Genomic DNA, 288,358 nt, shown 5'->3' with positions numbered 1-288,358 from the left:
AAATGATAGGGTTTTTTTCCTTTGGTTTTCAACCACATTTCTGCTGTTGATAATGTGCCCCAAGTTTAGTGCTTGTCTAGGCCTGTAGTTTTAGTATTTTCTTCAATTCAGTTAGGTTTTCAAGGATTCTTGAAAAACTTTTCTCAATAATTCTTTCTTTCTACATAAGGTCCTTAACACAATTTTTTCTATTTCATCATCCCACAGCTTGTTGTTGCTGCAGCTCCTCTCTCCTTCCACTGTCAGTCCCCCATGGCCACAGCTTCCTTCACGCAGCTCTGGCACTCACCTCAGTGCTCAGTAAGCTGAATAAACTCACTGAGGCAGCAGAAAACCAATCCAAGGAAAAAAAAAAAAGAAAAACGTGTTTTGCCAGTTTTATGAGCTGATTCACTTCACCAAGGATGTGAGCACAAGAACTTGGAAAAAAAAATAAAGGGAAAAAGAGAGAGGAGGTCCACAGGGAAAGAGGAAGAGAGGATAACCCATTTCAACAAGGACAAGCTTTTAATTCAACTCAGTCATCTCACTGAGCCATCCCTAAGAACATATGTGTAATTCACCTGGTAGGCAGTATCCCATTAAACTTCATTAACTCCATTGCACTTGAACTAGTACATGAACCAATAACTGCAGTTTGTAAGTCTAGTGGATCATGTGTATGGCACCTGAGTGCTGGGTTCAGCCCTGGGTTCACGACAACACCATGCAGCACTACAGGCCTGGGCCAGAGTGGCTGGAAAGCTGCCTGATAGAAAAGGACCTGGGGGTGCTGGTTGACAGCTGGAAAAACATGAGTGGGCAGTGTGTCCATGTGGCCAAGAAGGCCAATGGCATCCTGGTTTGTATCAGGAATAGTGTGGCTAGCAGGACTAGGGCACTGATCATCCATCCCTCTGTATTCAGCACTGGTGAGTCTGCACCTCGAGTACTGGGTCTGGTTCGGGGCCCCTCACTATGAGAAAAACATTGAGGTGCTGGAGCATGTCCAGAGAAGGACAACAGATCTAGTGAAGTGTCTGGAGCACAAGTCTTATGAGAAGCAGCCGAGAGAGCTGGCAGTGTTCAGCCTGGAAAAAAGGAGGCTTAGGGGAGACCTTATGACTCTCTACAACTACCTGAAAGGAGGCTGTAGCCAGGTGGGGGTGGGTCTCTTCTCCTGAGTATCAAGTGATAGGATGAGAGGAGATGGCCTCAAGTTGCACAAGGGGAGGTTTAGACTGGATATTATGAAAAATTTCTTCTCCAAAAGGATTGTCAAGCATTGGAATAGACTGCTCAGGGAAGTGGTGGAGCCACCATTCCTGGAGGGATATAAAAGACGTGTAGATGTGGCACTTTGGGACATGGTTTCATGGTGGACTTGGCAGTGCTGGGTTAACGATTGGACTCAATGATCATAAAGTTCTTTTCCAACCTCAAAAATTCTATGATTCGGTGATTTTTACATCAGTTTTGGAATCTTTTCCTATGACAAGGATTCCTAACCATTGTTGTATAAAATCAACAACAATTTTCATGAGATTGCAGTATAACAATAGAAACACTAAAGCGTTCTCCAATCCCATGGGAAAATATAAGGGCACAGCATTCCCAGCCTTCACAACATTTGCAAACAGTACAGCCTGTAAACAGGCACAATTTCAATTCTTTCCACAATGGCAAACCTGTCAAGAGATAAAATTATTCTTAGGACTACATGAAGATGTTTGTTTTGGGAAGTTACTCCAGCTGACTACAGCTTCTAAAATGCTTGACTACCCTGCTTACTTTTGGATCTGAATAACAGGTTAGCTGAGCAACGAGAGTATTTGTAGTCTGCAGTTGGTATGAGCATCCTGCACCTTATTTATTACTCTCTTCACTTGACAAGTTAATTACAGAGGGTGCAACAATGGTACCCAAGTTCACAATAAAATACAAATATATATAAGACTTACTATGCAAACCTTCTGCTTTTAAAGTTTCACCATAGTGAATTTAAACTACATGGTATCCCTCAAGCACGAAGCAATCAATTGGCATTGCAAACCAGTCTGTTTATGGCTACAACTGCAAAAGAATATAATTCCCAATTTGCCAGATTAAGGACAAGGGCTGACATCCTATTTTTGATTTATCTGTGTTAGTGAAAGACATAAAGTCAGGACTAGTGAAATCAGGCCCTTCATCTTAAGAGTTCCTAAGTTCTCAGCTGACAACCTCCTTCCCTCATGGGCTGCCCCTGCAGTGGTGAGCGCTCGCACAGCCCTCTTGGCTGTTGTTCTTTGAGGGACACAACCTCCTGGCAGAGAAATGGTAACCATTAGCAGAGGGGAAAAGCAGGACCTTAATTCACAGCTTGGTCTCATGAGCTGATCAGTTTCAGAAGAGAAGGTAACAGAGCTATCAAGGTGCCATCTTTTTAAGATCACACTTTAGTTGGTGATAGTTTTGAGGCTTTACATGTCCTTGCTAGTTCAGGGAGCTGGTGATGTCCAGTGAGGTACCTCAGCCCAGTCTATTTCAGGCCACAGAGGAAAGAACTCAGCTGAAGGGTGGCATGAGTTTATAGCTCTGCTTTTCCTTCAGTTTTTCACGTTTCTAGCCAGGTTTTCCACTTGATGAAATGCCACGAATGCAATAAATCGACACCCTTGTCTTCTTTCCCGTTTTCCCTCATGCTGCTGCCGTTTTTGGGCAACATCTGCTCTTCATTCTCAGCCCAGTATTAATAAAGCAATAAGCAAAACAGGATGTGCATTAGGAGGCTAATGGGCTTTAGGTCCTCCTGGAGTGTGAGCATTGGGAAGCATAAAGCAAAAGGACAAGAAGTATCACTCCCCAGGGGCCCTCACCAAGCTAGTGTCCTAATGAACTCCCAAGGGCAGCTCACTGCTGAGAGAGAACAGCTCATTATTTTTATTTGAGATGTCAGAGAGAGCACTTATAACAGCAGATCCTAAACTAAACAGCTCATTTAGTAAAAGAAATGAGCTTAACCACAGTCAGATACTGTTGAGCTATATCCACCTTAACATTTGTAGGTCTCTAGGGAAGAGCTAGCTACAGTTTCATGAATGAATTAAAGGAACTTTATATGCCAGGGAGGTAAAAAGTAATAGGGGAAAAGGAAAGGAAGAAAAGAGAAAGACGGTGTTAGAAATAATGGTTAAACTTAGGGGTGAGAGCTATCAGTATTAAAATTGTACATGTCAGAGAAGAAAGAACTACCTTTCCTCACTGAGGTCACATTATTCTACAGTCTTCCCTCTGCCATGTGCTCCCATCCAGGGAGCAGACCCATGATCCGCAGTGGGGCCAGGGCAGTGGGAGCCGTGGCAGTTGACTGCCACCAGGCACAGAGAGGTAGTGAATGGGGCTTGCATCAGTCAGAAGCAACAGGTGATAAGGACACCTGCAAAGGGTAGGGCAGAGAAGGCTTCTGACATTCTATGTTCATTGCAGAGCTGAATCCAGCACCATGCCTATAAACATAGGCTCCCCTCTGGGTGCCTAGTAGCAAGATAAAGCCCATGCCACCTATATTTGTCATAGTGGTGGTTCTATAGGACTTACTGTTTCATTTTAGAAGACGCCAAGTCTCAGGAGGTAAGTTACAGTGAATCTACTTTAGATAATTTTAACAGTTGTGTTCAAAATTAGACTTTCCTTCACAAGCAAAAGCCCAATGCCTGTGTCTAAAAAAGCTAGGCAAGCATCTAAAAAGTGGGACTGACTCTCAGTTACTTATGTCTGTCTCCTATGCAAGTTTACACAGAAAACCTCTAATTTTGAAAAATAAACTGGAGTGTAAAAAGTTTCAGATTTTATACATAAGGAGTGTAAAGAATAAAATAAAATTAAAAAAACTGAAGAAGATAAAGCATAAAAGACACAAGGAGAAGCTAAAACAGGTTTTCTTTTTATACATACCAGTAACCTCTGGACATGATATTGATAAATGCTAAGTGACGAAATAGGAGGCAAGGGCAGGCAGAGGCTCTAATTCCCAAACTTGCAACATGTCAGACTGTGCTAGGAATTTGTCTAGTGGGGCAGAAGTAAGAGGGATGGTGCAGGAAGCTTTCAGAGTCAGCACAGGACCTTCATATGGGCTGGGATTTGAGGAAAGCAGTGAGGGTTTCCTCCAGAGGCAGAGAGGAGCCAGCCCTTTCCTCCCCTCTGGAGCCAGCCAGGCTGGAACCCCTCACTCAAGCACCACAGCCTCTGGGCAGCTTTGAGCCACCACTCATTCTGCAGCTCAGTGCTCTAAGTGCTGCACTCTAGCCCCAAGCAAGAAATATCTAAAGGCAGATAATTCATCAGCTAATCATCAAAGATATCTTTTTGCCTGAGTTATTTACAAGCAAGACATACCAGATTATTAAACACCAGGATACTTTGTTAGGAATGTATACAGGGCTGTGGTAGCCTAGCAGCAATAAGATGAGATATGGTATATGCCATATTTAATGCCTGTAATTGCTTCATAAGACCTATACCTCTGGTTTTAAGCCTTTTTTTCCTACTGCCATAGAAGTATCAGGCAATAAGGCTGTATCAGATACTCATACAGTTTACATGGGAGAGGAAGAAGGGAGTTGTACTGTGCCTTTCTACGTAATTTCATTCTTTAAGTTCACATTTTTTCCCCAGAAGTCCCAGTTCCTCTTTTAAAATGATATAAACATTCATCCAAAATTGTGAAAGCATCGTTTGAGCACAGGATCAAAGCCATGAACAAAGACTAAACCAGATTTCCTTCTCACTCTCATTTGCAGAGGTCTCATTTCTCAGCATCTGCTGCTTTATTTCAGTGTCACCTTTCAGCAGCCTTTGGCAAGGATTCTGTATTTATGTATAAGCTAATGCATTTATGTTTGCCTAATACATGCATTATGACATTAACCATCCTTCAACATTATTCTTCTCTCTAAACTTATATGCCTCTATATGTGATAGTTTTAAATGTGAAGTGACAAAGTCAAAATACTTTGAAATAACTATCTGAATCTGTTTGAATTCTTTGTCCATAGGCAAATTCAAAATTCCGTATTAAAATAGAACATTTACTCATTGTTCTTTCCCCCCACCTGATCATTAGTTTCTCTCAGGGAAAACACACTGGCAAAATCACAAAATATCAGTGCCACAATAGAAGATACGTGGAAAAAAAACACTGAGTAAAAATATCCTCCTCGAAAGTCAGTACACAGGAACATAAATACATCTGGAAACTCCTGGGTCATCATCCCCAGAGCTCGGTTACCAGGACACAGTAGGCTTTTAATCTGCTGTGGGCCACAGTGTGGCCTGACCACAAACATCGGTAACTGCAAAACGTAGGGGTTTTAGTACAAAACACAAAAAAAACCCACAAAATCTATAATGCGCCATTAAACAGAGAGCAAGGAAAAAAATCAATGCCATTGCCAGCTTCTAAGTAAATATGCTGTGTGTCTAGAAGTAGACACATCAAAGACACCTTTCTGGACCCTGCCAGTGTCTGAATTGGTGCTCCAAGGTGTCATCCAGCCAGTCATCTCAAATGGGAGTCAGCAATATGCCACCACTTCTGCCTTCACACAAAGAGAAAGAGCATTTGACCAGGCAAAGTGCATGTCATTCAGAACCAATATCTTTAAATAAAATCATGAGTAAGTTTAATTAGTGAGTAGCAATAAAGTAATTGAACAGCGATGAATATAGGGAAAGGCAGCACAAAATAAGAGTAACACAAGAAGGAGTGATGAGAATAGATTCTCATGAAACACACTGCCATGTAAAATGTGAGTCAATATAATCAGTTCAGTAAACCTGAGAATATTAAAAACATTCTTCAGTTGCCAGTAAGGAAGCTAGCTCCCTCCCGTTTCAGTAGACCTGAAAAGGGAGAGAACTGCTGAAATGAGGAGAATTATACTCTGAGATGGGACCCCTGGTGGCCTAGTGGTTAGCATGCGGGACTCTCACTGCTGCGACCCAGGTTCGATTCCCAGTCCCTCCCGGGCAGATGGAACCCGTTAGCCCTGTGAGGCCATCCATCTATGAGAAGGACACTCTAAACAAAAACCTACGTCCTGAGGACCTCACTGCCATTGTCCAAGCTTGCTTGGCCCCGGCAGATGAACCTTAGGATTAAAGGGTGGGCTCAGTTCAGCGCAGGCTGTGTCTCACCTAAAAAATCCATTGCGCAGGCTGGAAAGGTAAAAGACCTTTCCCCAAATCTTCGTTCGCGAAGATGGGCCATTATTATTATACTCTGAGATAAGTCCATAAGATTTCTGCTCCCTGCCTCTGGAATGGTAAAACCATTTCAAAGCCCTGAGGCTACTGTACATCTCCACACTTACACCAAATTCTCTACCTAGGATATGAAAACCAGAAAGGAATGTAGTGAGCTACTTACAATTACCTAGTCTGAAGCAATACAGTGTAAAAAGCAGAGATAAAAAAAAGTAGCTAGGAAAGCAGCTGGTAAACATGAACCAATCTCCAAAACAAATTTAGGCCAGATATGAGAGCAGGGTTTTGTTGGTTTTCAGGAAGAATAATTTGCCCAGCAAGGCATATTTTATATCCTTAGGGTCCCTATACAAATAAAACTAGCAGATCTCTTAGAGGAATGCATGTAAAATTATCCCAAAGTTATGTATTTATTATTATAAGGCTGAAAAAAGAACCGAAGGAAATACTCTAAGAGGAACCATATGCTGAAGCATTATTCACCTTTTGTCCACAAAAACATGTTTTTAATGTGGGCACTCTGAAGGCTCATGTCAGCAAGCAGTAGCCTCTGTAGCTGCTGACCCAAGAAAGCTTTTAGGCATGGCAGTCATGGAGGCTTATATATGAAATTCAATAGTAAATTTAAAAACTACCCTACTATTGCCCTGAGCTCTAATCTCTGTGGCCCAAATTCTCGTCTGAATTAACAGAAAAAGTGATTCCCCTGTGTTCAGGAAAATACCTTTGGGTTTGTTCTACCCATAGGACTGACATCAGCCACTTAGCTGCCACTGAGGATGAACACAGACTTTAATCCAGTATTCATCATTTGGGCAGGGACTGGGGAACCTTGCTGCGCTGGAGCTGAAATGAGAGGCACCAGAGCAGAGCTGTGGTGACTGTTGATCTGATTGGTCCTGCACACCACAGGAGTTGGTGTTTCTAGTGTATCCTGGGTATCACCAGGGACAGGTGGACGTGTGTTGTCCAGAGAGGACACCTTCTCAAAGGGGGAAAAGCAAGCTAGCCCCATTTTCCCCCCCAGTGAATTTCCTGCCCTCAGTGTCATACTGCAGGCTCTACTGCTGCCTCCAGGTGTGATCCAGCTACCAACAGATCTGGCTGCTGTCAAGAAGAGCAAAGTTACTATTGTAGTGCTTCTTTAAATGATAAGCTAAGACACCTGGCTTGTGCAGCTCTTCAACTTAGGGTCACAGACAGATGTAAAATATTTATTGTCATGACATTTTGGGGAAGACCTATTCTAATTTTAGCTTTATCTAGCAGGTTAAATCCTAGCAGTAGGATAGGACATTTTCATTAGAAATACTGTCCAGAATAGTGAGGCATTGCTAGAAGTGGAATTCTAAGAGGGGCTGAAAAATTCAGCTCTTCTGCAAATACAGTTTCCAGTCCACTGTGGAGGTAGGAGGCTTTATCTGCTCTCTTCCTCCACTCACTCCAGCTGGCAACATGGTCCTGGCCTGGACTAAGTAAATGTTATTTTTGTATGTTATATCTATGATCAGTAATACAACTTGCAAAAAAGTTGGGAACAGAGCAGTGTATGAAGGCTGTTGACTCAAGTGTGCCCCTGAGCATGTGTCCTCTCAGCCAAACCCAGACACTACGGCCTTCTCTTCAGCCAGATGGTAATCTTGAATTCTCTTATTTACAAAAATGCTTTGTATTAATTGTTAAGTTATTATTAGATGTCTGTAGAGACCATTAAAGACCTGGGGGTTCTGCAGTGCGCAAGGACACACTGCAGAACATGACCTCAAGGCTCTCATGGTAATCTTGACTTCATATAGGACTGGAACTGCTACTACCCTTGCCAGCAGGAGCAAACATTGAGTTTCTCATCGTCTTTACTGCTCCTTAGAAGCGACAAAGCTTTTGTTTGTACAAGAAATACTGCAGTGCGTCCACTTTTAATACGCAACATTACCTGTTGTGAATGAAATTGAATAATTTTACATATAAAATGGCTATGTAAAATTAATTATAAATAGTTTTAAAAGAAAATTCTGCCTATAATGTAGTTCATAAACCAGATTTTCACTCAGATGTTTTTAGTCTGTCATTGTTGCCCCTGCAGCTACTATTGCTGAATCTGAAATGTCAGAAAATGGGCTTTCTATCTGTCACCTAAAGGAACAGTTACTCTCAGCGTGAGGACAAGACAAAGTAAGTAAAGCTTCAAGGGCAGTGTTAGTGTGTTTCTTTGAGTATTAAAAATCTTATTTAGAAATATTACTCAACAAAGTGAAAGACAAGACCAGTAAAAACTTATTACTTACATGCACACATGCATGCTCATACACAGAAACTACATTCACACTAGTAACAAATAAAGGGAAAGCGTTGAAAACTGCAAGAATGGGTGTGGATTCAGTGGAGCTGTATAAAACCACTGGAGAAGGCAATCCAAGTTGCAACAAGAATTTCAGCTTTCTCCTTATATGGTGTCCAGTGCTAACTCTTGTACTGCTCATTGTGCAAGCAGAAATTCCCACTGATATTTTGGTTCATGTTCTATGAATTAGTAGATAAGGGCAGTGTTGAATTCAACAAGGGTTTTTTTAAGTGTTAGCTGCACCCAAGAGATGAAATGCTATCCAAAGTCAAAGGGTAAAATCCTGGCCCCACAAAAGTCAGTGGTAAAATTTCCTTTTCCAGGCACACTTATTCTGCAGGTTATAACCACCTTTAACCCATTATGTTGTCTTCTGAGAAACAAAGAACCTATATGCCTCTGAAACCTCTTTTTGTGAGTCTTTGACTCCCTATGAGTTCCAGTAGGAGCCTGGTAAGAGGGGTCCTGTTCTGAGAAGTGTGACACCCCATCCCCTGCTGGCCTTGGGTCAGCAAGTACATTTCAGCAACAAGCATACAGTTCAAACGGGAAGAGAAATATAGCTCCCAGAAGGTTGGCTTGACAGGAAAGAGCCAAAATAATCTCTGCAATTTTCGACTGTTTAAAGATGGTAGCAGTCTAAGTTTTATGCAGGGCCTGTGGAATAAGAAATCACATCATCCAACAATCCTTGAAAAGACTAAATCCTTAAATTTAGCGGTATTTTGAAATGTTTTGCATTGTTCAGACATGTAAGGTAAATTTTCTGTCTCTCAACACATAACCATTTACACCCAGCTACCTCAGGGGAGAAGTTTTGCATGTGGTGTCTTCAGACAGAATTAAAACTACAGTCTTCAAGTGCAAATGATTTCCTCAGAATGCTGCACTCTCAAGCTCCATCATTTACAATTTGTCATATCTTCCTGCATAATTCCTACTTTTCTACCTTGTCCCCACAAAAAGGTCCCCATAAAAGAGATGTTAAGGAAACTTTGCTGTCTGACCATCCAGGAGCCACTCTGGCAGTCACATTCAGACCATCAGAGCTGAGATCGAGGCCCCTTCACAGCTACACAACCCACATTCACACAGTCAGACCAGGTTTCCTTACGGGCTTGACTGTCGGTTTCTCATAGCAGAGTCTCAGATGTCTCGATCCTTAAAATAATTTAATCATGGTGAAATAACAAGATAACAGCTCGAGCAGGGTGCCTCCAAGGAAGGACCCCAAACAAAGGAAACCATGGGCTGGGGGTCATCGGGTCCTGGTGTGTCTCTGAGTGTCTGGTCACATGGCCAGCCCACAGGTCTCTGTGCCCTTTTTTGTGCAAAGGGCCCCTTGCCTGGGGCTCCCAGCACCCAGAGCTCAATCTGCAGCTGCACACCCAGCTACCGGCACTAAATGTCTTCCTCAGCAGAGTGGACCCCTTGCACCAATAAAAGACAAGTCCCCAGCTTTCAAATACTCCTTCTTGGAAGACTAATAACAATTTTGGAACAGAGGACATGATAATATGCCCCTCATTCACAATCTAAATGACAATGTGCAGCATCAGTTTTTAAATGTCAAGGTCATTTGTGGTATTTCTATTTTGAGTAAAATGGCTCCTACTGTTTCCATGGTTTCACCTGAAATATGTACAGAGCCTCATTGTTAAGAACCTTGAAACCCAATGATTCTAATAAAAAATAGACATCCCCTAATGTAGGTAGTCAATTTGACTTTTAAATATAAAGCAGTCTGTATTTACCCTGGATGGATTTATGGATCTCTGCACCGCATTTGTGAACAAAACCAGATGTTTGGATTATCCAATCTACCCTTCTTTTTGGCATATTGCATGATAATAGCTTTAATTATTTCTACAGCATAGATTTTTTCTGCATTGGAAAGATTGGCTTTATTGTTTGCCACACATAATGAAATATCAGCTTTATTAAAATAAACTATTGAGAAAACATAATAACTCAGTCATAATGAAAATGCAAAAGAAACACAATATGCTTTAGACAGAGATTTTAAAAGTTTAGCATTGCTTCAGATTGTATTCTGTATTTTCACATTCAACTGTGGAAATAGTAACAGTTATTAGAACTGATAAATTTTCCAAGAAAAGATAGTAATTTTTCCATTATTGCTGTTACTTAATAACTATTAATCAGAAACAGAATGCTGGAAGGAGATTGAAGAATGACTCAGATGAATAAAGCAAGAAATAGTTTAATGAATTTTAAAACCTCAAAATGCAGAATTAAAACTGTGGATACTAAAAGACAGTAGATTTCCATATTAAGGCCTCCAGTACTGTTTTTGTTGAGTTGCTATTTCAGAATGCTCATCTATGAAATATTGCTGGCATAAACACTATATTTTGTCACCAAAATGAGGTTACAGTGAAATAGCTCCACTGATTTAGACAGGATTAGAGCAGACACTGCATAGCAAGGAAGTCCTTTGTCTCATTAAATGGACACCTTTACCTCCCAATTCTAAGCAGAATATGGAGCCAGGTCATTATTTAAACTCGTCTTTCTTTCTCCCTTCTTTTCTTTCTTTCTTTTGAAACACATCTGAAGCTGTCATCATTCATGTGACATCAGTCTGTGGTATTTTTCTCATTTGCTAGTTACTCTTTTTACAGCTGTAGTAAACACAGAAAATGTAAGTATGTAGAGCAAAAATGCCATTTTGTCCGTGATAAATTGTAGTTTCATGTTACGTAAAGGCTGTTCACTTTCCCCTTACCAGGCCAAGAAATTTTAAAGGCAGTGAACGGGATCCAACTCACCTAACTGTAGTTGTCTAAAATGCAGCCATCCATGCTGGGTTCATGGCCTAGGCTCTATATTATGCAATACAGAAGGAATTCAGTGATTGACCTCTAGATATCTTTTGCTCTTTACTTTATACACATACAATGAGTTAGTTATTCCATTGTGAAAATGCTTAGAACATCTGTGCAATGACATGGCTCTGAACAGTTTTGCTTAGTGTCAACAGGATGTTATACAAAACCAAAATGTGTGAGACTAAAGACTTTGGTTACCAGTTTTGTATTATCTAGAGAGCTTACATATAGCTCTATACTCTTCAGTTTATTTCTTCATATGTGCAATTTTAAAGTCCTTATGATTTTTGTTATTAGCAGGGGGGGAGAAAAGAAAAAATTTGTACACCTTGTATATTTTCCTACTCTTATTTAGTTAGAAATTCTAAAGAAAATTATAAAAAAGTACACTAATTAGTGTCAGGCTTTCTTACATTCTCCATTCCTCCTATCCATCCCTATTGCATTCCTCATCCATCCTTCCAAAAACGTCTGTCCCATTGTTCTACCAGCTATGCTAGAAGTCACCTAGTAGATGTGCAGAAGGACATCCAGTTCCTACAGTGTGTGGTCTCTGCATCACAAGGGAGAGGGTACAGACCACAGAAGGATGATTTGCTCCTACCCACCTCACTTTGGTATGAGGACACAGCTTTGTACTCTCCTCATCTTGTTCAGCCAAACAAGCTGGCCTGAACCTAGCTTTCAGAGTAAAACTGAATTGCTCAAGCAGAGCTTGTGTCAGTTCATCAATTTCCCAGAAATTAGACTCTTCAAATTCCTTCACAGCTTTAATGCCTGGTAGGTTAATGGCTGTAAAACACTGTCTACAGTGCTCTAAACAAACAGAATTGACTAAAGGCTACCATATCCTAGCACATCCAAATAAAAGCATAGGATGTTACAACCAATTAAGACTATGAGAATAGTATGAATGTTTCACAGACTACCTTAGGCAAGATTACATTTGGGGCAGGGTGCTCAGAAATATTTTTTTTTCCTTCTTTTTACTTTTTCTTCACTCTTCAATTGCAAAACCTCCTTCAGATCTGTCTTAAAGCTCAGGATATGCATGGCACATCAGTATTGAAACCTCTTATCTTTGCTAGTTTTGCAAAAGGCCACACATGGGCTTCTTTTGATCAGAATTACTGGGAGAAAGAGAGAATTTCTACAGTCACTTGGCCTATCTTGCCTGCAAAATAAAATCTGCACAGTCAAGAGTTTCAGGCAAGAATTTATAGGGAAAGCTTCAAAGCACTGTAGACACAGAAAAATTTAGAATACCTCTTAGCTAAGAGCCCCCTTACTCTTCCCTCAAAGACCATACGGTTGATGCTCTGCTGCCAATTCAGTAAGCAGTGAGGAAACACAGATTTTTAATCAACTGTGTTAAAACTCAAGCAATATTCTGTTGCTGATTTTAGCATTAAAGAATGTAAATATTTTGGAATAGATTTTGTATGAATGAGAATACTTTAAAAAAAAAGTTGATGTGTTTTAGTGTCTAAATCATAGAGTCATAGAATGATTTGGATTGGAAGGGACCTTAAAGATCATCTAGCTCTAATACACAATGATTGTGTCTACATATAATCCAAGTGTAGAAGTTTCTTCTCTAGTCACTGAAGATAAACTTCTTGACTCATTTGCCAAGTATAGATAACAAGTGCCATCAGAAATGTCACAGGATACATGAGAGTACTGCACAAAGGTGACAGATGTGGCACAAGTTACAGAGGAGACTCATGACTTTTCAAACTCCAGCAGAACATCAGGCAGGATGCTCAAAGGACATTAGACAAACTCAGTAGAGTTTGGAGCTCCTTGTGTAGACTTCTGTTTGAGGGTGACTTGAAGACCTCAGAGTAATCTGTCAGCTCCCTCAGTTAGGTTTCCGTGACAGAATCACAGAATCATAGAATATGCCAAGTTGGAAGGAACCCACAAGGATCATTGAGTCCAACTCTTCACCCTGCACAGGACCATCCCGAAGAGTCACACCATAATGTGAGAATATCATCCAAATGATGATACTCTCTTCCTGAGCTTTGTCAGGCTTGGTGATGTGACCACTTCCCTGGGGAGCCTGATCCAGCACCCAACCACCCTCTGGGTAAAGAACCTTTCTCTAATATCCAACATAAACCTGCCCTGACACAACTTCAAGCCATTCCCTCGGGTCCTGTCACTGGTCACCACAGAGAAGAGATCAGTGCCTGCCCGTCCTCTTCCTCTCACGAGGAAGTTGTAGACTGCAATGAAGTTTGAGTGTAACAAAGTTTAAACACCTATTTCCCATGTTGTTACCTACATCTAGGTACCTAAACTTTAATGTGACCTGCTGCTAAGTCTCACCATGGATGTGCTGATAAGAACATAAAGATCTTGGGAATTGCAGATACATAAATAAAATGTGCTGGTCATCATGTAACACTGATGTTTTAGGGACCAGCAATTTCCAGAATAAAACACTGCTTGGAATAGGTTGATGGATAAGGTCCCTCTCCAGCAAAGTATTTCCCATTAAGTAAGCAACAAGTTTTGTCTTTATTCAATGAAACATTGCAAATTATTCTGGGAATTTAGTATGTACTTAATAGGTCTTCTGATTCGGGACCAGAGCTCCATCTATATATATGCATCCTACATTAAATCTTGTGCTCGTGCACAAGGCTTTGCAACCCCTGCCTACAGTGCATTAACCTGAGCAGAAATGTGAAAAAATTAAAGTCAAATAAGTGGATTTCTGAACACAACCATGAGATAACTAAGAAATCACATCATCAGCGTGCTCAAGGGCTCACAGTAGCTTCCAGTTTGCTGGGATACATCAGCTGGCGAAATTTTCTTTGTCTAAGCAACAGAGGGGTTTGCCTTCAGGTGCATGGCCTTAGTTCTGCAGTACACATGCAATTCAGGTACATGTCTTTGAGTAAGGAGTATTTGAAGTTGAATTCAGTTTTAAGAAGCCTGCAGACCACAACTGATTGGCAAAAGAGATAGAAAATATCTCTTACCAAGAGTTTTTTGGTGGGTTTTGGAGGCTATGAAATTGGCTTTTACAAAACAAAAAAAATTTTGGGCGTAAAGAAGCATTTGACTATTGGATGCTTCTATAGCCAATGGGAATTTTGTAATAAAAATGTTAATTTATTCTTAGTTCACCCAGAATTTCACTACTGTGAACTTAGATAAAACTCATATTTCTTCACTCCTAGGCTGAACTGAAAGATTAGAAAAATAAATGGTCATGTTCTCATGAAAAAAACAATTTCTGGTATAAAATATGTGGCAAAGAAGAAAATATTAGTAATTTAACATCATTTCACAAAAAACCAAACCAAAACAAAAAACCAAAACAAACAAACAAACAAACAAAAAACAAATTAATTTTATTGTCTAACCTAAGTATGTCTCCTTATCAAAGCTAGAAGGATCCTTTTCTTGAATAGGTTCTCTAGACCTGTGTGTTGGGTTTTAGATCTGACTTACTTTTTCAGGATCTGTGTAATTAGATTGGGTGAGGAGGAGGGGACGGGACATACAGGATGACACATGATGGGCACACATGACACTGGCAAACTTCAAGTAATGGTATTTTATTTTACATTTAAAAAATCCATTCCTCAGTAAAACATCTTAACAAAAATGTCAATCTTCCCAAATCAAAGGTGTGTCTGATTTTTAAACTTGCTTTTTAAACTAAAGCCAAGCTTAGCTTAATTTAGTTTCCACCAATATTTTTCTACACTCAACTGAACAATGTGTGCCAAATGCATTTTCATTTAATAAATTATTTGTCCTGAATTTTGCTGATAATTCTACAGAAATGACAAGAGGATGTTGATCTGCTCATCTTGTCACTACGCTCCCCGATGGCTTTTGTCCAAACCCTCATTAAGAAATAGTTTCTTTAATTCCCCTGTTATAGTGAAATATCAGGTTGTTTCTCAGATTTTATTATTATCCTAAGCCATCAACTCCATATGCATGAGAACAACCATCAATACAACGGTTCTGCACTTCATGACTGTGTTAAATCAGTAAAACACTGTTAATACAACCTAGAAATACACTATCAGTTGATGTGCAAAAGCACAAGTGCACCTGATAGAACTAGCAGGAACCAAACGCTGGTACTATCCACTGAGGTTCAAATACCTAAGGGGATCTTGTTACTTGTGCTGTGTTGTCTACTCTATTTGATTAAATCCTGGTCCTGTAGCTGTGGCTCTGGCATTTTCAAGACAAATCCTTCATTAGTGTTAAAAAATTGGGCTAAACTGTCTGACAGTCTGATCCAAACTAATCCTACAGAAACATTAGTAAGTCCCAAAAGCAGTAGGAGATGCTGTTGCTATTAGTAGCTGATCTGTTTGAGGCAGGATGGACCAAGTATGAAGAAGAGGTTAAAAATAAGTTAGACAACCTGCATGCTTGGCCACTCTGCTTTCTGTCCCTGTTATCTAACATGCTCACCTCAGAAGAAATCTCTGATTTAATTAGAAGTACCAATCTGGGATTCGTGCACTTACATAACAAATCACCTTGGGAAAGAATTTTAAAAGAGACCTTTTTACCAATAATACTTTCCCCAAATATTAATTATTCATGTTTATAATAATTACAGCATGGCACTGCACAACTAGCCAGCTCACAGTTTTGTCTATAATGAATTAAAATAGTTGCAGGCAATTTAAGGCCAGAACCTGAGTGATGCTGATCAAACTGCAGAAATATTATGTGTTTCCTCTAGCTTTCTTTATTCACTGCTATAATGGAATTTTTTCTGTTCTCTGAAATATATTTTTGCCATAGTATTTTTATTATTTTTTCTTGCCAGACAATCTGATCTGCTGTCTAGCCAGAAAGTTGAAACTAGTTTAGCTTCTATTTTTAAGTCTCTGCATTTGAATGAGGTTTTGTTTGTTTGTTTGTTTGCTTGTTTGTTTTTAACTCACATCTGCCACTTAAAAAAAAAAAGTAAAGGCCATGGTTCACTTCATTTCAGTGGATTTGTCTCAGATCCTGACAGGTTAGCTTGACGTGTTTTTAGAGAACACATAGGATGTTTGGGATTAAAGTTACTTCTTGTAACTGTCATTAGCATTGTAGCAGCATGTAGGCGCTGATCGTGTTCTCTCTGTCTCGCTTCCACACCTCTAATCTCAGAGCTGACCCAATTTATATCACTAGCTTTACATGGGCCTGTGCATATTGAAATCCAGGAAAGGGGAAAGGGATGACACTTCCTGAAAATAAACTCAGCTGGCAAAAAGATTAATCCATTTCTAAATGCATTTTTGCCTGTTGCTGAGTGTGCAGAGTTTCATCTGTTTAAGGAACATAGGCCTAAATCCAGATACTGACACTGCTTGGGAAGGTACAAGAAAGAAAAAGATGAATTGGTATTTCAAATGGATCTGTCACCAGCACAAATGATTTGGGAATCTTCTGAGATTCTCTGAATGAGAGGAAAGGAAGAAGACAGAATAATGAAGTTGGAGCCAACATCTCATAGCAATCATTGGCAACAGTTGGTATAAGAAAATATTCTTTTCCATTCCAAGTATCACTCATCATCGGTAACTCTGGAAAACCTGATGTGCTCTTAAAAGCATTCCCAAAGTAGGTACAATCAGTCATCAGTGGCAGACGTTTATGTAATCTCACATTTACAGTGAGGAAAACAATTTATGGAGGAGCATAAACATGAGACACAGCATCCCTCAGGCCTTTGTCAAAGGATTCCCAGAGAAAAACTTGGCTGACACAGAAATTAACCACTTCATAAGTGTATTCGTACCCCTCTGAGCATGAAGAGTTTTACCCATTTGATGATCCCAAGTCTAACTCCAGATTCTTCTAAGCTTGAAAATACAGAACACCATTTATTTCTAACAAGAGCATTTTCTGCACTTCTATTAAAGGCTTCTGCTGAAGCATCAAATACACAGGACTAGGTTTAAAAACAGTGCTTTTAGAATTACATTCACTCATAATACTGGAAATAGCAAGACATGCAAGGTATTCCCTGGGTGGCTTATGCCAGACATGGGTGGATGAGACGTGTGGATGCCAGATGTGTGTATGAGACCTCTTTGCGCATGGAGACCTCAATATGTGGGGAACCATGACTGGGCAGGCAGAGCATCCATGGAGCTCAGCTGGGCTTCTGGGGTTTCAGCTCACTCACACCTCTGACTCTGCTTCCCTCCTCTGACTGAAGGCAAGTCCCAAACATTTATAGCTCTAAACAGTAATTTAGGCACCATAATGTCATCCCCAGGAGCACACCTGGCTGTAGAACACTTGCTTGATAAGCCAAGGTGCATCTTCCAAGCTTGTGGATGAGAGTAGGGAAATGTCCTTTCCTGGGGCCCCGGAAGTCAGGCAGTATCTGTGCCTGGAGCAAACATACTGTGCTTATTTGCTGATTTCTTACAGTGACAGGGCAGTACAGGTCATTGCACCAAAAATGCTGGGATTATTCTCATTTATTACCTAAAAATATCTAGCAGTAAAATCTTCTTAAAGGCATGATAGTCCAAAGCAGATGAATGATTTTTCCAACAGATGACTCAGATAGACCCCCAACACAGGTACTTAGAACACTTTCCAGCATTTCTAAATCAGATCAAAACCATATTAAAATTAATATAGGGTTAGAGAAAATCGAGTAAGACCACAACTCTTATGAAAACAAACTATCCTGAGACCGTGGGAGGAATGGTCATGCCCTTGTCAGCCAGAAAAATGTAATGACTGTATTGCTGTCGAATCTTTCTCCACATGAAAAGTGTCAAGTTTATTTTTGTAGTTGTTACTATTGCATGTCTGGTGTGTCATATTAAATATGTGCAAAATTCCCTCTTAAGATTAAAAAGAGGAAGAATAAAGTAAGATGAGTTTAGATGTGACAAAATGAACAAGCAAAAAGAAGAAATGGAGTAGGAGACCAGGTAACAATCTCATTCAGATACTTTGTCATGTGTCCATAGCCAAAGGTTTTTTCAGACACTTCCTTCATATATAAATGTTAACATTCAATAAATACAAATATTATGTAGTCTCTGAGGAGTAATAGAAGAGACATGCAGGACAGTATAATGATCAGTTCAGAAATCTATTCTACATTTAAGTGGATTTAAGGTTGAAAGCCCTTGTCAATAATTCAAGGGTAAAATACATTAAGGGACTACTGTCCAAAGCTCAGGCAGTGTAAACTGGGAAACTGAGAATCAAGGAACTGATTATAAAACATCCAGCCATGCAATCATCAGGATTTTGTAGTTACTGGATAGTATTATGACAGAGCGGAATTGAGGCTAGCTGACACTCTCTGTTGTGCCTGCTTTGTCTACATGTATCTTGATCATTTTCAATGTAAAGTAACATATATTTAGATGTAGTTATTTGCTGACCCTGGTGCCTCTACTAAGAGGCAATCAGCCAGCCCCTCCAGAAAAGCAACACAGTGACTGTCAGAACACAAATAAGGTTATTCCCCTATCCATGCAAACATAAACAACACACTTCAGTGAATTAGAGCAAGAAAGATTAAATTAAAAGACAACCCCTGGTCCCTGACAGCTGTGTCTCCTTCCCTGCACACAGTCGAGAACAGGATATCTTGTGCATTTGAAAATAGCCTAGAAGAAAGTGATCTGTGTGTAAAACCAAGGAAAACAGGCTTAAAGGGATCTCAGGAGTCCTGCTTAACATATTGCTACATCCTAACCCCATGTAATGATGCTTTCACTAAGTCTCTGTCAAGGATAGCAGCAAAAAGGATTCAGTATTTAAGAGGAAATTACTGTTTCTGTTTGACCTTCTTGCTAATGCTTTGCCTTCTTAGCTATGACTAGACCTGTGCAGTAATAAGTGTTCATTTAGGAAAAAAAATACCCTTTAAATATAAAGAAGTGAAGTTCCCCAAGGAAAGTACTGAAACTACAGATGACATAATCAAATATAATAAAACCTGTGTTATGGGCATTAGTCACCCATTCTGCATGTGTCCAGGCTGTTCAAAATGACAGAGAATGCCTCTGGCACACTTTGGCATTAGAAAAGAATTGTGATTCCACTTTTAACTTGTTTTCTTAGTCAGATGGTCTACATACCCTCAAACAAATCTGAACAGCTGAAAAAAAAAGGGAGAAATAATAAACAGCTTTTTGCTCTGTCCACTACCACTAACTGTGCATCTCGAATCAAAGCTAATTAATTCTCACAATTCCTGTTTTCTTCCTGGAGAATGTGCTGCCAGATCAGATCAAAACAAAGAAACAAAAAATCTCCACCTGAAATGCAGCCTCATTCAACCAACGCCGACACAGATTGTCCCTGCACAGTGCCACAACAGCTGTGTGCCTTATGCAGAGTACACAGCTCATGGCAAAACAGAAACAGGAGGGACACAAATTGAAAACTATCCACTTTCTTTAGTCTGTGGTTGTATGGTTATCAGGATTAAAGTATTCTGGATGCTTCTCTCCCTGCCATCTTCACCCAGGACTTTTTAATGATTGCTCCAAAGCAGGTTGTTACAACAATGGATGCTCTCAGTGCCTTCCAACTGCTTGCTGCTTGCTGAAGAGCCAGTCCCTGATGCCTGCCAAGGACAGGTTCCCTCTTGGCAGTGGGCAACTGACCTTGCCAGTCCCCAAGACACCCTAGCAGCCTGACAAAAAGTGTTTTCACTTTGTCCCTCTCTCTGCCCCAGGGTAGATGGTAGGAAGTTTACAATAGGCCAGCTTGGCTGTAGATAGGCTGCTCCTATCATGTTTGTTACAATACTTTGAGAACACTTTTATTGCTAGATGTTCTACGAACAGACTAAATCAAACTTGTTCTATTAAAGCACTGGGCTAAGGGCTGGGCTGCAAAACTGGATGCTGAATCATAAAGACGTCAAGCAACCAAATGGATGATGAATTTCTACCTAATATATTAGCTTCATCTCTGGCCCTTGACAAGCCACAGTCATGGTAGTGAACAGATCCTTAGCCAGAATTTCCTTTATTTCATAATTTATTTTGTATTCCTCCTAACACAATGAGTTCAAAAAAGCACAAAGATAAATCTCAACAGTCCATGGTCCTTTGGGGACAGGAAAGCATCCTAGCTTCATTTGTGTCTTCTTCTGTCCTTGCTCTTCTGCTCAGGGAGTTTGTTGTGTGTTAATAGGAATGGAAACAGAGCAATTTTTCCTCCTAGATCAGGCAATCTGAGTAATGCTTAACCTCTAATCTAAGTGCTGGGAAAGGATTCTTGATACTTTATTGTGCTTCTTAAACTAGTTCATTAGCCAGAGGTCTTTATTTTCTTATAGAACATATAAGGTTTTCCTGAGCTTTACCCACTGGGCTTTCCCATCCCCATGACATTCAGCTTTGAGTCTCAGAAAATCGATAAGCAGATAGAGGAAACTATGTTCACTGTAAAACCTCTTGAACAAAAAGAGGTTGAACCACTCGTATGAGTAAATAGGCTGGAATCAAAGGCGTAGTTATAGGCCCTTCCATTACAACTATGTAGCACAGTATGTGCAAAGTTCTTGGCAGACTACCACAGCTGAGCACCTCCACAATCACTGCTGAGGCTTAATCCTGGCCTATCAGTATGTATGTTACTTGTATTGACAGTATTAACATAAAACCCTTCCACCTAAGGCTGACCAACACTTTCTGTAGCAAGCCCCATGTGCAAGCCTGTATAAATTTACATAAAGAGCATATGAAACATATTTGTATGGGATTTGCCATTTAATTCAGAACAAAAAAATAAACCAATAAAAAATATCATGTCATTGGCAATAAAAAATCATGATGCAGGAAAACATTTGAAAAGTGAGTGAATGGAACTAGATGTAAGTTACCTAAAGGATGAACTCGGATGGTTGGCTTTGAAGATCAGTTCATTCAATTCAAAGAATGGTATTGCTGCTGTAGAAAATATCCAGCAATACACGTCTACCAATTTAACCTCCCAAAGGAGACAGATTGATTAACATTACAGGCAGGAAGTCAAGAGAGTGTAGTAAGGCTTTGCTTCTGAGCACCTATCACAGCTGCAGTCACAGTGCAGAGTAGCCTGAGGCTGCTCCTCCTCACCAAAACAGAGGTTCAGCAACTAGGCAGGAATAGCAGAATTTGGGCTGAGTCTGACTGCTGCTCCTCAGGTACCCCTGCCCAGAGTGGGGGTACCAGGAATGACAACATGATTGAGAGACACAGCAGAACTTACTCCATGCTCACAGCAGTGACAATCTCCCCATTAAATCTGGTGATTAAAAATAGCATTTGTATTGATTGCAGGTAATTATCAAAGTTACACTTCAAAAATATTTCTTAGTTTGACTGTCTGGTGGTACAAACTTGATTGAGATTATAGGAGCTCTGTCAATCAATTAAGCTATAAATCTAGCCTTTTGACTACCAGTAACCCAAATATTGAAACTCTATTAATGCAGAGTCACAACATTCAGAAATGCAGCGAAACACCTGGGTGAGTCCAATGGCAGCCAGTTTTGTCCTCTGTAACTTCTCTAATATGTTCTGCTCTTCAGTTCTGCCTCACATTATTTTGAAAGTTTATCCTATGCCCTTAGCTCTTACTGCACTGTTTATTCCCACAGCCTCATCTCCAGGAACAAGGAAAAGTAGTTTAAAAGAGACCCCCATCTAATGTAACCATTAAGGGTATTAGTCATACATTGTTTAATGGGCAGTGCATTTCACCAATGCCACAGAGATGCTGCTAGAAACACAACAGGGTTGATGCTGTAAGATGCTCTCATTTCCAAGAACAGCATTTGAGATAAGATGTTCCAACAGCAGCCAGAAAATGTTTAGTAGCTGTGAATACTCTTTGTGCTTGTCTGAAGGTACGTTATAAGAGCTCACAAGACTGATTCAGTGAGTGATACCCTCAGGGATGATGCCTTCCAGAAGACATTCACTTCAGCTGTGATAACAAAGGACACAAATAAACCAGTGACTGCATAACCCTGAACCTGCACTAAAGACACAAAGCAACCAAGTAGAAAAGAATCCACAGCTCAAAATAAGACAAACATAAAACCGAGAAGTTCCAAATTGGGAATTTTCTCTGTAACTGCATGTCCTGATAATAGATCCAAAGTCCACAGGCCAGAAGCTGCACAGGCAAGGTTGAACCACCTGCAGCACTGAGACAGGTTTGCCTGATAAGGTTTGATTGATTAACTGTGCCCTCTTTTCTGTATGTGATTAAGCTCTCAGAAATGGGATTTACGTGGTCATGAGACCTCATGCACTGCAAGACCCATGTCTGCCTCCCTTCCTTACTGTTTTCCATCCCTGCTCTGGCAGTTACTCAATTAGTTTTCCCCATGCAGACTCCAGTTTCATGTCCGCAGATACTCAGACAGAGTGCCAATCTCTAGCAAACCCTGGGCCTGGGGCCCACAGATGCATTTGTGGGGGACATGGGGATTTTTTCTGCACCATGCCCAACTTTATGCCCTATTCTCTGTGGTCAGATAACACAAGCCTCCACTATGAGAAAGCAACTGGTTTGCATTTTTAACTCATTGCTAATATAGGAATCTACCACCTATATACCAGTGAAAGTTGTTTCTCAGATCTCTGAGCAGAATTAGTCCCAACGTTTATCCCAGGTCACGTAGCAGCCTTTTGTAGTGCTCTGTCATGTTTCATCAACCACGTAACACAGGTTGTCTAACCGTAATGAATAAAGCAGGTTGAAATGTGGCATATTAGTAGATCTGCTATGAGTCCAAAATTCACAGGTCTGTTCTGCATGATGTGATGCTGCCTAGAGTGCTCAAACCAGATCTGGCATCAAATGGCATTTAGATCCATAGCAACACTTTTTACCTGTGCTTTTCTAACCTAGTCCTCAGACAAAAAATAGTACCCAAAATCCTTCCCAAGTAACACACGAGGAGGAAAGAGATTTAGGAGGTGTTTGTTAAAGTTTGGGGAGGCCAGCATGGTGCAACAGTAACACAGTTAATGCTCCTAGCACAGACTCCTTAAGGATCACCTGTACAAATAAGATGGTGAAGGATCTGGGCCTTTGGGCCAGATCCAGCATCACCAGCTCCAACAGAAAGATCCTACTCATCTCAATGGATTCTAAATTAAGCCCTCAGGCCCTGAAAGGCAGCTGCTCAGAGAATTATGCTAGATCATGGCTAGAGACCAGGCATTGCAGTCCCAGGGATTAATGAATATTTTATGATTCAGTTATTAAAAAACATGTGTATCAGACATCTATCTGGTGGGGCATCCATAACCCTGGCTGCTCCTGGGGAACTGAGAGAGGGTATTAGCAGAAGAGCTATTTCAGGATTGCAGGAGTCTGCCTTCAATAAGCCAATACTTTTGTGCAGTGAGGGACTTTGCTGGATATTCTTGTAGCTGTAGGCGTGGGGCTGACTCACGCTCTGCTGCAGCAAATAGCCATAACAGATTATTCAGGGGCGAGCTGCCCTGTGCATATCTCCAGCCTCCTGGAGACAGATCAGGGCAGGGTCAGGGCAGACACCTGAGAACAACCACTTCCTCCCAGGCTTGTATGCACACGGGGTTGAGGCCTCCTGGGTGTGAAGCAAAAGGGAAAGCTTCTGGAAAGAGAATGGCTGCAGGGAGCTGGGCACGGTGAGGGCAGGTTTTTACAGGCATCTCAGGGTACAGCTGTGATTTCAGCACTCAGTTCATCCAAACAGAAGCAAGCTGTTTCCAACACAACCTTAGAGGTATTACCATTAAAGAGCAGCTGGATAACAATCTACTTTGAAATTAGCATCAACAATAGCAGTTTCATAGCATTTTTCAAAACAATAGGTAAACAAACCAAATCACTGTTAATTATTTTTTAATGATTGTTGAAGCCTGCTGCGATATGGAATGCCAATCAGTTTGCTGCTTCTCAGACTCTTGACGAGAATAGCAATGCCTACTTGATTAATTCTAGTCCTATCCTAGCTGATCCAAGCTGGATAGCAAAGAATATGTGTGACAAAGTCTGTATTGGAAAAAAAAAAAAAAGAAAATAAAAGCTTGTACAGTCTTTAATCACAACAGCTGGTCAATTTTTACAGTTTTAGTCTTTGTGCCTCTTATATCAATGTTTTCTAAGGCAATGAAAGGTTTCACATGTAGATGGATGCAGTCAAAGATAAGTGCTGAAAGTACACCAGAGCAGTAAAGTGCCTCTGATTTCTTTCCCAATCTGACTCACTGAAAATAGAAAGTTTTGGGATAAATCTCACAAGAACAACTAAAACTCCACCTTGAGTTGGTCTGTAGGAAAGCCCCATGTTCCTGAGAAAAGTGGTTTAGATTGTAATCCACCGATCTGCAATGTTCACTAAGCCAAAAGTGACAGTGACAGTGACAGACTTTAATATCTGGTAACATTTGTCTGACTTCTGACTTCCACTTCTGCTCAGGAACTGTTACTGCAACCACTGATACTTTGGAAATTGTGACTAGAAGGAGTGGGTCAGACTGAGGGCAACATACCAACAGAAGCAGGCATTGTTTTCTTCAAGTAGTGCTACAAGAGAGAGGAATCTGGCACAGTATCGTTATTATAAATAGTATTAATGCTATGCATTCTGGTTCAAATGTATCACCAGAGCACTTCTGGTTCAAATGTATCACCAGAGCACTTCAGTCATCTTTATAATGGTGTCGTATTGTCTGCCTGAAAGGCAAAGGGCAGAGAAAGCAAACGGGGTCAGATTCTACTCCCAAGCGCTCTACTTTGCAACCTGTTTTGGTTCATTACATTTATTCAGCTCCACTCCTCTGAGGACTGCATGCTTTTATCAACAAAAGAAAGTGTTCAGACAAGCCTTGCAGTGCCATTGCAGCTGGTGGTCCTGTTCTCCTCCCATGTCACAAGGCAAAATAACCTGAACGGAAGCCATGGCACTGAGCTCTCTCTATACACCGGTGTGCATGTGCAAGGGAAAACAAAAATATGCTTCCTGTGCACTTGTCGAACAAGCCAGTCCTACACTGCCACCGGACTCCATGCTACCTTTAGACAAGGTTCCCCCCTGGACGTGGTGCCCAGCATGGCTACAGGCCCCTGGGATGGTGGTCCTCTGCCACTCCAGCACAGAGGGAGCTGAGAGCCTCTCTAAAAGCCACTCAACACGTGGTAAGAGGCCTGTCCTACCTCAGCAAGGGCAGGCAAACCTAAGTCAGGATTCTGTTATCTCCAGATGAGGGAAAGCTCTGGGTGCCCAAGGGCTGGTTTCACACCCACTGAACCAAGGTGAGAAGTGATAACAGCCTGTGAATGCATGGTGCTGTGTCTCAGTAACTAAACCTCTGGATACAAATAGACTCAGTGTTCAACTTAATTAAACTGTGTTTTAAAGGTCAGACACTATAGTTGCTATGTGTAACTCCTGGATGTCAAAGCTCATCCTCTAGAAATCAATCCCTTAATGACCTCCCTCAGCACCGGTTACTGCCCTCACGCAAGTTCCCCGGCTGTTCCGGCTGGCTGAGATGAGACAGATAGCTCATCCATCTGGACACCATCTGCCTCACAGGAGTACCGAGTCATGCTAGTGAGGGCTGAAGCGACCCCGTACAAGCTGTGATGTGAAGAGCACACACAGGGAAAGAAAATCCGTCTGCAATCCCTGCAAGGACACCACAGACTGTGTCCTAAATCTCTACTGTAACAGGTGGTTACACTGACCCAGCACACCCACAGAGCCTTGCCCCCTGTTTTGCATTTTTTGTGTGGTTCACTGCATCTCTTCTGAATGACAGTCTGGTGTCTGCCTCACAGCTGATGGACAGAAAGGAGATTTGTTTATTTGTCAGGTGAAAAAAGCAACAGTGATCCTCTCTTGAAGTCTCTAAAGAGTTCAAGAGGTAGTGTGTGCTCTTAATTATAGCCTCCAAACTATACCTGAGAAGCAGAGAGCAACATTATACATGTACATATATGTATACATATACATGTGCACAAGCAGATACATGTACATATTCTTGTAAGTCACTCTTGAAGTGACTCCTAAAGTAACTCAAGGGCCTTTCTGAAGACTAAAAAAACCCGAAACAAACAAACAAAAAAAACCCCTCCAAGAAAACAAACAAAGCAAAACAAACAACGCAAAACAAACAACAACAACAAAGCCCCCCCCAAAAGTGTAAGCTAACATGGCAACAGTGTACATTTTACTCACTGTAGCCTGCATTTCACTGTGCACCTGATGTGCAAGACCTATGTAGAAAGGATTTCCAGAAAAACATCTCTCTCTTAACTGGCATTTGGCATTTCAGTGCTGTGATGCCTCTCACCATGTCATACACAGGGAACTTTGACCACCCTGCACAACACAAATCTCAACCTGACCCAGTGAGGTGAAGAGAAGGAAATCAGAAATGAACACATTTGGGAAGTCTGGATATTTTCAGCTGGTTGTGTTAAGGAAAATGAATTGTTTTCAAAGGATATTTTTAAAGCTTGTTTTTGTTAAAAATAAAAACCTCTGTGATCTTTTAAAGGGCAGTATTGTGTGGTAGACATAACTGGTCAATAACTGCAATGGCAAAACAGAGTCCTTGTAAATGCTATGAATCATTTAAATCAACATTAAAAAATAGCATTATAGCAACACTTCCTACTTCTGGAAATATTAATGAGGAAGGAACTTAAAGTGCAGTTAACTGTCTGCTGGACTGTAGCCAGGGACTTGGTTGTCCTGGAACAGGAATTGATGAATCTTTTGCCAGTATTTTCTGCAAGCTTTGCAATCCCTGCAAGAAGGGTCTGTGCCCCACAGTCAGTCCCTGACTTTGACGGACAACCTAAAGAGGTTCCAACTCACCTAATTCAATCCATCTATAAGTCAAGGTTGCAGCCTAAGCTGGCTTTGTGAACTTCTTTGTAAGGCAGTGGAAAGAAATAGGCATTTGAGGAAGGTAGTTCATCTTACTTTAGGCACTCAATTTAAGATAGTTTAAGATTACACGTCCTGTGGAGATGTTTATCTGCTTCTGATTGTAGGATCTAAATGCTCCTACTGACTTCAAGGGGAGAGATGAACTAGGTAAGATGAGAACCTTCCCTTCATAACCTTGCAAAATGGAAGGAATCACAGGAATTACAGGCACAAATGGACACAGCAGCAGTGCTCAGCTGGACAAGTCACACCTCAGTACCTTCTGCCTTGCTCTGGTTTCTCCTGCCAGCCCTGCGGTAAGCCCAAAAACTGAGTCACCAGTAGCATTATTCCATGATGCCTACAGAGCCTTCTCTCCTGTCTTCTTGGCTGACCTCTGAGCTTTGTATCAGGGCAATTGTTTTGACAGTCCCTCACTGAAATACAAGTGCCTTGCACAAGGAGCACTGAGAAGACAGATGATTTACTGGTTCCCTTGCCTAAGTCAAAATTTAAATTATTGTTTTGAAGTTAGAAAAGTGTTGATGTCTTTTTCTCAGTGAACTGATTTTCTTAGAATTTGGATCTTACATGTGAAAAATATTCAATGTCAAAAAAGTGAGTGCTGACTTCTCATCTTCAACTGCCTCTAAGTCGTTTTCACTTATGGGTTCCCCATGAAAGTAAACAGCACAGCTTTTTTGTCTTCAGACTTCCCTAGACAACACCTGTCTTCATAACCTCTGAGATCACTACCTTGCCAAAATCATGATGGGATTCAAAAGCTGCTAGGGAGAACATGAGGGAAGCATGAATACACACACACATATGATTACATTATTAATAAAGCTTTGCTTGATTTATTGTAGGACAGGGTGAAAGTTAATTTCAGGAGATCTAAATGAAATTCTGTCTCAACAGAAAAAAATCTGAAATGTTGCTCTGTAAACATGCAATTCTTTTTTTTATGAGACCTTTGCTTGATACCTTTTTCAGAATGAAAGGAAAGGGAAATATCTGAGCAGTTTTCCTCCAGTTCTAGCTTATATCCTAGTTTTTCATCTGAATTTCAAATTGAATGCACAAGCAAACCCACTCCAAGCAAAAACAACCATCTCTATAATTACATTACAGCTAGTCTCACTCAAATGCTAACATGGCACAAGAGGGACACAGTAATGTTTCACCTGGGACTTGATGTCCAGATTTACAGCAGAACAGACCTATGTTCATGACCAGAAATAGCCAGTCAGAAAAGAGATCCTGAACATGCCCCAAGGTGTCATGTCTGTTTACAGTGTATTGTTTGCATATATACTCTATCCAATCTTGGAACTGAATGTATAGATCTGCCTCACCATTCTCATCCTTTGCCTGCCCAAACATATGTTCCGAATCCCCTGTCAATGTTTTCATTGTGCATATATTGCACATGAATGGGCAAATTATTTGGTACAATTGTTGTTTTTACATAAATTTTATAGCTAAATTGGAAAAATGTTTTGTTCATTATAAAACTTTCCCCTCTCTGTGCTTAAATGGTGGGTGATTTTCATCATTCTGATGTATAACTGTCTTAATTACTTTGACAGGTCTCTTCTATCGACATATTACATTATTGTGCCATTTTTTCATTTGTTTTAAATTTATACTTTGCTGGGGTCCAGAAACATCATGCTTCTTCATGTTTGAGTGTGCACTGTTGAGCAGGGCAGAACAGAAGGAAGAGAACAACCCCAATTTTCTGCTCTCTTTCAGAAAGCACTAGTGTCCTTTCAACCCCTCTTCATGCTGACTGGTAAGAAACAATGATAAATTCTTTAAATAGATTTGAAAATTGATTGCACTGCATTAAATATATCCTTCCTACCCCAGCTGCAGTTGTACCTGCAGCTAAATACTTGAACCATCTGGTCTGCATTGACTAAGAAAATGAAGACATGAAAAGACATGTTGACAAAATTAGCAGCTGCTCTTATTGGGGCCACTTCTTTGCAATTGTTGACTGTTATTGAAAGATGTACAAAATCTGATGTTTTCACTAGAGCTAACACCATTCAGGAATATGTACCAGACACAATTCTAGCTATTGTAATATTTTGCCCTTTATTAGACCTAGGGTGTTGGGCACCTGGTCCAGAAGTCTGAAAGATGTGGATGTGAGCTGCTATACAGTAGCAACAGTGCTCTCAGCAAACCATTTAGACAGCAGATTTCCACTCTGTTACCTGGAATGTTTTAGTTATATACAATTCACCTGGAAGTATTGACCTCAGAATATGGTATTTGCAGGGAGGATGTCATAAACAACAACAAATAGAAACAAATAGCTACATGTTGTTCTGGTGTTTGAAGAATATGAACACTTTTTTCTGTAGGTCTGCTATCTTACCTAGATCTGTTATCCATACCATTGAGTCAATCCAAGTTTCTGTTGAAGTCATTCACCAAAGTTAATCTCGGAGTCACATCATGCTGATCAGCTGGAGTGAAAATAAATCTTCAACTGATTCTGGGCAGAGAGAGGACTAGACTCCTAATGTTCACCAAAAGAAAAAAGAATATATGGAGATGTGCAGTGACCCTATCCACCTGCATAGAAAGGAGACCATCTTATTGAAACAGATACTGCAAGTAAACATTTTACATCAGACTAAAGAGGTCAGCTAAGGCTGAATTATTTTTTAAAGGCACTCCAAGAGTGCCATACATTAAGTTCCTGGCTTAGAGACCATATACCTTTAGCAACAGGTTGCCACATAACCAGTTCAAACAGTGCTGTCAGGTTCATGGCCATCTTTAAAATAGTATCATTACTACAAATGTGCCATGGTTTCAGGATAAACTGAAACTTCTGAAGAATCAGGGTATTAATATCCTGGGCCTTATGACTCTGAGGAGTGAAAGTTCACACAATAACAGAATGGCTGAGGTGGGAAGGGATCTCTGGAGATGATCTCGTCCAAACCTCCTGCTCAAGCAGCCAGTTGCCCTGGATCATGTCCAAATGGCCTATGAGTTTCTCCAAGGATGGAGACTCCACAACCTCTTTGTGCAAACTCTGCCAGTGCTTGGTCACCCTCACACTGAAGAAGTATTTCCTGGTGTTCAGAGGAACCTCCTGTGTTTTAGTTTGTGACCATTGCCTCTGATCCTGGCACAGGGCACCACTAAAAAGAGCCTGGCTCCATTCTCTTTTCACCCTCCCTTCAGGTATTTATATATATTGATGAGATCCCCTGAGCATTGCCTTCTCCAAACAGCACAGTCCAAGCTCTCTCAGTCCTTCCTTAGAGCAGAGATGCTCCAGTCCCTTCATCACCTTAGCTGTCCTTTGCTGGACTCTCTCCAGTGTGTCCATGCCTCTCTTGTGCTGACAAAGGCCTTGGTAACAGTAGGGCAGCATCCCTCAGCATCTCCTTCAGCATCTTGGTGGCACTGGCTGTCTGACTACAATACTGGAAGGAATCCTAGATTTGCTTCTTCACTAGGAGAGGACTTCCTTCTTCAGCTCATTGCAGAATGGCTCCAGTCCAAAGCAAACATCTGCTACACCTGAGTTCTATTTTCAAGATGTACTCTGCTGCTGCAGTGATAAAAACTGGTCTTTTTGTAACCAAACATTTGAATTATGCTATATACTCCAGAAGTGAGACACAAATCAGAAATTTATCTTCATTCATCCAGACTAGCATATTTTACAGCATGCAATAGCAAATATTTTCCATAGAATATTTTCCTATAAACTTAAAAAGTCCCAACTAACGAGGGGGAATTTAGTTATGAGCTATAATGGGTTCCACTGCATTTTAGAAATAGCCCCCGTGTGGGTTGTGCATATTAAATGTAAGCATAATCTTGAAAAAAGGAGAGTACGTTCAGCATTCCGCAGTCCAGGGCTGGGGGACAGACAAGGGAATGGACAAGGACAAACTGACCTCAAGTGTAAATTAATAGCTTGGGTGTTTTAATAATGTAGATCATGCTGTCAATTTTCCCAAATTTAATGCAAGTCTCAAGATTTTATTTTATTCATAAAGACCCATCTGTTGAAAACAAGTTCACATTCTGAACTTTTTTTTCTTCTTATGGAAGTACAAGATCTTTTCTATTAAAAGTTTAGGATTTTTTTTTTAATAGAAATGTACCTTAGAAAATGGACTTAAAAAACAGAAGACAGAGGAAGAAAAAAACCCTGTTTGTAACTGTCACTATTCCGATTTTGTGGCACTTAGACTACCCATCAGTTGCCTTAGGTCCAGCAAAATTAATTTGAGGTTATGAGCTATAATGGGTTCCACTGCATTGCAACACGTACTTGCATTCATGCATAGGAAAACCATTGTGTGGTCCATTCTCAGTTACCTAAACCCTGGATTTGCAGGGCTGAGGAAAATCAGTGCCCGGGCTGAGGAGTTACCAGCGCTTGGTACTTCCAGCCACAGGGAGATTGGGAAGCACCTGCAGTGTTGCGTCCACGCAGCACTGCGACACGCGGGGACACAGAGCTGCGGCTGCTGCTCTGCACTGTGCTGATGTCACAGAGCTCCCTCCAGCCTCACTGACCGCGACTGGCGCTTGGTGCCTGCTCCCACCCGCAGGAGCAAGGCTTGACTGTAGTCCTGAACCTCAACAAAAAACCATTTCCACATTTGGCCAGAAGAGGGCAATATTACGTCACCTAAAACTCGTAGATATCGGGCTAACTCCGCACAGACGAGGGAGGAGGGAATAGTCATAGAATCATAGAATCCTAGAATGGTTTGGGTTGGAAGGGACCTCTAAAGGCCATCTAGTCCAACCCCCTGCAATGATCAGGGATGTCTTCAACTCTGTCAGGTTGCTGAGAGTCCCGTCCAACCTGACCGTAAATATTTCCAGGGATGGAGCATATACAGCCTCTCTGGGCAACCTGTTCTAGTGTTTCACCACCCTCATTATAAATATTTTCTTCCTTCTATCTAGCAAAAATCTACCCTCTTTCAGTTTAAAACCCTTAGGTCTTGTCCTATCGCAACAGGCCCTGTTAAAATGTCTATCCTAATTTTTCTTATAAGCTCCCTTTAGGTACTGAAAGACCTCTATGAGGTCTCCCCAGAGCCTTCTCTTCCTCCAGGCTAAACAAACCCAACTCTCTCAGCCTGTCTTCACAGCAGAGATGCTCCATAACATTTTATACCAATGTAACATTGCTTTTCTACTCCTTTTTTATACCTCCATTGTATTTTGCTGCCTTATACAGTTCAAGAGTGGTTTCCATTAGGCCCCTTACTCACCATAGGACCCCTCAGCCTCCCAACCCCAAGCCTGCTGAAGCTGCCACCTGAGGATCTGAAGCTCAGTAACTTATCCTCAGAGAGCAGGGATTAATGCAAAGCATATGTGCAAATACACGAAAAAAGGCAGAAACAAGCAAATAGCTTTATTTTAGGTTTTTGAAAGTTCAGAAAAGGGAGAACAGTGGTCTGTGTAGAGTAGTTCAGCTCTCATGCTGCTGTACTGGCAGTGCAGACCTACATGTGTGTGAGAGGCAGTGGCCACAAGCCTGCAGCCAGCACAGCATCCCCCCACCATTCCCCGCCTCTGTTTTCTGACTCTTCGGCTTTCTGCCCTCCATTTCCAATCGGTTTGTCCTGCTGATCTTCCTGTCACAGGCTTATGTTTACTCTGGGTGCCTCTATGTTCCCCTCCGCATCCAGTTTGAGCACTTTCAGCAGTGTCACTTTCTGCTTCACTACTTTCCTTGTGAACTTTAAGCCTGTGGACATCGGGGGAGTCTATTGCACTGTGCTTCTTCCTGACCCTTCTGCTTCCCTGCTTCAACGTTTTGGGGGAAATATCTCTCTCACAGACCCTGAGGAACAGGCTCTAAGTCATAAAGCCACCATGGGGATATCCTCTTAAAGGTTTTTCTCAAACCCTCTGAGTAGTATCAATGCACCATTTTGTGAGAACTTTTAGCAGCTCAGAAAATCTCCATTCACTGAACTAGAAAAATGAGTTAAGTGATTTCTATTCAGTGCTTTTCCGGTGCAACGAGGGCCAAGGGGAGGTTCCCACTGTGGAGCCAGTGGTCAGGAAGGCAGACAAATGGCACAGAGGAGAACCCAAGTGTTCCTGTGGAAGCACCTCACATTCACATTTTTGCCAAATATGGGGGAAGTTTCCAGGCAGACTGTGCCAGGGTTTTGGTCTAACATTCACCCACCACAGATGATCTTTATCAAGATTACCCCAGGGAAGTGCAGACAGACAGCATCCTCCAAACAACGTACTGTTTTCCTCTGTCTAATATTTTTTCATATCAAAAAGTCAAATCTTTCACAATTTGACATTTCCTACAGAAATGTTGCTTGCTGACTAACTAAATATAAGCAAAATACCATGGCTAGATTCTTCTAAAAATTGTTTCATATGACCTTTAGTTGCCCTTAATAACAAGAAACGAAGTAGCCTACTCCTGCAGAAACACTGAACACAATTAACAGCCATGGCTTGAGCGATTAGCACCTTGTGTGCCTCAAAGAGCTGACAAGAGTTTTACAAACACTAAATAATGAAGTACATCAGCTCTACTGTCTAATATAACAGAGGAAAAAGAAGGCTGAGCTGACATACCACAGAAATCCAGCTCTGAAGAACACAGCAACTGCACATTGGTTCAAGACAAAGAGAAAAAAATTGTATCACTCCTTAAAAATTAAAAGGGACTTCAGTTAGTCCAAACACATGTAGTTTGACCTAGATTCTCCTGTGAATAGCTCCTTGGTCTTTTAACAATTGTAAAAGCAAGAACTTATTCACTTTCATCCCATCGGACTGACCAAAGGAGTCATTGTGATTCGGTGGCTTACACGGAGGAGAGCTACCTATTGCGTCACCAGCTGCCACAGCATCTAAGCGAACACACGGAGTCTAACTAGGATCGGCTTTGCTAATCCAAGTGCTCTCATGAGGTCACAGCACAGGCAATAAGGCTGCTGTCCAGAACTTGGGACAGCACTGGTATCAGCAAACATTTCCTTGAGCACAGTACTTGTCACGGAACAAGGCTACAGAATTTACACTGTCAGCAAAGTCAGGTCACACCATGATCAGTTATCCTGTTGTTCCTCCAGTATTCATGGGAATGCCTTTATAGGTAATAACGATGTTGCCGTTTTTATGCACTTGCACCTGCACAAAAAAAGGACTGAGGCAATGAGGGCTAGTTATGAACCACACTAATAGAAATCATGGCATATCCCTGGCAAGGTTTGCACTACCAGAAAACCCAAAGTAATCTCAACAAATCCTAGTTCTACCACCTACACATAAGGAGAGGATGAGAGCTCTCAATAGGAACTTGTCCGTATTCTCATGACAGCACATCTGGAGCAGACAGTGCAAGAGGAGAGATCTCCTGGAAATTGTGCTGTCAGCAGCAGCACTCCTGTGTCCTGTGCCAGAGATAGCTATGGAAGGTTAAACAGTCTGCTGGTCATTCTGGCAGACCAGCCCACACATCTTATGCATGTTTCATCATTTTCCATGTACCAAGAGCTGCAGCTGCCTGGATTTGTGCTGTTGTTACACAGCCATATAAGAAGGTTCAGTCTCTTGGTGAGAAGAAAAAACATGATCTCTAGGCAGAGCTAGTAAGCTATTCTCTGATTTATTTTATACTTCCTCTTTTTCTAGAGGCAGGAGGCGTAATACAACTGCAGTGTCTTTCCTTCTGTCAGTCCTCTCACTTCTAGTGATGTCTGAACTTCTTGATCAATTGATCAAAAGTCCTCGTAGACTGAGAGAAGTAAAAACCTCAAAGATTTTATGTTACTGCAGTTTGTGCAAGAACTGCAGGGGCTAGAGGAAAAAGACCCCAAACAATCCTCCCACAGAGGAAAGGCAGCAGCCAGCAGCTCCTGCCCAGTCAGAGGCGCTGCCCTCACTTGGCAAGCATGGACTGAGTGCAGCAACAGCATGGGAGGTGGACAGTACTGGATGTGGGACATTGGAAGACCCACATCACACCTCCACTAGAAAGCAGGCTTAGAGCTATTTTTAAAACTTCATTATCCTTAGAAACACTGTTCTGTTTGTCTCTGACTGAGAGAATTTACACATTTTTATTGGTTTCTTGCATTTTGCTTTCTTTATCCTGACATCCGGCACCAGAAATCTACTTTACTGTGTTTTATCTCCTAGTGCAATAAACCTCTATTAAATTTACTGAAATCACGAAAGTCAAGTTTGCCTGAAATATCTCAACTCCTTTTTTTTTACTGTTTTGAGGCTGGTTTGTGGCTTTATATGTATGATTAGCTGGCCAGCCATATTAACACAGCCTTGTGTGATTCAGTGGTGCACTGAGTATTTTCGGGGCTTTGAAAGACAAAGCTAACATTTTGTATACAGTGCAAATTACTCCTTACCACTGCTGATTGCTCTTCTTCTGGTTGGAGACACCTACATTTTCTTATCTATAAATTTAGAAGCAGAAAATCATTAGTTTTTCTGAAGTAGTTCGATGACTTTGAGTCACCCAAAACAAACAACATAAACCCCAGTACCCTGATCACAGGTCATTGGAGTGTATAGGGCCTCGTTTGCAGTTTGTTTCGAAGAAACGTGTGGCAACAGGGAGCTCATGAGACTCCCTCCTCTGTACATCATGATTGCTCCTTAAGACTGTGCAGTGTCCACCTGAGGGACTTGCTAAAGATTAAATGATAATTTCTTTGCACCTGAAAGGGGTAAGATATTGTTAGAACCTCCATAGCTGAAAACAAATTGGTTAACTGATAGCAGACAGACTATCATACTATAAAATATTCAGGAGAGAAAAAAAACATATACAAGTGAAAAACATCATTAACATTCGTTTTCTGCAAAACTGAGATAATATTGCAACTTAAGCAATTACGGGGTGAAATCTTCAAATCCAATTGGCCAAAATTAATGAAAGTTAAATCCTTTGTTTTTTCCTTGGTTTTTTTTAACATTTTTTGCATATGTATCAATATAGATGTACAATTGCTGGTTTATCATGGCATAATAGCCATGACAGTTAATAATTATCTCATAGATTGAAAAATATGAGGCATCCTGCCGTAGTGGTTTGTGGGAGCCAGGAAAGTACTAAGTCTGATCACACAGAACCATTGACCAATGTCTGCGGTCAGATCACTTGACCTTCTCTTTCTTCGGTCATCCTAGCTGGGAAGTGTATTAAATGTATCGCCCCTGGAAAACGACAGTGTGCGTTCATGCACTAATGTGTGTTTTACCACGTATAGGATATTGCACTTCTTCTTCCCCTTCTGTTTGTAGTTTCTGGTTTCCTAAAGTGTTATACAGAATCCTGTGCAAGTGATATTTTACATTTCCTAAACCTTTTATATCCTTGAAGTTTAAGAAATTAGGTAGTATTAGCTTTCCTCTCTTGGATTTTTAAAGACATTACAGGCTTGTTTTTTATCTAAATCATTTTATGGCCCATTAATTGACTAGATAATGTTTCTCAGCAAAGTCTGAAGGATCATATAGCATTTTCAGCATGACACAGTATATTTTCAGCCAGGGATGACATTTTCTTTACAGTTTTAACACTAACAAGTGAGCCAGCCTTTAATATCCACTATTCTTGATACACGTGCTGAAATATAATCAGAAGAAATAGGACTTCAGTTAAAATGGCATGTCATCTAACACCATGGTTAAAAATTCTGAGAGGGCAAGAGAGACATGAACTACTGTTTTTAATAAAACAGAATAAAATCCCCCACAGGCCTAGCCACTAATTCCCATAAAATTCAGAGAAAGTTTTAATATACTAATTAGTAAAATATGTGTTTTCAAAGAAAAATCTAGTTATATTACACATTTCAACTCAAAGTCAGTTTTGTAAGCCAGTTGAATCTCTGCTAAAGACCTTTGTTAATTATCCAGTTGAAAGCATTGCTCAAGGAATTACAGTCATAGAAAGTCAAACAGATAAGTCAAACTTCTTACAATTATTGGTAGTGTTCTAAACACTGGGCAGTATTCAAAACAGTCAGCCTAAGCTAAGTGTAGTCTATTGAGCCATTATGTTGCACCACATACCAAAGAAAGGGGAATGTGCATCCTCCTTGGGGTTCTGCCACTGCGAACTGGGACCCAGTCCTGTAAGGTCTTGGAAACCTAAGTGTATGTGCTAAGCTCCACACACTCTTTCCAGACAGACATGGACAAGAAGATAAAATCCGCCTGATTGACCAGTTGGATATTTTATGTTTGGAGTCTGTAAGACTTCTTGGTTTTTGGAAAAATAGAAGGAAAACTAGGCTTAGGGGTTCAAAAAGGTCTGCAAATCTAGCATCAGACCTTTGGTTAATCATAGAATCATAGAAAGGTTTGGTTTGGAAGAGACCTTAAAGATCATCTAGTTCCAATCCCCAACCATGGGCAGGGACACTTTCCACTAGACAAGATTGCTCAAATAATTATCCATTCTAAAGTTAATGAGACTAATAACATTCCATAGTATGGCTTCTGTTGGCAATCTTTGCACCTGAGTTGGCATAATTTGTGGTGGGTCTTTAATTTCTTAATTATTTAGTAGCTACTTATGTGGAGGATATTTTTAGAGAGGTTGAACAGGGGAGGGAGAAGAGAGCTTGTCATCCATACAAATATATATTTATATATATATTCATATAAATACCTATAACTAATAGTTAAGAGCTACTTAAAGTCTTTAGTGGCCACACTCAACAACTACAGCCTAAGACTATGGCAGATAATAGTCCATTATGTAATTTTAAGTCATGATAACTTCCGACTGTATGTTGTATTGGTGAATAACAAGTAACTGCATTTCATTTCTAGAATTAGTCCCTATTGTTGCAATTCAGGTGGAAGAGATCATACCTGTGTACTCACATATTAATTACTCCTCTTTATGGTACAGTTGCTCCAGAGACTACTTTTGAATTCACAGTAAGTGTTTATTAAACGGATCACTTAGAGCTTGCAACTTCTATTTCAGTTCCTGCCTTATCACAAAGAAACAACAGAGCAAAACAGGGAAGAAGCATCATAAGCCATGTAAAGTTATTTTTTCATGCATGAGCTGCACGTGCTACATAGGGCTTAGATTCTCTGTGAAATGAGAATAGTAGATCAATAAGTTGTGCCAAGAGGTGTCAGATGTGCCAAAAAAAAAATCCATAGACTTATGATCTTGTAGAAAGAATGAGGGCATTCAGAAGAAATAATCAGCTTTTAAAGTCATCTCTGATCTTCAAATTACTGCAGACCCTGAAATTATCTTTAGAAGGGTGTATCCTGCACATTTGTCCTTGATGAGCAAAAGGACAGAAAAGGACACAAAAGGAGAACCTCAAAGGAGCCTTTGCCCCACATGGTCTCAAATCCCTAATACAGTAAAAATACCCAGAAGACTTGCGTGAATCAGGCCTTGTGTATTCCTTTTTACTCTGAAAGTATTACTTACCTCCCAAGGGATAGGAAAGTCTCATATTTTTGAAATACTAGATAAACGACTGCATGCTCAAATTGGAAGCTGTGCAGTCCATCCTCAAACAGTGAGCCCACCAAAAGAGCTGTCTCCCCATCAGTTCTTGCTCCAGCCATAAAAGACATCAAGTAACAAGTTATAGAAGGGGTTGTTGTAGCCAACACTGCCTGAGCATGACATGGGGCAGATTCTCTGTGAATAAGTGTTCCTGATTCATTATGAATGAATGACACCTGGTTGCACGTGGGATTTAATGCCCAGGTGATAAAGAAATTCAGCATCCAACAAAAAGTAAGTTACAGTCTATGCTAGTCCTTGTAGAAATGTGATTTCAGCAATGTAATCATTGAGAGAACTGGGAGACTAAATATGTCCTAGCTTTGTAAAGCTTTAAAATGGTGCATTTTAATGTTTTAAACAAAATTTCATGTATAGTGTGGCTTAATACAATATAAGAAGAAGAAACAATAACAAAGGTATCACGCAGAGTACACAAGGTGCTGCCTTTGTGAGTAAGGATGACTTTCTGAACAAGGGCAGTATCCTAATGCCAAGCAAATAGATGCTTCCCAGAGGAAACATAAAAAGTCAAAGGAAAGAAAGACTAGTGTGAGGAGGAGGGTAAAAAAGAGCATTTGCAGACTCCTGCACCCATTTTACAAACAGTAGAAAATGTGATGCATCTTCCTTTACTCATATTGCATGACTTGGGGTAAATCTAAGATTCACCTGGTAGAACGAATCACAAAAGCAGCTAAAGCAGGGGTCACTAAACATCCAGACACATATGGATGTGCATATTTTCAACTGTGTGCATATTTTTAGTCCTTCTGCTTTGGCTGTTTGTTCTAATCCTCTTTTTTTCACTCCCTCATTTTCTTCCTCTCTGCTTTGCTCCCCTCAAGCCACTGCACCTAAGAATGTTTGCTGCCATCCCACAGCTAACTGTGCTGCCTCATGATTTCCTTTTTCTGCTTCTGCACTTATCTCACCCATTTGCATTGAAAGGTCTCTGGGACAAGGGACACTCAAGTATTGTCTTTTCCCAATACCTTTAGGCCAACTCTGGTTCCTGTACTGATTTATAAGGTGCTAATCTACTCAATATAAGAGCCCACAGAGTATCTTAACCTACAGCACTTTTAAAGTAGATTATAGCCACACACTGCTGAGTTTGAGACCAAAATAACACCGTATACCTACTTCTTGTGACAGTCATGAGAATACTTGCAATGTATCTTTTAATTGCCAAAACAAAACAGGTTCTTTTCTCATAATTTATAATGTACATATCCTGACAAAATCCTTTTTTTTTTTTCAATGAACATAGAGGACCAAAGCCCTTGCAGGGAAATATTTCTACTGTGAAATGAAACTCCTCTCTGCTTCTGATCAGGCACATTAGCCAGGTGTCTGGGTGTACTTTTTTCAAAAATTAAATAGATGGATGGCTTCTTGGCAGTGGGGTAAAGACTTGCAATTCTACACTAAACATTTTGATGGGAAAAAGGTTGTGAGACAAGTCAGAATCAACTTACTGATTACTTGGAGGGAGCTTGTGGCCTCCTGGTGAACACCCAGTGAGGTCCTGCTCTCAGTGGAAGCAGGAAGATCCTACTGTAAGTAGGTAAAATTAAATTAGAGATGAGCAGTAGATAAATTAGATGAGAGAGACACAATCTGAGATAAATGATTAAAGAAGCAAACCCATTCCATCAAGAATGTGAAACTAAAAATTATGGGCTCAAGTATAGCTTCCTTTCTAAGGATAAATCTGTTCTTCAATCGGAATTGTGACTTCAACAGCATGCATAGACCTATACTTTTAAACTAGTCAGTACAGATGTTGATATCAGTGGAGTCAGCAGGAGCCACCGAACACCCAGGACAACACTGAGTTCACGTTTATTGGTTACACCAGTGGTCTAAGCTAACACAACACTGAGTTCTCATTCATTGGTTACAGCAGTTATCTAAGCTAAGGCAGCTATCTATAGCTAAGACATTTGACAAACCATGGTGTTGTCCTACAGACTCTTCAGGTTCTTCCACACTGGAACTTCTGCCCCTGCAGGCAGAGGATGACAGCAGAGAAGGAATGGATGGGGAGAGCAGTTGTGCAATTAATATGAAATTGTGAATGCAGTTATACAGCCATTTTCTCTGGGGGCAAAAAGGTCTTGAGAAGTTTTTGGTTCTCAGTTTTTCACCCCTCTTGCCTTCATACAATTTGCTTCTGATGCTGCAGATTAGAGCCCACTATAGTGTGCTCACGCATCTCTGTGAGGCAATGCTGTGAACAAAATCACCATGAGGAAGAATTCCAAAATCACACAAGGAGGAAGTTTCCTGAACTGGCTTTGACAGCAGGCAAAGTAGAGTACCTATCAAGAGAAAGTAGAGTACCTATACTATATGTGTAACTTCTCCTACCAGACTTGTTGTATTCATATGAGTGGGATTTAAAATCAGCTTCTCTCTTATTGTGAGAGCCAGGGTAGGAAATCTTGATCCCTAAATTGGATCACTACTGTAGATGAACTTGAAGCTTCTGTAGTCTTATTCGTACTTACTGAGAGAAAAAAACCTTTATTTCTCACACTTACCTTAACCAAGTTTGCAAGCTCAGCCTTGCCTGTCTTATTTTCCTCAATCTGAGAACAGTAATTCAAACATTTGCCAGAGAACAATGTATCAGGAAAAAATCAATGAAGACCTCGGGAAGTGCAGTACTCTACCCCAGGATTTTGCATATTTTGATTCATCAGAAACATTTTAAATAAACAAGACCCCTGTATGCACTCACTCCTCCTCTATATTTAAAATATATTCTTGTTTTTATAATTGTATTTCTATATTATTGTTCGACTGCATCTTCCAGCTCCTAGAGGAAGCTAAATTGCATAAGTCCCTGTGACCAAAAATTTATCTCACTGATATTTATATAAGTATATTGGGTAAAGCTAGGCCGTACACAAGCTTTATGATGAAATCATTTGTGTTGTGTCCTTATTTGAATTTCCGTATTTACTTAACAAAAGGTTTCACTGGGGCTTTTCAGTCCTTATTTACATAGATCCATCAAAGATGGCATAGTTAGACGCAGGATGTAGTTGAAAGTAGACAATAGCACAGCAGGGTTAAGGTATTGGGCTGCAGCTAAAGTGTTTTGTTAGGAAGATCTGATAAGTGCTTAGACTTTTTGCTAAAATAAAGACCCTAACAACAGTGGGAATTCAACAGGGTAATCGCACAAAGCAGACTGTTTAGCGCAATTAGAGGTGATTGGCAGTGTCTTAAAGCCCTTAACCAGAAACAACATATAAAAAGAACTGACCTCAATTGGATTTCAGCTTCGTTGCCAGTTTCAGTCTAATGCATTATATAGACTGGTTAATGCACATATTGGTCTTATGATTGGGAAGCATGGGTACTGAGACTTCCTGTGCCATGGAAATATCAAAACGCTCCATGTGATATGCAGCCCTGTCAGTAGGCAGTGTAAATAGTTTGTACTTGCCAAAGGATAAATCTCTCTTCTCTGATATCCATGAGGTGTTTATCAATGAATCGATCAGGAATGCCGAGGGGAAGGCAGGGAGACAGTGACAGATGATCCAAGAGAAGAACGGACTGCAAAGTGTATTTCTAATGCAAAACCAAAGTTTGCAAAGACTCATTTCCAAACAACTATGCATTTGTGCTTATAAATAACGCACAGATATTTAATCTACAGTGGATGCAATACTCTGCTTTAAATCTATGCAGACATACTGAAGTCACTGAAATAAGACTGACTTTCCATTTCCTAATGATTTAGCTCATAGGTCTGAGTGGAACTAGCTGATGCAATGAATCACCAAGGCAGCTACACACACTTCAAGAGCCTTGGCAGGATACATTTCTGTGATAGTGTCTTCAGGCCAAAATTTGCTAGCGCATGGCACCACTGACATTGCCAAATGTTGAGCAGTAGTCTGACCTTGGTAGAAGAGCTGTTTGAAATAAAGTCGCACTTATCCAGAGAGAGAGTATGGCCAGAAAGACAAGACAGCTACCTGGAACAGTTTAAATTATATTGATCCAGGTCAGAATTGCCACACTCTCAGCTGAGATGCAGGGCTAGAGTAGTTGTATGCTCCTAAATTGTTGCAATGCAGAAGCTGGGTAGCCTAAAAGTGAAAACCTTAATTTATGAGGCAGTACCTTCTTAAAACATGCTGCCCAAGTCCCTTTTGAACCTCTAATGCTACAGAAGTTTTTATAAGTTTTTATATTTATATTATTTATAGTTATACAATGGTTGTGTGTATAAGATGTCTTGTGTTGGTCCAACTTAACCTGTTCTCAAAAGATTGGTATTACCATCATTGTAGCAATATCTCTATAACTGGGGGTGTTGGAATGGCTCTGAAGAGATACCATCATGACAGTCACCTCAACCAGTGCTTTTGGTCTCTAAGAGGAGGAGGCAGTGCTGAAATCCACAGCTAGATACACTGCTTTAGCAGCAGAATTTATGCCATATAATTTGTGTATTTCCACAAGTTCAAAATAATGACCAAAGGGAACAATAATCCTCTGCTAGTTTGAATGCACAGTGAGGTGAGTATATACCAAGAACCTTCCTCTGAATAAAATCTACAGAAAATGAAGATTTGCTCGCAGACTTTGCATTATGACAGACAGCAAAGAAAGCTGCTGGATTAGCTTTCTTAATCAGAGCTGTAGGTTTAATCAGTAGTCATAGTAATCCAATCTACACAAGGCTGGGAATTGCCTCAGTTCAGCCACCCAAGAGATAAGCTTTTTTTGTCTGACCCACTCACCTGGACTACCTCCACAGCCAGTGAAGACAGAATAGGCACCTTCATTGAAGGACACACACACTCATCCCAGGTACTTAGCTTTCAGTGATTAAAGTTCAGATGAATGTTTGCACAAGGTGTCTAGCACAGTCAGATTCAGTCAGACTCTGAGGTCGGTAGAATAGTGCCCATCTTCAGTGAAAAGATCTGCCCTTCAAGGCTCCTGAACATCGCACCCACACAGATCCCTGATCCTGCAGCTATAGATACTGAAAAGTCTTTCCTCTGCTTTCAGATCCACTAGGACCAGAGGTTTTTTTTGCAGTTACACACAAACCTCCCTGCACACATGTAACTCATTAGCCAGTTGCTTGTTTCACTTTGTTCCTTACTAGTCATAAGCAATATGTCTGAAATCTCTGCTTATGTACACATTTTACCAATAACAGAACAGGTAATAAACATTTCATATAGTTTCTACATTAGGATACATAACGTACCATTATTTTATTACTTAAGAGACAAAAAAAAATGAAATTAAAATAATCCTCCAAATGCAAGCTCTCAAAAATAGAGAAACATCATAATTTTGTTTGCTTGGCTAGTAGCATAATTTTGAAGCTTTTTGCTACTCAAGCAACTTCTGTTTCCATTTTTAAAACATTAACTGGAGGCAGAGGCTTATGGCTACTTAGAATGTTAGTTAATTTAAAAAGCATTAAATTACCATCCTTTCCCTTGCCATGGGGAGCAAACAGCCAGAGTATAATGAGTTTTATTAACTTTCATAATGTCAGTGTTGACTGCATCCAAATATTGGATCCATTATTTGTCAGTCCCCAAAGAACCACGTAGAGAAGTAAATGGGTCAAGGATTAATTGATCAGTGCAAGGTTCTCTCCTTCCAGTCACAGTTTTGTTACTGTGTCATTTATATGTGCAGGAGAGGAGAATCAAGGTATTTTGACTCTCCAGCACATCACCCTCCTTTTGTCTGGCTTCTTGAGTCAGTCACACTACTGCAACCTTTCAGCAGCTGCCAAATATCTTTACAAAAAGCACTGGTCTCAACTGGGAACTACTGAGGAATATTGTAACAAAACTTTTGGATTTTTTTTGTTTTGCTTTGTTTTTTAAACCTCATGTTAATTTGTGGATTTGGAGTCCTTACCTGAGAATGTACCCCCGCAGTCAGTGTAATAAACTTTGTGCTTGCTTCTTCTCAAGAGCCTCAGCAAAACTTCCACTTAATACAGCAAGCCAACCTCTGTTTAAAAGAGGAGATGTTGCTGGATATTAACACTCAAAGCCATCTGCAACTTGGAAAGCTGCATGTGTTTTAGACCACACAATCCTCCCCAGTAGCCTTGTTTTGTAAAAAAGGATAGAGAAGCATGTTAAAGGGTCTGAAGATAAATAATAAATGAGTGAGAGCTTAAGACCACAATTAGGCCAACATTAATAAGCATCAATTCCAAAGGATAAGGGATATATCTTTGGAAGTAACCACCCCACAATAAATGTCCTTCTACACCTTAATGGATAAACTCACTTGGTCTTACAGTTGATTACAAAACAGGAAAAGGGTTATACATAGCAAAAGCCCAAGTAAAAATCAAATTACTAACTTAACCTTTCTTAAAGTCAGGCAGTCGGGTTTTTGTTTCCCTTCTTCACTGTATGCGCTTCCAGTGCACCTAGAGACTGTTACAAACAATTACAAGACACATCTGCAAATGTTTTTTCTCACTTTCTTTTTCCCTTGCACTGCCTCAGCAACAGCCTTACAATCATTCCCACAAGGAAAAAATACCTGAGTATTTGTCCATCTTCCTGCCACACAACTCTAACCTTCAGGAAGGGGTCTTTAAGGCATAACTAGCTTTGCCCTGAGTACTATTGGCACCCCATTCTCAATCCAAAGGGGAACTCCTTTCTGTGACAATTTAAAATTTGTTAATTAATAGGAACTATGCTAAATACTAAATGTTCCAGCTAGACTGGTAGATCATAGAACATAACATTTCCAAAGTAAAAATTAGTTAAAAGTTAAAATTAGTTAAATTAGTTAAATTAGATCTTCTTTGTTTGTTTATTGGCTTGTTTTCCTCCTCTCTCCTATTCTTACTGTTTATTTGATCAAACTGTACTGAATGGCAAAACATCCATCCCTCTGATGCGTCTGGCTCCTGCTGAGCATATTAGCTTACCTGTCCCTTGATCCCATCTTTTAGAAAATTAAGTGCTGTGACAAATCACAGCATTTCAAACTATTTTAAGTTTTTCAGCTCTAAGTGTTATTTTATTGTTACTGTTACCTTTGTTAAAAACCTCAGTTCTTAGAGACTAGATAAGGACATGATATCAACATACAACAAATAATGACTGATTTAATACACGATTATAACAACAAAAATGCAAATCACATAATTAGTCAGAACTGACTTTTTGCCTTGTCAATCCTACAGAAGTGGAAGTTTAACTTACCTCCAATGTGTTAGAGTACTTCAGCCAAGTGCAGGTTTTCATTATGCTAACTCCAAAAAAGTCAATTCCACGGTAAGCCATGACTGTGGTTTACTGTTAGTTGATGGAGTTATCCTTCAAACTCACATTCTGGATCTAGGAGGTATCAATGCAATTTTTTTACATGAAGCATTGGAGTTGGGAAGAATGGCCCATAAGGTACAACATTGCACCATTTATATGGGCATCTCACAGCCCAAGTACCTTGTTTTACTGATGGAAAATAGCAATGCTTAAGTAATGCAGATGTTCTTTTACCTATCAGATAGCTAGGAAGAGATTTGCTCTCTACTCATGAAGGTATCTTTGCCTAAAACATTTGGAATAAAGAGACTGAATAAGAGACTGGATAATTGTTCCCTTAAGGAAAAGTAGTGCTAGGAGTAATATATAACTGTGATCAGATGCTTTAAGAAAATTATATTTTTGAACTATCAAGAATTTAAGAGATGAACATTTTTCTTATTAAAAAAAATTACTTCATGAAACTGCAAACTCCATATCAGCCCTGGAGTATAATACGAAAGGTAATGCTAATACTCATTCTAAAATCAACAGTAACAACTTTCCTGAAGTCATTCAAGCAACCACTGTTACTACAGTTATTATATCTGTTGCTCGAAGCAATGGAGAAGATTGTGGAGGAGCTAATACACCTCTTTAAGTGAAAACAGTCTTGTCAAGGACCTGGCACAAAGCTGTTATGCTACTGGCACCTCCAGAGAAATACCAGGTGGTATCAGCTCAGGTAACCAACATATCTCAGCTGAGTGATTAAATGGATTATGGCCTCATTTCACAAACAAGAGGGATATTTACCCAACCCTCAGTGACTCAGAGAAATTTCAGTTTCCACTCTGTTAGAAGCCCAGTGATTCTAAAATACAAATTAATACTGGAGATAACAGACCTATTTTTTTACATATTTAAGTGTAAAATTCTTTCCAAGATAATAAATAATTGCAGCATTTGCAACTGCTTTATTAAAACTGGGTATGGTATTTCAGAAATCACTTAGATGATAGATCTCTCTGTGCAGGAAACTGGGAGGAAGAAGCAGATGCCATCACTAAACTAGGCGTGAACAGGAAAAAGTATTAACCCCATGTTATAAGCACTGGTTATTTCCGAAACAACAAAGCAAGTAGTAACTGGATATAATTTTGAGAGGCTAACTCTAAAACTACTTTGGCAGTGAATTATTAACCTGGCCTAATTTCCCTGCTCATTGTAGGGGGGTTGGAATGAGATGACCTTTAAAGGTCCCTTCCGACTCCAACCATTCTATGATCGCATGATTGTATGATTCTGTTCAAAGCCTGCTTAATGTCAGATAGCTCTGCTTCTCACTGTTGTTCCAAGTTTCCCGTTCTCCTAGCTCACACCACTGTGCCCTGTCTGCCTGAGACAGAAGACTGCAGCAATTATTGGTGATTACCATGATAAACTCAGCATTAATGATGTACGATGTGTCAGTGCTTATGCTCATGTATCAGCTACCTATAGACCCTGCACACTTCTAACAACAGCAATTATGTTCATGGTTGATACATTTGCTTTGTATCCTTTTAGATCAATTCAAACTGCAAACACCTATTGGTCATCTTTACTATAAACCTGGCTAATGAAAATCTTACTGGTGTTCTCTGAGCTTAATATTTCCTCATGCCGGTTTTCTTTTCTCCAGGTCCTTGAGCAATGGTTTTGCATTAGGCCATACATCCTTCATACCAGGAAGAATGAACATATGGGTGATACTCTACTACATGAACCTACTACTCTATCTGCAGGCTGAAATTCAAAACACCTTCACCCTGTCTCCAGTTTTTATACTACTGAAATTCTAAAAAAAATCAGTTGGAGTTTTCTCTCAAATGAGGGTATGAAAAGTGAATGCAAGGATTTGGCCCCATTTGAAAGATCCTTTGGGTGAAGATTGTGCCCTTCAGGGTTACTTACCAATTGAGTAGGGTCCCGCGATAGTTCAGGGACTGCTAATGTCTTGCTAAGGTTTTCAGTTCTGGGTTACTGCTGTCTAGAATATGACTCATGGTGGCACCAGGTGCCAGCTGTTCAGTGACCCATAAAAGATGAGCCGGTAGTAGATGTAAAATCCTTGGGGGCCAGACATCCAAGCAGAAAAGATGAGTGGTGATGGTACCAAACCCACAGAGTCCTGATGAGTGAATCCTTAGCGTGAACTCCCGAAGTGATTGCTTCAAGAGGCCAGGAGGGCCCTGGCACCCCACAAAAGAATTACACTAATTGCAATTACTCCTTTTTGTTCCCCAGTGCTGGTGGAAACCTGTGCTGTTAATTAACCTGTCATTTACAGTTGTTGAAACAGTTACTTTGTTGCTGTGGGGACATAGCTGTGGGCACACTGCCCCTATGTGATGTGAAATTTGGTGAAGTCACATAAACCTTGGTATTACCTCCCTGTATCACATGTGGTTTGAAGTATATTATTCAGTTTCTTTTAAAATTCCATTGTTAAGTAGCAGATTTAAAAAGCAGTAACAAGAAAAACCCTTCCCACAGGGTGTAATTACATGTATTGCTGTGGTGGGGATTTTTGGGGTGGCAGCAGTAGAAGTTGCTCCAAAAACAGCTTGATAAAGTCACAGTAGAAATGTTCCTTCAAGGACCGTGTCAACATAAAAGCTGAATACAAACTCACCTCATGAAATCCTTAAAATGCAGGTGGCAGGAAATGTGAAGAAGCATTAGGAGTAGTAGTTTTTTTATATGTCGTCTTCTCATATTTTCACTAAACATTGAGAAATGACCACTCAGAGATAATTTCTTTAACCTTCGACCTGAACCAGTACTTATATTAATGTACTAGTTCCCAAGAAAGACAAAAATGATCTTATATTCTTGTTCTGCCTTTATCTGATGGCGGCCTGAATTATGTCCAGATATTACATTTGTTTGAACTTTGAGATATAAACATACAGGCGTTTTCTTCCTTATTTTCCCTACCTTTGAAAGGTATCAAGGATGCTTCATGAAAGATGTAACATTTCACATGAAAGAGATATTGATGTATTTCCTATATTTTCACTGAAACGTTAGCCAGTAGACTTGGTATTTATTATGGACTTTTTCCAAAATATCGACCAGCAGAGCTGATGCCATTTTCTACAGACTTTCTCCAAAGAGTTAGTCAGCAGTGCATGTAAAGATGTCTCCATTTTTAACCATATTTTCCAGTATGTATCACTGTTGCTCTCTGGTACATACCATGGTATTCCTAGGCAAATAGGATTTGAAATGCATATGACCGTACATGTCTAGAACAGAAGGACATCTTTAAAGGGAGCAAGCATGCTCTTTACAGAGAGATAGTAAAGATAATTGGATTTTCCTTTTTGGTTTCAGTAACATTTTATTCTTAATTTCAGTGATTGTGCATTAACAGGCTCATTTCATCTTACAAGGAACAAGTATTAGAAAGGCATGTTTCAATAACATCCTGATAAAGTCCATCCAAAGAAATACTGTTTAGTTCAGGTTAAAAATCCGGATGTGGAAAACTGCACGCTGTTCACTGATATCTTGAAGTCATTGTTTGTTAGTGAACAATTGGGCAAGGCACAATCAAACTTGGCTACATGACATATGACAGGTTTTGGCATGACTTTCCTTTCTTTTTAATGGACAAGCCTGTCTGTGCTCATGACTGTCAACTGCTCATCAAAACACGGAGCTTAAATCCAAAATTTGACATAAGTACTACAGCTCAAGGATTTTCCCCTTTCAGTTCCATCTGAAAACATAGACAAAGATTACCTGAACATTTTTCTTTAATACACAAAATACTCACTACGGGCTAAATTTATAAATCAGAGTCATTCAAACATATGGATTTAAAAAATCCGAAAATAAAATAGACAAGAAAACTGAATCCCATATATCAGGCCCTAGGTATAGTTAAAAAAAAAAAATATATATATACATGAACAGAATATTATTTCTTAAACTGTTGTATTCCAAAATACATATTTAAAGATCATTACTCAATTACTGAAGCACACTTGATCTATACGTATTTTCTAGCTCACCAATCTTCATTATTTTTCTGTGTCATAAATATTTTACTACATTGTTTGGGGATTTTTTTACTAGGCACTTGCAAAATCAAAATCCCCTCAGGTAAGAACATAGGATGAGAATGTCAGCTCATGAAAATTTAAATGCTTCACTTACTCCTTTACTACACTCATTTCTTCAATGTCAGTTTCTTTAAATACTTATCTGAATTTCCTCCAAATTATTATTTTGTTTATTTTTATAATAAAAGCCTTAAAATGTATTTTAGTCTTGAAAGCAGAATTAAAATAACCATAAATTACTGAAATAAAATATTTTTTTCTGAAATTTCTAGTAAAATAACACCTAGATTGACAGTGGATGTTAGTGAGCTGCTGCTTCATCTCACTGTGGCTAGCTGTCGTCAAATATTAGATCCATCAATGACTATAAATGTGCTATTTTTAGGCCTCTAGTGGTTATTTCTTGTATGGTCTTTACCAAAAATACTTGCCTGAATTATTGTTAATATGACAGAATATAAGCAGAAAGGCTCTAAGACCTGTTTCTTAATGAAACTAAGTTTTGTTGTGGTGCTTAGATTACTTTCAGCAAAGCAACTGAGTAAAGACAGTTTGAGATTCAGCCTTCTATAGTAACCACTCAATAGGCTACAAAATAATGCTTTTACATTAATCAGTTTTGCCTTAACAAATATATACTTTCTGTAAAAATAGGTTTATAAGCCATGTTGCTTCATTCCATATCCAGCAACCTTGGAATAACAGTCCCAGGCAGTATGAGATTGTGCTGTAGGCCTTGATATTGCAAAAAACCTCAGCTTCTACAAGCAAACATAGATTTCTTGGCAATTAGACTAGCTGGACTAAATTCCTCTCTGACATGATTTATAAATTCATCCAATTTAATTTGCTGATAGGAAGCTGAGCACTGTACCTGGGTCATTTGGTCTGATTTATATCAGAAAAGTGTGCAAAAGAAAATGGAGCTTCTCTATCTTGCTCTTGTCCTCTCCTAGATTTCTGTTACTATATAACAGGCATCCTTTTCCTTTAATTACCTTCTTCACGGCTTGAGAGCTTTGATGACTTGATTAAGCCTTGCAGTGCAGTTCCAGTCCCTACCCATCTGATTAATTAGCCCAAACCTTATTAACTTACTAATTCCAATCAATAATGCACTGATGCTGAACTGTGCAAGGGCAAACTAAGGATAGCGATTTTATTTGAAGACACAGAGCCACATACAGTGTGTTCTTTTACTTCTTCATGGCTGCAAAATTAAAACTACACATCAAGAACATATTTACTCAGGGATGAATTTCTCACCACCTGTCTTACCTGAATTACATCTGCAATAAAACTTATAGTGACAGAGGCATATTGGTGGCACCCCTGTGCTGGACAGTCTTTTTCCAAATATTTAGCTCTTGCTAGTGGAAAACGGCATCCAGCATTTTGGGGTTGAATTCTCCTGCACAAAATTCTAATGGCACTTGGAAGGCATGGCAGACCCCTACCCTCTCCTGTACACCCTCGCTAAACCTGTCCAGAAGCAGGGAGAGCCACCCGGTGCATTTTACTTCATTTTAAGTATGCCAGTGGATATATTTCAATGCTGAAGGATTATTTCAGCAACTACCAGCACAGCCAAAACAGCACCCAGATGAGTCAATGCAAGTTTAACTATGGGTAGCTAAAACCCATGAGATGATAGGTGATAGCACTTCTGTGGCCCTCAGCCTCTGTCCCAAACACTGCCATGGCACTGGTGCTGGAGACCTAATATATTAGTAGAGAATTCAGCATGGCTGGGGCAGCCATGAACTGTCAGGCAACTCCATTTCTCAGGCTGCCGCTTTCCCACTCAGTGATTGACCATTGCCACCATTTCACATATTTTCATTACAAGTGGATGCTAGACCCATTTTTCACAGTCAGTAGCAGTTGTGTCTTTTTTGTTTTATTATTTTCCTGCAGCGGGGATAGCACATTAAAGTAGATCTACTTGTTGTTATGGAAAAATACTGCTCTTGTCTAAGTTCATTTGAGTTGGACTAGCTTTCTTCAACTACTAGAAGGGGAAAAATCATAGAATCATAGAATATCCTGAGTTGGAAGGGACCCACAAGGGTGACCAAATCCAGGTCCTGGCTCTCTACACAGGACAATCCCAAAAATCACACATTGGTTTTAAATGTGAAGCAGTACAAGAAAAAGTACCAAAAAGGTATGACAAAAAGACTTCTCAATCATTCTTTCACCTGTAGTAGATAGTCCTGGCAATAGCAAAGATAGTAAAAGGTACGGCTCACAGTACACTTCTCAGCAATGCACACTTGTTTGCATCAATGGAATTTAGGATAAGAGTCAGTACCTAAGGTTGATGCTTGATGCTAACTATTCACCATTTATTCTACAAATAGAAACATCTGCCAGACCAAACATATATGAATAACAAGCCTTTAAAGCACTGTGCTAAGACTGTCTGTACAAGGAGATCTGCACAGGTAGGATGTGTGGGAGGACACAAGGGCTCCTCATTAAATGCCATTGTTATTCTTATTTTCACTGGGTTTTCATTTTCTGATCACATAAGCTGCTTTTTTGTTCTCATTAACATCGGCCTTTGTAAACAATCTATAGTACCTCCATTATGCTTTCCACAGGCCACTGACAACAAACCACAATTCTCTAAACAATACATTTTCTGGGAGGTAGTGGGTATCAAGGACTCTTAATAGTGCTATGGCGAGAGGATCAATTGTTCAGCTCTATAGTGCAGAAGTGTCTCCTGAGCCCCTCAGTGCCTGCCTTTGTGTACAATATCACTGATGGGGAGTGACATTTCTTTCTCAGGAAACCTTCCATTAGACAGGCTGCTTTCAGGCAAATCCAGTGGTGGAGTGTTTGAAAAACAAAGCATGGGTAGAAATGGGCTTTTATCACATTTGGCCATGTGATTGATAAGGAATCAGACACTTTTCCTGCTACTCAATAAGAAACTCTACGAATGCATTTTGATTCCTGAAATGTTACTATTTCTCTAAAGTTTTAAATATAAATACCCGGTACCTCACAATTAGGGCACATTTCCTAAAACAAAATTTAAGAAAAATTCCAAAAATTCCTTCGCGTTTGCATTTGCTAGAAGGTTTATATTAGCAACTAGTATTTGGGTACAATGGCTTCAAGCTACCTCCTACAGTTTCCTAAAGGTATGAAATCACATTTTTCACGTGTTTGTGCTGAGTTAGGCCAGGATAGTAATTATGCAAGGGTTATATTGAAACAAAGCTGTACATGAAGTTTCTACCCCATGAAAACCATATCTATGCTGAAAGCAGATCTGGTTTTGAACAACTCCTTCTATCATACTCATGCAAAATCCTTCTGCACGTGTGCTTGTGAGTTTTGAGTCCAGCATCATGCTAGGAGTGCCAAGTAAATAAATCATGAAGATTTCATCTTTAGTGATTATGGCCTTTCCTGAAGAAGTAGAATGTGGTGGTTTTTTCTTGCATTAACAGCCCTCCAAAGCCATACCACAAATCCTTGATTCCTAGCTTCTCCTGGGATATTAGGAGAAATCAAGCTGTAGCTGAGATCAACAATTGATATGCGAGATATGGAATGCTCATTTGTTAGAATTCGGAGTCACACTGCCCTGGAAGGAACTTATGAGGAGCCTAACATCCTAGCCTTGATGGCTAAACACCAGGAGTCAGGAAGAGTCATGTGCGTGAGAGAGGCCATACAGCCTTGCTGTGCCTCAGCTTCCTGTCTGCAAGCCAAAATGGAGCAGTGTGCTGATAAATCCTAACAAAGGACAATGAACTCCAAGAAGGAGGTGAGCAACATAACCTGGCTTCACTAGGCGGTGGTTCTGCACAGCTAGAGAAGGTGTGAGGAAGTTATATTGTGGTAGAATTAAGATGCAAGTGGAATTCCACATTAGCCCAAATTATGAACACTCCATCATGCTAGGGTGCTCATGAACACATGAGCCCAATCAGGAAGATTTTAAGCCATTTTGCTACTGGCAACCAAGCTTTGCAGGGGAGTTTCATGCACTGTCACTGCCAGCACAAGATCCCAAGGGTCTGCCAGGCTGGATGCACTACCCAACCGAGCTGGTCTCCCAGGACTGGCACAGAACAGGGGAGGCATACCTCACTGGTCAAGATAAGCATTTAAGCTGCTTCCAATAATAATTTCATTCATTAAACCACGCTAAGCAGATTTGCTTGGTCTTCAAAATTAAGTCAAACGTGCAGAAAGGAAAGTGCACCTAAACTGATTGTACAAAGTTAGCATGGGCTCTTGGCATAAAGGTCCGCCTGCCAGGGACACACACAGAGGTGCGAGGCTGGCTGCAGCAGTGTATCCATGCTGAAACAGGTCACACAGGCCTAATGAACATCCAACATCCATTGTCCCCTGTCACCAAAGGGTGTTGAGAAGTGATGTGACTGCAGGGATGTGATTGCAGGGCTCTTAGGACTCATAGCTTATAGAGAAGTGCACAGGTCTCCAGACACTTCTGGCTTGTGTTTCTGTTGTGCTCAGGGCCAGTCAAGAAGTTCATGCAGCCAAATCTTAACACCTATTGAGTTTCCAATCCACCTCACCCAATTATTCCCACCACCCCATCTCCCTTCTGTTTTCTGAAACATGCTCTTCACTCCTCTCCTCTTACTGTCTTTTCTTTCCTTCCCACCCTCCATTACCTTCTTGACTTTTACCTTGCTCTGATAAGATCTCTAAAAAAAATTCCCATTTTCACAGATATTCATGTAGCAACTGACACCTTCTACCTGTTCTTGTTTTCCACTACTTGTTCTTCTCCCATTCCCATTGCCCCTCACCCCACTCATAAACATGCAAGCCAGATAACCATCACAGGACACAGACGGCAATCCTGATGGCAGACAGCATTGAAAGAACAATCAGCTCCTGCTTCCAAGCCCTTACATACATTATCAGATGCTGTGAAGCTGAGCACAATTGGCTATAGCAAGAGGAGAGGACAACACGGGTTTGGTCAGGTATATAGAGACTGACATTCCTTCCCCAAAGTTACCCAGTGAGAGGCTGTTTCACCGTGTTCTCCTTCCCTTCTATGCAGACACAAATTCGTAGGGATACTGGTTTTGCCCAGATACTGCCACCAGCGTTGTGGCCACCACTTCTGACATCGGGCTTTATTGTGTCTTGAGTGATCCATGCCCTCAGAGATCCACACCCCCAAGGACTATAGGGTGAGGCTCTTCCTAAACATTGTCTGGGCAAATGCTCCTCACATCATGAATGGCATTGTTTGATGTGGTATGCATTTCCCTGCAATGCAACCAGACCTGCCAGGTCTGGCAGAAAAGTCTTAGGTTAGGTCATGTGGAAGATGTCTATCTAGTGTACTGCGGGAAGGAACAGCTCAGGAGAAGGCTTCAAGGACAACCTATTTTCTGTATGGTAAAAACCACAACAAGGGACTGACTCTGCTGGCCTAGCCCTTCCTCTAGGCATCCCTCAACTGCACAACAATCTAAGTAATACCCATTATAAGTAATTACTTAGAAGTTACTCAGTAAAATAGGGTATTACTGTATTACATCTGTTCTCATGATATTCTTATCATAAACTATATATCCCATTCTAATCCATGTCGCCCTGTTTCAATAGTAGCTGCTGAATATTCTTTCCTTGTGTTCCTTGGGACTGCAACAACAGGCTAGTTAAAAGCTGCCCAGACCTATAACACTAAAGCTTCTTCCCAAATTATACATTTTCATATCATGCAGTTAGCCTACCAAAGCACAAAGGGAGTGAATCTGCTCATCAAGTATGGGAAATCCATGTTTTGTTAAAATATTTGTCATTCTTCTGGTGTGCTGAGGAGGGGAGAAAAAACCACAACTGGTTATATATAAAAGAAAGGGGGGGGGGAAGTCTTCTATTTATTTTTTCCTATATTCTTTCCTTTAACTATGTGGAAATGTTATTCTAAAATACATATAAGGGATGAGATTAAAAAAAATTGCAGCAAGAAGGAAAGATCTGATCAGCTGGTATCACCCCAAAAACAAATGAAATATTTCAGGTTAGGATCCATCTCGGCATATATTTTAACGAATGGATTGCAGTGTAGAGAGGACAGTGAAATTCACGTGCTCCAAATATCCCTGAGCTTTCATTCTAGAACATTAATGGAAGATTCCTAGCCAGGCTGAGTTTACTAAAACAAAAACAGCTCAAGGTCACACTTCTTAAGATATGTTCAATAGAATCACTGAAAAGGGCACATATGTTCCATGCAGATATATATGTTAATCATATATGTTCTTACTTTTTGAAACCTGAAGTGTAATGGGACTATATTTATGTTAAAAGCATTTAAAAAATCAAGAAATCAATTTCTGGTAAGAAGCCTTCATATGAGAAATAGTAAATATTTTTTTCCATCTCATTTTCTTTTCTTTTATTTCATTTTACATATATCAAACTATTTATTAAAAGCTATCAGTGTACCTACTTACCAAAAGTAAATCCTGTGTACTGCAAAACATGAAGGGAAGTGTGATGGTTCATTTAATTTCAGGTTTCACTTCAGACTTCAGGCACATAATTACAAGTTTAGGCTTTTAAATCAGGTAATACAAAATGTTGTGTATTTTGTGTAGTTCTGGTGAACTGTAAACCTGAAAATATATAACATTCTGGTAACTTATAAATTTTTACTGTCTTTACCTCTACATGCCTTTCTAAATACACACACACGCACATTTACACACAAGAGAATTAACAAATTGGTCAGAAGCAACTAATAGCAACTACTGATTATGCTGGATGCAGAGCTAAATCCTGCAATATTAGCACCTAGAGAAGCGTCTGAGCCCCTCTACCCCAGGCGATAAGATACTCCTTTCAGTGGCTGAGGTGAAGAAAACAATTGTAACTCAAGAAAGTGATTTTGCAATGTATTTTGTTCACCTATCTGCCTTTCTATCAGGCCCTTGAGAGTGAGGGCATACAAAGAGAGTAGCTGCTGAGTATTATTGGGGAAAAAGGAGGTGTAACAGACAATAAGTAAATATTAGGGGTTGGTGGTGGTGGGTTTCTTTCCGTTTTTTGGGGGTTTGTTTTTTAAGAACTGGCCAGTAAAGGAGCAAATTCTAAGAAGCATAATTGACACAGTAGATTGTAGGATTTTAATCAAGCAATCCATACATCTTTCCTTCTAAAAATTGCAGTCTTTCTTGGATTGTTTCCCATATATATGCTAATTATAATCTTGAAAATTTAAGTAGGTACAATGTTGTGTCAATTTGTTCACTATTTAAAATAACAAAAGGGCTTCATCTCCAAGGAGAAAGTGCACAAAAGGAGATTCAGCAACGCAGGAGAAGGAAATTCCAAGTACCTAAAAGCCTATAATAACTTCATTAAAGAGGGAGAGAAATGCAACTGAAAGCAACCTGCCTGCGATATTCTGAACAGCACAATGGGGGTAGATGCCCTACATGGACCAATTCCAGTGGAGGAAGAGATATAAAATAAGCAGATTAGGGGGGTTCCTGAACATCGTTACAGAGGCACATATACAGTGTTCCAACAAAGGGCATCATCAGGCATGTAAATTCAAGCTCTACCCATGGAAAGAGAAAAGGAACCGAACAAATGGAATTAGGAAGGCATTGGCAGCAGGACAAAGACAAGGACCCGCCAGAGCCTAACACACCAAAATGTTCAAGAGGGAAACTTTTATTGCATTGGACTGAGCCAATGAAGAAATAGTAAACAGTGGTTACAAATGTGTTAATCTGCTGCTTAGGACACTGAGATTTAGAGCAGCTCATTTGCACTGGTGATGTTCCTTTATTGTTCTTCCTCCCACTCCACCCCCCCATACACTGCGAGGAGCAACACGTTGTAGAGCACATACAGCAAAGGCTGGAACCCTGCAGGCTGTGGAGGGCGCAGCTGACTCGTGCTGCAGCTCCCTTCGAGGCCATGCACTGAGACTCTTTCCCTTAGAGAATAAGTCATAATGGGAGGAGGCCAAGCTGGATGTGGGAAATACATGTTTGTATCTTACTTCTGTATAGTAATTTTTTTCCGAGGTTAATTAACATGGATTTGGGCTCTACTTTTGGCATCAGGAAAGTAATTTAACTGACCCGTGGTTCTTTTCTTTTCCCACTTGGAAAATAAGAATTTGGATCCTTGTCTGTCTTTACACAAGCCTCTGAAGATCTGAGGACAAAAAGCTGAGTTGGCATCACACTGGGACATTAAAATATACCTACTTTAGCTCTCCCAAGTTTCTGGCAGTGACCATCAGCCCTGCTCCCACTTTTAGTACCTTGAGAAAACCCTCTTTCAACGAAGAAATCATGGAGTAACAAAAGGTCACCAAAATAGCTCCAACATCTCCCTCTCTTGCAGGCTTCCACCTTGTCCTGGTTGCTGTAACAGCGCCTTGGAGAAGGTGGTAGTCAAAAGTCAGCAAGAAAGAGGCTTGGAAGAGACCAGTCTGGACCAGAGCCTGCCTTACACAGCTGGGAGCACGAAATGCCCCAAGACCAGCTCAGCCAGGCCAGAAATTCCAGGATTGAGGTCATTGTACTGCAAAGTAGCCATTGTAGTGAAATCAATAGGGACGTTTTAAAATACACTTACATGACAATTCCAGTGTCAGAACTGAGCAAGTCAAAGAAGGTTGTTCCTCATAACAGGTTAAACTCCTGAGGGTGGAGATAATCTCCCAGCAGGAAGGGAAGAAAGTGCTGTGCCCGCCTGGGCCAAGACGCTTTCACACTCCCCATTGCCAGCTTTAGGCTACAGAGCCGGCCATTATCAGAGTCATTGTCATTATTATCCTAAAATCTGCTGCCTGACATTCAGGCATCTATCAGGAAAAGACCAAGACCCTATTAGCGCAGGGGATGAGCCCCCAGGAGGAGGGGAGGCAACTTGATCACAGAGAAATCAACACTCCTGCTGGCTACATTCCTATCAGCCCTGTTAATTCTAAAGTGACATTCATTGGTAAATCTAATTTTACCATCCTTTCCCATCAATCAGTCGAACAAGTCTCCTACCGGGGTTGTTTTTTTTAATTGTCTCACACAATAATTTTGCCTCACAGACACATGATCTGCTGGCCCCGGAGGAAGCTGAGCATCAAGCCTCCGTTCGTATGTGAAAACGATGTGCTCAAAAAGCACCACTGCCAGTGTGTCCCGACTGTGTGTGTGATATCTGCCTTCCTGCTCTCAAGCTGCAGTTCAGGAAGTCACCATTTTCCTATTAAACATATTCATCGATTGTGAAAGAATGTCACTCCCTTTCCAAGTGATGCTTCCAAAGAACATGATGCTTAAATATTAGAAAAATCCTTTACCTGGAAGGAAAGCTTCCATTGCAAATGCACATTAGAGGTTTGAAAACAGTCGTCAGCAAAGCTCATGTATTTTACTGATACAAAAAAACTGTTAGGAAAATCATGAACTTTCATTCGTCACCTCACCAAGTCAAGTCCCGCTGAGGTTCTAATTCCTAAAGTTGATTCAGAAATATTTCCCCTGTTTTAGATGGCTGGTCACAAAAGATACTATCTGACAGGTTCTCATTTGTAATTCTAAGTTAATTCAATATTTTAGCAGCAACTCCATAAAATACAAAATGAAGTAACAATTAGACCATACTCACACTCCCCTCCCCCCATTCTTTTTTGGAAATTAAATATTTGATTGTTATAGAATCTTTAAAGATCTGGGTATATTAAAAAAACCAATTGACTTCTTGATATATTGCTAAGTGAATGGAAACAGGTGAAAGCTTGCAATAGTCCTGTAGCTGTTTAGGAAAAAAAAAAAAGGAATCTCTAAAGTTGTTGGAGATTTATGTAAAATAATCCAAACTCATGAAACTGAGTGTGAAGAGCAGTCTTTAAGGTGATGAATAGTACTAAAAGACCTCTTTACCACTCTGAAGGTAGTTAACTGAGCTGACTGCCTCGAGCATTGACACCTTTAAATGACATGTTTATCAAGGCAAAGATGGGTTAAATTTGTAAAATATTTGTCCTTCTTCTCCTGCCATACGTTAGTGCACTAAACCGTGTAATTGTTTTATTTTCTTTTTCTCCATACCCTGAAAGTGATTACGAAAAGAGAGCAGTGAAGAGCCTGACGTTCAAAGAAACTAAGGTTTAACTCTGTCTACTGGCAGGTGGGGAGGTGGGCAGGAGGCTGCTGATTGCCTCCCTCCCATCGGAATAGTTACAATAGCGCCTTAAAAGCTCCTTCTTACAGCCCCCCGGGGACTGCTATGTATACAGAAACATATAACGCCCCTGAATCCCGCTGAGGCGCTGGCTGAGGAAGGAATCCGCCCAAAAGCGAGAAAAGATAGGCAAGATGTTGGACTATAGAAGGGTGGAGGAGAGGCAGAGCTGTTGGCTCGGTCTGATCCATGGCCATGCTGAGACCACCACGGTGCTCGGGCTCTCATGACCACCGCATAACTCAATACGCTGCAGATAAGGCACCTACGGCAGGTTAAACTTCTGACGAGTTTCTAACGACTGTAAAAACTCCCCTTTGGCCTTGGGTGTTATAACTATTTATGAGGTTGACCTTTACTCTCTCATGTATAAATCTTTGGTAATATGTCTTTGAAACCTTGACAAATACGGACCTACACAGTACAGGTCAATACCAATACAGTAACGTAGTAGAGCAGCTTCCACAAAAGCAGATGCTAAAGTGTATTACCAGAAAAGCTGCTTCAAAGGGCTTCCCCCTTCAGCTGGGCACCGTCAACTTTTTCTTATTACAGAAGGGTCCAGGGAATGGAAAAAACAAACATGCAAGGGATGCCAAATATCAATGTGACATAAAATCTGGAAAGGGTATGAACCATTATCACACCGGGGCCCAAGGAAATCACGGCTGTCAGCAGCAGTAGGACAACAGTGACTGCCATCTGCCATTGCTGTAGAGTCTTCTGTTCATCCTCCGATTAGGACTTGGAAATAAATTGATGGTGTTGAGTACCTAGTGTGAATCTCACGGCATTTCTTGAAAAGTAGCTCTAGCAAATTCGTTATATTTTGCAACATGAATGCCATCCAAAGTAGTAATAAAACTGAGAGTGGATAGTTATTAGTTTTGTATTCAATTTACTTGAATATTCAGTATTGCTTGACTTTTCAAAAGGACATTTTTAATAGATGTTATACACATGCATGAGCATATGTACATGTACCCAAATGAATATATATAGGTGTGTATATGTACACACAAATAAAATGAAAAGTCTGTAATATTCTGTTGAGAAGGGTGAATACACTTGGTAAATACCTACACAGTGTAGAGGATACTTCATTTTGATTTTAACCCACCTAGTACAACTCTATTGTTACCATGCCAGTTTAATACTTTGTATCATAAGTATTATGGAAATAAGTGGGGGGGTTCCTATGACAATGATTAAAATCACAAAACTGTGATTTTAATCACCGTGCAGAACTATGCATATTGTATAAACACAATATGAATCATCTTTGACCATCATGTTCTAACCTAATGAAATTCTACTGCCAGGAGGATGAGTCCCAAATACTAAGATTGAATAAAAAGTAAAGATAAAATTAAAAGATTTTATAATACTTTTTATTTCCTTATCACTGCTAGAAAAAGAATTGATATGTCTACCAGAAGAACAACTGTCCTCCTTTAGCCCTCCCATAGAACCTTTTTTGTCATAACAACATCCCGACCAAAACAGCTCCAAGGAGACAAAATCAATCAAAGCCATAAAAGGAGAATGTTTTTGTCTTGCTAGGCCCTACTGCTCATGTCTTCTAGTTACAAAACCATCAGCAACTAAACTGGGTTAGACAGACCATCTGAATAGATCTGACCAGTTACTCTAACCAAAATCAACAGACCTTTTTAATTTGAATAATTTACAGTTTAAAAACCCCAATATATAGAAACAAACTATGTTAACACCACGGTAATGGTGTCACATGAGCATAGAAACAGAAAAGTAGCATAAAAGCCCTCAATCTAGACACCTTCCCTAGGAGGAGTTAATGTCACAGTGGTTTTCTCTGAGACTGCCTCCTTGCCTGCAAATCTGGCACCTGAACTCTTTCTTGGATGGAAAGAAACTCAAAAAACCCCAAACTACCTGATAGGCAAACTTCCAAAATATAAGGCTGAGGGCACCCTTGTGAAGAAGTCTGGGGGGATGAGTAAAGAACTAACCCAGATGCTTGAGCAAATAACCAAATATCTCTTTTCCAGGAACTTTCCCTTTTGATGACACATTTTTTCATGCTGAATTTTGGTTTTTTGTGTATTAGATTAACGATGAGTGGGATCCCTCTAGTTCTGAAACTAAGAGAAAAAAGTCTTAGAAGAAGAGGCATGGGTTAAATTGAAGCCTACTGTGATGAAGTACAGTGATAAATCTGGTACTATCCATACAAGATTTCATACCATCCTTGACCAGAGATTCAACAAAGTTGAGAGAGAGAGAAACTCTGACTAGTAAACTCCTGGATCAGCCTCCTTACACTGTGTGTAGCACAGACACCCAGCAGGGGACTGTCTTGGCCCTGCTGGCTTCAGAGCCATGGTGTGAAGCCTTCTTTCACTGCCAGAGTGAGGAAGGAAGCTTTCAAGAAGGCAGCTCTAGACACACCAGAAAAGCAAGATCCTGCCCTCCAGGGCAGGACTGTCTCTCTTCCAGCACTGCACGTGGCTGATGGAGGGGAAAGCCCCCAGTTCATCCAGCATCCTTCAGCGCTGCCAGCTCCAGCATTTGCTGCTCCTGTCTTGCCCATCCCCAGTAACAGTCGGAGTAGGATACTGCCAGCCCATGTTCCCTCTCTGCTTACTGATGGGTACATCGGTGGGAAACAGCCATACCTCAGGCTCTCGGAGGAGGTTCAAGAAAAAGAGCAGATTCCCCTCTGGTTATTTCATTGAGGTTTTCACATCTCTGGAAGAAAAAAAAATTGAAAAACAAATCCACTTTTCATTAAAAGAATCGTTTGAGTCTGTTGGTGAAACTGATACTACAGAAATACACATTTCTGTGTGCTGCCTTGCTGCCCTATAATGGCTCTTGCATTAGGGACTGGGGGCAGGGGGGCTGCTGTTGTCCATTTACTTTAGTAAAGATTGCTATTGAATGAAACCTTTAATGGGGTGTTTATGCTCTCACTCAGCTAAGAGCTCCGAGCTTGGGGCAGAGTAGTCTTTCCCTCCACCTTGACAGCTATTAGAGAATCAATACAGGTAATCCCTCAGCTGGCCGTCAGCACCCGCCGCTGTGGGGCTGCCGCTGCGGTGGGGTCACTTGTGGGAAAGCGAGACTTCTCCGGGGAGGACTTGTCACAGTACTCCCCCCCCCACCGCTGCACCGGGCCAGCATCCTCCAAACCACGTGAAGCTCTGCAGCTCCGGAGGGAATGCCACTGATTCCACTTAAATTAAGCTAGAGGATGGACTCTACCCTTTCTCTCTAGGGAGCAGGAGCCTCACTGCTTGATTTCACTTCAGGGATTATCTGTGACTTGCCCTTTTTGGCCAGTATAATCCAAGAAGTCATCCCTTTCTCCTTCCTTCATCCCCAGTGGATGTTCTCTGCTCCTCCATTTCTGTTAGGGACCAGGGTATCTCCTACCAGCTCTGCTTAAGTCCTTGCAGTCAAAGAAGGAGAGACTGCATTTTCTCACTGCTGCTCTGCAGACTGATAATACTGTAGTTTGCAGGACTGTGTGGCATTCTCACACTAAGGCATGCAACAGTGCTCTCTACACTACTAAACTGCTGGGCTAGCCAGAGGTTAGCCTTGTGACAAGAGATTAGTCCTGTGAATTTAAGTCTGGTTTGCCATTGCTGCAGTGGAGATGAGCTGGGGTTGCAGGACAGTCCCTTCAACATGAGCTGCTGCAGAGTGACTGCTGGGGATGGAGATGGAGTAGAGTCACTCAGGTCAGGCAGAGGTGCTGTGATACTCTCCTCTGGTGCTGCCCCGTAGCCCATCATCAAGGGACTGGCTTTTCAGAAAAGGCATTCACTGGTGGAGATAAAGCCTCTCTAAAGTTGGAGTCAAACACCATAAGAACACAGACAGTTGCTGAAGATCTGGATGTGTTTTACGAGGTCAAAAAAGAAGGAAAGAAAAGTGCAAGGACACTGCAAGGACAGTCTCACACCCCCTCCATGTGCCCAAGGCCTTGCACTACCTACATAAAGGAGAGACAGAAGGGAGAAGGTGCAAGGGGATGTGTGCGAGGAGAGAAACGGAAAAGTGTCTGTCAGGGTGAAACAAACACCAGCACTTGCTGGGGGCATGTAGGAGACTGGGGACCCAAGCAATTGCTTTGTTAAGCCAGTCAGGGCTCCTCTGGTGAACGGCCTCTCGTTTAATGGACTCTCGTTTAATGGACGGTTTTGTTTGTGGCATTAACTTTAATTCACTAAGCTCCTTGCTGCTTTTCACCTATCCTCAGTGGTTAACCACCTCCCTCTTCTCAAGAGTCCCCCAGGGTGACAGCGGGACAGAGGCTGGGGCAGCAGGGGTATGGGGACCAGGTGTTTGAAGAGCAGGGATATGCAAGAAATGCTGGAGGCAGCAGATGTCAGTGTCCAGGCCTTTTGTTCCCTCACACTGGCAAGCCCGAGTTCTGGGACCACCTTTTTGTTTTTCTCTCCCTATTGTCATTCACACAGGAGGGACTTCTCAGGAGTTAGCCTCACAGAGTCTCATCTCTCTCTCTCTCTCTCTCTCTGTACCCCACTGCCCCAAGAAACAGTTGATTGCGCTTATACTCTGGTTTCTATTTAGATCACTTTCTATTAACATTTAAAAAACCCTGACAGAGTTAATGCAGAACACTGAAAATCAGCCAGTGTCTTACAGGGCTGGTTAGTCCCAATGACTTGACTTGCCACTCCCCTTGGCAGGACCATTTTTAATCCTCGTTAAGAGAAAGAACAGCCAGAACAGCCAGAAAGCACACATCCTTTGCTTTAGTGAGAATGTGACCCCAGACAGGGATGTCACCCTGCAGACAGTTTAAGGTAAATTGAGTGAAAAGCACAGGTGTCTATTGCACAGTGTATTATTTTAGCCACTGTCACAGAAAATAATACTTCTGTCCTATATTTGAACGTGCCAAGAAATTAAAGAGGTGGATCCAGTACAGCATGCAAAGCTACAGCCCACTCCCCTGAGAACTGTGGGAATGTCCTGTTTTCTGCTGACTCAGCTCAGAAATGGCTGGCAGGGGCATGGAGTACCAAGGTGCCTCCTCAGGAGGGACCTGGCAGCTGGGGCTGCCCAGCAAAAGGATTGAGCCTTTACAGTTGGTCACAAATATTCTCCCTTGAACTTGCAGTGCAATCTCCCTCCTGCACGTGGCCTTCTGTACCATGCAGTCATCCTGGGAACCTGCCAGACCAAAAACTGCAATGTGCACACATGCTCCCTCCCTCCCCCTTATCTGTGTGTATAAACATCCGAAATCCCACTGCTGGCTGGGCTGGATGGAGCTGCACATTCATCTGGCTGCTGCCAGCATGGCTACAAAAGGTGCAAGTAGTAAATATGCAAATCCTCGGGGAAGAAAACCTCAGTGCTGGATGCAGAGGCTACATGTACACTACAGGAGAACTCCCTGGTCTCTCCTAAACCCTGGCTGGCAAGGACAGCAATAAGTTTGCATTGACAATCACTGCATTTTTCTTGCACGGAACTAAAATCTGCCGTAAGCTGACAGGCTGCTCGGCTTGCCTTCCCTCCTGCTCCCTGCTGCTTCATTTCTCTCCACCCTGCTGTGAAGTGTGCAGAGCCAAGTGCCATCCTCTCTGTCCCCAGCCCTAGCACAGCTGGGACTAGCTATTCAAAAGACAGAGGACGCTGCTATAGGGTAGTTAAATGCTATAGGGTAGTTAAATGCCTTATTTAGTTCTCAATCTGGATCCATCATCTTGCTTGGGCAAAGTGGGAGTGAACTCAATCTAGAACTGAAAGGCGCCAGCTTTCATGAACTATTGGGACACTTAAGGCCCAATCCATCAAGACACTGGGTGCCTTTAACTTCAAATGCAGTCAGCTGCTACCCAGCAGGACAAGGAGAATTCCCAGTAAGACAGTTTGACTCTGTAATGACTTACAAATGACAGAGAAAACACCCTTCATCCATTTGCTAGTACCTCAAATACACAACTCCAGTGCATCTGGCAGAAAACAAGCCATAGCCCATCAGTGTACATTATAACCTCCAGTAATTTATTTTCATTCTTTGCACCAGTGTAACTGTAGTAATATTAATAATTAGCATCAAAATTTACATATACAGGTTTTAATGTGCAAGGCAACCAGTACAATCACACGTACAAGTAAAACCCTTCACATACTCTTTTACAGGCAACACATCAAATGCTGTAGAAAGGTGCAAATATTTTAGTACAAGATATTTGGGGGTTCTTCAAGAAGAAAACGCACACAAGTAAGAGCACTACAGATGCATCATTTAAGTAAACAACCTGTATTCAGAAGAAATCAGGAAGTTACTTGCATGGGAAGCTAACCATGCATTTCACAGTACTTTAAAGCCACTCCTAGTCATAACATTTATGTCATTATTAGTGAGCTGATTTCACCAAATCCTGAGTTACTTAAGGTACTGAACCAGCAAAGCCTTCACACACATAATTCACATTTCTGTGGGCCAAGATTCTGTATGCTTGAGGAAAAAGACCTCCTAATGACAAGCACCTGTAAGAAAGATTCAGTTCCCCTACCTGTTCATCAGCATGGATTTGTAGACGTAAGTACTGTGATAATTTTCTGCTCAGGAGTGAATATTACCCATTTAGAGGTCAGGAGTTCAGCCCTCAATATGCACAAAATTCAGCCTTCTCTATTATAGTGATATTTGATATTAAAATAAGCAAAAAAAAATCAGACTCTGATTTTCATTCTACCCTAAAACCTACATGTATATGTACAATACAATTGGACTTGCTTATTTCAGATATTGCCTAGTGCTGGGCCTCAATATTTTACTTATAAGTAAGTGGTTCAATAAATACTGAAAAAATATTTTTACTATGAAGACAACAAGGACAGAGCATATCAAGTACAATAAAACTTACAAAAATTAGTGCAAATCAATATATTTATGGATACAATATCTGCACGATATAAGTAAATGTATGGGTAACATTTTTTCAAGTTCTATTCTGTATTTAGAGACACCAAATTTGGCACAAAATAAAACCTTTTCTTATACTTTATGTGCAAAATCCTTATTAATATGAGCTGATCTAGAATACTTAGAATATCATCATCCCAGTAACATCAAACTACTTGTGTTCATCAACCAGCTCCATCAAGGGCTTCCATTATGTCTCCTGAATGCAACACACAGTCTCACAGGCAACAGGGAACCACTCGCAAATGCACAGCCTCCTGCCAATTGTGCTGGCCACTCGGTGATAATAAAAACTTCTGCACTAATTACAGCACTCCCTATACTCAGTGGTCCTTCAGCACAGGTTTTTTGATAAGCCTCCTAGTTGATATTTCACATTGCCATTGAATACCATTCTTAACAATTTTGAAAATACATAAACTTGAACAAATCACCCCTGACTTTGTTGTATGGTCAGTGAGAAATGGAGGATGACACCTTCTAGTCCTCCCATGGAGGCAAAGGCTTTCCTGCAGTCTGGGGGAGGAATTTCACATGCTGACTTTTAGGCTCTTAGGAGTCTTGGCATCACATATTCTATAGTTTAAGATTTTAAGCAGAGGAAGGGAGTGCCACTATAGCAGTCATCCATGTAGAGCCAGGAGGAAGCAGAAGAGTCCACCCTTCATATCAGGACTCACCACAAAAAGCCATCTGGCCTGGACCAGACAGGCTGAATGATATTCAGAAAGAAGAGTGACTGTGCCTACTTCTGGCCTGTGCTGAGACTACAATGAAATGCCACCTGACTGCTTATGATCCACCTTGAGAGCTCACTGATGTTTCTTCATGTTTGGTCCTCTAAACTCTGAGAAGGCAGAGCTTCACTACCTCTGTTGCCTGGCATGTCAGGCCTGCACATCTCACCACACCCTGATTCTCTCCCTCTGGGCTACCCAGCATCTCTGGAAGAGTTGATCTTCACAATCCTGGAGCTCTCCATGTCCCAGCAGCTGAACGAAGAAATTGAAATACCTCTATGTTGGTCCAGCAGTGTCTCTGAGGCAGTTCACATTTAAACAGAACATCATTAGAAGACTTACAGGATAAGGGAAAGTAGACCCCATACCTGTGGTCATGTGTCCAAACAAAACAGGTTAAATCAGCTTTGAGAAATGCACTTGATACAAACATCCCTCACACAAGTTTTGATGTGGACTACACCAGGAAGTCCACAGCCATGGCGCATTACAGACTCAGAAACACCTCTCAGTGATCTTTGTGCACAAAAGGTTTTTGAGAGGTAAAATGCCCTCCTGCCTGTTAAAATTAGGGTATGAGAGGAGAAGAAAGGACAGGTTGAGTAACTAATGTTCCACTTCACCACAGTGTGGCATCAGGGCGTACCCAAAAAACTCCTGTCCCCTGGGCTCAGTCATATGCCTTGGGTCCAGAGGCTGTACCTACCTCAAGAGTCACTGCACGGGTGAATGTCACCTCCCATGGTGTGCACACAACCATGGACAAACAGATACACACACACTGATACACACATGAGCTGGTCCAGGACACACCTGCAGGGTTCCCAACTAATGAACAGTGTGGATCTTCATGTGGAAGTTATAATCCTCCTGCTCAGGGAAGTGCTGGCCGCACACTGGGCACGTGCAGCCCTTCTCCTTGCTGTGCGTGCGGCGCACGTGGCTGTCGTGGGCTGCATGTGAGGCGAAGGCTTTGCCGCAGTGCTTGCACTTGAAGGGCTTCTCCCCTGAGTGCTGGCGGATGTGAGTGCGCAGGATGCTGGATGCCGTGAACGCCTGAAGGGGCACAGATCAGAAAGGGGATGGAGTTGGAAGTAATTTGTTTTCACATATGTAATATCCACCTTCAGCTAACCCAGACCCTACCAGAAGCCATGCGACCTGAAAATTAAGTCCTGAAATAGCTCACATCCTCAGATAATTGGAAAAAAATCAAAAACCCACAGCAATGAGGAATCAGAAGCCAATAGCTATTGTTATATAGATGTGGCTGAGTCTAGGGAGATGGAGATAGATGAAGCTCAGAGAAAGATTTCTGACCAGAGACACCAGTAAATATCTTCCTTCATGTCAGAGGTAAAAAGTCAATACTGTCCTAATTAGCTTTGCAGCTCTTTAGTGTTTGGGAAATATAATGCAAGCTTTTCTTTCAATTTCAATTTTCTAAGTTAAACCCTTTCACTGGCTTGAGATTCAGCTGCTAGAATTCATCCATGCAGTCCATCACACATCTTTTGCAGATTCATTTTCCCTGCTCCATCATTACTCTTTTTTCAGTCAGATCTTCCAGCCAAGTCCCCCACCACTACACACACACTTGAGTAGCAAAGTGTGCACTTTCCCACTCTGTCATAAAGACCTCCTCCATTTGGGGATAAAACCCTCTCCCCAAAATTTGATCAGGAATGTTGCAAAGTTGCCAGTGTTTTCCTCATTTTTCTTTTCCCAGGACACTTTCACTATTTGCAGACCACACACAAGAAATTCTCTCTACTAAGTTTTCGCAGGAAATGGCAATACACTTAAGACCCTGGAGGTATTATATTAAAGAGGCCAAAATGTGTTTGAGGGACAGAACGGTGATGTTGACGCAACACTGTTCCTTTAATCTCACAATGTTGCCCAAATAGTGACTGCTTTGCTTTCACAGCAAAGGAGTTGGGAATGCAAAGCCACCATTAGAGGTAGAAGGGGAAAAGGGGAATAATGATTACATAGGACAAGCAGGTGAGGATTCTTTATAACAGCTCCTGGTTTTCCAGCCTCAGAAATGATGGCTATGTCCCACGATAGGTGCATCCTGGACTAGCAGTTTAACCTGATTCAATCCACAGCAGTCAAATGAGAACTAACTGGAGGCTGGTCAAGGATCGCTAGAGATCTCTTTACTGCAGTGCAACTTGTAGAGCTCTGCCACTTCCTTCTGTGATCAGGAGATAAGGGATGACATTTCATCCTAGACTCTGCCTACAAGGATTTGGGATCTTTGGGAGACAGAAAAATATAATAGCCAAAAGGAGCATTTTCCAAGGTTTGTTACTTCAGGACACTTCAGCTCTGTGTTAGTCTAGCCAGTCATAAACAAAACATCTCTCTCCCAAATCAGGAGCAGCTGACGACATGCTGATGGTGTTTCTGCATTGCATGGACACTCCATAGCACCTGGAGCCCTACCAATATTCATCCAGCAGCAGCCTGTACCATCCTTTGTCTGCTGGGAGAGTTGTCACTGCTTTCACAGGGAGAGCTCACCTGAATCATCCCTGCCGTGATGGGCAGTAGCAGCCGAGCACATTTTGATCAGTGCTGTATGGCTCTGTTTGTCTTCTTTTCCAAATGAAACCTCTATGCCCAGCTGCACACCTACAGCCCTGTTATTTCAAGGTAAGCATGCACAAATCCCTATTGTGCAGGTTCAGTTTACAGACCAAATCTCTTTACAGCAATCCAGAAGCAGTGTCACTAGTATCAAAAGCTACCTATCTGATGAAAACGTGAAATACTGGATCTAGATACGTGCCTTGGATGGTATTTGAAATGCTCTCAAGCTTTCCTAGACCTTATTTCTGCAGCAGATCACTGAGCTGGGATGAACCACAAATTCCATGTCAGATGGAGACCAGATCTTGTTTCTTCGGTCTTATCCAGCCCTATCGCTTTAACTCACAACTGCTCAGAATATACACACTTACCAGCTTAAATACAAAGCATTTTCTTGAAAGAAAACAGAAAAGAAACAAAGGATAACAGAGGACAAATGGAGGGATGGGACAGGGCTTTGCCTTACCTTGTTGCAGTAGACACATTTGTAGGGGCGCTCCCCAGAGTGAACCCTCATGTGTTTGTTCAGGCTGGAGGACTGAGAAAAGCTCTTCCCACACACAGAGCACTGGGGGCAAAAAAAAAGGGCTGAAGTTAAAGTGAAGCGTACAACAGCATAAAATTTTTCATTGTAGTAGTTTCAATAACATGAACAGGAAATATTGTCTTTCAGTAATAAAAATCTGGGTATTTCTATAAAATCATCACACTTTAAAAAAAAGTAAATCAAGCTCCACTTGCTATTTTTTTCCTTAAAGATAAACTTACTAAAAAAAAAAAATCTTAAATTGACCTCTTACAATAATAACCATTGTTTCAGAAATGTGGAGTCAGCCACAGCACTAGAAAGGAAAAGGGAAAAGAAAAAGGGGAAAAGGAAAGGAAGGGAAGGGAAGGAAAAGAGAAATTAAATGGTATTTAACACTTCATATTTAATAGAATGTGTTTCATCTGTTACTAATTCCATGTAGATATTCTGACACTGTAATAACACCATTTTAGTTATAAAATATTTTCCTGAAAAAAAATCACATAATTGTAAGATGATCTATAAAAAGGTATTTGGAGAATTTTAGGACTGATTTAACTGTGCCATCTCAAGCACTTAAATTTGCCCTTCCCAAACCTTTAGAAAAAGTCTGATTTTTCAGTCTCAGAGAAAGCTAATGCTGAGCAAGGTGTTTGGTGGAGATGAGTAAAGTATTTTAAAGATTTGCTTTCATCAATTGAAAATCTGCTCCACATGGAGCGTAAAACTTTTGACTCCCGTTTGGATCAACAGAAACAAATGTCGGCCAGTTCTCAGACCGTGTGGGGGGGAAACAGACATGAGACATCATCATTCCTGATCCTGGATAAGGGAAGCCCCACACTGTTTAAGAAAAGGAGCAACAACCATATGAAAATATCCAAAAAGCCCAGGATAAAATTCGTTTCATTTAAAACTCTTACTGACACTGAGGGGTTTGTTTTCCCCATATAAATCCATTACATGTCTCCAACTAAGCTTTGCTGCACAAGACAAGCTCTCCCTGCACAGGCAGAGCGTCCCACCAGGGAACTGCCACGGAAACTGGAGGAGGGGGAACATCATCAGCATCTTACCTGGGCCAAAAAAGACTTCTTAATCAGTTTCCCCAGAAGAGCCAGTGACTGAGGAGAGACCCGGGAGCAGGCTCACCTTGTGAGGTCTGTGCTTTTCGTGAACGTGTAGAATATGGATTCTCAGCCTGTCTCTTTTTTCGAAGGATCGGTCACAAAGGTGACAAGGAAATTTGCGGTCCCCCTGGTCCACGCAGCGAGTGTACTTGAGGTGTTTGTCCCGATAGTACTTGTAGGCAAAAACCTTGCCGCAGCGCTCACACTTGAAGCTCTCCCCGGCTTCTGTACAGCAGAAACGATTACACCACACGTGCCATTACACCACGGCAAAAGGGACTCAGTTTAAATCTGCATCCTTGTCAGAGCTGGGACCCAACGGGGAATTTTAAGTCTCCGGGAGGGTGATAACGGTAAACGGATGCTGGCAATATCATTAACAAAATACACGTCAGGTCTCCTAAGCGTTCGCACAGCTCCTTTCCAAGGGAGGGGAACAAACCAGAGCCCATAGTCTGCTAAAATGATTGGCTTTAGCTACTGACTTCAGCAAAGACAGGATTTCATCCTTGTATCTGTATGAACTTAGAGAACATGTGAAAACCCAGTGCAGAGTCCCACATAAAAGCGTCTCCCCATATGGAACCATTGCCAGGTATTTCTTATCAAGCACTGTCCGTAAATTTTACCTCCAATCCCCAAGAGAAAATAATTTTGCACACTTTTTCTATCGTTTTCAGTTAAGTATCAAACAAAATAAGACGTTTATTTGGTTTTCTTTTGTCTTTCAAACCGTTTGCAACCACTGAATTTAGGAACAACACCGGAAAATTTTAAGATATTTTTGTATCCTTTTCTGTCTTTAATAAAAGTAACTTTGGCTTAAACCTTAAGATGAAACGAACAATTTAGCATCAGTCTGAATTAAACGCTTCCAGACAACAGGTACAAAAATTTCCATTACAAATTTCCGCGCCAATTTGCTTCTCTCCCCTTCTGCTGCACCTGGTCGACACACCCCTTCCCCGCTCCAAATCTTCCCGCATGGGCATAAATCTCCACAAGTTTCACTTTTAAGAACGTCATACTTTCAGTACATTACAAGCAGAAGTATCCCACCCCACTCTCCGGGAGTAAGTGCATTTGCCACTTCTTTTGCAAGCAATATCGGCACTGTGGGATCGGAACGACTTCAGCCTGCCCCATTTACTGAGAGCGTTACTTGAATGAAAAATATCACTTAGTCAGGTGTGCAATCCTAAGATGAAACAGGACCAAAAAAGGAATGACTCCGAAAAGCCCTTCTTCTCCCCAAACGGCACCTCTGAACAACGGTGCTGCGGGGCCGAGGCAAGCTCAGCCCGGGACGACCAGATGTTTTACAATCGTCAGACCAACACTTCTAACTCCCTGAGGAACCGCGAACTGAGACCAAGCTGTCGGGGCAGAAAGGGGCACCTCTTGCTCCCCGCTGCCGGCAGCCCTCGGTGCAAGCCACGGGCTCCTCGGCGCCGAGGGGAAAATGCTGCTTTGGGATGGTGGAAGTTGCAGGAAGGGGCGGCCGACGATCGGCTCCCCGAGAGGGCGGGCAGATCCGGGGGACCGGGGCTGCGGGGCCACCGCCACCTCGAGCACCCCCGCGGCAGGGCCGGTCACCCCCCACCGGCTCACTGCAGGGTCTGGCAAATTTTTAAAATAAAACATAGCTGGAAAAAGGTGATGTCTGTGTTTCTTTACCTCCGTGCCAATCTAATCCCTGCCAGGTACACGCCTGTGGGGAAAAGGGGCAGTGTCCCCCGAGGGGTCGCTGGTGGGCTCACCTTCGGGGTGCTGCGGAGGCTTCTTCCCTTCCGACATGGCCTTTAAGCTGATGGGGATGCCCAGGAACTGCACGTAGCAATCACCGTACCACACCAGCAGCTCCTGTTTAGGGAAGATTTCCTTGCAGGTCTCGTAGAAGATTTCTCCCTGACACTGGATAGCCGTCAAATTCTGCTCCTCGGGGAACCTGGCACAGTTCACCAGAGACATCCAGTTGCCAGCGGCGCCCTTCCCGTCTATGAAATGGCTCAAACGACCGTACTCAAAGATCTGCAGAGCAGAGAGAACAGGATCAGGTTTGACCAACCCATCCCGCACGACCGGCTCGCATCAGTCCCACCACCCACACTGGGTCGAACCCCTCTTGCAGTCTACGGGAGAGGGGCGGCCGAAAGCCTCGCCCCGACCCCGCACTGGGAGTGCAGGGTGAGCCCAGCGGTGCCTCCGCTACCTCCCACATCAGCGAGTTGTCGTCGTAAGTCTTGATCTCGCTGGTGTTGATCACTTTGCCTTGGAAAGGGCCGAAGCGGACTCCTTTGGGAATGGGGTCCGTGCAGAAGACTCCAAGGTGAGACACGTCCCCGTAGGCCACCCGCAGCACCGAGAGCCCTGCGGGGGACAGGGCGCTGAGTGCGGCGCGGGCGGCCCAGCGCGGACGCGGGCGGTCCCGGGCCCTACCTTCGGGTAACTGCAGCGAGTCCCGGTCGAGCAGCGGGGCGGAGGAGTCCGCAGTGCCTGCAGGAGAAGGACCCCTTCTTCAGCCCAGCACCGACCCTGAAGGAGCGGGTCCTGCCTCCCCGACAGAAGCCGCATCATTCCCCGGCTTTTTAGGGTGTGGGCTTATAACACAGGAAAATCACAGGGAAAGGAAATCCAACGTGCCCCCGCCGATGGCCCTTTAGCCTGGCTGTCGGGGGATAGCCTGCACCCCTCTAGGAGCCGACCCGAATCCCCTCGCACCCCCGGCTGCAGGCAGAACCCTGCCTCCCGGTGCCACCCAGTGTCCCTCCCGCCGCCGTCGAAGACCCCGTTACCCGAGCTGGCGGGGGACACCCGGAGCCCCGAGATGGCGTGGAGGCTGCCGGTCGGCTGGTTATTCCGGAGCGCCCCGTATAGCACCGCGTTGAGCTCCTCCTCGGTGAAGTGGTACCTGCAGCTCTGCCCTGCCGCCCCGTCGGCCCCCGGGCTGCGGGCAGTCCTTAGCGGGGGGCTCGGATAGGGCGGCGACGGCGATCCCAAGGCCCCCGTCCCGTGGGCCGAGCCCTCGCTGGGAGGGAAAGGAACCGGCAGCTTGGTGTAGAGGGGCAAGGGGAGGCTGGGGAAAGGCTCGGCTGGCAGGGGAGGCGGCTGGGTCAGGAAAGCGGGGACCCTGCTGAAGGAGAAGGAGGGCAGAGGCGGGGAGGAGGGAACCAGCCCGCCCAGGGGTTTCAGGGGCTGGAAGAAGTCGGGGGCCGCCTCGAAGTACTGGGCGGGAGGGAGGAAAGAGGGATAGTAGGAGGCGAGGCCAGGGCTCATCCCGAGAGCGTCTCCGCCGTCTCCGGGGACCGACTCGCCGGACAGGGACAGAGCCATGTCAGGACGAGCCGTCTGGGAAGGGAAAACGGGACCTGTCGGGAAGCGGAGGGGCAGACAACTGGGTGCTGCCAGCGCGGGGTCCCGCTGCGGCGCAGGGGCGGGACGAAGTCGCGGGAGCCTCTGCTCTCTGCCCTCCGCCTCCAGGCGCCGTCGAGGCGAGCGGGCCGACGGCTGCCGGCCCCCTGCGGCTATATCGGCCTGCGTAGGGGGGGGGGGGGGAGCAGGCAGGGGCGGCCCGCCCTGGGGGTCGCACAGCCCCGGGGGCGGGCGGGCGAGCAGGGGTGCCCCTTCCCCAGGGCGGAGCCGTAGTTACTCAGGAAGCGGCCGGGCTGCCCCTCTCCACGTCGGGATCGGAGGGGGAGGCGAGGTCGGGGAGTCCAGCTTCCCGCACCTTCCCTGCCGCCGGCTCTGCCCTCCGCCTCGACAAGCCCCGGCCGAGGGCCGGGCCGTAGCCCGGGGGGCTCAGCCTCTCGCCAGAGCAGGAGGCCGTAGTGTGGGGCTGATGCTCGCAGAGGATGACCACATGCTGCCGGAAGCGAGGGCCCACGGCCCCCACACAGTGTCACGGGGGTTGCAGGTGTGGGTTTTGGTTATGGAAAGGCAAAAAACACATATGAAACTCCGATGACCGGAACACACAGCAGCAGCACGCCCCTAGTCCCTGTAGGTTTCACGGCCACTGCTGAGGTGCTTTTACACTAGCTTGGGGCTGCCTGTTAGGTGCATAGCAGAACACTGGGCTCTTGCTGGGGTTTTCAGGGTTCCATGACCAGGCCTACTCTAGGACCTGCCCAGAGTAGGACCGGGGAAAGACATCTGGCCCCAGACTCGTGCGAAAGTGTTGGGTGATCCCCTTCTTCAGGGTTTCATCCTGTTTTTTATGGTGTTTCTCCTTCCAGGTGGCTACATGGCACAATTGCTATGAAAAGGGGACTTGAAAGGGGCTGAAGGATCACAGGGGCCCAGGTGTGCTCTTTGTCATTGCAGGATGTCATCCCTGCTGGTGCAGGGAGATGGAGAAATTTTTAGTCCAGGGCAAAACCCCATACAGCATGGGTTACTGCAGAGCTCCCTCTTGAGTAACTCATTCCAGCCTGGGTGACACTACACATGCAGGTGTGGAGGGAAGGGAGAGTGCGCTCTGCTGCACTGCAGAGAGCTTGGGGACTTGCACCCAAAGGTCTCTCTCAGAGAAAGGCAGCATAGGGCTTCCTGGGGCACAGCATAGCACGAGGCAAAATGCACACAGATTCAGCTGGAGGTTTAAATGGTATTTCAGTGGATATAGGTGCTGTACTTTTTAATTTATTAATGCTCTATGTGATCCTCTGTAAAGCATTGTTTCATCCCAAAGAAGAGATGCACTTGGAAGCACTTGAAGCAGCCTCAGACAGAGAAAACCATGGCTCCAGACACAGCCACTGCCTGCACTTGACTAGAGGTGAAGCCATCCTTTCAAACCTTGTTTCTTATCTGGTCTCAGTGAAGTGCTCTGAAATAGGGAGTTTGAGAAAGATCACTGTCTGCCCCTGGGGAGTGAGGGTGTTCAGCCCACACTCCCTCAGGGACTGTAATTCCTACCTAACAGAAGTTTTGATTTGCAACCTCCCCTTATTTTTTTTTTTTTTTGCACTCAGGACATAAACACTAAAACAGCTAATGCGAGCACACAACACTATTGAGAGAGACCCAGAACTGATCCAGGCTCCCTCAGCTTCCAAGACCCGTTCCATAGCCAGCCCAGCACATCTCTGCCCCCAAAGTTGAGTAGGAACATTTATGTATTTTGCATTAAATGTATTGGGCTAATTCTCCTACCTACAACCTCATTCTCCATCCTAACCTCTGTTTGTAAGACAAAAGTACTGAATACACCAGGGAAGCTAAGAGGCACAGGAGTCTTAGGGAGAAGGTAGGAATGCAGCTTTCAGAAACTTGCTTAAGGTAGTACCTTAGCTGAAATCGCCTGGTTTTTTTGTTGTCTTTTTTTATTTTAAATTTCCTCTGCGTTGTTCCAAACCTCTGTTATTTGTAAGACAGAACTGATGTTGTAGTGCTTTAGGAAACAGTTTCAGGCAGGCAGTTTAACATGCCTTTATTGATGCAACAGTAGCATAAAAGTAGTACCATTATTCTGATTTCCAGGAATAAATCTTTGAGCTCTGATTGCACAGAGAAGTTTGAGTTACATGCAGAATTAAAGTGTTGACAGATAATCTACGGTGTGTCCAGGTATCAGAGGACAGGAAGAGGGAAAGGGACTTGTGGAGAAGACATGCTCAGATTGGAGATTCATGAGAAATGAATACAAATGCAATGTGAAATTTTTAAATTCTCAACATTAGTTAATTGTAGAGATGCCCGGAAACAAAATGTTTCCTTTTTCTAGAACCCTGATGACACACAGCCCAGGAAAGGAAAAGGGCTTGACGCATCTTGTCGCTATACTGCGGATAAATCTTTAGAGGCTTTAACATCCCCATAGGGGTTAAAGGCATTTATTTCATTAAAAAAGTCCCAACCGCGGGGAGAGATGTGGGGGACGCAGAAGTGCAGCCGCTTGGAGGCACCCCCAGCAGTCTGGTCAGCCCTGTGGACCCCCTCTCTGTTTGTATGTCTTGTTACAAAGTAACCAGAGCAGTCTATTGGCCTCCCTTCCCTGCTGCAGGATTTTAGAATGTATTCATTCTCTGCAGTGATGTGGGGATGCATAACGAAGACAAGCACCAAGGGACATCCGTGCAGGCTGCTTGCATAGCATTCAGTCGCCTAAGTGACTTAAGTGTTGTCGCCTAAGTGCCTAAGTGACCTAAGTGTTGTCTCCTTGGATTGATCCAGATGTCTTGATCCAAAAAATTGCATCTCAAGCCCTCCTATCCTCCTCTCAGTTTGGACATAAGCTCTTCATTATCACTCTTATGCCCACTCTACATCTTCCTTACTCCAGGCTTAAACTGGTCTGCCTCCTGCACATTCCCAAATACACAGGTTACACCTACAAGCAGCCCCTTCATCTTCCAAAGATCACAGCAGACCCTGATGCCCAGCTTCCCACGTGTGGGCTCCCTGTGCCCCAGCACTTACACTGACAACCACCTGCAGCATGGACATGGGAATCCCAGCGATGTCACCAGATGCTGTCATGGAAATAACCTGAATTGCAATTTAGATCAGGTCAGAGCAGACACGGTTTATTGCTATGGCTATAGGAGAGCACAGGGAGCAGAAGGACAACTGGCTCTGCTGATGGACTATTAAAAAAGGGGAAAACACATTAAAGTGTTTCAACTTTCCTTTTCCAGTACTAGTTGTATTTTTAGGTACATCAGCATTTTAATGATGTTACAATTAATTCTGTGACTTCACTAAGGCAATCCATTGCTCTCACCCCATTCCAAGTACACTGAGAATAGACAGTTAACTGAAAAATACTGCACAAGAAAAGGTTGGGGAAGTCAGTGTAAAATTTGCAGCAAACCAATCCTGTCATAGAAATGCAATCCTTTTCCCTTTGCTGGGGCAGGCCACTGAGTGGGCACATGAGCAAGGACAGGAATATCTGTTGTTCTCATTTCTCAAAGAAACTTTGCCCAAAGTTTGCAGGGAGCTGAATAAATTACTCCAGTCAGGATCACTGTGGGTCCTTCCAGCATCTTGAGTAGTTGTAGCATGAAGTGGTAAAGTGAAGTATAGCCTGAAACTTGGATGAGAGAGACATTTTTTAAGCAATAGAAGAGTTATCCCACCTCTCCTGCACTATCTTCTCAGGAACATCTCCTAGGGAGAAATTCCTGGGCACAACACAGAAGTTGGAGCAGCTTCATTGATTTCCTTCTATGACAGGGTAACCCACCTAGTTAATCTAGCAAAGCCAGTAGATGTAATAATTTTGGACTTCAGCAAAGCTTTTGATACTGTTTCTCACAGTAGCCTTCTGGACAAAATGTCCAGCATACAGCTGAAAACTGTGTTATGTGATGGGTGAGCAACTGTCTCACAGGTCGGGCACATAGAGTTACAGTGAATGGGTTAACTTCAGGCTGGTGTTTGGTCACTAGTGGGGTTCCACAGGGCTCCATCCTTGGCTCAGTGCTCTTCAACATCTTCTGTAATGACCTGGATGCAGGACTGGAAGGAATATAAGTAAATTTCCTGATGACACTAAATTAGGAGGAGCCTTTGGCTCCCTCGAGGGCAGAGAGGCCCTGCAGAGAGACCTCAACAAGTTAGAGAGATGAGCAATCACCAACTGTATAAAGTTTAACAAGGGCAAGTGCCGGATTCTGCACCTGGGATGGGACAACCCTGGTTGTGTGTATAGACCAGGGAATGAGAAACTGAAAAGGAGTGCTGCAGAAAGGGACCTGGGGTCCTGGTCCTGGTCGATGGCAAGTTGAATGTGAGTCAGCAGTGCCCTGGCAGCCAGGAGAGCCAACCGTGTCCCAGTGTGCATTAAACACAGCATCATCAGCTGGTCAAAGCAGGTGGTTGTTCCACTCTACTCTACACTGGTGCAGCCTCACCTTGAATACTGTGTGCATTTTTGGGCACCACAGTATAAAAAAGGCATTAAGCTATTAGAGAGTGTCCAAAGGAGGGCCATGAGGATGGTGAAGGGTCTAGAGGAGAAGCCTTATGAGGAGTGACTAAGGCAATTTGGTTTGCTCAGCCGGGAGGAGACTGAAGGGAGAACTCATCACAGACTTCAACATCCTTATGAAGCAAAGTGGAGGGACAGGTATTGGATCTCTTCACTCTCGTGTTCAGTGACAGGACTTGAGGAAATGTCATGAAGCTGAGTCAGTGGAGGTTTAGGTTAGGTATCAGGAAAAGGCTTTTCACTCAAAGGGTGGTTGAGCACTGAAACAGGCTCCTCTGGGAAGTGGTCACATCACCAAGCATGTACAAGTTCAAGAAGTGTTTAGACAATGCTCTCATGTACACGGTGTAATTCTTGGGGTGTCCTGTGCAGGATTGGACTCGATGATCCTGATGGGTCGCTTCCAAGTTGGCATATTCAATGATTCTATGATTCACCTCCCCAGCCTCTGTGGTGTATCAGTCTCCCCAGTCTTCGCTACCTTCTTCATTCTTAAATATGTCAGTGGGTGCAGGTTGAGTAGTTAATTTAGAGCATATTCAGTATGAATTGAAACATTTAAAGCAAAGTTCCTGCTGCCCAGACTTTGACATCCAGCTCTCTGGTAGAAGGAGGGTCTGAATGCTATCTCAGCTCCTTCCCCTGCACAGAGACTCCTTCACTGTGGAATGGTGCTGCTGCCTTTAGTGCCCAACTTCAGGGGAGATGGAGGGAACACCACATTGGATGGCATTGAAACTGTCACATAGCCTGTCCCCTGTGCCCAAACTAGTGTTGTTCTTTATGCCAGAATCTTTTAATGATCCCCAGAAGGATTCCAGCTCCTCAGGGGTGGAGAAGTAACAAAAACCAGGCATCCCATTTGCGCTGGTTTTGGCTAGGGTAGAGTTTGTGCTGAACACAGGGTTGATAATATAGTGATGTTTTTGTTACTGCTGAGAAGTGCTTACACAGGGCCAAGGCCTTGTCTGCTTTTCCTACTGTCACGATGGCAAAGAAGTTGGGGGTGCATGGGAGGTTGGGAGGAGACACAGCCTGGACAGGTGACCCAAACTGACCAAAGGGATGTTCCATACCATATAACATCATGCTCCCTATATAAAGTAGAAGGAAAAATGAGGAAGAAGGGAACACTTGGAGTGATGGCATTTGTCTTCCCACGTAAGTGCTACTTGGGGCCCTGCTCTCATGGAGATGGCTGAACTGAATTCACTTGCCTTCCTATGGGAGGCATGAATTAATTCTTTGTTTTTTCTTTGCTTGTGTGGCAGCTTTTGCTTTCCCTATTAAATAGTCTTTATCTCAACTCAGGGGTTTTCTAGCTTTTACCCTTCCAATTCTCTCCCCAGTCCTGCTGGTGGGACCCTCAACAGCAGTCACTTGTGGTACCTAAGACAAACACAGCTGAATCGCCACCTCTTCTCTAACTGGTAGAGGTCTGTGTTCACTGGTGAAAGCACACTCTGCCCTGTTCTCTAGGTTTACAAGCACACACAGGTTCATGAATGCCCGGGATATGGGCACAGCCCTTCTGCCTGCCCAGTACCCCTGCCCACATCCCAGCCCCGACACTTGCTTTACAGCTCCTTTACTTGCTGGCTGGTGCAGCCGGATGCATTAAACATGAGCACTCACACACTCATCCCTCCATATTCTGGTCATACTCCACTGTACAATTGTTAGATTTCATCCTTTCAGGCAGAAGGTAAGTCACATTCTGTTTCAGCCACCATCAAATGTTTCTCTAACTGTCCTTTAAGATCCTCTACTTGATCCTTATTTTTTTCCCCCCCCTGAAAGTCCCTCAAACTTCTAGTTCGGGATTCTGTTTTTATTCAGAAAGAAGGTGGCCTCCTCATACCAACTGAAAAATACAACGTACTGAAATTGGAGTATCTTAGGTCCTCTGGACTCCAAGGTGCTCCTTAAGCTTAAATCCTTCAATGCAATCAAGTGTGGTTTTCCCACCCCCATGGTAAGTATCCAAAATGAGAGACTGAAGGGAAGAAGACAAAGATAGGTGAGTGGTCACTCCTGTTTACAACATCTAGCTTTAAGCCCATCATGCTGGCTGAGGTTGCAGTCATTAGCAGCAGTAACAAAAGAAAGCTTAGACTGGAACCTAAGTCAGGGAAGGATTAACGGGGTCCATCACACCACCTGAATCTTTAACTGCTGGTGTGGTTTCTTTTGCACCTGAGAGATGTCCCAAAAGCCTGTCCTGAAGTGGTGCAGACCTCAGTGCCCAGCTCTGAAGGACCACCATTCATACAGGTTCATTCATACTCTAATTCCAACTTGGACCTTTCCTGACCTACCTCTTTTAAGGACTTCATCAATTTGTGATTGTTCTTCCCTGTTTTAGCCAGTTAAAGAGTAGGAACTCTTAGTGGGACTCTGGACTGACCTGTATTAAAAGCTGGGATTCAGCAGCCCCCACACACTGCTGGAGCCTACAGACAACCCTCAGCTGAAGTTCCAGCAGGGATTTCAAAAAGGTAAGATGATGGAAGTCATATATACCCATTACATGCCCAAGGCCAACATAAGCACTCAGGGCTGCCCTTTGGTTGTGCTTTCTTCAGTACCAGAACTAATTTATCATGAAGGTTTCACTGTGATTACTGTTTCAGGGGATGGGGCGTGAGTTTGGTCAAGAGGCCGTCAAGTACTTGGAATCTCCACCTCCACACTTCATAGTCCAAGAACCAAGGGCAGATACCACAGGCTGCTCTATTCCCTTGCCATGGCCTGAGCCCAAGCACAGCATGACACACAGCCCTCCTTTTATACTGGGAGTGACACATGGAGAACCATAAGCAGTGAGAAACAAGCTGGGGAATAATTCAAAATCTCCAGGCATCCCTGTTCCATCTCTGTGAAAAGCCTAGTCTGCAGTTTACCATGAAAAGGACCTTCAAAAGGCAGCATCACTTTTTTTTTGTCTCTTTTGCCATGATGTCAGGTCCTTATGTCACATGCACTGGTCTCTGTCAACAAAGCCTGATCCAGAAAGCAAAAGGCAGTAGTTGTCTTTCATAAAGTCAGTTACGTCAGAGCTCATCATTGGCTTGTCACATTTTGATGCCAGGAGTCTTGCTAAAACTGTTGTATCTTTTTTTTTTAATATTAATAAATTATAATAATGTCTAAAGGTAAGGTTCTGATTGGAAACATTTTCCCTCTTACTAGACAGACGTTTTCTCTACTTGCTTTGACCTCACATTGAGAAGAAACATCCTCCTTCTTCGCTTTCTTTAATGTGGCATTATTTTCCTTATATCCAAAGACTACCATAATTTTGATGAAGCCAAGAGAACTGCAGGATAAGCCTTGTTTTGGTAGGAATGGTGAAAGGTTACCAGTATTTGAAGGTCTTTGGAATAACTTTAGCTTCTAAAATTTTTAATGTAAATTGCTCTTCTGCCTCATCCATTTCCCAGAGGCAGCATGAGGTCATTCTGATAACCAATCCTTGTAGTTCCCTAAATTTTTTTTTTTAACTGACCAATCAAACTTTTTTAACTGTCTTAAATTCACCATTTGGTGTAGCAAGAACAAGATAATATAACTCTACTCAGCCCCACTTCCTATCACTTGAGTTCTGCCTCTGCTGACACTGTCATGAAAGATGCCCATTTCATCCTGACTGATATAAAAAAGTACTCATAATGAACTGTTCTCACATTAAACCATGAGATTAACATTTTCAGTTAATATAGTGCTACAAAGATGAAAGGATTTGCAAGTAACAACTAGCTGGAATATAAAAAAGCCTTTAACAAAGCCTGCTGCCTTTTTAGAACCTACTAATCTATCTACACCCTTCAATGCTTTAGTGCTACATCTTATACCCTCTATGAACAAATAAAGACACAACAGAAACACGCTGAAATCTCTAAAGCCATGTAAAACCCGAAGGCATTAAAATTTATTAAATGATGCAATAACAACAGAATTCTTTATTTACAATAGCATTATTTAACATCAAATAAGCAAATAGCATCAGCAAAGCAATATTAACTTGCATAAATGTATTTAAAATTTCTCTGAATATATCTACCTTTGCATAAACTGCTAACACTAGAAATACAAACATCAATGCAGGTGAACAAAGTGATGTTCAGAGTCAACTCCGTTTTGAAAATAAATCACAACCTGAAACACTGTAAGCTTTCTCCTGAAGAACCATAGTTTATATATTGCTTAATTTTACCCTTGTATAATCTTTTCATATACACACATCTCAGATGCAACTTCATGATGAACTGTACAAATAAAACCCACAAATGACATAAAGGGAAAAAAATTAAATGACAGTAAATGTTTGAAGTAATGTGTCCATCATCTCTATTGAACAACATAAAGATTAAGTGATGATGCACTTATTCCAAAATTGTACACAATTCACTATACAAATATAATACATCAGACAGCTATGTAGGAATATACAAGACTTAAAAACAGATCTAAGGCATTATGCTAGATTTTAGCATTTTGAGGTTCTTGCACATAGCTTTTACCTGTAGTAAGAAACTTAAAAGATTTTGTTTTAGTCTACAAAGAAACACCAGGGAGAAAATTCTAATTAAAATCAAAGCCACTACAGTAAATTTTCTTTTGTGCAGAGAATGCTTTTGCTCTTAGGCAGCATACTACCATACAAATACTAGAAAACTTTTAAATTCACACCAACAATTAATGGCTTAAGTTGCATTTCAAAACTGATTGTGTATCTTTGGGTTCTGCAAGTGGAGCTGTGCCACCCATTTAATCTGTTAAGCCCATATGAATTTCGCTTTTAAACAAAGATTAAAAAATGTATTGTATAAACTGCAAAAACATTGCTTTTAATTAATACAGGCCCAAAGGGATACCGGTGTGGGACAATATTTTAAGGATCGAGTACAAATTAATTCCTTGTAGCAAAACAGCTCACTTCACTTTTTAAACTTACCACATTACATGAACACTTAAACAGGTCGCATGACCATGTATATATGCTTATTTTTCACATTATGCGCCTTTCACATTTAGTAATGTAAGTAGAACACTGATAAATTGTTCTGTCAAACAAAATCCAAGTACTTTCTCCAACAAATTTACTGTATACAGGATGAAAAATACTGATAATGAAGGGAATTGATTTGGCTTTTTTGTTTCTATAGTGATCAATATGATCAGAAGATTTCTTCACTCACTTTTCTCTTTCATTACTTAGAAGACGACAAAAGTCACAATGAACCCAAACGGAGCCAAAGTGATAGGTACAATCTCCTTTCTCTCAAAATGGCAATGGATAATGAAGTATCATAATCACTACAGATAAGCATTTGCAGGTCTGTTGTGAAACGGGACAAATTTAAACTATTTTGTCCACTGTGAAAAAGAATAATCTATCTGCAGAGGTTACAGTTAAGAACCAAAAAAGAATGGAATAGAAAAAAATTATTTTAAAACCCATTTACACTTAGTGGTGGATGAAGTTAATTTCTTCAAATTTATACACTTCTTATATAAATACTTTTTGTCAGATATATAATGCAAGTTTAACACCAATGTTGTAGTAATGAGGCTGTGGAGTTAAGAGCTGATGGTTACTTTGGTTTCCCATCAGCAGGTCAGAGGATGGTTCAGCTGACTAAATATTCTGTTTGATTTGGTAACAGAACAGTCGCAGCTGAAAAAACGTCGTTTCTCCAGAACGGTGGCACTGCCCTTCTTAGGGACAAACACAGAAACAGCCTTTATCATATCTTCCTGAACATAAAATAGCTGCTATTTTATTTGAACTCCCACCTGAATACCAGAACAAATTAAACGGCAACAGAACAAACCTTTCACTCCCAGGAGGCAAGGCTGATGAGATATTATAAAACACAATGCATTTTACATTACATCAAAAAATTTGTGTTCAGGTTAGAAAGTCTGTGGATCAGTGTCCTGGTTCCGGCCAGGGCAGGGTTAATTTTTGCAGTAGCCAGGAGAGGGCATGGCTAGGACCCTATACCACCTCATGTCATTGCCGGGGGCGGGGGGGAAGGGGGTCCCTTCCACGGAGAAGGGCTCTCTTCTGGGTCAGCGTAGTGTGGTGGAGGGAGCAGTCGGTATTGTCTATTGTCCATGTGAAAAGTTCGCCTCTTTCTTGTACCCTCTGTCATTAGTATTGTTGCTGTTACTGTTTCTTATCTCATTGCTGTTTCCAGTAAATTGTTCTTATCTCAACCCATGATCTTTACCTTCTGTGCCTCCAATGGAGCTATGGAGCATGGTTTGGAGAGCCTCAGTGGGAGCACTAAATTAGGAAGTACCATTCCTAAACCATGACAATTAGGAGTCAGCAGAAAGAAAACAGAGGTCAAATCCATCAATTTCTTAATATTTCAAGTCCTCAGAAACTGATGTCAGTATAAGAAAAGATTATTCCAACCACAGTGGGCAAGGAAAAAAACCAACATGCCTTAACAGTGGCCTGCTTAGTAACAGTTTTTCTAAGATTTGTTATGAAAGGATATAAACGTACAAAAATCAAGAATTGGTTCCTACAGTGGCTGCATATAATATAGGTTAGCTAAATGATATTATGAGCAGAATCACAAGGTTTAGAAAATAAGAAGTCTCAAGCCTACAAATTAGGTCTAATCAAGGCATTGTGATTCTTTACAAAACACTTTTCCAGGAGACACACACGGCTAAGAAGATATCTAATTTAATACTGAAGTACCTCATTTGGAATCAACTTCACAACATGTATATCTCACAAAAATTATACAAGTAAAACACTTAAGTTTTCAACTTAAATTATTGCTTGTTTACATATAAACTGGATTTTATGTACCTTACAAAACGTCCTCGTAGTTCACACTGCTTTAAAATAATCAGAAACACACAATAGTGGTGAAGTCTGTAGTGATATCTGCTATAGGTATTACAGAAATTGTTATTTTCCCAGCTAAGGGGATGGGAACCAGAAATTATCATGCTTTAAAGCAGGTATCTTAGATATTATGCACCAATTCTGCCACTACCATAATCAGTACATGCATTACCATTGAACTTTGCTGTTCAGCATCCAGTAACTGGTTGTCCAAATTGCTGGAAACACACCTAGGGAAATAACAGAGTAACCTGTTCTTTTATTCTATTAGAAAGAAGAGGAAGATGTCAGAGGTCAGGAGAGCCAGGTTAAAAAAAAAATCAGGATTTGCTGATTGTTAGGAATTTAATTAAATGAAAATGTAACCCACTTGTATGTTTGAATTCATGACTTGCATTATAAACACTACCACAAAACCCAACCAAAACGCCCCTTATAAACAGCCCTCTCACAAGGTAATTTTCATCTGTTTTACAACTTTAACCCCATTCAAAATTGGTCTGTATAGTTTTCTGCATCAGTTGATCTTTGACTTGCTTGTCAGTGGAACACACTCGTTGAAGGTCTCTGTATGTACCAAATGTTGCTTCTACGCCCTCTTCCATGCCTCCTCTCTGCCCCAAAATGCAGGCCTTAGTCTAAAACACCAGTTTTCAGACAGAACTGAATCCTTTGCACCAGACTGAGTAAGCCAGGGAAAACAAAGCAAAAAAACCCCCAAGGTCTAGAACTAAACAGAAACAGAACAAGAGCATGGTTGTTTTTCCTTAAATACATACATTTAAATACATTCAATCTGACATGGTTTATGAAAATTGCCTGTCAACATTTACTTTGCAGGAGAGATCTAAGTTGCACTAAGGTGAATGCAGTGAACAGACTGAGCAACTGTCTGTACGCTAGCTTCAGACTGTCAAAGAAGAGGCTGCTCTTCGGCAACGACCACCCGGCTCCCCTCGGGAAGGCAGGGCTGAGTCCTGTCGGCAGCAGGCAGCCGCCACCGGTGCTGGCAGCTCAGCTGGGACATGACAAACAGATGCAGCTCTTCAAACTGGTAAGGATTTGGGGCCATAAGCCCAGTCAGCTGAAGAAAGGAGCAACCAAACCACCCTCAGGGTCAGCAATATTTCTGAAAAAGAAAAAAAAAAATGAAAAAGAGAAATGGGGGAAAAACCAATTAATTCTTCCTGCTCAGGTGGTGAAGATGGATAGGTCAATGAGATCTGGGATGCTGGAGTGCAACACTCACTATCAACCATACTTGGTGTAATACTTTAAACCTGAAATTTAAATGGAATTTATAAAGCTCAACTATCCTTTGTGTACACAGATACAACTGACCTGCTATTTAATTCCAGTGATATCAGTAGCGGTTTAATTTCACTGCATTCTTAGGTCCTTAATTCATTATAATTATCATGGATATTGTAACAACTCAGGATCATGTCCCTCTTGTAAACTCCAACTAAAGGCATGGCAATAGGGTTTAAGAGAAGTCTTGTTTTCGCAATATGTGCAAAATCTCTATGTGTTACTGCTGCATCACCCTCAAAGGAAACAATGGCCTTAGTTCACTTTTCCTTCCAAGATGCATAATAAAGAAAAAGGGAATAAAAAAGTAAAAAAGCTTCAGCTACTGATCCCTAGAGATGTTCTTTACCTCATACTTAATACCCTTGCAAGGTCTTTACAGAAATACAGTACAAACTGGTTTCAGCTGAGTTGATTATCTTGTACATTCTTATTTAAAAAAACCCTGAGGATGTGGTTTTCACAGTTGTTTTAAGACTGTCCCTTCCAGAGTCTGTAATCTGTGCCTCTCTGTCTTCCCTTGCAAACGCCTGCTCCCATGGGGTGCTGTGGTCAGTCAGGTCAGAGACTCAATCCAGCCAAAACCCATTTTCCTCCTCCCCTGGGGTTGCTTTTCACTTGTAGCCTGTGACACTGGCAGTGAAGAGGCTCTTCGCTTGCAGCCTTCGGCCATGCATGAGGAAGGCCCCATTTGCTCAGGGACAGTGCTGGTGGTAGGCAGCTTTCTCACTTGTCCATGTGCATGCTGCTAGGCTGCCTTCTGGAATCTGCCTACACCATGCTTTTGACTTCACCACTTTTTCCTCTGCATTCATTCAAGGCCTAGAAATGTATCTTTATTGACAAAGTCAGCATCATGAACTATCCCGCAATTCAGGAAAGCAAGGTCCTATGTTTTGTACATCCACTATTCCCAGCCCGTGCAGCTGGAGCTACGTAGGGTAACCAGCTATGGGCAGCAGAGTGAGTCTTGATCCTGGCTCCTCCTTTCTTCATCACAGCACAAAGACACTGCACTCACATCCCTCATGCCCTGACTAATATGGACAAACTAAACTTTAGCTCCTCTTTCTAAGATGTTGAGAGGCATCTCAGGGACCCTGTTAGTGGTTTTTGAAGATAAAGTGGGAAACAAAAGTGAAAATACAAAGATGTCCTTATTTTTGAGGAGGACATTTAGCATTCAGTATCTCTAGAAAGATGCTAAATAAACACTTCCACTGTGCCAGCAACTTGGAAAAAATTATGCACTGCAAAAATTGCACATTGATTCTCTTCTCAGTTTTCTAATTACAGAGCTTGAACTTTATTAAAACAAAGTTACATAGGAGTAGTTTGTAGCTCAGTCGCATAAAAAAGTAGGTATTTAACCTCTATTACAATTCAAAGTTTTAGTAAAAGGTATTTATAGTGTATATAAATTATCTACGTTTTCATTGACAGTCAAAGGTACATTAGTAGAAAAAAAGTAAAATCACAGAGTGCAATCCAATGTACCTTTACAAAATAATTCAAGGTTTTAAGAAGTTTCTTTTCTTCAGGTGAGACAAAACCACTGTCATGCATGGCTACTGTCCATCTTATTGTCACGGCACCAACTCCATTATTTTAACTTTACACCCCAGAGATTCCCTGCCTAAAGTAATGCCACTTATTTCTTTCCACCTGCACTGTGAGTTCTCTCCATCCTCTCTTATACCCTTTCTGTCACATCCACTCTATTTTCCTTCTGCCTTCAACTATTATTTAAAATCTACCTCCTCCTTTAGTCTGCTTCCGCCTCAACAGCCTTATTCCCTTTCTTTCCGCAGTGGTACCTGGTATTTTCTTCTCTGACAGTTGGGCTTCTTTTAGCACATGAAATTTAACTTGTTAGGGGATGCACTATGTAGGAAACCTTCTATCAGCCTCACAGTACCTGAAGGGGCCTACAAGAGACACGGAGAAGGACTTTTTACAAGGGTACGTAGTGACTGGACAAAGGCAAATGGCTTTAAACTGAGAGTAGGTTTTGATTAGATATTAGGAAGAAACTCTTTACTATGAGGGTGGTGAGACACTGGAACAGGTTGCCCAGAGAAGTTGTGGATGCCCCATCCCTGGAAGTGTTCAATGTTGGATGGGGCTCCGAGCAACCTGGTCTAATGGAAGGTGTCCCTGGCTATGGCAGGAAGTTGGAACTGGGTATCTTTAAGGTCCCTTCCAACCCAAACCATTCCATGATTCTCTAGAAACACCTTGGTATATGACAGCTTCTACTAGAGCAGAACACTCTGCATCATTTTATTAATCATCAAAGTGACCAAAAAATAGTTGCAAATGAGACTCTTTATGCACAGACCCCCACTCTTGAAGACAGACACTTGTATGTTTACATGAACCACGTAGGTGTGGAAAGGGACGTTTTAAATACACGCGTATACAAAAAAGACGGGGATACAATAAAACACATGTATGGCTACTTCCACCTTAGTACTTTCACATTCTTCACTTTCATTCATGTTGATAACTTTTCAGACATATCTTCCTAATTTCCCCTATTATTCCAATTTCATTCCTCTAATAGCAGAAAACCCTACCAGGTCCCTGACCAGGAGGGCCTCGCAGGAGTGGGGGCAGAGGCGACAGCTGCAGCTAGATGGCGCCTGCCCCGCGCCGCTCCACCGCAGCCACGACTCCCTCCCTTCCCGTGCCTATGATGCAAGTGGCTCCCTCACGTTAATTAATATTTCCCCGGGCACTTGTAACCCTGCAAGTAAAGAGATACCGTATCCACTCCAGCCCACAGCATATTCATCATTCTGTTGCCTCTGTGGGCCATTTCTTACCCGTGCTGCATCTCCGTCCTGCTTTATCATATCCATTCCAGGCAGCTGGTTAGGAAAAAGATTGCCTCCCCTCATAGCAGGATCATTAACCTATTGGTAACAAGATATTAAGGAGAATGAATTAAAAAATACACTGGGAGGAGGGCTGGGAGTTAAAAAGAAGCATTATAAACCACTACACTACTTGCATATACCAACACCCACTTCTGAGATGATGCTGAAGTCAGGGAAGTGACTGTACAGCCAAGCACCCTCCTTGCACAGCATGTGTTTGACTCATATTATTCTGCTTCACAGTCAACAACAAAGATTTCATTCCTGGTACTATGACCCTTGTGCATGTTTTACAAAGCAGGCTCCATAAATTAGGTCAGTGTTATCTGAAGAGGACATCCCTGCTATGAAAATTCTGAAAGCAGAAACATGTAACTACTTTCCTAACCTCAATAACACAAAGCTTTGCTGCTTGCAAACCACCACACAATTTTTTCAAAGTCTGATGAGATAACATGTAGGCTAAATTATACAAACTATTGACTTAGTTTTAATGACACTTTTCTGTTTGTAAGCAATGGGAGAAAGCATTAAAAGGGAAAACATGCAGTGGCATGCTTTCCTAAAGGGATGGTCTCCGCAATTTTCTGAACACAGTCACAGGAAAGAATTGAAGCTGTGCATTTCTGCACAACCAAAGGGTCTGTCATGCTTAGTTATGTGGAAAAGAGTGGTTTGCCAAATTAACAGCTTTGCTTTCTTAGTCAAAGGATTCATCTAACTATGTAGGAACTTGTATAAAATACACAACAGAGCCCTTCAGCAAGGTTCTGAAATATTAGAAAAAAACAGCTTTCCTTAGAAGTTTTACAAGGAGAGAAACATCTTCCACAGTCTTTACTGATTTGGTTCGCTGTTACTTCCCTCAGAGTAGATGGATGCGATAACAGTGAAGATATGCCCCTCCAGACTTTGCTGGAAGGAAAAAGATGTTTTCTCTGTCACCTGCCCTTTAGGAGACTTGTGTTGCCAAGGAGAGGAGATTCTGCCTGTGCTCTACCTCACTTCAGCTACAGCAACCTACTGCAGCATGGGGGGAATCAAGAAATCACAGAATGAGTAAAGCTGGAAGGGACCACAGTGGGTCATCTGGTCCAACCTCCCTGCTCAAGCAGGGTCATCCAAGAGCACATGGCACAGGCTTGTGTCCAGATGGTTCCTGCATATCTCCAGTGAGGGAGACTCCACAACATCTCTGGACCAATCTGTTCCAATGCATGATCACCTGCACAGTAAAGAAGTTCTTCCTCATATTCAGGTGTAACTTTCTGACACCCGTTGCCTCTTGTCCTATTACTTGGCACTGCCAAGATGACCCTGGCTCCATCCTCTTGATACCCTCCCTTCAGATACTTATAAACATTGATGAAGTCCTATCTCAATCTTCTCTTGTTGAGGAAGACTGTCTTGAATTTACCACACCAGTCTTCTCATTTCAGATCCTCTTGACTTTTGTTTCTCTTGCTATTCATTTTGGAAAATGGTGTAAAGCTAGATGCAATCACATGCAACCACCTAAAGAAGGAATTTCAAATGCTGCCAGAGACAAGACTACAATTCAATGGGTAAAGTTAAAAATTTAAAATATTTTTGCCATAGGAATTTTAACTCTGAAGAAACATTGTTTAAATGCTGCAAGCCTCCTAGTGATCCTTTCTCCTTCTTAGTATGAGTGTGCAGATTTTTAAACCTGAATGTGAAAATTTAAATCAGGATGGAAGAGAACCACGTTATTTCATTCATTCATTCATTCATTCATTCAGAAAGAAAGAAAGTAGGCAGTTTTGCAGGTTTATCTACATGCATTTGACTAAGCAACAGAATCCATGTTTGGAAAGTGTTTGCTGATATTGATCAACGTTCATCAGAATGCACAAGTACAAATGCCTTTTCTGATTTTTCAGTAGACAAAGGGAGGTAAAAATCAAAAGCAGAAATAAATAAATTGTATACTGAATCAACAGCAGTTTTGGAACAAAAAAATGGCTGCATGATTTGCCTCATGGCACTTAGGACAGGTGTAGAAAAGGATGGTGGTTTCAGGCTGCATACTACAAAAGTAGCAAAGGCATCAGTGAAATTCCTGTTAACTGAATCTCTTTGCCAGTGATGATGCAAAAATCTTGATTGACATGGTGTCAGATAAAAAAAAAAAGTACTATTTTGTTATATGAATACATTTGCTTCAGAAGACTTTAAAACACCCCATATTCACACATTAACTTTTCTGACTGCAATAAAAACTCAATCAGAAAAGATGCCTGGGGAAGCTGTTTTGGACAGAAGGAACCTGCAGAACTGGCAGCTAGCATTTCAGCATTCCCAGTAGCAGCCTCCTAGAGCTAGTTAAGAGCAGCCTGAAGAGCTTTAATGTAATTATAAGAGAGAAGATGATAATGAGACAAAGTCTCATTCCTCAAATACATAAAAAGCCTCTAAGTATCATAAATAACAAGCCCATTTTGAATGTAATCTTTTTATTTGGTGATGCTGGGAGCCCAGATAGTAAACAAGAGAAGGTGGAGATACACAAGTATGAGCAGATAAACACCAAATTTAGTATTTCTGAGCTCTGGATACATCTGTATGATATAGCATAGTGCCATAATGAGAGAGGAGACAGAGCCAACCAAACCTGTTTAATACCAAAGGTAATATACCTGCTTCTTACCAGGTAAATAAGTCCAGGCACAGCTTTTTACTATTAGGTAATACATCTTCCACAACTATCTAATAACAGTGTTTTTTTCAAAAGCAAGATACATTAGCAGTGTAATCACTGTTACTCACTGTGGTTAGAAACAGACAATGTGAAGTTCAAATTATGTATTATGGAACAAAAAATGACATTGAATAAGTAAACAGAAGTGTAGGTGACAGCATAAGAAAACCCCAATGAGTGAATGAAATGGCAACAGTCAGAAGAATTACAGAAAACACAGTCATTTTGAAAACCACCAGTGACAAGAAAAAGTCCAGCCCAGTCTAGGTAAATTGCTAAATAAAGACGTCAAATAGTAAAAAAAACTATGCACTGAAAACAGAAAAAACAAAAGTGTCAATTTTAGTATTCAAACATAGATTTTTATCTATTCATGTCTCTCAGGAAAGGAAATGTAAAGCAGCATGGCAAACATTCCTGAGGACTAAAAAGTACTGTCTCATGGCCCAGAAGTGGCCCCTCAGCTGTCAGTTGGCCACCTCTGACCTAGATGAAGCATAAAACATTTGCCTGCAGATGACACAGTACTGGGGTGGTAAATCAGAAGGAAAACAGGTTACTGTTACAGTACGAGCCATGGCACTTTGCTTAAATGAACTCCATCTAAGAAATGCAATTTCATGGAGACAAAAGGGAGGCAATACATTTGGGAACAAAGAACAGAGGTTTCATCTATGTAGGATGTGCTGAGGAGAATTTGGGGATATCATAAGGGCTTCAGTGTGACATTGTCACCAACAGAACCAAGGCAACTCATGGATTGGATTACAAGCTGTCTCTGGTTACTCTTGTTCATACTTCTAGAAGGAGGTTACAATAATGGAGTTTAAAGTAGATCCACAAAAGGGACTGATGGGCTGAAAACAAATGTTGAGATGGATAAAAACCCCTCAGCCTATTCAGCTTACTGGAAGTTAGATAAATGTTATCTTGAAACAAGATCTTGTAGTGTAACAGGAAGGAAAAGCAGTGCGACAGCTGTGCCCGTGGAAACAGTAGCCTGCATGGAAATTTTCGAAATAAAACCAGATCTCTTTTTACAATGCAGTTTCTCAATTCAGGTTCTTAGGAAAAATTATGCCGCATAGGTATCCTGAGAAATCAGAAGGGGTCATCACCTTTAAATCTCCACTCTTTTCTTTTTTTGATTTTACTGTTGTTTTACTACATTAAATTTGTGCAATTGTACGTACTTGGGAACTAATAATAATAAAAAAAGTCTGGTAAAACTGGGCTTAGCAACTGGGAATATCAGAGAAGGTGACAGACTTGGGAGTATCAAAATGACTTTCGGTCACCAGGATGTAACAGCTGTAAAAGACAAATGTGATCTGCAGCTATATCTGTCAGAGTATTCCAAGAGAAACGGGGAACAACTAGTGTTATGCACATGGCTCTGGTGCTTAGGAAAGATTGATTCAAACCAGAACAGGTGCAGAAAAGGAAAGGGAATTTAAAGCCTAATAGACTGAAAAACTGTGGCTTGTTTGGCTTGCAAGAAAAATTCCAAGAAATGCAAACCAAAATAATCCAACTATCTCCAATCAACCAAAAAAAAAAAAATCATGTTGATAGAACCTTTCTAAAATAGAATAAAAGAGCTATTTAAGGTAAAGGACAATATTGGAAAAGTAAATACTCTGTTATCAAATTTAGGCTGGAAAAAGGACATACATTAACAACCCATTAATATAATCAGCTTTAAACTGGAACGTTATGGTATCAGAAAAAAGGTTTATGATATTGTCTGCCATAGCAGGAGATGCTGCCCAAAGACACAAGAGGTACTTTCCTGCCAATATTTCTAAGAAAATTCCACAATTTCAAGACCGTGTTTTGAACAAACTGGAGTTCAGCTTTGAAACAAACATATAAACCTGTTAATTAAGAGGATTTGTTTGTCAAATACTTATTAACGTACTGTGTGAGCTTAATTGCAGGTCAACAAACAGAAATGTTACTTTTTCTTATTTCAGATACCCTGAGTAGCAGTCTCAAATAACAGTGAGTCTGTAAATATTCTCTTGGCAGAAAAGAACAGGTTACTTACCTATTGAGTCAGCAACCTATTTTATATGCACCATATTACAAAAAATGTGGATTTTGTATTTGTGAAGTTGCCAGACAGTTAGTTCTTGAAGTTGATTGCCTATTTATTGTCTGGTACTACACTGCGGCAGTTGAAGCATCTTCCACACCCTGCCCATGACAGCATCTTTCATTTTTTTCTCTAGGAAACAGCTGCCTGCCATTCAGTCCTAGCCTCCACTGCTGGGAAAACAAGCAACTGCAACTGTGCTATGGAAACTTACCTACCAAGAACAGGAGCTAGATCAGCAGGCACTTTCTGCAGAAGTTTGGGAGCAACTACATATGTTGGCTACAGTGGTGCTAGGTCAAAATAGGAAATTAAGATGCAAAAAGTGCTCTCTACCTCATTGGTCACCTTGGTTATTCGAGTGCAGAGCTAAAACCAAAGCCCTTTTAACATCGTAATTTCTCAAGAAAACTAGTAAAAGAAACATAATGGCTTACAGCAGTTACAGCCAAACACAGTGGACCTGAAAAACTACCGAAAATCAAAGCAAATCCTCTAGCTGTCATCTCACATCCTTAAATTCTCACCTGCTCAGGACCCATGGAGGACAACCCTGATGTAGGCACAGAGGTCGCTGAGGTCATGCTGATCTGCCCTGTCATCTGGTTCATGTTGTTCATACCACTTGTGTTGGTTGCCATGGATACACTGATGTTCATGTTATTGTTGTACATGCTGGTGCTTGCTTGCTGCCCAAAATGTGGTGGGGACTGTTGTGAAAACATGCTACAGCAAGGAATGGAAAAAGCAATGTGTCAGACTTAGAATGCTGAAGCCACTAAGAAACTGTTTTCTTTTTAATACATTTTAAGCTAGAATTTGTATATACTGCCATTTATTTCAACTTCAAAGGAAAAACTAGTTCTCAGCTGCATTAATGTCTATGGAACAGATTTTCAAAATTTAAGGTCCCATGTCTGCGCACAAAAATGCATGCCTTTGCGTGTGAAACTATGGCAGAGTACAAATCTGTTATGCACATGCAGTAATAGCCAATTAGCTGTCTAAATGTGCTTTGTCTGTATTTTAAAGTAATTTTTGGAGGGAAAGGAAAACAGCTTTTTTTTCCCCTCCAGTGTTAGCGTAGGACAAGAGTGTTGAGCTGAAATTAGAGCTAGTCTAATAAACATTCTTTTTTGCAAAATAATCTCTTTGCATATATGAATACCAGATTTGCACATACAATTAATTATGGGGAAGTGGGTTCACAAATATAGACATGCAATTGTGCAGAAATTTATTTACTAAATCTTAGCATCACATTTTGAAAATGTGGCACCGTAAAGAAACAACATAAAGTCTAAGACAATTATCCTCTGTGTTCCTTTAAGGCCTTTCTGAACAACTTAAGGAGGAGTAACTGTGGAAGATCTCATCCCACATTTTATTCAGTCAAGTGCCTTCTGGATAGTATCTTCCTTCCCGTTATGTTGGAAGTTATATTAGAGACTTCTTTACATTTCCTAAAATGCACTTCATTGTTTACATACCAGTCTTTTCTACTCTTCAAGCATAATCCAAAAGTCAATGAAGGAATTATTACTGACAATGTGTCAGTTTAGAGGATCTGCATTAGCCTGAAAGACTGTGGAAGGGCTGCTGTGTGTCAGATGGCACACGGTAATCACCTCTGTATCCATGGCTAACTTTTACTGCCCTGTGAAGAACTGCTCCCACAGCTCCTACAGCTGAGGAAATCTTTCGGGGTTAACACTCAACCTTGCACTTGGGTACTCCATTAGGCTATTGCTGTGAACTGTGAGACTTTGGTAGAGTGCAACAGCATTCCGGGCACAGGACCAAACTCTGAAAATCCCACCATTCTCTTCCTTCCAATTCCATGTCTTTTCAGGCCACCTAACCCCATTTTAAGTTGTTATCTGGATGGCTGAAATAGTACACTACAGATCATTGTGAATACTCAGTGGCTTGTGTAAACACATTTGACGTGCCTCCGCTGTAGAGCTGCAGTTTAACAAAGCCAACCACTAGTCTTATCAAGCTGCCCCTGTGCCATTTTTGGCAGAAGCCATGACAGTGGCAGCTATGCCTCCTGCAGATGCTTCAGGAAGACAGGGAGGATGGGGCATGGACGAGGATGAGGATAAAAGATATATCAGCTGCTTTAAGGGGTACTTCATTTGGATCAGCCTCATCAATAAAATACTGGTGTTTTGGGTTTATTAAATCTTTGTCAACCAGTGGGGAAAAGATTTGTCACTGGGCTAGGACAGTAAGAACAGCCTGAGAACTTCACGATGACAAAAGCACTGTGCTAAAGACAGCTGTGTGCACCCCAGTATTAAGTGATACAGGCTGTACCTGATAGTTCCTTCCATCTTCCAATGAAAGGCAAAGATCACTGCCATCTGGAAGCTCACTGCTGCCTACCGATAGTCTTCAACATCCAGCCCATTTGATTTGGACAGACTGATTGTTAGACTATACCAACCGGGGCGGGGGCCTCAACTGAAAAGGTGACTGCATGCATGAGGCATGCTACGACGCTGTCAGGGAAATAAATTATATGCTGACCTCCAGAATGTGCAAGCACTAATGGGCTGAACCTAGTTGCACTCCAGCATTTAAAGTGGGAGGTGATAATCCAGTCACCGCAATTCCAGGCAGTAGGGAATGCATAGGCTCTGGCTCAGCTGACCCAGCCATGTGGAAAGCAGTGTGGGAGCAGAACATGAAAACTGTATGTAGAAGAAATGCATCCACACAAACATTAGGGGATGGAGTTCACTGTGCAGCAGAGGTGCTTCTCAAGGACACACAGCGTTTGCTCAGTTACCACAGACGAAGCAATGCATTGCGTGGATATAGGTCTTTTAGCTATGCACTCACTTCGCCTTGTAGGAAGGCAGAATTTAAACCAATTCATAAAGCCAAATTGAAAAGAAATCTCTTTTACGATAGATAGTCAACAACAAACACACTAACAATTGCATAAAACAAGCCCATAAATAAATGTAGACTGTAAATGACCCCATTACTCTGTGTATTCATTTTGGTTTTGTTCTGGATTTACCTGTTACCACCCATATTCCCTTGTGCCCACCCATTCATCTCCGTAGAGGACTGATAGGCAGGATTAGCCTGAGACTGCTGAATCATGGGGCTTTGAGAGTGAGCCAGTCTTGGTGACATTAGTGGACTCTGAGGAGTGGTGGCCCCTGTGAAGCCTGGATCGGGCTGCTGACTTATACCTGAAGAAGAAAACAAGAAATTTACCCACTGTACATTCAGAGTTAAACCATGCCAAGAGCTCATACCTGTTGAAATATCTTTACACAGTCCCATTTATATCACCTGGAACCTATAACCCTGTATCTTAATGTGGGATTTAGATTTAAAGCAAAACATCATCAACTAATACTATATGTATAACCTTAAAAAAATTGTTTTGTGTAGGCATGTTGGCTACCTGCCTGTCCCAGTCACACAAGTGGTCTCTCCTCTCTACAGACTGAAAGAAAAACACTGGTGACTACCCACCTCCCTTCCCCACAACTGCATTCAGAACAACAAATAAAACATATTGCTTTTGTCTGTAAATCCATTTTGGTGAAAGTTATGCATGACCCGTTGACTGCATGGTACTACCTTTTAACAGTTAGGCTATAATTTCCAATTTTTTCAAAACTCCTAAAACCTCAGAATCTCTGTTTCTGCGTCCCTGCAAAAACAGGCAGTGCCATTTTGTGCAAGCATTTAATGTTCTGTAAAATCAAAAAATCATCTAGATGCAAAGAAAACCTAATTAAGGCTGTAAAATGCCAATTGTGTGCAGAAATTTTGTTATAAACCAAGTCACTTTAGTCTTGTTTAAGTTCATTATAAACAGCATACTGAACATAAACAAGCCGCTCAATGCTGGGGTAAGAATAAGGTATTATGAAATCTATTCTTATATTCATTGGTGTGACTTAACTTCTCTGTATTTTTGGTATATCAGAAAATGGCAATAATAACGTCTCTTCATTTTCATCAAGCAGTTACAAATACATGGAGTGAAAGTACTACTATGAAATATTATTACTTTTAGAAACTGGCATAAAGGATAACAGATCACTAAGACCAGATACCAAATTTAGAACTGGATGGGCATAATTGGTTATAGCAGCAGAACTTTCACATAACATACTATTTAATATAATTATAGTACAACTCATGCAATAGGTATAAATAAAGAAGCTGTATAACAATAACTGTATGGAGGTTAACTGCCCCACGCACCCCTAGAACAAAGTGGTACACAGCTTTGTGAAACATACGAAGAAAATGGTATTAATTAGTATATTTACACAGGTTTAAGGACAGGGAGTGGAATGCCTTATCTAAAACTAATTTATATTATTTAAATTCAATAATTAGTGGTTAATTTTACATTATAATGTACATATGAAGAACTTTTTTCTTTTTTGGAAAAATATGTGTAGTATTTAAGCAATATCTCTTTAACAAAATTTAAAAAATTACATACCGCTTTGCTTCAGGTTACTTTATAGTTTTCATCAATACCTATTCACATATTTTTCTTCATTTGCACTTTTATCAGATATACTGGTTTGTTTAATTCAGTCAAAATTCAGAGTCCATCAAGCAAATACATACACGTATATGGGTCTGCATGTGTACACCCACTTTTAGCTGTATGTATCTATATATAAACAAACATACACATCACACACTTCTAGTCAAAGTTGCTCAAAAAAAAGAATGATGCTCGGAGAATAAGTGGTACTAGGGCTAGGAAAGTGGAAAGGCACTATATTGCATTTAAGGACTCCCAAGGGGTCCAAACCCCCATGCTTCACACTGTTCCCAGGGAGCTAGGCAAGGGCTTGTGGGAGGAGGGCTTGGGTCCAGCACTGGGGAGAACGGGGGAGTTAAGGACTGCCAAAATGCTCTGAGATGGGGTGGGACCAGTACCGTAGTTTGGAGGAAACGGAAACTGCTGTGCATTGGCCTGCGGGATCCGTGGGTTGCTCATGGTTGCTGGTATGCCACCAGTGGCCACCATGCTGGGGGTCATGCTCAAGCCTTGCCCTCGCATCATCAGTGTCCGCTGTTGCACCTGCTGCTGCTGCTGCTGCATCTGCCGCTGCCGCAGGTGTTGGCTCAGGATCTCCCGCTGCCTCTGTGCCAGCATCTGTGCGTTGATAGGGCCCTGCAGGGAAAACCATCACCACCCATCAACAACCCCTTCCAAGGCAACCTCACCGATAGAGGCATCTCCCCTAGAGCAATCTGGAAGATTTCAGCTTTTTTCCCCCCATCACACAACTAACAATAATATAAAGCAGGAGAAAATAATCCTATTAATACTTCTGTCAGGAAAGACTTCCAACAGTGCAAGAGTCACTAAATGAATTAATACCGGCGTGTTTAAGGTTGCAGCAATTTGTAATTGCAAATAGAGCAGCTCACTAAAAAACCTGCATCTTTAGGAAATTAGAAGCTTGGTTAAAAATGGAGTTATATCTTTAGTAAACAACTACCTGTCCCATGTAAACATGGGAAAAACTCTCGAAAATAAAACAGTAAAATATTTCCTATCATGCAGACTGCATTATTTGTATTGAAAATGTATTTGCTGTATAGCATGACTACTATATTATATTAGAGGAAGAAAGAAAAAAAGAAAGTGACTTTTTTTTTTAAAAGGTATTTCTCTCACCTGTGTTGGCACTCCAGGTCTCAAAGACAGATTCATATTGGAGACGCTGCTGATTTGATTTATCAGTGGCTGCCGATTCTAAAGAAAAAAACACAAATCACCCCAACAACAAAACCCAAAAGTTTTTAGAAGGAAAGGGAAAAAGGGAGGTGTTACATACAGAGTTATACACATCTACTTCCCCAAGTGGTTGGTCTGTGGACCTAGTTTTACATATTCAAGCAGGGACTAATTTTCCTCCTCAAGTCCTATTATCATGCACAGAACGTTGTTACTTAAGGAAATAATACACCAGAGAAATATTAACACAGGCACTAAGCTGTTTATACCAAACTTCCTTCACAGTTCCTGTCCATTTTCAGTTTGGGACTGGACTGTTGAGGTTTACTCCAAATTAGACCTTATCCTAATGTTTGAAGGCACAGATGATCTTTCCTCCTTCAACAGAAAAAGCATTGATATCTCACTTATAGTACTATGAACCAATACGTTTAAAAATGAAACAAGAAACGACAACTTAAAACAATCCTCAAAAGTTGACCAAAGCCAAGGGGAAAAAAAAGGATGTATGTAACAGGCAGCAATAAAAGCAGTTAGACTGGTGGAAGAGTCAAGATACAACAAATAGAAAAAGACTCGTGTAACAAAAAGCACCACTGAAACCTTGCTCAAAGACTTAGTGAGACCTAGGCTTAAGTACTAGTCATGTTCTTGCATGGTATTATAGAAAGAATAATGTAAAGATGCCAAAAAAAATCATAAATGAGAATGCGCGAAGCACTGTCTTGTCAAAACTCATTGTGGCTACTGCTTTTAGTTTAAAAGGGCAATTCAGCAAGATCTGGTCTATTTGGAGCAAGCTGACAATATGTGTTGCCTAGGAGAGGTGCCTGCACCAGCGTAGAAGCGGGCATGACAGGGGATGTACCTGCTGTGCCTGGAGCCTGTGCTGCAGCTGGAGCCGCAGCTGGTTTGGCTGGTTCTGCACGATGCCGGCAGGCCGGAGGCCGGGCCGGGGCTGCATGCGCAGGGCAGTGTATCCTGGGCGCTGCCCCATGGCATGGAAGCTCGGGTCCTGCATGGGCGCGTAGCTGCCCTGCGCCATCTGAGCCTGTGCCGCGTACTGCTGGGAGAACACTGGAGCCTTCTGCTCCATCAGGATGCTGGACTCCTGGCTGGGGAAGGACTCGGGGTCGACAGCTTGGCTCTGCAGAAATACGTGAACAATAGAAACAGTTGGTGGGACACAGCTTTTCAGAGGATTATATGAGACTAATACAGACAGCCTGCAAAAACAACCTTTTGGGATGTGAATGTTTTTAAACAGAAAATTACATGAGTTTGCTTTACGTCAATATAAAACTTTAAAATAAACATAACTGTATTTTTGAGTATCAAAACATGTTCATGGAGACAAATTCCTCCTCTCTTTTTCTTTTTGTTTTTTTTTTTTTTACACAAATACCCACAATCTTTCTCATGTTCTTAACACAACCACTGTATCACTCTACTAATGTAAAAAACCTGAAATGACCAATGTTAGATCAAAATCTGTAAATTAAGTGATGGCAGCATATTTTTGCCAATGAATCTGAGATAAATTCAAAGACATTACAAATGAATAAGTAGATTTTTATCAGTATCCTTAAACAAAATAATGACCTCAAATAAAGATGCCTGAAACTATTACAGAGGTTAATGTGAACAGAGTGCCTAATTCTTTCAGGGCACTTTTCCACTAACTGATTATCCATTAGCATAAATAAGGTAACACAATTCTAAACTCCATTCTAGATATGCCCTTAATATTTGCCGTAACCAGAATAATTTTATAGTTTATTCCACGCTGACCTTGAAAATGAAGTTAATCTAAATTTCAGTGCCCTCATGAAAGAAAGTCTCTAAGCTGCTATAAAATGATCAATGGTTATTTTAAAAAATATGTTTTAAAATGAGACTGTTTTCTTATCTGCAAAATTCTTCAACTGCTTCCACTGAGGTACTAATTAAATAGAAACTTATTTACCACTTAGTTTGAAATAAACTATTATTCATATTTTCTGGTAGTGGTAGTCCAAAACCTATGTAATATTGCATGAAAGTTTCACATCGCAAAATTGAAGTTCACCAATAAATTGTATCTCCAGCTTAACACCTCACTGAGTTCTCTGTTGTACCAAATAGACTTGGAAATAGCTTTCTCATGTTCAAAGCAGAATTTCATTGGTCCTATTTCATATCTAAAATGCAGAGGTAGTTCAGAAGTTATGCTTAGGGTGCTGATGAGCGCTGGGAAATGAAATGGGTATTCTAGGCTCCTCTGTGAATATTAAATCATCATATAAACATGTACAGCTGATTTTGGAAATACAATTCCTATGCTAGAAACATCAGGAACTAACTTTTCCCCCAAATATTTTAATTTTTACCACTTTTTTTTTCACCATGTAAGACTTAAATGGACAAGAACTAAGTGGAACCCACCAAAACTAACTGTCGGCAAAAATGGATGAAAAAGCACAGAACAATTTCATGCTACAAAGTTTAGGAAGCATGCTCATAATTAAAAAAAAATAAATTACAGTTTAAGTGCTTGGAACGAAATCAGCTGCTTCAGATGAAACTCATGTCTTAACACATTAATCAACTCGGGCAAAAACTACAGGTGAAATGAAATACTACAGGTTTGCTAATCCAAAAGATCGTTGCCCCTATCTCACAAAAGGCTTGATCCTACTCCTAGGTTTTCATATTCCTGTTTTCCTCTTTCCTATGCTCTGTTGCTGGCTGTGATCTTACCTTTCTCCCCTACAGGTGTTATTCTGACCACCATTTTTTTTGTTTTGGTCAGTTTACTTGCATAAAAAGCAGGTCAGAAGAAGGAGATCTAGATGAGGGTGGCAGGGGAGAGGAGGGAAGGCTAAACCTGGAGCTGAAGGAAGCTTTTCAGGTGACACTGACACATTAGATAGACTTCCACCAAAAGATATAACTCCATCCTAGCTTGCAAGAAGTGTTTTATAATCCTGTTTTTCAACTCCACCTTGACAACATATGTTTTAAAAGCAACTACTACATGCAAAATGCCATGTTCCACACTGTATACCTGGCTCACTAGTTCTGGTATTCCTAGAGCCCTGTCGATTTCTTCTAAACCATCAAAATTCCTTAATGCCATGTAGAGCTGATCCAGAAGAGCACCCTCATCACTTGGTGACTCTGATGAAGGATGATTACACAAGAGATCATCTGGTGAGCTGCCAAACGGTTGCCTGTGAAAACATGAACACAGCATTGGTAAACAGCTGCTGAAAAACAAGAAATAATATCAGAGGATTAGTACTCAAATTGAACTAACAAGTGGAGACAGAATTCTTTTAATCACTGCCAATTTTGTTTAGAAAATTATACTGGATGAAAGTTATGCTACCCAAAGAAGTAACTAAATAGTGTGATTAATGCCTGTCAAGACCCTACAAGCATGGTGTATCTGACAAGCAAGAAAGCAAACCAAAGTTACACCCGAGTGCTGATTTTATATTACAGGGTCAACAGTGGAACAGAGAAGTCAGTACAGAATATAGTCAATGAAGGCAGAAGGCTAAATAATTGTGGTTTTAAAACTAATTGTAACTTTGAATTTCAGATGTCAGATTAAGTATACTATCACAAGTAGACTCTCCTCTTAGCTGGTTTTCTATCAGGCTAAGCAAGTTGAAGAGGCCACAGAGGGCCATAGATTGTCTGAGCTTGCAAAACTGAACATCTGGAAGAGCTGGGCAGAAGCATGAGGGAGCAGGGAGAAAAGGACATTATCCTTTTTGTTTGCAGCAAAACACTGCATCAGCTCACCCCATCTGCACGCCCCATCATCAGCTCACCCCAACTGCACACTTGGGTACCAGTTTATACCACATAAAACCCACAAAACTTGGTTATGTGCCTTGGAAGGACATCAGCAAGAATTTGGATACTGTCAGGCAGAGTGTAGTGGCTCTATGAATCGTGCTTACCTCACCCCTGAATTTGTATGCAAAGCACGCTCACAGTTACAAAGGCAGAATAAAGGTTTATTCTAAACCCAAAGGACAAAACTTCCTACGAAACAAACTAAATATGAAATAACACCTTATCTGCAGGCAAATAACACATTTTTGTTTTGCAGTTCACACACCTGCCCTGCTTCATGCACGTTACTACAAGACTACAATAGAAAATATAAGGAGCAAAGCATTCTGCAAGGAAGGGCAGCTACAATATGCGCATCATGGAAGAATCTCATCCCAGATAATTACTCAGATACAACAAAAGCTGTCATACATAGAGGGAGGAAAAGCACTATATGTGAACCCTTTTTACATATCTGTTTAGAAAAACAAAGAAACATGTTTGTGTATTTAGTTTCCATAATGAGACATATGGTTGCCATGGAAGTCTAATCTCTATGTCAAAGCTAAGCAGAAAAGCTGCATCATCAGGCTATACACTGAAAAAACCCAAAGGATGGCAAGCAGGAAAACTAACCAAAATGTATTCTTTTTAATTAGATCACAGTAAAACAAATAAGAGGATATATATTACATACCCTTGAAACATTGCAAAGTATTAGTCAATCTCAAATATATAAGTTTCTGTAACTGTCACAGATGGAATTATAAATCAGCAAAGGGAAAAAACAATTAAAAAAAATCCTCTGATTCAAATTGCTTGCAAACTTAAAGATGACCTATAAGAAGGGATCTACGGTGTGGAAAAACAATTGATGAGGCTAGCAAAACAAATCTCTCTGAAATTGCAAATCGGCATGAACACACATGATAAGAAAAATTTTAAAACATTTGTCAAATCTGTATGTTAAACAATGACAATTACAATTTCCCCATTTCTTTTATATACTGAAATGATACTTTTAATTTTTTAAGATACTTTAATTTTTTTTTAATTTTTACTCATTTAATACACATGACAATAATCAGATTATAAAAATACCAGTCTTGGGGATTAATAAAATAAGAAATGGCAGCACCAACCAATTCATCATGTCTGTTTGGGTGTAAATGATCAAAATATGATTACTTTCAGAGGCAGTGCAATGGGAATTTTTTTCCCCACCATCTTCAGCTACAAGGGAATTATGAAAAATGCAAAGGTAGAAAAAATGGAAGAATTAACTACCTGGCTTGCTGACCAGACACAACCCTGTATTTTATTTTAAGGTGTAATTTTTAAAGTGAATAATTCAGTTATGCAACCAGTGCATTTTGCATATGGATACCTTAAGGAAACACCAGGAAACATCTTGAAAAGCACAGAAACTAACGAAGAAAATGCCACATATATTTATGGATAGTATTTTCCGACATCCTAATGGAAATTAAGAGAGTGTAGTCAGAAGATTAAAATTTTTTCAAACATACTTTTTTCCAATTGTTTCCACTTCCTTTTCCTTTTATTGATCCCTCCAGTTGAAAATATTTAGTATTTTTTTCAATAAGACAAGCATAAAAAAAGACAGTATACAGAGTCAGTATCGTAATGTACTTGCTTTAAAAGTGACCATTTTGCACTTGCTTGTCCATTTTGCATCACTTAGACAGTCCATATATACATATATATATTCTATAAAGTAAGCTGCAAACCTTTGGAGAAGACATGGCTCTTTTTTAAGAAGTGTAAACCACCTATTATAGTTTTGCCATTATTTAAAAAGTCTTAATAATGAACAAAGTTAACACATTACACATGAGTTAATGAGTTGTGCTCAAACTGTAGTTCTGATTACCCGAGAAGAAGCTAACTTCAGGGAAGAGGCAGCCTTCCTTTAACTTCATCTTTCCTTCCTCATCTTTTACAGAATTTAGGTCAATTAAAAAAACCCAAACAAAACATAATTAACCATGTCCTGCATCACTTAAGATGCTACCCCACTGCAGGAAGAAACAGGTATCTTGTAACTACATAGTTATGGCTACTAGTACTGGTATTTTTCCACTTTAGTGTTCAGTATAATTATTAACAACAAGAACAGCAAAATCAGACAGAATCATGCCCACATTAATGCTCCAGAGCTCAAACATGGTGCAACTATCTGAAGTGCTGGCAGCATTCACCGTGACACAGAACTTTCAATTCTTTCAACACATTAAAGGGCAAAGAGAGCATTTATAAGTATTACTGGAACGTGCATACATTTCATGAGCATAAAAATACTATAAGCATTAAATTGATGTACATTTGGTGAATATTTTATGCAGAATTTTGTTTCCAGGTGGTGTATAAAATATAGGCCTGTAAAAAATCTCTGTGTTCTGATGTGACACCAAGACTCACCTGTTCTGATTACCAAAAGTTGCCTGTTCTATAGGCAAGATGCTGTCTGGCCATGGTGCAGTCTGATTTGGAGGTGCCTGCTGTTGGCTATACTGAGGTCCTCCTATGTTCATCTCCAATTCGGATGGCCCTAATCAAGAAAAAATAACCACATAACTCTTCTGAAAAGAAGCTACTTTCCTGTTAATTCTTTCCATTGAATTATCTATGTTATGGTAAAAGCAAATAAAAACATTAAGACTTCAGACTTCAGTAATGTTACACTTAGAAGCATCATTATTTTTTTGTTAAAGTTTGCTTTTAAAATTTGAGAAAACATGAGAACTCTGAAAGTGGTTCAAAATTATAAAATAGCAGATACAACATCATAGATGCAAAACTTAATAAGACAAGCATAATAAAAGACAGTATACAGCATCAGTATCGCAATGTACTTCCTTTAAAAGTGACCAGGAACACTTATAACATTCACAGCATTTCCTCTAAAAAAATCTCTACAGTCTTTAGTAAACCAGAGCAACTTCATATCCTCTTTCTTTTGCCACACCACTGTGGAGCTATAGAGTAGCAGGAACTGTCCATCTCAACACATGCATTAAAATGTAGTGTTTTAGACACCTTCCTTCCCACGTCCACAGGAAATTTTCACTGTGAAATATGGTTCTCATCAAACCTATAATTGAAGTGAGTATTTTTTTCTTTTTTTTTCTCTGCTTCATCTTTAACAATCCACCATATGCCAAAAGAAACAACGCCACACATGCCCTGACTTACCCATATTCATGACCTGAGATGGAAGCATCTGCCTTGGGCCAGCCTGGTTGCTGGGTCTCAAGGGGATGCTGGCCGTGGGGTTGCGGATCATGCCTGCTTGCACCGGCCTGTTCATGGCGCTGGCTGTGGGTGCACAGCTCACCCTCACAGCAGCAGCCTGGCTTCCCCAGTCTCCAGAAGTCATGGCAGGTCGAGGGGCATTGCCACCGATCATTCCTGCACAAAAGCCAAACAGACTTAGGTACCAGCACATGATTCAGAACAGCTTTAGCACTACTGCTGCCTGATGAGCTGCATTTTCAGCACCAAAAGTGCACCAGTTTCACTCAAATCACATTGTACCACAACTGCTCATCCAGACGTGCAAAGCTACAGAACAACGCCTTATGCTACTTAGTCAAGGGACTGGAGATTGTTATACATTTTACAAGAGGAAGATCCCTTTATCATTTCCAAAATGCTGTTCAGAGTAAGTGTTCCCATATGTAGTCTGCAACAGGTGCTGAGGGTGTGTGGATAGCCTTAACTTCCTTCCTCAGGAAATGAATCACGTTTGCTGATTTGTATGTCACTGCTTTACTTTCCAAGTGCTAAGTGAGAATGGAGACTTGAGTAACAATGTGTTAACGTAAACATGCTTACAAATTAGAAGGATTGTATATAAATTCACATTCTGCAAACATCTTTTGGTGACTTCCTTCATCTGGAGCCTAGAGCCTTTTTAGCTTCAAGGTTCACCCAGATAATCTCGCACCAATGTACAGTGCAGGGAAATTACTCACAGGAACTTTCCGATAGATGCTGAAGTTCATTACCGTTATTGTAGGGGAAGTCCTCCCACATCTACTGTAAACAACTGATACAGTTTATTTACACTTGGAATATATAGAACACTCTGACAGTAGCCAAAAAACCTCAGCCAAACTCCGACACAAAAACCCCTAAAATCCAAAGATGGGCATTCATAGTATTTATACATTTCAATTTTAATCAGTCAAGAGAGCAGGCAAAACGCTAATTTCAGATTGGACTATTGGTTCAGATTTGTTTCTCCAGTTGCATTTTGCAATATCCTTAAATGAATACTAAAAGCCACACAAATAATTATTACTCATTAGTTCAATTACTTGGTGACAAATAACCAAAGAGAAAAACTGCCTGAAGAGGGTCTCTGTTTTGTGTGCTCTACAAAATTTGCTTTAGTGTTACATCCTCAGGTTTGTTCTATTTTTGTACATATTCTATGAGCTGAAATATGTGTTGTGCTAGAGCAAGGCAGGAACACAATAATACTCTCTAATTTGTATACATAAGATGAATGAAATCCTCTAATATGTATACAGAATATGAAAGTAATAGGACACTTAAAAGAATACAAGTTGAACTGCCTAAATAGGCTATTTCATTATCTGGCAGCATTTCTTTTTTAATACTGATGCAAACTAAATATAAAAATTTGACACTGAATAGCCATCTGAAAGGACTTACAACGCCCATTTATTTACTCAGAGCTCTTATAGCTGTTGTCACACACTTCCACAGTCTCAGACTGCGCATTAGTTGAAGTCCACCAGCCAGACTGTTCTTGTCAAACACGCTACAACATCTCTGTACATTATTAAGTTAACATGTTGTAACTGCAACATCTGATGGTTCTCAAAAAGGTTATGTGTCAGAAAATGATGAAAACATTAGCATTTCTTTCATTTAAAACGAGAACAAAGGCTACTAAATAAAGGATAATCAACGGCAAAACCAAGTTCTGTAGAGACACACATTGTAAGGGCAACCGTATTGCCCACAATTTTGTTTTGAAAGACCCATCTCTATAGACCAGTGGTTCATTTGCTTTTTTTGAGGGAGAAAGATTGTTTTTTTACCTATCTAAGCCTCAGCTGAATCTGTAGTATTTATGTAAGCAGACTCTAATTGCCATTACACTGTGTTCATCTAGAAGTTTTCTGGTAGGTGAAAAGCAGTGCATAGGGGCAGGACTAAAAATATGCAGACACAGAAATTCAAAATAAATATGACAATACATATCATCCCACGAAACACGATTTTTCCAAACTTTTTGGAAAGTAATAACTTGTACTTGTAATAACCCCAACGTTAAGCTACACATGCTATAGCCTATCACTCAAGTATATTAAAAAAAAAAAAAAAAGGAAAGTCATCTTACCTGTGCTACTGCTGCCTAAAGTTCCTTGACTTCCTATTATCCCTTCATTCCTGCCCATCAGACCCGGCTGAGGTATCACTGAGTAAGGGCTACTCGTTCTTATGGGTGGGAAAGTTCCTGCACCTGTTGGGTTCTGCAGTGTGATGTCAAGTGGTAAATTCTGGTTTGGTAATAACCTGCCCAGTTGCCCTGCTCGTGGGTTATTAAAAGCTAGACAGGAGGAGCAAGGAAAAAAAGCAAAGTTACAAAATGGAAACTGTACAGGTTAAAAAGACAAGAAAAAGAACCCAGACACAATTAAAGCTCTTGGGCTGAGCTATTTAATGCTGCTTAATTTACCCACTCCTATCTGTCTGAGAAACATCCCTTCTTGACATTTTAATGCAAATTTCAAAATGGAACATTCTGACACTAAACACAAAACAGATATGATGTATATTTTGAAAAACTTTAAATGATGCAATTTAACTGACAGAAGAGCCACTACAGCAAAATACACCCCTATGTGATGTGCATACTACTGCCAATTAATCTTATACCTAGTAGGACTGTAATTGCATGCAGATCTCATCCTGAGGCAGATTGTTAGGAATTATCTCAGTTTTGAGTGTTTTCCAGCACAAGCTGTGCCCCTGAAGAAGTTATCAAAATTAAGGGCAGATTGAGTCTATATTGGATCCCATAGCCCCATTTCTACATGTCCCTTTTAATTATTTTTTTTAATTTTTTTCATTAATAAAAATAAATACTTCCATGATTCAGCAACAACAAATAACTGGTCCAGAATTAGAGCTGTGCCACAATAATATTCTGGTAAAACAGAACCCTCCTTGATGGTTACTGTCATCTTTATGTAACTATTTTCTTCTGGTTTGTGCTTTTAAAATCAGCCTCTGTGAAGACTGCCTCAGAAAAGCGAGTTTCAGGTTATGATTGGCAAGCATCTGGCTCAGCTAGTCTTTGGGCAATGTTCCAATGCAAAAAGGATCTCGTATGTGCACAACTAGTTCTCAAACATGAATCAAACACTGATCTTGTAGCTATGATTTCATTTCCAATCATACTCACAAAATACATACAAGTAAATCACACACTTTTGTGAAATTATTATTTGCAGTACTTCCTGATAGCTTCTCCTAGTAGAGGTTCTGATTTAACAGCATCCTTAAAGTGACTTCTGCATTTCACCATATTACAAAGAAGTTAAAAAACTTCTTTCTCATTTTAGATTGAAGTAGCGCTGCTTTTGAATTTGGAAACTTATACGAGGTTTAGTAAGCTTATTAAAAAGTACAGAAACATTCTATTCCAAAGGTCTCTGACTTTTGTTCTTATTTTATAAAACCAGACTGCAGGAACTCATTATATTTATTCCTTTTTTTAGTGTAAGATCTCTGGCAAGTGAATTTGCCTATATGTGTGTATCGGAAACACATCACATCACATACACCTAATTCTTAACCATGAGATCAAAATTTTGTCTTGTCTGTCTGTTCAAACAAGCAAACAAAACTTACTCATGAAACAAAAATGACCTTCTCAAGATTAGGGGCATCATCAAGTTTAAGGATTGAACCAAAAATGAACTTTAGTGACAGTTTCAGAATAGTTTGTTCCAAAAGTTTGAAAAATCACATAGATGAGTGAGTTGTTATATGTGTGGTTTTGCCAGCGCCCCCTGATCTTACAAAAGGAAAGCTGGAAATGCAGCACAAAATAACAACACAGCTGATGAACTGTGATGGTGATTAGATCACATATTCTGCTCGTGGTCAGGACGGGACTGAAGGAGGCTCCTTGTTCCTGTGTGACAGACTCAAGAAATTTGGCAAATCTAGCAGCTTTTTCTTTTAACAGATAAAAATATTTTAAGTATTTTCATGTAAAACCTGTAACATGAAAGCTGGTTATTTCCTCAGAAAAAAAAATAATTAAAAAAACCTCAAACCTCTTTTGGAATTGTATATGATTTGACATTCATTCTACATTGCTTTTCCGTGAGCATATGAGAAGCCCCTCACTATTTCTGTGCACCTGTTTTCTGTGTGTTCTTCTACTGAAAACAAAGCAGAAGTTCCTAGGGAAATCAGGCACAGACACAAGACTGAGCCAGAGGAAAAGGTTTTAGGGTTTTAATATAGATGGGAAACAGGATGCTGCTTTTACAGAACTGCTGCTAACCACCAAGTCACTCTCATTTACAATCATACTGTTACTGTACTGTCAGTAGCTTTGAAAGCAGATTTAAAGCTAGGTTAACTCTAGAAAGCCAAAAGGCTCCATTGGAAGGAACCAACAGACCTTGTTTCAGGAAGAATATACTAAAGACTTTACGTGCACAGAGATTTTTTCTGACTTTTGTGCTGCTGCTGTTAGTATGCCCATACTTATAAAAATGAGTACATTAAATGCAAGCATCTTTCTCTGAGCAACATTGATAACAAGTGATTATTTAAGGATCTGAAGTGGCTTTAATATGAATTTAAACACTAATATTTACCAACAGAACATGAATATTTATTTAAACATTTCTAAGTAATTTGGGTTACTTTGAAAGTGGCCTGGTGTTATTTTAATATTATCAGAATATCTAAAAGTATTACCTAAAAAGTTTTACAAAAAAAGAAATCAGTTTGCATCTAAGGAAGTAAATAGATGCTGCCACCCTAGCCAACAGGAGTAAAAAATGAAGTAGTGGCTTTTTATGCTACTTTATTCAACATTAGTTGATAAGACTCCTGTCTTGCTTGCTTTCCATTATTCTGTGGTGGTAAACCAACATTTCAATGCTGATTTGTAGGCTAATTAATAAAGTTAAGGAAAACTGTCAGCTGGAAGGGACTCAAAAGCCACAATTTCAAATTAAACTTGGACATTCCTCTTTATCTTCTGTCCTTCTATTAATCTTGTGGTTTTAGAAGAAGACTCTCCTTCATTCATCTCTTGTCCCTTTTACTGCAAGAGCTGCCAGAAAGGAGTGATCTACATCACAAAAAAACACTCTCCATGCCAAAGCCCTCACAACATCAGCATCAGATACAACCACAGCAGGGGAAATATGCTTTATTTTGAGGGTACCCCTTAAAAGTCCTCAGAGGACACAGACTTCCAGGGTGAACTTGGTGTGAATTAGACTTAACCTCCACGTGTGTTTTGAAATGGGACGACCGCAGGTGGCGCTGTGTCATCATGCAACACCAGAGCAGGACAAGGAGCTACCCGGTTCCTCCCCAGCTGACCCACGGACACCTCGACCCCTGCTCTGGGGGTTCACAAGCTTAGTGTACACGTGTGTTGAAGGCGGAGTGGACTCACTGCTCTGTGAAATCCTCATTGCTGGTTTCTGGGTGGCCACCGCCGCGCCAGGGCTGCTGTCACTGGTGAGCTGCATGAGGTCATTGATGATGGCTTGCTTGTCGACCGAGCCTGCTGGCGCGCCTGGGCGGCTATCTGGGAAAAGCTGTGGTAACTGGCTGTTCTGCAGGTCATCCAGAATCTCTTCCAAGTTATCCAATTCACTGCCTGGCTGCAACAAAGAAAGCACAAACCCACAGTACACATCGCTGCTCGCCTGCTGTTGGCATCCTGCTCACACCAAGCCAGCAGCCTGCAACTGTTACACCGCACCGGTTTTGGATGCGTCCGGCAAGATGCCCGATGTGGAGGAAGCTCACAAAGCTGTTGTAAGGGGACTGTGCAGGCTTCCCAGGGCTCGTCTGCCTTGCTTGTGGGGAGACCAGAGTGGCACTGGCAGCCCTTCAAAAGCCCAGCGTCAAGATGTATGATTCCACATGGTTCATACCTCGGGCAACAGGGAGACTCTCCCTGTGCACTCGGTGATCGGTGCTGACAGCAGGAATAATTTTGGCAGGAGAAGAGATCCAACAGTGCTGAAAGATGGGGGTTTACATAGGTATAACTAATATTCCTTTCAGCACAGTCATATTTCTAGTCTCTTTATGACTTGATTAAAAGCATATGATGGAAAAGTTGCTTCATGGCTAAAACAATTACCCATATGCTTTTTCTTTGTCACATTCAAAACCTGAACACTGAATAACTCTATATAAGTTAACTGGCAAGAAATACACATTTCAATGAAGTTCAATAAACTAAAACCTGAGAACTAGTTACTAGAATTTGGAATTTATTTCGCTCACAACTTCCGAAATAATTGAAAAAAACTTCTCTGGAGTAAGAAAAGAGAAATCTAGTTACTCTTAATTCAGTAGAAAATTATCATGAAATAAAGACGGAAGAAAAATTAAGTTCATCCCATACTAACACAAATACTGACCTGCTTGTTTTTCTTAAAAATGTTGATTTTTGTAAGTATTTTTTTGGCAGCTTCTCTGTCTGTAAACTCTAAGAATTAGAATACTTTTATGACTGAAATGTGGAAGTCATCACAACTATATTCTCCAATCCTAAACCTCTGAATAGGGTAAAACTTGGGTAATAATTAACAACAGGGAGTCCAGTCTCAGTTACCACCAAGCTGCACAGGAAACATATTTTGACAGTATTTATAACAAATATGTACTCAAAATCAGCGTCTTCATTAGGAAATATGCAATGATGGAAGAGAGGCAGAGTGAGCAGCCAGCCGTGAAGGATAAGGAACTGAGAAATAACACCACTAACATGCACAACTGAAATACAATTCTTCCTGGGTTTTTGTCCTTCCTCATATCATGAACTTCTGACTTACTGATAGCAAGCTCACAGCACGGATCGCAGGATAATGCAGAAATACCTGGATAGTTTTAAACTAACTACAGAGGCTCTAGCAGGCTAGCTAGGAAACACTGTATATTCAAAACAGTATGTTCAAAACTCCTGCTGCCACATCTAACCTGCTCCTGGGAAGCCCAGCTATTTTATTCAAAGGTAGCTAAAATGCCCCAAGGTTACACTGCTACATGCCTTTTTTGGGCGATTGGCTGCAAATAAACATAGTATTATTCTTTACTCCTTCTACATCATCTCCTAGTCTTACAGATTGGAGTATACAGTGCAAAAGAGGAGGGAGTTTACTCCATTAAAAGGCATCATGTGGGTGATCTGGAGGCTGGTGTAATTGGCAAAATGGTAGGAAATCACAGAATTAGAGGACTGGAGGAAATTTAAAACCTCAAGGCAAGATCAGCGTATGCCATTCCCTACAGAAGTTCATACAGCAGCTTGTTAAAAACATCCAGTGACAAAAAATCCACAGCTTCCCTGGGGAATTGGTTTCAGCACTCTGCCATCCTTACTATTCTTGTGGGTTTTTTTCTCAGTCTCAATGCAAAATCTCTCTCACTGAAACGGAGGCCTTTCCTTCCAATTGTATTTTGAATCTGGAAAACACATTGTGCTCCCCTTTGTTTTTCTTATTTTTCTGTATTTGAAAATACGTGCCCTTTTGGTCTTAAGTTGAAATAAATAAACAACCTCAATTTGTGAATCTTCTTCAGCATATAAACAGTTTTCTAGATCTCTTATTAGTCTTGTTACTCCTGCAGATTGCCTTCAGTTGATCCACACTTTGGCTGAAGCCATGTCTGGAACAGGACTTAAAATGAAGCCTTACAGCTGCTGAGTAAATCAGAAAATTTACTCTACACATGGTATGCTTTGTTGGCATATTCCAGAAAAGCTGTAATTTTTTTAATTACATGACATTACTGACTCAAACTCACCTTGTACTCATCATGATTCCTAGACACAGTTCTGAAAAAGTCCTATCTACTCAGTTGTCCCCTCCTTTTAAAAAAAAATCTGTAACCTTATCCTTGACTATTGATAATAAATAGCATTTATTCACCCTGAATGTTCTAACATATTTTCTCTATATCTCCTCGTTGCAGCTGAATTTGAATTCTGTGTTCCAGTGTGCTTGCAGATATTCAAGTACCACACGCATCTTTACCAAGGATATGCTTTACTCTCCCATCAGGTCATTTAGGATAACTAAAACACCGAAAAGCTCTAGATGCTGCACGAGCTCCTGCAGAATCTCCATTTTGACAGTGAATCCATCAATAACTACTGTGTGTGTAAGGATTTTCAAACAGCTTCCTGCCCACTCGCAGCAGATTCATCTTGACCATGCATCTCTAACCCACTTATGAGAGTGCTAGAAGTAAAAAGGCCAAAGAGCCTTACTCAAACCCAGGCACACGGCACACACTGCTTCTCTTACGTCAACAAGCCCACTACCCTCTTGCCGAAGGAAAAAGGGTTGGTCCAACATTACCTGTTTTTGACAAATCCCACTGATGACTCACTACCTTCCAGGTAATTACAAGCAGCTGGATGGACACAGCATATTGACAAAAAAGGCTGAGCCAGGAGGAATCAACTCTGATTCTATGAAGCCTAAATCATGGCATGGACAGGTGACAAGCAGATTCAAAAAAGTGCTCCAAGAGACAGCCATGAGTGATGTTTATCGGAGTTGCAGTTTGAGTGATGGGAGATCTGGTACAAGAAGACTGCAAGAGCCAGTAGAAGAGACTGATATTGAGTATCATAAATTATAGAAGGATGATTCAGTACTCTTTGGGGGAATTAAGACATATGGCCTTCATTAAACATATCTGAGACAATAGTGAAGGGAAGTTATATATGCTGTAAGGGGTTTTTTTTAGTTGGTTTTGTGAGAGATTTTGTGTTGTCCTCTCTTTTAACATTCTGGCTACTGCAATTTGTTGTTTAAAAATTAGGTGTTAAAATAATAACAACCCCAAACCAAACCCAAAACAATGCCTGTGAAGAATATATTGATACAAATGTGTCAGAAAACAGCACTCCCTAAGATGCTTTTAATTCCTCTCAGGAAGTGGCAAAGAAAGGCCAAATACAACAGATGTATTTCAACAACATAAATACATAACCTTCCCTTTTTTTTTGCTTAACATAGTCAATATTATTAGCAGTTCTCAACTGCTACAGAAGTTCCAAGATAGGTTTAGAAGTAAGACCAAGCTACGATGTTAGCCTAAGTCTTTCCAGAGTCACCCTCAAATGGCACCATATGTGCAGAAATTAGCATTAAAATATTTACTTGGTTAGTTTCATGGGATTTTTCTTTTATTTATATTCTATATTTATTTTGTTAATGGTCTAAGTTGAACTTTATGTAAATAGAAGGCACACCCTAACCTCCCTGCAAAACAATTATTTGTCATGAATTGGGGGGGGAGGGAGAAAGCCTGATAAGGTGTTAAGCATTACAAGAAAGTTTTTGTGTATGAATTTTCATATCTCTAAGCAATGCAATTACTACAATCTCCACAGAACTTGGACACCAAATGCCAGGAAGCATAAGACAAATTATTCTTAGAAATATTTTTGCATTTGAAAAAGTACTTATTTTATACCACCACATAGAGAAATATAGATTAAAGTTAAGTGCTTACAGAATTTTTTCAGCTCTACTGAAAGGCAGCTACACCTCAACGTGAAATCTGGTTTACAAAAAGTTGCTATGTCAAAGTCTAGCTTCCATGGATAGTAAAGCACTTGATAATATCCTCAACTCTCTGGAAATCTCCTTCCTGCCATGGGCAATGCCCTTGGCTTGCACTGAGACCCTGTATTCTAGGGACTTACAACAGGATGTCTTCTGGTGGGGACACAACTTCAAACTATAAAACTTCCTTACATAAATCGTAAGTTAGCTCATCTGCTATCCTGAAGCGTGGGCAGAGCAGTTGACCATAAGAGGTAAACAAAACCAAATCCCTGATCCAAACCAGCGATAAATTAAAGGATTATAAAAAGAAGGGAAAAGGAAATTAGAAGTGAAATCAATATGGTATTTTTCTCTGTGGTAACTGCAATAAAGATAAAATTGGCTAGAAATCCTATTATATTATCAGGCTACTCTACAACTAACTTTTGAAAACAGAAATCTAATTGAAAGACATTCAGAAAATGGAATCCCTATTCTAAGGTTTTGATAGAATTTCAGGAAGAAACCAATGTTCTTCATCAACTTAATGGATTTTGGACTATTAAACCAGAAATAGGTTTTTGGAAGATGAGTGGCATGTGTAAAGAAAATATGCTAGCCTTGGGAAGATAATGGTTTCCACATAAAGCAGAGTTGATAAAGTATGTGAGGAACTCCAGAACAGTTTCTGAGTTTTAGGACAAAAATGTACATGCTTAATATAATCTCTGGAACAGCACTGGAGGAGACTGTTCCATTGTGAAGTCCCTGTCAAACAGGCTGTCTATATTGACTACTAGCTAAAAAAGAGGAGAGTACACTTGTGAAGATTAGGATTTTATTCCACACTACCCCAAGTGATTTCTCAGAGAATAAGCTACTTTAGCAAGGCAATATCTGACACTGTTCATCATGTTTCTCTGACGTCCCCTTACACTTTCACTCGCCTTCCCCTCAAAGCTGTCAGTCGGTCCTTCCCACACTTGACCATCTCCTGACCGCTACATGGGCTGCTCCTGGCCAGCAGCAGCATGTGCTGGCTGCAGCCAGAAGCACAACGAGGGACAGCCTGAGCAGTGGTGTATAGGGAAGGTGCAGGGCAAAGTCCCACCTTGCAGCCACACAGTAGCCAGTGGGCTGTCAGGGAGAGTGGGAGAAGGCAAGGCTTACTGCTGAGGGACACACTCTTCCCTTTTTAACAGTGGTATGAGCACTTGTGCTCAACAGCAACAGCCCTGCTACAGTTGGTGCTGTAGGAAAAACTCCACTGAGCGTCTCCAGCAGGTCTCTCTTTCATACTCTTCCCTACAGCTGCTGTAACTTGAATAACAATCAGCCTAATAAAGCTTGTTAACCATCATCCCGCCAAGGAAGGGAAAAAGGTACGGCAGTACTGGAAATATTCTCTGCCATTTGAGAAAGGCTTCCTGTCAGTTGCTGCTCCCTGCAGAAGCGTATGTTTAAACACACTACCTAGAAGACTGCTATTTTTAGTACAGTGGTGCACTTCAAAGCATTTCCTGCTCAGAAAGTCACACTATAAGTAAAAGGAGAAAACGCAATGGCTCTGCTGCCTCCCAGCACACCCATCTCCCTTCCAGAGGCCATCCCACTGCTGGTCTACTGCAGTTTCCAAAGAAACTGCACACTCCAATGACTAATTACTTAAAAATACAACATTCCTCAGGGAGGAGAAGTTTTAAATAAACCTGCAAAATAGGTAACACAAGCACATGGCTAATTTTTACATATGGAAGGAAGAAGGAGGGGGAAGGATATAGGAGGATGGAAGAATTTAGCAAAGAATCCGTGTTCTGGTCTTGTACTAAATAGTTCCAGCTTTGATCTAAATTTAGGCAATGACCACTTCCTGTGGGAGACCATCTTCCAAAGCTGAAGAGTTTTTGATGCTAAATATTTTCAGTGATATCATAATTGGGGTAAAGTGGTTGTTTGTTTAAAGGCCTGGCCTTCAGACAGTTAAACACTTACATTATTCTATATTCCCCACCATTTCCTGTCCTGCTCCACTCCGGACTTCTGTTTATTCAGCTCCAGGTTTCATGGCATTTTAAGTAGGTTTTAAAACTCTGTTTACAACCAACGGGAGCAACAAAAGCCCTTCTGTCATTATCCAGCAGTCTTCCATCACAGAGATGGGACTGGCTCCTCTGTACCTTGGTGCTGAGGAAGCCCTTACCACTTTATCACAATTCCTGCACAGCTTCATGGTTTTCTGAATAAACCCAACTCCCAGACCTTTTCTGTACCTCTAGTTCCCCTGTCCTGGGAGACAAACTCTGTCTTCAAATTTTAAGAAAAGGCAATACACTCATAGTCCATACTTCAACCCCCTCAAATCGCTCCCCGACCTCAGGAACATAAAATCTAAAAATAAAAAAAATGAATAGACTATTCACTTTATGAAGTTCATAACTCTGGAGAACCTGATTTTCAACTGCTTGGCAGTGCTTGTAGACACTGAAGTCTCTTTCTGTAAAGTTGGTCTTATAATTAGTTACATGTTTACATTTAGGGTGAGACAACTTCGTATCTTTAGTCACCAGAAAGTAAGGCAGCTAGTTTAAACTCTTCATCTGTGCTACCACTTGTCAATGGCAGTATCACTGAGGGGCAGCTTACCTTCTCTATTTTAGACACACATTAGGATAAGATAAAAAAAATTATGGAATACCTTTCTATTTTTCCATCAACGATAAAAGGAACTCTTAGGACTACTTTGGACTAGACAGCTAATTTCTAGAGGGGACAAAACTTGCTCTCTGAGAATAGGTTTACAAGCTAAGGTGTTCACTGTGTACTCCACAGAGATCATAAAAGAGAATATTTATATGCTTTTAGAAATGTAATTCTTATTAATAAACCATCTAAAGACCATGATTTTGATCTGTGGATGACGGACATAAATTTTTTGGTGATTACCAAATTCTACATTCTGATCCAGTACCTAATACGAAGGATTGAAGATCTCTGCCTTCAATTTAGTCAATTTTAAAGATCTGAACTAAAAATTGAAATCTATCAGATACTTTTAAAATAGTCAATTTTTGCCAGTTTAGCTGTGAATTTCTTGATATCTGCGTTTTTCTAGCCTAATGAAGCATAAGTTCTCACAGAGAATCTAAGCCCCACCTCTACAGACACTACAAAATAGCAGCTTCCTTTCAAAACTAAACTAACATCCAGGCTTGAGGATAAATCCCTGTAGAAATTAGTGTAGTTTGGCTTAGTTTCCCCCAAAGCATGGGAAGGATTGAAAAACCACAACTGCTCCTACATAATGGCAATAGCTGTCAAATTCTGTTGAAACAGAAGAAGCAACCTTAGGAATAGCCTGGATAACTGACATTTTAACAATGCTGCATCCACACTGTAGTGGTGTGTTTGGTCTCTATGTTTTGTGGTTATAACCACTGCTGAAAGAACTGTCTACTAGTTACAGACTGCCAAAAGGGCAAATAAAAAAAAAAAAAAAAAATCCAATGCTGTGACTTACACTTAAGAACATGTTGTCTACCCCTCCTCAGCCTCAAAATACAATACAGAAAATATAAAAAAATGGTGTCTTTATATACACACAATAAAAAACTACAGTAGATTCATAAAAACAAGCTCAAACCTAGTCCGCACATTAAAAATACGCAATATTTTAAAATCCAATATTTTAATAATGAAGGATATGGCTTGAATGAGAACCATGAACGTTTGCACAGTGTATGATCTGATCATGATTTACAAACTAAGGCTTCATGCACAGGGCTGCTTAGGGATTAATGACCAGCTGTGAGAGTTGATAGTGTAGGACAAATCTAAGGATCATTAACTCCAGTTAGTTATAACCTCCCCAGAAAATGCCTTATATTAAAATTGATATTGTAATTACCCATTTTATAAATAAAATAAACATATTGAAGTAGCAAATTGCTTTTGCTGTGTCCCTTTTCTTGCAAAGCTCTGAAAACTGGAGCATTCTGGGTGATGTAAACCTGGTCCTTTTTAAAAGTGAATTCTGCATGAAAGCCAGTGAAATAACACTTTTTAGCATAGGTCCTAACAACACACAGTTTATTAGCAGGTTGGGCAGTAGAGCAACAAGTAATCTTGCACAGAATGTGAAGAAATTCTGAAAGCAAAAGAAATGCAGGTAACCTTGCACAGGGAGACGTGATCTCTGTATTGAACGATTAATCATCCACAGGAACTTGGGTTGAATATAAAGAATTTTAAAGGAAAAACAAAAAGAGAACAAATCCTCCCAATTGGCACAGAAGCCTATTTGCTCTGATTTTAATTTGCAGGTCAAGTATAGCACAAAGACCAGTAATGCAAAGTTGGTATCAGTCCTATTCTTGAGCACAAACCTGTTTTCCACAGGAGGAGTGTAGCTGCTATGCTGGGGCAGGTCAAGGACCTATTTAGCACAGAGCAGTTCAACATCACCCTGTGGGAAAAGCTGTCAATTAGTGAGCACTAACCAACAGTCATGAGTATTTTCGCCTGACTACCATCTGGGAAAGGTTCCCTGCGTTATCCATCTCCTCCCAGGCAGAGTCTGTGCTTTTAGACAGTGATGATCACAACCTAGTAACAACTGGAAAACTGAGTGAAGACTGGATTTCAAAAGACAGATAATAGTTTCCTGAAGTGCCAAGATGCTACTCTTAGAAGAAGTCAGATGGTAGAAATGCAGGTCTAGAACATGTCATTCACATGTAATGCAAAGATTAGCTTACCTGTTCATTAGGCTCAAAGCTTATCTCTTCTTTTTCCGTCCTCATAGCTATTAACTTTGTGCTACCGGAAGGGTCTGTCTTACTGTCCAACCGCTCCAGTTTTGGGGGTATGTCTGGTAAACCAATATCTTTAGTATCATCTTTATCTAGCAAGTAGCGAAGTAGTGCATTATTATTCTTCTTAGGACTCGCTGGCTCCTGTTTAACAGTCACCTCTGAACCAGGAGCTGTGCTACTGGACTCCTGATTCAGTTCTTTGCCTGTGGCCTCTGCTGTGAGCTTGGCCAAATCTACAGGAGAACTACTGTCCTGCAATAGTCTGTGCAAAATTTTATGCTTCTCCTTGAGCGAGGTTCCATGTGCTGAACCAGACCCAGGCAACCCTCCCGTGGAGTCCTTGCTAATGTCTCCCATGGTACTGGACAAAGGTGAAGGCTCCATCTGATCTGATTTGGTGGTCAGCAATTGTAAGAGCTTTGTCTGGCTTTTTCCGTCGTGCAGTTTATTTTGTCCATCAGGTCTCTCGCCACTGACAACCGGTGGCATGTTGCTATCGCTGTTATCTTTCTGTTCTCCTGAATGGCAGCTGCTCTCTGCTTGTCCAGTTGTACCTTCTGATTGCTCCCCGTATATTCCAAAGCAGTCTTTAGAGTCCAGGCTTCCCATCTTGCTCAGCTGCGGAGGATTCATATTCACAGGGGAATTTTGTAAATTTCCCATTTTTAGGTCAGGTGAAGCCAACGACGATCCTAGAGAAACGCCATGGCCCTCGCTGAGGGCCTGAAGTGCGTTCAGGGAACTGTTGGTGTAGTTATGGCTATTTCCTGTGCTGCTGCAGACTCCCACAGGTGAATGTAAGCTTCCTGCAGGGGAGAACTGACTGGGTGGGATGCGAGGACTTCCTGCCACTCCAGGGCTCACACGATGCCTTGGGGAAAGCATAGAGTTTGGCTGCCCTGGGTTCATGCCAGGGCTGCTTTGTGAGGGGCTATTCATTTTTAGTGCATAGTTACTACCCTGAGGAGTGGATGCTTGTATGCTTGACACATGGTTCATTCCCCCTGAACCACCAAACCTGCCTGCTGGCATGCCCATTTGTTCCTTTGGGCCATTTATGGCAAAATTTATATTGCTACTGATGGTCATATCCTGACCTGGGTTCCCACTGCACATGGCCTGATGGGCAGGGCTGCTGGAACTAATTGGGTTCAATATCTTCCCCATTCCTTGTCCAGTCAAATCCTGATTCATTCCACAGACATTCTGCTCTCTGTGTGGCAAGGGGAAGAAAAACAGCCTGTTAACTAAAATGACAGTGGCCAAGCTGCAATTACTTTACAGAAAAAGAAGCAAAACCCCAAATCTTGCTTTAAAATAACACAAAACCCCTACAATCAAAAACAAATCAACAATTTGACAAAAGTGATATGCAACTCTCAACATGGCAGAACATTAACTGCACGTTTTTTCAGAACCTCATTAACAAATCAGTGGAAGAGAAGAAAAACAAAATTATACTTCATTTAAATGACAGTCATTAGAAATGCAGATAGGTTACAATTTCAAACCCTCTCCCTTTAATGTATCTTTCCTCTACAATTTGACTTCTAGAACTGACAGAAATCTCATCTGAAACATATGACCCAACAAATACATGTTTTACAAGACAGCTGTGGACAGCTGTTTGCTGGAGAGTTTTGAATTTCTGTGAGATAGCCCCACCACAAGGCTGGAGTGGGCTATTTGCCCACCAAGTTCATAGTGAAAAGAAAGTTGAAAAAGTCACATTTCTACACTGCCAGAGTATTTCAATACTGCTCCAAAACAGCATGTGAGCCAAGGGAACTACTGGATACTGCTTCAGAATGAGAACAGTCTGTTAGCAATCTAGTCTTGCACAGGCATTTAGGAAAAGGGAAGAAGGAAAAAACCCCCAAACCACACACACGTGAGCTGAAACTCATATTTTAGAGACACAGGCTGTAAGACAGAGGAAACAGGAGAGAGAGACCTCCCCCTGCCCCCGAGAAAAAGCTCTTGTGAGAGCACCTGAAGGTCACTTCTCCTTTCCTCAGTAGATTTTAATTAGTTTATAGGAAGACGCAATATACTTTTTATTTCTGTGCTAAAACCTGATTCAGAAAAATCAGAACATATTCCCAAATACTAAAAGCTACAGAAGAGACAGAGTCAAATAGATAAGAAAGAAAAAAAAAGAGGTTCTGACAAAAGTCAAATCAACTCTGAACATCTAAAAACAAATACTCGGGGAACATTCCTAATATGCATTTTCCATGAGACGAAAACCACTCCTACTTGCACAGATTAAGTAAGTGCAGATAAACCTTCGCATTTTGATAAAGCATGAGAAGTGAAATAACTGAAGAACACAGAGTAGTGACCCTTGTTATTCTGTTATTTGTTACCTTACATATAAAGGCAAAGGTGAACAACATTAACTATCAAAAGAGAGGTGGATTTTTAAAACCTTATTACAAATACAATAGTACCAGCATTCTGCTAAAAAAAAAAAAAAAGGCAATAATATATGCAAGTGCCATTTTTAACTTAATGGTCTTTTCTTAAATTTAAAATTTAGCACTTCATGAAATACCAGGTATATTCAGCAATCCAAACAAAAAAAAATTTCAGACAGCTTTTGGTCATGTCAATTTGCAAATCTACAATTTCTGTAAAAGCACTGTTTTATTCCTCTCACAAAAAAAAAAAGATACTGAGGATTCAAGGAAAACAGCATTGTAATTATAATCAGCCAACACGTCTAACACAAATAGGACACATAGTGACTTAATAAAAATTGTATGTTGAAGTTCTGATACTCATCCTTGACTTTAACATATTATTGACTGTGCTTTTTAAAAAACCCCAAAACTAATAGTGGTGGCATTTCTCAGGATTGGACATGTGAAAGCCACTGCTCCAAGCACTAGAAAAGACAAGGAATGAAGAGAATCAAGGAATAAAACATGCAGTTTGCCCAAAGTGAGGTCCTAGTAATTATAACATGTACTTTTAAGAAGACCCAGCACCAATGTATGACAGACTGTGAACTACAGAAATTTAATCCTTCAAACTTTTCTAGATTTAATTATATTTGGAAAGCTTCTTGTGTCTATTATGCAAAATATAGGAAATTAAAATACTGAAATTAAGAACATGACATTAAAGGAAATTATGCATGTTTAGTGGAAGATCTTAATGTGATAATCTAGTATGCCATTTTTAAATCCTGAAATTATCTTGCAGCCTTTTCCTGCTGCAAGCATGGATTTCAAAATCTTATGCAACCTCGTACTTTCCATGTCTCTTTGCAGAGTGTGGATGTAGCAAAGTGGTCAGGATTACCTGTGAAGCATATGAAAGGAGACTACAAGCTGAGGTTCATTAGTCGTCTGAGAACGGATGAGCTTGCTCTTCGTTTGGGCAGAAGCGATAGTGCCATCCGACAAGGAAAACCGATAAATAGGACTAAAAGCTAGTCCCTGCCTCAGCACTGCAAGCAAGCAAAATAACAGAATAAATTAATGAGAAACTGTAGTACAGGTAGCTTAGCTGCTCAGCATCTGATGTTCTAAATCCATCAGCACTGATACCACAGATAGTGTGCTACTTTAATAAAAAAAGGAGAACCCCCCCCACTTTTGAAAATAAATAGTTGCAATGCACATAAAATAAAGGATCCCACATACAGCAGGATGATTAAAAGAAAATCTATATGGAGTGACAGCAATAACAGGAAGTTACTATGAAACACAGTGTATTTCAGGAGTAAACAGGAAGTTCTTGATATCCATTTCACTCTTCATCAAATATGTGTCTAATTCCTTTTCTTCCTCATACTTTTTTTCATCTGTATCATCTATACCATGATGATTAATATAAATGTCTTTAGTTTTTAGATCATGTTTCCAACAGCCTGTATCTTTTCCTCCATATTGCCTGCTTAAACTGTCTTGTAACAGTTACTTTCACTACATCTTTAATTTAAAAAGTACATAAATCTCTTACATGGGAACAACTGGAAATAAGAACAACTGAAATGAGAAAGTTTTACTTTTTAAAGAACAAATAACAAAGATATACAACTCAAAAAAAATGACAAATACAATTACCTAAGCCAAAATTTGGGCTGTGTTACCCCTTCCCAGTGTTGACTGCATTTAAGGTTTGGTGTTTACTTCACTGTACATATTCTGCAGCTCTTTAAGTTTTCAGTGTAAATCTGAACTTCAAGAAATTCAACCTCTACAAATACTTTTAATTTCCTATTTTTTTCATACATATACATTTTCTGTGAGTTTTTTTTTTAATTTTTTTTTAATTAACAGTATAATCTGATCTTCATTTCATTGCTTGTCTTTCAATATTTCCTGTTGTAATGAAATGACATGGTTTTCCAAGGGTGGCCTTTATTTGTCTTGTCTAGAGAGCTACCACATTTTCAGCCTTGCAAGACTGGGTATGATAGCTTTCCTTCCCTGTCCCCCACTGTTATATATTGTTCTGCAAGGTTTCAAAGTATTATTTAGGCACTGAGAAAACAGGAAGCACAATTTAAACAACCAGAAGGGTTTCTTTCACAGTAAAAACGTAAAGAAAAACAAAAACTTACAACTGTGAAACAATACAAAGCAAAATTTCACTGTTAGGTATGTCATTGTTTCAGTTTAACCTTTGGGCACCAGAAGGTCCAAAGCTCTTAACTTTAGCATATACCACATCAGGAAATTCCAGTACTCAATGCCAACAGGATACAAGTGAAATCTCTACTTAAATCATTTTCCAAACCAATTCTTTAAGCAAACAAGAATGTTTCCGTATTCCTCTTGAGGAAATGCTGTTTTTCTGACTGTGGCCAATAAAAACTTACCATATATTCTGCATTTTATACTGACATTTAATTTCAAAGCATGTTTTTTTATTGTTTATCAAGCTAATTCTGCATTTTTTTTCACACTGTAACACTGGATTACTTGTAGGAGACCATTACTTTGCTTCTATTCTCAAACCATAACGACTTAAAAGATGCAAAGGGTTTCTCAGTCAAGCACAAAGATGCTATGGCCCAAGATATGTCTTGTTTTTCTTCTCCACACTGCAGGGCAGGGGAGGGAAACATTTCAGCCATTAGTCCTCCCCAGCACTGTATCCTTTGCAATAAAGCAATTCCAGAGGTTTTCACTCCTCCTCTTATCACTCACTCTCTTCACTTCCACAAGAGAAGAGGCTTCTCATTTAGACTAATTGTACAGCTTATACCACGACCCTAAGCCTCTCCTGCAAAATGATACAGTGTAAACTCCAAAGCACATATATTTTCATCACTTCACAGACAACTTAGAGAGGACTCATTCAAACCATGGCACTACGTGTAGGAGCTGCTAATTTGGTCAGGAATAACTTGAAGAGGACTGAAGTAACAAGTAGTGGGATGCCATAACAGATACTCCTAAACGACCTTTGGTGCAGGTGGGTTCTTACCTGAAACTGCTCTCTAAACCCCTGGTGTAACTTTAACTGCATATTACCCTCTTCAGTTCTGTCTGAAATCACAGCATAAGGCTGTGAACTCTTAGCACTTCTACTGTATATACCCCAAAAACTGTTATCTAAAATACCACAGTATTTCTGCGCCTCCACATTCCTAAAACGCCACCTTAAAATTTCATGAAAGCAGAACATATTAAAGACTATCTAACTAATGCCTCGTGACTAAAGCCCTTTTTTTTGTGTGTATTTGGTGGAATAATTTGACATTTCAGTTACAATTTGGTTCCAAGACGGCATGCCTGCTGCTGAATGACCATAGTAACTATTTGTTACAGGTTGGCTGTAAACCCCATTCTACAAACATGAACCCAAAGAATGATGCTCCTGCACTGGAAATGCTCCAGTTATTCCCCACTGGTTTTGAAATTACTTTCCCATGGACTAGAAAGGGTCATTTGTTTTTACTAATTTGGATCTATGTTACTAGAATTAGCAGTATAAGGGTTTTATCAAAAATCCCCATCCAGTCACTGCCACAGAAACCTCATGGGGAACCTTTCACAGTGCAGTATTCTCCTACATCTTACCTGCCATAATCTTGACTAAGTAGATGTGCTTGTACTATATTCTATAACACTTATCAGCTAGATACAGTGCAACAATGCAGGTTTGCAAACAGTGCAAGCACTGCAGCTTTGGCAATTCACACCGTGTGTTTCTCACAGGGAAATGTGGCGGTAGATGTCCATTTTTGTAGAGAAAAGGAATATAGGTCAATGATCTGCAATGTGCGAGTTGAGGTTCTGAAGAATGATGGGCAGTGAATATTTCATTGGGCAACATACAAGGGTCTTTCATTCCAAAATAACTGACATTTTGAAGCTTTAAAGCACATTCCAAGGTGGCACAGTAATAACAAGCAGGCTAAAGGAAACAGGGTGAAAGGTGCAACACCTGTACAGAGAGCCATCGATGTGTTAGGCAAATCAGCTTGAGAAGGGGACTGTCACGAGTCCTTGATTGTTCCATGTAAACATAACAAAGAGAACAACAACCAAGAGATACAAATGACAAACAGTTTAAATATAGAAAGTGCTAAAAATATGAAACCTAACCTTCCTGGTGATGCCTCTTGGCAAAAGATATTTCTCCCTCGTGCTGTAAATGGAACCTCTGAATGCATCTTCTCACCAAATCCTCCCAGCCAGGTTTCATGGCTGCTCGCATGGTACTTGTGTCCAGTGAAGTTATTTTGCCTGGTATTAGAAAACATTAGAAAACACTTGTTACAGCAATTTCCCCTTTGAGGAAAAGAAATTAAAATTAAAAACTCCTACTCGTGTTTCACAATACCTTGTAGATCCTGGCGTGTAGTAAAGCTCTCTGATGAATGAAGAAGCGGTCTTTCCTTCATTGGCGCTCTTCTTGCAACACAAATCAAGCAAGACTGCAAATCTGAAAGAAAAACGTTACTTTATTTTTTATAGAAGGGGAAGACTTTTGTTTACACAAAGACTTCAGAAATATTTTTAAAAAGTTCCTTAAATCTATTTGAACCAAAAAATAGGTCTTGTATCAATAAAAGGATATACAAAACTTAGTGAGTTTATATCTTCATTATTTCCTACAACATTGAACAAAACAAAAAAGGTGGATTTGTTTTCTCTTTTTGAAGAAAAATTATCAAGGACTCCAGCACAACAATAAGTATTGGCACATATACCTGTAGTAGCTCAACCATTCTGGAGATAATTAATAAACAAGAATACACTGCAGGCACAAAGAGCACATTTCTTCAACACTCACCATTTCGTACCTTCTAAGCCACATTTCTTAAACATGCCCCAAATGCTTACTGTCTCTGAGAAAGTAGCTTCAAAATAACCATTTGTACTTACCTGAATACTTATAAAACATCTGAGGAAATTTACCCGCTGAAGTAGTAAATGGTAAAGGAAATGGTAAACCACGATTGTCTTCAAATTCTAAGAATTCAAAAAATTGCCCTTCAAAACTTTCTTCCCAGTCAGCTACATTCTTCTTACAACTGAAGCAATATAAAACTAGGATATCTCTTTCAGGTAAACAGTTTCTCTCAATTTCAACTATACTGGTTTAACGAATAGGTGCATGCAAGTGAATACACTCATAGCCAAGATGAAAGTATCTTTCTACAGTTAAATGAAAAAGGAAAAAACTTATAATTTTTCCATTTTTTCAGGACTTAGAGCTCACTTTATCAATTGCCCCAAAACTTCAATAACACAAATTTAAAGTGGTAATTACCTTCACCGTCCTCCTTGAAGGAATTTGGTTGAGAAACAGCAAAGCACTGCATAGTTTCATATTTCTGATGTGCTTCCTGGTTATCATGGCCTTCTTCAGAATCAGCCAGAGGTTTTACCAGCATCCGACAAGTAAAGGTATGGCTATTACGCCTAGGAGTGTCACCAGACCAAGATCCCCCATTCACTGAGCAAAAGCAAAGATCACATAGTGAGATAAACCTGGTAGCAGGCATTTCTGCTGCTTATCCACAGGAAATTAATCAGGGTGCTTTGCAAACTGGTCGGGAAACAAGCTCATTTAACAACAACAATCTAATTTTAATATTAAAGCCCAAACCAGCACATAACAAAGTGATTTACAAAATTATCAGATTTTAAGAGCAATGCTAATTTGTTCATCTATCATGCTTTTTTCAAATGACTTAAAATGACATAGTAGAAAAGCAAGATAAAAGTTCAAATATTGGTGCATGTAAAAGTTATACAGTACTGTGTAGATCAAGTTAATTTGTAAGTTTGGAAAAAATAAGGCAGTACGTAGGATCTTTCCAGTGAACTTAAAAGTTATTAATACAAAAGAGATGCCTGCACTGTACAAAAATCTGTGTCCAGATTAGAAAAGGAAAAAAAAGGAACTAATATGTATTTATAAAAACAGGAAGCAATACAATAGGGAATATACTGAAACACACAGTCTCAGCTACAATGGGAAAGACTGGAGGGATGAGAATGACCTGGGTGGAGTGACGGATAAAATTAAGGCCTAACACAGTGCTTAAGACAAGTAAAAAAAAGAAACAAAATCCTTAGATGCACAAATATAGGTACTGGACATTAGAGCGAATTAATGTAGCTCGACATAAGGAAATAGCAGGGTCGTATTTAAAATACTCTTCACTTGCCCTCTTGAGTCATAAAATGCAATAAAGGCAGTAATATATTGAGTTTAACCATTTACATTTTTGCTTCTTCAGGGTATATAAGTACACTAATAAAATGCTACAGTGAATTGCGTAATACTTTAAAAACTGCTGTAGGTAAGTGAGGCACCCGGTATTGACTTTCTCCTCCTTTTCACCTCCTCCAAAACACAATCATATTAAAACTAATATTAATATGAATCAACAAATGGCTGCAACTAACAAAAACAGGTTTTGAAAGATAACCGTAAATACTGGTAAGAATAAAATCATTGAAATAAAAATCCTAGTATAAGGAGGTTGCCGGTTTTTCTTTTATATTCCCCCTTTCCTGGGCCATTCTTGGAATAACCAGCCTAGACAAAGAACTAACAGAGAGTTCACATAGCTAATGCTGTCTTTTAGTGATTCACCCTGGAGATCCATTAAAAAGTATCAGCTAACATGAGTTACTAAGAGCAATTTTAACAAAGAAAAATTTGAAAAGAGTGGAGGATGCTTTTGAGAATAATATTAATCATTCCTAGTCTATATATACATTAAAAATATATAGTGTATATGATGAAACTGTAAGTAATAGAAGGACATTAACTTCAGTTATTGAAACACTGACTTATAAAATTAAAGTTAAATAAGTAATGATATGATATGAGGAAAAGTTATATACCTAAAGATTTTGGCAGCAGGATTTTGACAAATTCATTGTGGTCCCCTACATGCAGGATGCTATATATGCTTGTGTTCATCAGCTCTTCTTGGTTGTACCTCAGGTACTGTGTCACATTCTCAGAAACAAACACAACATTACCTTCTGGGTTCACTACAAAGAAGAACCCATCTAGGGCCTATAGGGGAAAAAAAAGAAATGTAGAGAGAGAGAAACACAATACCAAACAATCAGATTAACAAGATGCCCAGAAAATAAATACTCCACCCAGAAGACACAGCGGAATCTTTCCACATCAACCTCAGTTCTTATATTATTGTCTGTAATAGCAATGGACACATTTCAGATTGAGCATCTAATCTTACTTATATCAAACTAGTGTAAAAGCACAGAAAGGTGCACACTTTGCAAAATAATGAAACCCACCCATGGAAAAAAACAAATCTCCCACCCCAAACAAACAAACATAAATAATGGAAGAGGTTGCTATTTATCTGCCTGCATATGAAGTAAGAAACCTGGACCAGAAGATGGTTCTGCTAAACCCACAGCCTATTCACTCCTCTATGCAGTACAGGAAGACTGATCCCAGGAAAACACCACAGGACATGCTGTCACAAGGCAAGGAAAACACAAGCAAAAAGAAAGACTCTCTCCCCATCCCCAGCAGTGGATCTTCATGCAGCCAGGAACGCAAGAGATTAAAAGCAGAGAAGGGCAAAGGGAGCTGAGAGCAGGCAGTGAGGATGGGGGAGCTTTAGTCTCTACTGCCAGGAGTGCTTTCATTTTTTTTTAATTTGACACCAGTTTAATTCAGTCCACACATGATCCAGAGAACAGGAACCAGGCTTTCACCTCTTCAACTCAGCTTCACGGTTTTCCAAAGGACTTAAAGTTTCTGTGAGGAAGTGTCTAGATTAGTATTTTCTGCTGAATGGTTTCCCCCCTTATCTCTTGTGACAGTGACAACCTCGCTGCAGCATTCTTTCCAAGATATCTCCCCTATGTTATCTGAAACCTAAGCCAAATAATATGTCACTTCTACCCAATGAGAATGAAGTAAAAATTTGAGTATTGCTAAGAAATTCTCATGCAAACTTTATTTTTCTTAAGATGTAAGCATGATTGCGGATGGTAGAAATGTCAGAATACATTCATCTAACTTTATCTCATAAGAGCAGATAAAGGGGGATACATTTCAACTTAAAGCACCAAAGCATTCCACTAACAACCTACACAGACTTCTTCAGCTTTTCCTGATTTATTCACCCCTTTAAGGATTGGCAGGAACACAACTAGAAGAGTTGTGAATTATTATATCTCCAGAGACAGAAAGAAATCAGAAAAGCACACAACCCATGATTCATTATGGGTCAAAACCAAGTGGATCCATACTAAACCTGAACACAGCTCACTGCAAAACAGCCTAACAAGCAGGAGATGCCATAGCAAGCATGTGGCATTTTTGATACGGCTACATTTGTATGCAGTACAACTTGTGTGTTGGTCTTAGCAGGCAGTTCTCAACATCTCTGATTACAGAGATGTTAAAAATATTGTACACTACTGAACAATTAGCAAATCCAGACAGTAAAAGAGAAGGCTTAGGATGGAATTTACTTGTCTTCAGCCACCTAGCACAAGGCTAAAGAGAAGACAGAGCCAGGCTCTAGTCAGAGGTTCACAAGGGAAGGATGATGCACAACAGACATGCGTTGGAAGACAGGAAACTTCACGGAGATACAAGGAAAGAAAAATTCACTATGAAGGTGGTCAGATATGGGAAGAGGCTGTGAAACCACCCTCCCCAGACCTATTCAAACCTTGGCCGGATTTGGATATGGGCCACCTGCTGTACTTGGACCAGCTTGCAGTGGGAGGTTGGAATACACAAGCTTTAGAGGTTCTTCCCAAACTAAGTTAGATAATCATTCTGCTCCAGGGGAGGGATAGTTAAAGCACAATGCCCAAGCAGAGCAGCTGAGGCAATGGTTGACACACACTTTCTTTGTTCTATTTTATATTACAACATAATAAAACCCACAAATAAATGCACAAGTGTATACTTTTCCTGGCTGCCTCTAAACTAAGATAAACCAAGTCTTTTTTCCTCCTGTTGTCATAAATTCTAATCTCTGACTTTGCTTTTTTATCATTGCCTTCTTGTTTCTGATAATTCTTGGTTTCTCCTGTTAATTTACTTTATTTGGAGAGCTCCCTGCTTTCTATGTGCTTTCTTAACATTCATTACATTTTCCTGCTGAATGTTATTTAGTTTAACTAACAATGATTTACAAATTATTAATAAATTGAGGCTCTAATATAATTTTCTATTAGCACCTCTGCTATGGATTAGGATCTTAGACTGCATTTCACCATTTGAAACCAGTGTAAGCATGACCTCTTTGATTTAGCCCTTTCCACATCATGACAGCACCCTGTACTGTGTGAGGATATGAAGAGCTGGACCAAAGAACTGAGTTGGCTGAAAACTAATTGAGGAAAAAAAAAGATGCTAGCCACATCAGTCCCCTGAACTGGCTCACCATGGAACTACATGGTGTTTAGAGTTGGCAGAAGGGTGTGGGTTTGGCTGAACCATTCTACCTGCCAACTGTCCACACATCAACTCAGAGGGATTGGAAAACCAAAGCCATCACAGATGTTTACTGCAGTCCTAAGGAGAAAATTTTCAAAGGTGAAGATGGCAAGCAAGAGATTTTGAGAGTTACTGTCATCCCACAATAATTTTCAGTTTTCTCTACTGTTTCCTAGTGTGGCAACTTCTTTGCAAAGGAAGTGCTCTGTGCTGTTTCCTCACAGCTGCTTCTTGGGTTGACCACAGAAGTGGTCTTTTGGGCCTAGAATAACAAAGGGCTTTATATTTCAGTCTCCCATTTCTTTCTATTCTATTAATAAAATAATCTTGCAGGTAAGCAGCAGCAGGCTTTTGAGCAAGTGCACCAAGTTACTTATAAATTCTAGAAGCTTTCACTTTTGTAATAATTTCTTAATTCTGTGTCCAGATGTGAGCCACCACAACCAATAACTTTTCTTCAGAGCTACTGGGACGAAGGGTTAACAAATACTGGGCAACATGATGGAAGAGAAACCAAGAAAACAGATATTATTTTAGAAGATATATTGGAATGGAAAATACATTTGTATTCTTTGAGATGTTGTCAGTTCTCTCTTGGCCATTTTTCCACACTTTCATGCTACCAACTTTATGCTTTAACCAAGAAATACGTTAAAATATTCCTCAGAGGGAGCTGCTTGATGAATTTTACTCACTTTCTTCAGCTGCAAACACTCGCTATTTTGAGGATTCTTTGGTTTTATTTTTTAATAAAAACAGACCAAATTTCTAAACCAAATCAACTAATAAACTGTTCATCAGCATTGCTATTTTTATTTGGCAGTGAAAAAGGGTAGGTTTTTTGAAGAGGTTGTATAAAGGGGTTTTGTAAAGATGAAATAACCTAATTGCATTTCCTTAAGGCAATAAAGACACAAAGAAAGTATCTGTAGTCTTTTCACAGCAAACATGTAACAACTTTCAGTCCTTTTTAAGTTTCTTGGTGCAAAAGGACCATGGTTCATTAATTGAGTTCCACAATCTTTCACTGTTAATATGCAGTGGTTTCAATGGAAAGAAAAACTAAATTAAATGGAATAATGGAACAGACAGGTGATTTTACATGTCATGTTTGCTGCAATAGCCAATCATGCAAGATAAGCCAGGTAAAATACCGCATTATTCTTATTTTCCCTCTGATTAAAACAGGTCATTACAATTAAATTAATAGAAAATTTACAGATAAATTTTAGCATAGCAATGTAAGAGATGAATGTGTAACCTTGTTTGATAGCAAAACCAACAACATTCAATTCAGTGAGCATGCATAATAAATAATTAATTTGTTAGCCCTACTTCTCAAAAAACAATGTTTTTGCTCCAACCTGTCTAATCTTTCTTATGTTTAGTACTCTGAATTTGGAGCCCTTATTTCATATGCAGTATAGAAAACTATGTGTTCATTTAACAAATTATGAAAAATAACTGGCAAATTGGTAAAGTGTTTGCAAATAGTTAAAACTGTTATAAATGCATTTAGAAATGATCAATAATTATGCTTTTGCCAAAGCTGGTTCCTTTAGCCTGATTCAGAGTTTGTGTTTTATGTTATCTAAAGTAACATTTATTCTTCCTTACAGATAAAGTCCACAGCCACAACAGGAATAAACAGTTTGCAAGTGAGCTTAAGCAGATAAAGCAGTAGTGCCAAAGGACAGTAGCACATGACATTAGGATCTCAGACAACCTACCCAACATTACTATTAATACATTTGGAAGCTAGGTTTTACCCACAAAGCCTTTTGGGGTATCAAAATAAAAGCTAAAACCAAACAGAAATCTTAAATGAATAAACCAAAATGCACATTTTGAAAAGCTCTCTAGATTACTTTTATATTCTAGAGGGGAGAGTCCTGCTGTAAGTGCTGAAATGCCAAAATATTAAAACAGTATAGCAATAACATGCAATTCCAGAGGAAGCATTATTCACTTGTATATTACTGTACATGTAAGTTAATGTTTAGGTAGAACAGGTCTTCCACAGCTGTTGTGGTTTAGAACAAAGAAACAGGCACACGCAGACACCCAAGATTTGCTACCAGCTGAAGCCCGTCAAGTTGCCTGTATTCCAAAGAAGCAGAACTCTCTTTTTCTGCCTCTCCCTACCCCAAGTTAAATAGAGTTTCATTACTGAATCCAATTGAAACAGGCTGTCTGCTCTTAAATGACAATTCCAAGTAGCCAAGATGGCTTGTCTCTCTTGACCATTCCTTTATGGCGACCTCTGACAACACCTTTTAATTTAATTCATCCTAGGAGGAGCAAAACTACCTTAAATAAAGGAATTTTGTGCTCTTTACCTCAAGCATCATTGGTCCAAGTGCATCCTTGTCGATGACACTCTGACCTGTAGATGATACATCTGCTTTTTGCACTTCATCTTCATTAGCCGCTGCTGCTTTTTCTGCAATAAAGAAAACTATGTCTTAAATGAGAGAGCAGTGATCCCTCAGCAATACACCAAGAGCCCACAGAGAACTGAGAACAGCTATGAAACGGTTACAGTGCAACAGTTCTGAAAATGAGATTAAACAGTCTTCCATAATGATTCAACGGAAACATAACCAGCCTATTTGCTTCTCAGTTTTCAGGTTTTATGACACAATTGAAATAATTTCTGCTGTTTCTCTGCTAGACATTTTACTGAACTACAAAACCTAACACTGGGCAAAGACAAGGGCCTTACAAGAAGATGCAGTGAGCAAAAGCCAGGATCAAGGTGTATTAAAAGACTGATCTAAAACAGCATGCAAAGCTTAGAGCTGCACAACTTTTCCACGATAGCTATATTTAGAAGGAAAAACAGAAGTCCGCAATCTACTGTTTCAGTACTGAGAAACAGACATCTCGGTTCTGTTCCCATGCCTCCACCCACATTCTTACTATCACCCAATTTTCATACCACCTTATTTACCAATATGTTATTAGAACTATATACAATTTCAAGTGCTGTATTTGAAAATTACAGGCAAGAAAATAATGATTTAAGGTTTCTGGAACATAATGCCAGACATTACGTGTTATATACAGCATCACAGATCACACCAACTCCAAATATATGGGATGCTCACAGAACTTTCAAATCTAGTGGGTTTATAGTTCATATCAAGCAATGGACTGTATTAATTTTTCTACTCCAAGAATGATTCTGGTGTTTAAGGGTGAAGTAATAGAAGTAATTAAAACACTATACAAAATACCTATTCTAGTATTACATATTGTACATAGCAAATTGAAATTAGTAACTTTTTGTTGCTAGTTCTATACTCAAAACATTCTTTTATTATTTTTCAAGCAGCAGCTATGTAAAAGTAATGCCACCCTGCAATCTAGAATATTAAAAACAGTTAAGGATTTGTAATTTTTACCATGATTTTTAGATTATTTTAACAAACACACAAGCACACTGAAATTACAAGAACAAGAAATTATGCCTTCTACAACAATAAACCAGAAGATTAATTTAGGAATTACTGAAAGTACAATGTATGGATGGTATAAAGGGCCTTTGGAAAATCATCTCTAGTGAAAATTAAAGCATTAGTCATAGAAATCAAAATGTATCCAAATGTACAGTATTTTCTGCTATCTGTAGATCTGCAATACTGCAGCCAAAGTTCCTATGAACTTTCCTTGGCAAAGGTTATACAGTCAGTGTGAATAGATGCTTAGACATACAGTAAAGAAATTGCTTCTGAGAACCCCTGGGTGTTCTCCTATCAGCGATCAGCCACTGGCAATAAGGCTTTGGTCACTCAGGCTGTCTCATCCTAGAATTCTACGGTTCCTTGCTTTCATGAAAAGATTCATGAAAATCTTAGCTGTCTTCTTAGGGTATGTCCTTACACTATATAACACCATTGTGAATAATGATGAAACAAAATTGCTCTGAAGATGGATTGTTGCAACTAATGGACTAATTTTAAATCACTCTTATTAGCATAATGTGATAGAAATAAACACAGTAGAAATAACTATTAACATTTCCTCTACAACTTAAATTCATCAGGATACAAAATTAGTATTTTTGGTTTAGACTAGGGACTACAGTGAGATTTTATAAATATTTTTTTTTCCTTACCTTTCTTCTTTTGGCAAAAAGTAGAAATTAGATGTAACAGAAAAACAATTGAACAATCCTTCTCATCTACAATACAGCAGAGTTGGCACCATATGATGATACAAAACCGAAAACATGTTCTAAAAATTCCAAAAGAATTCTAAAAATAGAGCTGAGCTTTTAATAAAGTCAGTGATGATATCTGTTTCCCATCTGTTCCTGGTAGTATAAAGTGATCTCTAGTTTCACACTGTAAAATGTTATAATGGATAGGGATACCAGCTTCCTGCTCTCATCCCCTCACGCTGCTTCAGCTATTGAGATCATCTTGCCTATGGGAGGACATGGGATTATTCTCTGTGTACCAGAAATGGAGGGGCTGCAGAGATGGTCCAGCAATGGTGTGCAAGCACATTAATTAAATGCTGTTTCCAGCATGTAACTGGCACCAGTTTACAGAGACCACTTTTACTGATTGTTTTTCACATAATACAAAATATGTGCTGTGATTTTTTTTCACTCTTACAACCATGGAGTTCATACAAACCACCAATAACATCTATAAAAGCAACTGTTGTCTTTTATGCACACTGGTGGGGTTTTATACAAACGAAAAAGAGAATGTTTCTAATTACTATAATGGTAGTCAACACAGAATCTGAAATACCAGGTCACACCAAGGATCCCTCAAACCTCATATCCAGCTCCTGAGTGGCTGCTTTCCTCTCTGCTTCCCCATTTCTCCACTTTGACTCTTTCAATCCTAACTGCTTGTTTTATCACCAGCTGTCCCTCACAACCATTTGACCTCTCCATTTTCTTTTCCCTTTGATGCTGTTTTCCTCAGAGGGCTCAATAAACAAAGTTCTTGCTCAAGGAAAAAGTGTAATGAACGGAGAAAATATGAAAATACTATTTAGACACAAATGTTACCTGTCCACCTCTCCCCAAGATACTGACAATGTACACTACACTACTGATGACATTTGGCGAGGCGTTCTGAAAAGCATTCTAAATCACAAGTGCTCCAAAATTATGGACTTCGTAATTGGATCTGTAACTTAATTGTGTAAGAATTCAAGTAACTGGAGAGCTTAGAAGAGGTTACACATTCAGACTACAAGCCACACTTATTTAAGTGGCATTGTATAGGAAACCATGGCCTCAGACAGCCTCTGAGTAGGACCAGCTGTAACTTAGGTCATTGTTATAAACTGCAGCTACTGATAATGTTCAACTATGCAATGAATTGTCCATTTTTGACTAAACTACAAAGCCCTTATGAAAACTCTATCAGCACATACAGGAAAAGTAAGTCCAAATCCTGTCAGCAGTGTTGTCCTGACAGTCAGTCATGGGGAATGTCTTGAAAAGCAAATCTTTCCTTCAGCAATACAGCACATGGGGCCAATTAACAATGAAAATTTGTTGCAGGAAGGTTGGAAAAAAACGACTGATACACAAATTTCGAATGCTGAAACACTCATGAATTATCACAAGTCAGTATTTTTCATTTCTCTTAACAGTTCCAGCTTACGGTGCTAAATAATGGTGCAAAAAATGTAAAGTTTACTTTCCCTTTTTTACTTCTCCTATCTTTTCTAGGTTCACTGGGGGCCCTGCAAACAAATAAAAAATTTTATAATTTCCACACTAGATTAATGATTTTTGAAAGTTAGGGGTTAGGAAAATATCTGCAGAGGCCCAACCTCACAAAGCCTCTCAGAAGCCTTTTTTCCAGCCCCATGGGAGTTGCAGGTATTGCCCTGTGATTAACCACAGCTGCTAGATTTTTCCACTGCAGCCACTCACATGGAGGGCGGAAGCCGGTTCCCTGATCTCACACCTTCCAGAGGTGCTGCCTCCTGGAACAGCGATGTCCCTGTTCAAATGTCAGCAAAGTGTTACCAGGCATGCTACGGGCACAGTGGCCAAAGCAGAGCACAGATCTAGTGTGGAAAGAGAAATACAGCCTTCTGTTGGTGGAGGAAGTGAGTTGAGTGGAAAGGGGCTTCCCATGGCTTCATCAATTCTCCACTGGAGAAGGAGCATTAAATTAGAAACTGGTCCCATCCTTATGCATATGGCTACCAGGGATCAAGCATATTTTATCTAAATTATAGTGGAATAAACTTTACCCACATGAAATAATTATTATCTCTCCTCAATTAAGAGATTAGCCTACAGAGAGAGAAAAATTTAAATGAAATAGAAGTACCCCTGAGAGAGATACTATAAAGAATACATACATCCAATTATGTAGTATTTTAGTGATGTGTGTAATTTAGACTTTAAACTGTGGGTATGTTTACAATTACATAAGCAGTAATATACTAAAATACCTACGAATATTTTCAATTGGGTGTCTTCTTAGTGATCATTAACTGTATTTACTTTTCTACATTTAACATGCAGAATAAAGAAGGAAAAAAAAAAGCCCTCAGAAGTATTTTCTGATAAATTTATGAGTGGGAAAGCCTCAAGGTTTATTTGAAGCTCATTCCAGATTCTGAAAGCAAACCTTTGTGAAATCACATTAGTTTAACAGAAATTTGTAAGTCAGAGAAAGAGAAGCCAAAAGCAATAGCTGGAAGTCTCCTGCTACATTTTAACTTAGGAAGCCTTCCTGGTTTTCCATCTTCCCAACTCAAGCGATGTCGGTTCTCTCTGGATTTCTGACAGTAGACTCAGAAGTGCTACTGATGGGCATCACCTACTTTCCTACATGTGGACAGGCAGGACCAGCTGAAACACCTAAAAGGCTGTCTTTGTCTGTATTCAAGCTCTGCTCCAGACTCCTTAAGGAAAACTGCTACAAAAATATTTCCCACTTGATGCTCTCTGGAAAACCAAGATGCATTTTTGAACTGAAGAACAAAACTGTAGCCTCTGCAGGAATTTCAAAAAGGTGAAGAATAATTTTAAAGAGAAAATTTACATCAACGCACATCTAGTTTATTTTTCATAAGAGAAACACTGAAGGTTCTTCACAGAACAAGAAGAGCAAAAAAGAGATGCTGGTGAAATCCTCAACAGGGCAGTACCAATACTCTAAAAACTGCTGAAGAAAGAGGTGAAGCAAAAAACCAGGAAAAATCAAATTTATTATCCAATATTGTTTAAAACAGGTTTTCTCAAGTGCCCTGCATATAATTCCTGCCTCTCATAATTTTCTGAAATTGCTATTGAAATGCCACACCCATCTCAAATCGCATACCCTCATTTGTATAATAGGTAAAAATATAAGCTAAGAGATTTATTAGAAGCGATATTAGAAAGCTCAACTATGCACATTCAAAAAAATCATACAAATCAAGATCCTTGTAACAGTAATGGCATCATTACTTGAAAGAGAATATAAATGCTATACAAAGTTTAAACATGCAATTAATTTTTACACTGAACTATCCTGAAAACAACTTAACTTCTCCATTTTTTGTATGCATTAGCCAACTACTTTTGTCTTGTCTCATTCATATTTGTAAATTTGCCATGTATGATCCTTCTAAATTGCTGAGCACAGTGGGTTTCTGTGGCTTTTGGTAGCCGGGGAGGCAACAGGGGTGGCTTCTGTTAAAAGATGCTAGAAGATTTCCCTGTCTGTGGAGCCAAAGCCAGCCGGCTCCAGGATGGGCTTCCTGCCACTGGCCAAGGCTGAGCCAATTAGGAATGATAGTAGTGCCTCTGTGATAACATGTTTAAGAACGGAAAGTTATTGCTCAGATGAAAAATCCAGCCAGTGAAGAGTAGAGTGAGAACATGGGAACAACGTAGACACCAAGGTCAGTGCAGAAGGAGGGGCAGGAGGTGCTCCAGGCACTGGAGCTGAGGTCCCTGCAGCCCGTGGTGCAGACCATGGTGGAGCAGCTGTGCCCCTGCAGCCCATGGAGGACCATCAGAGTGCAGTGACCCACCGGTAGCCCATGGAGGAGCCCATGCTGGAGCAGGTGGATATCCAAAGGAGGTTGTGACCCCGTGGGAGGCCCAGGGTGGATCAGGGTCCTGCCGGAGTCCTGCAGCCTGTGGAGAGGGAAGCCCACGCTGGAGCAGGTTTTCCCTGATAGGACTTGTGGCCCCTGTGGGGGACCCACGTCGGTACAGCTCATTCATGAAGGACTGCATCCCATGGAGAAGAGATCCACGGGACAGCAGTCTCGAGAAGAACTGTTGCCTGTGGGATGGACTCACTCTGGAGAGGTTCATGAAGGATTGTCTCCCACGGCAGGGAACCCACGGGAGCAGGGGAAGGACTCCTCTCCCTGAGCAGTGGCAGAAACAACAACTGACTGTAATCTCCATTCCCCATCTCCCTGCACTGCCGGGGGGGAAGAGGTAGAGTTTGGAAGGAAGGAGGATAGGAGAGAAGGTGGTTTTAAGATTATTTTATTTCTCACTCTTTTGCTCTGATCCTGTTAGTAATCAATTCAACTAATATCCCCAGTTTGAGTCTGTTTTGCCCGTGACGGTGATCAGTAAGTGACCTCTCCCAGCTCTTATCTCAACTCATGAATCCTTTGCTGTTTTTTTTCCTCTCCTCTGTCCAGTTGCACAGGGGAGTGAGAGAGTGGCTTTAGTGGGTACCTGGCGTCCAGCCAGGGTCAACCCACTACACTGTGCAAAAACAACATCCAAACAAACATTCAAGGAAACAGCAGAAGTATGTAACTGTAGATACAGTATTAAAAACTAATGCTAACATATAATAGAAAATATACTTAGCAAAAGGCTACATTTTAGCTGATCTTACAGTTCTGAATATTAGATTAAATAACATTTCAATTATTAGATGTAATAATATCTGTGTGTGACTATTGCTAAGTAATTATATTGACAGTGGTAATGGACAGGTTTTTAACATGAATAGGGCTGTATAGAAAGTGCCTTCAAATTTATCAAATTGAATAAGAACTGAAAAAAATGAAAAAAGGGGGAAAAAAGCTTGTATTTGGTAATGTGAGTAGTTTTGGATCACAGCACATGATGAAGCAAAGCAGTGAAGAACGTATAAGTTCTTTGCTGGTTTGCTAACCACAGGGAAAGCAGCTCTGCCTTGTAGCTGTGTAATTCAAAGCACTACAATGCATGGCTCACATGGAACTTGATATCCAAATGCGCGTTCTTACCCAGTTCCCATTGCCTTAACACAAGTTGCTTTTATTTCCTGAAAGCAAGTAATTTTTCAAAACACCAGTGCATAAGAAACAGCAACTATGTCAGCAATCAATTTTAAGACCAGCTTATCCCAACCCTGTGAATAAAGTTAGCTACTATTTTAGGGAAGTGATTATGTAGTGAGGTTGCTCTTTCATCACACAGCACACATCTGTCCAGAGCAAAGAAGCTATTAGACTCTTGGATACATATTTTCCCCCAGAAACTATAGATCAAGTCTTACGGGAAAAACTATGCAACATCTCAGGAAGGTTTTAGGAGGTAAAACAAGGGAGAATTATGCATCTGCACCGAACTAAAATTAGAAAAGCTGCCATATGGCTCTGTGAAGCCAGCAGCACGTTCTTATTCATTAGGAAGCATTCTGCTAACATAAAAACACAAGGCCTTCCTGTGCTCTCCAAATGTGTTTATCTTTTCAACATTAATGCATGATATATCATCAGGCTGCTGAAATCTCCTGCAGTGCATATTAAAAAAGCACAGCTGCACTTTTTCTCAGCACGTTTATTCACTGAGAGTAATCTAAGAGCTCAGATTTGCCCACCTCCCTGACACAGCCCTCTTGTCAGCCCAGCTCCCCTTTGGTTGGAAAGGGCTGTATTCCGACTGCATGCTCGCCTGCCCAGCTCATCTCCCCATGCTCTGCTCAGCTCAGCTCATCACACCCACATGGTTTAGCCTCATATTTACTACTGCTGGTAGAAGCACACTTAAATGGTAAACGACCCCAGGGCTTAAGCTAAAAGCCCTTGGAAAGCTGTAAGCTCAATTACTCGCTCAGGAGTAACAGCACTTAACAACACTGCGATTTCTCTTTTCTAGTGTTTTCAGCTTCTAACTGGCACAGCTGCTCTCCCACCCCACACATACCTGCCCCACTTTCCCACAGTAAAGAAGCATCAGTAAGTCACTAGCTCTACAAAAAGCTTTGTGTTCTCACAATACCACCAAATACAGATAAACTTTCATGGAGCTCTTCAAGCTTTGAGTGAAGTCTGCTCTTAGAAAATTCAGTAACAGTAGCCAGCGTATAAAATTTTCATGGACACTGAAGTAAAACAAGCACTGAAAACCCATGATGGATTTAGGAATAGCAAAAAATGGAAGCAATAATATCTAAAATTAATACTAGTTTTATGTCTCTTAATAATTTTCGTATTTTGCCATCATTCTTTTCTTGTAAAGTCAGCATTTTTGTCACTCAATACAACTTCTGTAACAAGTACTGCCTGAGAAATAATTGTCCCCAGCTCAGTTAAACTGGAACAAGGACAAAAATCACAAAATTTAACTTACCAAGAATAATATTTAACTGCTGGAGAGAAAGAAGCCTATTATCTATCTCTGTATGTATTTTTTTGCTAAATACTTTAATAGTCATTCTACTACCTTTTTCTTGGTTTCTTCCCTTCCCCCCCTCTCATTTTGCCTGTCTTTTCTGTCATCACATCTATGACCTTCTTTTTCTTCTCATTATCACAAAACTCAATGGTTTACATCTTGAAAGTGAGGGAGAAGACAGGTGACAGCAGCAAAGTGTCCACTCCTTCCTCCACTCGCCCCAGGAGCCAGTTGGCTCCAAGCCCCATGAGTTGGGGTCTCACAGCGCTGCATTCCCGGCACATGGCCCCATTCAGAGCACCCAGGCAGAATTTCACCCTCTATGAATGCACTTAAAGAACTTCTCTCAAGATTGCTAACTCTTGGATTTAACAGTGACAGCTGAAAGTGATGTTACAGAAATTTTAACCTACTATTCCCATATTTATCTACTTAATGCAGTGGCAGTGATTATTCTCACCTGAGATTACCTCAGAAGGTCACTATTTTCTGATAAATTAAGGTCTGGGGACTGAAGTAAAATCCAGAATAATAACCCTCTTGCTGCTGCTGCTGCTTCAGTGAAGAATAAAACATCCTATCTGGGACCCCAAATCCTCAATGGCTTGATCCATCCCCAGCACACAATAAAAATATGAAGCAACACAGCAATTAAAATAATTTCTTTGCTGATACTATTTCTAGTATTTTTATTTATCAGTAAAGACACAGAAGGACAACTGTCATACTACTCTTTAAGTGAAATCTAAACTAAGTCTAAAAGTAACCCTGGATCCAGAAACTTCTTCTCACTCCACGCCTCATCTTCAACTGAGAGGATACATCAAACTACCACACAGTCAGTGGGAAGTTGTTTTTCATCTCTTGAACATGGAATTAAGCTTCCATCACAACCATCACTTGTTGAATCCCTGGACATGCTGCAACATTAACCCTTTCCACAAAGTTTTCAAAAAAGTGGAAAGGAATATAACCGGGTAGAGTTTTACTCCTGCTGAATTTTTAGACAGGCCTTAGACTACTAAAATATTTGAAAATATTCAACATATGCTTTTATTTAAAATGAAAGAGTGTGCTGAACTTGCAAACTGAAAAATCAAATGTGTATGTATATATTCCTATGTTTTACAGCTATATTCTTTCTCTTTTCTCCAAAAAGACCACCAACACTATCTTTCCAGTGTATACTGACTGATTAGAGATAGCATAAATTAATTAATCATCAAAGGTGCTGACTGCCCAGGAGACTTCCTTATCAAAGGCCAAAATCCAGGATGACACTGAGAATTTACAATTTTCACTGGTTTAAAATGCTAGGGTTTGGGGTTCTTTTTTGCATTTACACTTCCTAAGAATGTCTAGTAACCAGTATAATCACAAATCTCTGATTGACTGTAGTGTAATTTAGAGTATTTAGTAAGTGCCTAAAATACAGTACTGAAACAGTAAAGGAGTACACATGATTGATTAAGTACATTGGCTATCAGTTCCTTACCCCAAAATATCCTCAATTTAATCTGTCACTTATTATTCTATGCTAAAATCAGATAAACAGACTCAAATATATGTAGCTGTAGACAAACACTTATCTATGAAATAGTTTTGCATCTGTTGCTATTTAGATGATTTCAAAACAGTCACGTAAACTACTTAACTGTACATGATAACAAACACCATGCATCCATCAGCATTGACTTCAAATTTGTTATGTTTATATGGCTGAATTTCAAAAGAAAGAGCCAAGCTAACTGACCTCTGCACTGAAATACTAGATACAAATATTTGGCATCGCTCAGTTAACAAAGTAATTATTTTCTTTGGTATGTACTGAATTAGAATAGAAAATTTTACTGTATTTTTTGGCATTTGCAATTTTGTAAGTGTTAGATATTTACTCAATGAGTAACCTCATCTTATTTTGATAATTCATCTCTCAAAACAGTATTAATATGAATGTCTAAATGGTGGGAGCCCAATGTTCTTTAACATTTTGGCTGAGATAATGTTTTCAAAGACAAGAAACATGGCAGGATCTGATAATTTTGTTCAAAACAGGGCTCCACCATGGTCTCAGAAATAATATATTGCTTTTACAAATGTTAATAGCTCTTCAATTGGTTCTTTGACACGTAAAAACACAGGCAAGATTTTGAAAATAAAGATACAAGGGTTAACACTCTTTAGACTAGAATCTGTAGATGTAATTGCCAAGCTAATTAAAGTTATAGGTTTTCAAAACTTAGGCCAAAATAACGTACTGGAAAAGAACATTAATCTAGCCAGACTCTGTTTCTTGAAGCCCTACTCTTATGTAGTCAACCAGCTGTTAAAAGGAAACAGATGACACCCTTTATTCAAATGTCACATTGCTATGATTACAAAATATCTGTCTTATTTTGGGATGCTGATGATAAATCTTTGTGACACATCAGATCATTCACAACAACAGGCAAAGATCTTTTTGCTTTTATACATTGCCATTGGCAACTGCAAAAGTTTTCAAGAGACCTAATATGGTACACCAAAAAGAAATATGATGGATCATGGGCTCCCTATGAGCCCACAAAAAGAAGTTTCCATAATAAAGCATAGGCCAAAATGGAGCACAGATAATTGAAGACAGCTAAGGAAGAACAGAAACAGGTTTAATTTAATGTGTCCATGCTAACGTGGATAACAGGGCTCCTACTGCTTTTAATAGTACAGACTATAGTAGATAAATCCTTTTCTAAAAAGCTGTAAATCATTAAGGACAAGTAAAGTTTTCTTCTATAATAGCCCAGTGTTCAGAAATAAAAGCTTGGGCCTCTCTTCTTGTACCATCACAAGCCTTGCCAAACTTTTAAGTCAATTTAGAAACAGAAACATTCTTATTACTGCAAGAAAAGCACTAGGAAAAACAAAGCCTCTTAAAAGAAACTGTTTACTACTGCATGTTACTATTTAAAGGTTTTTAAAATCCAAATCCTTTACAAAACTGTGTTTTAGATTAATTATATTAATATATTAATTATATATTATAATAATTATATTAATATATTAATTTCATATATTTCAATAGTGGTTACATTACTTCAGGTACTTTATGAATACAGTTGGTTGTTGGAAGGATGGTAATGATTGTTAACATGTATTGTTTAAGATATTCTCTAAAATTAAAAGATCTTTATTCATTACCCTAGAAAATCTTTGCTTATCTTGTTGCTAAGATTTACATCCAGACAAAGTCACTTTTAACCTCAATTGCATTAATTTGTTCTGTCACACGTTAATTAGCAGACGTTTTAAAATGCCCGCTAATAGAACTGAGAGGTACAAATGGGCTCCCTTCAACAGACCAAAACATACTTAAAACTTAGTTAATTAGGTGTTACTGTTTCTGTTTCTCTAATTCAAATTCATGAAGCAGGGATCAGCACCCAGTCTTAAATAAGTCATTATAATCCATAAACAGAAAAATGATTAAACACTAACAGCATTGTTTTCTCTATTTTCTCACTGAGATTTATCAGTTTTCTTCTTAGAAGAAATTTTGAGCTGTTTTAGCAGCTCCCTTAACCATAGGCAACCAGCATCTCAATGGAAAGGACACTCCATGTGCCAGTGGGTGCTGCTGCTGCCAGCTCTGCAGCCTTGCTGCTCTTCCCCAGCACCAAACAGACACAGCACAGGCTGGGAGTGAAGGGCCCCTGTTTGGCACTTGACACACTGAGTATGCTGAACAAATGTGGCTTTAACCAGGAAATGCTGAAGACGATGGTCTGTCCCCAGCCATGTCTCTCCTCGGCACAAAGGCTGGTAATGCAGGTCTGCAGCCAGGCCCGTGCACCAGATCAGAAGTGATAATCCAAAATCTTTTCCTTCAGTCTGCAATTTAGTTATTTGCTTGCAAAAAGAACATGGGTGCCCCTGCTCCTCATTTCACCCCTTAGAGAACCAACAGACGAGACTTTTTAAGTAACAGTTGTTATTTCCACAGTATTATGGGTCCACCTCAGCATACACATTTCAGGATACTGGGTCTTGAGCTCTTTCTAAATTCTAAATTCTAAGCCATTTGTAGACCTGGGCCAAAGTACTTATTAAATAAACCAACCAACTAAGCAACCAAAACCCCTCCCCCCAAAACAACAGAAGAAACCATACCCCCTCCTTTGGAAAGAGTTTAAGGTATTGAAATAAAGGATATATACTCCTTGTCTGAGCTTCAAAGACAGATTGAATGGCAATGCCCATGACTACCACATAGCTCAGGGAAAGGAAGAGTATTCTTGTACCATAAAGGTTTTACAGACTTGCTTCTCTGTCTGTATCGCTGATATAGAAAAGGGGAAAAAAGCTTACTGGGCATCTTTACATTTTAGATTGCCAACTGCAAACACATAATTATATTTTGAACATTAAGTACAATTGCTCGACAAATTTGTATTGCAATGTTCACTTAAAATCAGCACCTGTAGCAACTAAACAGATGGTGGCTCAACTTTCAAGCTCAATAGTAATCACAATAATCCTTGATATTCAGCATCATAACAATTCATTAGTAAGTTTTGTCATATCCCCTAAACTATTTAATAATTTCTTACTGCAGCAACTAAGAGTAAAAACAGTATCAGAGAGACAACAGTGAATGGAATAAAACTGTTACAGGTATGGTGTTACTGGTCCTAAAATTATGGCTAAAGCTACACCGAAGGCAAGAGACAGCATAACTGGGGAAGAAGTGAAAAACAAACTAAAGGACAGTTATTGAAAAGAAGAGAAAAAAGCAAAGGCTTAAAAATGAAGCCCTTCAAAACAAGGGGAGAAATATGGAAATACACAGAAAATCCATTCTACATGAAAAAACACTTTTGACAGTTAGTGACAGGGAGCATTGCATTCAGAAAAGTCAAGGGGGATACAAAGAAATAACTGAAGATAAAAAAAAAAACCCAAACATCTAAATATTTTCTCCAACCCAAGATGGTGAAAGGTTTTGTACAAAAGAAGCGAGACAGGAAGAATTTTATGTTATTGGCACAAAACTCCTTCATATTTTTCCACTAAACACCAAAACAAACAAATCAGGAAAAATCTAAATGAGGGCTCCTCTGAGTATTCCAATCTATATTTAGAAATTACAACCTTGATATCTCTTCCTCTTCTTCTTTTTTTTTTTTAATTTCCAAGTGAATGAAATGTTATATTTAAACACACTTCCTTTTCAATGTGGAACATAGGCCCAGACCTAATTTGATGTAAAACAATTTGTCTCTGGAAACATCTCCCCCAAAAAGATCATGGGAATCGCAGGTTGTTCCAAATCTTTCTAGGAAAGAGTGCCTCAGGAGAAAAAGTACCAGTATAAGCTCTTCATGCTCACACATATTAAGATGACAAGGGACCATTCTACCTGTTTAGTTTCACCTACTCCTGTACCATGACAAGAACCTCCACCGAATGGTTTGAAGAACTTTCAAATCTCTTAGGGAGGGCTGACAGAAACTACCAACTTCTTAATTAAGTTGATCCAAATTTCAGTTCCACTAACAATTTGCACCTCATGTATGAGTTGGCTTTGGTCACAAATTCCAACTGTTAGATTGTATCCTGCTTTTGTGTGTTAAAGTTCTCTGTGGCAGGCAAACTGTGTAGCTCCATTTCATTTTGTGCCAGTAAGCAAAGCAAGGTACAGGGACATGCCTTTCTGCTCTGAGATGACTAGGGCCTCAGTGAAAAGAGGTATCACACTGCTACTTCAACCAAAGGGGCATATGGATACTATTTCAGACAACACGGCAATATCTGGAGCATATCCATTTATGGAGTACCTACTTTATGGATTTAGGGTTTATGGAATTATCTACACACTTGGAGTACCCCTTGTCTCGTAAAATACATAGAGATGTGCCAACACACTGTAACAATGAAAGGAAACAGAAGGCATGCATGTCTTGGATCTCTAACTGTCTGTCTGAGGACATTCACTAGGAGCTCAGCAACGTTCATGACAGAGAAAGCAACTGATCATTTGCCACAATTCCTTCAATCTTCAATCTGTGGGATTTTTCCCAGTTGCCCACTGTGGGTTTTCGTAAAAAAATCCAAAAGCTGAAGTAGCAATTATTTTTCACATTCTTGGTGATTTCACATTCAAGGCCCTCTATTTCTAACTAACTGTCCATACACAAAGTCTTCTACAGCAAAAACAAAATGCATGACTTAAAATAGATGCAATTATCTTGATTTTAGTTTGAACACAGAGGAGCCTTTCATCAATACCTCTTCCATGAGCTGTGAATCCACAGGTTTTCAGGATTCAAACGTGGTGTGAAAGGCATTGCATCCTGTTGTGTGTAAATATTATATTATTGCTTTTCAGGCTGCAGTCTTTAAAAAGAAAAGGTAAAAGCTATGTAACAAAAGCTATAATAGATGATCTTTTTTTGACTGAAGTATCATCACTACTCTCAGTGAATTAATTTTACTTGCTTTACATGCTGCTGAGATTAGTACGTGTCATTCAGTAACCTAAAGCACACAGCAAGATCTGGTGTTCTACAGCCAGCACCTTTTAGATGCAAACGTTCCAGCTGCAAGAGACTACAAACACAATCATTAAGACTCAAGCAGAAGGCTCTAATCCTTCCTTGACACCTAAGCTCAGTACTTATTTTTTAGCACCTAAACTCAGCATTTGTTACTGACCAGACACCTCTGAAGACAGAGCAACTGGTGAGAAACACCAGACTCAAAGCTTAGTTCATATTGTGGAGGGCTGGCTGTCAGTCTGTATTTCTGTATTTTATTTTTCCCTCAAATTAAAATTCTAAATGAATTTATGATGTTTACAGTTAATAAGAGATTACATGATAATCTCTTATTATTATAATAATACAAACAAACCTGTAAAGTTTTGAGGTTTAAAGTGTTCAGTGACAATTTAAATGAAGTCTGAGAACAATACATTCATCTGAAAGGAGGCAGCTTCCAAAATTCCAATTTTCAGGAAGTGATGTCTCCATTCCTCTTATGCAAGACATTTTTTTACACTCTCAGGAGTAGACAGACCATTATATGATCATTACATATTGAAGTAACTAAACCAAAACTTTAATGAAAATATTCCTGGGAAGAAAAAGAGGGAACACTTGCTGCACATGCCCCAAATCAGGTTAAATATAGGAGAAGCAGCTCAATCCTTTATAGCATTCCCCAGCATTGGTATTATAGATCACAACCACTTACACCACAATAATCTTTGCAGCTACAGAATATAAAGTAAACAACCATGCTCTGCTAGTTTGAATTCTTTTTTTTCTCTTGGTCATTTAGAAGTTATGAAAGAAAACAAAATAAAGATCAAAGAAAAGCAGAATACAAGTAGGATGCAAAGTAAACACGAAAGTTTTCCTGTACCACCTGCCAATAATGACTATTTCTACTTGAAAAAGGCCACTATTTTAACAGTTAATAACATTTAGTTTCTCTCCAACTTTGAGCTATAACTTGGAGTCAAAGCTAACATTTCTGGTCTAAAACTTCAAGGAAATTTTCTCTTGAACAGAAGTCATCCACCATCAGCAAAGTTCAAGTATAAGTACCTAGATTTTACGCTGGTTTCACAATTCTGATTACCAGTTTGATGATTATTTTTGTCTGTTTTCTTGAAGCAAGAGAATCATAGAATCACAGACTAATTTGCATTGAAAGGAAGATTTAAAGACCACTTAGTCCACCCTCCTGCCATGGGCAGGGACATCTTTCACTAGACCAGGTTGCTCAAACCTCTATTCAACCTGGCCTTGAACACTTCCAGGGATGGTGTTTCCACAACCTACCTGGGAAACCTGTTCCAGTGCCTCACTAACCTTCATTGTAAAAAAATTCCTTCTTTACGTCCAAGCTATATCTACTCTCTTCTAGCTTAAAACCATTGCCCCTTGTCCTGGCACCACAGGTCTCAGCAAAAAGTCCCTCTTTATCTTTCTTCTAAGTCCCCTTTATATATTGAAAGGCTGCAATAAGGTCTCCCCAGAGCCTTCTCCACTCTAGGCTGAAAAATCCCCCAATCTTAATAGTTTGAGCCCAGTGTAGACACAGCTATAAGTCGTAAAGATACCTTCAGCTACTTCTTTCATAAGTAATATTAATTAAATTATATTAATATATTAATTCCTGTTTCCACAGGAAACTATTAGTATATTTAAAATGCCTTATGTGTAGATAAGGTCTAAGCCAACTATTCTGCATGATACGCTACTCCAGTAAAATAAGCAAACCCCACAAAGTTTCCCAGTTGATGGGTCTGCTGGCTAACGACTACTTTTCATCAGAGTCAGAAAAGAAACTGATGGTCCGCACTATCTAAAACAAGTTTAAATTCTTCAGGGAATCGGTAGCATGCAAATAGTAAAGTCAACATAAACTGGATATTCAGCCCAAAAGCTTTACCATGTACAGAGGAAGATGAAAGACACTCTCAGTGCATCACTCTCAGCTGTAGGTAGGGGAGACAGCAAAGCAAATTCAGTAATAGATTTTTTTTTTTGTAAATACTCTGCATAAATTCCTTGACTTCAGAGCACAAATTCCTCTGATACTTAATTCAGTCTTAAAATCCTATCAGGCTGAAAGTACAGCATATACAAATAATAATAGCCATGCAGAATTCCTTAGAAAAAATAAAATAAAAATTGGCATAAAATTTAAATAGTTCATCGTAAACATGATTAATATAAAAATATAATTACAGTAACATTGACCCAGTAAAATATTTGCAAAACAAAACCCAACAAACAAAAATCTGCATATGCTCTCTTGTTTTAATATCCTGATTTGGCAAGATATTTATGCACATAATTTTAAACCTTTAAGTAGTTCCACTGACTTAACAGGGATTACTCATCTGCTTAAAGTTAGGCAGTTGCTTAAATACCTTGTGAAATATAGATCTAAATTCAGATCTGACAAATTCAAAGTAGCAGCAGCCAAAGCAATACCTCATTACAGCTTTAAGGCCAGGCTGTTTTCCTTTAGCAAGCGCTTTTACTTGCATACTGGTGCTGGAGGCAACAATAGACTATCTGCTGGAGTGACCCTGTGATTACATAGTACTGCTACAGGGAAGCAAAAACAGGTTTTGCTATCAAATGCGAAATCAGAAAAAGAAGACAAATATGATTAACAACAAGCCTTCTTTAAAAGTTCATACAGGTTCCACAGCTCCTGAAACATCTCCTCATCAAGTACTACTTCTCTCAACATTATTTAGCTTTCACATAGTGATTCATTCTGTCCAAGGTCTGTCTTTTAAGGCTGTTCTGAAAACTCGATCTGTCAACTCAGAAGTGTACATTAATAGCTAGACTGATATTCACCACCCTGATATCCCTTCCCTGAACTACTGAAAAGTTGATCTACAGAACATAAAACCTCTTCAGAAACTGGTGACACATGAAAACTGGACTCTGCAGGAAAACTGAAGTGACATAAAATCACATTTGAGGATACTTTAGCACAGTAGGTTATATCCCACCATATGTGAATCTAAATGAGACAGGTGGATGCCATCTTAAAAAAAGACTACAGAATACAGGCATGGAGAGTAGAAGGAGAGAAATAAGAGATGGAGACCTAGAATTTAATAAAAGGTACTCAAAGGACTTGAGAAAAAAACCCAAAACATGTCTTGTACTTGATGTCAGGACACATTCTTCAGCACTCCAACTGAAGGGGTCAGAGGAGACTGCTTAGCTAGAGAAACTGCTGAAGAAGCTTAAGGTGATCTTCAGTACCCTCTGTACGTACCGCATTGCTGATATTCAAAGAACAGAGTAAAAGCACAACTAGATAACGAAGAAAAGGAAGTTTCAAAGCTCGAACCAGGAGATGTTCAAACAGTGAAATGTAAAAAATAGTCTGCTTTAAAATGTGAGTTATTTACCCACCAAGACTGAGGCTAGCAGGACAGATAAAAGAAGCTTTAAACTAAGGGCAACGGTTTAATTTTTATAACCTGCTCTATACCCTAAGGGGGGGGAGGGGGAAGAAAACAGCAAAATAGGGACAAAGCAATCAAAAAATAATGAGAAAAAACCCACTAACATAATGAGAGGAGTCAGGCAGATGACAAGGAAAAGGACTACTGATGGAATAAATTCAAATGAGATTGATGCGAAACAGTTCAATTGATTGTCAACTACGGAAGAAGAAAACTCAGATTTCTTTTATTTGCTGTCAGGATTTTGTTGTCTTCAGATATGAGAAAACATTTTCAACAGTAGTTATACAACTGAAATTAATGTCTTAAGTGCTGAAGTTTCTTCTTAAAATAAGGCAAGATCCTAAAATCAATCAGACACTATTTTACTAAACTTACTTCTTCTTAATTACAATCAAATGGTTTTATAGTTCCTTGGGTGTCTGGCATATAAAGGAACATTTATTCCCAGTGGTCTTTAGACTTGCCTAAAACAAGTTTTTTAAATTAAGCATGTGCAAATCAGAACTTCTGTGCTTGTACACATCTGTGTACATTATGAACACACCTGCAACATACAGGACTATTACTCCTTCAAAGTAACTTAAAACAGATTGAAAATAATAGGAGAGTTTACACTTCCATGACCATATAACACAACCATAAAATCACCATTTCATATCACTTTTATACTATAAATAAAAAACCAAATGTTTTCCAAAGTGCTTGAAACACAAGTCTCAAATCCCCACTAGAAATATCCACTTAAGATTTACATGAATATAACTTCTGTTTCATCTTCATGCTAAAATCACAATTTTTCATCTCCTCTGGACATTCTCAAATCTCTATCCAATCAGTGTAAGACAATATGATTAAAGTCCTCAGTAGAAAATTTTGTAAAGGAAACATTTCAAACCCCAGATTAAAACTGCATGCAATGGTTACATCTACCAAATATCTTTAATTCTTTTAATGAATTCAGCTTTACGCATATATTTATAACTTGCTTTCAAATTGTAATAAACTGAATCTCTAACATACCACAACTTAGGGATCTTTGAAGTATATACTGTGAGAAATGATGTAAAGATAACAGATAAAGTATTGCAAATATACATTTGCATATCAAATAGTTCAGGATAACATTATATTAAATTATAGAGTATTATTAAAGCAAAAATCTATTACTTTTTCCAGCTACCAGCCCAGCAAGCTTGACGTGGGAAATGAACATCAATCTGCATTTCACCCTTCCTTGTTTTCCTTCCTAGAATCTAGAATAAAGTCTCGTTGTCAAACCCCAGTAGCAGCTATAAAACTTGTTGCTTCCAGTGGCTTTACTAGGTATTTATAACTGACTGTGCTTTCATAAGTAATTAGACCTTCATGTACAATTCTATTTATAGATGAAAAAGTAGTGAAGAATTTTTAGTATTTATTTTAAAAAACCCAAACTCTTTACTAAACCTTCAATGTAATAAAACTGTAAATTAAGTTTTCACTGTTTTAATCTAATATGCCTCGGAAGAAATGCAGAGCAAACCCACTGTGCGAAAACTGAGCCATCTTAATTTGTCCATGTTAGTGTAGAATCACTCCGGAGTTTCAGGACATTCATTTAGTTTTCATTCTCCTACAGGTATTCTGCATATCACTAAAAATCAACAAAACATCTTAACTGGAAGAAAATATTATTTTTAACCTGAGTTTCGTGGCACTTTGTGCAAGTATAGTATTATTTTAATGATTTTTGTTTTAGAAATACATAATACAAGTGTTTGACCATTGTAAAGGTCTTCTAACAGGTCTTGGTAGTGGAAAAGATTTGGAACAACCTAAAAGTTAATAATTTAAATGATGAATATATATAAGTACAGGATTCCTAATGTGAGGTGATAAACTACCTATAAAACCTGAGAAAACAACAGTAATAGTGTCACTAGGTCTTCAACCTGTTTGCATTGACTATGTCAGGTTTTTTGTGGTGTTCAACAAAAGCATAGGTGTACTGTACTGTTCATGCAGTTTGGATGTTTACTATATGTGAGACATATTTGTTGATGAAATTCCTGTTCCAAAGCAATACTGCATTTCAGAGAATGCTGTCATTTTAATTTTTCTTAAAAGGAAAAGACTTTAAAATTTGCTTTTACAACAGAATTAGCTTCTATGTAGGAATAGGTATCAAACCTTTAATCAGTTTAAAGGAATAATTTCAAGTATTCTCATCTTTGCATCTAGATCCTGAGATACTATTAATGACCACCTTGAAGGTCCCAGTATTTTGTAATGCCCCTTAAAGAGGCTTAAGGTCAACCTGTACCAGTTACAACCTTCATGCAAACACCCAAACAGTTACTAGAACATCTAATTATTATCAACTGCAGAACCTTGTGTAACAAATCAACATCATAAAGAGTAATTTAGTGTCTTTATTGCTCAAGGATGGCAAACTACTTCTACTTGTTGAAATAAATTCATAGCATTTAGTCTGTGTTTAGAATTGTATATTCAGTTGCTTTTGCAATAAGACTTTATGAGCTTAAAGTGCACATTCGCCTTTGATACAATTCTTGCCCATGATGACTTCAATAACTCACATGTAACCTGGTCTGATGAATGTGAATATTTTATAACAATATGAAAACTATTTTCACGATATTGAACTGAACAACGAAACCCTGGATTTGACAGTTACGATTACCTAGAGCCAGATTTTCAAACTAGATTTTCGAGCACTGCTAACAGAATGACCAAGAAGACTAGCAGATTTTAATTTGTGCACCCACTACCCAAGAAAACAAATTTTTTTGTCCTTATCCCTTTCTCAGCTTAAGATAAGGAGTACATGTCTCTTGGTGACAGCAAAACAATAATTTAAAAATAAATTTGAGAAAAGGATGAAGAAAATTAGGGGAAAAGAGTATCTCAAAAGCCAGCAAGGTACAAGACAATGATGGAAATCGTGCCAGGTTAATAAGTATACTTCTATTATGGGGCACGGCAACATCACTAGAATATCCACTTTAAAAATCATAGCAACCTAATACCAATAAGAAGAGAACAAGCTGAGAAATAGGAACACTTTCTAAGATTAATCAGTTAGAGCCACTTTGGAGGCAGCTGACACAATCTGACGCTTTGCACTTAGCTTTGAATAGACTAATGTCTGAAACTGGAGATCTACTTATATACTTGTTTTAGAAATGAATATGTATGCAACATGTAATCTCCACTTTATAACTTCATACATACAGCATGGAAAAGGAAGCAATATTTTACCACAGAAATCACAGAATACTGAAAAACTGAAAGATGTATAACATGTTTGAAAACCAAAGGAATCACTCTAAACACAGTTCACAAAGAGATCTTCTACATTAAAAGAAAAGTGATGTGCACCCACTTTAAGAATTTGAATCTGCCCCAAACACCTGCAGTGCTGTTCATGCCTGCCCAGACAGACCTGTGCCACAAAACCCACTTCCAAAAATTTAAAGCTTCTAGAAGATTTGGGTTTTCTCTTTGAATAGGAAATATATCAAAAGAAAAGAAATACAAAACTAATCTTCTAGACAAAGAACAGGAAGAAAACTGTCACGTTCCCTGGTTTACATTTATAACAGCACCCTATCTAGAGATTAGAATAGTTTCAAATCTATTGTAGTCAAGGATATGATGTCATCATTTAAAGGACGTAGATAATTTCCACAATATCTATTCATACCAACAAAAGAAAGCAAAAAGGGGTATGCAGAATATTTACATACCCCACTTTCCTGGATTATTCCTCTTCTGCATGGATTCATCATGCATGTTTGAGTATGTAAGTAGTCTTTTTTTTCCCCAAAGCCATCTGCTAGTTTAACTTTTGTGAAAGCACAAGTTATTTCAATTCCATTAGATACACATATCAGACTGGTTGATTTTCTCTCTTTCTAAGCAATTTTCGGTGAAGCTTATTTTTAAAATAATGAATATGACACTTAACACATTCCGTTCACGTGACATTACAGCATTTTTCATTACTGATCAATGAAAAACATGGGAATTTGTTAAAGAAAAGCTGAATTGACTATCAAGTTTGCCAAAAATAAAATCATAATCAACACAAAATATTCCAAGTCAATTAATTAGTCTTCTTACCTTGTTCTTTTATTTGACGAATTTGCTTCACAGTTTCTTTCAAGATTGCACATTTGTCAGGTTTAAAGTGAAAGTTGTCAATATCATTAAAATTTGCAAAAATCAGCTCTGCAAGTTCTTCTATATATTTATTCTCTTGCTCACGATTGCGTTTCTCAGTGCTTCTTTTAGGGCTGAAAGAGGAGTTTACAAAAATCTTGTCTTTAATGTCAGTTTGCCTGCCTTCTGGCCAGCTCAAAGATGATTTCAAAAGGTTTGACAGTAGTTTAACAAAATCAGAGACAAAACTGCCCCCTCTCACTACAAAAATATAACTTACAAGTTTTTCTCAAGCAGAAAAGGTTTCCTCTGGAACAAGGAAAGGAACACTAGAAAAGACATTACGTATTTTTTCCCAGCAGTCATGTTTTTGTTTCAAAAGAGACTTGGGATTTGAAATTCAAAACACGAGATTAACTGGGAGGTGTAAGGTGGATTTGAACACTTACAAGTATTCCCCCCATGGTACTGAGAATCCAAGGAGTATCGTATAGTGATGGTGTATGAAAAAATAAAACAGCTTAAAAAGTTAAACCAAGGAAAACCATACTACCTACCTCCTAGTGAATTTATAACAGTCATAAGAAAAGATGATGTGGTTATTCTTTAAAATTTTTCGTGTTAGCAATACAACTTCTGTAAAACTGAATATTTTTCAAGTCCTGATTATAATGTACAAGAGAGGTAGTAAAAAAAAAAAAATATATCTCAGATTGCCAATATGAGTGACTGAAGACTCCTTGAACTGACTAGCCAAAAAAGATTTTTACATATCTCCTAAATTGTCACAAAATTTTTGCATTTTGGCATGACACTGGATTCAAAATAAACAAACAAATAATACTAAGAGAGAATAGCCCCCATCCCAGAAGTAGTTTGGCACTGACTTCTCTTCGCAAAAATGTTGTTCATCATTTTCTAACTGAAAAATATATGCAAATCTAACATTTTTTGAACTCTTTCTCGCTCAGCATCTTCAGAAGTAAATGGTCTAACCTGGGTCCAAGCTGATCGGGATCCTTGCGCTTTCTTGACTCTGGTCTGGATGGGTCAGAGGTATTTTCTCCCATCCCACTCATCTTGAACACATATCAGCAACTAAAAGGAAGAAAGAGCAAGAAAGGGTTATGGTGGAAAAAGTCTTGAGTTCTCTGTTCATATTTCCAAGATTCTCATTCCATGATCAACTCAGATTTTACTTGGCAAATCTATCATTCGAAATAGAGTTTGTTTGAAAGGTACCAACAAAAACACTGTGTTTATGACTCCACGAAATGCTACATAAAAGTCCCTTGGAAGAAAATTTGTGATGGGTAAGCAAAGCGTCATCATCTCTTTGATTGTTACCAGTTGTGTAAGAACAGATAAGTACATTTTGTGCCTGGACTGCTGAATTTTCATGGCAAATTTGCAAGGTTGAATGAGGAAAGACAAAGGAAAAGCCATAGTGCCACACAACAAGAACAACACAACAGAATTGAAATACATGAAATAAAACGCGTCCCAGCTACATAAAAACGTATCACAAGCAGTTTTAGTTAAAAACCAGAAGATAATGCTTGCACATGTACATGTACAAAATTGGAGAAACAGAACATCTGTCAACACTAGAAACCACTGAGGAACTGATAAATATTTTGTACATATAATCTACCTCATATGGAGAATAACTTGTGAGGCTATCATGTATTAAAACAGTAATTTGTGCAATAAACAGCCTGTGGAAGTCCTGCCCTTCTCCTGGCTGTCTGTTGCCCTATGCAGTATAGAAGCACATGAAACTCACCTACTTCAGGTTACACACTCCTCAATAAGTACCAACATTCTGGAGGCAGAAAACACCATTATAAAGGACAAGGGAGATGATGTAAACAATCAAAAAGCTCATGCAAGAAAGGGCAGTCCCAGCTCACCATCTGCCTAGTTGCTGCCAGTTTTGAAAGGATGATGGCAGAGAGATGTTGCCAGACACTTCAGAGAGCTCCTGTGTGGTTCAGTATTATCAGAAAAATAAACATGAGGGTCACGAAGGAGGTGAGTGTACCCAGGAGGTGATTCATACCATGCTAAAATATGAGCTGGAGCCTGTAATTCTATGACCACTTCACACTGGCATAAAGTGGAAATCAGATATCAAAACAAGGGAGTTCACCACCTGCTTCAAGACCTTCATTTCTGTCCTACCAGGTCCCTCCCCTCTGCTGGCCTGGTCAGCCGTCCACTGAACTTAATGAGGGAAGTGTTGGGGATTAAAGATGCAGTCCCCTTCTTTTTTTCTTTTTGACATTTTTTAAAATCTAACCGACAGTTTATGTGTTGCTAATCAGGTGGTCACACTGGAAATCTTAGTTTTCCCAGCGAACTGACTGAGTGAAAATATTGCAGATATCGGCAGAAACAGCCCAGACATTAAGGCCCAAGCAGTTCTGCAGGGATGCTGAGAAATGCTACTCTTTGAAACCTGAGCAAGGAAATGAAGATTTGGAGCCATCTCAGATTCAGGAGTGATCACCACCTAACTTTTTCCTAAATTAAAAATAAAAATTAAAAATCATTTATTTGTGCTGAAAATACTTTTTAAACCAGTTTGAGAAGAAAGTGGAGTAGTTTTCCTTTTTCTAGATACTGGTCAAGTTCTGTGAAAAAGACTGTACGATGCCTAAAACATATAGCTTCCAGATGGTCTTTGACATGGATGGTATAAGATTCTATTTAAAAAGTATCTGGATTATCTTTTTCTCTATTGAGTCTATACAAGCATACGTATACCTACATGTACATACATGCTGCCATCATTTTGAGAAGAACCCACTGTAAGAAGGCCCTAGTTCTGTGGTGGAGCAGAGCTGAACTCTCAAAGGGAAGATGTACCATCACAACCTCCATCATTCTGAACTTGCTGGAGAACTCTCAGTGACTTCATCAGGGCATTCACAGAGCCACACCAACGCCAACGGTACTGCAGAGCATGAAACCTCTACCACAGTCTCCAGTGTGGTCTGTGACACTGGCTGTTCCTTAAGAACTACATATTTTCAAGGATTTCTATCCCCAGCAGACATTCACATCCTAATTTATCCAAGTATAGGGGTAGAAATACACATTCATCTACTAGGAGCTAAGCACTTTCTTGAAAATATGCAATTTCATAAGTATCACAAGCAGAGCTTCAAGGAAGAAGCAAGATGTTATTGAAGGAAACTGTGACAATAATTAAAGAGAAGCTGTGAAGAGACCGCATTTCCACGTCTCTGTCCAAGGAGAGCTGGAACGGTCCCCGGGGCTCTATTCCAATGAGTAAACTTCTCACTGACCAGAGCGAGAAAAAGTCATGAGCATGATGAAAGCTCTATATTCCCAGATCTGATCTCCGAGCCAAACTCAGATGGTGATCTAAAGTTCAGAAGAACAATTAGGCTGTGAAATCCCTTCATTCTTATGCTTCCCAAGTAATACCTGAGAAATGTAGATCAGCTAACTACTTTTCTTGAGAAAAGCAAGCACAACAATTAATGAAAGCCTGTCAAACATTCAATTGACGTCATCTCACCCCTCTTACCCTCCAAGTAGTACAAAGGCAAACATTTAGAGTGGACATCCCCCTCCAATTCCCCTTCCTCCCCAAGAAAGCATATAGTAACAGTTACTGACAGCTTTCCCACCTACTCTGTCAGGCTTACTTCAGAGGGAAGTTGTATTTTTGCAGAAACCAAAGTTTAACCAGTAGCTCTACCAATGCATAGCTCAATTCTTCTTGCATTCACACTAGATGCTATCCTGTAGGAATTCCACTAGGCCTACATTATCAGCCTTTGGAGGACACATTAAAACTCATTTCCCACCATAAACTCCAAACTTCATCCTTTTTGTATTGAAGGGAACCAAAGCGGTATCATACTTATGAAACTAGCACCTTCTTCTGTCCTTATTAAACACAGTAAGTGGTTCTAAACAAATAATTTATGTATTTATTTTATTTTGTTTGCACTAAACAGGCCATTACATCTTTGTCTCAGCAGCATTATCAGTTTGTTCTTAGAATGAGTTACCCATTTCTCTTTCACTCATTATGATTTATTTCTGGAAATCTACCACCTACTAACATGTTTGCTCTCTATTCTCCCTTATGTCTTAATTAAAAATCATGTTCTGTACTTCAAAGACCTATATAGGCTGTGCAGTTCTGTGCTGTTGGTGCCTGTGCTCCAGAGCAGAATGCGAAATCCAGAGTTAGGCGTCTTGGAAAGTGGAGAGCTAGACAGACGATATTAAAGCAATCTACAAAATATCAGAGGCTACAATGAGTCACTTTTCTGTATCTAGTACAAGGTACTAAAATCAAAAGGATGTGCCTCCAAACTGTCTCCCTAGGAATTTAGGGGCTGACCAGGATAGTTAAAGTTCTGCTATTCTCTTGGGATTCAGAAACTGAAATCCACTCCCAAGTCAGGAAAAATGAGGAGGAATCAACTTTTAGAAGTTGTGGATAGACTATTCAGCAATACTATCTATCAATTAAAGCAGCCAGAAACTGGGTGATGGAGATACAGTTCCCTCTTCACAGAGGGCTTTCAAACCTGTATTTATCACCACACAGGACAGCCTCCTGTGTGTGTGGTAGGCTATCTGCCTGCCAAAACTGGATGTTTATGAAGCAAAGAGGGTAAGGTTGCAGTGTGGGAATATTCAGATGTGTAGTCCATACCACTAAACTCACAAGTAAGTAGTTCAAACACTGTCTTAAAATACAGGGATTGAGGTTTGAACCGCTCAGGCTGAGAAGTGTAGCCTCTCTCATCAACGACTCTAACGTCAAGTCAAAGAGGTGAGCACTCTCCCAGCTTCCTCATGTCTTTTAAAAAAAAAGCAGCTGATTTTTTTCCATGAGGTAATTCACATTGAAGAGCTATGCATATTGCTAGATGACGATCTCTAGATGGTTTAGGTACCTCTACAAATTTAATGTGGTGCAAGCAAGGAACTAAACCCAAGTTTTTCAGAAGAAAGTACTTCTGGGCACATACAGTACCAAGGAACCCTAGGAAACTTCCAACCAACAAGTGAAAAATCTCATGGATTTTGATTGAACTAATAGATGAATTTTAGGCAGAGAAATAAACATCTGCAGGACAGGAGCAGCTAAACTGCATATAATGCTTTTTAGGTTCTGCCTTAACTCCCTCCGTACCCAATAATTTATCTGTATCAAAATTTCTTGGTTATTACAGTTTTCTAATGCACAAAAATTCATAACATATCAATATTTTAAAAGGATAATTTAGCAACTTTTAAAGTTGTTCTAAATATTCTTAAGTTCCTGAACCACTCAGATAATTTCTCAGAGTAAAAAATGAAACTCCCAAATTTGAAGTCTGAATTTTTCCAAGAAAGATTACAAATCAAAACTAAAGCCACTGCAAGTAGAATGACAAGTCAGAGACTCAAAGTTTTACTCCAGTAAACTTCCCCTTAAGGGAACTACCTTAGATTAGAAAGCAGTATTCATCCTGCTCCTCTGATCTTTTTATACATCTCTGCGGGAATTTTCAGAAAGAAGAAAGATAAAGAAATGGAACATTTCAATCCATTTAATGCTTTAGAAGAAATGGAAGCGTTATATCAGCTCTATCATATGTCTTCTGATACAAAAATCAAAAAATATAAGTAAGGGTTGTTTAGCATGGTACAAAAAAAAAAGGATTAACCAAATTGGGAATTAGTAAAAACAAAACGAGCAGTATCACTGTTTTTGAGGAGAGAGAGGAAAAATGTTTGATAACAAAAAAAATAGTATCATGATATGTCAGATACTGAACTAAATCAATTTTATTTTGAAAGAAAATGTCTTACAAAGTTGAATTTGAATGCATGTCTTGCAGAATGAACTATCATGGAAGACCAGGCACCCCCTTTTTCATTGTGTAAGTTGTTTGAGAGCTGTACTGCACTCCAAAATACAAACATAATGTCCCACTGTAGAATTAGTATTTTGTCTTCAGTGGTAGCAGATTTTTCTTCTCAATATATATTAAGTTTTTCTCTATTTCTCTTAAACCAAAAAAACCAAACACGCTTCTCCCCTGCCCCCCCCAAAAAAACCCCAAACAAAACCCCAAAAACCAAACCAAAACCCCAAACAAACTAATAAAACTGCAACAATAACTAAGAGCTGAACTTCTAATGCTGACTCAGATGCTACTCAAGCTTCAATTCCACTGGACATGAATGAGCAACAGAGCAATGGAAAGATAAATACACTCACTGCAGCATTTTCCTACAAGGAAGGAGATAATCAGAGAAGCCGAATTATTATTACTAAAAATACCTAAAGAACTAATTTTAGTCTCCAACAGATGACCCATTCCAACAGGACATCTCAGGTAAATTAATACTTTCTTTCTCTTTACATTTAGGACCAGAGGTGTATTTTCCTTCTCTCTCCATTTCACTACCATAGGCCTAAGCATTCAAAATACTTGTAGACAAAATCACTGCCTCATTATTCCAACTGTTAAATGTAAATCAAAACCACTGAAAAATTAAATTTAAAAACTCTAGGATAGTATACGTTAGTAACTACATTCATTGACACCTAACTGGTTTTTACCAGATGCTGGGAGATTGAAACAGAGCCTGAAATATGCTTAAATTCTTTTTTTTTTGTTATCAGTAATAAAACAATAGTCTCTGCTCTTGTGACGGAACATCCTCCTTTACATCCTCCACCAGCAACTGCTCAAAGTTGAAGTACACAGAGCGACTTAACCTAATTATAAAGCAATAGTAAACATTCGTCTTTCAAAGGGAAAGAAAAAGAGAGGCCCCTGAAGTGGGAGACAAGAAAATATTCAGCACAAATATCACACACAAATTGTGTGAATTTGTAACATCTCTTCTACTCCTCAGCGCCATGAAGGAACATGGCATGCAGAGTAAGCCTTCCAACACTGATTCTCAGCATCAGTGAATTGAGCTAATCATCCAGAGTCAGTGTAGAAGAAGATAATGTGCATTTTATCTCTTATCAGAGCAGGCCATCTTCCAAACAAGGCCTTTTAAACTGTCAGATTTATTATAAGCCTAACAAATGCAGTTAAAGAATAAATGAGGATTACACCTTCAAAGCTGCTATTTCAACCTGAAAAGTAGCAAACAAAAGGTAAAGTACCATATAGTGGACAATCAGGTAACAGTACTATACTGCCACGCTTCCATCCCATCAACACACACAAGCAGTGTATATACAGCTGATACATACAGAAACAGTTTATTAAAGTGTTTTATTGAGTAACAAACACAAAAAATACTATTTACTGACCAAAAATACTACCAGTCAGTGAAAAGTTCAGCAAAAATTTTCCCTCTCTCATTTAAAAAATAAAAACAGCTCATACTTCTGTGGTTAATTGTTTACTCAAACATACAGCTATTATAGTTACCCCTTTTTTCCTGTGAAGTTGTCATGACTAAAAAGCTTTCTTGTCTCAGTTTCAGAAGTACAAATGTACTCCACATAGCATTAATTCTGGTAGAAGCCAGAGGAAAGTTGGAAGTCACACGCAAATTCTGATTCTTCACATTTTTTCCTGCTTATGAATTCTTTTTTCACTGGCTCCATTTCAGAATCAGAAAATATTTAATATTGGCACATACTGCAATCTTCAACTCTTTTGAAGAAGGCGATACTTGCCAGCCACTTTCCCAGGCCTCCAAAGGAAATTGCTGTCAGAGGCGGAATAAGATACTAGATCAGAGGAAGGGTTGCTTTAACTCCCGGCACATTTCATTGTAGCACCTGTCAGAATCCCAATCAGTGAGCTGAGCCCGCCTGCCCCACACCACACTGTGCTTGGAAAAGCTCAGCCATTTTGCACACAAACTTGCTCTTGCACAGGTATTTTGACAAATCCAGAGAGACATGAATAAACGTTTGGAAATGAATAAAGAAATAAGAGGTGAAAATCACAAGAAATAGAAGGAGCAGGGGAAAAAAAGACTGCATTATCTGGTAAAATTAAATTTAAGCAAGAGATCCACTGCTAAAAAGTTTGACAGAAAAAAGTTAATGATAAATTAACTCTGATAAATAAATCCTCCTGAATTCCTGGTATATGCAAGCCACATGTTCTACAACCAACTTACTGTACGGGTCCATCACCAAACACCTGGAATTGGGATATACTCTAAACAAAGCAACGCGAGAAAGAAAAATCTTGGTTGGTGATGATAATCTGATATTAAAAACATAAACTAATTTAGTTAAGGGTATGCTTTTTTCTTGAAACAGCACTACCACTTTTACTACAGATGAAACTGCCCAAAATCTTTACCACCCTAACAGTCACAGAGTATAAAGCAAAAAGAGAAAACAGAGTTTCTACAAAGAAGGTGGTAGCAGCAAGATGAAAAACTCTAGCCACCTTTAAAGGACTTGTACTAAAATCTGACACACATCTGTAGCCTTTTTTATCTGAAAATAGCACTTCTTACTTAGACAATACAATTTTACTTGAAAGAGCCTATTACAGGCAGCATTAAACCAAAATTTACAGTAATATTTACTAAACTTTATTTTATTCTTCAACTCTACAAACTAGAACTAAGAAAAGGAACATAATTTACTTGCAAATGCCACTGAGCACATGTATCGAAGAACTGAAAACTGGCTCCAACACCTACTACTCACATTTTTGCTCAATCTACAAAATGCCGTAACAGACTATAAACAAATGTTTAAGCTGAAGGCTCCTTCCTCAGTCTTTTCCCTTACTCCTGTGTAATGGCTTTAGAGTGGTGTATTAGACAGTAAGAAGATGACATATTCCATTTGCAACCTGAAAGCCAATAATGCTCATGAATTTTTTACCTGACAGACACTTCAAGATGCCACTGGGAAGATCGTCTAATAAACACATTAGGCTGCAAATGGGCAGCAGCAGCTCTTTAACACATGCTGTAACAGTCAAATAAATGGCTAACATTCATGTTCAGTGTTACAGACTGGTATTTTATATGACTTCCTGTAAAATCCATCCACATCTTGAAGGAGAAAGACGTTTTCTCAGCTACTCAAACCCACAGCTTTGAGAAACCCCCAGTTCTGCTTGAGACTGCCAAAACCCCTCCAGAGTGACCCCAGAACTGTAAGATGGCTCCTACCTTCTGTATTCCCATAGGCTAAGGCTCTTAACAGAGCCACTCACTCAGCTGCTTACGGATTAGGTTACGTCAGCACCTCTAATATGCCCAGGAATAGCAAAACCAGGCTTTAATAAAACAACAGCAAAAAAAATATCAGAAGAAGAAAGTACCTTCCCCCCATAACAAATAACCTGTTTGCTTAATTTCTGCTTTTAAAGAGGAAAAGGTCTGTTTGCACCTAAACTTCATGACTCTGTATTGCAATTTCACGTCTGGGATTCTATCTCCCTAGTTATCAACAACTGTTTGTGATTCTTAATATTCAAGGACAAAAGAAATGCAGCCTAATACCACTAAAGCTTTCCTTAAAACACCAGATAAAAACAAAAATACAATGCTGGAATATATATATATATATATATATATATTTGTATAATGCCAGTCATTCTTACATCCTTTTGTTTGCATTAGGTGGGTAACTAAGCTTAAAAAAACAAAACCAACCAACCAAACAAAACCTCAACTCCTTATTCTAAACCCATTTAGCTTTCTATGATGTATTTAATAAGTATTAAACTATGGCTGCAAAAAATATGAAGCCTGAAAGCATTTTCACTGGAAAAGGAATCCAAATTCCCATGTAAGATGTTTATTTAATCTATATTTTTTCTTATAGTTCACAACTATTAACAACTTATGAGACTGATTTCAAAGCCTAGTATTTCAAATCTACTGTGATATAATATAAAACTTTGTGAATAGCACAGCTGATAAATGAAGCAAATCTAACAACACAGAAAAGGATAATATTATAGAAAGCTTCGTATTTAAACAGCTGATGGTACTTCTGAAACAGTGAGTTAAGCATGCTAACTACCCCTGAGTCCTCTCTGCTAATCTCAGTTTCAAAACTGGTATTTGTCAACTTTAATTCCCACACCAACTTGCTTCCCCAGAAATCACCAAAAAGCAAGGGGAAAACCAGACTTTAAAGAGCGGAAGAATGGAACAACTCCTCTCACAAGCATAAGGCACTGTGGAAAAACTCACATCCAGGAACATTTTCTAATCTCATAACTGACACAAACGTATATATTTATTTACAATACCAATAAGCTTATACAGTTTGGTGTGATTTTCAAGATGCCTATCTTAGCAATGAGAAAAATATGACAGATCACATAAACAAAGGCATTTACACATCTCTGTGGTGTGGGCAGGCCTACATTGGAATTTCACTCCAGCTAACTGCCTGTCAAACACCAGTCTGTTTACTTCAGATAAAACATGTTCCATTAATAAAAAGCTCAGGAAACTGCATTCTGTATCAGTAAAAAGTGGAGGGCAAGCCAGAGAGAACAGTGTGTTTCCGCATCAGGTGTATACAGGACCCATACACAAAGATATTAAACCTATCATATTTGAACTTGAGCTCCATCACTTATTAATCTGAGTTTCAATGACTTCATACAGCTAGAGAGGTGTTGGTCCTCCTGGTCACTAGGATCAACTTAGCATGTCTACATGCTCAGGTGCAATGTGATTTGCAACCCAAGCTTGCACTGGAGCCTCAGCAAGAGATGCTTATGTTGCATGCCACATTTCATATCTCTAACCTGGCCATCAAAACAATGTTCCTTCAGTCCCAGAGTCGATACTACTCACTGAAATTTTTGCTGCACTTCAGAAAGTCCAACTCTACGTATCTTCTCTGGTGCCCAATCAAAAATTGAACTCATGTTTCCAATTTTCACATACCTGAGGCACCAATATGGTCTATTTTAACTTTCTACTCAGCCACCCATTAGTAGAAAGCATGTTGAAACTTCAGGCCATTCTTTCAAACGCCAAGCACTGAATTAAAACTGATTTGCAGAAAACATACCTAAACATCATCTATAACATTTCTACACATCTTCATATTGCTATCATGGCAAAAAAATAATCCACTGCACACATATGTACAAGATACATACTCCATACTTCCTTCTACACTACTGAGATGCTCTCATAACACTGCATTTCGTTTAACAGTATAAAATTACAAACTTTCAATTTAAGAATCAAGAATTCAAGCTGCTTTGTTCCAGAAGGTTGCAAGTTAACAACAGTCTAAAGTCAAACATACCTATATCCAAGTTAAACAAATGCTAGTACTCAGCTCCACAAATGGCCTAGGTCATAGTAACTTTAACAGCTGAGGTGAATTGGACTTCACTTTGATGTACTCTGTCAGTCAGGGATGTGGCTGGTTTCCTCAGCAGATTTGGAATGCTGCACCACTTTCTGAAATTGTATACCAAAATCATCCTGTTGAGTGTGGTGCTCAGTACAGCTTACTCACCCTCTGCCTCTGAAGTGCATTTAGAGCATCTGCCCTGGAAAACTCAACATCCTCCTCAGCCTACAGTGGCTTGCCTCAGCCCTGGTTCCAGAGGGTGCCTAGTGGCAAGACATGGTTCTGAGTGTTATGGGAGAGACCAGACAGAGTTTGGCCTCTATTCCCATCCTGTATTTGTATGAACAGGTAGATCCCCTCAGCAAGTGCTTCCTGCTGATACAGGAACGCATGCCAGTATCACTCATTTATCCTGGAGGAGCAGTGTAAGAGTTGGGAAGTAGAAAAAATTTTATTACATTTTTCTTATTAAAGTTGGAAGAGCAACATGCTTTTTGAGAGCTATATCATGAAAGATTATACTTGTATCACCTCCCAACATGCAGAATTACAATTTTATACTTAAAACAGATGTATGTTAGATGGATGATAAACTCTGAGCAAAGCCATTGAGAGTTCTAACAACACACATTGTTACTAAGCAAAAAACCCTAAACTAATAAATTATGTCAGAGCTACATATGAGTGTATTGCAAACACTCATGAAGTATGATTAACTTGATGTTCTTAATATATCCACGAGTTTAAAAACTGATCTGTGAAGATAACAATTATTAATGATTTCAAATTTTATGTCCATCTTAATTTTATTTCCTTTAGTAAAATACTGCAATCAGCAATAACAAAAGAAGATAAAAGTTTAATTGCCATTTTAAGGTATTTAAAAGGAAAACACAACCCATAAAAATGCTGTTGCTTTACTTAGTCAGCTGCCATGGAATAACAAGCTTTGTACACCCCCCCATATATATATCTATATCTATCTTATATATACACACACACATACACACATATAGATACAGACTGTGACCAAATAAAACTTACACAGGGATGGCTATATGAGTCAAATGAAAGAGATATTTAGTTAGCGACTAGTCTATCATGGAAGCTAATAGCAGATGTCTCGGAAAAAGGTACAAGGCAGCTGCAGAATGATCCTTCCCCCAATATCTCCTCGCTTTACCTCTGACAAGCAGTGGTACAAGCTTAGCTCGAGGGTTGCTGTGCCTCCTCCCTCTGACCCTATATGCAATGGTGCCTAATTCCTTCTTAAATCCATTATACCTTTGGTCTCCACAACGCTTACAGGCAACACCCTATAAGCTTTAATACAGCTCCCTATAAGCTCCCCACAGTAGAAATGACTAAAAAAATTGAGCAGTTCTAAGGTGATGTTATGACTCAACTGAAATAAATCAGAATTTTATCACTGACTTCACTGAAGCTTCGATTTTCCTCCTAGTCTACTAAAAAAAGATGTCAAACTGCTATTTGTCTCTTTTGTAAGACATATATCACCCCAAGGGCCTGAAAAAACTATGCTTGTATCCTACAGCCCAAGGAAAACAAGACAACTTTACTATTAAATCTGAATGTTCATCATGAGACATTTTATTATTTTTGTAAAAATAAACTGAAATTAATTTTTTGTTAATAATGAAACCATTTATGGTAAAGAAGAATCACAAGTGCTAAGAAAGAATTAGTGTCTATTCCAAGTATTTTTAATTTTGGATTTAATGGAATATAATTACTAAAGAGAGGAACACCAACTACATTCATAGACTGAGTTGACCAGAAGCCTGCAATACACTGCCTCAAAATAAAAAATAACACACACTTAAAATACTTAGACTGAACAGCTGGAAAAACTTCAGGAAAAGGATCAGAAATACTTTTATTCCATGAAGTTTTAGCAGAAGTTTCTTCACGAGAATCATGTGATAGACGGTTGTTTAATCGCAACAGCCTATGCTATCAGGAATGGAAAATCAGAGCAGTACAGTATACGGATGAAGTTTGTCTGAGGACAGTGGGGATAGGAGAAAATTAAATGGGAACAGCAAAGAGAAGAGTCAGGTACAACACACACTGCAAATTAAATGGATTTATCATTTGCATTATCATTTGAGTTGATTCTTCAATTAGATTTTCATAAAATTCCTGCACTGTTCCTTACACTCTACTCTGTATCTTCGCAACCCAGTCAGCCCTTTCCAAAACCTCACTGTCCAGCTTCAGCTGCCAGGAGAACTACCTGCAGGGATGAGCCAGGCACTCAGGTACTGAGAACAGCCCACTTCTGAAAGACACAGGCTTTTGCATCTTACACCTCAACTTCAGAGAACTAAAGCTTTACCTGCTAATAATAATTTTTAGTCCAATTCAGGCATCCTTCTAGGCCTGCCACAGCTGAACGTAAGCAGTAAGAGAAGCTAAGGAGGAATGTAGGCAGTAAGATGACTCCGTCAGGATTTCCTCAGAGGTATAGTGATTATCAACTTACAAACACCCTTCTCATTTACTCAGCTCTAACAGCTTGGCTTGTAGACCCAGTCCTCAGCCCTTAACTCGGCTTTCTTATTACAATTATGGTGCTATTATATAGTAATGTGCTAACAAATTTATTCCACTTATTAAAATAGATTCTGAGAATCAAGGTTGTTTTCATACTTTTATTCTTTTCCATTACTAGACTAAATAAATAAATTAAAATCTAATCAGCCAGTTGACTTCTTAATGATATTTATTATTAAATATCATTCTAAGAACTCTGGAGTGAAATGAAATATTTCAAAGTACACCTCTAGTTCAGACTTTCCCATGCAGGTTTTTTTCTTACAATACAGTATATTTTGCAATGCAGTGACACCTTCCCTCCTTTCTTGCACCAGAAATTTCCCTTACAGAGATGACAACAAAAAAGGGGAAAAAAAGAGAGCAACAGCTTTTGAATATTACCAGTGTAACCTTGTTGACTACAGAAGCTTATTGACTAAAGAATTTTGAAAAGAGAGCAAACAAAATTAATCTGGTCAAAGATAGTGCTTCAAGTTTTACATATGCTAGATACCATACTTATGTAAAAAAAAAATGCTTACGAAAGAGAACACCGCAACTTGAGCTTTGTGAGAACATGGAGTCACCTGAAGAACACAGTCTAAACAAAAGGTTGATTTTATTCCAATTTCCCCCCTTAATATGTCCTAAAAGGCATCAGGCAAATCAAAAATACTGTACAAGCAGCTAAAATCTATTTTTCTACAAAACATAGGTGCCAGCATTTCAGTAAGCACTACTTGTCCCCCAGTATCTTGTTAGATCTTCTGTAATGAAATAAAGGAAGAAAACACAAAAAGCAGAGAGGAAGTTTCATTGTTCTTGTGGCTTCGACATTTGGTGCTGTGAACGTGACAGGCTCTCAAGGCTCTACTCAACAGCACCCCTGCCCCAGGCCTCTGTACCAAAATGTTGGTATACTGAAATTAAAATAATCAAACCGAGACAAAAGAGAACAAGCAAATAAATAGTGCTAACTTGTTTACATTTCTGGCTTTGCCTTCACAGTATGAAATAAAGTCTCTTCAAACACAAACTACATTAATTTGAAAAACAATAATATTTTCCTTTCTCCCTCCTATCTCAAAGTAGCACGAGTTTTTCAAAGTCCTAAATAAAATAAACTAAGGCATTTCCTGTATGCATTTAGTTAATTATTAAACAGATTCTAAGCATGATAGTCACCACTACTATTTCAATATGAATCCAGGAAAACACACTTTTAGCAAACTGCTAGTGCACTGCAGTAATGACTGATTATATGCATCTCCTCAATCCTGCCCTTAACTCTGAAGGCAAAATTCTAAAGAAGTGATAATCAACACTCCTTTAGAAATCCAAACACTTAACTTTTTTTTTTTTTTTGTGGTCCAGGATTAGTGTTATTGCTGTGAGGTAAAGAGCAATGCTGGGCTTAATGCTGTGTACAACAGGAAAGTAAAGTCAACAAGCCTGCAATAAGTTCCCAAGCAGGAGAGATAGCGTACTGTATTCACTTTACTATGAGTAACTACCTATAACCTTTTTTAGGGGATATTATTAGTTAATTATTCTGCAATATTAAATGCTGTCCTCCCAAGGTTAAAAGAAAGGTAAATACTGCCAAGATATTTAATGACATCAGCATGCATAACCATGAGATAAATATGAGGTCTGAAGATTAACTGAATGTCATTCTGTTTACAGGATCATGTACTTGTAAAGAAAATTATTAAGATTAGAGAATAGAGAAAGTTATATAAGAGCTACCAATGTTTCAGTGTGTTTTGCCTACTCAAGCTCTTGGTCAGAAAAAGAAAGCTTTATTCCAAAAATGTCTCGGTACTCTGTACTTTTTCATGTGTATAGAAATTACTGAATATTGAATAGTAATTATTTCAATGAAAAAGACACTCTCAGGCTCCACCTCCTCTTGACAGTGGGAAAATACAGATGGGTTTGTGTATTATTCTGAATGCCAGAAAACTTGCTTACAAAAATATTTCCTGTGCACTGACTAAGATATATTTAGCCTCATAAATCCATAAAACTGTCACAGGCAACTACAAGTACACCTGTAGCCATTAAAATGGGGGGAAACAACAGAAAATGGAGAATAAAATTCACATTATTTCTTTGCATTTGTTATTTAGAAACATTATCTTTAAACTCTCTTAATCAAACAGAAATCAGCTCTTCCTCCCAATCCCCCAAACCAACATCCCCCCTGCCCCCCTACACCCCCAACATCCAGACACCTATGGTGCACACACGGGAGCACACATACATGCAAAAAGAAAGCATTAACAATGAAGTCACGGCACTTCAGAAACACACCTTGTCGTCTTCCAGCCTTTGCAGTTGAAGGCAGATCTTACTAGTTTTTCTGTGTCTTCAGATCAAGATGTAGATAAATCCCCCATCCATCACACTGTTTTTTTATTAAAAACGGGAGGGGGGGAGAAGATACAATTACCAGTAAATTTACAGCCTTAAAAATATCAGCTCTCCATTATCCCAAACCAGTGTTATGTCTTGATGTAAACCAAAGCACATGCTGAGTGAGGACGTGCGCACACAGCAGCTTATCATCTCTGTCATCTGCTTCTAATGACAGCTGACAAACTGGCCACGCTAATCCTTCCCTAACTGCTGATCAGAGAGATCCCCCTTTGACAATCCAGCATGGTGGAGTACTCGAAAATTCCTCCTGCTTCTGTTCTGTTGCTGCTCTAAAAAGCAGTTTCCTTTTCATTGAGATAATAGCCTTTTCTGCAGTCACGTGGCGCCCGGGCTACATTAGCAGAGCTTGATGATAACAGAGTAACTCCCCTCCCTCCCTTCTGCTGATGTTAAGGGTACGACTCCCGGGGAAACCCAAACCTGGCACACTTGAAATCGTTTTGCATCTTCTTCTACCAAAAAGCAAATTGTGCTGTTGGTGGAGAAGAGGCATAGATGGGCTCTCTCTACTTCTTGCATCAAAACTAATTAGCGAATACATTTTTAGGCGGTGCCTTTGTTGGGGCACACACACTGGTCATAGACATGTCATATGAGACTAAACTGAATATTAAGCATGCTTAATACTGACTATCTGGCATGTTAAAATTATTCTTTTCACTCTAGAGTACTTTAATTTTTTGCCTGTAATTTTACTTCTACTACAGTAAACACTCTTCTCTCAGCAACACCCTAGGGTTCAACTCCTCCCAGCACCCAACTCTCCCGCAAATGCAAAAAAGCACAAATAATAAATGATTCACACTACAAACTCCAGTATCAGTGTTTTCTCTCTTTTTTTTTCTCTTTTTTTTTAAGTGACATTATTTATCTTACTTTAACTCAGTACTATGACAAACATCTCAAGCATTTTTTAAATACACTGCCCAGTGGAGAAACCTACCTAAGCTTCAGCTTCAGAGTTCCCTCCTGAATACCAAGCCCCAGGAAGGTTTGCACCTCAGCATTTAGGTTTCCTGCTTGTAAAATGCAAAGTACACATACAAGCACACTGCTCTCTCCTGCCTTCACTGAAGTAGTTCTTAGACTCAAAGAACAAGCCTTTCCTCTTCTGCACTAGCACACCATTTCCCTGTTACCTTAGCACACAGCATTAATATATCCAATTTATTCCCCGAGCTCTGCCCACCTCTGACAGCACTAGGCAGTGCAGGTGGGCACAGATCAGTGTAGCCTCACCCAGACATTTCATCGCTGGGATTTGCAAACTGTTTAAGAAAGCGGTGGATGAAGCACCTTTAAGTAATTGTCAAGCCCACAAAACAACTTCTGCAGTTTTATCTCCTTTTCTCCTTCTATTTCCATCTTTTCCCATTACACCACATCGTTCCTCTTTAAGACAACACTGATCATAAACTTATGGTTTCTCCAGAAACTGAAAAGATTTGTGTAAAGACTGTGGTTGCACTTATAGGAAAATAAAATGGAAATCATGAGGAAACAGTGACTATCCTGTACACACCATCTTTGCCAACGCTGCCCTGTCACCCTTTCTGTTTACACCACTCCCCAAGGACAGCTCTACTTAGGAAAGCAGCCCTTCCCAAGGCTCTGGGGAAACCCTGCCCCAACGCTACCATCAAAGCTGAGGCACAATGTTTCTGCAGCAGAGAAGCTGAAAGTGGAATGGGAATGGGGCCCCCTTCTGCAGCAGCATGAATCCTCTTTTCTACTCTGCCCTTTTCCATGCTTTAAGGAAAATCTGTGAGAAGGATCCTCAGTCCAGGAGGAAATAATCTGGTTCCATAAGGAGACTATATTCAGCAGAAAAACATATACACACTAAATTGACATGGTTTATTTTTCCTCATCTTTTTTGTGAATGTCCTGCCATTTCAAAGCACCACATTATACAGGGTAAGCAGAATGAACATCATTTGGAGCTACACATAACTAAGCCCAATAGAACAAGAACTGCTTTGTGAGCTTAACTTTATGTCACTTGCATCTTCCATATGAATTCCTTAGCCAAAGAAGATGCACCATGCATACTGGTGAAATTGGAAAACGATACAAATGCGACAAAAACTTAAGATTACAGAGTGCATATCTGATATTCAAGAAAATATATTAACAGACAAGTATCAGAAGAAAAATAAGCTTTCACAAGGACACACACACACAAAACACTTCACTTGTGTTCACTTACCAGTCTAAGGAAAACATAAAAAATGGGAGCATCCCACTCAGGTACCTTAACTAGAACTGTACTGCTAATATTTACAGGAATCATTAAATGAGAAATTCAAAGTCAAAACAATATGGTGAGCACAAACACAATAATTACAGTATTAAGGAAAGAATTATGTGTAATAATAAGGAGGCAACAGAAAAGAGTCATTGTAGCTATAAAATAGGAGTTGAAGGCTGAAAAAGGAGCAAAAGTACACAGATGTTGTTAAAAAGATTGCTTAGTGAAGAACAGTGTACAAAGAAAGCTAAGGGAAAAGAGGGACTATCTCACTGCAGTGTATAGAGTCATTCTAGACAAAAAGGTAAAGAAGAAATGAGTGAAAAATTATTCCTGATGGAAAACACTGCTCTGAATGTAAATAAGAGAATATGCAACAGCAAAGAAGGAAAGGCTCTTTGGTTTTATCAGGCTGCAAATACATGCTTCCAATGGAAATGACAGAGTTGTTTCCTTTCAAATAGTTTCACAGGAATCATACACATAATTTGGGGATGAGCAGGTGACCTTTAAAACTAATTCTGGCACTACAGATTTTTTCACGTTAGGATAAGACACAGCAGAAGAGGTTCATTTAAGTTTTCGCTAAGAAATATATTTCATTAATATTTCTTTTTTTTTTTTTTTGCCCAGCCACAGGTGGCATTGCAGTAGACACAGGGAAGCTACACCTCCACTAAAACATTTACAATTTATATTCTAACATGATCAAATAATTAAAATTGATAAACAGAACACTGCTTTCATTGCATGCATTTCACAGTTTTCTTACATTTGTGTTTTCTCTTTATTTATTTTTCTTAAGAAAGAGTGAATTGGGCAGAGACAGGACATACCACAGCACAATCTGGTGGTGTTTGCCCTTCTTCTAACATACCCATATCTGAGGTAAGGACTGGCAAAACAATCTCAAAACACCTTTTTAATCTTTTTAATCCGAAAACATGATTTCTCTCACCCTCTATACCATATTCAGGAGGACCCAATTCCACCCTCATAATCCCTTCAATCCTCTCAGTTTGGAGTACCCAAAGGGGTGCCCTAATTGACAGACATAGTGACAGCCCTCATTTGCATGGCAAAATAGCAAGACACTTCAAACTGTGTTTGAAAGATTACAAAGCTGACTCACTAGGCTTTATTCAAGACAAGAGGTCACTGACTTTTAGGAAAGCTGACTAGGCAGCATTAAGTACTCTTTGTGAGAAAGACTGGAAGGGCAAAGCCCACAGCAGCACAGAGAACAACAACCAGAAACTATTAGGACTGGCTGCCAAGATGCACAATAAGGATATTGCTGCTCAGGTCAAGAACAAAGACAGTACAGTGATTTATATTTGTTATATTTCAGTAAATGTAGCAGAAAACATATGGTTCTCAAATATTAGGTTGGTTTTTTTTAAAAAATTCATCTATCTGAACACTGACAAAAACATTGGGGTTTTCATGTCAAAACTGGAAACCTGTTGATGTATGTGGCAATGACATCAACCTTTTATCAGTTTAGGAACTCCTAATTCATCAGTACTTGAAAACTAGGATTTTTTCCTTTTACCAGCTGAGGAAAAATAAATAGGATAATGTGGATAAATCTAGTTTTTCTGACCTTTGTATCTTCTCTTGAGGGGCACAGGAGTCAAATCAAATGTACTTGCACCAGTATTTGTAGCGCTTGGCATTTCTCACAGTCAGTCTCTGTATTAGCAGTATATATACCTACAGTGCTAAATACCTTTTGACTTCTGTCCATTTGAGGGCAAGGAAAAGACACTCCTTCCTCTCTGAACCTCTCAGATATTACTGTTACTTCTCTTTGTAGTATGGAGATGTCCATGCTTCTTGAAGACAGCTCACCAAGGCTCTCATAACTTCATAAGCGTGCACCCAGCCATGCATTCAGAGCATTCTGTGTGCAAGTTTCTGCAATAGCTGACTGGATAATTCAAGACTGAGGTGTGTGCTATATATAGCAATTAAGTTCTGTATGGGCATGTCCACTGACAGTTGTGTTCTCTTTCTTTTTTAAAGACAAGTTTGATGATTACGGTTAATGGAGATTTTTCAGTAATGGTTGATGAGGTTTTCTTGTTTTGTTTTTTGGGTTTTTATTGGAGGGGGTTGGTTTGTTTGTTTTTGTTTTGTTTGTTTTTAATCTCTACTGCTGCACTCCTTTGCCTTTTATTAAGAAGGGATACAAGATAAGAAAAAGGGGTTCTTTCATTGCAATCTAGAAATGGTCAGCTCCTGGCTCAGGTCTTTCTCTTCCTGGAACCTAAAAAAGGGTAATGTTCCCTCCTCAGAGCCTCTGGTACAGGGTGCTTGCTGGTGCTCTCTAGGGATTATACACAGAGAGATGCTCTCTGGTGGAAATGGGCCTTAACCCATAGAGAGACAAGTTCAAGACAGTGAGTTGCTTCCCTCCATGCTGACGGACTATGAGAGGAACTCAGCACAGGAAGTTGAGCAAGCAGAGAAAACCAGAACTAAACTGGAAATACGACAGCATTGAAAATAAATGTTATATTAACACAATACATTACATAAATATAATAACATTGAGTGCTACCATGCGTTTTTAATATAATGTAGCTAAATTATGAAGAATCCAGGATTTTTAAAAAATAAATTACTTTCAGCTCTACTGAATGTGCCTTCCAGTGAATATATTTTTAAAATCAGCTCAAACTCATTATTTTACCTCAACTCAGAACAGAAGTACTCATACAGGAAAAGACTTCTAATAATAAAAGGTTCCTGAAATGTGTGGACCAACAGCTGGCAAGATTCAATGGCTGAGATTTGAATTAGACAAGAGTTTAAACTAGACAAAAGTCAGACAAGAAAATGTTTATTATTAATAGAAGAACAAAATCACACTCATTCATCCAAGGATAAGGTAGGTTTTCTTTCATGTAGTTTTATCTATAAATAAAATATTTCTAAACGACATCATGACTCAATCAAGGTAGAGGATTAAAGAAATAATTTGGTAAATTCAAGGTTTCTGATAACCAGGCAGGGCGGCACAGTCTAATGCCCCATCTGGCTGTAAAAGCAACACCATGTGAACTCAGCAAGATTTGATACATTGCCTGTGGTTTCCCTTGAAACAAAGTTGCAGATGTGTTTAGTGCAAGTGGGACCTCTAGTATCCACCTTTAGTTCAGGATACAGCAAATTACTCTGGCATACTGGTGATGAATATGAGGGTCTCTGCACCTAGACATTGTTTTGAAGAGAAAGCTAACATTTCCTAGGAAGTCATAAAAATCTCATGTCTTGTTGATGTTCAGCAGTTGTCTTCTAATTGCTAGTGGCTTGCAGACATTGTCTTGCATTTGAAAAGCTGGTTCCCACCAGCAGCAAGGAGGAAACACACAAGGGACTGGATCTTGCAGATCCTGAAATTCTCGCCTTTCAGAGCCCGCCAAAAGACCTCGCTGAAGAAAGGAAATGCTACTGATTACAACTAGCATCACATGTGAGAAACTGGAACACAGAGACAGTTGCTCTTTAAAAATTTGAGAATAAATAATAAGTTAATTTAAGGTTGCATCATCCACTCAAATCTGACAAGCACCTGAAGCAGCATTAAGTCAATGGCGACGAACAGCAAACACTAAGTACTGACCTCTTGCCTTAAACATTTAGAATGTGGTACACAGGGTCATGTTACAAATTTTGTTATTATGAAACATCCGAATATCAATGGATGATATGAGGTACAGGAGAAACTGAAGAAAGTCAGGTTTTCTATTAGGAGTTTTCAAGTGGTAGTTTCTATCAGTATTAGACAGAACCATGAAAAAAGCCCTGTTTAACTGAGCCCAAGCATAAGTACTCCTGCAAGGGCTGTCACTGTTTGATGAGAAAACCAAAAGCCAGAGACTGCAGCCTATCAAGTAAAACAAAAAGTGAAAGGAAAAGTAGAAGCCATTGGAATTAACTTGGAATTTGACTTGCAATAAAACAATTAAATGCTCTGCTATGAAATAAAAATCAGCTTTAGGACAATTGATCTGTGCTCCTTTTTATAATGATGTAGCTGTGGCAAAATTGGGATTTAACTGAAGTATTCTGAAAATTCAACAACTTCAAATTTCGCTTGTGAGAATAAAACAGGGGAAAAACCCCTTTGTGATAATTCAACAGCAATCACTGAATGTAGGCTATTAAGGAATATTTAACATAATGACAGTCATGTGTTCAACAGAAACCAGACTTGCTCACTTCTCATCAGACAAAAGTGCAAGTTTGCTACAAGTGGCAGTAATAACAAATGGCAGCCATAAAACATGGAAGACAATACTAATTTAATTTAAATAAACAATAAATTTCAGGTATGCAGGCAAATATTTGCAGTAGAAACAAGACATCACATTCTTACAGAGACTTAATTCTGAGCAGAAACACTACATAATCTCAAATAAGCCCCAGCGGGGTAAGTGTTGAATATTTAAGTCTATGATAAGACGAAACTTGCCAGGACTTGGGTCTACTGCTAACCCTTAAAAAGTTCAACACACTGAATTCCAAAATGGAAATCTATTTTACAACTTCAGTTTGTTCTAGTTTTTTCCTAAAATGAACTGCAAAGTAGGTGCATATGTATGACTGAAGGGAAAAGCTCAGAAACAGAATACAGCTCAATCATTTTAATGTGAAATACATAGAACATACAGCAAGTCCTGTTCCATCCTGAGAACTCCTGCACACATTTATGGATGTTATGCTATACATCAATATGAAAAAGTCAGACACAATCTTTGAAAATAGATGACAGACACATTAGAACTGCTACCAACTGCAAATAGCAGGTCTGACAGGTCTTCCCTTAATGTAAAATTGACCCATACCATGTTTGCAAACTTTAGATTTTCCACAAAAGCAATCTCAAAAGTATTACTTTAATCTAACAAAAATATCAACAATACGAGTGGTGCTTTTCATTTTCTTAAAGACTGCACTTGAACATGTTATACTGAAGCACGAGAAGGTACAAGGTCAGTTAAATGGGGAGAAAAGTCAAGTTTGGAAGAATATGTGGCTATTTCATTCCTTTTCTTTAGGCAAAGAGATTCCCATCTTTATCTTTCAAAAACATGGCTGTCACAACTCTCATCTCAAAACAGCAGTACTTGACAGTTCACAGAATTATTTCTTAAAACCATTAGCAAATAACCCTTAATACAAGATTTATGAGTTATTTAGATTTTTACAAATTGCCTCCCCCAGGTTCTTAAGAACCTACATCTTCCAAGCTTCAAGTTAATAATATAATAATAAATAACGTTGTATAAGCCATTTACCTTGACTGAAGCAAATATCCTTTTACGAAGAAATCAGCCAAGTCCCTGAAATTAACTGTCCTTTCTGCTGTGCAATTTCTTCCCCAAAACTACAGAGAAAATAGGCAGGGCACGTAACGCATTAAGACAAAAAGGTCTCAAAGAGAACATTTTGCTGGCAATTTTAACATCAGTATGGCAAAAGAAGACAGAGATGATCTGTGAAATAATCTGGACATAAAGCCATACTTTACTTTCAAAAGTCAGAAATTCGACCACAAGCCAACAGACAACCAAAGCAACTGTGAGAGAACTGATGTGCTCTGTTTCCAAACTAGACCTCCACCTGAGAAGCAGGATGTCCCACAGGACCACCTTAAACTGCAAGTATGGTCACTACTGTTGACCAAAGGCAATCCAGCCTTACTTGCTGAGAAATATTTCAAGACCATCTTGTGACTTTGTTCTACGATGTGCATTTGTATCTATGGATTTACAGATGACATTTCAGTGTTAATTTGGACTGATAAAGCCTTGTAGGGTCATGGACACTGGAAGGTTGATTTTCTCTTTATTGCATATGTGATCAGCAGGTCAGGAGAGCTGATTCTTCCCTTCTACTCTGCACTTCTGAGACCCCACGTGGAGTGCTGCATCAGGGTCTGCAGCCTTCAACACAGGAAGGACATGGACCTGATGGAGTGAGCCCAGAGGAGGAAGACAAAGATGATCAGAGGGCTGGAGCACCTCTCCTGTAAAGACATACTGAGAAAGTTGGGGTTATCAGTCTGGAGAAGAGAAGGCTCCAGGAAGGCCTTACAGAACCTTCCAGTACCTAAAGGGGGCTTATTGGAAAGCTGAGGAGAGACTCTTTACAAAGGCACGTACTGACAGGACAAGAGGGAATGGCCCAGAAAGGTTGCGGATGCCCCATCCCAGGAAGTGTCCAAGGCCAGGTTGGATGGGGCTTTTGAGCAATCTGGTCTAGTGGAAGGTGGCCCTGTCCATGCAGGGGGGTTGGAAAGAGATGATCTGTAAGGTCCCTTCCAACCAAAACTATTCTGTGATTCTATGGGAGTGGTGGGGTTTAGATACTGTTGTTTTGGAATAGCTAAACAGACGCTCTGATAGCCAGTCATATTTCTGAAAATGGTTTTAACTTAGCACAGTCAAGGTTCAGGGACAACCACTTTTCTCCCAGACAGCCTAACAGGGGTGGATACAATATAATTTAAGTGAATCGAGGCCATTAGTTAATACTAAAGGGAGCTTTGTTCTCAAACTGGAGTGATTCTCTTGATAAGCATATTTGACACTGCATGTGCTTGCTGATGTTACTGTTCAAAGAAAGTTAATGTATCAGTGGGCTGCTGAAGGAATTCTTTTTCCTTGAAAGGTTTTTGGAAAAAATCCCCAACTTTTCCATTGTTTTTAATTTTACATGGGAAGGGCTGCAACATACAGTGATGACCATTCAGAAATGTAAGCCCTTCCAGATAAAAAGATATCTAAAATAAAATAAATTTTAAAAACTATGAAAAGAAACCTATAAAGAATGGCAAATCTATGTCCCTATCAGCCAAGAGTGATGCAATTTCTTAAATTACCTGCTGCCTGGAGACTTTTGATTTAATGCAATTCTGAATATGCTGGCTGTACAATACTATGTACAAGAATGTACAGTTGGCACTGAGGGGCACATGTAAGAACACTTTTTGAGAGGGTCAACAGTGAAGAGCCCTCAGTGGAAGTAATGAGTGATGGGAATTAAGTAATAGGGTCAGTTAAAATGCCTCAGCTTTAGAGAACCAGACAATACGAGATTACAGTCCTGGCTGCAATGCTGTTCTTCTCTACTAAAGCAGGGTTTAAAAAAACCCCCAAAAAACAACTGTGGTTGCAATATTATTTATGACTTTAAATATAGCATAATACAAGGGGGGAAAAAAAGCAAAGGAAATATTGAGCTGGGTATCCCCCCACATAACATTGACACTAACATTTGTATTTGAAATGGAGATTACTGAGAAGGACACGGAGAAAGAAGAGGAAGTGGTAAAGCAGCCATTTAGGGTTTAGGTACTTAGGAAGCTTCCATGACACAGAATCCCTGCAACCTTTAATACATCACACTCAATATCTATGCTATATGTAAATTTATATAGATGAATTAGCTTTATTAATATACAGTCTGCAGTACCTCAGCCATTCTTAGAGTCAGAGAAGTGGATAGATAAGAAAAATGAGACTAGACAAGACCTCAGATTCTACAGCTGTGAAGAAGGCTAGATAAAAGTACCCAAAAAATATAAAGAACATGTAAAACAATGCCTAAAATGTAATGGAAGAGGACCAAAATGGAAAGCAACATATAGGGAAATATTTCCAAGCAGATGGCTCCTTTTAACAAGTCACTTTTACTTTTACTATGATCTTGAATTACAGTCTTCTAAACCAAATGCATTGACATGCAGAGGTAATTTTTCTTTAAACAGATTTCTGAAAAATCAAGTCTAACTTGGGCATACCACTGCTTCCCTTCTCCATCACAATTTGTTTTCTAGTAACATCTCTCTAGTCTTTTCAACTGGACATGACTTCAGCTGTAAAAGTGCCCCTCATCCAAGACTGCAGAACCAAACCTAATAGTAGAGAACCAAACCTAACCAGGAATCTGTTATCCACAGAGAAGTTTTAAAATCTGTGCAAGAACCCTCTTGCATCTGTTGTCAGTACTTAAAGAGTCTGGGCCTATCCCAAACAGTTAAAGGCTCTTTTGGATTTAGCTGGATACAAATCTGACATAATATTTAGACTTGAATTAAAGGCCGAGCACTTCAGATTTACGCTAATGTCCCGGATCTCGTTGCTAGGTAATTTAATCGTGCTCTGCTGAAGACCATTCCTTACACTCTTTCAGAAGCCAAAACTGATACAGAGAAATCCAATTATTAGTAGGATATGTCAGCAAGAACTTGCACAGCAGTCCTTCAAAACCTGTGCTAGTTGCCTCCTGATTTCCAAGTACAATTGAGAATGTTCATGTTGAAGAGTAAAGGCCAAACTGACTTGCATACACTTATTCTTGCTTTCTGTATGTTTTATATCTGTATCTACCTATATACATATTCAAGATAAGCCACATATACAGATACACATAACACATACCTAAATTAATAAATAAATAATGTAAACAGTAAGCAGAGAACACAACTTTTTTGATGACAAGTAGGGCCTACAATAAATCCCAGCAAACATACTAAAAGACAAATGAGTTTCTTTAAATTATATTGCTGGCATGTCAAATATTAGAAAACAGATAATGGCTACAAGTATTAGCAATCAATTGGAAGTCAAGTAATCTGTTACTCTGTAGTAACTCTACCACAATTTTGATAGCATAAAATTCTGATTTGCTTACTTCAAAACTCAATCTTTGCCTCACCTCTAACTATTCTTTTTGGTCCTCTCATACTCATTCTTTATTTTATAAATGCTTATTATTTTGAAAACTGCATATGCACTTGTCATAGGAAACTGGATATTGACACTTGAAACCAATTCCTTGAATATACCAAAGTTTCAGTATTATCACACACTCATATAAATATAAAATTATATTAGACTTCATACGATGAATACTTCTTTTTTAAGTAGAGCTCTGAAGGCGTGACTTTTATTCTCAGGGGAAAAAGGAACAGACAAGATATCTATAACCTTACAGTCTGCATGCTGTGCATGTCATGTAGCAATAAATAATTCATATTTTGACCTTAGTGGATACCTTTTACTCATGGATTTCAAAGAGCTTTTGCAAAGGTAGATATATGTTTTATTAGCTGAAGTTTATAGATCTCAGGATGAACAGAGATATGAAATAACCTATTCAAGGTCATTTAGTAAGCCACGTGTATTTAAGCGGGTAGTATCAGGCATACTGCCTTTTTGAATTAGGTTGCAACTTACAGTGACACTATTAAAACAGGCAGGTACTGCCTTAAAATTCAACGGTACCCACGAGAAAGCATGATGGATGTTAGCTCTTTAAAAATACAGAAGTCTAAACATATTCCTGGGAGAGAAAGGAGAAAAAATTACTAACTCTAGGCATGTGGTAGCACAACAGCACAGAAATTCTCCAGAATAATCTTGTGCAATCACTCTGGAAAGGGCACTGGATCTAGAGGCAGAGCTGTCACGATCTGCTAAACAGGGATCTAAACAAAGCTGTCCTCTTCCACAATGAGATGTTCTTGGACACAACTTTACCAGAAGATGATACACTAACAGGACTTAAGTTATGCAAACCAGAACTGAGCTACATCAAAAATTCTAGGAGATACTATTTTTTATTTTCATGGGCTAAAAAAAGTGGTGTTTCCCCTGGTGTTAATATTTCACTTTAAATTTTGAAAAATACTTTAAATAAAAAATAAATGTGCAAAAAGCTTTGTATAGAAAACTGTTTTGTCGCAATCCCAAACTGATACGTAAATATAAGAACATGTAGGAGAATGTAGGACTGGGAAGACAGTTTATTTGTTAGTTAACACCACAGTCATAATGCTTTGGATTAAATACTTAGTCTTGCAATTCTCTGAACTGTCTTACCTAACATTAAGTACAGAGCTCCATTCATGGCCTTAGCAGTAAAGATTATGTGTAAATGCTTTCTTGAATTAAGATCAGAATGTTCTTACTATTCAGGATGGAGTCCTTATGTTGTCTCAGACTGCTGAGAACTTAGAAGCATATAACCTGCATAAATTATCTGTTCAGCTGCCCTCTGAAGTGCAGGAGTAGTAGTAGCCAAGGTCCTTATGGGTTAGCCAAGATAACAAAGATACAAGCCTTGGGTTTGTTTCTTCGTTTTGCTTATGTTTGGTTCTTTTTCTTTTTCCCCAAAGAAAGAAGCTACTATAATCTGCCACAGAGGGAGATTACTCTGTTCAAATAACATGATGTTTAAAGACTTTTACTTTACAGCAGGAAGAAATTATCACCACTGGCTTATAACAATTGGCAGTGAAACACTATTTCATAAAAGGTCAGCATTTCAAAGCTAGATTTAACTAACAACACCCCTGAAATGTTTGCTTTACAGAAAACTAGGTTTTAAAAAGAAAAAGAAGTCATAAAAAGCACACATGTCCTTATTCATCAGGTACTAAAATGAGGTAAACCCAAAACCTCATTACTGACACACCAAAGTATTGTTGGGGGGAGGGGGAGGATCCCCAACCTGACATGTCTATGCAATCAGAATGCAGTTTAAAGACATACAGCATGCACTAAGAAATGACAGATTCGCCAGAATTTTCCTGAGATTAATTAAAGGGGAATATTTTTAAATCCTTCTCTTCTTCCCAAGCCTCTCCAAGCTGAATTTACTCTATTTAGGTACCAAATGCAAAGTAGGCATGGAGGCACATGCTATTTTCCAATCAAGTCATCTACAGCAAAGCAATCTGGTTTAGAGAGGAGAATTTTTTAAGCTTTCAAAAGCAAAATCATTCCGAAGGCCAAACAAAATATATTCCTCTGCACAAATTAAGTCCTTCAGACAGTAAAACGAAATGCGTGTATGTCATCAAAAATTTCCTGCACGAGATCTACAAGACACCTTTTGAAGTCTTGATATTTATGCCTAACTGCAAAAATATTTGAATGTAACAGAGACATATGTAATGCTTCTTTTTGGAGTTCAGTCCCTGATTTCGCTACCCGACATTTGTCATGTAAACAGGAGTATCAGCACTGAGGACCAGGATAAACACAAGCCACCGTGCCAAAGATAAGGGACAATTACCACACACAGCACATGTTTCATCACCCTTCGCCCCATACCTTCTCTGTATTTAAGCTCCTTACCTTTTTTTTTTCACTGCTACTTTCACCACCTGTGCTTAAGCAGAAATTATTATAAGCTTATTAGCTGTAAGTGGTCACGTCTACAAACATGGGAAGGGTTGGTGCTTGGTGCCAATCAGCTTTCACTAATCTGCACCCTACCAGTGATCCTACTGCTCCTCAGGACTGACTGTCAGGAGGTCAAAACGGCCCCTGATCCAAGAGGGGCACAGATATCATGTTCCTGCCTCCCCTCCTTTTACTAAAGACATATATTGACCTAACTTTCATGACTTATGGAAAACAAATGTATCTAGTTATTTTTTTCATTTTGAAGGTATTTGTTATGTCACATACATTGTGCAAGGCCAGTGATCTTCACAGCTTAGGTGGGGAAAAGAGAAAATCTCTCTCAGAAGATCACACACCTCAGGAATGGAGACCTGCGGAGTTCCTCACTCATTTACAAATGAAGAGAGTCAAATTCAACACTTTCTTAGAATAAATATTTCTATTTTAATTTTGATGCTCTATGTAAAGGGAAAAAATCCCACCAAAAAATAAACAAACAAAAAACAACAACAATGACAAAAAAACCCGAACCCCAAACTCTAAATCTACACCTTGTCTACTCTTCCACTAGCAACTTAAATGTATCAAGAAAAACATTTCTTTTAGCTGGATCTGTATGGGCAGATTACTACTTTTATCCTCCAATTGTACAGCGAGTACTTAGCTTGGTGAGCAGCATGAAAATAACTGTGCTATACTATATACAATAATTTATGTATTAATTTATTTGTAATGATTATACAATGGTTGATTGACAATTTAAAAACTTCTCAATATCCAGAATGAATACTCTTATGGCAATGATTCACTTGTAGTAACCTAAATATTAGTGGTACGGTGATGATGGTGCCCTCCCACCACACTAACTTCAAAATCAAGTCAGGCCAGGTTCTGACACAGGTCAGAAATGCCTCAATATGGGACAATAAGAAAAGATTCCACCAGGTTTGGAAAGCTGTCTTCTGGGAGCAGAAAAAGCCCATCACACTTCACTTGAATCTATATGCAAGGTGTGGTCTAAGAAATTACAGCTTTTGTCAGTTACTCTTTCACAGCACATACAAAGGAAAACTAAATTAGGTATTTAGATAAGACTAAAAGGAAACTAAGCTTATGCATATTGCACACAGGCATTTCACCTACTTACCAAAAGGTAGATAAGAACTTCTTGTGCCAGTCATAATGGAAACCTTCATACTTAGTTTTGAATGATACTAGAAGAGTCATTTTAACTATTTTATTTCCAGCAATGATTAGGATATATGAACATCTCTGTTATATGGTAGCAAGAAATAATGATCAAAATTAAAAGAAGAATATGAAGGCACTATAAAGCACATATCACTGTTAAAGGTTTAATATATTGCTCAGATTGGTTGACGTCTTAATACGTGTCACATTTTAAAGCAGAATTCAGGGTATTTATCAAGTAACTACAATTGTTGGAGATATTTCAGGTACTGGAATACAAAAACACAAATAAAAATACCTGTGAAAAGTGCACATCCTTCAATTACATTTCCATTTTAATCAGTGAAACTATGAGAATAATCCCATTATATTTCAACAATGTTTCAATATTAACATTTCAATAATAACATTTCAAGACCTATCAGGTCATTTCAATACCTTTTTGTACTTAAAAAAGAACATAACTAGACAAAACTCAGAGTATTCTGTGATTCTGAAAATCACTTTCTTTCCCAAATATGAAACCTGCCTCTAATTCATTTCCCTTTCTACTCCATATAATAAGAACTTTTTTTTTCTACAGAGTTGCTTTTGGGTTTTGCATTTTTCAAGTGCAACAAATCCAGAATACCTCTATGAAACTGGTACTTATGAGAAAGAAAGCTGACAATAACTTGCCCCTATTTTCAGGTGAAATAGCTGTCATGCAAACAAACCCCAACTCATTAAAGTCATGAACACAACAGACAACCACTTCACGCTGAAAAATTATGCTACTACCCTTAGATTAAGGTTACTCAACTATGTTTTAATGAGGTCTGTGGGGTAACCCTGCCAATCCACTATCTCTGGCAGAGGCCACTGTCATGCCCACAGCCCAGACTCAGCAGGGAGCATAGGGCAGTACTGTGGCTCCTGAGCCTCCTCTGAAGAGCTAGGAGGTCAACAGGTCCAGGCAAATTTTGAGTGCAGCTCAAGGAATTAATCTACCTTAGTGCGTGCTGTTTGGCATTTAAGGAGAGTAGTTTTCATTTCACTGTATTTTAACAACCGGGAAAGGTTCAAAATCTTGTGTGACCAGATCAAACTCATGTAGTAGCAGTCACTGAGCCATTTCAGTGCTTTAAAGCTTGCAGCAGCACCTCTTTGCTGCAGGTACAGGCATGGCTAAAATGAACACAATTTGTCTGCAAAAAGAAATGGAATTAAACCCAGCAGTCTATGTACAGTGCAAGCTTCAGCATGATTTAAAAGAAAAAAAACAACAAACCAACCACCCACCCTTTACTTTATCAGTATTTGAAATTTCTCCCTTCCTCCAAAGAGCACTTTTCCAGTATCTTATTTAGCTTACTACCATATGCTTGCAATTTCTACTCTCCATAGAATTCATTCGGAAAAACCAAAGGAAAATTTTTGTGAACCACAAATATAATAAAATAACCCCCTCCATGAAATGGTCTAAAAAGCTTGGATTGCTTCTGCTCCACCTCCCCACATCTGGCACACGCATCAGATTACAGGCCAGCAGGCAACTCAGAGACAGAAAGGAAGATAGTGGCTGGATTACAAGTAGAAGGAAGCATGCCTTCTATAATTCAGACTCTCCCCAAATGCCTATACGTCAAAGCATGATAAAAAAAACCCAAAGCAATTGTGGGAGAAGTCTGCACACATATATAACACAAGATACACAAACACCCAAAAGGCAGTGAATTGCACAAAATACGCTCAGATGACTTCAGAACTATCAGTCTGTGCCAAAAGTGCAACTGGGCTTCTGATTTTGTAAGTGGCAAAATTTACAGGAAAATGGCAATCATTCATTTCTAACTCACAAGACACTTCCGCTTTTTCTAATTTGCCACGTATTTCATAGGTACAAACAAACCCAAAAGCCACTGAATTATCTAAATGCCACAATACTGTCAAATAAGAGTTTATTGAAGTTTAAGTTTTCGTTTTGCAAACTTAAAACTCAACCAGGAAGATGCATGCATCTACACAAGGATCTAAGGAGCTGGTTGGGGGCCTTGTTTCCCAGACATCCCTCTGGAACCACATTCAAGCTAACCACACTCATCCCTTCAAGCCCACATCACCAGCACAACAGCATAAAACTTTCACTGAGTCTTTCTACCTTAGCAATAAATCTATACTGCAATCCGAACTATCAAAATTATTCAGACCGTTCAAATGATTTTTTTGTTCCAAATGGACTTGGCACACTGGTCAGGAACTCGTCGAGTCAAACATAAGCAACAAAAGTGGAATTCTTCTTGCTAAACTAATTGATGGCCCTACAAAAACGAAACGCAACTGCATATTCAAAACTTTCAAAGACGCACTGTATTAGAGTTACAGAGCGCCTTCCCCTCAGTGCCTGCTGTAATATGATAGTAATTGCTGTGAAAGGGCGAGAGACGACTATATGTTAAATCCTGCCATCTGTAGGTGCTTTACACAGTTCCATTTGCTGCTGCCGGGTCAAAAGTTTACCCTATTTCGCTTGTTCATAACCAATCACACAAGTCTCTGCTATGCGTAATCTTTGACCTACTCTCAAAGCAATTTTTGTATTATACAGTCATATGATTACACTGAAAAAACCCACACATTTTATTAAGAATACATTTCTTGTTGGTTAGCTTAATAATTATTATTATTTCCATATTCAGTAAGCATACTGTACCAACTTTGTTTTCTTCCCAGTTAACTCCCTTGGAGCACAATCACAGTGCCGTGAATTCTCCAGCATTTCTGGCTAGTTGCAATCCAGAACCACATGCAAAATATGGCTGGAAAGCATTCACACTATCTGTCGTTTTAAAAGTAGGGGGAAGGAACTGCTAAGTTTGTCCTAATAGGGAGAGAAGATGCTCTGTAAACACCTAAATAATGTTCACAGTGAAAACAAAAAAAATGTTTCTGAAAATTAGGATTGTCATAAGAATATCCCTGCATGTTTACCTTAAATATTAAATATATGAAAATATACTGCATGGAAACATTTATGCTACTGATATTATTATTATTAAATATCTAAGGAACAAGTAGTCCCATGAACAACAGAATTAATTAAGCTTCATCTCCCACAGATTTATACCTCCTGGTTGGTTGACTTTGGTGCCTAGAAAGGTGAAAGCTTTGAAGAAAGCATTTCCCACAGTTGGGACATTTGTTTAAAGCCTCTTTTTTCCCATCACTAGGATTCCCAGGCAACTAATATAATTATTTCATGCTTCAACCTTTCCCTCTGTCAGGGCACCTTTAGGTGCTTCCACCTATACTCAGTTACTTATTTTCACAAAACTTGTGGGATCTGAATTCTGAGACCTCCACTGCCAAAAAATGTCATCAGCAATAGGTTCAAAATATACCAAGGGGAGATGAAGGGATGTGTGTCCATCTACACAAGTGCACAAGTGTGACTTGTTTCTACAGGAAAAGAGGCTAAAAATAAAGGAGAATATTTGACCTTATTACTATTTCACAGAAAGCTAATTTAGACGGACCAAACTAAACAGTTGGCTATACTAACAGATCACCTAGAAGTAATACCACAATATTAAAATCCATCTTGCACATTTTGCTAGATAGTTTTTAAAGAAAAACAGACACACGGGTCCGATTTAGCTTCAAATAGGAGATATAAAGAGATAATTTTCCACATAGATGTATTTTACTGTAATCTATGATACGTGATAGATTTGTGATACTTTAAATTTTTTTTAATCTAGCATTTATGCAAGTGTGTTGTCTTCAAGAACATAAACACAAGTCAGCACTCACATGAATAGTTCCATTGCTCCATTTCACATGACCCTTAGCTGCTAAACCCTTCGTAAATGTAGCAAGAGAATATAAGCCAGCCCGTGTCACTGAGACCAGTTAAGTAATATATACTAGAGAATAATCAAATAACAGCATTAAGTCACTTCTAGGTAGGTCACAGAATATGTTCACATACAAAATTCTAATAGTTATGAAGTCCAATCATTTACTAAAAGACAGAATAAAAATTACCCCAAATAAATAAATCAAAATATAGATTTTAAGGTCAAAATAGTCCACCATCTCACCTCTTGTACAATAAAGACCACAGGATTTTACTCAGCAGCTCTTACAGCAAACACCAAGACCTTAGATCTGCAAGTACATCGCTTTAGAATGCTATACATGAAGTCATACAATACTTCCATCACATACTACTTCCATAAACTGAGCAGTCTTAGTCAATTAGATGTTTAGAAAACAGAAAAAGCTACTGATAACGTTGCATTTCTTTTAAACAAACAAATAAAAACCAAAGTAAAATAGATACCAACATTTTAAAGCAATGGAAGAGATTTATCTAACTGGGAAACAGGTTGGCAGATGTTATCTTATATATAAATCTAAAAGAATTAATTATAAAATTATTAATACTAACAATTATATACCAGATATTAGCTATTAGATATTACTCAAAGTTCTATACAACACAGGTGTTTGTTATAAATATTATATACATAAATATAAAAAATAAACTGTGTGTACATTTATACACAGCATTCAGACATCTGTTAACAGGACTGGTATCACCTATGATCCAGGCCAGGAACAAGTGAATAGTTTTTTGCACAGGGGAAAGCAAGACGGATGCTGTTACAGGAAACTTAGTCCACTCAGTTTATCAGTAGCAAAATGAACAGTGGAAAAAGCCTGGTTTAAAAGAAGAAATAAGGCAAACAAGGCAACAGAACTGACTCTTAAGAACACAAAGAGGAAGGTATCCAAAGGTATCTACAACATGTCTAAATACAGGGAAATTTTTCACCTTGGCAGAGAAGTCTGATCTAGAGCAGAGCTCTAACAACTGCAAGGGATGACAAGACTGAAGAAGTGAAGTTGAGAACTTGGATCACCCAAGGTGATCCAGTAGCATGGAAATGCTATAAAGGCACTTGGTAATTTGTGTAAGTTCGTGCATCTCTTCTTATTTTTCTACAATGCAAAAAGTGATTTTAAAAAGTTTGCAACTGACCATGAATTTATACTATTTTCTATATTACTGGGGTAATTTCAAGAGTTCAACACTGATCTTGGTAATGTGGTTAGCTGACTCATGAGGGCCCCATTCCTGATAAGGAGAAACAATCTGTCCCCAGCAAAGAGATCATTGATGCCAGAGTCAGAAACTTTGCAGGAGCCTAATGAGGCTTAGGGGAATTTACAAGTACCTGGATTCTACGTAGGTCCATAGAGCAATGACATGAGGGAACTGCCATGCAGGAGAATTTCTTTCTTTCGGTTTTATTTAAGAAAAACAATTCTGCTCTACGTGCTAGAGACGAGGTCAATTGCAGTAACTCCTTACAAAAATGCATGTATTCCCCTATTTGACTGTATTTGAGTTAAGCAATCCATATTATTTGTATAAATACACATACACAAAAGTAACAAGTTTTTCTATCATCAGCTGAAAGAGCAAGTTACAGTAAGTTTGAGACCTTAAAGCTAACACCCAATTTGTATATGATTTTTCTATTGTTTCATTTTCACCTGAACCATCTTCATTAGTACAAGAGCTTAATGGTTTCGTAAGCATGAAAATCCTTAAAACAATGAATTCAAAAAGTTATCAAAGTTATAAATCTTATAAAAATCTAATTTAGTATTTAACCTCATGATGACAAAAACACACAACCAAGTGTGGAGATGATTGTTACAGGCATTTGTTTTGGATGACCTGCACAGATAAAAAAGGTATTCATTGCTCTCACATAATGGGTATGCGTATTATCTCAGGATAATAAAAACTTTATATACTATCACTGCGTACCAATGAAGAGTGCACATACAATTTTATGCATTTTATTAATATTATTTACATATATAGAGAGCTTTCCAGCTTCCCATGCTCTTTTCTGGTTTAATAGGTACAGTCTCAAATTAGTCTTGCAATTCTCCTTAAGGGCAATATACAACTAAAATATCAAAATTCAGTCAAAAATTAGTATTTATCTTCTCAAACAGAAATTAGAAGTTTGAATCTGAATTACTTCATATGCAAATAAGATGCTTTTTATATGGCATGTGAGCTCGTAATTCATAAGGTCATTTTTAATGTAGTGTTTTTAAAGGATATGATTTTCTATTAAAAGAGGTCACTTATTACAAGGAGTTGGCAATTCTATTTCAGTACGATGCAGAACCTCAAGCCAGCTAATTCTCACAGACCTCACTTCCCAGTCCTTGGGGTAGTCACCAACCTGGCTAGCCTGCACATGCTACAAGTAACTACTCCAGAAATATTGTCAAGATTTCCTCATGGAAATAAAGCCGGACCACAGGAGAAGGGAGACACTTCCACTCCCTTGGAGACAGCCCTCTTAAACTGGATTGTAGCAAGCCTCCAACACAGTCCTGTTGCTGGGCAGCATTTGCTGCTGCAAAGCTGCTCTCCGTCTCCTTTGGTAAAAAGCAGAGCAGATGGAAATTTCCTGTAGGCTGGTCTTGGCCCAGAGACCACTGTTTGGACCATACTCCTCCGTGAATAAGAGCAATCCATTCATTGCATCAAACTGACTGGCCCTACTGTCCTCTTTTACAACACAACCCCACTCAATTCCTTTAAGTCAGTGATAAAACACAGTGCAATGTGAGCACATTTCATCGCCTGTGCCTGGGCTAGGAACTAAGCCATGAAGGAAAATATGGCCATGTCACGCTAAGCAAAGAAATACATGAGTAACTCTGGCAAACACCTAAGATAAGGCTCTTCTGAATGACTGAAGGTAATGTTATATTGATGCTATAATAAATTATTACCTACAGACACAGAGTAAGCAGACATAGCAGCAGAAACTGTACAATCACCCTCTTCAGAATGGCAGCTGTATGTTCTCTTAAAACATTAGAAGACAAGAATAGGAAGAAATCCTTTATACAATTAAAAATGTTATAAACTTGTTGTGTCCTGAAAGATTCCAAATTTTATTTACAATGAAAGAAACACTTCAGTATATATAACAACCAAGGGTTTTTTCTAGGATGCAAAGGAGTTCTGACTTTCATTGATCCTCCCTTGTCTCCCCTGTTAAATCATAGCCAAAAACACTAGGGAGCTCAATGCAGAACTCTGTCCTGATTTCGGTTCCCTTTGCAATCACTGTTGGATGTATCTTGGCTGTTACACAGAGGCTGTTAGGACTGTTTTTCCTTTCAAAAATCCATTCAGAAACATGAGTCAAGGTTCTTGTCATAGATGTAGCTCTTCTGGTTGTTCTAGTGACAACAAAATGGGTTAGCCAGCTTTTTCTGAAGAAGTGAAAACCTTGGTACAGGATGAAATAATCCTTTTAAGGACTTGCTAGCATAAAGACAAAAGATGGTCTCTATGAATGTATGATATTCCACTATTTATCTGACAGTTGAAGAGGAAAGCTAGGAAAGGAAAGGAAATGTTCCATATTATGTTTAGGACAGAGTAATCTTTATTGACCTCTGCCTAGAGGTTTCTCACAGGGCTTTGCAAAATGCAGTGATACCTATCACATGAAGAAAAGGTGCACTGTCAATTACCATATGCAGCAAGTGCTGCAGCTTCAGTAACCAAGCAGAGCTTCCCTGGAGAAACTCTCCTAAGAGAGCAAACTTACCCTGTAAAGGCTCCTCAATGGCTCTTTCCAGCAAGCAGAGTACATGGGGAATGTACATTTGCTGCTCAAGTGCATGATATCAGCAAAGACAGAGAAATGTGACAGGTATTTTCTGGATGAAAAGTTAGGGCTCTCCTTAAAGGCTCCCCAAGCAGCCTAAAACACATTTGAACCAACCCGAGAGTGTACCTGAACAGAAGAGGAACTCTCTCTTATCCTTTTGTATTCATGCTTTTCTGTCACACTAAGTGCATGAGCAGAGTCAAAGGCAGGATGGGTGAATTAACTCAGAAAAAAGCTGTCCAAAAAAGCTGAGCAATCAGTCCTCAAAAAATTAATGATAAAAGACTTTGAATAAAGCCAATTTGTAATGGAATGTAAGAAGGGAAGTCCCTAAAGAGAAAAAACTGTCTACCGGCTCAGCAGCAGGTTTTGCTGCCCCATGCAGTTTACCATGGCAAGAAGCCAACTTGGCAAGGCTCACTCTTCTCCAAGGAGCTTGGCAGTGTTCCAGGCACACTCACAGGTCTCATTGCTGCTGCCAAGCTCGAGGGGCAACTGAAGACCCTCTTCTGTAAATCTGCAGATCGGGTTATGACTGGGAATATTTGTGTTTTAAAACGTTCTTAACCAAGTCAGGTTCCCTCTGTGTTTATACAGTGCCTGAACAGGCGAAACAGAATACTTAACTGAGCTAGAGAAAATGAGCCACAGATTGTTAATTATATGGCTATTTGCACTTTGACTGGAAGAGGAAGTAGGCTAGTTATAACTACTTTGGGCTTTACTCCTGCAACTGCATTGAAACCACATTTATGACAGCTGAAACTGTGCAATTTTATATAAATGTGGGTGCTTCCTGTTTTTGAAACAAGTCCTTGTCTGCCTGCCCTTACCTCACGGTAACGTCACTGGAACCATAATGTATTAAATGTGCTCAGTTTTACTGACCTTAAGATCTTATTTTACTGTTTTTAAATGTGTAAATAAAATGCATATACTGGACTACTGTTGCCAAGCATCTCTATTTCTAGGACCTAACTGCACTCATTAGGCATTAGGAAACACGTGTTTTTCACGTGTGAGACTGAAAAGCCCAGCTATCACCGGGGGCGTGCTCAGTCCCTGGTGACGTGGTCATGGTCACTCTCAGATGAGGAGGCAGGTGCATCGCACTCCCCCAGCAGGCAGGCTGCACTCCGAATAACACATGCAGGGAGATCTATCTTTTTCTGTTCAATATGCAGTATTTCAAGCAATTTGTAATAGCAGCTTTATTATTTTGCACAGTATAGTATTCATTCTTCATTGTGGCAAGTGTATGTTCAATCTTATAGACACTGAGTGTGTGGAGTAACACAGTCCTCCTTGCATAAATTGAAGAAAATCTCAATTTGACTAGAAGATAATTTTGAAAATATCATTTCACAACCCTATTAAGGAGCAGTATATGTTTCTTGTCCTTTTCTCTCATTCTGCTTATTTATGTTAATTGGATCTCAAAAACCAAACTTCTGCAGTAAGTACAATTACATAAATCAGCACTCTGCTTTTCCAGTGACAGTCATTTTCCTACAAGGTTACATCAGGAAGACTGATCATACTGTTCAACTGAAAAGCAAATGCATATCCAGTAATTACTGATGATAAAATGTGATAATTTTTGCCAAAAAACCCCCCACCCACATTTAATTTACAATGTCCTCCTCCAGATTCAGTTTGGGACATGCTGCTTGAGAGTCAAGTACCCCTATACAAATGCATGATATTAACTGTCAAGATCACAGAGAGAACGGGCAGCATTTCTACTACCTTTGTTTTGTTCTTCAAGACCACAACCTCTTATTTTAGACCATTAGATCCTACCCTTTAGCTATAGGAACTTGCCACCTTCACAGTGCTAACAGAGAGTAAACAATTACAGACCTCTTGATATCACACTAAAGGAAGATTAAATAAAGGTTTGCTTTAAAAGGCCTTGTGCAAAAACCTTCAACTAAAAGATATACTAAAGCTAAAATTTCAAATTTAATTACATCTGATTTATTGATTTCTCTCTACTTAACTTTCAAAGTAAACACAGTATACAGTTGAACTCAGGCACTTCTTAAAAACACTTCCCTTGGTTGCGTTCTTCCTGCCTCAAGTCAAGGCACGGTTTTGAAGCCAATTTACAACTGAAAGAGGCTGGTCCTGCCACCCCTCTCTTCCAGGCCATCATCAGCAGAGACATTTGTCCAACTCTGCAGTTAGGAAGTTCAAAGAATTCAAGAGCCAGCCAAGTGACCCAACCAAAAACGCAGTTAGCCGACCACTAGTTTGGCTCTCTGAGCCAGCTCAGCCAAGAGTTGCAACTGCAGCAGCACTGGCATGAAGGAGATGGGGTAACATCTCAGCATGGAGGGTGCAAGCCACACACTTCTGGAAGCTGTTAGACCAATGCTAGCTGCAATGATACTATATTTGTGGCATCTCCAAAAAAACTGGCCCCATGTTCAGCCCCTATCCTCCAAACAAGGGAGGACACAGAAAAATCCAATTCATGAAGTGCATCTAGAGGTGCCCAAATTAAAGGGACTCACTGAGCTACAAAGTCTCAACTCATCTTCTGACTTTTTTTTTTGACTGAAGCCTACTGTTTCTACATATAAGTGCTCAAGTCCAGATCTTTGCAAAACTTATTCCCGAAAGTAATGTGAGCACTTCTAATAAGGAAAAGAAAAAAAAGACTTAATGAAGGCAACCCAGATTAGCTGAATGACACATCACAGTGGAACAATTCTGCTGTTAAAGACCATGCAGATGTTATGATGGAGGCAAAGAAAGTCTTTCTTTAGCTAAGCACAGCTGCTGCATACAACTTCAAAAAGACTTGGCACAGGATTTCAGCCACAAAAGTTTCCCCTCACTTCATTTCATGAACGTCATCTGCAACTTCAGTGAGCTGCACCAAGGACAAAAACAACACACAGGGAGTTTGGAACATCTTATCAGCAATGAGGCAGTTTCTTGCACTGCCAATACTCGTATGCACCTTCAGAAAACGACTACACATCTCCATTCCTCGTCAGCCCAGCAATCCCTCAAAAGCAATGATATCCCACACTGCTGTCCCTCCTGTTTATGCCTTCATTATCTTCTGTTTTAAAGAGGACAAATTACTACATAATTAACACATATAAAAGCTTAAAAATTAGCCATAATTAACAGATAATTTCCTTTACTTTTTAAGTAACATTACAAAGTATTTTCAACTGCTGTTCACATCCCTCATACAGTAAGCTACTCTGAACAGACACCCTGACCACAAAGCTGAAAATGCCATAGCTTACAATCACATTGAATGCACATGCTTAATGCCAGTCTTGTATTTTTAATGCAACATATGTACTAAAAAGAAAATATATATTCACTGTCTAAATTCAAAGTTCAGCTTTCCCTTTTAAATGTGTCAAAGTATTACAGCTAGTTATATGTAGCACATAAGAAGAACTTGCATTGATTTTATATATTGAACAGTAAAGCACACAGAAACTTGATTGGCATTACACCTGTGATTTCCTTTCTTTCAGTGATGATTTTGTTAGGAGATGTACCTGAGAATTTAAACTGCTTTAAGGCACATGTATGTGTATGAGATCAAATTAGAGCATTCCTGACACATAGGATCAGAATCTTAGAAACTGTTTTTAATTTCTCCCTTCTTTCTTCTTTTATTAATTCATATGACATCAGCTCGCTGACTCTATAACATTCTTAGGCATTTACCATGTGAAGTCATAACCTGCTTTGTCACCTACAATATTTTTTTCACAACTGTGAAGCTACAAAGAACTAGTCCAAATGAGAAAACAGCAACAGAAGCAACTAAAATTCTGTTAATGTTCAAACTGCATAAGTAAAACAGAGTAGAAAAAAATGCAGAAACAAAGAAATATAAATAGAAATGCTCCAGAAGAGGTGCAATTTAAAAACAGCTCAATTACTTCATTATCGAGAACTTGATACAAAACTGGAAACTCACAACTTTAAAGACTGTTAGTAATATTTATTAAAAACAGTGAAGAAAACTCATTAGAGCAAAGGTAAAGCTTGAAATACTAGAAATATTAATCACAGTATTACTGTATTCGTGAGAACATAACACTTCAACATGACCTACTTTAATAACAGTAAAAAAATTTAAGAATATGGACACTAACGTCCTGACTCTACTGATCCAATAAAATACCATCTACTTCTCAAAATTAGTAACAGACTCATGAAACTGAACCAATTTGTTCAACAGATGGTTCGGTTGACTCAAAGAAATTTTACTCTTCTATTGTAGAAATAGAGTGTGCTGAATAAAATTCCACTATTATTCGCAGGATTCACAATATATTAGCTCATTATTAGCTTCCATTTCCATTCTTTCTCTTTCACACAAGAGAAACCATTTTCCATACTGGATTAGATGTGACAATGAAACAAAGTAGGCACATTGATAAAACAAGTCACCCTCCTCCTCTCCCCTCTCACCCCCCCGTTTTATGGGATACACAGGAACGGCAGAGTTTTTATTTTTCTTGGCGTTCCTGTCCCCACATTAGCTGATAATCTCCTCCGTGTAGCTGTGCCAGCGCGTTGCCCTGCAGGCCCACAACACCCCTGCTGTTCCAGTCCCATGCTTTTCTCCAGCAGGCTCTGCAAATCGTGCGATCCTTTCGTAATGTGTGCTATTGCATCAGTCTAATTGCAACATAATTCTCAATGCTCTAGGTAAAGCAAATAATTTCATTTTTAACTTCTGCTCATAAAACACAGATTGTCTCCCCACCACCTCTGCCACCTTTTTTGTTTATTTTTAAAGATTTAAAGAAAGACTTGCACAAACTCCACAGCAGTAGTCAAACAAAAATATGTCATGTTTTCTTAGAAAGCAGCACTTACATTGCTCAACACCTAAAGCATTACTGCAGCCTTTCAGAGCCATATGCAGTAGATCCCCTGTGAGCAGGCTAGAAGGGGAATGTACATTCTTACTCTGTGTATTTAATACAATATTCAGCCATTATCAAAGCTTCATAGTTTTTTCTCTCTCTCCCTCTCTTCCCTGCAACAGAGTAACAGCTTATCTGGCAGACACACTCACTATGTTTCTAGGCACCAAAGAAATGCTCTTGGTTAATTCATAAAATCTGATCTAATGTCAGATATTTTGCGTTCAGTTTAGCTAAGTTAAAACAATATTTAGTGAACCATGCCTTGGCCAAAAAATTCTCTGTTATCTATTGATTACAACAGCATTGTAGCTAGCTGTGGACGTCACACTAGGAAAATATAAATCCCGAGCCTGAGGAAATGCAGATGAAATTCTGATCTCAAGCCACTCTGATAGTGGGCATTACAAACACTGTCTACTTAGTATCTGATACAATAACCAGGCACAAGAGGCATGTGTCTGCAATGCATGATGAATTTAGATGTCATTTTGGTTTTATGTACATGTATTATCTGAGTTGACAGCATCAAAAAATGCTGTGCCTCTTATACCCCAAATCATCCTACATCGTACAAACTAGTCTCTAGAAGCAAGCACTCACAGAAGGAAATAGCAGAAGTTAAGTTTCAGAAAACTTAAACTTTGCCTTTGTTTGCTTTTGTGGAATGGTATATGTTGCAGTTATGTCATACTATTTCCACAGCACCTCTTCCATGTTCAAAAAATTACAAAATTACCACTAATCTACACAATAATCTGTTTAACTCTTGGCATTTTTTTTTGGAAGACGGAACAAGTGATTTTTTTGTGAATTCAATGGTGCAGCTGAGTGCTTCATCAACATGATGGTTAGTCTTACCGTTACTCTGTTACTCCTAACTAAGAATAACTGTGTTATTCCTAGCTTCCTAACTAAATGAAATGAAGTGACAGCTTTAAGGTCAAAATGATTCTCCAATTCTGAAGACAACTTTGTCTCCAATTTGGCACAACTCAGACCTAATTTTTTCTCAGCACTTAGCATTACGTTGCGCTTTATATAGAACTTCCAAACCACAGCCCCCACTGCCTCACTCCCAGTTACCAGTGCTCAGCACTTTTTCAAGGAAGATCCAAAGATCTCAAGTCATCTGCAAGACAGCAAGACACATACTGAAGTTAGCAAAGACATGAGAAAAGCTCATTTTGAGCAACTTACCTAGCATCACCTAGGAAGTCTGCAGCACAGCCGGGAAGAGAGTCCCGCTCTCCAGGGCAGCATGCAGCTGCGCAGACCACCAGAATGGCTCCTGCCTCCTGCAATCCCCTGCCTCGTCCACCACGTGCGTCCCAACTTCTGCTGGAAGTGAGGCAGGGGTACTACAGAGAACAGCCTTCTCCAGCGCATCAACCAGATTCATTCCCAGAACAAGTCCATCCTGTGCATGGGGTCCTGTGGGGAAAAAACAGCACATCAGCACGTGATTAAATACCATTAAATTGAGTGGCTTCCTCACAAAGGGCCAAACGTGAAACAATTCTCTGCATGGAAACTAGCCCGAGGTAATGGTTAAAAACATCCTAAAGGAGCTTCTTTTGAAATCAAAGAGTGTTCACTTAATATTCAAAGATCTCTGGACCTTCTAGAACAAACTCCTCTGCCTGTTTTCCTCAAGCCATATCCTCTGGCCCGTGTTGATTCTAGCCCTGGTCCTTCTTCATTCCTACCTTCAGCACCCTTGCCAAATCTCTCCTTACCCTCACTCTCCTCAAGGCTTTTTATCTCTCCTGGTTCAGTCACTTCCAGGCTTGGCTAGCAGCATCACACTCTCCCCTTGACTCCTCCTATTTCCTTCATTCCCCAATATTAACTCTCACTCACACATCCCTGTTCACAAGCTATGGTATTTTAGGGCCATGACCACACTAGGACCCCATGCATGTCAGTGTCCCAATGGGTTCACTTCTGACTCTCAGGCACTGAGGGACAAGGCATTGTTTTTGTCCACCAGACCTCCCCCCAACTTCCAGGCCACACAGCTCTCGCATGTTCAAGACAGCATGCGAGAAGCATCACATCTTTAAAAAGTTACAGTTTGGTAAATCTGCGAATTTTGCAGTGCTGACAAAGGCAAAGCTGTGACGCATAACCTGCTCTTCTTCTCCAGTGCCTATCACTAGCGCTTCCCACATTGCCATCTAACTCCTAGTCTCTGTTTTGAAGGGAGGGACGTTGAGCATTTCCAAAAGAAGGTTGTTGGTGTTTTGTTTTTTTCTTTTTAATCTACAAAGAGAAATAACTTTTTCCACACATTCTCACAGATAGCTACATTATTTTGGCAACAACAACAAAAAAAATTAAGCTAGAGACAACTGCCTAGCCCCAAAGACTAACATTTTGTAAAGTTATTAAAAACTCTGAGGAACATCCTATAGTGGGAAACACCAGGCAGCCTCCCTTACTGCAACTACTGGCACTCCCCTTTCAGCCCTTAATAGCTTAACTCATTCAGCTCGCTGAAAGGAGAACTGTGCAAATCCTAATGCCTGAGACCTGTGGTCAAACGGAGGAGGAGCACCTGCAGATGGACAGTGCCAGAGTGAACCCCATGCCATGCAAGCCACCTTTGCCTCCACCACCAGTTTTGTTGCACGCCTACAGGCAGCGTCCAAATAGCACCATCGGACAACAGCACACAGTCCAGCCAGCGTTTCTTCGGATACTGTTCTTTTCATCCTAGAGGTACCAATGACTGCCTGAAAAGCTAAAGCTGCTCAAAAAACACTTCTAGGCCATGAAGACCTGAAGTAAAATAGGTTAGCTTCATTCCTGATGAAGGTCACACACAGCTAACAGAGATAATTTAAGCAAATCCATCTTACTTTACATTTGCACTTAATTAAGAGCAGCCCTGTATCAATTACTGCATACCATACTATTGCTTGTGATCACCTGCCCCTACCTGGATGGGAAATAGCCTTCTTGTATAAAATTCTGGGAAACTTTTTCTTTCCTCTTCTCTAATTTAGCAGTTATTTATCTTAGCAAATGCAGCACACTGTCAAGTAAAATACAGAAAAAGGAAAACCTCTCAAAACAGACAACACATTATTTTAGAGCAAAGTCCACTTTACAGATTTTTATACTGAGCTCTTAAAAGCAAACATGGCAACAATTTCTCAATGGCTCTTGTAATACTCTGCGCAAACGTGGTCCAGAAGAGCAGATCAGGAAAAAAATAAAAACATTCTCACATGCTTACACACAATTCAAATCATAATTGGATTAAATGCACTATGACATTTATTTTTCAATAAGAAATAATTATTTCTAAGGAATGACTAACTATTCATGTGAGATTATACTTAGTCCAGAGACATCTGATCTATGGCAAAAAAAGTATGGGACCACATGCACACTCCTAGAACGTTTGTTAATTCTTATGAAAATAAACTGAGAAGCTTCAACTTCATTGTGTAAAACAAAAGGAGAATTAAAAGCTCATTTCTGTCTTCAAAAACTACTAATAAATAATTTTACTATATCTTGAATTCAATTTAGTAATGAAACTGGCTATCAAGCATCTATATTAGCTATATGTAATTTTTTTAAGGCCAGAATAATTATCTGTTCACAAGTTACAGTTAAGATGGAAAATATAATTAGGTTGAATGAAACTTCAGTACTTCAGTGTACAATCATGGAAACTACACAAAACTGCTTAAGAAAAAGAGAGCAGAATTTCATGCACTATTTCATTTGGCAGAGTATAACACTTGCTGTCGGCAAAGGACTTTTTCAATGAAGAAAAAGGAAAGGAAAGTATTTCCATTCATACAGCATTGCCCAAGCGATTAGAAGTATCAGGCACTGGTAACTGTCTCTCAACTGTAAGCAACTGCAATATATTTTGCTCTTACAGGCTACTATATAGTGTTCCTAAAACCTCATCTGAAGTCCAGCAGACCTCCAAAAAAGCTGCATTTTTTTAACATAAGCTAACCTACTTATTTTTTCATCAAAATCAATATTTATAGGCTACAACACTACATCAAGTAGGAAAACTTTAATGTAAAACAAATCACAAAACACTGATAATGGGAATGCTTGAAAAGGCTCTAGGATTGCAAGTATTTATGTAAGATTTCTGAATATATAAACACTTGGTCATATATGTCAAGAAAAAGGTGAGTCTCAGTGCACTGAACTAAACAACAAAAAGACTAATCTTCCTTAGGACAGCGTATCCTACAAGGACCTAAGACAGCTGGCTGAAGTGTATTGAACATCTTACCCAACAGCAAAGACTCATCCAAGACCATAAATTCATTGTAAGGTAAGATTCCCTTTTCCTTTATTTTGTTTTTAAGTAGTTTGAAGCATTTTTGAAATACAAATTATTCCTTGAAAACCTTCAATAGCTTTCTATTACTAATACAATGATCACAAAAGCGACACTACAATGCAAATAGAGTACTTGCTATCATCAACAATACTGGCATCACTTGATGAGGGATTCTTCTCTATATGGTAAAACTAAATCTGTTATTAAGTCTGTTTAGGGAAGCTGTTCTTTAAATCATCATAAGGAACATAATTTCCTACAATACTAGAACTTCCAATTATCAAAAATCCCCAAATTATTATTCCTTTCTAATTTCAAGAAATACCTCAAAGAATTCTACAATCCCATATAACTATAAAATCCTACATACTAGCATCAATACAAAAACTACTTCATGCATTGATCAACATGTATAGTGTAGTTTGCTCTTTTATTTCAATCTGTTCAAATAACACGATACAACCAGTTCAGTATAAAACATTATGGCTGATATGCAAATAAACAGACTCTCACACTAAGGTTACTGCTCCACAATACATTGCACACAGATGCTCACAGCTTGCCCTCACACTGAAAAATAGATTAAAATGGAAAAGCAAAGTTATACCTATATTCTATTGATTTTATCGACTTTGGGCATATTATTTAAGAAAAAAAAAAGTGAGTTATGAATACTGACCGGCACCTACAACTTCCAGCAGCTGTGGCACTACATCCTTAATTTCATGGCTCATTGTTATACAAAACAAAGCCCCTGTCCTGGAAACCCAGTAAAGCACGATAAGTACCCACAACACCAACCCTCTGCTAACTCCATCCCTAGCACCATCGTGAGTTAAAGGTAATTCTGCTTCAGTTAAATACTTTTAAGGTCAAATGACTTTTCCATTCTTTACCAATTATTGAGGGAAACACCAGGTGCAAAGTGAGTCAAAGTGTCACAGCTTTGTGGAATCAACTCGCGTCCCCCAATGACTTTTTCTTAGGATCTACAGCAATTTCCAGCACCTCGAGCACTGTTCTGACTGACCAATGCTTGGTCATTTCATAAGCACTTCTTTTAGACCAATATTTAAGCTCACCTCATTTCATGTACTCTACAGGAAAATTTGGGTTTCTTTCTTTCTATGAATGGCAGTGCCAAAAATAGATACAGAGTAAACAGTAAACGGTATTTAGTAGTATGAAATCCATGTGCTATCTACTAAAATAAATCTACTCACAGTCTGTTATGTTTTCAAAACAATACACTTGAGACTCAGATTTGTGAAAAATTAGAAGTTATATACTTACATGTGATTTAAATTTTTTTTTCAGAGAGTTATAAAAGTAAAACTGAGTAACAGCACGGATACAAGGACATATTGCATAGAAAGCTAACACAAAGCCCTTAGAATAAATGCAAATACACCTGTAGAATTCTCTGGCCATTGAACTGGCTCTTAGGACATATTTCAGAGTGAAGATGACTCCTGGCACACATTTAGCTTGGCAATGTACCAAAATAAACCTTTTAAAGTTATCCCCCTCTTATTACTGTGGCTTGGAAAAGAAATATACTGTGACCAATTATTTTTCTGAGCAAAACCCCCTTTTTGCTACAGGGCTTTACAACTGTTTAAAAACTATGTTTTGGTTTTCACTGAGGTCATATTCAGAAACTCAAAACTACATGATAAAATTCATACATTTGCCAAAGACACAAGAAAGTTCTCCACAGAGCAGAGAATAAAAAAATAGGAGAACTGAGAAATATTATTCCTCCTAAACATACAAAAATGCATGTCATACATAGTTTCCTTAACAAAATAATTATCATTAAACTCTATTATAATGTTTGCGCCTAATTTGTGAGATTCTTTGAATAAAATATCCTTTTTTACACTACCTTGCTATTCCAGTAGTGTGCTTTACTCCAGAAGTTGTAGATTTTGAGCCTGAAATCCATGATGAGCAGGAGCACAGAACATCTTCTAACAGATGCTGTGTGAGGGAACACGAGTTTGGTGTCTCAATGCATGACAGCTCTGATTTAATATGCTGATTTCTACTCTTCTCCCTGGGCTACATTTGTAAAACTTAATAATCTCCTTTTTGAGATCTCTTATTTGAACCCACAAATCCTTCCTCTCATGGAAATACCCCAAACACCATCACATTACTCTGGACAGAAATGCTCAAAGTGTGCTGTTACACCAGAGTACTGAGCCAACCTAACAGCTAACTACTATTAAAAAAATCCCTGTGCTCCGGTCTCTTTCCTTGTATTCATCCTATCCTGCCATACCAAACCTTCTCACTTGCTCTTTGATGCTTCTCCCCTCTGCATGGATAGATTAACACTTGCTAGTCTGAAGACTAGGAACCAGGCACATTTGCTGACAGGGGACTGCATCTGTTAAAGCTAGACAAGCCCTCTGAACTGTGTAACTCTGTCTCTGCAGCCTGATGAGACTATTGCCATCTCCTGTCTCTTCCCTACTGAGGGTAAAGAATCTCTGAATTCCCCAACCAGCAGTTTCCAAGCTGTAATGCATGGTTGATAGCCACAATAAGTGCTCTATAGCTAATCGAGCAAAACTATATCATACACCATAATTAAAAATGCCTAAATTTCACAGATTTATAGCAGTAACCAGTGAGAAAATTTAGGAGTGGGAAAACATCCTCAAAAACTTAAGGAAGCACCTAGTAACAAAGCTTGCCTATCCTCGATCCTTGTGCAAGAACTGAAAAAAGCCCCCAGCACAGTCGACAGCCAGAGCACGCCCCATTCCTAATCTCTGATACTTCTCTCATCTTCAGCCAGTGTAGCTGGTCAGTGGGCACCACACATTTAATACACTTCAAACTGGACAGTGCAGCAGTTATGAAAGTTTGGTTAAGCTTTTCAGCAAAGAAGATAAAAAAAATCACCAGTAACTTCAAACTTCAGTAGTTTGGTTCAAATTGAGTTGCCTGGTTACTATTATTTTTTTGGATTTCTTGACAAGCATGCCTTTTTTTATCCCCTTTAAGCCAACTCACCATCAACTCACTATGAAACCCATATGAAGGAACAGCTTCTCTACCACATAAACTCCCCAAATGTGAAATGGTTTTAATACTTACCTCCGGTGACAATTACAACACAGAACCAAAGAATTATTATATATTAATCCCATGAATTTCTGAGTCAAAAAAGAACATACAGCATTGAAATATAAGTTTAAAATGAGACAATTCTACTCAATTTACTAAGCATACTACTATGCATATGTATTTATATAGATATACACAGGTTATATATTAAAATATAAAACATATATAGCATATATATAATTTCTAAAAAAACTTCCCCAAAAAATGCTATTCAATTCTTCTAAAAACCAAATCAATTCCAATTTTATGACTAAATTTGGTGACTCATTTTTTTCTTTGGTTCCAGGATTTTTCTGCAGACACCCCCAGAAGTGAGAAAACTGCTTTGATTCCTGCTGAATACAAATGCAGTAAGTTGGAACTCTCAAAAGAGAGTAAAAAATTTTAATTGTTTCAAGTAGAATCACACAGAAAAGCTACCATATCTACAGCTCAGGGTAACTTCAGTCCGCAGCTTCCACCAAGTTGAAGTCATGCTCTGATGCAAGGTAGGGTGCAAAGAAATTCTGACTACATATAAATTAAAGGAGCTAAAGAGTGCTTCACACTTTGCTACGACCATCGGTCATGCTCGTTGCAGCTGTTTAGAGCACCCTGAACACCCCCATGCCATGTTTCTGTCCTCCTCTCTTTCACAGACTGTTGACCCACCTCATCCACTCCTTGAGTCACATGCGCACTACTCCCTTCAGCCCCCTTTTGGGAAGCTAAGGGCCATTAATATGATTGCTACCTGACTGGTTTCTAACCAGGCAGGCCAGTTTTACTGCTGTCTTAATGACTGCAAATGAGACAACTGCATTTTCCAGTTTTCTGAGGAGCCACTCCAGCAGGGAATGTGTGGAAACACTGGTACACAAACCTGTCCACGGCCCTGCAGACTCCCAGCTCTTGCACCACATTGGTGCCATAACCTTGGCATGGCTGGTACCACTGCACATAGGCAGGGCATCTGACCATGCAAACCAATCATCTTTAGATGCAATTTATCTTTTTTTCTTTAAAAAGTGGCCAGCTGGCATGCCTAACTCTATTTCTCCTCTTGCATGTCAGCAGGACAGTCAGCATCACATTTCTATTAACGGCCTGCAAAAGGTTTTGTAAACCATCTTTCAGTGTCACCAGGGCTTCCTGCCTCACATCTTTTCTACCTCTTCTTTCACCCCACTCGCAATACACGCCAAATCCTAATTCCTATCTATCTTCCTCCTGTTCATGAGGTAGGTCTTTCAGAGTGCCAACTTTTTGAGCTGCACCAGGAGGATGGGCAGAGAGGGAGCTGAGGATATTATGCTGAGGGTGTTAACGGCCACCATCAAATGGTTCTTTGATCTCCAGGCAATTACAGAGCTGGGCCTGCCAACCAGATGCAAGGGGCTCCCTCTTTCCCCCATTTCTTCCTTCTGCATCCCAGACAGACAGAAATGGCATCAACTTGAGTGCAAGACCCCATAAACCAATTATAAGTTTATTTTGAATTTAAAAAGAAGAAAAGGACTATTTTGCTTTTATAGAAGGTGTGAGAAAGAGTTTGCAAACCAACAGTATAACTCTGAAGGAGACTCTCATAACAACTCCCATCTGCTTAAGAGCTGGTTGAAAATATGCAATTTGAGTGCTGAAGTTTAACAACAGTTGAAGTTCTCAGAAGTTCTTATCACAATCATATATAAAAAAAGAGAATTTTTAAAAGCTTCAAACACTAGATGAAAAGCATATGAGATTGGTTTAGTGCTTTCTACTAATTAGTACTGCTTTTATTATACAAGGCAAAGAAATGACAATTTTTTTTCCTAAACTGGCAGTGAACAGCCAATTCAGAAAACTGCGTTTTTGTTTTCTGTGACAGGGCACTGGAAAAATCTCTTTCATTTATTAGGTCTGCAGAGACCAAAACTGGCTGGGTGTCAAACCTGCTTTGTAAAATCTCAGATCCATTCAGCCATGTGTAGATTCCATAATTCTTTATGACCTGTTATCAGTATCAACTTCACAAAAGATGAAACTTTGGTGTCTTCAACGAGGGTTATTGCAACCCTTTATAAAAGGGAGCAAAACCCTGAACTGACAGTTCAACACAGAAAGGAAAAAAAACTCCTAATGGCAGTGCCAAATTAAATTATCGGATTTTTTTTTTTCTAGATGGGCTTTGCATAAAGATACAAAATTAGGTTTCCTACAATGGCGAATAAGCTGTATAACTATGTAAATTTTAAAAACTCCCATTGCTCCATGTCCCACGGCATACACCTATGTTTAAGTGCCAGTTTCATTACCTCACTAGTAACTACACAGTAGCCCGAATTTGTCATGAGGCTGGCCTTAAGCTGAAAGGCCTGATGGCAACCTGAGATAGTAAAACAAACTTTTTTTAGAAGGATGGGGCTTTTGAGATGGATGAAAACCAGCAGGATGGAGTGATTTACTTGCTTTTAGCTACAAAAAGGATAAATTCCTAGATGGCTTTGATGAACTGAATAAAATGTGCTGCCACGTTAAAAAGTCACTTCTAATATCGAAGCAGGTGCACATTATATTATATTCAGGCAAAAATATTAAACACACCCAACATCACATTCTTACATTTTTTATATCGGAAGTTTATGAATAACAGCACTCACAACACTTTTTCATCTCAGACTTTGAATCTGAAATAACTAATTAATTATTTTATTCAACTGTAATATTCTTGGCTATGCTAAGATTCCTCTGTATTTGTCCACACTGACAGCATTTGCTTGAATCGTCCCATTTTTTTTTTAGCAATGCATTCTCTTGCATTCTTTGAAGTAAAAAGAACTGCAAACTAACTCACAAATTTTTCCTGTGTTATTAAGTACTGTAAATAATAATTTTACCATTAAACCAAGGAATTCTTGTGAAACTTTCCATACGCTTCACATATGCTAGAAGTCTAGTGTCCTCATTCCATACTCGGTTTGCAATCTTGCATCTGACACATACGTAAACATTAGCAGTCTATGTCCATGCAAGCTACATGTATTTATCAATACAGATAAACACACACACACACGTGATTTTCTTCAAAGTTTAATAAAATCTGCAGGGTCTTTAGGTCACTGAAAAGTATGTGTGATTTTTATCACCACTGCATAAACAGCCTTCTTTAATATTCCTCTCTTCACTAGGCAGCCTGCAGATCACAGGAGCACAGAGATTCTGAATTTAGTTTCAATTTCACAAGAGCACAGGGAATGTTACACAGCACCATTTCTCATACAGAGAAGGGAATCTGTGCTCCTCACACATAGGTCTGCTACAATTCAACCTTCATCCATAATTTGCTGATAGTTTGAGGGTAAGGAGTAAAAATTTTAGAAGTAAACAAACACAGCATTCGTGAATACAACATAGAAACAATTTAGTACTGTTTTAGGAGTACGATGTTCAAATACGGCTCATTTAACATTTTAGAAATCTGCTACAAAACATTAGAACTCTATCCTAATCTTTGTCCCTCGCTTGAAGCAAAACAGCTTTGTGCTGCCTCTAAAAATAGGGAGGGAGTAGGGGGGATGGGAAGGGGAGAGAATAAGAGGATAAGTGGGAGTGAGAACTGATACACCATACTGACAGTAATTTTAAAAAGACCTAGTATTCTTAAAACTATGGCTTTCCTAACAAAGTCAGGCACATTCTTAATTATCAAATAAAAAAGGTCATCCTGTACTTTTTATTTTGTACATGCACATGTAAAGAAAAAAAGGAAAAGTTCTGTTTCATCTGTTACCAAAACCATCATTCTGCAGTCAACACTTTTAATGAAATACAGGCCAAAGGATTAGTTAGAACAGATTCATGGAAAAACAAAGGAAATCTGTACGTAAATACAAGCCTACCACATAAGTAAACCCAAGAGTGAATCCTGCTCAAGTACCTCCGAATACTGTCCTACAAGGTTCCCTGCAATGGCTTCCATCAGCCCAGCAATTAGTAGCAACTGTAGTAGCCACTGCCCTGAAGTTGAGAAATTATACCAATATCATCATTAAAGCACTGAGTCAAGTATTCTGAGTATCGAACACATCAGCAATATAGTCTGTGTTACAAGTCTTGAGAAAATTCTTTTTTTAGGGAATGAGCAGACAGGGGCCTGGTAGGGAATGCTATAGGAAAGACTATTGAGCTATAGGGAAGGTTGACGCAGCTAGGAAGACAAGTTAATTGAAAGCTGCAGTGTTACAAACAAGCAAAGAAAGTCAACGGATGATGCCTATCAAAGAAAAACTCTGTTGTCATGAGCCAGAGGCTGGCTGACGGATGGGCATGAGCATGGAACATCACCAACACAGAGCTGCTGGATTAGCCTTGGAGAGGCAGAAGCAGCAACTCAACACTTTCCATGGCTTAACATTAGGCCAGTCTCAGCTGGAGCTTTGTGTGAGTAAACATGACTGAAAGGTTTTTTTCAGAGGGTTATTTTTAAATACCTGACCATATGAGCTTCCTTGGAATAGGAAAAAAGGGGAGGCAAAACTAAACAGTCATTACATATATGTTTAAATATAACATTAAAAAAACCCACAAAATACTTAAACTTACTAGAAATGTTCACTTTCATTTTAATTTTAAAGTTGGCAACAGACCTGGAACAAAAAAAGGTTATATTCTGACTGAGATGCAGCAGTGTGGAATTTCTAAAACCAGTATTTAAAACATATTATAAGAGAGGAAAAAAAAACTTGCTCAGAATTTAGAGAAGTAGCAATTTGGGTTTGAGTCCTTGCTCAGAGACAGTCACTCAGAGCTAGAAGAGCTCAAGTAGAAAAGGCAATACTAATAAGTGCACAACAGGAGTTTGTGGCTGTACAGACTTCAGTTAACAACAGCAACATCAACAAATAAGGTCAGGAGATTTGACCTAGGTTTTCTCAAAATTACTTTCCCTGCAAGAAGCATCTGCACTAATGCCAAAAAGGCACTTTTAAATCTTTACCTACTTCTGTTTTAAAATATAGATATAAACACATCTAGGTCTATTTAAATCATCTCAAAAGATGCAGTGGGATGCTCAGAGCACATGGTTACAAGCATCAAGCATTAACAAGAAAAAATGCTGAGACCCAGAGAGAAAACAATTACATCTCATGGCATATTTTGTGAATGCTGCTGCTGTTTGACTACTGGAAATCTAATAACTGTATTTTTCCAGCAGTACCTGTTAATATATTTAGAATCAAATTCCATAACACTACCTAAAATTACAAAGCGAGCACCTGCTTGAAAACATGCTTTCAGTAAAAAGAGAGAAGTATCTGTATATCAATCAACCTCAAATCAACTGACCCTTTCTGTTTCCTTGGGATTCTTTTGACTGTCACTATCAATAGTGAATGCAAAAAATTGCACAGCTCTGCCATAGTTCTGGTTAATTATCCATTTGCTGAACTTTTTCTGAGCGAAATTATTTGCCAAATAATATGTTTTGACAATGAAAGGGTAGAATTTGACAGTGGAACAGCAAAATTTAAATATTAAAATTACATTATTTTATCTCAATATATAACACTTAAATAGCCACTGAAAGAATGGGACTTTTCAAACCACTACACATGCACATTAGTTTTCATGGTTACTTTAATTGCTTACTCCCTGATCTTTCCTTAGTTTTCTAAGTTTGGACTTTTATATCATTACAAGAAACTGATTTTTTGATTCAAGGAAAGTACACTCACCCACATCTCAGACTAGAAAACAGAGATGCCAACCCTTTTTTCAAATAATACACCCAGAAAAAAAACCCTCAAACCAATGCGCTCTTTGCCTAAACCCATCAACAGACAAAAAACACCAGAAAGACCCAAGCCTGAGTGATACTGGTTAATACTTACAGATTTACTCATTCTAATATTTGGATATTCAACACATTTTCATTTACTATGTGTACATATGGATTTCTGGAATGACAAAGCTTCTCTTCACATGGCAGAGCATTAAAAGAATTCTGTTTTATTCTGTTCCAGACTGGTTTCCTTTCTGCTACATACACACCATATATTTGAGATGATCTGATAACCTATTTCTGGTTTTGCACGGTTACTGCGGCTAATAAAGTTGTTGGTTGCTTATTAGAGAGGGAAAGAAGAGCAACATCGGCTCTTTTAAATGTTTGTTTCAGTTCCAAAGCAGCAATTTTTTTTATGAGCTTCTAGGATTTCTCTCAAAGTACACAACTTAAAAAAAAAATAAAAAAAAAATAAAAGAAGAAAGGAAGAAAGGAAAAACAAACCCCCCAGAAGAGCGTGAACACTCAAACCACGTGTACCATGTGTGCACTAACCATCCACGGAGACAGAATAAACCCCACTATTTCATACACATTTGAGTATCAACAAATTGTGCGCTTACTTGTATTTGCAATACCCCTACAGGTTCTAATCACATCTAAGAACCCTTCATTCTAACCAGTGTTTAGGTTAATGGTTGGACTCGATGCTCTTTGAGGTCGTTCCCAACCTAAAAGACCCTATGATCTCTGGGTTCCCTCACCCTAAAGAGTTGATGAAAGGCTGAAGGCAATGAACAGAGACTGACAGGAAAATGAAACAAAACGTAATATTTACAAGGGAAGATTTGGAGTTCCAACCATAAATTAGCTTTCTTCATAGTTGTTTTATTCCTTGGTATTTATCAACAGTTACAAGATAAATAGTTAGTTTGGCATGAGTGCGACTGAGCATCTGCAGGAGACTAAAGCCACTAAAACCATCTGCAAACAGTAAGTGGAAGTAAGTGATCCTTAGGCTACTTCTTTCTGCTATTACCTTTGTATCTTGAAGAAGCACTGCTGCCTTCCCATCCATATAAGACTTGTCAGTGTTCAACACAATTAAGTTATAAAAGCAAAAGAGGAAAAAGTGAAAAACTCCCTCACAAAATCACTTTGCACCATCAAAACCAGGTTTCACATGACAATAAGGGTTATGATCTCACTCACTTTTTTTTTATGTAAGTGTACCCCAAAAAACCCCAAACAACTGGAGCACAGAAATAGAAAAATCAAGCTCTTGAGTTAGGACCTAACTGCACTTGCCTGAGCAAATCAGTCTCCTCACACGGATGAATTATAATGCATCTAACCACACACACATTCCAACTGTGCTGCCCTCTGTACTTCACCACAATATTCACTGTATTCAATGTTTAGTCTTACTTCCATTGCCTGTTGTATGACTGCACACACCATTTGGTGCAGTATTTAGAAGCGTTCAGTGTCAAGGATTATTTTCATAAGAGAACTTTCTATGCAGTTCAAAAGTTAGTTGACCTGCTTCGCTTACCGTATCATTTGTGTTAGGATCAGCATTATGCACCATGCTTTTAACATGAGCAACAGGCAGGATATAAACGTAGGTGATTATTATGGAAACTTAGGCCCTTATTTTCCACAGTACTTAGGAAACAAATTTATTTAAATATTCAAACCACGTAATCTCCTGACTCAAAGTACAGGTTCTCCTTGAGAAGACTGAGCACTCAGCATTTTTGCAAATCAGACCAAAGCTGAGCACGTGCAACCAAGATGCATACTTGGTGCTGACCTCCTAAAAAGCTGAACGACATCCGAGCATCACATGGGAAGCTGATGGCAGAGCCCAGTGCAGAATTCAGTTCTTTACAGCTGCCTTGGTCAGGAGACTATTTTCTGACTGCAATCCTTGTCTAACTCAGCTTTAATAGACACCTACCACAAAAGCTTGGTGAAGACGGAAGCAACTGAAAATCAGATTTCATATTTATATTGAGATTGCTCAGCATACATTATACTAACAGTTTGGCTTTAAATATTACCTTCTCCACCTTTTTGGCCCTTTTATGTGGGTTGTCAGCTTTACAGGCCACAATATTTCTGCATTAAGTTTTCTTTTATATATATGTATATGTTTCTACCTACTTATGTATTTTATATAAAAATAGGTTTCTATGTTTTATATATCTATAAAAGACTACAGCCAAAATTTTACTGAAATATTAATCAGACTTTGGGATGGGGGATAAGGGAGCCAATTTTATAACTTAAGCAAATGAAGGGTGAAATAATAAAGTATTCATTTGGGGGAAAATGGGTCGTTTGATGAAAAATTTCTCAACTAAATGTGAAACAAATTAAAAATACACTGCTAAGGCAACTCCATTTTTTGGCATCATATTTGTTGCTGAACTCTTCATTCATGATCTAGCACAAGTTTGAAGACAAATGTAATGTGTAAATTACACAGCCCCAATTCAAGATGTCTGTGAAGTAAAGATAATAAACTAATTCAAGTCTCACAAAGAGCCAGATGTTTACCATGCTGGGGAACTCAGGATTTCATATGATAACAATTTTCACCTTCCCTTTTGGGTTCCCTTAGGAGGAGACTCACACTATTTACGTGTGCTGTAAGCAAACACCTGATCCCATTACAGAGCACAGATTAGCAAACTAGAAGATCTATTGTGATCTATTGCTCTCTCTGTGTATTTCACTGAGCAGAATGACTAGAAGAAACATGGGCAAAGAGCAATAGCAAATGTAATTTATTTTTTTTTGGCTAGAGAGTTCTTTTAAGTAGAAGAAAGTCCTGATTCCTACTCCTTGGTCCCAGGTCTGTGTCTATTTCTTTTTTTCAATGGCTCTGGATAAAAAGAACAAACAAAAAATATTTTTAAAAATTCATAAGGGAACATTGTATTGTCCTTGCATGGATACTGCTTGGGAGGAGGAGGAGCTGGACAGCAACCTCTCCACGTAATCACACCTATAGTTTATCTGAGCTCTGTTTCTAGAACACATTGTATCTTAGCATATGACATGAAAACTACTAATTGTTCCTCCAGGAAAAAAATCAGATATGATCTCGTCAAAAAAACTATATTGGCTAGCATTCATTATATTACTGTGTTTTAATTCCTGGTTAATCAAGTCCTTGGTCAGCCTTTTCAAGATTTTATTTAGGGTTGGAGTCAGGCTGTTAAGATTAAACAACCTATCCTGCCAAGACGATATTAAATTTCTTGTCAGTATATCTAAATTTTCCACGTGACAAATTTGTGTGAGTGCGGGGGTGTTAAATAAAAAAGAAAAATCTACATTATCTGTACAGGTAACTCTGCAGATAATCCCATGAAGTTATGGACAGAAGTTGACAAACTAACCTGCTATACTTAACTACTCTGCTGTTTCATAGCCTACTGAGCCAGTACAGGAAAGGCAAGTGTTTCATCAGCAGTTTAAGAGCCCAAAACAGAGTATTATAATTTTTTTTTTTAAATCAAAATACAAGAGAAATACATTTTTCATTTTCTGTGTTGTTAAATGCAAAGCTGCAGTTTTTTTCTCGGGTTGCTTTGGTTTTTCTTTTGTTACTTTCTACTCTCACAAGCTCCTGATTCAGATTCATCTTCTCCTCCCCACACCTCCCCACCTTACTTTGATTTGTTTCACACCATTCCCAAACTGCCTTAATTCTCTTCATAATATTCATAGTTTTCAAACCATCACTTTTAACCTACAGTTGGTTTCTTGTTGTGCGTTTTTTAAAGCAATTATTTTTCATTTGTGTATTTCACACTTTCTGTATGAAAATATACACTGATTTATGAGCACCGAACTTTAGAGATGTACTTTCCCCTCCCCATTCCAACTAGTTCAGACTTGATCGTGCCTTGAAACTTACAGCACTTTTTTTTTGGTTGCGTGTTCAATCTTCCACAATGGGATGTAATGCCTTTTTTCCCAGAGTAGGGTGCAAAATGTCTTTCCATCTTCTTGCCATCTCTATATTTAGAATGCCCAAAGTAACAGTACTACCAGAGGGAAACTTAGTATGTACTTCTTAGTTTGAAATCTCCCATGATATCCTCCTCTTTTCTCCTCTTACTCATCTCTTGGAGGGTCAACTACTCTCATCTGTAGTGTGACTTCAGCAGATCTTCATCTTACACGCTGTCATAAACATTCAGAATCGTTTCCCACAAGATAGTCTGAAAAATCGCGGCTAATTAACGACACCATTTCTAACAAAGTCAGATGTCCTCAATCCTGAAACAGGTCTGTTTCAGTTTTTTCCAATCATAAATCTGCATGTGAGGTGGGTTTTTATATATGTTGTTCACTTTTCTAACATGGGGGAAAAACCTAATCAGCATATACATACTTTTTTTTAGTTTGTTATATATTTATATAACAGATCAGATATGGATCAGATGTCCATATACTGGAAACAGCACTCTAAAAAGTCCACAATGACTTCCCAAGAGATGCCTTACCTTGATCCTTGACTCACTTTCATCCAGCTATCTTTTGGGGAAGTGAGTTCACAGGATTTGAGAAGCAGCCTCACCAGTGCTGCATACAGAGACAATCACTGCCTAGTCCTGCTGGCCACACTATTTCTGATCCAGGCCAGGATGCCCTTGGCCTTCTTGGCCACCTGGGCACACTGCTGGCTCATGTTCAGCCAGCTGTTGACCAGAACCCCCAGGTCCTTTTTCAATGGGCAGCTTTCTCACCACTCTGCCCCAAGCCTGTAGCATTGCATGGGGTTGTTGTGACCCTAAAAAATTGTAACTAAAAGCAATAAATATCAGTTCATCGCTTTTGCATTTCTGACTGACATAAGAAATGCTTTAAATTAAAACCTTTCCAAGGTAGTGACAGTGTCGGAAACAGATATCAGACAGTTCTGAGATTTGCCCAAAAGGCTTCATCCCATCACACAATTAAAAGAGTTTCTGATTTAATAGGAAAACCAGCACATTTGCAGGCAAAGAAAATTCCACTTCTCTCCAATTATCTAAACAAACAGATAACATTACAAATATGAAGCAGTAGTCTTATGGGAAAAAGCAAACAACCTCCTCATTAAAAAATGCCCTTTGCTAAGCACTTTTACATACATTAGAATAGCGACAAGCCTGCTGATGCCATTATGCAACCCTTATGCACATACACAAGTTGATTTTCATATACAGCAAAGCATGATGAGATATTATCAATTATCTAATTGGTATAAAGACTCAAAGAAGTCTTCCATATGTTCCCAAATAGAGAAAATAAAGACATCAAGTCACTCTGCAAAACAACAGAGATATGAGAGATTGAGCCTTATATGCCATCTGTAACTGTGATGCCAGACTGATTCTTCCCAGAAAGCTGAAGCATCTTTTCCCTACAACTGCATCTTAATACTTTTTTTCACTACTATATACAGAAAGAAAACCTCTCTGATCTGACACCTTGACACAAGTTACTTGAAAAGTCTTATTAGCAAAAAAATTAAACCACTTACATGAAGGAGTATACCCAAATAAGAGATGTTTCAATCACCCTACAGAATGGCTTTCAAGGAGTTCACAAAATAATATTTACAAATAAATGAATTTGCAATCCTGTTCTGAACTAACTTTTGTTCTTATCAGCTCTAGTCCATCATCTCAGACTACACTTTGACTTTACTAATGACAACATATGTAATGCATCTTAAATGCACCTCTGAAATCTAAAATAAAATTATCAGATAATTCAATATGCACACAATGAACTGCTGACTTCCACAGTCACCTTGTTTAACACAGATTACTTAAACTAAAGCTACTTGTAAAATACATGCTTGCTAAACAGAGTCATTCAACAAGCACTATGACTAACAAAGCTTACTCTATTACAGGTTTGTGCCATGTGGTTGGTTGACTTTGTAAAGCTGTTCCCATACTTTAGGTATTGATGAAATCACCCTCACCTATGACAAATCCTTTGGTTCTAACACCTTTTCTTCCTCAGTTCAGGCACTAAAAAAGTCTCTCTCCTTTACTTGACTTTCTGTTGTTATAAATGTCTTTCAGACATTTATTCCTCTTTCCTTTGAGATATTTGCCAATATTTATTGAAAAGGGCTAATAATTCAAAACTAACAAGCATTGAGACCCTGAGACAGGCATACAGCCTAATCATAATAATTACTTCTAATGCAAAAACAAGTTTAAACGTTGAATTTCTAAGTTTTCAATAGTCACTAAATCCTTTCTAAGAGAAGGGTATAGTATAGGTTGGATAACGGGAAGAATTTCTTCATGGAAAGGGTTGTTAAACATTGGAATGGGTTGCCCAGGGAAGTGGTAGAGTCACTCCCTCGAGGTGTTCAAGACACGACTGAACAGAGCACTTAGTGCTACAGTCCAATTGACAAGGTGGTGATCACTCAAAGGTTGGTCTTGATCTCAGAGGCCTTTTCCAACCTAAATGATTCTGTGATATACAGGGAAAGCATAGCATATTTTATCCCATTTGTATTGTTCTACCCACAACTCTCAAAAGCTGATTAGAACAGAAGCTGCACTGAATCACAGAAAGCCCGAAATTCTAGCTTTTTCTGGAAATTAAGAGTGATGTTGGATCTGCTAACTGTTTTGACCTAATTAACTCCTTTCTAAAACTTTAAAACAAAGCAATTGTTCTTCAAAAAGTGCTAAAATTCATAAGTTAATGCTTAAGCTTTCCCCTAGACTTTAACTCCATTAACCAGCAGTGTTAATTAGATTGAGCTAGGTAAATCCATCAGGGTCACACCTTTAAAGCCTGGACTACACAAGACCCAACGCTAATATAAATTGAGTGGATAAATTTATTAGCATGCTTATTAGCATAACCACCTAGTAAATATCCCACTAGGCTTGTAAGCATCAATGACTATAAAGGGCAATAATATAAACAGACTAAATGTTTACTGTAACAAAAGAAAGTGGTGACACTTACATTGGGCTAAGTGAATACATGCCATTTAAACTCAATATACACTCTTCCTTTAACTGGACACAGGGTACCATCTTCCAGCATCACTTAAATGATGAAGGTCTAGCTTTAACAGCTCTAGATGAAACCTTCAGCAAGTTATTATCTGTAACTGGCTTTGGTTCTGAACTGATGATGACAATTCTGTAGCAGAGCTAAGGTCCCTGTAGTCAGCATGAATGCAATCCTGGTGTACAGTATTGCACCCACAGCACCCTGCATTCATTGTAAGATGTCCTGGCATTTTACTGAGGGATCATCATCTATGCTGTGCAGTTACCACAAATAATGACAAAGGGGAATACATGTAACAGGGTAAGAGTGCGCACAGAAAACTGAGATTTAACTGACAAACAACAACTTGTTCACACTACACCGAGAGAATTCCCTTTCTCCAGACTAAGCAAGACTTTAATTCTGAGAAGCAAGGGCAACTCATTATTCCTAGGACATTTCAGCAACATGTGGGTGAGCGGTTCTGAAGAGGGGCATGGGGATGTCATGCAGGCAAAAACCTGCACTCTCCTCTTACTACAGCTTCAGGTGCAACAATCCCAGAATTCCAGGATGTAAGAGCATCCACAGACTACTTCAGGAATGATTACAAGGAGGATTTAATTTAGTATTTCTATTTTTAAAAAACCTAGATAGAATAATTCCCAATTACTTTCTGCACGAGTTCTCCAGCTTTTTGCAGTTGTGCAGTTTTATTTGAGGTTATCACACAACTGGGAAATCTTGCTGCCTGAAACTTTGAGCAGACTAAAATGCTGTGATTTTTTCTAGAACTATCTCGTTGGAAACAATCCTTACATTCAAACCTCTCTGAAGATGTTAAGCATATGCCAAGCCTCCTATTTCAGGCTCATCTTTCATCCATCTCCCTTATAAGGGCAAAGTTTTCAAGTGTGAATCAATCCAAAGCACTGATTATATATTTAAAATGTCATGCTAAAATCCTAATTCAATTATTGAACAATTATTCAATTATTTTCCCTTAACTTTAGCAAAACAATGTGGGTTTCAGTTTCCCTCAACCCGCACTACCGCCATTCAGAGTATGAACCAGAACTAAATGCAATAACCACATTACACGAAGGTTAACAAATGCATACTTTAATAGCTTTCTATTTTTTCCTCATCCAACAAGTAGTCCAAATAGACCACAGATTTTAAAGAAGGAGAATTTTCACTGGACTATAGAAAATTATGTCCTGATAGTTCTAAACTACATTTTAGAAAAATCAGTTTACATAATAGTTTTCCTGCAAATTTGTTTCACTATTGCACAAATTAAACAGAAAAGACATAGCAGTATGCGAGGCAAAAAAAAAAATGTATTTCTACACGCTGGCCTTCTCTTATGTGAGTTAAGAGCAGATACCAATTGTATGCATGAGGCTTCTCACAAATAATGTAACCGACAGCAGAATTCCAGTCTTATCAGAGACTTGAATGCTTTCCCACAGACAATGTACTCAATTTTTCTTACTACTGAATCTTTTTTGCCTTGGCAATTCATGAAACTTTGGCTCCAACCTTATGAATGCCCAGATTTGATAATATTTGAAAATAGCCAGATTTACTACCATTGGTTATAATATCATGGTTCTTATCCATGAAGCAAAAAAAAATTAAAACAAAATTAAAAGAAAGTAATGCAAAAAAGTGGAAAACAAACCCTTCAAAACGCACTATATTGACCACCTTGTTATTCCTTCACAGATTTTATATCATTCTAGAAAACTTAAGAGATGCTAGATATGCAGATCTCATTCAACTAGCAGGAGGCACCTATTTCTAACTCTAAATTATAATCTGAAGCCTAGCAGAGTTTTGGGGTTGGGACAAGGGGGCATTGGTATTTTGGTTTGGTTTTTAATATATTTTTCTACAAAGTAAAAAACAAACAAATACACCAGCCACCCCAGCCCCAAAAAACAAACTCGAGATTCTAAAACAGTAAGTATTTTCCATCCCTGACTACATCCCTGAAAAATCCCACTCTCACAGCCTTCTGCTCCTTCAACATACAGAAACTGTGGTTGTAGCTAGAAAATGCTTTAAGTCAACTGAAAACCAGAGAAGCATTCTGCTGTATTTTTAATTTGGCTATATCTTTATAGCCAACCTTTGCAAGTCAACTGTTTCAAGCAGATGGGAAATCAACACAGTACTCAAAATAGAGGCAAAAAAATGTTTTTAAGGCAGTGAAATGAAGAAAGCATTACTTTACTGAATCTCACTTATGTTAGCACTTTCTAAAGAACCTATCAAACATAACCTAAAGACTTAAAACCTGAATAAACAACTATAGAAGGATAGGCATCTGCCATTTTGTAGAACAATTAGGAATATTAATTTCCCAATCTACTTGCAAAAATTCTGTCATATTCTAATTCACCCTCTTTTTTAAGTTCTTATCTGTGACGAATGCACTCTTTTAACATTTGTAGCCTTCTCACCAAGTAATAGCTGTACTTAATTCTTTAATGTACCTCTTTTATGTTCTAGGTATTATGTACCTCTTTTATTTTGTTCTATATTTTATAGAAGAAAAAGTTTGAGTGAAGATACTGGGGTTTTCACTCCCTCTGAAGGAGAATGCAGCTGGAAAAACCACAAATCCTTGGGGTTTTTTCATCATTCTTCAGAATTGAGGGGGGGGGAAGGGGAGCAGGCAGTATGGGCAATACTAAAGAAATTCCAGATTCCTTTTCATATTAGAAGTTTATTTAAAAGAGCATTTTAGAACAACTGTATAATTCCTCAAACCTTGCCTTTGCCTTTGCCTAGTAAACCTGCAGAAAAGGAAGTTTTGACATCTGTCTCAAAAGCAAACAACAAATACACGTTTCTGGCCTCTTCTCACTTCTTTGCAGGACTATTCCCTATCTCCATCCAGGAAAGTCAGAGACTGGCACATTACAAAGGAATGTCATTGCTTAACTCCTTAGTACATCTCTTTGTATTTCAAGTCTTCATGGAAACTAAAATCACCAGGCTTCCTCATTAAGTTCATCATGCTAAAAGTAGATGACTTTCATGTGAAGAAATGAGGAACACACAGGAGACATCCCACAGCAGTGTCTGTACACACACCGTAATGACAACAATCTGTTTGAGAATGCTTGAAAACCTGTAGATTTTGATCTTTCTATTTACATTTTTATACCAAAGGACATAGCTTAGAACATGGAAATGCACAACAACTACTTCAGAACATGGAGAGGCAGGAGTTAAGCTGCAACATCTCTCATGCAAATAACTATCATGTTCTAGATGGGATTAAACTTTTTTCCACAGAAGTGAACTATCCACATTCTTCTTGTGATCATATTTGAGGAGCTGGTCTTTAACGCACCTAGATATAACATGTCAGTACATAATAAAGTTTTCCAGGGACGCAATACTTAAGAGAGAGACCAGAGGTTAAGAAGGAGACTAAATGATGCTCTCAACACAAGCAGCATCTTCAAGAGATACTAGGGGACATGTTTCCACAGAAAACTTTTCCTTTGCACACAGGAACGAGTAACTTTAGGACTTCTCATTAAAATCCAGCATACCACACAGGTATTTGACTCAGAAAGCTGCGTCAACATCACTTCAGTAAAGTTATCTTACTTTTCAATAAACAGTCAAAATGAAATTTCTAACAAACACATGGACTGTAATATTTCAGTGACATTAATCACAAATTCATACATCTTTCTCTAGTCTCCACTGCCGATTCTGCCCCACCCACACTTCACTGGGAACTTAAGATAAACAAGCCAAACAGGCAAGAAAATCTCACACATTTGAGCTTGGTATACCTGAAGTGCACTCTATGGCAAACATTCTATTATGTAATCATTTATGAATAATTTCTTTGTATTTAAATTAAAAATTCAAATGGAAATACAAGGCTGCATACCACAAGGGTTGTTTTAATTAGTGCAATGAAATTAAATCATGTTAAATGTCAGCCCATTTAAACAACTGGAACCTGTGTTTGTTCTGGGGGGGGAAAAAAAAGCCATACAACAGTATTGGTGACAAGTAAGATGCCCATACGAAGCACACCAAGAAATATGGAGAAGTCTACTACAAAAACACAGTTTCAGTTTTAGCAGTGTTTTGGAATTGGTGGAAGTGAATTAGCATTACAGCAAGCAGGTGAATTCATCTGAAAAGCAAAAAAACCTGAAAAACTAGACATGTAGTCTTTATTAGCAATGATACATACTAAGCTGTTCCAGCAAGACCTTGCCATTTAGAACAGAATATTTTCATACTCCAGCCACATAGATCCCAGAGACTCAATCCACATTTCCTGATTTCTACAACAAAGAGTGTCATTAGCTACCAGAATCATCAGGAATGCAGTACTACAGTAACCATACTTAAAGAAACCTTTCATCTAGTTTGAGAAAAACAAAAGTATGGTGAGACTGGTATGACAAGTTAATCAACTTTCAAGCTATTAACCATTAGCTTCAAACAAGACAGCTCAACTAGTAAGCTCACAGTCCTACGCGTACAGAACCTGTGCTGAACTCAAGTTAATACAAGCATCAAATGTTCAGTTTAGTCTGCTTATTCCAATTTATGACTTCAGTTTAGTCTGTTTATTCTAATTCTCTACTTCCTTTTGTTTTCATTTGATTCATATATCAAGTAATGCATAATTTCATAAGATTTAGCTGCTAAATAAAAGTCTCAAAGGGGGTTTTCTTTGCTACACAACTCCACCATTGGATTCTTATTAAAAGCATAGATTCAAGAGTTACTTTACTAATATGCTGCTTCTCAAAAAATCAGTGGTATTGGGTTGGGGTTATGATTTTTCTAGGTCTTATCTTTTTCTGCAAGTTGTGTTTAACTGTTGATTTTAATAAAGCTTTAAAATGTTCTTCTATAGTCACACACAGTTGAGTCTTACAATTCCTGGTAATCTTACGACTTTTAATTCCTTACATTCCTGTATGTAATTTTGCTATGCCACAGCTAGTCTAGCTGCAATGGGAGCCAAGACTTCTGTATACAGACCCTCTGACTATGCCTCTTATCGTTACCTCCTCTGCCATCTTTGTATGTTCTACTAAAACAATACTATGGCATATATTTTTACTTTAGCTTATCCTTAAAATTGCCTTTTTCATCAGGTACATAACGAGAACAATGTGCACAGAAGAGGAACACAACGATACAAACAAGAGGAATCCTGTAAGCTTCTCAAACACAGAAAAACTGTACTGTATTTTTAAAAATCCGTGGGGTGGAGGGGGGAGGTGGGAGTTGCTGGTGAGAACCAATATGCAGCTGCTTAAGAATATCATTCCTGCTTCACCTGACCGGATGCAACATAAGCTGGGGTATTCCAGAAATGTCTTCCAGCAACCCCACAGTCAACTTGCCTGGAACAAACCTCTGTTTCCAACTCTGTTCAGACAACTAACACCTCTCCTTACGTACCCAAGCTGGCTACAGTACTGCCATTGATTTCTTGACAACACGTGTGCACTGAGCTTCTAGAGATCACAGGTTAAATAGTAGAGATAATCCTGTTGCAGTTATCTGTAATTTGTTCACATAAATGTTGATTATATTGGCCAGGCTGGTGGAATAAAACCACTTGCTCTTCCACTGCATAACTGTGGAGTCCTGTGTGCAGTTCAGCTAAAAAGCTCAATGAAGGTGGTATTCCTGACAAAGAACTCTATTTTTCTTTACCTGCAATTCCTTCTGTATTTTGTTTAGCAGCAGTGTTATATGAATGACTGCATCAGTAAAATCTGCAGCCTTCAGAAATATTATGTTCTGAAAAGCGCTTTTTTTTAAGTTGTTAAGATTAATTACAAACATTGCATATCTGTTTATTTAAGTTCAGAGAAATATAAAGGAAAAAAAATACCTGAAAGACAACTGAAGTATAATTTTCAGAAATCCTGAATAATTTTAAATTTTTCATGCAGTTTTAAATGAAAACTTTAAAACTCTCAGACTTCAGCAGCACTCTTCTCATCAGCTTGGTTTTCATTAACTGTTTTACTCTTAGATCTCTAAACAGCCACTCCAGAAGTCAAGCTACAATTAGTCACTGAAGATGCTTGCTAGATGAGATTAAGAGAGTTCCAGATGTATCCTGATTAAATCTACACACACTAAACAAATTAACTTTCATTACAAAATTATCAAATATATTTGACTTTTACAATTTGAATAAAATTGTTGGTTTTCAGCATGATTACTGGGGGAAGCAACACATTTCAAACTGCAACATGCCTGCTAGTTGCAGATTTTGGACAAACTGGTCAATGTCCACTAAAGTTGAAAATGGGAGAAGAACATCTCAGATATCTGATAATTTTAATGAAAATCAGGAGCAGGTAACTCAGACATCCTTAAACTCCGTCTTTTTTCTTTTATAAGCAAATATTTTGGCAATTTTCAAAGACTCTATTCAGAATTTAAGCCTCTGTCCTGCACAGTTTACTAGGAAAGTTAATAGCACTCTGCAGGGGTTTCCTATTATTCTCAAGACTGCTGCTTGCAGGGTAGTGATTTCTGCATATTCGGAAAATACTGCCATCTTCTAGTACACATCCTAATTCTTTGTCTAACATTTAAGTACATAATACACACACACCAGAATGAAAACACCTAAGTATCAAAAAAAATTATTATGCCTAAAAACGTCAGAAACTGTGATACGCAAACCCTATAATTTCAATATTTGCTTTTAAAAGAATGAATTCTCTAGTAATTTTAGGACATTTGTTTGTCAAAGTTGAATTTGGCCCAGTGTGAGCCAGGCCACTGAGATGAAAATGCCAGGCATACCCAAAACCATCAAATCACAGTATCTTTTCAACACAGCCTCAATGTCAAACAGCAACAATGAAAAAAGGAAATAAAACAAAGACCTATTGAGGTCAATGGGACATTGCAAATAACACTGCTATGTACTTTCTAATGAGACTTGTTAGCAACCCTTATACTTCAACTGCCTAACTCCTTTCATCATAAAGGATCTTGAAAGCTTTTCAAGCAGAAGTGCCTACACCTCAATGGTTTACAGTATACCTTTCAGTAGAGGAAATCCCCATGGGCTATATAACTGTTTTCATGAAACAGTCCCATGAAATTCCATTCACTTTTGGATGATGTATATGCTGTTAAAATCCAAATTTTTCTCCTTTCTGGCATTTCTGCAAAATTTTGGCAGCAAACGATAGTCATAGCCAGTGGTTTTAAAGCCGGACTCATTTCACCAAAAAGCAGCAATGGAAATGCCAGAATCATTTTAACTGGTCAGCAGAAAACTCTTTCCTCCCATGTCCTCTCAATTTACCTTCCAAAAGTCATCATTCAGGTCAGAAGATCCCTTACCTCCAACCATGTGCAGTGATCCTAAAAAACCGGAATCAGCATGCAGCTATAGCAGGTGATACTCCACAAGGTGGTAAGAAAGAGAAACATTTCTTAAGTCTTGGAGGAGGGAAAAAAACTGCATGATCAGTCATGACCAGGATTTTTTTGCCCATCCAAACAAATTAAAACCTAAATCAAACCATCAATTCCATCAAAGACTAATGATAGACAATTTTGTAGTTCAGTCAAATACTCTAAGACATCAGTGCTACAACTCAAAATTAAACCTTATTGCTTCCCACTTACTAAACTCAGGAATGTTCCTGCACAAATGATTAGAGAATGTAAATGAGGTTACACACTCTAGATTTTAGAACATGGGAAATGGTAGCTTGACAGTCATCAGTGCTGCTTTGGATATTCTACCATGTCATGCAAATGCATTATGACTGAGTTTTCTACTTATGTAATACCATTCCTTCATTAACTTTAACTTCTTTATTGTGAAGAAAAACAACATACAAATGTCTGAAAAAGGCAAATGAGTACAGCAACAAAATACAAGTAGAGCAGGACCCCTCCCACTGTAGCAACTTCCAGATTGAGAAGTTACACTCACATACTCTGAATTCATTGCCTTAGAAAGATTTCTTCCAGCAAAATGTTTTTCTTCTTCAAGATGCCAAATACTTTATTCAGTATTAAAACTTTGGTCTAGGGAACCTTGAACTCTGAATTTCCTTTTTTTTCCTCCTCCCCTCCTTCTTCAGAGCAGAGAAGCACAGATCAAAGGTTTATGCTACAAGAGAGTTCACAAACAATGGTACCACCAGTGCAGTATGAAAACTACATCCCTCTGCCTCAAATGGAAGGATATATATAGCTTCACCACAGTTTTAAAACCATTGCTAATTTTACTTACTGTCCCTAGCTCTTGGACTGGTGTGATAAAAAAAAGAAAATAAAAATCTATTGAAAATTGTCCTGCTTTCAATTTCCCATGTCATATCAACCTCTCTCCTATCCTTTCTAGTCATAGGACAGACAGAAGAGGTCCACCTTTAGAATCAAAAGCAGAGCTGATCACACTGAGTGAAGTAAGAGAGTATACTACAGGAATCAGCCACAGCCCTCATCCACAGCTGCAGGTTTCAACTGATCCCATCTCAGAGAGGTTCAGGGCTGCAGGTGTTACCCAATCAGACAGATCATCTCAAAGAGAGGCCAAAACTGTCTGAAATTTTCTTCTTATTGCTTCAACTAGCAACAAGAAGAGCTATCCCTGCCATTCCACCCTCATTCCCAAACTGGGGAAATTTACCCTGGAAACACTGTGACACTAGACACATAGAATGGCTGAAGTTAGAAGGGACCTCTGGAGATCATCTAGTCCAATACACTGCTCAAAGGAGGGTCAGCTAGAGCAGGCTGCACAAGACAAGGTCCAAATGGGTCTTGAGTATCTCCAAGAAGGGAGATTCCACAAACTCTAAACATAAGAACCAAAGTCTAAGTAGGTTTCTCATTTATGATGAGCCCAGTAAACACTATGTGGGCATTTGTGCCCTGCTGAAGAGTTTGGACTATGAAACATTCATCCAACTTTGGGATTATATATGCCTCAATGACACTTGAAAGAAACAGGCTTTCCTGAACACAGTCACCAGACTCTCCAAGAAAAACTTATTCCCAACTCTATTTATATTCACATAATCTATCTATGGGCTAGAGCTCAGGGGTTCTGTATGGTGTGATTAAGATGTTCAAAGAAGTGTTTACACTTTTTAAAGAAAAACTGATAACTGTTTTCTGCTCTTCTATGCAATTCTAAAAGGCAGACAGACCTGCTACAGTTCATAGCATGCACATTAATGAGAACAGCTGAACAACACTTCAATAGCTCAGTAGCTCACTTGTGGAATATCAAAGAAAACAGAGATCTTCCCATACGATATCCATGGTACCTCAACAGGAAGTTTCAGAAAGCTTGACAAAGTTCTGGCTACAGCAATCAGAGACCTCAGCAAACAAGATGCTGGAATCTTCCTAGGTCTTTCAAAGATGACTGATTTTGCTTTGGATGCCCAAGAAGTGAAGGAGAAAGACTGACAATTTTGCAAGGCAGACCATTTCAGTACTGTGCTCCATCAGCCCTTCTTATGCAATAGGAGAGAAAAGCGGGAAGACTTCCCGAAGTAAAGTATCTTTAACAAGAAAACTTCTTCAAGAAATGCCTAAGTGAAGGCACTTCTAAGAGGAAAAAGTAGCACTTTTTCATTACTACGGAGACTAGACATACACAGATAAAAGTACGTTGGTGGAAGATTTCAGACCTGCATTAGACACCAAGCAATCTTAGAAGAAGAAGAAGGAAACGTCTTTACCAAGAAGTACCAGCCTATCAACATTAACATCGCAGAAACAGTCATACTTTGATTCACTCAAAAATGAAGGATGCAGTACTGACTCCAAGGTATGTAATCCTTAACAACCTCACAGAACTGATGTAATTTTGACACAGGAGGTGTGCCTGCTTACAGAAACCCTCATGAATTCCCTTATGACCTTGTTTAGCCAGCTCTGTGACAGCAAATAATGCAGGGCCACACCTGGGGATCTTTGATCTTTCCTGTTTCAGAGAGAAGGAGTAACCACCAGCCCAAACAGATGGATGAAGTGGGTCAGAGTGTTTCTTCATGGCATGGAGTTTCTTTCAATCAACATATCTCCTTTTCTCACAGCCACAACATGACAGAGGCAACTTCAAAGCAGGACTCTGTCACTGAGACGGTATCTCAGAGTCACACCAGCTCTTCATGAACTTTTCCACTACGAATCATTTTAGACAGCTATTGCAGACTTCTCAGAAAGCCTCACAGACTTCCCACACAGTCTCCATTGAGAGCTTAGAAAAGAGGAGGGGTGGAATGCTAGAAAACAGGCCCTGTGAATAACTGTCATAGAGCAAGACGCATTTCAAAGATCAAATACTTTGGTTTTAACTACCCTGCTTCTTTAGGGCTGCCCCAAGGCCACCAACAAGACAGGACCTGCTCGCTCTGCTGATCATGAGATAAAAAAATCAGGTGCAGTCACAGACAGCACCCTCCAGCACACACTCAACCTCAAGCACCTCAGCAGCCTAGCACTTGCTTGGCACAGGAAAGACATACAGCCTGGGCAGATCACAAGACAGGGGTGCCTAGAAAAGGAGAGTCTGCAGGGCAAAATTTGCATAGGGACATTCTCAGGTTAAGTATCTACTGACTGCTATCAAACACAGACCTTGGTACCATGAAAAAAAAATAAAAGCCAACAATTTATGTCTTACATCATAGTAAAAATACAAAGAGCTTAACTAGAACTTCCCTAGCAAAACTGACTCCTAACTACCTTCAGGTAAAGAGAAGAGCACAGCCATCTGTGACAAGGGCGCAGCTGATGCTGCTTTATCCGCTGTATCTTAGCTGGAGTGCAAAGCACATGCACCAGCCCTGGGCAGCTGTGCACATCTGGTATCCTGCATGTACAGCTACCGTGGGCAATCTGGGCACACACCCAGCATACCAGGTTTCGACTCAACATGAATACAATGAAATAATTACATAACAAGAAATTGCCTTTCAAAATCAAAGCCAAAAGCCACTAGATTCAAGGGGTCTGCTAATGTCACAGAAATAGCACAGTCAGACTGAAAAAGTGCCACTATTTTCAAGTATTTCTAGTCTTCTCAATGAAATATGTGTGAGAAACTATGAACCAAAACCTGAAAGCTCTCAGTATACAAAGAACTCAGATGTCATTCTACCCCTTTTCAGACTGAACACAAGAATAAATTTAACCATATTAACCTTTCTAAGTTACTATTTGCAGTTCTGCAATTCTACTTTGATAATCTTCAAGTTGATATGTTCATAATAAACAGTTAGAAAACCTGGGCTTGCTCACATTTTATTAATGCTGAATCAAGGAAAAAAAACAGCATGCCTAATTTCCAGTTCAGGAGATAACCCTATTTAACAAGGTGTATGTTACTCTCTTAAATGTTATGTAAATGTTTTCTTAAAAAAAAAGAATGGATTTAATTGCTGCTTTGAAAATCAGAGCCCATGAAAAGTCCATATGTGGAAATGTATTTATTCTCGTTTTTAAGTGATTCCACATGTACAGTTACTCAAGTATAAAAACTTACATTTTCCAATACAGCAGACCAAACATCAAAAAGTTGGAAAAATGCTGTAATAGTAGAAGATTTATCTAAGAAGAAAATCATGACAGTCAGTGTTATGATTTTTATAGTACTAACACTATTAAAATGCATGTTCATGCAGTGGCCAAAAGAATTATACTACAGGCTTAGAAATAAACATTAAAAAGCAGCAGTTTCCAAACAGCAGTCCAAAATGCCATGGTTGGCACACGGTTCCATTCGGAGTATTTTTCCTGTATGTCTCCATTAGAAACGCATGGTGGTCTTGAATATGCCTGGAGGAGAGCTGTTCCATTGCTGAAAAATTCTGGAATATCCTGGCTCAATTTGAGTTAAAAAATGAAAAAAATATGTTTAAGAAGTGAAACAGTTAACCTCTTCTTTCACACATATTCAATACCTATTAGAGGTTCTACAGAAACAGTACCTAAGTAAAAACTAGTAATTTTTCAGTAGTGTTTTCAAATATACTCAAGGTATTTTGGCAAATTGGTGTCTTTGGAGCTGTGTTCCTTATTGTCTGAAAGGCAGAGGCTGCTTATACTAATCAATTATTTAACCCTTTTTTACATCTGAAAAGCAAATATAAGCTCTTAGAGTTTTTCAAGTCCTGAAGGTCCTCTTACTAATTAGCTTTCTATGCCCACTAAAAGATGTTTTTTAACATCACTCAGACAATGTTTTGTTTAAATAACTGCTCAGGAAACACCATTCAGTATTTTAATTCATAGTTTAAACATCTCACTGGAATTCTATAGCAGAATTTACTATCCTTGGCAAACGAATCAGAAGCATTATTTTATTCCTTAAATAGCCCTTAAACTCCACACCCAAGTGAGAATGTAAAGCAACAAATTAGTCAGAAAAGGACTGACTGTCATGTACCTTAGGTCAAACATGACACCACAAGCACAGGAAGCAAGCAGGAAGTTATCTCTTAGCTTGAGCCAAGCCCAAGCACAGGAGCAATTCCCATCCACCTAAATCAGTATCGTAACATGCATTTTTGTGCTAAGATGGCACACTAACCTTTCAGGTAGACACAGTGCTCATTTGAATGTGGCATGGATCTATACATACTCCAGAGTACATAGTGGATCATAATTTTATACATGGTCAACAAATAAACCCATATTAAAGGGTCTGTCCATCTTCAGAAACAGTAAAACCAAAAACCCCAAATACAAGACTTTCCACAGTGTTTCACATTTAAAAGCTATTAATGGCTAAAGACAACTTGATTGCAGAGCTATATGAGAAAGGGATGCTGCTCGAATAGTCTCACCCACCTCCAGATGGGCTTAAGGGAATTTCAAATTGCTAACAATTTCACTATCATTATTGCTATTAAATTTCTTATGGTCTCATAACTACTTCATCCTGGTAATAATATATTGCTCCAGAACTGAGCTTCTAGTCTTCCTGGTACCTACTGAGTTTACCTTTTACTTTGTCCACCTGATAAAAGCCAACGTACTTTGCCAAGACACACACCTAAGACTGGCAGTAAGTATGTATGTATGTGTCAGACTGTATGTTGTACTGAATAGGCAGATTTACATGCCTAAATCTGATTTTTTCCTAACTCAGATGTATCTTAAGATAATTTTTTTTGCTGTTTATAACATATGATATGCTACTGCTACCAATCATCCATTATGGCCAACGTAATGAACTCTTATACTAAAGAAGAGGCAAAACCTTTGCACATGTACACGTTCCTTAACAAGTTTCAAAAAGTATTTATTTAAGGTTAAATTATTATTTGCTTCCTGTAATAGCAACTTTTTCAAAGTTAGTTAAAATGTTTGCTGTTACAACCTCTACAGGTTGCTAAACACTTTCTGGGTACAAAGTCACAAGTTCTGTGGAATGCTGTTCTGTGTACTCTGCCTCTGTCAGCACAACTTCCCTAGGTAACACTTGCACCATACAAACACCAGCTATACTTGGGGAGTTAAAGGTCTGTGCATTTAAGTTTTGTTATCAACGGAACACACAGCAGGTTCCACTTGACCACTCAAAGCATCATCTGAGTTTTCCTATGATCACAGCAAGTGCTACGTCAGTGCATCCTTTCTGTGGAGTTGAAAAGGTTTTAAAGATAATCCAGTAAGTCAAGTAATCACAGGCTTTGTACAGATTTTAATAAAAAAACAAACAAACAAACAAACAGAACAAGGTTTCCCTACTCTGTGCTACAGTGAAAAGGCATGTCAGCAGTCCCTTCATTTTAGATTTCATAATTTTTTGTAAAAAATGTAAAAAGATTTTTTTCCCCAAAATGTTCTTCCAAGTAGTATTATTCTACATAAACACTGTGCTTCCATCAACTTATGCTATTAGTAGCAAGTATATACAGTAGCATGTACATTTCTATTCTTTGTCACACAAATGCAATAAATTTCAGTTCTTGAAACAAGTGTCCTTGTGAACTAGGATTTCAAATAACTGCTCGAAACATTCAGGTTCGTCTTATGTGTTAAACAGGTAACACAACATGTTAAAACTTAAGGCTGAGATTACTGGCTAGGCATTCCTGCAAAACTTAAACTGTGCTTCATAACATTCGGAAAAGCCCCACGAAGCCTCCTGACAAATGAGTCCTCTTCCAGGGCAACATATCCCATGTCCGACAAATTCTGCAATGTACAAAGAGGCAACCAGTGAAGATTGCTAAACACCCTAAAGATCAATATCTTTGCACAAGCAGCACAACCTAGAGAACTAAGCACGGGACTGGCAGCCAGCAACTCTTCAGCTTAATGGTGCTGCGATAGATATGTATCTTCCTGGTTTCTTAAATGAACAAATTGATGCATAGTTTTAATTACAGAAGTTTTGTAAAATCTCTGAAGAGTTCTATATGTTCCAGTAAAGCACGAAAGCATATCAAAGAACAACAAACCATTACTGCCTCAATTTTTATGAATCTTGGCAGTAAAAAAAAAAAAAAAGTGACATCATGTTTTTAAAAAAAGAAAGCATTTCTAGTTCTTCTATTAGTTCAGAATACATCCAAGGGAAAATTCTTTAAAAAAAAACAAACCCTCAGACATCAAGGACTAAGCGAAAATAACTAAAATACTCACAAAAAGCCAGAGAGCATAATAGAGGTATTAGAAACCTGGGCAACTGGAGCAACTGCTCTGACTGTCAAACTTAGCATTCTTATTAAAAAGATGGCATGATCTTGGTTTGCTTCTGTGAAAGAAAAATACAAAATATATACTATAGTCCTCTAAACAACTAACTCCACAAAGCAAACTTTTAGACTATTATCAGATTTCTTTTTCTTCTGGCTTATCTTATAACAACAAATGAGAGGTTTTAGAGGACACCATGTACAAATATCATGAGAGAATAGCTGTACAAACAGATTTTAAGAACATTTCTCCTCGCAGCCATTCAGAACACCAAAACCACAGATTACTACACAGGGCCTAAAAAGGCCTTGCTTATATACTAGAGGTGCCATTGGAATTCATTCTTTCAACATGCTTTAAAAAAGCTCAAGCATATCCTTATGATAGTAGACTTGTTCAAAACACCATCAGAAACAAACACTGTCGTACCCACAATTTATACTTAAAGAAAACTTGTCATACCTAATGCACATAAAAATTAAAATACACCATTCTACTGCCAAGTTGAAGAGCACTCTGACCTCTCAACTCTAGAAGCCTCATTAAAGTTTTCTACACACACATACAAAAATAAAAGTAATTTTTTTTTAAATGAGGGGGAAGGGAAAGAAATTTTTAGAGAGCAAGTACACAAGTACACAAGGCTGTAGCCTTGAACCCAGTTTTTATATGAAAACAAGGTAATATAGTTCTGAAGTACTTCTGACAGTAAGAAGAAAATGTTACCTCATAACTGATGTTACCTCATCAGTTGGAATATATAGCTGGTTTGGTTGAGGTCTTTCCCTCTCAGTATTGTTGATTTCTGCCCAACAATTAATTTAAAATAAGCAGGTCATATCTATCAAAAGTACAAAAAACGTGTAACAACTACAAGTTAAGCTCAAGACAGGTAAATTTGCACTGATTTACAGAAGTAATCTTCTTTTTAACCCTGCAAAGAAATTAAATGTTTTAATCAGCAAAGGTAGATAACTCTCAAACCTGTGTGTACCCAAACACACAAATGGAAAGAAAGGCAATGCAGTAAAACCTGTTCCAACACGCTGTACATTAGAAATCTGACTCTCATATTTCATAAGAGCCAAAGGAAAAGAAAGATGCAATGAAAAGCAGGCTAAGAACGAGGTAGAACAAAACCAGTAGAAACCTTCCACACATCACAGTATTGAGGAAACCTATTAAAACACATTTTTGTAGTTTCAAAAGGTCAAAAAGAAAAAACCCCAGCAGATTTAGTCTTAATTCTGTCTTTGAACACACACCCCCATACATGTCCTTCATAAGTGTCCTTGAATCTTAAATTAAACATACTTTCCCTACAGATCATGAAATTGGCCCTATCAGACAAAAATGTTTGGCTAAAGATAGATAACTAAACCAAACATCCATAATTCAGCAGAAAATATTAAAATGTTTAAAAATGGATTTACCATGAGGATTTGAACTTTATGTACAGCAGTAGTCTGAAATCACAGAGCTGGAGACCAACAGTACAAGAAAAACTCCAGCAAAAAGTAATTTCAAATACAACCAAATGCTCAGAAAAACTGCTTGTCCTTTTGTGTACAGCCCATTCAAAGATGGCATTCCAATCACAGATCTGTTGGGCTATTTGTAGGATGACAGGTAATTATTTACACACAACTTTTCGGAGCAAAGATAGACATACAGTTAAGAAAGGCAAATGAAAGGCAGCATCTCCGAAGCACTCCCAAAGTGGAAAGCTTCTTTCACAAAAATTCCCACTAAATTACAACAGCAAAGGAATCATCCCCAGACAGATGGGCTGATATTTTACTCTGCTATTGGTTATATTACATTCCTGGTGACAAAAGTTGTTTGACATTAAGGCTGAATAGTAGAATTGGCGCTAGAAGAAAAACCATCTTGCATATCCCTTCCAATATTTTTTCACTACTGACAGCACTTGAATGGCCCAAGAACTTTGTTTAAAAGTTTAAGTACAAGACAGATTACATCAAATGCAATCGAGGAAATAAGTCTTATGCTCTGCCTTACAAAAGGCTGTTTTATCTGCTTTTCATTGACAGAGGCCAGTGGTACTTTGTCATTACATTTGAAATTGTCTACCTATTTCTTCTTTAAGTTTACAGTTCCTAGGAAATGCATAAATTCCAGGCCAAAATGTTTCAGGACTTCTTCTCCCCGAAGGCCATTCCTTAAAGGGATGAGCTCACATATGTGGCTAACTTGCTATATTAAGGAACAGGATTAGTATCTGAAAACAGACCAACGTCGACAACACTGCCGGATAGAATAATTGAAATTACTGCTCCATCATTCACGGATAGGCCTACAATCAGCTCTGAGCATCGCTAACATGGTGCATGAGAACAAGACCGGGGCTTTAAAAACTCAGTTGTTTTCCTAACAGGGTTGTCACTGTTGCAGGACGTGACTTGGAAACCTTATGAGGTGCAACTGAGTACTTACTCAGCTGGAAGTAATAGAATGATACTTTCACAAGAGCCCTTAAAAACCAAGTGTGCAAGTGATGTAACACCAGTAGATAGAGAAAGGACAGGAAAACAATATGCATAAAGGAGGAATAAAAGGCATTTATGTGAAAAGTAGAATTGTTACTCTAAAGGTTTTTTCTCCAGCACCTGCTAATATTTCAGTAACATCCATTTGTATATTACACTTGGGAGAGCGCTAAACACTAATTTAATTTGTAGAACAGTACTGGATGCAATAGTCCAATCTTTCCACTTCTGCCAGATTTATGACAATTTATTTACTTGGTTATCTGAATCAACAGGCTGGACCTTTAACTTCTTATATTGACCAAATCCTGACATATATGAAAAGTATATAAACACTTAAATCACATAATTATGTTGAAACAATGCCCTGCTAAAACAAACACAGAAATCCATGACTATTGAAATCACTGTTTCAGATCACAATTTAGGAGATCTGGAAACAGAAACCTTAGAATATACTTGTACATGAAAAATAAGTGTCAGTCTTAATTTAGAAATTCCTGGCTGTTACTGATGCAAACAGTGCAACAGAAATTTATGTACTTTGAGACTGTAATATCTTAAAATAAAACATGTTCTTAAAGTATGGTTATAAAAATATCCATCTTAGTATGCGTAGTCAAATATACAAATTAATATATTTACAACAGAACTAACATGCCATAACAGTTTTTTTGCCAAAAACATTTGTCACTTGTGTAGAATAAACAAGTATCATAAGTTTTTAAAACCTTCTGCAGTTCAAAATTCTCATTTTTATGCCCTTCCACATCCTTCTCTTCATTTATCTCCATGATTGTGTTATATTAAAATGCACATAAATTCTGCATTTAGGAAAGGGAGATAAGATTTTTCGTAAAATTAGAATTCTGAATAGTGTTCAAATGTATGCAGATAATGTTACCAGTTTTGTAATGCTGGCACAAATTAGGTCCTATTCATTTTTATGGTTTCTGTTACTGAAGGGAAACAAAGGGTGAGAATGCTCCATTTGGTTTCTTAAAAGCAGAAAAATGAAAAGTATCATAAGTACAATTCAAATGGGTGCTCATTTGGAAAGTTGAGGAAAAATATTTTTCAAAAAGAGATGCGTTAACATTTCAAACCATTATCTGAAAGCTCTTAAGGGAGAAGTTGAGAGAGGGAAGGACAGAATTACAGCAACAATATTTATTAGATACAAACAGTCTTGTAAAGTAGAGTGAAGCAAAACAAGTGTGTGTATGTGGGTGGGACATTATGTAAGAGAAAATATATAAATGAGTCAACAATTACATTTATTGTTTTAAAAATACCCACCAAATTCTGTTCTATCATTTTCAGCAGTCTTTAGTGGACTCCCTCACCATCTTATCGCTGCAACCACAGGTCTCCTTTCCACCATTTTGTTGCCCCCAGAATCAAATCTCACGTGGAAGAGGATCATAAATATATTAGGGCAATGGCATCCAGTTTCTGTTCCTCTCCACTTATCTTTCCACCTCAACAGAGTTAGGAAAAGGGATCACTGCTGCAACTGCATACTGCTCAACTTCAGGTTAGCAGCACTCATTTTCTAACAGTGCTCATCAGAAAACTAACTTATCAAAATCATTTCCTTTGCAAGAATATTCTCAAGAGAATCCTGTTAGAATAAGATTGAGGATGAACCTTGGAGTGAGGATGAGAGTATCACTCCAAGACAATCCACTGAACAGTCCTGGTGCTCACTAAAGCTGTTTAAAATCCTAACCTGATTTGGGCAAGTTGGCAATTTTACAACTTGAGTTCCTGAAAAATGCCATAGCACTGGCTATTCCTTAATTCAGAATTTCACTTTCATCCACACAGTCTGTAAAAAATTTCCAAAAGCATAATCTCATCCTCATATATAACAAGCATATATCAGATATCTCACTATTTTTGAGAAAAGGAAACAAAAAAATCTGACTTAACCCTAACCTGCTTAACTTCTGCCGCTTGTTAAGGCATTAAACCATGGTTCTTCATTACCAGTTCCTAAGATATTGTTGTGAAAAGGGGCTGACAGCTGATGTGAATGTATAGCATGAGCTATGAGACCACCAAAGGACTGGGCTGCATTTAGGTCCTTCTTAGGAGGCACTTCCCAGATGCACTAAGAAACCAAGTGGCAGAAGGCACTTCACCTGCTTGTCAAGGATTCATCAACTGCCATAAAATAACATATATCAACAGAATCTAGCTAAGTCAGTGAAAAAATTTAAATTATACAATTGATTATGGGTAACAGGACTCTGCTTCTTAAAACAGCATCACATGAGTTTCTCAAGGGACACCAAAAGACAATGAAAAGAAAAATAGTGTTAAGCTCTTCAGGTGGTCGAAAGCTTCTCTACCAGAATAAGGTATTTTCCACTCCTTTTTCTAAAGCCTAAAAAATGGCTGAACCTTTTTAGGTCATGTTTTGGTAAGCTTTTACTTTCTGCACAGCAATTTAAATTACAAGTACATTTTGTGGTAAAATTTTAATCTACTAAAATATAAATGTGCATAAAAGAAAAACAATTAAGCTTCCTCTACAGAATACATTAAAGCTGCCAATATAAAGTGCACACATGAAAAATTAAGCCTATAAAAATATATAATGAAAGACATCTGGCACAAATGTCAGCCTTCACATGCTTGTTTTGTCAGCTGTCAAATCATGGTAATATACTATGGTAAAAGGCACACTGACAGCAACATTCCTGGTATTTTAAAGAACAATCATAAAATACATGCATCTGCATTGCTACCAAAGTTATTGAATGGGGCTGGCAGTCTTTAGAAAAATATTCATGATTAATGCTTCCGACTCTCAAATGAAAGCCTGTGCAGGACAGATCCCAAATTATTTCTGTTCCACACAAGGCTTTTTGAAAGAGTTACCTGGAGTTGTGAGTAATAACTCAAGCAATTCTTTACAGTTATTGTAGGTAAATACTGTTCCTAAGCAGCAAATGACATGGGGTCAGGGAATGGTATTCATTATATACTTACCTTTGTCAATAAAAAAAGTATTTTAAAAATATACATAAGAGGAAAAAAAATTCTTCCCAATAATTCCCTGCTTGATTTAATCTCAATGAGTTAATTATTTTGGTATGTCTTTCTGATTTAAAAAGCCAACGTTTTTCCTCTACATCAAACACAAGTTCCAGTTACACTTTGTAGTTGTGCACATTAAGCACTAAATACCAAAAAATCCTCTGGATGTGGTCCCATTACCATCCTTCTATGGTCCATCTGGACTAACAACAAGAAGTTCGAAGGAAAATGAAAACATTATACTGATACAGGTTTTTAATTTAATATATTTCTTTACAAAATTGAACAGTGATACCATGGGACAAAAAATAAAGTTGTCCAAGATGATGCTACCTACCTGAAGATTTTATATAGCATTATAGTCATCATCTCCTGGAAACCAAGGGAGCAGTAGTAATAAGAGTTAGTCATAAAGACTGCAACCTAGTTTCCTGTTAAATATATAATCATGCTCCAACAAAACCACATTACTTTTAAATAACCATTCCTTAAAAAGTATGCATGAATTTTTTCTGCTGTAGTCAGGCAGCCAAATCAGGTCTGCATTTATTCACATGCCAGGCACACTGTGACATTTTACTTAAATGCTGAGGAAGGTGAATAAAGAAGTTTTCACTAGAAACTAAGTTTATTTACAGTTTGCTTGTTAGGGTTTTTTTCTTTGTAAAGTTAATTTCTGCCCTGATGTTGATGTTATGAAGTAGAAAAGTTTTAGTCTTCCTTACACTGACTTCGCAGTGAGAAAGGGAGGGAAGACAGCTGAGACAGGAGGGATGAAATTAAGACTCCTGGCTATCAAAGACACTGCAGCAGGCATTGGACCTGGTGAGTCCCAATGGGAGCTGTCAAGTGATGGGCTTTTATGGGGAAATGCCAGTAGGAAAGTTTTGTTAGATGTCATTTTACAAGATAAATTGAAGCAAAGCCATCCAACCACTGAAATTAGGAAATAATGAAGCCTAGGTTAAAATTGGCTTGCAGTCACGCTGAAGAACCTGTTTGGGGCAAGTAAGATGACACTGTGTTTTCCTGAAGTACAGTTGGCCTCACCAGGAGTATTAGACCTGACCAAGGGCATTTTCTACCTTACAGAGATCTCTGATGAACATAAAACTAGCCAGTAGCAGCTTGAGTTTGTCACACTTGCCTATACTGTGTTACCATTCAAAGGATGTTTCCCTCAACCTTTTTACTGAGTAACGCTAAATATAGACTAACTGCATAAATCTCACTGCTTCCACTCATCCAAATAGCAACTATGAGAAAGTTCTCATAGTGGTGTAAGTCTACAATCACTCTTCCCAAAAGATATATAATACATATATATATATCCACCTCATTCTGTTCAGTAAGCTTTCATTATCACCATGACTATTAAAATGAAGCTTTCCACATGAGCAGTAGCTCAGTGAAATATCACTTCCATTTTAAATGCTTTCTGTATAACATCAAATACCACCAAGATACTTAATCAGATTGATTATCTGAGGCTGAAACAAACAACTTGCAGCACTGACAGCCAAAATCATTATGCTAGACGTCGGGAAGGACACTACAGAGAACACTGTATATTTTTTCCTGCCTCTACCTTAAAAATCAAAAGACTTAAAAAAAGGATGCTAAAAGATGGCATTATGGCTAGCCCACAGATAAAAAACAAGACTACAACTATAATTTTATAGTAACTTTGTAACAATTGTACTTTTGTACAATGAGAGTACCCATAATCTGCATATTCAACTGGAATTTCTCAGTGTATGGAGTATTTGCACATTTTTCTATAAAGAAAGGAAGTTCTAAATTTTAAATATCCATATATATCTCAGAAGATTATTATTAATGTTGTGCGTCTTTTTCAGTAGATTCTGAAGTACATAGGACAGTGTCTTGATATAACATACCTTCTGAATTTAAAAAAAAAAATGTCTTAAGCCTCATATTCCCTCTGCTTGAAAAGGTGTTTCAATCCCCAGCTGACAAGCAGAGAGTAAGGCACACGGACATTTAGTTTGACAAATATGCACTTGACCGACTTTGTGCCCTCAGCCATCCGTAATTTTGCTCTCCCATAATGATTTTCTGATGCCACATCAGAGCTGTCAACAGGTAAGGTCCTTCTCTGACTAACAGGATGGCAGTCATCTACCTGATGATGTAATTTCTTGTAACCTGTAGAAGCAGTTTCTTTGGGGCAGTGGAAGAGAAGGGTGAACACACACAATCCCACAAACGCACATAAACATGTTTTATCTCATTCATGATCACAAGTTTCACTTCATTCAGAAAGCAGACTAAAAATGACAAGGGTAGGGAAGATGCATAAATACACACTATTGGATTCATTTATTCTCACACCTTTTTGTCTCTCTTCTACTCCCTCAGTAATTTTTGGTCAGCCTTCCCTGTTACGTTGTACCAATCATCAAAGAGAAGCTTGGGAAACATTCTGGCATCCATGTAATTCTTGTACACCAGGAAGTATAAGCCTCTCAAAACAAGGATCCTAGGGAACTAGGAAAGCAATATTTTGGCTTTTTACCAACCATTTCACAGCAAAGGTAATTAGTAAGTTACATACCATTGTAAGCAACACCAGCATGAATCCAGCGTCCCTCACTGCTTGCTCTCTTTTCCATTGATGCCAAGATCGTGACAGGCTTACTTAACATGGTTATTGTTTCCAATTTCAAACACTTATACTTAATTAAGTTTCAGCTCTAGATGATCTATCTTAAACAGCCAAACAAACCAAAAATGCTCCAACTCCATTACCTCACCTTTTTACCCCTTCACTAGAGCAACAATGCATTGGAAACACTTTAGAAGGATTTTGTTTGTGTAGAATGGCCAGGATTTGGTAAGTCCATGTGATAAGCTACTTTTGAAATAAATTAACCAGCATAACATGTTTCAGTAACAGTAAGTATCCAGATTCTGGTCAGTCTTTTCATATCAAGAGAGAATTCTATGTATCAGGAGCAAAAGTCTGTGACAGAAGCCAGATGAAAAAACAAGATGAGTAATATGTTGAATTTCATGCATATTAGGTACAGTCTTCCATCACCTGACAAAGTGGAAGAGCTGCCCCTCTGTCTCTTGTACAAAAAAACTATTGCCTTTCAGAATCAAAAATATCAGACATTTGCAAATACTTTAAAAGTTTTATATAATACATAATTACACATGCCTGAGCCCACATAGAACCCCACCCCAAAGGAATTTCAAGATTTCAATTTAAATGGAGAAAGAAGAGCTGAAAAGATTGGTACAGTGATCAGCATCTCAATACTCCTTTCAGGAACAAACAGGAAATGATAACTAATGAAAAATTCCAAATATTATTAATACAGAAAAATATGTCCAGCTTTGACAACCAACCCAGTCGTGGAATAAACACTTCCATCTTCAGTAGCTGCTAAAACAAACACTCTTTTACAGGCTTTGACAGAGAACAGAATTCATTTCCCCTTTACAGCTGCAGTGCTTCAAAGTCAGTTAAACATCAATGTGACAGCCTTACTTGCGAGAGCTCAGACATTTACTGTATTATCTTAGCCGGACATGAGCAGAAAGCAGAGACTGTGAAGGCAGAGAAGGCAAGGGGGAGAGAGGGAAGTCAAGGCGGTTTTTCTTAAACATCTAATGAAGTGTTCATCTTGGGTTTTGCCACAGTGTTATTTTTTCTTGTTCGTTTATTCCCTGTTTAAAGACCCAGTTAATACAAACATAGCACAGGTCTGAAGGCAAAAAGTTCACTGGGATGTACCTTGTTTGCACAGATACTACTCAGTTACCAACTTCCCGCTCTGTGACACAGTGTGCTTCTACAAATGAAACACAGTTGACTGAGCTACTATCAATGCTTACAAATGAGACTATTTTATTTGCAGCTAGCCATCATCCTACTGATTTTCTCATTAATATCTAAAAGACACACAGCTTAGATTCTTACCCTAATTTCTGCCACTGACTTTCCTGTACAACCCCTACCTCACAAGACCATTGTGAAGCTTAATATATATTAATTTCACACACAGCAACAAGCATGGTAAATACTTAATAGTAGGCAGTTAGGAACATTGGCCAGATGTCAAACCAACCCTAACAATGTGTGCAGGCCACTAACTTAAGTATCATGGACAAAGAATAGCCACCAGATAACTGTAGTAGCCATTTGCAAAAAGCTGTCAAGAATACTTTCTGAGATTCTGTGGAAACCTGGCTGCTCACATGATTATGGTCTTGTCTACTTCCAGATGTTTAATTACATTAAAAAAAACTAAAAATACATGTTCTTACTACTGGTTTCCCATGAAAGCAGTTGTTGCCATTGAGGGAAATGATATGATCACAAAGAGAAGATGTCTTATGAATTACCTACCAAAACTATGAGCAAAAGATTTGCTGAGTGACTAGGTCTTTCATGACAAATGATCCCTCAAAACTGTGACTCAGAATAAAATCCCTACAATACTGAAAAAGTTTTTTATTAGGTTTTGAACACATTTATCATTTCTCTGTGCATGCTGTAAGCAAGCTTGGGAAAAAAATAATCAGTATTTCTTTATTCTTAGTGGTATTCTGTACATAAATACTGAAGAGAAGGCATGTCTGAAACACACACCTAAACTACAGACCTTTTGATAAAAAATAAAATAGAGAGAAAAGAGTAGCTAGTAAAAACACAACGTTGTCACATGAAACAGTCTGCACAAATTATGTTATTAAACATTAAATTCTTCGGCTCAAGTGGAAATTCCAGAAAAAGCCTGATAATTTGTAGCCATATCATTTGGCAAAACATGTAAGCTTATATTCAGGAACTCTCCAAATCTCAGCTAATAAGAGTTTGAACCATCTTTCACCTTCTGAAGGGTTACTTCAGGGTTAAGGGAAAGACAAATCAAGATGCACTTCATCTGCCAAAAATAAAATCACTCTTCTTCACCCTTCACAGTTGCCCCAATCTGAAGATTTCTATTTCACGATACTACTTTGTATTTGAGGTTCCTGTCTGGAAATTGACTGACTCTCATACTCCCTCCCCTAAGACTTCAGTTAGCATTTTCCCTTTCGGAAAAGAAGAGAAGCAAATCAAACATTCCCTAACAAAAGCATTTTTTGCCTCTGCATCTTGAAGCCACCCTCTTCCCCAATAGGCCGAATGAATGACCTTCAGGGAAAGCTGCCCAAGCCAGCCAGTCGCCCAGGCTCAGGGGATGAGCTGGCCTGGAACTCTGCCTACCACAGGGAGATGGTGTGTTTTGTTTAACCATTTACTTGTTAAAATCTTAGTGTTTGGAGGCTTGGGGAGGTTTTTTGGTGCTATGCTGATGTACTCTTCTTACTCCAGCACCACTATTTTTAGTAACCAGCAAATGGGTGGCTGTAGGACCTCTCCTATCACCAGAAAGCTATCCAGCTTGAAGTGGGAAAGCAGCCCAGCTCATGCATGCTAGTAATTCTTCAGATAGAGGCTTGCAAGCCCAGCCCTGCTTGCTTCTGCTGCAACTAGCACTTCATTACATGCACTTCAATGCAGTACACAGGTTTTTTGTAAACAAACCTTTGATGGAAATACTTTAAAATAAATCTGCATCTTTTCTATCTTTATAATCCTTATTGCACTATGTTACTTATGGATTTCTGTCAGCTCTGAGAAAACTTTTGTATCCTAAAAAATTCCTTTCCCCTAGACGTGTACAAAACTGGTGAATAGGTTGTTTTACCCAGCATTTCCTCCCAAAATTGCCAATCCTCAGACCTGGTCAAGACTTACATTTCCATATGCATTACCAACTTGAGAAACGCGACACAAGGTGTTGAAATACAATTTAGAATTTATTTCAAATTGATATATATCAAACTGTACAATAATAAATATAGCTGCACTGGTAAAAAAAAAGGAACAAAAAATTCTCAGAAGCAACAGTAAGTAAATTCTGTTAAATACACAATTCAAACTATGTATAGACCCAGTTATTCAAATCAGAAATCTTGAGTGAAATACAGGCACGTGGTATGTGACAGATTGGCAATGGAAAGTTCTGTAGGACAGGCTACACTCAGAACAGTGCTGGAAATGAGCCCACGACTCATTTCAAAACTCATGTCAAAAAGTCTTGTGAAATTTCTCGGTATACGCAATGCACACTGCACAGCTTGTCTCCGTTCAATACTCCTCACCATTAAAATTATATATAATGCTAAGCTTTTCATGCTATGCAAACTATAGATGTTTAAAAACTCAATTTAACTTGTAAGACAGAGAAATATGTAACCTGCTAAAGTACGACTAGGTATGTTGCAAAAGTTTTAAAGCTAAAGTGCTGCTGAAAAAATTATAGCAGCAACAAGCACAGAATTTCCAACATAAAATAGTGAAAAGTAAAACGTTAGTGTGAATTCATTTTTAACTAAAATCTCCCTGCTTTTACTTCCCCAAATTCAAGTTACTAAAATGCCAAATACTCCCTTCATGTATGACACAGCATAAAACACTCGAGTACTTGTATTGCAGTAATTCGCAAATGAATTTTAAAGGTTTGGGCAGGATAAACATTACATGCATAAACTTGCAAAATATTCAAACGGCTTCTTTATCTACTTACAAAAAGCTGAAATCCCTTCAGTTCCAGTCACATGAATTTAATTTAATAATTAATTTTATCATTAAAAAAACACAGATTCTTCTTGTTGGGGCACAAAACATTCACACAAATAGAAGAAAACACAAAAGAAAAACTCCTCCACGTGTAAGTAACTCTGAAGACACAACATATACTAAAAACTTAACCCCATCTCCCCCCAGGTAGAGAAGACATTTTCCCCTTATCCCTCAATTATATTAATTTCCAATTATACAGCTGATGTTAAGAAGGGGGTTAAAAACCAACAAAACAAACCACCCTGCAACTTTCAACCTCAAGTTAGGTCTTAAAAGTAAGCCTACAAGACTCATACAATCCCTTAGTCATCAGGTCACAATCCTAATTTAAAACAACAAATTCTCCCATTTGGTTCCATTATAAGGTGATAGCTAACACTTCTAGTAATTTATAGACATCCCATTTTCCTTGAGTTTAACCAGACAGCAAATCAAATAATCCCACAGAGGATTCAGAGCAGGCTTGACCCATTACTGAAGTGTTAAATTAGAATTTCAAAGAGTAACTCTATAGTCACCCTTCACAGGGATAATTTTTAATTCTTCTCCTGTGAAATGTGAAGTTAAGTCAATACTTGATGTTTTATCTCATAACAAAAGCAGACAAAAATACTGCTAACTCAAAACAATCTAGGTTGATTCTTGTTTAATAAAATAGCAAAAGGCCACTGCTTCAATGTTTTAATAGGCAAGTTCTCTCTAGCATTTTTTTACAATTTCAGTATTAATTCACATCAAGAGAAGCAGGCATTTTATTTACATTTGATGAAATTAAATACATAAATATATAATTATTTCTTTTCTCACACAATCCACAAACAGTGGTGAATCTGAATTTTGCATATGAAGAAAATAATGAGGGTTGGCCACATTTTACAGCTAAGAAAGTGAGAGACTTGCAGGTCAAGTGACTTGTTTAGTATACCTCTGGCAAACCTGGCACCGAGGAATAAGCTCCTGGCTCTTGAGCACAAGGTCTACCTCCATTCCCATTATTACCCATGTAAGCTCATTCCCATAGGTATAATTACAGGGAAATTTCCACCACATGCATGGGCAAATGTTGCAGGTCCCCAAATTCTACAAATGGTTCCAGACACCTTATCTGAATTACTTGTTGATTAGACAACAACAACAAAAAAAAAGTTGTCCAAGGAAACAATATATTCAGTTTTTGTAGCTGACTCCCAGCCAGCCTAAATAAATCGTTTTAACTGTCTGTTCAACATAGGAACAGCAGAAGCTTGGCACAGTAAGAGCCACAGAGCCCATCAATGGCATGGCATAAGGGTGGTTGATATTACTGGGAATCCTGAACAAAGCAACAGGACAGAACTAAAAACTGGTAATAAAATCAGTACAAATTACAACATAGAAAACATACACACAGACAAAAAGCCACACTTTTTCAATTTCTAAAATATTAAATAAAAAATTCTCATGTTGTTGCAGATATGCACCCTCACAGAATGTAGTATTAATTTATTCTGTTCCTCAAGACATTGTCTGTTTAAGAAAATACCAGTTCCCTTTTACTGACTTCTTTCCCTGCCAGTGGTAAGCAAAAATCAGTTAAAAACCAATAAAACACAAAGTTGTCTTTATAGTTGGCTAATGCAAGTGAAATATTAGCAGAAGTAGGTTTGACCCAATATTGGATTTTACATTTTCATCTTTCCTCTATTGCCAGTTAGCTCAAAGTTTCTGCAAGAAACCTTCTTATTTCCTTTCTCAGAATCTTGTCTCTAAAAAAGTCCCTCCTCCCCCAAGGAAATTCTAAGGGCAGGCTCATAGTCTTTCTTTTCTCAGTTTCTGCAATGCAACTTGAGAAAAAATTATTTACACAAGTGTAACAGAACAGAATACAGCTCATTTATGAAAAAACTAACACTGTACTTATAGAACAATATTTCCACAAAATCAGAACAGTAAGAACAGTCCCCAAATCATGTCAACAGCAAGGAAAGTTACAGCACACGGCCCTTCCCACCATAACACAAAATACTCTCTAGTGGGTTTAAATTTTTAAGAGTTTAATTCTATCATTGCCAGCCACATTATATATAGTTCACATTTTTACTTCTCAATTGCTCTGAGAGATCTAAATACGTCTCATTTTGGTCTTTTCAGGTTTTCAAAAATTAATCTGTTTTACATGATGAAATACTTCACACTGACCTAATCAATAGATTTGGAAAAAAAGATGGTATACACAGTGGCAACCATGTGCAACTTTAACTTGTATTACATCTTTGTAGTCAAATGCATTCATTTAATTATGGACAATGATACTTCTGATACAAGGAGCAGAACTGTGCCAATAATGAATTTTTAATTCCAGCCATTGAACAGGAAAAACACGTATTTTAAAACTGTTAAGTTGTGCAAATAGTCAATTCACCAGGAAAAAATGCCCTTGTTTCAGATAGCTTATTTCATGTCAAAGTAGGGTAAGCTATTCAAAGCATTAAGAACATCCACAAGGGGATTTAATTGCTAAATATATCTGTGAATGTATACCTTCACTTCCTTTGCAGTACCTTGTCTGAGAAGACAACCTTATGGGTAGCAGATAAATAAATTAGATCTATACAAGTAGGCAAGTGAAGAAACTACTGTCCTTTACTGTAGGACACACAAAACAGACAGGATGCTCACCTCACACACAGGAAATCAGTTCCCCAACAAAGTATTTACACACCAATAAAAAGCAGAGCTACTTCAGAGGCAGCAAAGCTCTGCTCAGAAACACTGAGCAGCCCGGAGAGGGCAGCAATCTCCTAAGAGGCAGGAGAGCCAAATGCAAACCTCTGCTCTCAATCAGGAGCACTGTGATTCCCTCCTCCATCTTGTTGCACTCACACATCCCGGTGTTCAGAAGAAGTGCTGCAATCTGCCCTCCAGCCTCTCCCTGCTTTGGCAAAGATGGGTGTACCTCCAGTTTCCATGCATGCTGGTGCATTTGAAGGTAGAGGAAAGGGCTCCCCAGCTCCTGTATTCATCCCAGGTCAAGTGGGTGACACCCTCTGCCACAGCCATAAAAACCTGGGAAACTGCCCATCCCCAGCTTGGCTCAACTGGGAGAGTCTGGGCCACACTGGACCCAGGCTGAACTCCAGCTCCTGGGGAGAGAGACCAGAGGCCATCACAAGCTGTCCCTCTACCCAGGGCACAGGTTGTGCCACTGAAATGGTATCCCTGTGAGAGCCCTTACCTTGCACACCCACAGCAGCTCCCCACCCACAGCTGTACCCCTAGCTGGCCAGACTGCTTCCCTGTGGCTTACTGGCTGTTAAGTTTTGCTGTGACTCTAGCCTTGAAATCCAAAATTTTCATTTCAGAATTTCCTAAGTGAGCCATTACAGCTTTTCTGATTAGCAGTCAATTTTCTCCCTTCCTCAACGAAGCTACTTATGAAATTCATGCCAACTCATTAATAGCTTCAAGTTAGCCAAAAATACATTTTCAGTAAGCAATTCCCCCTTAAAATACACATACACAAATAAGTCTAACTCTTACTAGAGAGTCACAACCAGAGATCAAGCTGTCCTGACCCAAAACATGGGACTATCCCAAAGCTTCATGAGGTTATATCAAAAGACCACAAAACACTTCTCTTGGAAGCTGGAGGCGGAAGGAAATAGCTCAGAAACCGAGTGATGAAGCAAATAAGAGGAAGAGTAAGTAGGAGGCAATTTTGATAACCACTATTACTGGAATCAAATGCAGCAGCAGCAGGTTGTTAGGTTTTTTTCCCCCCTTTAAATGCTCACAGTACCCAAAATAGGACCAAAGCAACATATGCATGGTTCCATGCCAATATTAAAAAATAAATACATACTATTGTGAAACATATGTACTATATACATAGCATATTTGACACTAACTAACTAAAGAAGAAAATTAATAGAACAAATCTATGTGCTCCCATAGGTGGTGGCACACAGCCTGTGATGTACAGTAATGGTGTAGTGTGTTTGGGGCGTGACAGTGGTAGAACAGAAACTGATCTCATATAAAGTGGCCTAATTTGGGGTGGTTTGGGATTTTTTTTGCTTCTTTAGATTTGTATTGAGTATGTTTTAAGTGTAGCAACCATAGTGTTATACAATTTGACTCACACGTATTGATTCCTCAAACATTTCAATATCGATCAAGAGCCTAGAACCTGGATATTGACAAAAGAGTGAGCTCATGAGGAAGGAAAGACTAAAATCACAGTAAGGGACAAGGAATATTTTAAACATTAGTAGTCATGAATCGAGCTTCACATACCATCAGCTGCACATAAACCCTATTCCACCGCAGGATATATTCTGGAAGTTGCATACTATAACTCCAGACAGAAAAAGTTTTACGTGAGTCTGTTCAGCGGGACTAAGCAATAAAAACACAGTTAACCAGGATCTGTGAAGAGAAGCCAAGCAAAAAACCACAACTGAAAACTGAAAGGCCATAAAAATTAACCCAAGTGAAATTTCATATGTGTTGGCCACCTACTTTTAGAGAAATGTAGATGTTTTTATCCCATTTTAAAATACTATTAAAGTGCGGCACCACACAGTAGTTTCAAGCTCACAATCTGAACAAAGAAATGTAGGGGACATCTCACTCTCTTAAAGCAGTAAAACAGGTATCTAGAATTGAGGGACAAAGGAATCAAAGGCAAAAAGGGATCTTCAATTCCATGTGTTACTTGTAAGGATAATGTTTCAAAGCTTAAGTGAGAATATGCAACTATAAGCAAAAGAAAAACATGCTGAAAAAAACGTGAATGGAAACATTTTACCTCCTCCTGACACTACTACAGCATCCCTGAAGAAAGAACCAAATTGCAATACCTACTATAAAACTAATTCTTTTCTCAATTCTAATTTTAAATATTCCTAGTTTGCCTATTGCTGTCATTTTGAAATATACAGAGTTTGGTGCATACAGAATGCTGTAGTTTATTGATTTGGGATTACTGAAGGAATAAAAGTACTGATAATGAAAAAAACTGAAGAATCTGGACCATAAAACAGATGTCAGAACAAGAGAACAGAGCATATTCTTCATTTATCATGGCCACAGTTGTAAATGGAGTTTTAGCAATGCATTTACACACTGCCAAATATTGTATGCATAAGGGTGTCAGTACCCCTTTTTGCTTGTGGTAAGATGACTAGAGGAGGATTCTGTAACACATTTTGAATAGCTAGAGCCATGTGCAGTGATACTATAAAACTCCCCAATATTTCTAAATCATTTTAATAATACTGAACTTCTGTGATTTATCTGAATTTTCAAAATCCAAAGTTTGTTTTAAAAAGAAAACCTGCAATTTCTTGCCCGTCCAGTTAATATAAAAGTAAATTAATCAGACAGAAACACACTGTGCCACACTTTATAATCACCTACAAATTTGCTTACCATTATAATCACATAAGTCTTCTGAGCCTAACATCCCAGCATTGTGACATCATAAAATTCAGCCACTTTTATGTAGAGAAATATCCATGAACCTCCAAATATTGTACCATAATGCTGTCAAATAAACAGACCACTGGAATTCAATTTCCAGAAGGCCAAGGCAAAATCTACAGGCCTTCATCTGAAATACCAGTGTCATTTTCAAGCCCTGTATTTAATTAATACTATTTACTGTCAAGAGCCAAGCCATGTAAATATTTCACTCTTCCCAATTCAGGGACTAAAGGCAGGCCCAGAGGAAAATCTGCCCAAGTAAATGCATCTCATCTTCTTTGATCATGCAAGTGCTCAGTTGTCCTGTTCTTGACCCCTCTAGAATTCCCAGGCTCCAATAGTGGTGGTATAATGTCATCAATCTATATATAAAATATACATTGATTTTCCACAGATGATAATGACAGCTATTTCTTCTGCTAATGTGTATATAGCAAACCTTTGCCCATATAAAAAGGTTCCTATCAAGGTAAGAAATGAAAAAATCTTAGCAAAGTCCATTATGAAGTCAAAACCAATATTTAAGAAGTGAATAAAATCAAGTTAACAATCCCATTTCCTAAGCATTTTTTATTTATCTCACCGAAACTGAAATGTTAAAAATAATCTTCCAGGATATAACTACATACAAAAGGCAAGCTTCAATTGACTGAACGAGCATTTGCAACAGTCTTGGATATATATGACATTTCGTTCCATCAATTCAGTAACAAGTTCACCGATGGAGCACTCCATTTAAATCCATTTACAGTAATTAATGAGTTTTACATATGTCAGAATAGTTTAATCCAGCTTTACAATGAATTTGAACATTGTGGCCTCAAAACTATGAAAGTACTTTAAAAGTGCTTTCGTTACTAACAAATCTAGTTCTGCCAGTTGCAAGCATCATAAGATTTTCTTAGAGTACTCTAAATTTTCATAAATTTTAAAAGAAAGAAATGGAATATATTACATTTGTATGTATTTCAGCTTTTCCACAAAATAATGTTTTTCACAAGATCCCAGTTCCAATTTTAGGAGGAAAAAAATCTTTAGGGTACAATTGTACAAATCTCAATAGATGCTCATTTCTTAATATTTTAGTTCTTATCGTACCACCCACACAGAACTTCACTCTCAGAATAGGAGTATCATTTTAACGCTGATTACAATAAATTCACTATAATCAAGCATCCCCTTTTACAAGCATCTTTATAGGCAATTCATGTTAACTAATGTCACTACTGAACAGCGGTGACTGAACACAGAATAATCTGATCACATTTCATGCAACACACAGCTCCCCAAGTTTTGAGGTCTAGGAATGGAATCATGTTCCCTTTATTTATCACAAACTAATTCAACGTAGATTAAATATCCCTCACAGAGAAGACCTGATTCAGTAAAGATTACCCATACCTGTATTTTAGGTATTTCAGAAACACAGCTCCTGTGGGAAGTAGGGCCCCCTGAATTGACTATAGAGCTCTAGGTAGGCACAATTCCAGCCCTGCTTTGCCTGCTGATAGAAGTGAGCTCTGCCTCATTCAGGTTTGATACTTGGAATCTACTCTAAGTTCCTCACTTTCATCCTTAAACTAATACCAAAGGCTCTTAAAACTTGTTTTGATATTAGGCACTTTTACTGTCAGTGTTACATGTCATTTTCTGACAGCACTCCCTTTACACACACATGTATTAGGAGAACACAGTCAAAAATGAGACATGTCAGAATTTTCTTTATCTACTTCAGCTGTAAACAATGAGCACTATAACTCCGAATGAAAGGACACACAAACATTTTCTATCACACTTGACACTAACTACAACACAAATGCCAATGAAATCACTACAAAGTTAGATTGAAACAGACTATCCACATCGACAGTGACAGAAAACTGAGATTTCTCTAATCTATGCTCTTTCTGCTGAGAAATATTTCTTACTAAGTAAACCACTTCATGCAAAAAGAAAAGGAGAGAGAGAGAAAATGTCTTCTGACTGATAGCTTTTAGACTAGGAATTAAACTAGGTTATTTATTTGTTTAGGGTTTTTTGTAAGTCTAAACTTCTCCCCATTCTAACTGCATTGCTTTTTTTGTTAACACACAGTAGCTACCTCCCACCACTCCAACTAACATATAAGAAATAGATCTAGTAAGTTTTAAGTAGTAGTTTCACTTTCCAAAAAACTTAATATAGTGGTAGACAGGCTGAACGTGCACAATTTCAGTCACAGTGGTGGTACAGTCTCACAATATTCAGTCAAACCCAATATGTATTATTTCACAAGTAACACTAGTCAAAAGCCAAGGACAGGATTTCTTAAATGAAACTCCAACTGATATGTTCTTCCTACACTACTATAATTTTGGATGGGTATACTGGTTAAAATAAACAGCTACAGCTCTTCCATCTTGCAATGGAGAAGGTGAACATGCAAGTATGTCAAGCAATAAGACTGAAACCCCAGGCATTCATAAAATGAATGAAAGAATTTCCAAGGATTCAATGGAACCAAAATTTTAAAAACTATTTCTTGTCCTTTATTCCTATGCAACCTACTTTTGCTGAACTGTCTACCACAGGAACACATGGATAACCACCCATTTTAGAGCAAAAGGATATCCTGAGCAGAAAACTACATCTCTACATCATACTCGCCCTCTAAATCCTTTCATGACACCAACTTTTTGGTTTATTCCTCGCTGTCATCACCGTAGACTTCATATACAAATATTCATGTCCCATTTGCTCTTATTAAAGGTTTTGAACTTCCCAAACACAGCAACTGTGTTTTAGCAAGCATCTTTAAAGTTACCAGATTACTTTCTAGCACTGTAACAACCAAATCTATGGGTTTATCATTTTGGCATAGAATGTCACAACACTAAGCAAGAGACAGGCTGGGTTTTTTTTCTCCACATATACTGATTAGGGGAAAAAAAAATCAATTATATGGAAAAATTTTTAGAATCTTTGTCTTTCTTTTTTTAAAACAACTTGCTTAAATGATTACAAAAGCAGATTATTATTGAGAAGACCTGCACATACACATTACGATCATTATGCAGTCCAGATAAGTACTGTAAATAAATAATATAGTTTAAGTAATAAGTATAAATAAGTAATAACATTTATGTGGCTAAGAATTTTTAAATTAATACATGAATAAACTATTAACTAGTATTATAAACTTTATTGAACACAATGAACTGAAGAGTTTTATCAGAACTAAAAAGGGGAAAGGCAGAAAAAAGCACTGGAAAGCTGCCTAACCTATTTTCATTCACTGATGCTAGAAAATTCAGTACGTTAAGAAAAGCATTGTTAGTTTGCAAAAATTGCTCAATATAATTAACAAAAGAGGAAATGATACTTGATGTGCACATATATAATTTTACCCATATTTGGTTAGCATTTTATAAACAGTTATCCCCCAAACAACTAAAAACCTTTTCAGAAGGCTCATTTCCCACCTCTATATTTAGTGTGCAAGCCTCAAAAATACATATTTCTGACCTTAATAAGTCACTCTATGTGTTAAATGACAACATTTATTCATGAGTACACTGAAAAGGTTCTCACATAAAATCTCAAATGTGTATTTGTTGTAAAAGATTTATACGAAGTGAGCATATTGATATATCAAACATATCTAAAATAAAACCACAGCATTTATATTCTACTTTCTTTCACTGCACTACCAAACTATTATTAGTCTGCATTTAAACAATCCGCAGGGGTCTCTTTTTCTAATTCTCAGCGGTATTACCCCTTCTTGAGAGCAGAGTTAAACAGGCACAGCACTGCCTGATGGAGTCATCAGACAGTAATTCTTGAGCAACAAGCAGTTTAAGTCATCAGTGTCATTATACCAATTTCAACCCTCAATTTAAGTAATTTATTAGTGCACAGAGTTGGAAGGAAAAGCTTGTATTATTCCATATTCAACCTTTGCCATAAGACAGACCATAACCAGCACATTTGAAAAACATCAATTCCTTAGTTACAGTATCAAATATCAAACAAATCTCATGAGAAAGAATATCACATGTTGACCCCTTCAGCCTCTCTTTGCAGAAAGTCCCATTCCTGGTTCTGGCACTAAAGCAAGGACCCTGCTTCCATAACCAGTCTGAGCATTATTTTTCAAAGTTTCTAAAATGTTAGTATTTTAACTCAGTGTATAGGATCATACATTACTTAAAACCACAGCTTATTCTGCTGTATCTACACAATCAATCTAAGATATCTCACATCAAACTCCCCCGTGAAGAAGATTAATCCAATTAAATGCAACAGATATAGACAACTCACCAAGACTCAGCGATGCAGACAGCAATTTCTAGGGGCTGTGTGTGCAGGGGACCTCACTACTCAGATCTCAAGCATGCTAGGAACAAATTTGAGAGAAAAATATCAGTCTTTTTTTTGGAGACAGGTATAGGAAAAAAAATATGTTTAGCACATTGCAGTTCTAAGCATAACACAGCGAGGGAAACAAACTTTGCAGAGCATTATCTGCTTTTCCAGACATAACTACAACCCTCTTCCAGTTGCACAATCACTCCAGGCACACAACTTCCTCTCTACCTGCTGCCTACTGCAAATTCACAGCGATAGCAACTAAAATGTTTACATTAACTAACACAGTACATAGCCTCTATTTTCATAAAAGAATCTATGAGAACTCTCTGTGAAAGTGGTTGGTTCCTTTTTTTGTTGACTGCTTGGCTGGTTGACTTCATAGCACACTAGTTTCAAACCTCTAAAAAGGAGAAAGTGGTGTTCTTATAAAGTGTCTTTCAACCATTATTACAACTTGTATGTACAGGAGCACGTTTTTTCTCTCAATCTCCCCTTACAATACTCCAGATGCAAGTGACAAGTATCAGTGACCAGAAAGCTTTTCATTATTATGGAGTCCCATAAATCAGTAAAGAGTCCCACAGAGCAGAAGACATACATTGCACAGCAAAACACATTTCTTTGGGGAGGAGGAGCACACCACTGCCCACATAAATATTATACCTGCATTTCTCTTTGTAGGTCAAATGGTACTTTATGTCAAATGTATCCAAGCAAACTACCAAAGAATAGTTTTCTACTTTCTTATTCTAACAAAAAAAAAGGCAAAACATAAAGCAAATGAGAACACAAAGAAAATAAAAGATACACTACCAGAGTCATCAACAGGAAAAAAAAAGCACACCCTAATTATGCCTCAAGAGAAATGGAATTCAGAATCAACTTCGTTCCTTCTGTAATTTCTGCCATCTTACAGAAACCTTCTTCAAACCAGTTCTGCTTAAGTTCTTTCAGTCACAGTCAGGACACCATTACAGTAACAGACTATTCAGGGGCACCACTAACAAAACAGTATTCTTATATAAAATATATACACAGAAAATATGGTTGTTATTTCCTCAGGAATGCCCAAAAAGCACACAAGCTCCACAGTTCACAAACATGGGCTTCGAGTGGGTCCTCGTTGACAGAAATCATAATCTTGTCTTAGAATAAAATTTTAAGTAAACTATTAGATCTTTTGATGATTTAGTGGGATTTCCAGTATCTGTTAGACATCTGCAGTTCAGAAACCCACCAAAGAGAAGCTGCTGTCTCACCAGCAGATGGGGGCTGCAGTTCCAACCCACGGTGGGGAGACCTTTTCCACAGAGGAGCAGTAACTGCCTGTGCAGACAGAAGCATTTCCCACTCATCTTCTGTCTTTCACCTGCTGTGTGCCAATGAATGAGTACTCTACTACCATTTTGTTTCTTGATAACTAGCATGGCTGCTCACTTGTATTTTCCTACTGTGTTTTCCTATTTTTGGGTCCCACCTCCTGGTCTCCATGGCCTCCAGTACTGCAGCTCAAGGAGTCTGTACACAGATAATGTAGCTCCTGACCATTACACTGGTGTCCACGGAGCACCACTGGAAGGGACAAGTTTTGCTGATTTTCATTCGTTCTGCTCACAGAATGTTTACCAGTAATACTGTCTGAAAACATACACAGCATTACCTTAAAAATACTATTAACAAGATCTTTCTTCCCAAATAAAACTCTTGAATTATACAGTAACTAGTGACAAGCTTATGTACCTGAATAGGTGTATTATCTAGTATATTTCAGATATATTTCTCCAAGTAAACTAGACTGCCAATGAAGAAAAAAGTGACGAACATTAATTGATTGACAATTAAATTATCTGTTAGTCCTTTGCCTTCCCTTCTCAAGCCCATTCTGGAGGTTTAAACAAAAGCGAGCCAACTAGCATGCTACAACCCACATCTATGCAAATTCCCACCAGAATCAGGAGGTTCTTGAGATGGCCCTCAAAACGCAAGAGAAACTACTCTTGCATGAAGACAGCTGTCGCAGTGACATAACCCTGCTAATGCTGGTGCACAAAGGCCTGTGTAGGTAGGTCTCACACAAAGGCCTACACGAAGAACAGGTCTCTTCCTCAAACAAATTATCAACATTAGCTACAATATAAAAATGGAATATACCACAGCCATCATTCTCCACACCTGCCATTTTCCAACACCACCATTCAATCCTCCCTCCTACAAAGAGTTAAAGAAAACTGATTCAAGGTCAAAAAAACCCAACTAAAAGCAACTGATATAGAGCAGAACAACACACCATTCTCTGACTTCAGAGCACTTTACATCTTTGTTTTCTATTCGTGCACAGTCACTTCTTTCTTTCCAGTCTCTACTCCAGGTACCTAAGATGCATTACCTCCTTGGTCCATAAAAACTTTAAGTTGTGAACAAAATACACACAATGCCAACTCTACAAACTATAGTTTAGCTAAAAGAGAGTGAAAACTGCCACTTTCAGACATATTTGGAGGAGATCATCTACAGCATGCAAAGCTTAGTGAGCATGAACTAGGTGAGCTTAGTGAGGCTTTTCTTATCTACAATCTTCATGTTCTGTCATTCTTATACTAAGAAGAAAAGGAGGCACAAACGACCTCACCATTTAACAGTACCAGTTAACAGTAACTTCACACAGCACTCTAGCAAGAAAATAGTTTGAGGCTTCATTAAAAATTCAGTATCTGTTTCAAAGTAATGCTCAAAAAACAGCAAAACAAGCAAAAGTATGTTTGCACTGCAAATGCCAACAAAAACTGGCAAGCAATTAAAAAGAAAAAACCTTTAAACTATATTATTAGAGCTACATTTTATAGCCAGTAAAGCATCAACAAGTTGACTTTTTTTCCCCCTCCAAGATAATGGCAACAACTATTCTGGCCATATGTAAAGAAAATAGTGTATTTCTAGCCATAAACTTTTATTTGGGAAAAAAAATACAAAGATTTAGACTGAAAGAAGAGTTTTTCCCCTTGAGAATACAACTAAAAACTGTTAAAATAAACTATTTATTTATTTGTACACACTCTATCTTCCTCTACATGGAATCTCTTTTAGAAAATGGATAGAACAGGATGAGGAGATTGTTCATAGCTCTGGAGACAAAGGTATAAATCTCAGTAAGGGTAGCAAGTGAAATTAGTTGACAATAATCACATGTATTTCTGGGAATATATAACTGGTTGGTCAGCAAGTCCTGACAATAATTAGAAAGAGTAAGGACTGAAGAGCTACTTAGTGAACTCAAAGCATAGCGGAAACAGAATGAAGAAAAGCAATCTCCACTGCAGACTAGGTCATACCTGAACTCTCAGTTGCACAAGTATTAAAACTTATGACCTTGGGTTTTCTTGGGTTTTGGTTCAGGTTCTGTCCGGGATTTGGTTTTGGTTGTTTTTTTTTTAATTTTTAATTTGATTCCATCACATAGGCATATGATGAATTTTAAGTTCATAAAAACATCTGCAATGAAAGTGTCAGTATATACTATCAAATTTATTCATAAGCAGACTTTCTTCTACCCTCCTAAAGTTTTCTTTTTAAATGCAGTTTAATACCTCCTACATAATCTGTGAAGTACAAATGGGTGAGGTACAAACTGCATTGGTTTTAATTGCAGTGATTTTCTTCAAAATCCAAGGGCAAGGCTCATTAGAGATCAATACTGACAGCCATGAAAAACTAAGTCTATTCACACACAGATGAATTACAGCACAGGCAGAGTAAGACTAAAATTCCATAACAATTCTGACCTAACATGTAAAATGTTATTTCACTTTCCATGCCCATTCTTCAATCTCAGACTTCTCCACCAAGGCAGCCAATAAAGCAGCCAATTGTGATATGCCCACTATAAATCCTAGCAAAGAGCAACAATATGTCTTACATAGCTCACTAAAAAAGCATCAAAATAGTAACTCTCAGTCAACAGTATATCAGATCCATGTTCTCACTATGTCCCCTCACAGAAGCTCATGTGATCCATACTACATAAGATTCATGGATAAATCAACACATTCGGTAGATATTTTAATTAATTTGTCACCTATACTCTCTGCCCTTTCATTATTACGTTAAATGTTTCCATGTACTGTGGACTATTTTAGCAAAATACAAGTTTTCCTTCTCAAACTTCAAGTAACATCTTGAAGTTTGAAAACATACAGAAAAAATGTAAGTAGGTTTTACTGAGGGCATTGCATCTTAGCTGCAAAATGCAAATGCACGTTACAAAGAAGCTTCTGAATATCTAAGTAATGAGTACACACTCACAGAAAGAGTGAGATTTATCAGTTATAACTAAAAGGAAAGCAAAGGAAAAATAATATCTGTCAGTAACTGAATTAATGGGAGATTGTCATGGAAGCCATTTAAGGAAATGTAAGACTTGGAATAGCATAATGATGCAGCTGCAGAAGTAAAAAAAATGTGCATATTGTTAATATGTTGTCGTATAGCTTCAGACATTTAAATTAATGAACTAATTTCAAACTTCAAAATGCCAAACACCCCAGTGACCATACACTTTCCATACGAATTGTACACATTTTATTTCCATTAAACTCTTAAATAAAATTTCCATTAATCTTTTACTAGAATAACGTGCAATTTCCATAGAAAAAGATTGAAAAATCATAAACAGTTACAAAACGCAGTGCAGCAAATCCACCACATTCAAGATCTATTTTTCAAACTATTCATCAACTCAAAATAATTGCATAATATCAGCAAAAGTATTCCAAATGCTCAGGAGAGGAAATGCTGTTCTAGGTAATAGGTAAATGCAGGACTGAATGAAAGAAAATTAATTTCTTTCACTCTTCCATCATGTAAATGGTATTTCTAAATACAACACTGACAAAATGGCTTTGTTTTAAAACCCTGTTTAAAAATTCCCTGTTTTTTTTCTGTTGTTTCTTTTTTTTTTCCTAGTCCTGTATCCTAAATTGATTAAACTATACAACCTGTCATTTTTCATGTCAGATTTCTACTTGGTATGTTTTGAAAAGGCTAAGCTACTGATTCATTAAAAATAGGGAGTGTTTCCATAATATAAATACTGCTGACAAGCTACTAACTGTAGAACTGGTAAGATGCCTTAGTAGTATGTAACCACTGATGTAATGCTACAAATTATTTTTAATACTCAACCTTGCCATTTCACCAATATATATGACTGTTTAAAATGCTGGTCTAACACAGAGCAGGAGTCCTGGCAACTGTATTTATTCCCTGAAATCATAAAATATTATCAAAATATTATCTATAATAAAGATGTGAATTATATGTTATCTAAGCTCGATTACCCTGACGGGTAAAAGTCAAAGAATACTTCTTTAAGGTTTAAATTCCCAAGAGAAGAAGAGCTCAGATCCTGTCTGCAAGCACACAATGGAATCACAGCTGACGATGCACATCTTTTTCTGGATGTCTCCATATGCTCAGGAGGGTTTCCTCCCCCCCTCCCCATTTCTCCCCCTCCACCTCCCTTGCTCCCAGCATTACATTGAAGAATTTGTCATTATCCACTGCCAGGAGCATGAGAATGTTTTAACAACTAACAAAAATAAAGCAGGGCAGTGAACTTCACCTCATTTAAAAGTAAGGGATCTTGCCAGAGTAGCCGTCTGTAACTAAGTTAACTACCAGCAGAAAATGGGTGGATGAATGGATGCTGTTTTATGCCTTCTATAAAGTAACTATCCATGTTACTTTGGTCTTAGTTTAAAATGCTGTGTCACACAGAAGAGTATATACTGTAACAACACATTTAACCTCTGACCTCTAAAGCCAAACAGGCGTAAATGAATATTAAGCATTTTAATGCCTATAAGAATACTGAAGAAATGTGTGGAATTTGTTAAATACTTTATACCTACTTGCATGCAAACTGCATTGTTTAGAGAGGCCAACCACAGAAAACATACAAAAAACCTCAACGTGGCAAGAACAATTTCAGTTCAGTGTTCCCTTTCTCCAATGCACAATCTATTAGTGTTCAGCAAACAAAGAGTTACATTTATATTTGAATTTGGTACCACTCTTTAGTGTGTCTTTTCCTTTTAAATGAGCTGACAGCATCCTCAAGGCTTAGACCACATAAGCCTCTGCAATTCTGGTGTCAGGTGTTAGAGAAACTCCAGCTGAGCGCGGAAGCCCAGATTTTGCCAATGAGATAGCGACATCAGCAACAAAGGCAAGGAGCAGAAGACAGTAGGCATTGTAGCAGCAGCTGGCTCGCTCACTGACTTTGTTCTTCCTGCTGCAAAACCTGGGCTTCCTGCAGATGGGCTAGCTCTTACTGGTTTTTTTAGAGGACGGAGGGAAAAGTTGGGAATGCCAACACTACAGACAGCTTACACACCTCTTTCAAGGGCGCCTTTCAGCCTTCTCATGAGCAAGCTACACCTTAAGTGATTATAAAAACATAAACATTATTTATAAGTAATTTATTTTTACTTCAGAGTTTCAGTTTAAAGCAATACATCACACTAAACACAAATAAATCCCTTGTATTTTTTAATTTTTCCACCAGAAATAACCTTTATTTTCTTTCTCAAATAACACAATTCCATCTTAAAAACTTAAGCTGATTCCAAAAGTATAATTCCTGATTGCAATAAAGTATTCCTTCCTAAAATGTCTCAAGTTTCAATTCTAGCACTGACATCACCAGGACACAGAACAAGGAATTTACAGGCTTAGTAAAGATGTGCCTTCAGACACTGCAGAGATACTGATGAAGCACACCATACGTAGACTCTCCCCCTAGTGAAGACCACAAGCCTGAGAAAATAAAAAACTGAGAAATCTTCAGGTTTTTTGCGAAATAAAATAGTACAGTGGCTGAAAAGATGAGGTGATCGCAGCACCTTTGTCATGCATTTATTGCATAATGCTCACCAAGATGAGATACAAACGTATTAAAAATAACACGATTTTCCAAATTATTACATGATGTTAAAAAGAGCAACCTTTATTCTTTAAGTTGTTCTCAATATTTCTGAAGGTTGGGTCCGTGACAAACTATTTTCTTCAAGACTACAGATGACCAAGACTGGCTATGAACATCAAGCTTCTCACAGCACTTATCAAATTTAGGGATTAATCATTTGGTGGCAATTTATATCTTTCTTTATCTCATGTGACACAGCAGAGCCAACTTCTATGTCCAATCCCTAAGCAGCTGTGTCACAAATGCCAAAATAAGGGACACAAATGCATGAGTGTCTGTATGTGCTTCTATACACATCTGTATGTGCAAATATTCACAAGCCTAGTATAACCTATTTGTGACACCACCAGTGATAATACACAAATGTCCTAAAAAATATGTAGGAGGCATAGTACCTACACCAACTGCAATAAAACAACCAATTTCCATTCACACTAAACTGCGTGTAAGCAAAGACGAACCCTGCTTTGGGGAATAATATTTTTGGTACAACATTAACAACAATGTACAACATTGTCATTTCTCAGAGAGCATCCAACACAGCAGACCAGCAGCTCCCTCCCTTTGGGCACTGCCAGAGGATTCTCCCATGAGTGGAGCCCACCAGGTTGCCCAAGACGGCTCTTGGGTTGCAAGGAGCCAGGAAATTAACTGACTAGAGATGTTTTTATAGTTCAGTAGATAAAAACCCAAAGGTATAAAACCCAAATGACTGTCTTCAACCACAATGGCAGAACAACAGAAACAAAAATGCTTTAAGTAAGAAGACTGACAGTCTAAAATACTTACTTATTTACAGTGGCAATAGAGCTCTGCTGTAACTGCCACAGCCAGACACTATATGCTTACCTCAAACTATACTTAAACATTATGAGTTCAGTTCTAAAGCCTATTCACCTGCTTCCTACTACTCTGGGGAAAAGAAAAAAAAATAAAAATACAAAAGCAATTGATTATTATCAAACAAGCAAACTATTCTCCTTTCACAAGGAGACTCCCTGCTAAATTACAAGTATATTTATACAGTGAGCTCCTACGTACACACACTTCAGACAGAAGTATACAGGCTAACTCAAACTAAGATCCAGATATCATTATTTCCCGGTGACCACCAGCAACCAAACCTCCTTGCCTTTTTTTATTTCCCTCCCCCCCCACCTTTTTCTGCCAGGCTCCCGGGCAGGTTTCCCGCAGACAAACTGAATGTCCCTCTCTCTGGCAAGAGCAGCGTGCGGTCCCTGGGCTGGGGGGAAAGCTCAGGCCCAAGCGGCGGCAAAGGAGCGAGGGGCAGCGAGACAGGAGAGGGACGCGGCTCCGGTTACACCTCGCCCCGCAGCCTCCGAGCCGCGCGGTGCCCGCGGCGGCGGCGGCGCCGCCGCACACACCGCCCCCCGCGGAAGCGGGGAGGGGCCGCGCACCCGCCCTCCGCGGAGGCGCCGGGCATCTCCGCACCCCTCCCCCGCGCACCACGCGTGGGGCCTCGCTCGCCGCGGAGCTCCCTCCCCGCCCGCAGTCGCCGCGCGCGGCGGCGAAGCGGCAGCGAGCGGAGCGGCACCCGCCCAAGGACCCCGGCCCCGCGCCCGGCCGGCTGCTCTCCCCTCCTCCCGCCGCCGCTCCCCGCCCCGCGCACACACGCAGACACACGGCACTGCGGCGGCCGGGCCCCCACCCCTCCCCGGGCCGCGGGGAGGAGGCGGCCGGGCGCCCCGGGCTGCGCTCGCTCGCACGCAGCTGCGCGGCTGCGGCGCCCGCCGCCCGCGGCCCGGCGCTGCGCGGCGCACACAGGCCGGCACGGCCCCCGCGCACAAAGTTGGAGAAGTTGCCCGCTTCGCCCCCTCCTTCCCCGCGCGTCCCCTGCGGGCGCGGAGCGGCGGCGGGGCGCTCGGCGCAAGGCGAAGGGGAGAGGGCGCCGGGCACCGCCGGTGCCTGCCCGACGCGGGAAGGGGGGCGGCGGGCTCGGCCCCGTGGAGGGGGCGCGGAGCGGCCCGCACCGCTGCGCACCGAGCCGTTGTCAGCCGGAGAAGGGGAGGGGGCGTGCACCGCCCTGCTCCCCAAATCACCCCTTTTGTCATCGGGGAGAGACCCTCCCTCAAGTTTTGCTGTCGCTGCATACTGGGGATGAAGGGGAACGTCCCGATCAATCCCCTGAAAACAGCACCCCATTGCCCCATCCTCCTCCGGCCCGAGCAGGGTAGCCTCTGCCCCCCAGCTCAGCCCCTCGCCTCCCCGGCTCCTCACACTTTTCCCCCTAGCCAGGGGCGCGGAGAGGCGGCACCCGACCTCCGCCTGGCCTGGGAGCAGGAAGCCGGTCCCCTCGGCCGGGCAGGGTGGGGTGTTCTATCCCCCCCCCCCCCTCCGTCCCTCGCCGAAACGGGGGACGTCCCGGAGAAGTAACCCCGCGCGCCCACCCCCACCACCGGGCGCGGGGGTGCGAGCACGATGCCCCAGCGAGGGGCGGCCCCGCCGTTCCCTGGCGCCCCACGGAGGGGCCGCAACCCCCGCCCCGCTCCCCCCGCCGCCGGCGCGGGGGAAGCCGCCTCGCCGCGGCCGCGGTGCCGCCCGCCAACACCGCCCCTCCGCGCACCGGCGCGGCCCCGGGCGTCCCCTCGGCGGTGCACGGGGCGGCCAGGGAGGCGCGGGGGCTTGGGCACACCCCCCGCCGCGCGGGGGCCGTGCGGGGGCCGTTACCGGGGTCAGTGCCGTCTCCCGCCGCTGCCGCCGGCGCTGACCTTCGCTTTGTAAGATGAAGCTGAAGCTGGGGCTGCGGCCGCCATGTTCCCGTTTTAATAACTGCCTGCTTGTTTATTTCAATGGAGACCCTCCCACCGCTCGCCCTCCTCCTCCTCCTCCTCCTCCTCCTCCCCCCCCCCTTCTACCCAGAGGAGGGCTGGACGGGGAGGAGGCGGGGGGAGGCACAAGTCACTCCCCCCTGCCCCCGGGCACAGAGGCAGCGGCCGGGCCCCGAGCGGGGGGAGGCCGGGCCGGGATGGGCCGGGCCGGGCCGGGCGGCACCGCGGCGCGGGCCGGGCGCCGCCGCCGCCCCTCAGCGATGCCGCCCGGCGGAGAGGGGGCTGCTCCGCGCCCCGCCCGAGGGACAATGGCAGCCGCCCCCCTCGCTCGCAGCGCTGCGCAGCGCTCCCAGGAGCCTCCTCCTCGGCGCCCGAGCCGCCGAGAAAGAGGAAGGGGAAAACAAAGTCCTTCGCCCTCGAAGGGAGAGACTTTGGCTGTGGCCTTTTGCTGTCCGCCCTCAGAGGAGCCCCGCTTCCAGGCGGGACCGGAGCAGTCAGCCCTGTTACGGCTTTTAGTGGCCCATATTCACAAAAACAGGGAGGCTAGGCGGGGGGAATACAGTCTTATTTCCTTTCTTTGCCTCCGGAAAAAAAAAAAAAGAAAAAAAAAAGACACACATGGCTGAAAATTGTGTCAGCTGTATCTCACTCACGGGAGTTAGGGGATGCAGATGTAGGCTTTTCATAGATTGGAGGAGTGAATACATGAGTTAAAGATTAAGGGCTGTAGGGCGATTGTTAAACATTGCCCTTTAGTTCAAGAAGCAATCCGCGATGCAGAAATCCTATCTTACAAGAAAAGCTTTACGTTTTCGCACATGTCGATAATGGCGAGCTATACTTTACACACTGCAACAATCCTTATTTTTGATATTTTCTCACATGGAGGGCGCAGCCCCAAGTTGTTCTGTAGCTATCCGCAGATACATTGTTCCTGGTGGTATGGCTAACTCTGCGTGCAGTTAGGCTTGTCCAATACTTTTTTGATCATAACCCTTGTTTTCCAATTTGTTACACTTTACCCTACTGTGCTGCATACAATTTCCCACACTTGTGTCTGAGTCAATTTTTTTAAAGCTTTTTTTTGTCATTGGGTAAAAATAGTTCAATTGTTTCTCCAAACAAATTAAAGAAAAACTCTTTCCCACTCTTCTCCCCCAAGTTAAAGAAAAAAGTCTTTGCAACCAAATAACTGAAAACTTGCAATATTTTTGTCTTCTAGAGAAAGAACTCAGGAATGGGAGGAATGATCATCAGAAATCCATTGAATTTGGTCCCATTACAAGATGCAGATGGAGGGATTGTTGTTTGTATATGCTCAATTAGAGTTTTGATGTGAAAGTAACCAGAGATCCAACCCACATTAAATGCCGCTGTTTTAGGGGAAGTTTGGCATCATTTCAGAAGACAAGGTTCCAATGTTGGGCTGCAGCAGCTGGAGAGGACTACCTTTCTGAGGACTACCTCTCCATCAGTTATGTTTGACAGAGAAATTACATAGTCTTCAGGAAGTTCTTCCACCCTGCCCATACACAGAGAGGTAAAAAGAGATTGAAAGTTAATTCCATCTGGAGAGCAGAGAAATCAGAATATTACCTTGAAATAACATAGCAAATAAGAGTAGCTTGTATGTGAAAAAAAGAAACAAAGCAAAACTGGGGTAAAGATTCCTGAACAGACAGAGCTTTCCCCTTGACCTCATTTGTTATATCTGTGCAAATCTCTGTAGCTAACAGTTATACAGGCAATAATCTCATTTACCTCACAGTTGTGATTCATTCGTTCTCCTGTGCTAAGTGAAACAGTGGTCCACGGGGGGAGGGGGGAGGAATAAAAAAAGTATGTATTTAATTTTATGACCATAAGCAGTCCAGTTTAAAATCGCACAGGTAATTTTTATTCCAGCATTTCTTATTTATGAAAGCTTGATTTTTTTTTTCTAACTTCACACTTCCTTTAGCATAACTAAAAGTCTTTATTAAACCAGTACCTAAATCCACTGGGAAAAGCAAGGAAGACTTTTTAACTTGCTGCAGTATGAGCATAAAAATAGCCCATGTAACACAAAGTTTATGGTCTCAACACTAACAAAAAACCCTGAGTCCAGTGTGGCAGAGTGTCCTATCCAAACTGAGTGGGAGAGGGGATTTAACTACACATATTCCACTGAAATTTGTTAGAATCTTCTAACTCAAAAGCAATTACATTTTGTCATCGAAGGCCAAAACCCAAAACCCTGGTTACAAGTATCACTGTATGCAAAGACCAGTAATAATGTTACTCCTAACTGCTATTTTTTAAAAGGAAGGCACCATATTTCAGATGGGAAATAGATTTGATAAACACTCTTCAGTGCAGATTTTATTCAGTATTAGAGCTCTTCTCTGAACCTTCTCCAGTGTCACCATTGCTGCATTGTGCTGACTAGAGCTGGGCTTAGTTTTTCAACAAAAGCTTCATCCATTCTAAACAAGAGTAATACAAGCTTCCTGTCATCCTCTTGTGTTCACCTTCCTCCCATTTATTCTTCTGCTGGCTCTTTTGTTCACAACATCATTTTATGCATTCACTTGATTCTTCACTGTGATCTGCCAACCTTTCCTGATGTGAAATTTAGCAGCGGGAGAAGTTTTTAGTTATTTTCGTTTTCAGAGAAATTTGGTTAAATATCCTCCCATAACTTTCCTCTCCCCTAAATTAACATGAAAAAAATCAGAATCTGACTGCAACCATGTTTTCCTGATCAGTATAGCCATATATTGTCAATGTTCTTCTTTCTTACTTACTTTTTCTATGTACCATATTTCTTAAAACATTGGTACACGGGGTAAGTAAAACTAGTTGTTTTACTCGCTGCATTTGCAGGTGTGTTTCTAACTGGTTTTCAAATAAGTAAAGTTATTCTTCCATAAGGTGAAAGGTTATGAAAAAACTGTTGGGTGCTTATGAACTTGGTAGGCCATTCAGGTATAGCTGCTGTCTCATAAAGCTCTATCTGCAGCTTTAATGCGTAAGGAAGAATGGTTTATGTGCACCTGCTGACACCAGGGCTATATGTAACGCAGCTGTTGGTGCACAAAGACTTTTTCATGAGCAGCTGCATTTACCCTGTAGAATCACTCTGCCCACCTTTATGGGGAACTGACTCCTCACTTACTCATTAACCTTTCCAAGCGGATTTAAATATGGTCATTATGAAACCAATAAGATTTTTGTTGACACAGTATATACCTAACTCAAACCCACAAAGAAAACAAAATGAAATTTAAAACCATGTAAAATTTCTCCACTATCTTCATCTTCTTCAGGATTCAGGGGACCCATTAAGGTTGAAGCTTCAGCTCCAAGTAGGGCCAATTTTGAAGTTATGCCAGGTTTTCCAGGGTCATACCCAGCTGAGTTTTTACTGTCTCCACAGCCTCTTTGAACAGCCCACTCCACTATTTGAATTAATACGTGAATTTTTCTTTTCCCCTGATATCTAACTGGTCTGTTCCAACTCGTGCATGTTGCCTCTCACAATGAAAAGGTCACTGTGGACCTCAAAAAATGTTCCATCTTTTCTGTGTCTGCCCATGAGGTAGCGGAAGAGAACATTAAAATTTGCACCAGGCTTCTCTTCTTCAAATAGCCTGACCTTATCAGCCTCTTCTTGTATATCATGTGCTCTAGCACTCTCACAGTCATGATGGCCCTCCCCTGGATTTTCTTTTTTATGTCTGTGTCTTTCACATACTGGGTAGCTCAAAACTGCACTCAGTAATCCAGATGGGATCTCACAAGTACTCCATAGATGAGAATAAACAAGTTTCTTAACCTGCTGGCTATTCTTTTGCTGCCGTGGCCCAGGATGCTATTGACCTTCTTTGTTGCAAGGTCACTGCTGACTTACTTGTTGCTCACCAGGATTCCCAAATTTGTTTCTGAAAATCCTTTATCGTCCTCTTGGCCTTTAGCTCCTAAAGCAATGGCTATTCTGTCCCAGATGCAGGATGCTGCACCACCATTCGCTGGACTTTATGAGGTTTCTGCCAGCCCATTTCTCCAGTCTGCTCAGGTCCTTCCAGTATACTGGTCACTATTTCCCAATTTGCTGTCATCTGCGCTTCGTCTCATCACTGAGGTCACTGACTGTTACACACTAACAATCCCAGTATCCAGCCTTGGATTATACTGGCCACCAGTTGGACCTGCTACTGCTGATCACAGCCCTTGAGCCCAATGGTATAGTCAATGTTCCACCTAACTTATCTTCTACTTAACCTAGCTCATACCTCTCCAGTGCGGTTAAAGGAGGCCTATGGGTGATTCTGTCTAAAGCTTTGCTAAAGTCAAAGTAAACGACATCAGCTGCTCTCCCCTTCTCCACAGATTGAGTTATCTCATTATAAAAAGCAGTCATATTGGTCTGGCAGAATTTGCCCTTTGTAAACCCTTACTGTCTGCCCCCTGGCACCTTCTTGTCTTTCAAGCACCTGGACATGGTGTGCAGGAGGATTTACTACTTAATCCTCCCACATATTGAGGTTAGGCTGGCTGGCCTGTACTTCCTCGGATTTCCCTCCTTGAAGATGGACATGACATTTGTCTTTTTCCAGCTTTCCCCACTCACCACCACCTTTACTCACTACACACACACCTGACATGATATGCACACCCTGTCATTACTACAAGTACTGTACCCCTCTGACCTCCCTTCACATCTCCAAATATCTCTGATTATCCTCCTTCCATTAGCTCTTTACCACAATCTGCCCCTTCAAAATAACACATTGACTTACATGGTGTTATGTTCTTTTAAAGCATCTAGGATCTGGCTCAGCTTCTTCAACGGCGCTTTGGCTATATTGTCATTTGATACAGTGATACACTGGACTCATTAAGAGCTTGCAGTGAAGAGTATATACATGCTTATGTACCAAAACTAAAGCTAGGATTTTTTTTCCTAGAAACTCTTCAGACATAAGTTTTTTTTCGCTTCAAATAACAAACTTGTAAATGAAAAAATGGTTAATCAAACACCTTTTTATACGTTTGTCTTATTAATTCAATAATCTGCTTCACATTCTTTTTTTTTTAAATCAAGTGATTTTGAAAAGCTCCATACTTTTTAAATAAAGGAAATCAATCAAGATAAATTTTACCATATAAAATGTTTTGAAGTAAGTTATAAATGTATAGGCTAGGAATTAGAATTTTAATAACATTTATGCAAATATTTTTTATACTAGAATAAAAGACTCATTTTACTGTTGTAACAGTAAATGTTACTGTTGTAACAGTTCATGCTACAACAAAATAATATTCGACTAAGGGATATACACCTGTAGAGCTAAAGCACAACTGCTATGATAGTATCAGAAGCGTATTTATTTTTCTTGCATTGTAATGTCATACCAAAACCCTTGCATTTTTACCTTGCTGGACTTGCACTTCCATTTACCCACTTGTTTCTGCCAGTTTCCTTCAGCTATGTATAGCAATTGTGACCACATGAAGTGCTGGATCAGACAAACAAAACTTACCTCTAAAATTTTTTTTGAACACTGTGATGGGACCACTGAGCAGGTGACACTAAATTCCAACCATGAGAAAAGGGTAAGTGCCTGCTGGGTACTCCAGGACAGCCTGCTGGAAATGACCCACTTGAGGAGGACCAGGTGATCTCCAGAGATCCCATCCAATCTCAGGAATTCTGTGGCTCTCTGGTAATTTTTATGGAAAACACAAATTTCTTTAAGCTATCATGCACTCCCAACTTCTCCAATTGTTCTTCTCTTTAACCACTTTTTTTTCCTTATGCCCTTATTTTCCCTTTAATATTTGTTTTTGCTAGTCTTTTATTCTCAGTCGCTCCCATATTCTCATCCTGCAGCATGTGCTCAGCAATAGTTATGCTATGACATATTCTGTGTATTCATGCAGTCTATTAAAAAAGACGTTGCCATTTCTTCTACTAAGGAATAAAAAAGCCCAACTTAGCCCTGTACTCTGCCTTTAATCAAAAAGGTAAACAATCCTCAACCATACACATTAAGGGGCATAACTGAAGTACATACAAGAAATAAAGCTAGAAGTGTTTCATTATGGTTTTGCTGTTTAAAAAGCAATGTTGTCTTCCCCTTGTAATTACATTGTTGAATATGTTAACTTACATTTTGTTTAGAATTGTGCAACACTGTCTTCTTCCCTGATTTCCTGCATTTGAATACACAAATTTTTGTACCTTTACTAGAATTTGATATTAAAAAGCATTGCTGAGGAAGGGCAGAATTAAAAGCCATCCCACTACTAGCAAGTGTAGATGTACACATTAATAAGCCCCCTATACCCACTCTGTGTGCTGCTCTCTTTGGGATGTCCTCTGAATATTGATTCTAAGGCAGCTTTATTAATTCATATTTAACAATTACTTCTCCTCACTGACCATATGCACTAGAAAACCTTCCTCCTAAATTGTGGTTGTGCAACCCTCAGCCTAAATGCCCCTACACTGCTGTGTTGAATGTACTTTCTAAATTTACTATTAAGCTGATTACACCTTGAGTATGATCAACCTCTGCTCACCTTTGGCCACTTACTATGTAAATCTAGAGTTATGTACACATGTAAATTTACTAGCTCATGTAGTTGGAGTGCAGAACATATAAAAAAATCAGAATGGTGGTGAAGCATGTTTTTAACTGGCAAAAACTAAGCATGTCTGTACAAGCAACACATTTCATGCAGCAGGCTTAAGATCTGCCTTGCTCTGTTGCAGTTCATAATGCCATTATGAAAGATGAAATCAAGATGGAAGAACGACAGTGATTTAGTCACAGAACCAGTTAAATGACTTTCCAAACTGGAGGACACAGATAGCTTTCTGATCTACAGATAGCACAGAAGCTTGATCTTACAAACCTTTAACTGAAGTAAATAAAGTCCAGAAAGTATGAAGAAAACATAAGGAGCCTGGTTTCACTTCAGGATAGAGTTAAGAGTTTTAAGTTATAGTTCTGTAAATTCAGACATTCAGCTTCTTGCTGTATTTTTTTTAATTCTTAGTTTATTTTAATTTATTATTAAAACAATTTCATTTTCATTAGAGCTTCCTGAGCTCATGTTTTTGGTTTGACTTCCAGCCTTAAACCCTAGAATAACAAAAATTTTATATGGAATTATTTTAATCTAACAAATATCAGAAAAAATTATTGTCCCTGAGCTTTTTGGACTATGTAGTATGACAGAGGGTTTCCATTCCCTGAGATTACCTCTATTTCACCCTAGTGGCATAGCCTCTGAAAGCTCCTTGACACAGATTCATCTGACTCACTAGACAGAGGCATCAGGAATGGGGAGCAGTCATTCTGGAGGACTGAGCCAGAGAGTGCAGAACGACCAGAACAGTTGAAGATTTCCCTGATCAGTTTTGAACATCTGTCCATCTGTCCTCTCCTTCCTCAAACAGCTCCTTGGATGTGGAGACTCTGGTGGTCTCCTTTAACTGCCTTCCTCACTCTGGGCGTTAGGAGCAGACACTATAACCACATGGACCTCCTTATGTAGGCCAAGATGACACATTGTTCACAATACAAGAAATTCTGTGGGTTTCTTTTTCCTTTTTTGTATCAGGAAAAAAAGGTAACGGCACTGACCTTTAAATGATCACTGGGCGTCAGAATTAGCACCTCACCAAAATGAGTCTCTGCTCCAGCCTCCTTGCATACTCAAGGAGACAGCTCTATATCAGTAAAAGATAGTTCACGTTTCTGACGTTGTGATCTAACCATAGTACACTCTCACATCTCTGTTTTTCTGGGTTTTTTTAGACAGAGGTTTTGCTTTTGGTTTTATTACACGTGCCTATTATATAACCATTAAATACGGCTCATCAGGAAACAGCCAGGTTAGCAAAGCCAAGGCTGAAGGAGAAAGAGGCTACAATTGTATTAAATGTTGATATTTTTCTTATGCCATCCCACTCCAGCCATTCCACTTTCAAGTTCTCCAATACATTTGTAATAATGATAATAATGTTTAAAAATATTAGACAGCAAAGCTGTTTCATAAAAAAAAAATAAAGAGGAAAGGGACTAGGAGAGAAATGGCTAAACTAACTTAGGGCTTGTGTTTGCAGTGAGATAATATATGCTTGACCAGGCACTTGAAAGATGATGCAAATGTACTGAATGGTTTGGAAAAACACAATTTGTAACCATGTGTGTACTTACACACAACTTAACCAACTCAACCTTACGATTTTCTGGTGAGTTCAACCTGACAGCGAAGGTAATGGGCTCTGTCAATAGCTCTGCTTGCACTCTTTAAATCAGCAAGTGTTTTGCAAGAGCCACTGTAGCCATAAGGTTTGGAAGAGAAGCGATGTAAAGCAATTCCTCCTCCCCCACCCTTGAAGTCCTTTCTATGCTGTCCCTCTCAGAAGGCAAGTGACAAACTAAGCTTTCCCCTCCCGGTTTTGACGCTTATACTTCAGAAAGATCCTAGTTAGACAACTCTAGTGTATTTTGTGAGATGGTTACAGATACTGTGCTTCCTGAGATGCAGACTTCCAAAACCAATTGTTCTTTGTGTACTCCTCTATCAAGTCTCAGTCATATGTTTATCAAAGGGGAAAAAAAGGTCCCATGAAGGACAGACCGAGCTGAGACAAAGGTGTCCATCAGAGACTGCCAAAGTATGGAGAGGAATTTAATTTCTATACAGAAAACTATCACATTCCCTCTTAGTTTAAATGCAGCTAAGTTGGTTAAATATAGACCACGAATCCAGAAAAAAAATTAACAACAAGATCATGAGGCTGAAAGAGGTCAAGAGGCCATCTGTGTCCTCCCCCCTCCTTTAAGGCAGGATGATCAACAGCTATCTCACTCCTAATGTATTGGTCTAACCTGTTCCTAATGATCTGTGATGAGCACATCTCAGCCTCCCAGGCAACTGCATTGCTCTATTGTTCTCGCCATTAGTTTTTCTAGTGCTTAAACAGGATTTCTTTTGCTACATTTTAGCTCTTTATCTTCTCCTCAAAACGACCATAGATACGGAAAATTTTTTTCCCTCTCGTTTTGCCAGTTCTCAATCTTAAGCAGAACTGCTGCACTGTTTCTCTTAAGTCTATTGCTAACGTGAGCAATTCCAGTTTCTTCCAGTTCTACTTTCAGGGCACGTTATGCTGGTCCCTGGTCATTCAAGACGTTATGGGGTTTCTACAGTTGGTGCAGAGAAAGGGATGCATTTTTGATACTAAGCATAGTGCAAAGTTTGAGGCCTTACTGATGCTGGAAGCATTACTTTGCCACTGCCATAATTTGCCATGCAAGCTGTATGTCCCTTTCCACATTCCAACAATTATTTTATTCCTTCCCTACCCCTCCAACTATATGGTATTGCTTAGTATTGTTCAGAGATCAGATTTACCATCCTAACTTTAGGATTCCTCAAATTTTAAAATGCAGTTTACATACATTGTATTGATGTAAAGACACGCACTACTTCAACTGAAGACCTTGAGTTTGTTAAAATGTGTGTGAGTACACATTGTAACAAGCCATTATGTAAACAAAAATTAAAGAAAGAAATCTAACAGAGGTATTTAGACCACAGATATATGTAAACTTTGGCAAAATCAAAACTCTAAATCAAAGCATAATAAAGAACAATACCACCAATGCTTGTGTGTAGATCTTCCTAGACTTTTCAAGGACAGTGCCACAAACATTATTTTCTGTACTGGCCATATTTCTACAAAGCAGGATCAGGAATAACAGAGAACTGTTAGAGAACTACAGAAAAGGCTCAATAATACCTCATTATAGTCTTAAGCCCGACATTCTAATTTGTAGGAAAAAAAACCCTGCAAGGATGGACAAAGATACTATTTATGTCTATGAAACTGAGATGGTCACATTTGTTTAGGTATTCTGTTCATAGCTATGTATTTTTTTAAACAGGTCACATAACTATAGTTTAAACAGGGCACTACACTTCTGTAGCGGAGATTAGCTCTTGAACAGGGTCCCATTTTGCTAAATACTGTTTACTTCAAAAAGATTTTCCCTGGCCAACCATTTCAAGCTAAATACCAGATAAGGAATGGGTGGACTGAAATAAAAAATAAAAAAATTAAAAACCCTAAACAAACAAAGAAAAAAACCCCCCAAAATGAAAAAACAAAAAACAAACAAAAATCCCAAAACCAAACCAACCAAACAAAAACGCAACAACCCCCCCCCCCAAAAAACGAACGAACAAACAAACAACAACAAAAAAACCCCAACCCAACCAACAATGAAAAACTGGCCAAGTACAGGATTTGGTATGATAGAGAGGTGTCCTGCTCCAGCAGCTGCTTAACTGTCGTTGAGTCACTTGGTAGAAACTAGAGCAGGGTAAACAATGCAACAATTCAAAAAATCCAGGAGACACCCTTAGGTAAGTGATTTGGCAAATATATTTAGTTTTGCTGGGGATACTCACTGAGACTACTTACATGCTTAAGCACCTTGCTAATCAGGATGCTATTTAAGCTATTTGGAGTCAGAAATTGAAATGTTTTTGTTTGTGAGAAGCTGTTGGGCCTGGTTTTACCTGGTTCTTGCAAGATAAAATCATACATGATACAATATGCATGTAGTTGAGTTTATTTGCTACCTAAATATTTTTAAGATTTTTTCATACTCTTCATTGTAGATCCATGTATTACTTTTTTTCCTGTAGAAATTATATCAATTTAAAAAAAATGAATCCATCCAACACTTCGCCATTCATTAAATACTTATGATTTTGAGGGAAAGCATGCCTGCAAACAAAAAAAGCTTTTTTTAGAAATTACTTAAATCTCTTCTTCTACCGCTTTGATAAAATCTTTCATTTTCTTTGAATAACAATGATAAAGAAGGAACTCTGGATTGTGACATGTAGAACAAGCACCGTTCAAGGAAAGCAATGTATGGTTGTGTGTAACTTCTGTGTAATTTTGTGTCGATATTCATAAATATAATAATTTTTCATGCACAAGTTTGGTTTTCCATACTGATTGTCTTACATGCAATTTTATGACAAAACGCATTTTAGTTTATAAGCTATCCCTAAGAACTGAGTAAAATATCAGACATTTCTATTAAATTGATTATATGCCTTTTCTCTGGAGGAACTTCTCATGATATTATTAAAGAATTCTATTTGATTCATTATTTTAAAGTGTGTTCAGTTCCTCAGTGTCTGTTTCTTAGGATCCTCTTCACTGACACATTGTTTGTGAATACTTGCAAATTTTAGTGGAGTACGAAAATACATTGGTTAGAGAAGCCAGATATTATATTTCTATTTCACCATAAGAAAACATATGCAACTATGTAGTAATAAATTGCAATTTACTCGTTGTGTGAACTTATTTTTCAAATACTTTCTCACTATTCTGTCTAAAACTAGAAAAAGTAAATTATAACTATAGATACCAGGGGGAGCATGAGCAAAGGGTAGTAGGTTTGCCTGCGTCTAGTAAGCCTTCCTACTTCTCATGATTCAAACAAGAAAATCAAGTGAGTTGGCAAACCCCAAACAATGGAATGAAGAAGTAATGCAAGAGTAATTCCTAATTAATGCTGTTTATTTTGTAGAAACAGACTATTTAAACATTTAGAATTTCATCTGAACACTACCTTTCAGAATATGTTGCTTTTAAAACCTATATTTATCACTTATAATATAAGGCATTGTATCTAGAAATATGCTTATATACACATTATAGACATAAAATGTCATCTATAAAATCACCAGCTGTAGTTATTCATAGCCATATTAATTAAACATGCTGAAGACAAGACAAAAAAGACAAAGTAATAGAAGTTAAAAGAGGAGAAGATAAGACCATGTGAATTTCTGAGCAGATAAAATTCTAATAAACAAGACTACTTTCAAGACATAATTTCTCCTCTTTACATGCACCGCGCCAGTTTGGTGACCACAGCAAGAAATCCTGGAAATTAAATGCAAATTAAGGTGAAACTGAAAATCAGGTTGTTTCTTAAACAAGGAAATGTGCATACATATTATATATCCCATAATCCATAACCAAATCATGACTGAATTGCTACATCAGAGCAAATGAAAAGGTTTATTAAAAATAAAAATTAAGTTCCTGAATAGTCAAAGTATGGAAATGTCTCTTTACAACTACAGCAACCTCAAGCTTCATATGTTCCTCTAAGACCTACCTACCTACCTATATTCCACATAGGAAACATATGAGAAAATACCATAGAGATTGCAATAAGGATAAAAATCTACACTGAAATATAGCTTGATTTTATTGAAAAAAGCTGCCAAAGGATACAATGTGAAGGTTCAACACTATACTGTGTTTTGTAAATGCAAGTATTATTCCAAATAGAAGCAGAAAGCAACCTCGCCCTACCTCAAATCATAGTGTCTGCAACTACCACTTACTGAAGAAAAAAAAAGAAGACGAGAACACTTTGTAGATCTTGTGTAACTGGTTCACACACAGGTAGGTAGAAATCTGCATCAAACCCCTGTGTCAGCTCTTTTTCATATGAGTGCCATGTGTTACCCTTTCCTTGCCCCGTGCAATGCTTGTCACAGTGCAAAACTGCAGCACTGATGTCTCTTGCATAAAGCAAAGTAAGTCGTACAGCATTAAAAGCAGACCACATACAGTCTTTATTTGGCTATACACTATGCTTTTCTTCCAGCAAGCAGCAGTCCTCTGTCTGCATTGTAAGCTCTTCCTATTGATACTGCTACTTATTGCTTGTTTTAAGGATAAATAATACTATGGAGAAATGATGCGATGAGCAAGGCAATGGAAACCAAACAGCTAGCAGTGTATCAGCTCCAAACTAAAGGCTTAAAATTCCTTCAATATAATATCTTTTTAACTCTCTTAAAAAGCACAGTACATCTGTACTCTTTCACAGTCAGTTGCATAGTGTGTTGTATACACCAGGAATTAAGCCCTACTGCCACATCCAAACCTGTATGTGTGTTTGGGGGTTCCAGATGTAATAGGCCTTGTAAATTGAGCAAGTCTTTAGACACTGAAAGTACTTGTAAATACTTCAGGTACTTGTAAAACTTCTGAACAAAACCATGGAAGCCAAACTTTCAAAAGTGACAAAAACTAGCAATCCCAGCATGGTTTTAAGTGGGGGGGGAGGGGGAACAAAAAACAAAAAAGCAAGCAATACAAGCATTTGACTTTCAAAAAACAAAATAACTACTTTGGACTTCTTAGACAAAACAAGGAGATATTACTTACCACTTGAACCGAGGGGCCCACTTTAGTCCAGGCCAGGACCAAGGCACAAATTTACACCTCTTGGATTTGCACCTGTACGGTTTCTAGTGGGGTACTCTTGCCCCAGCTGCATTCCTTAAAATCAACCCTTATCTCCATTAAATCTTCTCTTGGTCTTTACTTCCTCTTTCACTGAGACTGTTAAAAAATCTCCAGGCTTCATTTTTCACAGAGAAGCTGCTTTCTCTCCCATCTTGAGCAAGCATGGCCAGAGGGAAGGCATTGGCGGGGAAGGACATGATCCCAGGGATGGCTAGAGCTTGGGACTCCAGCCTCATTAGGTGCTGGCAAATGTAATGTGGTCCCCCATCTCTCCAAAGCCAATGTTCAACCTCAGCAGTCCTTCACAGGCACCAGGAAAAAGAAAATTACACTACTGTCAATTTGAAGCAATAGCTGTGTGCAGAAACAATACAAACCCAATAAACATTCTGAGGTTTATCTATTTCTTGCTTTTTAAAAAGAAACCAAATATTGCTTTTTGGGGGGAATTTCTTTTCTTGAAAGCTGGACATCAGTTAGATGTGGGGAAAATAAAATAATAAAAATAAAATAAATAAAATATAATAAAATTCCTACATGATGACAAAGGACAACCTGCTATTGTTTCCCATAGGCAGCGCATCTCATCAGAAGCTGCATGACTTTGGGTACCAGCAGCATGCCTGAGATGAGCAGCCTCAGCAGTCAGTACCAAGAAGCCCCTACTTTGACTTTTCATACATAAAAGAGAACAGGACTGAAATGAGCATAAGGAAATTGTATGTGATGCTGATGGGCCTGAAGCACAGGGATGGAGCTCACAGCTGCAAAGCTCTCTTTGTAATTTCCTCATATCTCCATAGAATACCTCCTGTAAGCAATTAATTCACTTACAAACTAATTAGAAGAGGCTCAACACCTTTAAAACTTCGACTGTCATTGATGTAAAAAATTTAAAAAGTACTGATTCTGTTTATGGAAGTGAATTTCACGCAAAGTAGTAACTGGGTTTTTTGGACTTTAATTCCTTAGTAAATGTGATTACATGGATTAAGATGTAGAACTTTCATCAAGAATATAGTTAGTTGAAGTTTCTTCAGGTTATTTTTTTTAAGGGATACAAAAATTTCTCTGTATGTAGTTTTGTTTGGGAACCTAACATTTACTGAGATAAATGCTAAGGTAATTATATTCAATACTACTGAAAGAAAATGACAGAGAACCTTATGTAATCATTCTATTTCTGCAAATCTATGTTTTTTAGTAGCTAGCCTGCAATCTGTATTTTACCCAGTAATATCCCAATTTCCTCCCTAAGACAAGCTGCAAATTGAGTTTATAGTTTATTTTAATATTTCCTGCCATCAAATTATATGGATAAGAAATCCTGTATACTCGTGCCATAATCCCATTTCTGACGAAGAAAAGAATATACAGGCCTGTAGTATAACATTGTCATGCAAATGGATTTGAGTCTCCCTATCTTAGCTTCCCCAGACTTTGAAATCTTTTAAAGCAAACAACATATATTTCTTAGGTTAGCTGGAGAATGAACTTAAAAACTTCACATGGAAAACTGAGATATCATCTTTCAAAATGAATAAAATAATGGACAGTAAAAATAACCTAACTCTGTAACATGGTTTTGCTTAGAGTCCCATTAAGAAATGAAGAACAGTTCTCTAAGCCCTTCACTGAAATACTGCAATATAACATGAGACACAAAACAGATCTTTGTTTTTTACTAAGCACAACTTTTGTGACATGAATGTTTAATTTCATTAGAAGATGAGGATGAAAGTCAAAGAAAGAATTATAGCTGCATTAAATTTCAAAAGGAAAAACACCCAAACAAATAGTCACTGTGCAGAAAGCAGCACATAATACAGGAGAGCAAGGTGTCTCTATGAGGTTGATGAAAGTCCATAAGAAAAGATGTCCTAAGGAAAAAATGTTGAAAATTGACATAAACAAGTGAAAGTAAGGGGAAACATAGTGGGACCAACATAACTCCAGTTCCTCCACAGGAGTACCAAGGTAACTCTAAAACCAGTGAAAAATACTCAATTATAGCATAAATAGGCAAGATAAAATCAATTGCGGGATGGATTTTAAACTGTTATTTACATATTTTTAACACAGTTGAAATCATTATTATAAATCAGCAAAGCACTGGAATTATACATCCATTGAAATCCCTTAAATTAGATACTTTTTACAGCAAATATATAGCAAGAGAAAACACTTGTTACTTTTAATACTAGATGATATGCAAAGTACAGAGTGCGATCTGGGGAAACGAATGCAGTAATAGTCAAGATTTAACAGCTGGTAATTTCAGGGTAGTTGAAACTTTAATGTGGTCTGTTTTCCTGTCCTCATTGCTTTTTGAAAATCAGGTCCTCTCTGATGTTTCCACAAAAACTGGGACACACAGAATAACTAGCGATTTGTTAAAACTTGGCCTGAAAATACTTTCGGGAAATAGATAACTTCACAAAGTTTGATGAATATTCTGACTGACTCCTGTGAAAATTTTGGGCAGAAGCAGAATAAAGTGTAATGTCCAACAATGAATATTAACATATAAGTCGTATCTCCTCTAAAAAAAAACTAAAATGCAGCATCTTACCTGATAAAGCGATGAAGAAAAAAGGAATCCAACTTACTTATAAGAAGAAGAAACAACCTCCCAGCGCTAACAAGCAAACCAACATCAGACATATTAAATGTTTTAGGAAAATACCAAATTAAAAGCCAGGAATGCCCAATATCTCTCAGTATGACAACCTAACCACAGCACCGTGTGACGGTAAGGAATTCCTCTCTGACCAGGTTACCACGATAAGTTGGTGCAATTAATGCTAATAATAAAGGGTGCAATAGTGCTTTGATTTCTGTAGAGCACTATAAAACTATAAAGTGCTACATGTTGTATTTTTTTTTTACTTCTTTTAAAATGTTCTTTATTTTTCAGGCAGAAAGCTGCAGTTAAGTCTTTTTAACATACCTGAGTGTATAGGATAGGCATAACACAAAATCAAGACTGTTGTCCGAAAAAGTAAGATACACTTCTTCAAAGATATTTGAATATGTACTGGAGAAAGTCAAGACCAGACAGAAAGGATATAAGGCCCTATATTTGGGTCTACTAAAAATCTTCCTTTCCCCTTATCCTTGTATCAAGTGTATTTTACAGCCCATGGTTTGGACCTGTAGTCACATGGCTGCCTATTTTCTAAATTAAAAGTCAGGAATAACTGAAGAGCATTCTGGAGAACCTTTATTCCTCCACATAACTTTTACGTACTTGTAATGAATAACTTCATAATGGAAATGCTCAAAAGCTTTGATTTTTATTGCATGGCAGCAGATCAGAAGAGAAAATGCCTTTTCCAAATAAGGTGCAGCAAGGAGCCTAATACACCAGAAAAAAATATCAATTGCTTAAAAAAAAATTGATGACAAAATTTTATTTAAAATGCTTTAAAAATGGAAGTAACACCTGTAGTCCCCAACCTGGTTGTCCTCATGAAATAATAGTGGGGCCTGTTTTGCAGGTTTGTGTGAGAGTTGGTGATGGGTCTTGTTAACCTTCCATAAAGAGTGACTTCAAGCTGTCTTATATGGCTTGAAAGCCATTTAAAACCATCTTTAAAAACCAGAAAGGTAAGCAGTGAGAATTCACTTTTATTTATCTATGAGCTTAAGGAGGTTTATAAATTGGTTTCATCTCATTTAACAGCTTCAGTAATACAGTGGCAGAGCGTGTTGTAAACAACATGCTAATCACATCACATAATGCTGAAATAAGAGGGTCTGATGGCATTAATGAGAATGGAGATAATATAAAAAAACCCCAAAACAAAAACGAGAGATGATGAAAACACTGTACGAAAATACAATAATGAGCTTTGAAAATTGCTACAGGGAGAGTACAGGCAACGTCTGTGAAGGGAAGGCCGAGCAGGTGGAAGCAGGCGTGCCCAAGCTGCCCTGTAGGTGACATTAGACAGTGACTTGGAGGAGGTTTTACATTGTGATGTAGTAGCACAAAAAGCATGTAAAATTCAGGCTGCTACTGTGGCATTTCTCTTCTAATAGAGCAGAGAAGGCCACTTTTGCTAGCTAAATCACTTTTCAATCCCAGAAGACATGCAGCATGCTGGCATAAATTGAAATGAACTGAAATGAAGGGTAGAAAGAGAGAAAAAGTCCTAAAGGTTGCAAGGAAAGCATTAAACTGTCAAGAGGTTATGAATTTTCCCCTTCACAATTGTTACAAGAGGGAAAGTTTGGAAACATTAGATAAAACATGATGGAGGAAAATGAAGGAGGGGGTTGGCAATGGATATATTTTTTGTTTGAGTCAATTTATTCCAGTCAGAAACCATTCAAAGTCTATTGCAGAAGAATGGTGGCGAATTAGAAATGGGTTGTGGTTCTCTCTGCTAGT

General features: G+C 39.1%; 2 protein-coding genes across 7 annotated transcripts; both read right to left on the bottom strand.

Annotated features, from left to right (window-relative positions):
- Positions 1-69,036: 69,036 nt before the first annotated feature.
- On the bottom strand, positions 69,037-75,801 carry PRDM14 (PR/SET domain 14). The gene is made up of 7 exons (XM_027674669.1): positions 75,264-75,801; positions 74,908-74,964; positions 74,681-74,838; positions 74,229-74,499; positions 72,491-72,693; positions 71,276-71,377; positions 69,037-69,264 (listed from the first exon to the last, which is right to left on the bottom strand). Exons 1-7 carry the CDS (start codon positions 75,799-75,801, stop codon positions 69,037-69,039), a joined length of 1,557 nt encoding a protein of 518 aa, XP_027530470.1.
- An 8,495-nt stretch (positions 75,802-84,296) lies between these two features.
- On the bottom strand, positions 84,297-270,723 carry NCOA2 (nuclear receptor coactivator 2). Of its 6 annotated transcripts, none has more exons than XM_027697197.1 (24): positions 270,502-270,723; positions 260,781-260,856; positions 205,012-205,245; positions 161,210-161,311; positions 160,175-160,347; positions 137,786-137,889; positions 132,848-133,025; positions 131,259-131,444; positions 130,326-130,427; positions 130,088-130,228; positions 126,828-126,975; positions 123,462-124,731; positions 114,582-114,792; positions 111,267-111,476; positions 109,085-109,300; positions 108,311-108,440; positions 105,087-105,252; positions 102,909-103,187; positions 101,981-102,058; positions 101,233-101,470; positions 99,329-99,506; positions 96,822-97,020; positions 91,421-91,510; positions 84,297-88,410 (listed from the first exon to the last, which is right to left on the bottom strand). In XM_027697197.1, exons 4-24 carry the CDS (start codon positions 161,290-161,292, stop codon positions 88,399-88,401), a joined length of 4,392 nt encoding a protein of 1,463 aa, XP_027552998.1. In that variant the 5' UTR covers positions 161,293-161,311; positions 205,012-205,245; positions 260,781-260,856; positions 270,502-270,723; the 3' UTR covers positions 84,297-88,398. The 6 variants fall into 6 exon arrangements, with proteins under 6 accessions (XP_027552998.1, XP_027553083.1, XP_027553325.1 ...); XM_027697282.1 differs by having other exon boundaries at positions 270,543-270,723; XM_027697524.1 differs by lacking the exon at positions 270,502-270,723 and adding an exon at positions 268,972-269,158.
- Between the last annotated feature and the right edge of the window lie 17,635 nt (positions 270,724-288,358).

The sequence above is a fragment of the Neopelma chrysocephalum genome, unplaced genomic scaffold (genome assembly GCF_003984885.1).
Source record: "Neopelma chrysocephalum unplaced genomic scaffold, ASM398488v2 Primary Assembly neopelma1_22, whole genome shotgun sequence".
NCBI classification, from domain to species: Eukaryota; Metazoa; Chordata; class Aves; order Passeriformes; family Pipridae; genus Neopelma; species Neopelma chrysocephalum.
The sequence above is the reverse complement of the archived record's forward strand: the minus strand, read 5'-3'. Positions and strand labels throughout refer to the sequence as shown.

Coding starts and splice junctions, on each gene's coding strand:
- PRDM14 (XM_027674669.1), bottom strand. CDS start 75,801: ATGGCTCTGTCCCTGTCCGGCGAGTCGGTCCCCGGAGACGGCGGAGAC. Junction 74,965..75,263: donor GGTGTCCCCCGCCAGCTCGG/GTAACGGGGTCT, acceptor CTTCTCCTGCAG/GCACTGCGGACTCCTCCGCC. Junction 72,694..74,228: donor GCCTCCGCAGCACCCCGAAG/GTGAGCCCACCA, acceptor TCTGCTGTACAG/AAGCCGGGGAGAGCTTCAAG.
- NCOA2 (XM_027697197.1), bottom strand. CDS start 161,292: ATGAGTGGGATGGGAGAAAATACCTCTGACCCATCCAGACCAGAGTCA. Junction 101,471..101,980: donor GACCTGGAGTGCCAACACAG/GTGAGAGAAATA, acceptor TTTTCCCTGCAG/GGCCCTATCAACGCACAGAT. Junction 97,021..99,328: donor GGGAATATGGGTGGTAACAG/GTAAATCCAGAA, acceptor TCCTTGCTGTAG/CATGTTTTCACAACAGTCCC.